This window comes from Hemibagrus wyckioides, linkage group LG16, assembly GCF_019097595.1.
Source record: "Hemibagrus wyckioides isolate EC202008001 linkage group LG16, SWU_Hwy_1.0, whole genome shotgun sequence".
NCBI lineage: Eukaryota > Metazoa > Chordata > Actinopteri > Siluriformes > Bagridae > Hemibagrus > Hemibagrus wyckioides.
The window spans coordinates 18,665,568-18,953,925 of record NC_080725.1 but is presented as its reverse complement, the minus strand read 5'-3'; the positions used below and the strand labels follow the sequence as shown (position 1 = coordinate 18,953,925).

The following is a 288,358-nucleotide window of genomic DNA, read 5'->3' as shown; positions in this document are numbered from 1 at the left end:
CAGATGTTTCTTCAGATGTTCTTTGACCCAGATAAGTGACGTATCATGTATAGTGCTCTCTGCTGCCTGCAAGAAGAAATGCAGTAATGAATGAGCTTTTTCCTGCCCCAAAGATCAACCTAAGCATGATTTTCAGTGAGAATTCCTTTCACACGTTCATGCTAACAGCAATTAAAGTTTATATTAAAATATGTTTCATGTGTTTAGTGATTTTGTTGGTCATTTGTTAGTTATTTCGGTCATATAAGGTGTATGTTTGTAAAGGAGGTGAGAGGTTTGCAAAGTACTAAAGCTCTGCTGCATCACTCTCTTAGGTAGAGATGAATTTCTAATAGTACCAATATCAGCAGGTTGTTGAAAGGCATTGTGGGTAATGTAGGGAACCTCTGAATAAGGTCATCCTGTGTGTGTGTGTGTGTGTGTGTGTGTGTTTGTGATTTTTTATTTGAACAGAAGACAGGTTTGAAAACTCAACTCAACTGTTCTGGGTAAGTTTTTTGTTGTCAATCAGAGGCTGATCAATTCCAAACCTTTCGAAATGGCTGAAGCTGTAGCCGAATCAGAGGTTTCTTTATAAGACCTGAGCTAAATTGTTGTCTCATTATCCGCTTTTAAAGTGTTATTTACAAATGGGAATGCTGGAAAAAAAACAAAAACTCTAAAATTTCATGAAGGAATTCTAGACAAGGTGATACAAATGTCTCTAATTTCCTCTTGGGATCAATAGTTTAAACAGCACAGCAAAGCCACAACAGGAAATAAAACCCTAAATCCAGTGTGAAAGAGTAATAGAATGACTGTTGTATGCAAATCACACAGTTGATAAGCAACATTAAATATCAGTGGCACATGCTACTACTGTGATTCCTGACCACTTATGCATTCTGGACCGGCCTGATCCAGCTGCTGAGGATGGACCATTTACATTTCTGGCATTTAGTAGATGCCCTTATCCAGAGTGACTTACATTTTATACAACTGAGCAATTCCAAGGGTCTTGCTCAGGACTTGGGATTTAATCTCATGACCTTCTGATCAATAATCCAACACCTTAACCACTAAGCTACCATATACCCACATGTACAACCTGGAGATGTATCGGCTAAAGTGGTTACGATGTTGGATTACTGATCGGCTTTGTTATCAAAATGCCAGGACTACCAAGATGCCGCTGGTGGGCCCTTGAGCTCTGGATAAACGTGTATAATAAATGCTGTGGTTGTGGATTGCACCACTTAGTAACAATGAAGATGACTTTTGCGATTGATATGAATGTTTTTGATACAATGGGTAAGGAAATAAATTTCTATGACAGTTTTAGAAGACAACAAAGCCTTTATTACTGTCAAATATACATTACAGCACAGTGAAATCCTTTCTTCACATATCCCAAATTTTTTTTGGAAGTTGGGGTCAGAGCACAGGGTCAGCTATGATACAGCACCCCTGGGTTATGGGCCTTGCTAAGGGACCCAACAGTGGCAGCTTGACGGTGCTTAGGCATTAACCCGGATCTTCTGATCAACAACCCAGCACTGCAGCTGCAGGAGAGTTTTTCCACTAAAGTCTCCATCCGTGAACAGCTGATAACTTCAACAAAACAGTCTTCAAGTTTCAAAGAGAATTCATTTCCTTTTCACATAATGCACCACAGTAATAGAAGGGAAATATTTATAATCACTCTATCCGGTGTCACCCAGACGAGGTTTCCTTTTAAGTGTGGTTCCTCTTCAGGTTTCTTCCCCATATCTTTATATCTTTTTTAGAGAGTGTTTCCTTCTCACCCTCATGACTTCTGGCTTGCACATTAGGGATGAATATAAATGTATAATTAACATCGTGAATTTATTTATTTATGTAAAGCTGTTTTGTGACTAAGTGCTATACAAATAAAACTGAACTGAAAAGCATCCAACATACAGTAAGGAAAAGTTCACATCCAGGAGGTAAAACATGTTTGAGAAAGGGTTCGAATAGCGCTTTCTATTGAGTGGGACCTGACCAACTGTAACACAGTAGAAGCAGGTTGGAAACTTGTGCTATTTGGTGTCAGGCATCTTGAAGGAAGTTCATGTTAACCTTCAGCCTGGTTGGTATCTGTTATATGTTAAATGCTAGACAGTGGAAAGAAACAAGCAAAATACCAAACCCTAAAATTCTAATTATCTTTCAGCTCTGTTACATATGCACCTAATACATGTTAATTCATTTTAAATACCACATCATGCTCTTTTTCTTTGCAGTAATATATCCTTTAATGGTGCAGATCTTCCAGCAGAAGGATCTTGAGCTTCAGGATCCTGGGTTTCACAGTCAGTCTGTTTTATTTATTATAAATCTAAAGCCATCTATCAAACAGGCTTCTTTTCACTTGATATTGCTTTGATGTTGCTTTGCAATATTTATTTTTTATTACTATTATTTATTACATCCACCATTTGAGCCCAGACATATCTCTTCATATATCTTTAGCTGGACTTTTTAATCCGCCACCACCTCTTACTACCATGGAGATAATCCCTTAACTTGGATGTTACTTGCACATATCTTAGAAATGACAACATTACAACAGACCTGGGAGCGATGTAACATATTATAAACCTGAAACCTGATGTACTGCTCATTCTGTCGCCTTGTGTAGAGGAACAAGGTTATTTATGCTTTGGAAATGTGAGTTTATTCATACCTGTAGTTATATCTGTATCATAGCTAAAGTAGCTGCTATATTTTGTTTTCTTACTAAGACATTTAGTGAGCTGATGATTATCTAGCACACGCTTGCAGTTGTGTGTGCAGTTTGCTGTGGTCTCTATGAGTTGGGTCTAACTCGCTGGCTAAACAACAGGGCTTATTTTCACATTTGCACAGTTTCCTTCCCTATGGTTCATAGACAGAAATAAAAACCACACCACAACCCCATGTATTTGCTCAGAATCTTCCGCTTTTTGCAAGTCTGGCCTCAGATCATTGGTGCATTTAAAGGAACTAAAATTAAATTAAATTACAATTTTCTTTGTAGCTCTAACACAGACCCTCAAACAAGATGTTCTTTCATTTTATTTTATTTTTTGCACAAGGAAAGGAAGCACACAGCCTCCAGTGTAGCGCCAAGCAAACCTCCTGCAAGCTAAATAAGGTTTAGATGACATCTAAAGTGCTTTTAAACACTTAGTACAAAGCTAATAAAGTCTCTGTTAGGTATTATTGATGGTTATTGTGTTGAAAAAGCATCTTGGTAAGTGCTTGTAATAAAATACAGCGCTGTTTATCAACTGTAACTTCCTAAACTTCATAAACTTCAAACTTGTCATAGAAAGGAATAATATGCATGTTGTTGCTTTACTTCTTCTTCTTGCAGCCGCTCCTTGCTCCTGATTTGGTACCGGTTTTATGCCAGATACCTTTCCTGATGCTACCCAACTATTTTATCCGAGCTTGTGGCCAGCACTGAGAGGTAATACCTCTGTGTCTGGCTTAGCTGCTTGCCCAGGAATCGAACCCCAGGCCACAGCAATGATCAGAGCTCAGGATCCTGCCTCTGGAGCATCAGGGGACAAAAGGACTAATATACATACAGAAAATAATAGTAATGAATCAAAGTAAACAGTAAAGAACCTCAGTGTGGAGATGTGATAGCGTAGTGTTTAAGGCATTGGACTCCTGAACAGAAGGTTGTGAGTTTGAATCCCAGGTCCACCAAGCTGCTCCACCTTAACCCTCAGTTGTATAAAAGTGTAAGTTGTGTTGGAAATGTCAAAGTAAGTGCAAAATAGTAACCCTTTGTATATAAACATCTATCTATATTCTTTATATCACTTATCCTATTGGATCACAGGGACCTGGATCCTAATCCAGGAGACTCAGGGCAATCACACACATTTACATACTAAGGACAATTTAAAGATGCCAATCAGCCTACAGCACATGTCTTGACTGAGACAGGAAACCACAGGAAATCCCCAGAGGCACGGGGAGCACATGCAAACATCAAACACACATGGCAGAAGCGGTATACACAACATATAACAATGATAAAAATATCAGTATTACAGAAAATGGGTAAATAACATGTATATAGGTATGAGTCAGTGTTTATGTGTACAAGTGTATGAATATGTATATAGGTGTAAGTGAGTGAATATCAGGATGTATTTATTGCTACAGAATTCAAAATCACTTCTGTAAGTCTCTCTGGATAATGACGTCTGCCAAATGCTTTAAATATAAATATAAACATGTGATGTATATGTAACTGTGTACACCTGAGCAAGACTACTACTACTACTGATAATAATAACAATAATAATAATAATACATATCACTATGCACATTCTGTACACTAACTACATGTAATATACTGCACATTATATTCCATTACTTCTCCTTATTTATGATTTGTCTTCATCCTTCTTTTTAATTTACTTTCATTTCTTAAATTACCTTCTTTGTATTCTGTATATAACAACTAAAAACATTTTTACTCTTGAATCTTAAAATAAACAAAATGCAAAAATACAACAATAAACGGAGAAAGCAGTGACAAAACAACAATTAAATGCTTTTACGGTGCTATTTTTCCTGCCAGTGACTCAGAAAAATGGGTGCGAGACGATCAAACCGGTGAGAATTTCCGTTATGACTGAAAAATAAGACTTTCAAATCCTTCCAGAGTAGATGTTTTGACACGCTGTGGTATTTTCCAAACAAAAGACAAGGGTTTATGTATTTTTCCACAAAGACCTTACAGCTTTTTAGATTATTTTTCTTTCTTTTTTAGACTTTTTCAGCTGAAAAAAATGGAATGAATCTTTTATAGTAGTCACAAAATGATTTGTCTTTTCTAGGTTTCTCATATATTTGGTATTTGGTGTCATGTGAAAAAAAATTGAGCTATGCTTTTAAGTGTAAAGATACCAGAAGATAGCAGAGTTCCTTTAAACCTCCCGTTATCCTCAAATTTACAAAAAGGTTTTTCCCTTGGGATCAATTTGACCTCGGCAAATTAAACCTCTCGAATATAATTTTTACCCGTTTTTATATCAGGTAATTTATGTTATGTTATGTTCTTTGTTGACTGCCTAAATAGCTTTTTAAATAAAACATAACCCCAACACACAACATTCTCCTAAACACCCAGAATATAGAAAGTATAGTATAACACCCATATATAATAATAATATATAGTAATATATATAACACCCAATGTAATAGTAATATATATATAACCCCAACCTGTCCAGGGTGTACCCCTGCCTTTCGCCCTATGTGTGCTGCGATAGGCTCCAGCAGACCCCCATGACCCTAAATAGGAATAAAGCGGGTATAGACAATGGATGGATGGCTGGCTGGATGGATGGATGGATGGATATATAACCCCCCTAGACTATTTACAAACCACCATAAAATCTTACTGACTGACCTCAAATTGGACAGATTGTTTTTTGTTTGTTTTTAATGGTTTTATTTTATTTCTAAGTACAGATTTGTTTTTCTGAAGGTCTCTGAGAAATAATGTTTTCCCCTCCACCATGTTGTGTGAACTCTCAGTGGTTCTCACAGTACCACAGGTATGTTTATGTTAGGTTAGGACCCTAAAGCAGAGGGATGTTTTTGAAAATTGATTGTTATAGTGACCTCGATATTATCCAAAACAAACAAAGCAGATGAATAATGCATTTTCTATGTGTTTTATACAGTTAAATCAGCCTGACCCCAAATTGACCCCAAGGAACACTGATGCCACAAGTATGTGTACAGGTCACTGAAAACATTATCATGATCATCATGTTTACCTGGTTGTCCCTAATAAATTCGGAAAAATAAAATATGTCAAACATTAAACATGGAATAGTGTAGATGTAGTAGTAGCTTAGTGGTTAGGGTGCTGGCCTAGGCTGTATGTTTGAGTCCCAGGTCCACCAAGCTGCCATTACTGGGCCCCTGAGCAAGGCCCTAAACCCTTGAATGCTCAGTTGTATAAAATGATATAAATTGTAAGTCACTCTGGATTAGGGCGTCTGCCAAATGCTGTAAATGTCCCATGGATAATAGCAAGGTTAAAGTAATGCCATTAAAACAGTCCCCTAGATTGAGATAGACTGTTTGCCTTTAATTATTCTTGGTGCCAAAGAATATTAAACAAAGATATTGTTAATTCTTTATGACTAAAAGGATATATTCAGTTGATTGAGGAAACAAGACAAACAGTTAAAGACACCAGCGGCCTGTTTTTGAAAATTAGTTGTACATTTCATTTCATTTAGTTCAGTCTCAGAAAACACACCGAGATTAGGTTTTCATTATAACGGGCCATAGTCTCAAAAATGGAAGATGGATATTAAAATGTAAGCGAGAGACGCAGAAAGAGAAATGAAATGTTCTATATAGCAGGAAAATGAAATAATATACAGCAAAATAAAACAGTTTGGGGACTCTAATTGGAAACGGTGCTGTTAGATTACTGGTGCTTAAGGGAACTCGCTGAGTGAAAATTACATGCAAATTGGTCAGAGAGCTCTGAGAAATGATCTCTGAGGAAACGCTGGGCTGTGTGGGTGATTAAATAAATCAAACTGTGCTGAAGGCAGCGTTCAGACGTGGAGAAACACTGTCCTCCTGTGGATGATAGAGGAATTACAGAGAGAGAGAGCGAGAGAGAGAGAGAGAGAGAGAGAGAGAGAGAGAGAGAGTGATGTAGTGATGTAGCAAGCAAATAGAAAGAAAGAAGCAATTGAGAATTTATGCAAGAAAGAATGGATGAGTGAAAGAGAAGAATGAATGAAAGAACAAATCAGTAAATGAGAATGAATGAAAGAATGGAAAAAGAAAGAAAGAAAGAAAGAAAGAAAGAAAGAAAGAAAGAAAGAAAGAAAGAAAGAAAGAGTGAGTGAGTGAGTGAGTGAGTGAGTGAGTGAGTGAGTGAAAGAAAGAAAAAAAACAAGCAAGTAAGTAAGAAAGAAAGAAAGAAAGAAAGAAAGAAAGAAAGAAAGAAAGAAAGAAAGAAAGAAAGAAAGAAAGAAAGAAAGAAAGAAAGAATCAAGTGAGAATGAATGCAAGAAAGAATGGGTGAGTGAAAGAGAAGAATGAATAAAAGAACAAATTAATAAATGAGTAAGTGAAAAAAAAAACAAGCAAGTAAGAAAGAAAGAAAGAAAGAAAGAAAGAAAGAAAGAAAGAAAGAAAGAAAGAAAGAAAGAAAGAAAGAAAGAAAGTAAGAAAGAAAGAATGGGTGAGTGAAAGAAAAGAATGAATGAATAAATGAGTAAGTGAAAGAAAGATAAGACGAAACAGAGTGAAGGCATGAATGAATAAGTGAAAGAAAGAAAGAAAGAAAGAAAGAAAGAAAGAAAGAAAGAAAGAAAGAAAGAAAGAAAGAAAGAAAGAAAGAAAAAAAACAAGCAAGAAAGAATGATTGAGTAAAAGAATAAAAGAAAGAAAGAAAGAAAGAAAGAAAGAAAGAAAGAAAGAAAGAAAGAAAGAAAGAAAGAAAGAAAGAAGTGAAAAGAATGAGTGAAGCTACACCTGCATCTCACTCTGATCAAAATGACTGTAACTCACCTGACATCGTAATTACAACTTCCCGACTCGTAAATACGATCTCCACAGGAGAACTTCTACTCCTTAAACTCCCAGAAAGTGTTTGTGATCTCGATATAAACTCGCCTGTTCCTAGAAGAGTTTGTTGGATAACAAACTTCAACAGCACCATAAAGAATAAGGAGCTGTCCAAAAAAATCCATGAGAAGGTTTGAGGAAAAAATATCAATCAGGATTTGATTCTAAAAAATAAAAAATAAAAATCCAAAATCATACAGAGCAGGATTTAAACACATGGAAGGAATATGATGCAACTGTAATGCAACACAAAGCTGCTAGAAAAACTCAGCCAGCAGGTAAGAAGGACATTTGCCAGACAAGCAATCAAGCAGCCGAGTGTAATTCTGTTTGAGCCAGAGAGATCCACCACTCAGATGGGAGAACCTCTTCACAAAACAAACACAGACCAGGGAGAGGAGAAGAGGGGGGGGGGGAGCATCAGCAAATATATGGAAAAAGGTTCTCTGGTCTGATGGGAACAAAAGTAACTTTTTGGCCTTGATACAGATCACTGGGGCTGAAAACCAAGCACTGCTCCTTATTCAATTCAATTTAATTCAATTTATTTGTATTACACTTTTAACAATAGACATTGTCTCAAAGCAGTTTTACAGAAGTATAGAAACATAGAAAAAAAATCTCCCTGAGATGAAATGAGGAAGAAACCTTGAGAGGAACCAGGCTTAGAAGGAAACCTCATCCTCATTAGAGTGACACTTGACAGTAAATAATGTAACTGTTGATCATGTCCTTTCTGCAACAGCAACCAAGAGCTCTTGAGGAACCAGTAGGTCAGTGTAGTTTCTGAGTTCATTATTGACTTCCTTCCTGTTGAAAGCTGACAGATGCAGCGGCAGTTCAGAGACGGCGTCTCCGAGTGGTTCTATCACAGCAGTCCCCTGGGTCACAAGCTGTTCATGCAAATCTATTCACAGCAGCAGTATCCTGAGAAACTCATTCCTGCAGTGAAGCATGATGTTGATAGCATGATATTTTGACACATATATTGTACATTACAGCACAGCGAAGTGCAAATCCCAGCTTTGGAAGTTGGAGTCAGAGCTCAGGGACAGCTATGATACAGCATCACTGGAGCAGAGAGGGTTAAGGGCCTACAACCCTGTGGACACTGGTCAGAGATGAGAACAAGATTGATGAAACCACATACAGGGAAATCCTGTTCAAGAGACTTGAGACTGGGCCAGAGGTTTACTGTCCAACAACAAAAAAATATTCAAAGCTTCCTGCCAAAGCTACACTAGAGTGGTCCAAGAACCTGAAGATGTTGAATGGCTCAGCCACAGCTCAAACCTTAAGCTGACCGAGAACCTGTTGTAAATTTAGGTTCACTAACTGTCTCCATCTCCACCAATTTGAGCTTAAGCAAATGGGCAAAAATATCAGTATTCAGATGTGTAAAGTTCCCAGAAGACTGACAGTCACAGCTGTAACTAGCTATGAAGCACTGAGGTCCAGATCTCACTAGTTTCTAAATAATTTTTTTTTTTTTTACCTCTCACGGTACCGGTTGCCTAATTTAGTATGGAAACAGAGACATGTAGTGTATGAACGGAGTCCACTACCCTCAATTAAATGCTTCAGAAACCACACTGCCCCTAGGGGTGAATACGTGTGTGAAAGTGAAAAAGATGCTTTATACCTTTTAGGCATAATTCAAATCTAAGCAGACAATGAAAAAGCACATAGTGAAGACAAATGAATAAAGAGCGTGAATGAGTGTGTACACAACATGCCACGATACAGCAGAGAAGGTTAAGGGCCTTGCTCAGGGGCCCAATAGCTTGTGGCAGTTTGGTGGTACTCTAACCTTATGATCATGAACCTGGAGCCACCTATTCCATTAAAACACCCAGTATACACAGAACCACTAATGACATGAACCATACTAAACGTTAATAATAAATGAGCTCGGATTGTTGACCTCTCCAAAATGGCTTCTCTTTTGACGTGTCCGGAAGAATCAACGGATTCTGCGCAGGAGTTTACGCGCTATAATTACGCAGGTCGGGACGCTATCGCAGATTCTCCATGCTCTACGCTAGTAGCGTACGTGCCGTGTTGTACGTAGCCATATGCACGCAGGGGGAGTGAGAGGAGCATGAATGGAGCAAAATGGCGGATCATGTGCAGGTAAGCAAAGCTTTATATTTTGTTATTGTGGAAGCAGGGAATTTAATCTTCGCTGAGCACGATCAGGGGTCATGTCCAGGTTTTTTCGGTCTTGCGCTTAGGATTTGTTTTTAAATGAGCGATTTAAGAAGGTTACGTAAAACGATGGCGGACAGAGCGGCGTGGTTTATTGGAGGCGATTATCAGTGTGTTGTTGACTTGTGGCCTGTCATCATGTTGATTTGCGTGTGTGTGTCCCTAGATGTTAAGATATGTAATGCTTGCTTTATTATTATTCTTTTTAAGGGAATAAACACAGCTTTTATTTACAACAAACATGCATACTTGCGCGCGCTCCGTGGGAATCTGATCGCGTTTGTTATTGGCATCCTGCATGCATTGAAATTGTTGTAGCACATCATTAACCTCTGTGTATACAACAACTTTTATCAAAATATTCAGTTTAGATGAACAATTATTGGACATTTTAGCACTCGTGGAATTAAAAACCTCTTGCATGTAGAGAATACTCCTGTTGTATAACCCAAATGGACTTGTTAAAGTTCAGAGTAATCTGATGTTTATTTATTAAATGGGACCTTTTTTTTTTGCTATCTGACTCAGTGTAAACAAGGCGATGTGCAATACAGTGCAATGTCATAGTTTAAGCAGTAATGTGGCACACGTTGTGTATATATTTTTCCCCAGATAAATATTTCGGACAAAACATTTATAATAGTTTTATTATCTCCAGATAAATGTGTTAATTTCACGAATGCTATTTAATATAATGGGTTTAAGGGAACGCCCTGCATTTGCATAAACGTGTAATTTCCCCCTTTTTGTTGTTTGTTTTTATGTTTTCTTTCTTTTTTTTTATTCCCCTAGGGGGGAAAAAACATGACTTAGAGATCTCTTAATATCAGCTGCTTCAGTCTGTGTACATCTTGCATGCGTTGCTAATGCATTGCTAGCAAACTTCACCTCAATGCTAGGTAGCTTTTAGCTTTATAGTTAGCATTTCGCTCCACGGCTCCTATTCTAGTGTAGTTAGCTTTAGCGGGCTAGCCAAATTCTCCCGCGCGACTTTGTGATCCTACAAAATAACACACCTCCTAAATAATAAATAAATAAATAAGTAAAACTCGTATTTGAACGTAAGGTTTTGCCAAACATATCCCGCGGCACTTATGTATCCGTCGCAGGCATTCATTTACATTCAACCAAACCGATATTATCCGGTTAACCACAAAACGAAACCGGCTGCATAGCTTGCTAACATGATACTTATTAAATAGCTTAGCAGCTAGCTAACGTTATATATTATTCGTATATACATACACTATGCCCTGATGATGTTGATACGCGTAAAATGTTTTAATATGTAAGTTCGGACGTATCCCCCCCCCTTTTTTTCGTCATTAATACTTAATTTAAGCTCGGTTTTAGTTTTGCTAGCTAGCCGACTTGGCTTGTTGCCATGGACTGTATTGTCAAATAGATATTAGCCTGATTAGCACTACTTCTGCCAGCGTTAACAAGTGGGTGATTGAGACTGCTCCAGAGTGTTCATATTTCACACAAACGCCCAAAACTTATTATTATCGATATTTTTATTAGACCTGATTGAAGTTAAAACATTTGTTTTTAAAAAAGTTCTTCCCCCTTAGTAATGCTTTCTAATTCGTTTCAGCTAGCCGGTGCTGTTATCGTGTTGTGTGTCTTATCTCGTTTACTTTTAATCTCTTTATTTGTGTCCAGTTTGTTTCATTATTTCTGTTTTTCCTCTATAATTATTCTAAAAAATGTCTGCCATAAAGCCCCCCCCCCCCCCAAAAAGCCATAAGCTCACAATATTGTGTAAGTGTTGGATTCATAAAGTCTTTTCTCAGAGCCTGAAACTTTGACAAAATTTAATTGTTTGAGTCATTTCACTCGGTTCATTTAAATGATTCGTTCGGTTCAGACTCGTTCACCAATTCATTCAGCTGCCTGCTTTCCCCAATTGCTCAGTTTGATCATGTAACTAAAGTAATTAGAAAAGAATCATTTCTTTTCACAGACTACACTGTAAAATTTCCAGCTCTGACTGAATGAATCCCTCAACTCACTGATTCACCTGATGTCCTGGATGAGAGTCGAGTGAATCATGTTCATGACTGGAATTGATTCACTAATACACTGACTTGAGGTGCTGGTCAGGCTTGGAGTAGATGCAGCCGCGAATATGATTTTATACACGTGGAAAATGTTTAATGCTGACACATTAAAAAGTAAACGCACAATTATTGGGTGTTTGAATGAGATTTGATCGAATCTCGGTCATGAGAGGATGATGATTTTACTTACTCGAGCACCCAAAACACTTTTTCTTTAACCTGTTTGTGAACACGTAATACTGACAGATAAACATATATAACATAACACTCTATTTCATAATCGCAAAGCCGAATATCAACGTATTAATGAATGAAAGGGTTCGTTGCATGGTCTTGACCCATACCGATTCATTTACCGTATTGACTCATTGATTTGTTTACCGTATTGATTCATTTGTGAATCATTCCAGTCATGTGAATACTATCGATGAAAAGTTATCACGATACAAAGTTATCACGACACTGATGTTGACTCATCTCCCAGAACTAAGCGCCGGTATGAGTAAAGTCGGGTTACGTTCAGTAAACTAACTCTACAGCGGTGTTTCCTGTCACTCCCCGCGCGAGTGTGTGTTAGAGAGACAAGGACGCGTTCCATTTGCAGTAATGGATTATTCATTACCGTTTCTGCAACGAGCTCGGCCGTGTTTAAGTCCACCGAGCACACCTGAGCATCTCGACACCACATACTCATTCACGCCGAGTTAGAATAGATCTATTACAGTATATCAAGGTCCATGACTCAGCACCGTGAAACGCTTCAACAATGCTGTACTCGGAGCTGTCGTGTAATACAGCGGTTTCATTTCTCGTCTCTCAGACACATTTATGCATCAGTGCCATTTTAACCTTTTTTTTTTTTTTTTTTTTTTTATAAATAGTTTACTGGATGATAGCATATTTAATATTCTCAGTGAGAAGATTCTCTGAAGGAAATATTAGATACATGGGATGGTGAGGATGTCTGAAACCAACTTGAAATAAAATACACTAATGAGGGGGGAAAGCGAGGTTAAGTGATGTATCTTTCACATTACTTTTTTTTTCCATAGTCAGTGAGAAAGTGGTATTTTATTCCTTACTTGTTAGAAAAGTAGTCTGTTATATTTTTTCTTCTTTTTCACTTATATATATATATATATACACACACACACACACACACACACAAAGCTCTGGGAAAAAATAAGAGACCATTGCCCAATTTCCAGATTTGAACCCTATTGAAAACCTCTGGAATGTCATCAGGAGGAAGATGGATGGTCACAAACCATCAAGCAAAGCTGAGATGTTTGCTTTTTTGCAAAAAGAGTGGTATAAAGTTACCCAACAGCAATGTGAAAGACCGGTGGAGAGCATGGAGCCAAAACACATGCAAATCGTTATTCCACCAAATACTGATTTCTTAATGTTATTTAGCCAAAGCATTAAAACAATTTGCTTACAAATTATTTGCATTTTGTTTTATGTTTGTTTGTTTCTGACCTGTTTGCAAAAAAAAAAGCCTTATTAGTCTTCTGGAGAAGTTTTTTTCACTTTGTGCTGACTGACCTAGCTGAACTCTGACCTGTGATTTCATGAGCTTGTCTCATGAGGCAGTAAAATGCAAGGACTGAGCTCTTCGCTTGATTTAAACACGCCTCCTGATTTTAATGAAGCAGCCGTCACACTTGACTTATTTTCGTATGTTGCTATAGAAACATACACTATATTGCCAAAAGTATTCGCTCACCCATCCAAATAATCAGAATCAGGTGTTCCAATCACTTCCATGGCCACAGGTGTATAAAATCAAGCACCTAGGCATGCAGACTGTTTTTACAAACATTTGTGAAAGAATGGGTCGCTCTCAGGAGCTCAGTGAATTCCAGCGTGGAACTGTGATAGGATGCCACCTGTGCAACAAATCCAGTCGTGAAATTTCCTCGCTCCTAAATATTCCACAGTCAACTGTCAGCTGTATTATAAGAACGTGGAAGTGTTTGGGAACGACAGCAACTCAGCCACGAAGTGGTAGGCCACGTAAACTGACGGAGCGGGGTCAGCGGATGCTGAGGCGCATAGTGCGAAGAGGTCTCCAACTTTCTGCAGAGTCAATCGCTACAGACCTCCAAACTTCATGTGGCCTTCAGATTAGCTCAAGAACAGTGCGCAGAGAGCTTCATGGAATGGGTTTCCATGGCCGAGCAGCTGCATCCAAGCCATACGTCACCAAGTGCAATGCAAAGTGTCGGATGCAGTGGTGTAAAGCACGCCGCCACTGGACTCTAGAGCAGTGGAGACGCGTTCTCTGGCGTGACGAATCGCGCTTCTCCATCTGGCAATCTGATGGACGAGTCTGGGTTTGGCGGTTGCCAGGAGAACGGTACTTGTCTGACTGCATTGTGCCAAGTGTAAAGTTTGGTGGAGGGGGGATTATGGTGTGGGGTTGTTTTTCAGGAGCTGGGCTTGGCCCCTTAGTTCCAGTGAAAGGAACTCTGAATGCTTCAGCATACCAAGACATTTTGGACAATTCCATGCTCCCAACTTTGCGGGAACAGTTTGGAGCTGGCCCCTTCCTCTTCCAACATGACTGTGCACCAGTGCACAAAGCAAGGTCCATAAAGACATGGATGACAGAGTCTGGTGTGGATGAACTTGACTGGCCTGCACAGAGTCCTGACCTCAACCCGATAGAACACCTTTGGGATGAATTAGAGCGGAGACTGAGAGCCAGGCCTTCTCGTCCAACATCAGTGTGTGACCTCACAAATGCGCTTCTGGAAGAATGGTGAAAAATTCCCATAAACACACTCCTAAACCTTGTGGACAGCCTTCCCAGAAGAGTTGAAGCTGTTATAGCTGCAAAGGGTGGACCGACGTCATATTGAACCCTATGGATTAGGAATGGGATGTCACTTAAGTTCATATGAGAGTCAAGGCAGGTGAGCGAATACTTTTGGCAATATAGTGTATTTATAAGATGTATAAATATCAAGGCAGTATTTTTAATATGAAGTTCGCACTGCAGCTATAACCTTTTGTCAGAATTGCCAGTGACCAATCAGATTGGAGAATGACCGATCAGCAGCACTGTGGGATAAAGCATTTTAGAGAATTTGGGGATTTTTTTTTTTGTTATTGGTCCAACCAAAAATAGATGTTTTTTTTTTTTTTTTTTTTTTTTGCGCCATAAAAATTCCCCAGAAATCTTCTTGAAACTGCAAGCACAGGATTCTTCTTTAAAACTCCTCTCAGTGAAGAGACGCATCTAATGACTTTCTATGATATCTGTACTCGTGTTCGACGCACTCCTTTGGCTGAATGTGTCTTGTGATGACGTCACGCCATATTGAAAAATTTCCAGCTCTTCTGATTATCGGTAATTGCTGCGTGAAATCCGGGAGGGACTTTAATGTGAAGTTGGTGGACTTTATACCAGTTTCAGACCACACCCTTTTTCACTTCACAGTTAAAAAAATTAAACAGCGTGGAAGACATGAAATCCCCCAATGCACTGTAGCAGGTTTGCATCCAAACGGAGGTGCAGGATAGCTCTAACCCACTATGCGGCATGTTTAATATTACTTTTCTTAAAGTCAGGTGTGTGTATGTGTGTTCTGGTGGGACTGAAAGTGTGCTAACGTCATGCAGATGTCTTATCTAGCACATGCAGCTGTGTGTGCGTCTTTATCTTTTACGTTACACATCCCATCTTTATTCGAGGGTCCTCCTTAAATTCTGGATATCACACCCTTGCATCAGCCACATATAAATTACTGTGCGGGTTCGAAAGCGTGCGTGTTCTCGTAAACTCGGCTGCGTGAAACGTATCGAAAGCGAGAGGTTCTAATGTTAAGCGGCAGCAACGAGTGAAGCTTTTTAGTGAATGAAGTAGAAGTGTGTTCCAGCCCACACCCCGTGAGCGAGCGTGTGAGGGGTGTTCACAGCCTAGTCTAAAAATATCGCAGTAGCAGGGTATTAAAGCTACAACTTTTTCCCTCTTATTATTCTTTTTTTTTTGTGTGTCTCTTACTCAGAAAATATGTAGAGCATGATTAAAAAAAGTAACTTTTTTCAAGCCATCTCCAGTGTATTTAGCGGCTGAGAAAACAGTCGGAAAGTCTGGAATGCTTGTTTGTGTTTGGTTGGGTTTCCTATCGCTCATTTTATAGACACTGTAGTAGATCTTGGGGGTGGAGTTTTGTGAAAATGGGTGGGAATTGGGCTTGTAGGCAAAAAAAAAGTGTCATTCTAATGGAAAATGAAGGAACTGAAAAGACTTAACCATGAGTCTTATTTAAATAAGCTTTTAAAAAGGAAATATTTTTACCTCTAGGGCTTTTCATGTGGCGCTTATCCCCAGGTTATTGTCATTTTATACTCTTTGTGAAATACAGAGTACACAGTAGTTGAAAGAGCAACATACATGAAATAAGCAGCTTTTATTAGCCAAGGTCCGCCCAAGAGGGTGTCTGACTGACATGTAAAGCAACCAATCACAGTTTGCATCATATTTAGGGGTGTGAAAATCCATACAAATACAGACCAGCATGCAACCGTAGAACGTTTGTCTGAGAAAGTCATGCAAATTAACGAGTCTGTACCATGAACTGGGCATCAATTGAAAAATCCGGTGTTTAGCTGATCCTCATAAGCACTCATTGTCCCAGTTGTAAACACAACAGCTTTCTTCTTCCATAAGGGAAGTAGAGCATCATGACAGCTTTGTTTCTAGGAGGACTGTTAAAAAAAAAACAAAAAAAAACGAGACGCACGTCTCCCGGAAATCCTGTAGAAGCCAACCAATCAGATGACGACTTTGAAACTCCTGAAGTGTTTCCAGTTTTGTGTGCCGTATGCATCAGATGTTCAGCTGATGGTTCATGGGCTTGGAGGCTGAGACTAAGCAGTGCATAATTCATAAGCTGGTCATATGATGTAAAACACTTCAGAATGTTTTATAAAAGTATAACAATATCGTGTTTGTTTCAGTATCTGGATTTGTGCTTGGTCTGCATTTTTTTTTTTTTTTTTTTAAGGCTTACACTAATGCCGATTTGGAATAAATTGATACCAACTCTTTCAAAGAAATGCCCACTAGGCTAATGGCAGACGAAAACGCAGTGTCATCAATTCCGATTCCTAGTGAGGCGTTCTTCAGTCAAATGGTGTCAGCGTTTTTATAGTCAAATAACAGCACATTTCATATCAAGAGCAGAACAGGTTCTATTGGGTCGAGCTGATCAACAAGCTGACTTTGTCTGTTGTGGAGATATCCGTCAATATTGTTGATGAGCAGCGTAACCGGCAAAGATATGGACAGAACGACAGCCGAAGTTTTACTGGTTTAAAACCTGGTGCGATTGGAACGCGGTCACAAGCCTAACGATTGTACGATTCATTTTATTATTAGTTTTCTGCTGGTCAGAAATTGACAAATCATTAGCTAGAGCCTAACGTACAGTGACCTTGTAATCGAGTGTGTGGCGATAATTCTCATCTAAAAGTTTTCAAACCACCAAGAAAGTTTGCTGCTACCATTTAAGATTTGTCGCTGTTTCCAAGAGTGTAAAAATGGTGGATTTTAATTAGGGATGCAACAATACAGTTAACCCACGGTTCAATACGTACCGCGGTTTTTAACCACGGTTTTCGGTTCGGTTCGGATGGCTTGGCAAATTAAAGTTTTTTTTTTCCATTATTCTTTGCTTAGGTGACAGGAACAGTAAGTATGTTAAGAAGAAAAAAAACTGGTTTTAGTTGCGCTCTTTTTTCCCCAATTCGCTCTGTAATGAACAGTAAATGTGAGACAACTCTCTGTTGCCTGCGAGGTCCAGCTATCTGTTATTAGAGCAAGGCTTTGCGCTTTAGCCAGTTCGTTTTAGATTTTTTTTGTGCGTTTTTTCGTAGAGATCGGGAAAAAAGTCCGTGTCGGTGGTGTGTAACGCGGTTCGAGCACTTTTTCGAGCAAGTTGCCAAAAGCCCACATCACCGATCACAGAAACCGGCTGCAAATCTTTAGCAATTATGATGTTATAATTATTTTTTGTGTCTCTCGGAACCAGTTGTGTCTGAATGCTGAAAGGAATCAGATAGGGGACTGCTGTTTTTTGGATGCCCGTGTTACCTGCTCTGCCATCCTGCTTCCACACAGTGATATCTCTGGGTGATGGAGCTGCAGATGTGTGGTCATGTTGGAAGTATTTCCATGTCAGTATGTAACTCGTGTGGAACAGTGCTTAAACACAGTCATTTTTTTTTTGTTTAGCGTTTTTGTTTCATCGCCATCATAGTCAACAACAAATCCGAAATGTTCCCACACCACAGATTTGAAAGACGGAGCTGCTTCCTCATATTTGTCTCGCTTCACCGCTCTCCAGGGTTAGAGTGAAATCTGACACCAGCATCGCAAGCATGGTTACCGACCCTAACTTTTTTCTAGATTTTCCTTTCTGTGAAAATTCCCAGTTATCCAGATGCGGTTATCTAGAAGTTGAGTCATGTCAACTGGACTTTGATTCCAAACAGTCAGGACACAAGAAAGTCTACAGGAAATTGAGTCATGTCAACTGGATTTCTGCTTGGATGAGTAGTGAAACATTACGATAAAACTAGGGGGGGAAAAAAGCTCCAGTTAACATGACTCAACTTCCTGTAGACTTTCCTGTGTCCTGACTGCCACAAAGCACTGACACTAGAGACTCCTTCCTAATCCTGCTTACATCCTAAACATATCTTCACAAATCAGACCTTTTCCTCTCAAAAAGTCCTTCATTATATAAAACCCCCCTTTTGTGTCCAATCGAATGAGCTTTGCAGTATTTGGAGGAGCTTCTAAATTCTACAGATTTGGGCCAAGACCTGTCGTATGACGTCGTACGCATTCAGCCTTTCTTTGATTCATGTGCGTCGAACATACGTACAACTCTCGTAGAAAGTCATCACATATGTGTCTTCACTGATATGAGTTTAGTTGAAAAATCCCGCGCTTTAGTTTTAGACTGTTATAGTTTTCCTGCATATAAAAAAAAAAAGTTGCACCGCCAGTTTGCAAACAAAAGCCGCAGCCAAGTCGAGCCCTTTTTCACCGCAACAAGAAATCCCGGAGGGACCGAATAGCCTTCGGTTATGTGGAGTGACTTTCACGCAAGTCTCGGTGAATCAGCTGTTACTATGGCAACAATTACATACGAGATCAAGAGTGTTATTAATACAGACCTGTGGTCGCTGATGTCGAAAATGAATTAAAAACCTTCTGTCCAATCAGATTTGAGTTGATATTAAATAAAACCTTGTAGTAGTTTTTATATTTTTTTCCCCCCTGAAATGTTGGTGTGTCTGTGAGCAGTAGTGAGTATGTGTTTGACTTCATAATCTTGAAGTTTGTCCATCTAAGGAGGTTCCTGGTGTGTGTGTGTTTCAGAGCCTAGCCCAGCTAGAGATCCTGTGTAAGCAGCTGTATGAGACGACAGACACGAGCACGCGACTGCAGGCCGAGAAAGCGCTCGTCGAGTTCACCAACAGTCCAGAGTGTCTGAGTAAATGCCAGCTGCTACTGGAGAGAGGCAGTGTGAGTGTTCATCACACACACACACACACACACATACATTCCTTTCTGATTACTGCTTCCACGATATTTTATTTTTAATATAGACCTCAGCCAGCAAACACACCCCTAACACACTGTTAGCTGTTGTCTCTTCACAACACACACCTCGGACAGGCTCTGTCTCAAACGGTGCTCTGCTTTCAAGGGTCAGCAAATGATGATAAATCCGTTATCAGGACCACTGGGTACGGAAAAGCTCCAGTGTGCTACCCAGTGCTCTTATTATAATTATTATAAGATATTATATGGAACAATACTCGGCTAAAAAGTTTCAGCTAATGCAGTGTAATAACATATGACGAGCTAGTTTGCTTTTTAATTGCATTAATACAGGCTAAAGGAAGTGAGCAAGTGTATGATTATTGTTAACAATTTGTCCAAAATATCAGGCTATGAGACGATTTTCTGTATTTCTTTCTGTCTGTCTTAGTAAAATTTGTTGATGTGTTGGGTGGATTTGGAAGCTTCTTGATATTGATATGGCCTATAACACACACACATATATATATATATATATATATATATATGAGATATGCTTTGGTTGATCAGAGATATATAAATCATTTGCTAGGCCACTTGGTAAGTCAAAGCTCTAACTTGTAATAGAGTTTTGTATACACCGATCAGGCATAACATTATGAGCACTGAGAGGTGAAGTGAATAAGACTGATGATCTCCTCATCATGGCACCTGTTAGTGGGTGGGATATATTAGGCAGCAAGTGTACATTTTGTCCTCAAAGTTGATGTGTTAGAAGCAGGAAAAATTGGCAAGCGTAAGGATTTGAGCGAGTTTGACGAAGGGCCAAATTGTGATGGCAAAATGACTGGATCAGAGCATCTCCAAAACTGCAGCTCTTGTGGGGTGTTCCCGGTCTGCAGCGGTCAGTATCTATCAAAAGTATCTTTTAAGTCCTGTAAGTTGCGAGGGGGGGGACCCTCACGGGATGTAAATGGTCTGCTGCTCACATCTTGGTGCCAGATACCACAGCACAGCTTCAGGGATCTAGTGGAGTCCATGCCTCGATGGGTCAGGACTGTTTTAACAGCAAAAGGGGGACCAACACAATATTAAGCAGGTGGTCATAATGTTATGCCTGATTGGTGTGGCATGTCTGTTTCTTTATATGAATTTGATCTCATTTCATCGTTCTGGACGCTCATTAAAACATCTTTGCATTAGAAGTTGCATCTTTTGTGATGTTCGGCAAATATCTTTGCATGAGAATGATGTTTATTGTCTTGCCCACTCTCCTATTTTTAAGTTAAAACATGAGTAAATTACTTGCGCTATTCGTGAGTCACTCGTTCCTTTATGGAGGATTAATAAAGTTATAATTAGTTCTATTTATTTGTCTATCAGCTGTGTGTTGTTTAGATCTAAACTACAGCCTGTACATTTCCTTTAGGACACACAAGCTTGTGACACACAAGCTACACGCAAGCTTGTGTTATGGAGAGAATGAAGGTTTTTTTGTGTTGATCTGTTAAAAGAGGAGAGAGTATTTTGTTTTTATATTTATTTTGTGTGTTGTATTGATTTGTGTGTGTGTGTGTTTGGGTGCCTGCAGTCATCTTATTCTCAGCTGCTTGCAGCCACGTGCCTCTCCAAGCTGGTGTCTCGCACAAGCAACCCTCTGCCACTGGAACAGCGCATCGACATCCGTAAGACACGCGCACACACTCTCACACACACACACTCTCTTTGTTTCCTTTTTTCTCCTGCTCTCCCTCTCTCTGTCTTTCCCTTCCTCTGTCTCTTTCTGTCTGTCTCTCCCTCTCTCACACACACATCTTCGACTGTTTCTGTCTGTCCCTCTCGCTTTGTCTCTGTCTCTCTCTCTGACCATATCTTTGTCTGTTTTACTCTCCATCTTCATGTCTGTCATTCTACCTTACACTTTCACTGCCTGTATCTTCTGTTACTGTTCTGTCTTTCTTATTCATTATTATTATTTATTTATATTTTTCTTTGTCTATTGATCTTTGTCTCTCTACCTCTGTCTGTCTCTCATTTACTCATTCGCGCTCTCTCTCTTGCTCTCTCTCTCACCCTATAGCCATTGAAGCTAACATGGCATTAAAAAATCAATCAAAAAATAAATCTCTCTCTCTTACACACATATACAGGCACGCACACGAACTCTGTCCAGGTCTCTTTTGTCTTACTCTGCATCTCTCCCTCTCTCGATCACAGCATGCAAAAAAATTGTCATGCAAATCAGATTTTCTGATCTAAGTCTACAAACAGTGAGAGCACACAGTACACACACATACACATGGTATATAATCGAGATCTGGCTCTGACCTCCTTTCTCTGTGTTGTTCACCAGGTAATTACGTGCTGAACTACCTGGCGACGCGGCCGAAGCTCGCCGCGTTTGTGACTCAGGCTCTGATTCAGCTCTACGCCCGGATCACTAAACTCGGCTGGTTCGACTGTCAGAAAGAGGATTACGTCTTCAGGAATGTCATCGTGGACGTCACACGGTTCCTGCAGGTAGAAACCTCACTCGGAGTTAGCCGGATTGGAAAGTTGATGATGTGACACGAGCGAGGATTTGTTCATACTAATCCAGATCTCATTTGCTCATATAGAGTAGCGATTAGTAAATCTGTCGTACGTCATCTTCATCTTCTCAACCACAGTGGGCCCCTTGGGATTTTCTCTTAATACATAATATACAAATATGGTACAAAATTTAGGACAAAAATGTTTCATATTTCCATATATTTGTGTATGTAATTCATTTGTTTGGTTTTTCTTGCGGTTCAGGACAGCGTTGAGCACTGCATTATCGGAGTCACGATTCTTTCCCAGTTAACCAATGAGATTAACCAAGTAAGTTTCACCGCCAGCCTCCACGATGTAAGTGTTTATTTTTCTCTCTGTTTTTATGTGTGAGCACTGCACCAATCAATACGCTTTGCTTTGCTGGTGAGATTCACACATCTTCTCAAATTCCCTTTCAATCAATGGGGAAAAACCTTTTGGATTCAGACCCAGTCCTTGCACATCACTTATACATTGTAAAGTTATAAGAACTAAGAGGATTTGAAAATGGAACAAATTCAGGAATTAATAACAATACGTTAATAAAATTATTAATAAAACACCCAGTTTTGTATTTATACATCTGATCTACTGGCCATATTTGTAAGTAATATTTATTATACAATATTGTGTATTAACATTTTAATTACACTTTTAGATATTAATGCACTGCATGCTTTTTTTTTTTTTTTTTTTTTACAAAAAATTTAATTATTTTTTAATTATTTTTAAATGTAGTATTTTTGAGAATATTTCAATACTGCATTGAAATGCAAATAATATAAAAAATATTTGATATTAAATATTTAATAATGAAAATCCCTTCTATTCATGTACAAGATTAATAATACAAATATATACAATAAAACAATAAAATATATATAAATGAATTAAATCCAGTTATAAAAATATCAAATATTTTCAAAATTATGGAGATTCCTACCAAACAATAAGTAACATTACAGTAAATAATAAGAATGATAATCATCATCATAATAATAATAATTATTATTAATAGTGAATGCTTAAGGCTGAATATTTAAGGAGTTAGTAATATTTTCGAATGTTGTACAACATCTAAAGTAAACTAACTGAGCTTTGCCTTTAATATGGCAGCTTGGCAAACTCACGACTACATTTCTTTAGTTTTTCAAAATGTTTTTAATTGCGTCACTGAAATCGGCTGTCGTCGTTCTCACTGTTCGTATTTTCCTTTCTTCAGGCCGATACGACGCATCCGCTTACAAAACACAGGAAGATTGCGTCATCATTCCGAGATTCTTCTCTGTTTGATATCTTCACACTTTCCTGTAATCTCCTCAAACAGGTGACGATCTCAGATTTATAGACTTACAAATCTCTAAAGACAACTTGAACAATGCTCCTGATCCAAAACAGGGACTTTTTGTTGTGTCTCCCAAATGGGACATAAGACTAGTTTTATTCTTGGACAGAAAGAAGATTGAGGTGTTGTGAATGATGGATTTGTTAGCATTAGCTAGCTCATCTGATAAGAAATGATGATAAATGGACCAATGTCTGGGGAAAAAAAAGAACATCTGGAGTTGTAGGACTAATATAAAAGCAGGAATGCCTTTTCACTGTAAATCTGTGAATCCTTCGAGTCAGTTTGTGGTCATAGTTTATACAGTGGCTTTCCTATTAAGCTACATGTTCATTTATTTAAGTTGGCAGCATTTCTGAATTATAATAATTAAAACATATTTTTAAAGATGATCCTTCTTTCTTAAGTACAAGGACATTTAACAAATGAGCGAGAAACTCTGGATGTTTCAACATTGTTAAAAGTCAATATAATGGTTGCAGTTTAATTAAAGTTTTTTAATTAGTTATAATTATAATAAATTTGCTTCTATTGTTAATTTTTTTGTGTTGTTGATTTAGTCTCCCATTTTTAATTATCCCCCCCCCCCCCAGTCATATGGTAAACCAGTCATTGTGTGTCATTTTAGGCATCAGGAAAGAACTTGAACCTGAACGATGAAGGTCAGCACGGTTTGCTAATGCAGCTCCTGAAACTCGCGCACAACTGCCTCAACTTCGATTTCATCGGCACGTCCACAGACGAGTCCTCAGACGACCTGTGCACCGTCCAGATCCCCACCAGCTGGAGATCAGGTGACCTTTACACCTCCATCTCTATCCATCCTTGAGATGACAATTTCATCGCATTAGTTTTCCAAAAAAAAAAAAAAAAAAACTTTCAACAAAATCGAACATTTTTGGCAACAGTTCTTAGGTCTGATTGCTTTGCAAGGTGTTTATTTGTTTGATTTATCAGTACATCTGTCGACAAATCACAGGGTTATATGAATGCGCTTGCTCTGGTATCATATTGATTCTGTAGTAGCAACGTCTGCAGGGACATAAAGACAAAAATGTACATTACATTATGGCAGATGCCCTTACTTAAGTGTTAAGCGCCTTGCTCAAGGGCCCAGCAGTGGCAGCTTGGTGGATCTGGGATTCAAACTCACAACCTTCTGATCTGTAGCCCATTAAGCTCAATAAGCAGTAAGCACTAACACCCCGGCAATGTAATTGTTAATATGGTGGAATTATTATTTTATTTATTTTGCATCTGTGGAAGAAGAGAGAGAGGTTTCTCTTTGACCTGTTTGTGACTCTTTCCTGGGTTGGGTCAGAAATGACAAGACAGGGTGCAGTCTTGAGACTAGCTCTTGTATCAAAGCTCTTTTATCAGCCGTTACAAATTTAGTCACTTTTCAGTGGTTTTATTTAACTATTTATTGAATAAACTATGTTTACTGATGTTTCACAGGGACAGTATGTTGAACTATAAATACATAAGAAAACACTGCATTGTCCTTTTCCATAAATATTTGTAATAGTCGCAGATGTATTTGGTACAAGTGGAATAAAACATGCTGCTGGATATAAATCCGCTTTAACCAGTATTGATTTTTCAATTTTAACAAATATGCATACAATATAATAAAACATTATAAATCAGAAAGAAAGAAAAATTTTTGAAGACCACAAAACTGATTCCATATGATGCAGTCCTACAGGATACCATATAAATAACACTAACATCCTCTGTCTCTCTCTCTCTCTCTCTCTCTCTCTCTCTCTCGCTCTCTTTCTCGTAGCCTTCCTGGACTCGTCGACACTGCAGCTGTTTTTCGATCTGTACCATTCCATCCCTCCATCTCTCTCTCCCCTGGTAAGTGAAAGACAGAACACTCAGCTCCCTGTTTCAGGTCCACTCTCTGTACCCCTAGGTCATTTTATATATAGACATATACCACATTTTACTGACTGGAGCTCATCTGTTTCTACGCAGACTTCCTTTTTTTCTTTTGTTTTTTGATCTGTCAGTGAAAAGGCACAGTCATATCTTTGACTAGATATCATTTGGGTGGTGGAGCATTCTCAGTATAGCAGTGGAACTGACATGGTGTGTGTGTGTGAGACTCTGATATGAGTGTATCGGGCACAGCAGTGTTAAAATTCTGTCCACTTTAGTACAAGTTAGTAGGCTTTATTTCTCACATTCATTAGTGCACAGTGAAATTCTTCTCTTCCTAGCTTCTTGGGAGCACAGGGTTCACCATGATATACCCCCCCTCTGGAACAGAGAGGGTTAGGAGCTTTGCTGAAGTGGCAGCCTGGTGGTGCTGAGGCGTGAGCCTATGAGTTTCTGATCCCAGGGCTTTAACTGTTGAGCCACTGTCGCCCATATAAAGGCTGATTCTTTGTTATTAGCATGGCTGTGATGTTAGCGGCGCTTGTAGGTGTGTGGAGTTAAGTGGCTTTGTCATTTGAACCATGTACAGCTGGTACAGTACACTGTCAAGTGAAAAAAAACGTTCCTCCAGGAACATAAAGCAACACGAATAAATGATACTACAGAGAAATGCATACAACGCAAGACGGAACAATAATCACTAAAACGGTTCAGTAGGCACAGTGAAGTGCTGACCAGTACACAATTTTAGTGTGGAATAAATTGCAAAAAAGATGCAGATGGTCAAAACATGTGTCTCTGGGTATTGAGAAGTTTGATGGCTTGGGTGGGACATCAGGAGGGTGAAAAGCCTCCTCATACCAGATACCTCAGGATAACTGCTGTACTGAACACACACACAAAAAAACACTAAATCTGTGTTTTCTGCTATTGTTGCATGTCTTTGCATTGATGTTGTGCAATAAGCTAACGACAAAATCAGCCTGTCCAGTTGGCGTGAATGTCTGACTAATTCAGTTCCTGTTCCTGACTGATAGGAGGGGAATCTGGCTGTTATAGCCAAGGTCTGGTATGTTGTGTATTCTGAGATACTTTTCTGCTTAGCACAGTTGTATATAAATTGGTTAATTTTAGTTATGTAGACTATTTCCTGTCGGCTCGACCCAGTCTGGCTTTTCACCTCTGACCTCTCATATCATTAAAGCTCACAGAACTGCTGCTCACTGTACAGTCAGTAACTGTACAATCACACATGTATGAAAAGTGACTGGTATTGTAGTTGGACCTGATAAAACGCAGACAATATTATTAGCTACACTTTTCTGAACTAACTCCATATTTTGTTTTTTGTGTGTACCTTTTTTTTTTTTTTTAGGTTTTATCATGCTTAGTTCAGATCGCATCGGTCCGGCGTTCTCTGTTCAACAATGCTGAGAGAGCCAAATTCCTTTCCCATCTAGTCGATGGAGTTAAGAGAATATTGGAGAACCCACAGGTCTGTGTGTGCAAGAGAAAAATTGGAATAATAGATTACGTGTGTGTGTTTCACATTTTTCAATTTATTGCCACTTGTTAGAGTTCTTCTCTTCCCACATTTTTATGTAATTAAATTTGTAAATCATTGATTGCAAAACATTTGAATGTTGAGTAGATGCCAGTATTTTCTTACATGTAAAGTTACTCACAATTACCTCAGGTACTGAAATTGTATTTTATTGATCTTGTGTTTGGTTCTGAATTTGTTCGGAAACCTTTTTTTGTTTTTCTGTATAACCGAACAAACCCTATCACAATATCTGTTTCAGATCATTCTCTGTTACACAAAGTTCATGTGTAAAGCCACATCCTTATTCTTTTTCTGTCTGCTTCTCTATCTTGATTATTAGAATATTTGTGTGTGTGTCGTAACAGAGTTTATCGGACCCAAATAATTATCATGAGTTTTGCCGTTTGCTGGCCCGACTGAAGAGTAACTATCAGCTCGGCGAGTTGGTGAAAGTGGAGAATTACCCAGAAGTTATCAGACTTATCGCAAACTTCACTGTCACCAGCTTACAGGTGAGAGACAGACAGGGAGAGGCTGCGTAAGTAATAAGTCGATCGGCATAAGTAACGAATGAAATTTCCAGATCCTGTTGAAATGATGCTGTTAACTTTAGATTATTTTTTGAAGATGGGACGTTATAATTTTAGGAAACCCTTATTATTGCGATTCTGATCATATATTGCAGAAATATCTTCAAATATGATGTTTTTGTCATGTATCCCACTTCTAGAATTTACAGCATTGGTTTTAGATGAATGGAGACTTACTGAGATGACCACTCCTGTACTCTGACAAACATAAATAACATTATTATTATTATTATTATTATTATTATTATTATATATCTGTTTAGAAATTACTTTACTGATACATAACTATTTCCCATTTTCTCATCATGGTATCGTTAGAGCTTTGTGTTCAAGTCTGATGAGATATTGTGTAGGCTAATTTTATTTATTATTTTTTTGTGTGTGTGTGTAGCACTGGGAGTTTGCGCCCAACAGCGTTCACTACCTGTTGAGTCTGTGGCAGCGCCTTGCCGCATCCGTGCCCTATGTTAAAGCCACAGAGCCTCACATGCTGGAGACGTTCACACCCGAAGTGACCAAAGCTTACATCACGTCTCGTCTGGAGTCCGTTCACATCATCCTGAGGTAAATACACACTCTTTAAAAAAAAAAAAAAAAAATCTTTATTTTTAAGGTGTGACGATATACAGAATTAAGGGAAGCTTTCCGTTTTGTGTATAAACTTAACGCCATACCCAAACAATCTAGTCCCTTAAACACTTTAAACAGATCAGCTAATATCCCTCTATTCTTTTATGCAACCATATAAACAGTTGCAGTAATAGTGTCTATGTTGCAGTGATCTCTCTATACATGTGTATGATATCTCTAACAATAACACAGAGAAGTAGAAGCTCATTGGCTAAGACTTTCAGGTCAGTAACCTGCAGGGAAGTGGGGGGGGATTGGGGAACAGTGTATCTGCATCCCACAACTGACTGTACATGAGTGCAGAAAGCTCTTCGGTGTTTATAATAAGTCTGGTTCTTCTTAAGGTTTCTTCCTCATACCATCTAATGGAGTTTTTCCTTGCCACAGTCGTCTCAGGCTTGGTCATTAGGGATGATTTTGTCTAACATCTAGGACATGTAACATATTTTTTGTTTATGTTCTATAAAGCTGCTTTGAGACAATGTCCATTGTTAAAAGCGCTATACAAACAAAATCGAATTGAAATGAACAGAATACAAATGGAACATGAGCATAATCCATTGGGCAGCTTTTTTAAGGCTGGCAGGAAGTAAACATTTTTTGCAGATCCCCTCAAGGAAAACTTTTATCTACAGGCTATAAGTGACATGAAGATCCAGTGAATAGGTGGAAATTCTGGAATGATGTTGAAGATGGATTCAGTTGCGTTAGTTAAGTGTTTGTGTCTGTGTGTGTTGAGGGACGGGATGGAGGATCCTCTGGATGACACCGGTTTGGTGCAGCAGCAGCTGGATCAGCTCTCCACTATCGGCCGCTGCGAATACGAGAAAACCTGCGCCCTGCTCGTCCAGTTGTTCGACCAATCGGCGCAGTCGTACCAAGAGCTCCTCCAATCAAATTCCAGCAGCATGGATGCTGCCGTGCAGGAGGGTGAGCCCTTCTTACACCACAATCTAAAAAAGAACCTTGTTTATTCCAACAGCTAACAATAACAGTGTCATAATTGTCATGTGCTCAGGTCGTTTAACGTGGTTGGTATACATTATCGGGGCTGTTATCGGGGGCAGGGTTTCCTTCGCTAGCACAGATGAGCAGGATGCCATGGATGGAGAGCTTGTGTGCCGGTGAGAGTTATTTATTTATTTTTTTGTATGTTTTGGGGTCTTTTTTGTTACTTGCACATGCTTGATTAGTCTCACACTTTTTTTTTTTTTTTTTTTTTTTGTATTATATTTTAGTGTTTTGCAGCTTATGAACCTGACGGATTCTCGACTTGCTCAGGCCGGGAATGAGAAACTAGAGCTGGCCATGCTCAGCTTTTTCGAACAATTCCGAAAAATCTACATTGGAGACCAGGTGCAAAAATCCTCTAAGGTAATTACAATATCCTTAATTGTGTTTACATGGCTAACCTTTGCCTAGTTCATATTGTGTGTGTGTGTGATTGGTCAGAAGGTGTAGATAGGGCTGCACGATTATGACAAAATCATAATTGTCGATTATTCCTTTTAAATTGTAATTACGATTATCACAATGGTGTTTTGAATAGCTTTATACCATTGTTTGAAGCAACTGCATGCCAGATTTTATAACACACACACATTTTTTATCTTGGTGACTTTTCTATCCTATTTCTTTGAGGGTGGAATCATCAGAGAATATCTCTGAGACTTGACAGTCAAGTACCATACTAGTATTTATAGTGCTGAGAATTCCTTTATCAATTGACAGAACAGCCGAATGATGGAGTCTGTTCTGGCCCATTGTTCACCTAAGCCATGACTGTATTTTAACTTAAATACCGCATTAGCTGAATAATAGAAAGTCATGATGTTCAGACTGTAATGTCTTAGTGTTTTAACAGTTTATATTTTATTTAGACCACTCTTAATTTAAGGCTTTTGTATGTCTTATGTATGGAATAATATTCAAAAGGGTCTTATATATCTTCTAATATATTCTAATTCTTGATTCTTCTCAGCAACACTTTGCAGACTAGTTGATTGATTCTTTATCAGCGCACATGTTCACGAAATTAACATGATGAGATAGACATGGGCAAGTGGATAATCGGGGCGTTGATAAGGACACGCCTACAGACTATTAGGCCAATTAAGTCTTTATTCGCCCCTCACAACGTAACATGCAATAAACACCCCTTAAGCACGCAGAATAATGTAAGTAGGTGTTTTTTGTAATCGCAGCTTTAGGTGTTTTTTGTAATCGCAGCTTTGAACGATTATGTAATCTGTAATCGTAATCGCGATTAGGAAATCGATTAATTGTACAGCCCTAGGTGTAGATAAATTTTACAGCAGCTCTGATATTAGACCTGGCTGCAAATTTTTGTAATTTTGCCCACTAAGCTCACCTCCAGATTCCCCACGGGCTATACACGGTACAGACAAATGTTACGAATACACCAAATTGCTTTTGTAAAGCGAAAAAAATAAAATCGTTCAGGACATACTTTTATTGGGAATGGAAATGGTGACCACACTTGCATATTACATCTGACAGCAGGGACGATTAATTGCAGTGGAAATGATCAGAGTTATGGCACATTAAATGTGTCCCGTCCCCCCCCTTATTCCCAGTGATTCATTAACACTTATGAATATTCAAATATTACTATTAGCCGGGATCTACTTTCAGAAGGTTTGGAGATATTAAAGAATTAATACTCTAAGTCATTTTCTGTTTAAAAAAAAAAAAGATACCAGAAAGCAGTATTTAGCTTTTTCAGTTAAATAAACTCATTTCTCTCTCTGTGTGTGTGTGTGTGTGTGTGTGTGTGTGTGTGTGTGTGTGTTTAGCTGTACCGGCGGCTTTCAGAGGTGCTGGGACTCAACGATGAGACAATGGTGCTCAGTGTGTTTATCGGCAAAATGTGAGTTACACAGTGATCACATGACAACCATTACGGCATATACACGATACTCACTCAGCTTTTCTTCAGTATTGATCCTCAGCATATTGATTTTGGCACTCTTATTTGGAATTCAGATATAAAGTCTGATGTTTTAGTATGCATTATACACAAATAAGGCATAACATTATGACCACCTGCCTAGAGACATGGTTCCAAGTGTGCTTTTACTTTTCATGCTGATAAGTATTCTAGTTTATGAATTTATGAAAAAATTTTATGAGTTCATGATTTCGGATTACTGTGTGTGTGACGTCAGCTAGCGTGTGTCACGTGTGAACGAGCAGCAGAGGGAGCCCTCCCCCGAGTTTTGACACGGTCACCTGGTTCACTTCCTGGTTTCCGTACGGACATTTAAGCAGAGCGCGCACACTAGTTTTGACTTCATATTTTAACTGTGACTTTAGCTTGTATATACAATTTGAGAATGTTTTGCAATTTACAGCATGTATATATGTAACGAGGCCAGCAGTAGGTGCTGTGCAGGTAAACCTCACTCCCCTGATCTCAAGAGGCGAACTAGAAATTGACGCTAGAGGCTGCAGTCCTTAGCCTCCTTGTTAGAGCGCCCGCCTCCCATGCTGGAGACCCGGGTTTGAGACCCGCTCGGAGTAGTAGGACCCGAGGGGTTTACATATATTATTTGAGAATGTCTTGCAATAGTTTAAGCAACATATCGCTTTGCTTTTAGCAATCACACACATTTTCTTTGGGAAATGCAACATTCTAGTATTGTGTTGGTCTCCATTTTGCTGCCAAAACAGCTCTGACACATCAAGGCATGGACTCCACTAGATCCCTGAAAGTGTGCTGTGGTATCTGGCACCAAGATGTTAGCAGCAGATCCTTTAAGTCCTGTAAGTTGTGATGTGGGGCCTCCATGGGCCTGTGCAACTTATAGGACTTAAAGGACTTACACACTTAAAGGATACTTTAACTCTGGTCAGATACTGACCACTGCAGACCGGGAACACAAGAGCTGCAGTTTTGGAGATGCTCTGATGCAGTGGTCTAGCCATCACAATTTGGCCCTTCGTCAAACTCGCTCAAATCCTTACACTTGTCCATTTTTCCTGCTTCTAACACATCAACTTTGAGGACCAAATGTTCACTTGCTGCCTCTAATATATCCCACCCACTAACAGGTGCCACGATGAGGAGATCATCAGTCTTATTCACTTCACTTGGCAGTGGTCATAATGTTATGCCTGATTGGTGTAGTTTTCACATTTGAGGGTCTGTACTTACTGATTAACTGGAAGCCTCATCCATGGCATTAAACTGCTATAGATTGAGTGTCTACAGATATTATATTTGCATGTTTTTCTTGAAATGTTTTTCTTGTGTGTTGCATTTTAGAATCACTAATCTGAAGTATTGGGGACAGTGTGAACCAATCACCTCCAAAACACTACAACTTCTCAACGATCTCTCCATTGGATATCCTTCCTGTCCACACTTCATTGTGTTATTTATATATTTATATATATATATATATATATATATATATATATATATATATATATATATATATATATATGTATATTATATATATATTTCTATTTTATTTAGTTTATATATATATATATATATATATATATATATATATATATATATATATATATATATATATATATATATATATATATATATAAATAAATTTTATTTTATTTAGATTTATATAAATATATATTTATTTACTTTTAGTCTGCCACCAAACACACTTAAGCAGGTTTTTTGTTAATTTGTACAGGTCAGTAAAAATTAGTTTCTTCACTCATATTGTAGTTGTAAGCATTTTTGGAAATGTTTTACCACTTAAAAATCGGCACCAATTTTATCAGTATATTGTTGCATTTAATGTTGAACGCCACTGGAGACTCCTTCCATAACTGCTAAATAAGTTCCCTGTGAATAAGGTGTGTGTGATGTCTGATAAAAGTTCTTGCTTTTTGTAGCCAACATTAGAAAATTGTCAGTGTTGTTTTGTCTTCCTTAACCTCTGTGCTGCACGTACAGCAGTGTGAGGAAACTGGTGAAGCTCAGCGCCGTCCAGTTCATGCTCAACAACCACACGGTATGTCCTTTTCATCACGCACTGTTAAGCTCAATCCAGGGAAGCATATGTTTTTATGGTGTGTTTTTGCAGCATGTTGATGTAGATTCTCATGTATTTTGGACAGAGTGAACACTTCTCCTTCCTGGGTGTAAACAATCAGTCCAATCTGAGCGATATGAGATGCAGAACCACGTTTTACACAGCGTTAGGACGCCTGCTCATGGTCGATCTTGGTATGTTTCTCTCGCTCTGTGTTGGTTAAAAATGGCCTATAAATGTAAATAATAATTGTCTCGTGTGTACAGGTGAGGATGAGGACCAGTTCGAGCAGTTTATGCTTCCACTGACTGGTGCATTTGAAGCCATCGCTCAGATGTTCAGCACAAACACCTTCAACGAGCAGGAAGCCAAGGTGAGCTCATGTACACACAAGGCTTGTGAAGGCATTTCATGACTTATCATCTGGTTAAGACTAGAGGTGCTTCAGGGCACAACACAAAAGTCACACAAGCGTTACATTCATGCGGGTGGAAAATTTTTTTTTGATACAGATAGGAATATTTTGAGTACTGAACAGTCTTTGTGTCACACCATTGGTATGTAAATAAAAGGGATATAAAATGCAAGTATTATCCCTGCAGTTAAGGAATGAGCTTTCTGAATTTGTGAAACAGCTGAGGAAGACTGTTTTATAAAAGAAGAGAGATTGATATTTGGTGTTTCTCTCTTTCCAGAGGACGTTGGTGGGTTTGGTGAGGGACCTGAGGGGAATCGCCTTTGCCTTTAATGCCAAAACCAGCTTTATGATGCTCTTTGACTGGATGTATCCTTTCTGGCTGATTGAGCTGCTTTTTTTTCTCCTCCTTCCTCTTTTGTTGAGTAAAGTGTTTGTGTTCTTAACTGAATTGGAACAGCTACCCATCGTACATCCCAATCCTTCAGCGAGCAATAGAGCTGTGGTATCACGTTCCAGCCTGCACAACACCCGTGCTCAAACTCATGGCTGAGCTTGTACATAACAGGTAACGTTGTGTTTCTGTTTTGCAGGTGAAATTCAGGTCACTTTCATTCCTCTCTTTGACTTGCTATGTCTGTCTTGTATGACCTTTCAGAATGAGTAATAATTTTCTGAGCTCATTTTCTTGCCAGGTCTCAGAGGTTACAGTTCGACGTCTCCTCGCCAAACGGGATCCTGCTTTTCCGAGAAACTAGCAAAATGATAACGACGTACGGTAAGTCTGGATGAGCTCGAGCTGAGCTTAGTAGAAACTCTCATCATATTATTGTCTGTGTATTGTTTTTGTTGTCTCCGTGTACTCAAAGCTGTGACACTAAAACAAATTCCTTGTATGCGCAGACATACTTGGCATTGAAGCTCTTTCTGACTTTTCTGAAACTCAGACTCTCAGAAGATTTTAATCTGGAGTACATTTCAATATTCAGAAGATGGATGGTGGAGGATGGAAAGATGAGTTGGTTGGATTGGGAGATGAATTGGAAGGATGGATGGGGTGATGAGTGGGGTGGATGGATCAGATTGAAAGGGGTGGATGTGTGATGGAAGAATGGATTGGAGATGAGGTTGTGATAGACGTGGGATGGATGGATGGATGGAATGGATAGGTGACTAGAAGGGTGGATGAGGGGGATGTATAGGGAGATGAGTAGGATGGATGGGCCATGAGCTTGGATGGATGGATGGATGGACAGGTAGATATGTGGGGATAGATGGACGGATGGAGGGATGGGGAAATTAGTTGGGTTGGATGAATAGGGAGATGAATGGATGAGGGGGAGTTGATGGATGTTTAGAAAGACAGAAAGATGGATGGAGCACAGCACAATGCAGGAAGAATAAATGAAGCATGCATGTTACACATGATGGAAATAAGCTTCAATTTGGACCAAGTGACTGAGTTATAATGCTAATTTATTAATTTATGCCACTTATTTTCTCATTTCTAATATCAAATGAATGTCAAACAAGACTCTCTCTCACACACACACACACACACTCTCACACCTTTTTAAGTGGCACTGTGGGTTTGTCAATAACTGAAAGCACTACAGATGATAACACTCAGGAAAGCTGCTATCACAGTAGTATTCACTGAATAAAAATATGATGAAATCTAAATGGTTCTTCTCCGTTCTTGTCCGAAGGGAACCGCATCCTGACTCTGGGTGAAGTGCCGAAGGAGCAGGTGTACGCACTGAAGCTGAAGGGAATTTCCATCTGTTTCTCCATGCTGAAAGCAGTGCTCAGCGGAAACTACGTCAATTTCGGCGTTTTTCGTCTCTACGGCGACGATGCACTCGATAACGCTCTTCAAACCTTCATTAAACTGCTGCTGTCCATCCCACACAGCGACCTGCTGGTGAGAACTTCTGATGGCAAACCCTGGCTGAAATAATTATAGTAAATTATTTTCAGAAAAACTTGAAAGTAAAATTTGACGAAGAATTCTTGTCAGATTTTAGAAAAATTAATTTATGTTTTTTTTTTGTTTGTTTTTTTTATGAGCTGCTAGTAAAAGTGAGATGAAAACTGATCTTTGGTGAAAATTTAACTTGTTTTTTTGCTGTATTCATCCTTAGCATTACTTATTTATCTGTCTGTCTATTTATTTATTTTTGCAGGACTATCCAAAGCTCAGTCAGTCATATTATTCTCTGCTGGAGGTGCTGACGCAGGATCATATGAACTTTATCGCAAGCCTCGAACCTCACGTTGTCCTGTACATTCTGTCATCCATTTCAGAAGGACTCACAGCTCTTGGTGAGAGAAAGAACATACTGTGTATATATACAGTACACATTTCCTTTTAGGAAGACATGGACCGAACTGCCTGTTTTGTAGCTAATGCACACTTCGCATTCACCTTTACATTTCTGGCATTTGGCAGACGCCCTTACGCAGAGCAATGTTCAAAAGTGCCTTAAAAATCTATATCGATGAATACATTAACACTGGTTCAGTAGGTGACAAATTTATGATACCATCAGACTGCCTTTGAAGAATGAATGAATTATTCATTCATTTATTTAGTTTATTTTAGTTTAGTTTTTTTACATAAAACAAATGCCAAAACATGGTTGGTTGTTGATCAGCAAATATCTTTTGCTGGCTTAGATTTAGGGTGCTGGATGATTTAACCAGCCCTGATCCTTAGGCATTCTTAGGCAGGGTATTGATATGTATAAAAACATTTGGTAACATGCTGTTGTAGGAAAGAAATCAACAATGTGATTGTGGAATTTCATTTAAGCTATTCACTGATTTCTTATAACAGCAGGTTGACCAACTTGTTAATGAACAACACATCATCTGTTTACACTGAGTTTTTCATCATGTCTGAGAAGGGTTTTCACACTGGGAGTTTAATCTGAAAAGTGTAACACCACCTTAGTTACTGTTCTCACTTACATTATAGCAGCTACAAACCGTCATCTCCTCACCAGCTACTCTTTCCCCCCCTTCTTTCTGGGTTAATAAGACATGAGTGTAGCTTGCCCTGTTACAGAAAATCTGCTCAGTCCCCTATCCCTCCTGAGGTTACAGCTTTATCTGTTACAAAGTGCTGACACTGGAGACTTCTTCCAAACAGACTGAAGAAACACCACCTCTTAGAAAACCATTTATGTTGAGCATTTGCCATAGAAGTCCCTGTATTAAAAATAAAAAAAAATACAACTTGAATAAATTTGTAATTTGCTTTTGCAATGGTATATAAATTGCAATATTTGAGTATAAAAATATACATCTGTAATCACAGACCTTTCCAAAATTGGCTTGAGGGGGAGAAGGTGAAGCAGTTATAGTTTGCAAGGAAGCACGTTTCATCCGGAGTTGCCCAGTCCTAAGATGTTATGTTTATTATCCTACTAAACTACGTATTTTAACCATTTTAATTTCTCCATCTTGCCTTCTATATATTCATGACACTCTGCTGTATTAAAATAATAAAACCACCATTGTTTTGTTGTGGAAGTGTTAAAAAAAAAAAAATTCTCTCTTGCTTAACGTGAATGGATCACTCGGCTCAGTATGATCTGCACGGACGATTATAGAACAGATTTGAACTCCTTTTCCTACCCTCTGACAGATACGATGGTGTGTACAGGCTGCTGTTCGAGCCTCGATCACATAGTGACGTATTTGTTCAAGCAGCTATCACGTAGCACCAAGAAGAGAGCAGCGCCCATGGCTCAGGAGAGCGACCGCTTCTTCCACATCATGCAGCAACACCCAGAGATGATCCAGCAGGTCAGTGCACTGCCTTTTATCCTCTTTATTAATATACATTATTCTTTTTATTAATTATTGACTCGAAATACTCTAATCCTAGAGGTTTACTTGGGGGGGGGGGGAAATCAGCTTAGCATCAAATCCTTTTCCTTATGAAAAATACTGTTTTTATGCCTCTGCCACTAAGGGCTGGAAGCATTATGTTTATGAGGAAGCATTATGTTTTTGCCTGTCCGAAATTCTCGGTAGTGTTTTGAAATTGACACAAAAAGGGTCAAGGTCACACCAAGGTTAAATATCTGCTTTTCTTCAGTTACTTCCTTTTTGTCATACACAGATGTTACACATTCATGCTCAGGAACTGATAGTCCTCCTTTTGTTTGTGTTTTTGTCTTCCATCCACTTATCCATTCCCATTATTGTGATATGTTCAACAATAAACTTTACTGTACGTTAACCGTGGTTGACTTTTAATGGGATTTCTATTGGACCCAAATGATGAACTGCTTCATACAGGGTGAAGGCCATAGCAAAATTCAAATATCTGAAATATTTTCTTCTTCATTAGATTTCTTTCTGTTCATCATGTGCAGATGCATATTAATGTTCAGGAAACGAGACACATTTTTGCCTTCAGTTCCAAGATGGTCATTATTGTGATGTGTAGAAGTGTGAGTTTATATATGAAACTGTAGTCATCTTTGTGTAACCAGGAGGTTACAGTGAGTACAGTATCTTAAATATTTCATCTTCAGAAGCATCCTTCATGTTTAAAGTATATTTTGAGGATGTTCCTGGAATATAAATTGGCAGCTAGATTTGGTGGTGCTGAAGGCATCCCCATAGACGACGTTGTTGTAGATTTCTAATTTCTTTTTATTTCTTCCCTTCTGTCTCCTGCAGATGCTCTCCACTGTACTGAATATCATCATTTTTGAAGACTGCAGGAATCAGTGGTCCATGTCTCGGCCTCTGCTCGGCCTCATCTTACTAAACGAGAAAGTGAGAATAACCTGATTTTTATGCAACGTTCCCAAGTGTGAATGCATCCAACAAACCAAATCCTCTCACTATATTACAGTTTAACATTTTACTTAAAAGGTTCTCTGAGTTAGATAACATAGCTTTTTTTTTTAAATATGGCTGCCAACTTTTGCACTCAACTGGAAGTAAGACAGAATACAGGATATTGGTTGTGAGCCAAATATATTAATGCACTCGTTCTAATGCTATCATTTGGATATAGTGACAACTTGGACAGGGTCTTGTAACGCAGACATTCAGTATAATAACAAAAATGTGTAACTGGTGTAGCTATTTCAGATTTTTAGCATATAACCTATTAGTGTTATACCACATGGTGCATTCTGTAAAGTAAGTTTAAGTAGTTAGTTGTCCTTTGCTCAGTACCACTCACACTAAAACACATTAAGTGCAGGGATGTCTTTGAAAATGGAAAGTTGTACACTAAACATGTCTGCGTGTTTGTGTTTAGTATTTTGCAGATTTAAGAAACAGCATTGTGAACAGTCAGCCTCCAGAGAAACAGCAGGCCATGCACTTATGCTTCGAAAATCTAATGGAGGGAATCGAGCGCAACTTACTTACTAAAAACCGTGACAGGTGAGCCTCCTCTCCTTCCTTGTGTGTCGAAACCTGTTCAGGGACCCAAGAGCATTTATTTTAAATCATGGAAATTGCCGTGAATATAGGTTACAGGCAACTTTTTAGGTTCTGTTCCAGATGAGTTAGTTTCTGCGGGAAAACGGCTTGACATCCTGTAAAGAGCTTGAATGATCAAACTGAAGCCTCATACTCACTTTCTTCCCAGAGATTTTACATTCCTGCTTTTCTCCAATGAGCTGTTTAAGCTTTTTAATTTACCTTTTTTTAATTGCATTTTGTACTTCATTCTTTTTAATTGTTCAAATTTTAGTTTCATGTGCCATATCTTTCTTGTTTTAAATGTTTATTTGTTTATTTTATTTAAATTTACTTTTCAAATACAGCTTATAAATATGAATATATATATATATATATATATATATATTTATTTATTTATTTATTTCTTGAGTAATAATAATTTACCGCTGTTTATTATAATAATAATAATTTTAGAAAAAATTATTTTATGAAAACAGTAATTAAGGTTAATTTTAACGCATTTGTCGATCTGTGCCACAGGTTCACGCAGAATCTTTCAGTATTTAGAAGAGAAGTGAACGACTCCATGAAGAATTCCACGTACGGTGTCAACAGCAACGACATGATGAGCTGACATTCCACTCTGCTGCAGGCTCCGCCCACTCAACTAGACCCCGCCTCTAGGGCCCGCAGGCCCCTCCCTCTTCTCCCCCCACACACTCCACTCTTCCTTCCTCCCTTTTTATATATACACATATAAATATATACATATTTTAAAGCCAGTTTCCAGAACCCATGAAAGTGAGGAACGGTGTGTATCGGGAGTGTGGAGTTGTGTGGTGTGTGTGTGTGGGTGTGTGGGTGGATCGGAACAGGGTTTGTGTGTGTGTGTGAGAGAGAGAGAGAAAGTAGTGTATTAAATGCTATGATATGGGAATGTAGATTGGCATCAGCTCGTGTTTAGAGTGTGTGGTGTGTTTTTTCAGCTCTGTGGGGTGATAAGGGAAGTGGGAAACCTGAGTGTGTGTGTGTGTGTGTGTGTGTGTGTGAGGGGGAAGGGGGCGAGCTGCTCTGCTTCTGCCTGCCTTGTATAGAAACACGCAAGAGGAGAAAGTGTACATTTTTTTTGTCATAACAATTTTTGATGATGTTTATAATGATTACAAAATTAAGGACAAAAAAAAAAACCTAGAAAAATGTGTGATTGGGTAAAACGAGATCTTTTTACAGTGTAGTTAGTGCAGCTGTGCTGAAAGTGTGGCTTGTCTGTGTGGAGAGACAGAATGACTGAAGGATTTGATCTGTGTTTGTGTTGAGAATTAGGGAATTAGAGGATTTACAGGTTTTAAATGATGTACATTTTCCTCAAGATGAACCTGAAGGAAGAGCAAAAGGCGCCAGAAACTGTAAATAAATGTTTTTTTTGCCGTGCAGCAATGCCTGTTCATGGCCACCAGGGGGCACTTGTGTGGCGTATCAGTTTGTTAAGGCAACGTGTTTCAATAACAGGTCTTAAAACAATCTATTGAGTTTGTGGCATCTTCATTTAGAGTGTATGTCCTGCTTTTAGCCACCCACGTTGAGTTCCCCTGCTGACTGAAGCGTTTTGACATTTTTCGATGCTCGACTTGATTCATTCCAACTCTGTCATCTACATCCCAATTAGCAGGGTAAAGTTCAGATATTATGTGAGGAATAAACATTTATTTGAGCATGGACAATCAGATTTCTGAAATATTTATTGCTCCTGTTTGAAACTTAAACAATTTCATCACTCATTTAGTTGTTTTACAAAGGGAACCTGTCGGATTGAAATTCCTTCTGAACTCTTCGTTCTCTGAATCTTAATAGCTGATGTTTCAGTTGGAGTGGGAATCAACCAAGGGGGAAGTCAACAAGGGCGTGTTAAAAACAAAGACGTAAGGCGGGAGCAACCCGTTCTTTGTCTGAAGGACTGCAAAGTACAAAATGACTAATGATTGTGGAGGAATTCGATCAGCCTGCTCATGTTATCACCAATTCTCTTTCTTTTTTTTTCTTTTTTTTTAATCCCACAAACTGGTGCCCCCTTCGAGTTCACGACGGTGTACTTACAGAAACAAAAAAAACCCACACAACTTGGTACTAAACATTATTAAAGCAAGAGCTGATCACACTTGCCATTTTGCCTCTAGCTTGCCCCTCACCCCTTCACCCCACTTAAAAAAAAGTTATTTTTTCCATCTGAAGAATTCCATTTTTTTTAAACCAACAAAGAAATATTGCATTAGAAATATGGTAGATTTACAAAAGAAACAGAACCAGAATGGAATATTTTAGCGACTTGTGCTATTTCTCAACATGCTGCTGCTAACTGTTTGTGAAGAACTAGCTCATCTCTTTAACCATGTCCAACACTCATTTAAGTTTCCTTATTTTTCTTTTTTTTTTTTTTTTTGGTTCCCTGATGTGAATGTGTCTCTGTTTTGGTGTGTGTGTGTGTGTGTGTGTGTGTGTGTGTGTGTGCGCGCGCACGTGGAGTCCTTTCTGAGTGATAAGGTAGCTGGTTGAATTGTTTGGATGTCTGCTACATATAGTGTAAGCATTGTGACTGCAAAATAAACGTCATTGGTTTGTACTAGTGTGCAGATCTTTCTGTTTAATTATGCAGAACTTGCGTGATATCAGTCCAATCAGAACGGATCCACGTAACTAGACATGTGCCGGTGTTAAATCTAAGGAAAAAAGAAAAACTTTTTATCACACTAAGTACATCACAGGTTTAATGCACTTTATGGTCAAAATGTGTCTGAAGATTCTCGGTCATCCAGGTGCGGTTATCTGGAAGTTGAATCATGCCAACTGGACTTCCAAGCAGCTTCTTCAGTCTGAGGGAAATTTGTATCCTCCAGGGTTAAGGATCCAGGAAGGAGTGGCCCTGGATGATACAAATCTGTCAACTCCTGCCAAATTCCTTCAGAATCCTGTAGAATCCTGCCAAGTGTTTGGCCACAAGTCTGTAGACACCTGATCATCACGCTTGTGTGTGTGATCTCTCCTTTTATAATTATAATCTCTTCTGGGAAGGCTTCCTGCTAGATTTTGCAAGCGTGACTCTGGGGTTTTGTGCCCATTCACTTAAAAGAAAAACCTTTAGAGATATTTGTTCTGAAGGGAACATGCAAACAATGACTGAGCTAAAAGTAGTGATGATTATGACACTTGACAACTAAATGGCTTGTTTAATCAAGCTAGCTGTAAAATGTCATCACTTATTTTCAGTCCTTCCATGTTGGTGTTTTCTACTGCAGACTGGAAAACGGAATAATTCACGTTTTACTTAAATGTGCCTCCATATTTAAAAAGACATTCATTTCATTTCACTGAATCGGTTCAAGGCTACTGGATGTTGGATGGAAAGACCTGAGTCGTGAGAGTTTTTTGAGCTTCGTATTTGTAACAGATCCGTTTGTAGGATCTGAACCTGTAAGAAATTTGACCTGAAATTTGAGAAATGCAAATGGTGTGATAACCGTAGCCACAAGTCCTAACATTAACGACCAGTGACGGTCAAAGCAAATGTGATGGCGTTGTGTGGAAATTTTTATACTAAACTTTTTATTTGTTTTAGAGAATTCAGAAAACACTGGATATGTGAAAACGTGATAAGGTGCTGTCTGTCATTTTCTTCAAGTCCCTAAGTAGATACAAACATGTGGAACAACTTAGAAAACATTCACAGATGCAACAATACAAATTTACTAGCTAATTTACCAGGATTCATAACCTGAAAAGCAAACAGAAAATAATAACAAACACACAAGATTCAAAATTCAAGATCACACATTGAAAACCATGGCTTAGAAATGCATCGCTAGATAGTTAATAAGAATTATTTATTGTAAATGTGTAATATCACATGATAAGTAAGGACAGGTTTAATGCTTGTTCTTCTAAAACAAAATAAATACCGTGTCATATCGTATTGTCTTGAATAACCAACAAAGTCTAGTTAAATTAATTTCATGAGCATTGAGGTCACCAAGAAAATAAGCTCTTAAATATACAGATGAAACTTTGGGCCACATTAGATAACGAAGCTAAACAGCTCTATAGGAGTTGCTTGAAGACGGAGGTGAAATGCCACCTTCGGATACACGGTACACATCTGCAAGAGAGCAGAATGTTAGCGGCAGTGCAAACATGTAAAAGATTTTTAAAAGATTTCAAGTGATTCGTGAAATTTTGTTCACATTACTTCTCATTAATGAAGAAACTGATATTGTATGCACTGTGTAGTTTCAGTAAATTGTGCGATATATCAGAAATTAGGTTTGTCAGTCATATTTTTTATAATTTGGCATTAAATCATTATAAAAAAAATAAATAAATAATAATAATAAACAATTAGTTGTTCTTTTCTTTTGTTCCAAAACACCAGGGCAGTTTCCTGGTTTCCATGCTGAATGCCAATAACAAAATCTGATGACTTTGAAGTGAGTGAGTTCTTGTGTCTTTAAAAGGTTTCTGCCACGTCATTCTTGTGCTATTTTTCCATTGTTGTTCAATTCAAAGACTGTGAGTATAGTAAGTTAATCCTTTGCTAATAACTCTAATCTTCTTATTGTTAAATCAGCACAGGCATGGGTGAAAATAATTCTAGTATTTCACTCATTGCTATTTTTGGTCATGGTTGGCCGTCACCTTAACAGACCTGGCCTAATAATAAATCCAAAATCAGTAACTGGAGATTCAGCGGCTAAACTGAAGACGAAGGGACCAACGTAAGCACTTCTTTATTTGCTTTATTAATCCTGTGTGTAACATGCCTGATATTAAACCAAATGACAGTGATAAAATGTTAAAAATGCAATAATAATATACCAAGTCTGAAGTTTTAGTGATATATTAACCTTCGTATTAACTAAGAAGCTTAAATTTCATGTGTGTATTAATCCACTTTCAGTTCCGTAACATACCTCTCCGCCATAACCTCTGAATGAATGGAAGTCTGTGTGAGAGTGCTGATCCTGCACTTGTGCTCTGTAGAATAAAAAGTTCATTTTAAATGCTGAATGTAAAATTCCAAGGAGTTGTAGGACTCAGTTAAAAAGTATTTACCCTTGTGGGGTTAGAGCTTAAGTTACTCAGAGCCAACCTTCCTGCCAGGGCTTCTCGGACCTGCAACCACAAAACAAGTAATATAAAAGTATTTTTGTTTTTTTTATTATTCTTTTTTTTTTTTATTGTACCCCCATCCATAAATAAGAGCATATACCTTACTATCCAGTAATGTGCCAAACAGCAAAATAAAGAAACCCTTTAAAGAGACAAATTTATGGATTAGTTTGATCAGCTCAGTTCTGCTATCATCTTTACTATGTCATTATAAATACAAAGAGAATATCATTAGTACCTGCAGTGAATTAAAGAAAGCGAACACAACGTGAATGCCAAACTTGTCCGACAACATGGTCCCAATGCCGAATCCCCACGTTAGACCAAAGAGAGGTGTTAAAATCGCCACACATCTAGCAATGACCAAGAGGGGATGTTTCTCATCTGGCTGAACAGAAGCATTAACTCCTCTTCTCAACATCTTACACAGAACCACAATAAGCACCATGAAGTTTATAGCTACAATCGTCAGAGCAGTAATCACAAATGCCAGGAGGGCCTTCGTTTCTTTCCAGTTCAGCCAACAATTGTAATCTTGTTGAATGTATCCTTTGTTTCCAGCTGTAGATGCCACAGTAATGACAGCAATGATTAACGGGGCTCCATAGCCGACAGTGAAGCCTATGCCCATCATTGTTCCTCTGGTCATTCTGGAAAAGACCATGAGGGTACGGTAGAGGAGCAAGAGTGCTGACAGCAACATCCAGAAGAAAAGGGCAAGATAAAAGAAGTGCATGAAGAAGGTTGCTGTACTGCAGGGACTCTCTTGTTTAACAACAGCTGCTCCAATGATGAAGCATATATTTGCAATCAGAAGAGAGACAGCGATGTTGACTATGGAGACATGGCGTATGTAGGATGTGTCATTTCTTGTCACAGCTTTCCATATAATGATTTCAATGATGAGGCACAAAATCAAGCTGCCCATTGAAATGCCAACACCAATGTAGGTTATATAGTCTAAGATAATGGCTTGGATTTCATCCATGGTGTATGGTGACATCAGGATTGAAAAAGAGGTTGTGTGATTGCACTCACATGTATATTTTTCAGTTTCATTCACTAATGACTTCAACTGACATCCAGTTGAGTCCCATCCACCAGTACCATTCAGAAGACTAAAGTTCCAAAAGACACACTGAGGATTTCCCAGTGTCTTATTTTTGATGGCGAAAGAAAAGGAGATGTTGTTAATTATTGACTTTGGTTCAATCATGGCTACATCTCCATTGATGCTGGTGTTAGTTGGACTGTTATTGTAGGCCATTCGAACAGGTAAGACATTGTCAAGTGCTGAAAACACTAGGATGGTTATGAAAGTCTGTTTACTCATCGTTTGAATGCCTATATGGGTCGATGATTTATTACCAAATACTCCATAAAATGGGACAGTGATGTTATTTTTTTGGAGATGAGTAGAGGTGGTCATTATCTCAACGTGTTTATCTGAGAGTCTGCGTGCAATACTTTCAATGGACTCCAGAAGTTCAGAACTGGCATTTCTGGTTGTACTGTTTTGATTTAAATCCATCCATGCTTTCCGTGCATCTACTGACCCAATGACTTCCACTGTTTGTAGGAAACCCTTAAAATGTAAATGTTTATTAGAAAGAGTACATATAATCAAATATGGCAAAATATGGCATTACAAATTAGAAACAAAATTGATCATTTTTCTTTATGCTTAAGTTTTGAAAGACAGATGAGTGACAAGAACAAAAAACAAGACTATACTTACGGTCATAATGGGTTCATCGACTAAAATTGTTTGGGAGATATTGGCAATGGTTTTCAGAATGGCAGCAATTGTTAATATGGCCGATGAAGATGTTGTTATATTTGGAGCATTTGTTTCAGTTGCAGTACTGAGAGTATCCATAAATTGTGGGAGCTCAATGGGTGTTAAGATCTAAAGAAAAAAATGATATGCAGAAAATCACATAACTGAGATCATTTCCTTTGTGTTGTTGGAAATAAAACTGAAATAAAATCTGATTACCTCAGCTTTGTCTTTTAGAGTTTGAATGACTCGCAGGACACAGTTGGTATCTATAGTTTGCCACTGTCCAGTTGAGTCACACTTAGCTGTTCGATGGCCAACCATGCCTTCATTACAGTCCCCAACATGTACGTCATTCACATTCCCAAGTCCAAATATATCATCAGAGCAGGTAAATGCTATAGGAATGATGTTACAAATGAGAAAGTCTCAAAATTTCAAGGAAAATTAAACTTTTGAGCACAAGGAGTACATTTCCCATTTCCAAGTAAAAAAGAAAACTAAAAAAATATTTTTTAATAAAAATCAGATCAATAAGTAATTTATACTTAAAAAATTAACTCAGAAAATCACTAACCACAAATGCATACAAATATAAATGCTGTCTTATTCATATTTCATATCATTTTTAATTAATTAGCATTGAAAATAGTCACCCAGATTTATGATAATCATGCCCATTAAGTCAAAGTTATATCTAATGTTCTATATTTATATTTAAAAGAAAAATGTTATTTAAAAAAATGAAGGATTACTCACATCCATTGACTGTATTTATTGTGATTTTCTGTGCCTTGTAATCATTTTTAATAAGTTGACACGTGACTGATATCTTCTCCTTAGTCTCACATTCCTGTGTGTTCATTTTATAGCCACATACTATGCAGCCTTTTGGGGGAGCTGTATAAAGTAATAATGATTAAACTGGTTAAACATAAAGTACAAATTATAAATATTTAAATGGTGTAGCTAGGCTAAATATTTGATATTAATAATGTTTTGCTTTTATATTTGAGCACCTAATATATTAGAAATGTGTGACCTGTTGAAGGTTGAATGCAGGCTGCAGGGTCAATGCTCCATTTCACTTCATAGCTCTCCTGAACACAACACTGTAGCATAATTGTTGAATTCTCACATTTTACAAATTTGTCATTGCTCACTTGGATATTGGGCTCTGGAATCATAATCCTTTGCCAGATCACATAGGGTATTGAGTTCTCTATTGTGCTACATTCATACTGACCTGAACATTTTGAAAGAAAAGGAGATTAATATAGAAATTCTAAACAATATCACTGATTAAAATGTATTAAAATTGTATTTTAGTACTTAAATGACAGCAATCTACATAATCATGTATAAGATATAAATATGAGAACACAAGAACAAGATATATATATATATATATATATATATATATATATATATATATATATATATATATATATATATATATATATATATATATAAATATATATACTTGGTGGTTGAAGGAAAACTTCAACTAAAAGACTATAAACGTTTCTTGTACCCACTGGATAAAATAGAGTAATGCTTTTAAATTAAAAAAAAAAGATGCTGGATATGGATTTTTGGATTCAGAAATAGTTGTATGGAAAACTAATTCAAATAATTCATAAGGTAATATTTACACATTTAAAATTGTACCTAAGACTTTAAAATGTAAAATGTATGAAAAGTTGTTTACCACATAGAAGTCATTTTTACTTACCACTGTCCTCGGGAGTGGTATTTTTCACAGTGAGCACATTTTGATTAATTATATATCTATCAGACATATTTATTTCAATTCTATTCTTCGTCCACTTAATGGTGTTCTTTGCTGATGTGTTACAGGTCAGTATAATATCCTGCCCAGGATATATTTGGTCTTTATTTTTATATAGACCATCTGCCACTGAAACACAGAGCCATGCACATGTTTGAGGTTTTGATGCTTCTTTTCATTTTCTAAATGCTATACAGAATGGGAAAGTGTGCTGGATTGCAAAAATGAATAATAATAATAATAATAATAATAATAATAATAATAATAATAATAATAATATGAAGAAGAAGACTCAATAATAAGAAGAGAGTAATGTTCCTACCACTGTGACTGAATGCATCATTGCTTATGTTGAATCCCAGTGAACGGAGATTGCTAGCAAGTTGTTGGTTTGCCGATGACAAATTAAGGTTGTCGCTAGTTGCATTAATGTTGAAGTCTGCAATCACACTGCCAGCCCTGTCAAAACATAGAACATCACTTATTATGACAAAAAAAGAAAAAAGTCAACAACCATGCCAGAAATTACATGTTGTATGAGTGATGCAGTTTCATAAGGTTTCAGGAAAGTTTGAAAAGACTATCTATCTATCTATCTATCTATCTATCTATCTATCTATCTATCTATCTATCTATCTATCTATCTATCTATCTATCTATCTATCTATCTATCTATCTATCTATCTATCTATCTATCTATCTATCTATCTATCTATCTATCTATCTATCTATCTATCTATCTATCTATCTATCTATCTATCTATCTATCTATCTATCTATCTATCTATCTACCGACCTGGACAAAAAAATAGTGATAATGCAAGAAATAACATTACCTGAAAGCATTCACACTGGCTGATTTGGCCTGATAGGCAGGTAAGCTTCTGTAACTTTCATCAATCTGAAAAATACACATGCTCAGTTCTTGAATTAAAACATGCTGAATTGTTTTTCTATAACAGTAGTTCTGTCTGTAATTTCAAAGACAAGTTTACATTAATAAATGGTTATTCTAATATTATTGTTTCTGCAGTAACAGCTCATTCAAAAGGAGATGTATGATGGATGTTCCACATAATCTAACATTAAAAATATACAAGTATTTAAAAAGAAATGCATATAATTGTTAATACAGAGATCTATTATAAGTCTCCTAAGAGATCTCTGTATTAGCTTTTTGTCAGCTAAAGCTTTTTGTCAGGGAAAGTCTGTTTATAGATACTATAAAGTATAGTAAGGGATAACAGTAGGTTTCAATAGATGTACCAATATATAAGTAACAATAAATGGATAAAAAGGATGTTGTGTCATTTGTTTATTAATAATTGTAATAACTGGGAAATTGCTGTAGTATAAGAGGAATAAAACACTTCTCTGTATCAATGGTAACAGTAAATTGTATCAGACTTTATGGCATCACCCTGGCATGGATTGTTTTCTCACTACAGCAAACCCCAAGTGTTCAATTCCCTGCTTGCATAGTTCTAAATAAAAGCTGAAGTATGCACTGATACTTTTACTGTGTGCCACTTACTGAACTCTCAATTGTTGCTTTAACTTTTTTGAAGGTTTCACTTGTTTTATCAGTGAGTGCAGTGTCAAATTCTCTGTTTATTGTCATTGAGAACCCAATGACACGGGTGTCTGTGGGTGAAAAAAAAACAAAAGGAATAAAATGTAAATGTACATTAATGCATTTGAAATTAAGCATACCTTTAATTGCTTAATTTTCATTTAATTGTGTTAATTTCATAAACCATTCCTGAACCATTTTTGCTTTGTGATATGGCACATTATTCTGCTGAAAGAGGCCACAGCCATCAGGGAATAATGTTTCCATGAAAGGGTGTACATGGTTTGCAACAATGCTTAGGAAGGTGGTATGTGTCGAAGAAACATCCACATGATGGCAGGACCCAAGGATTCCCAGTAGAACATTGCCCAAAGCATGACACTGACTCTGCCAGTTTGACTTCTTCCCATAGTGTATCCTGGTGCCATGTGTTCCCCAGGTAAGTGAAGCACACGCACCCGGCCATCCACGTAATGTAAAAGAAAACGTGATTTATCAGATCAGGCCACCTTCTTCCATTGCTCCATGGTCCAGTTCTAATGCTCATGTGCCCGTTGTTGCTGCTTTTTGGCGGTGCACAGGGGTCTTTAGCTATGCAGCCCCATATGCAACAAACTATGATGCACTGTGTATTCTGACACTTTTCTATCAGAACCAGCATTAACTTTTTTAATGGCCATTAGTGGCCAGCCTTCACTCCCCATGTGCATCAATGAGCTGCAGTTTTGGAGATGCTCTGATCCAGTGGTCTAGCCATCACAATTTGGCCCTTCGCCAAACTCACTCAAATCCTTACACTTGCCCATTTGTGCTGCTTCTAACACATCAACTTTAAGGACAAATTGTTCACCTGCTGTCTAATATATCCCACCCACTAACAGGTGCCATGATGAGGAGATCAGTGTTATTCACTTCACCTGTCAGTGCTCATACTGTTATGGCTGATAGGTGTACATGTTCCCTCATTAATTCATTACCAAATCACCAAATCATTAATTCACTTTGTGTTGGGTGATATACAGAAAGGATATACATAATATACAATAGATGAAAAATTGTTGAAAATTTATCTTCACCAAGATTTAATGGTTTGAAATCTTACCTTGTTTTGGGGCAGTTGTGAGCGTGGTTGTGTTTGCAGTGGCTGTTGATGCAGTCATTTTTACTGGTGTGTTTGGGGTGACAGTGGTTGTTGTGGGGTCTGTAGTTGCTGCATCAATGGTGTTGGTGAGTGGGATTGGGATGACTGTGGTTTGGAGAGCGTTTGTAGTGTTTGTATCAGTTGTGATTGTTGTGACTGTAGTTAAAAAAGTAGTTGGTATAGAGTTTGAATCTGTGATGTTTGTGGTTGTAGAGATTGTGGTTGCAGTTGCTGTGGTTTGAAGACTTGTGCTTGTAGTATCTGTGTTAGTAGTAGGTAGTATAGTGTATATTAGTATAGGTGTGGGTATGGCTTCTGTGGTTGAATCAGTTTTGATTGTGGTCCGTGTGGTTTTGGCCGCTGTGGTTGCAACAGTTGTGATTTGGTCGGCTGTGTTATCTGTGGTCATGTAAGTAGTTGTAGTATCTGTGGTTGTAGAGGCTGTGGCTGCAATTGATGTGATTTTAAGACTTGTGTTTGTGGTGTCTGTGACATCTGTGGTTGTATCAGTTGTGATTGTTGAGGATGTAGTTGGGGTAGCCAGGGGTATAGTGTCTATGGATGTAGCAGTTATGATTGTGGTGTCTGTGTTTGTTGCATCTGTGGTAGCAGCAGTTGTGACTGTAATGGCTTTGCTTGTTTTGGATATGGTATCAGTAGTGTTATCTATAGTTGTGGTGTTGATGGTTTGTATGTTGTCTGTAATTGCAGTCTCTGTGGTGTTTACCACAGGGATTGCTCTGGTTGTGGATTGAAAACCTGTGGTTGTGATCTCTGTTATTATATCAGTTGTGATTGTTGTGACAATGGTGGCTTTATTTGTTTTGAGTATGTTTGCAGTAGTGTTATCTATAGTTGTGGTGGTGATGGTTTGTGGAGTGTCTGTAGTTGAAGTCTCTGTGGTGCTGTTTACTGGTATTTTGATGGTTCTGATTTGGAAAGCTGTGGTTGTGACATCTGTGGTTGTATCATCTGCAATTGTTGAGGCAGTAGTTCGGGCAGCTGTGGGTATTCTGTCTGTGGATGTATCAGTTATGATTGTGGTTTCTGTGTTTGTGGTATCTGATGTAGCAGTTGTGAATGTGGTGGCTATATTTGCCTTCCCTATGGTTGCAGTAGTGCTATCTACAGTTGTTGCAGTGATGGTTTGTGTGGTGCCTGTTGCTGCAGTGTCTGTGGTACTGGCTATGGGGTTTGTTAGGGTTGTGGTTTGTAGAGCTGTGGTTGTGTCCTCTGGGATTGTATCAGTTGTGATTGTTGAGGCAGTAGTTGGAGCAGCTGTGGGTATACTGTCTGTGGATGTATCAGTTATGATTGCGGTTTCTGTGTTTGTGGTATCTGATGTTGTAGCAGTTGTTAATGTGGTGGCTATATTTGTCTTCCCTATGGTTGCAGTAGTACTATCTACAGTTGTTGCAGTGATGGTTTGTGTGGTGCCTGTTGCTGCAGTGTCTGTGGTACTGGCTATGGGGTTTGTTAGGGTTGTGGTTTGTAGACCTGTAGTTGTGTTCTCTGGGATTGTATCAGTTGTGATTGTTGAGGCTGTAGTTGGGACAGCTGTGGGTATAATGTCTGTGGATGTATCAGTTATGACTGTGGTTTCTGTGTTTGTGGTTTCTGATGTTGTAGCAGTTGTGAATGTAGTGGCTACATTTGTCTTTGCTATGGTTGCAGTAGTGCTATCTACAGTTGTTGCAGTGATGGTTTGTGTGGTGCCTGTTGCTGCAGTGTCTGTGGTACTGGCTATGGGGTTTGTTAGGGTTGTGGTTTGTAGAGCTGTGGTTGTGTCCTCTGGGATTGTATCAGTTGTGATTGTTGAGGCTGTAGTTGGAGCAGCTGTGGGTATACTGTCTGTGGATGTATCAGTTATGATTGCGGTTTCTGTGTTTGTGGTATCTGATGTTGTAGCAGTTGTTAATGTGGTGGCTATATTTGTCTTCCCTATGGTTGCAGTAGTACTATCTACAGTTGTTGCAGTGATGGTTTGTGTGGTGCCTGTTGCTGCAGTGTCTGTGGTACTGGCTATGGGGTTTGTTAGGGTTGTGGTTTGTAGACCTGTAGTTGTGTTCTCTGGGATTGTATCAGTTGTGATTGTTGAGGCTGTAGTTGGGACAGCTGTGGGTATACTGTCTGTGGATGTATCAGTTATGATTGCGGTTTCTGTGTTTGTGGTTTCTGATGTTGTAGCAGTTGTGAATGTGGTGGCTATATTTGTCTTCCCTATGGTTGCAGTAGTACTATCTACAGTTGTTGCAGTGATGGTTTGTGTGGTGCCTGTTGCTGCAGTGTCTGTGGTACTGGCTATGGGGTTTGTTAGGGTTGTGGTTTGTAGACCTGTAGTTGTGTTCTCTGGGATTGTATCAGTTGTGATTGTTGAGGCTGTAGTTGGGACAGCTGTGGGTATAATGTCTGTGGATGTATCAGTTATGACTGTGGTTTCTGTGTTTGTGGTTTCTGATGTTGTAGCAGTTGTGAATGTAGTGGCTACATTTGTCTTTGCTATGGTTGCAGTAGTGCTATCTACAGTTGTTGCAGTGATGGTTTGTGTGGTGCCTGTTGCTGCAGTGTCTGTGGTACTGGCTATGGGGTTTGTTAGGGTTGTGGTTTGTAGACCTGTAGTTGTGTTCTCTGGGATTGTATCAGTTGTGATTGTTGAGGCTGTAGTTGGGACAGCTGTGGGTATACTGTCTGTGGATGTATCAGTTATGATTGCGGTTTCTGTGTTTGTGGTTTCTGATGTTGTAGCAGTTGTGAATGTGGTGGCTATATTTGTCTTCCCTATGGTTGCAGTAGTACTATCTACAGTTGTTGCAGTGATGGTTTGTGTGGTGCCTGTTGCTGCAGTGTCTGTGGTACTGGCTATGGGGTTTGTTAGGGTTGTGGTTTGTAGACCTGTAGTTGTGTTCTCTGGGATTGTATCAGTTGTGATTGTTGAGGCTGTAGTTGGGACAGCTGTGGGTATAATGTCTGTGGATGTATCAGTTATGATTGTGGTTTCTGTGTTTGTGGTTTCTGATGTTGTAGCAGTTGTGAATGTAGTGGCTACATTTGTCTTTGCTATGGTTGCAGTAGTGCTATCTACAGTTGTTGCAGTGATGGTTTGTGTGGTGCCTGTTGCTGCAGTGTCTGTGGTACTGGCTATGGGGTTTGTTAGGGTTGTGGTTTGTAGAGCTGTGGTTGTGTCCTCTGGGATTGTATCAGTTGTGATTGTTGAGGCTGTAGTTGGAGCAGCTGTGGGTATACTGTCTGTGGATGTATCAGTTATGATTGCGGTTTCTGTGTTTGTGGTATCTGATGTTGTAGCAGTTGTTAATGTGGTGGCTACATTTGTCTTTGCTATGGTTGCAGTAGTGCTATCTACAGTTGTTGCAGTGATGGTTTGTGTGGTGTCTGTTGTTGCAATGTCTGTAGTAATGGCTACGAGGTTTGTTAGGGTTGTGGTTTGTAGAGCTGTAGTTGTGTTCTCTGGGATTGTATCAGTTGTGATTGTTGTGGCTGTAGTTAGGGCAGTTGTGGATATTGTGTCTGTGGATGTTGCAGATGTGTTTGTGGTTTCTGTGTTTGTGGCATCTGATGTTGTAACAGCTGTTACTGTGATGATGTTGTTTGTTTTCAATATGGTTGAAGTAGTGCTATCTATGGTCATTGCAGTGAAGCTTTGTGTGGTGTCTGTTGTTGCAATGTCTATAGTGCTGGCTACAGGGTTTGCTAGGTTTGTGGTTTGTAGAGCTGTGGTTCTGTCTTCTGGGATTGTATCAGTTGTGATTGTTATGGATGTAGTTGGGGCAGTTGTGGATATAGTGTCTGTGGATGTTGCATATGGGTTTGTTGTTTCTCTGTTTGTAGCAGTTGTGACTGTTGTCACTTTGTTTGTCCTCTCTGTGGTTGCAGTAGTGCCATCTATAGTTGTGTCGGTGATGGTTTTTGTGGTTTCTGTAATTTCAGTGTGTGTGATGTTGGCTAGAGGGTTTGCTCGGGTTGTGGATTGAAGAACTGTGCTTGTATCAGCTGTGTTTGTTGAGTCTGTAATTGGGGAAGCTGTGGATATAGTGTTTGTTGATGTATCAGTCACTCTTGTGGTTTCTGTGTTTGTGGAATCTGATGTAACAGTCGTGACCTTGGTGACGATGTTTGTTTTCCCTGTGGTTGCAGTAGTACTATCTATGGTTGTTGCAGTGATGGTTTGTGTGGTGTCTGTTGTTGCAATGTCTGTAGTGCTGGCTACAGGGTTTGCTTTGGTTGTGGTTTGTAGAGCTGTGGTTGTGTCCTCTGTGACTGTATCAGTTGTGATTGTTGAGGCTGTAGTTGGGGCAGTTGTAGATGTAGTGTCTGTGAATGTTGCAGATGTGTTTGTGGTTTCTGTGTTTGTGGATTCTGATGTAACAGTCACGACTGTGGTGACGCTGTTTGTCTTCCCTATGTTTGCAGTAGTGCTATCTATAGTTGTGGCGGTGATGGTTTTTGTGGTGTCTGTAATCGCAGTCTCTGTGGTGTTCGCTACAGGGTTTGTTTGGATTGTCAATTGAAGAGCTATGGTTCTATCAGCTGCTATTGTTGAGGCTGTAATTGGGGTAGTTGTGAATAAAGTGTCTGTTGATGTATCAGTTATTGTGGTTTCTGTGTTTGTAGCATCTGATGTTGTAACTGATGTTGTTTCTGTGATGTCATTTGTTTTCCCTATGGTTGCAGTAGAGCTATCTATGGTTGTTGTAGTGATGGTTTGTGTGGTGTCTGTTGTTGCAGTGTCTGTAGTGCTGGCTACAGGATTTGCTCGGGTTGTGGTTTGTAGAGCTGTGGTTGTGTCCTCTGTGATTGTATCAGTTGTGATTGTTGTGGCTGTAGTTGGGGCAGCTGTAGATATAGTGTTTGCAGATGTTGCATATGTGCTTGTGATTTCTCCGTTTGTAGCAGTTGTGTCTGTGGATGTTGCAGTTTCGACTGTGGTGGCTTTGTCTGTTTTGTCTATGTTTGCAGTAGTGTTATATTTTGTGGTGGTGATGGTTTGTGGAGTGTCTGTAGTTGCAGTCTCTGTGGTGTTTTCTGGGACTTCAATGGTTGTGGTTTGGAAAGCTGTGGTTCTGGCATCTGTGGTTGTAACGGTTGTGATTGTTGAGGCTCGGGCAGTTGTGGGCATAGTGTCTGTAGTTGCAGTGTCTGTGGTCATGGTTAATGGGTTTGTTGTGGTTGTGATGTCTGTGGTTATATCAGTTGTGATTGTTGTGGCTGCAGTTGGGGCAGCTGTGCTTATAATGTCTGTTGATGTAACATCTGTGGTTGTTTCAGATGCAATAGTTGAGGCTGTAGTTGGGGCAGTTGTGAGTATAGTGTTTGTTGATGTATCAGTTATGATTGTAGTGTCTGTGGCATCTGATGTAATAGCAGTTGTCACTGTGGTGGGTTTGTTTGTTTTGGCTGTGGTGCTGTCTATAGTTGCGGCAGTGATGGTTTGTGTGGTGTCTGTGGTGTTGGTTGGAATTGGGAGGGTTGTGATTTTAAAAGCTGTGGTGGTATCAATTGTGATTGTTGAGATTGTAGTTGGCATAGCTGAGGGTGTAGTGTCTGGTGTTGTAGCAGTTATCATTGTGGTGCTTTTGGTGTCTGTGGGTGTAGTAGTTTGTGTGTTAATTGTACTTGAAGTGGTGGATGTATTTGTAATAGGTTGAGTTTGAATGGGTGTGCTTGTTTCATATATGATTGTATCAGTTATGAATATTGTGGGTGTGCTGGCTGTAGTTGTTGTATCTGTGGTTGAGGTGGCTGTAATTGTAGTAGTTGCGGTTTGAATGGCTGTAGTTGGTGTGATTGTGATGGTTGTGCCATGTGTGGGTATGGCATCTGTAGATGTGGATGGTGCTGTAGTGACTTAACAAAACAAAAAAAATTGTAAAACATAAATAAATATTAATATATCTAATATCAGAAAGAGATCTTACAACCTTGCCTATAGGTAAAATGCTCTGCTAATGAATTAGATGTAATTTAGTTTTTAAATGAAAAATTAAATAAAAAAAGGGAGCGGCAAAACTATTCTTTGCTATAGGATGAAGACATTTGGGTTTGAGATTGAAAGATAAGCATATGAAATGATAGATCAGAATTTCAGCTTATGAATACAGCTTGTGCAAATGTAATTTTAAGATAATTTCATTTAAATGTGTTTAATTTAAAACATGGAACCTTTGGTGGCAGACAATACCAAATTTCTAATTGAAGAAAATTATTGGACAAATAGCCTTAAAAATCTTATTGTTCTTGCAATAATTGCATTGAGCCAGCAACGCACTGTTTCAACCACCAAACTGTTGCATTATTTTGATGCTACCTAAGCTTTTTTCAGCTGTTGTTTGTTTTTCAGGGTCTCCATTTCAGGAGATGAATGTATTAATTGATTGATCGATTTGAGATCTGGTTGTTGACTCTAAATGTAAAACCTAAAGTCATTTGTTGTGTTAATACTGTGTTTTGGCTCATTGTCCTGCTACATCATGAAGTTCATCCCAATTAAATTGGATGCATTTCACTGTAAATTTGCAAACAAAATGTTTCTGTATACATCTGCATTCATTCTCCTGCTACTATCATGTCTTCAATAAAGATTAGTGAGCCTGTTCCAGAAGTAGCCATGCAATCCCAAATCATACATTACTTCCACCATGCTTGACTAATGAACTCATAGGTTTTGTATCAAGTTCCTTTCTTTCTCCATGCTTTGAATTTTCCATCACTTTGGTAAAGGTTAGTCTTGGTTTCATAATTTTTGTGGCCCATCTCAGTATTTCTTTTCGATTATCCACTTTTTTTTTGTCTACACAGCTCTCAGTGTTTCTGCCATGAACTGCAATTGTTTGCTTTGGCCACTTTTCAGTGTCTGGTACACCAGTGTTTCTTTCTTTTTCAAGACATTACAAATTGGCTCATATGGTGAACTGCCATTTACTGTATTATGTATTTCATTAATAAAAAATAGAAACAAAGAAAGAAAGAAAGAAAGAAAGAAAGAAAGAACACAAGCAAAAAGTTCATCTTGGAGATTTACCTGTTGTGCTTGTTGAAGATGGACATGCCAAGGTATCTATGAAGTCAGGACAAGATATTATGTAAAATAAAGTACTAAAGTAGAACCTGTCAATACTATTACATGTTTTTGAACTGATATCAAATGAATATTTTTCCTTGGAAATTTGCCAAATGATAGTGTCCTTCAGATGTTCACATTTAAATGCTTTATTTTTGTCATACTTACATGTCAGTTCATTGATTAGTTGACAGAACTGTCCATCATTTGGAATAGCGTCGATGCAACTACACAAGCCATTGGTGACATTATCACAAGATCCATATAGTGTGCACTTTTCACATGGCCAGAAAAACTGATCCTCACAGATGCACTGATATTCAGCACCATTCAAACTGCACACTGTGGAAAACCAGAAACAAAGTTCAGAGGAGAAAAAAAAAATGCTCTTTACATCATTTTAAATCTACTTTGAGATAATTATCAACAGTGTCAAATATATCTTTACTAGCACCTATATTTCCAAGAATATGTCAACTACAAGATTGCCATTTCAACTATATTCATGTACATTTTCAGTCAAATTTGCCTCAAACATACGAAAATGTCTAATTCTTACCAGTTGTAATGTTCACCTTCGAAACTTCAAAAAAATGTGGGAAACTGAATCCTTCTAGAAGATCCTTTAGTTCACTTGTCACTTCTGTGCTTGTGGCATTAATTTCAATATCAAGGATAAAGTCAAACATTTGCAGTTCTATGAAAAAGACAATAGTCAAGTAAGCACAAGAAAACATTGTAATCTTCTAGATATATCTATATACAACAAAACGTTTCTCCTACCACTTTCTGGCACACACATCTGTTCACCATTGGATAAGCCCCCAATACAGTTGCATGCTCCTTCGCTTAAGGTATAACAGCCATGATATGCACAGTTATCATATGGCCAAAAATACTGATCCTCACATGTGCAGTAATATTCAGTTTCAACTGGTGTGCACACTGGGGAAAGTAGTAATAGAATACAGTGTAATACATAGAAGATAGAGACCATTTTAAAATTCAAAATAGTCATTTCATTATACAAATAATCTTACTGGAGTTTACTCCAATACATATAGATTGGCATTATATGGCAATTTTGGCGATATATGGCTACATAAACAATCCTAATTATCGCAATAATCCCTGCAATTTTATAGCTTCCATACTGATTATATGTCAGTTTTTGAAATAGCACTAGATCTGGCAATTGTGTTATTTAGGCAAAGTCTGCCCCATGAATGAAATTCCCACACAAATATCTAAATAGCAACAAAGTGTGCCTGAGGTCTGAATTCCTGCTAGGCACAATTTTGGTATAAATCCTCAATTTCTATGCATAACTTAACTCTGAATATGAACTGTTATTATACACTTGAGGTGTTAACACAGTAAAGCTTCTGAGACTTGTGTGTGCAATAAACAGTGGATAGTTATTCAGCTGATATCTGAAATCTGTTGAAAATCCGAGAAATAAAGTACAGTTACATGTAAAGAAGCATGCACTGTTGCCAATACTGTGCATGTGTAGGTTTCAGAAGAATTCAGTAATATCCTACTATATTTTGTTGTAATAAATCACCCTTGTCCAGAGTAAAATAGTTCTACATTGAATTCACAGTTATTAACGTATCAAATTCGTAGTGCTGATGCAGATTTATCAGGGCAGGCAGTCACTGAATGTGTGCTGGACATTTGCTGCTAAAATAATGCCATAAAAACTAGCATACAAATAAGCAAATGACTCAATTTGACTAGCCTGGTACTGCTGGTATAAACATGATGGCAAGCACCTTGCTGATAGATATACAGATACCTTTTGGAAAAGCAATTACAAGACCAGAAACCAGTTAACTCTCTCCTTATCCTATGACAGCTACCAACTAGAGATTGACAGATAGCACATTTTGATCTGCTTCTCATCACATGGCAGTGTAACTCTCTCAAAGAAATGTTCTATCTGCCCTCCTCTGCATACATGAGCTCATAGATGCCTGGTACTGTCACTGTGATTGACAGAAGTGTGAGAGCAAGCTCTCCAAACCAGCACATACAGGCAATTTTGCTCCTTTGGCTTCTAGCCATAGTTGGCTGTGGCAGTGTCATGAATCAAATGTACAATCTCCTAACAATAGGGCAAACGCTTCTGTTGCACAACTGTTTGAAAGCCTGGAGATATTCATTAGTCATGCTGAGAGGAAAATTTTGTCAGGGAAGGAACACTGTGAAAATGCCAGGATCTGGTTTCCATGAATCATAAAGTGGTTGGTGTAGTGCCTAGTGACACTTAATGACTGATGCAATTCCCATAGTTATTAAAAACATGATATAAAAATCCTAAATATCAGAGCATGACCTTAATAACAGATGTTTACCTGTTGTAATGGAGAAATCATCCATTTTTGTGGTGTTGTCTAGTTGTAATGGAAAGCTGATGGAGTTCAATGATGATTTGATTTGGTCGATCAAAATCAATTCTGATACAGTCACCTCAACCACTATGATGTATTCTATTATACTTGTGTTGGCTGAAATAAAAGGAAGCTATTTAGGTGACAAGTACAAAGATATATATACATATATCTTTTATATATACAGTACATTTTAAAGCATTGTGGCAGTCATTCTGGAGGTCTTTGGAATATGCTTCTAAAATAAAATAGAAAACAGATTTTTTTTTACCATCTCGTTTTCCTCTTATGTGACTGAGTTGTCCATCTGTATAACTAATCTGGATTTTAATAAAAGGTTCCATCATTAGAGTTTTCTACCCATTAACAGGCATTTACAGAAGATTTAGTCTCTCTTTGTCCATGACAAATTAAATAATTTCAAAATTCAATACTAGAAAGTGAAGGCAAAGTTTACCTCTAGAACCAAGTCTGAAATTTCAGGAAGTTTCTGTGAGTTTACCACAAACATAAGCATGAGGACAATGGCCGCAAACCTCAAGAAGTATTCTGATGATTTCACTGTACAATAAACGTAAGAAATTAACATTGTCATTTACAAACATGATCATTTTTTAAATAGGCTCACCAAATGCTATTAATGAAGGCAAAGGAAATTCATCTCAATTTAAATTGGCACACGGACAGAAAAGGTAAGTATGCAAATTAGTGTTCACTGGTAGCCTATTTACACAGCTAAGAGCCGATCAGGAGAGAGAGAGAGAGAGAATAAAAGACTGCAAAAAAAGGTTGTAAGGGAGTCCAGAACTCGTAATTCCTTCTGGAGTGGTTTGGACTGGAATTACAGTCATTAGTGAGATTAGCTGAAACTATAAATTCTTTAAGTCTTTCTGTCTAGCTAGACCTGTTTACCTATTAACACAATTGTTAATTCTCTCATTTGCTGGGAAGTTGTATCATTCTCTAATTTTCTCGGATCAAATGTCTTTTGGACAAAAAGTTATTCACTAGCTGCCACCTAGCCAATGTTAAATCTCTAAAAATATATTTGTTTTGGGAAATAAGGATGAATGTAATGTGTGTTTGATTTATGACGACAATTCCTCAAAAAATAGGAAACGGGTTTACCTCTAACTGTTATAAAGGGCTGATACTGGAGACTCCTTTAATCAATGCTAAATCCTTATCTAAGAAAACTTCACCATTTTAATGAAATAAAAATGGAATAAAAGACTGTTTATGCTAATCAAATGTTTATATGATAATGTAGTCAGAAATACTGTGACAGGAAAGTAATCAACAAATTCTGACCAATCAGAATTAAGAATTCAATGTAAATATTTGGTACTGCTATGGATTAAAAATAACAACAACAACAACAACAACTGTTGCTATAGGTTAAAACAAGTTTAATAAATGTCCTACCTGGATTGGCCATGATGTTCACACAGATTTTGATGCAACCTATCAGAGTTGGGAACATTATAAAGTGAAGTAGGCAGTAAAAGAGTTCCTCACAGCTTTTTCTGTATTTTATGCTTAATGGTGTGGGTTTTATTTAACACTAGTGATGAACTTAGAGTCCCACTTTACATTTATGGCATTTGGCAGAAACCAGTCCACTTTCCAGTTGTCAATAGTGACTCTGCCTTAAGAACAGTGATATACTGTATGGCTGCTTAGCATATGAAAAATTTCATGTCCTCAGGTTTAGTACTACAAAAATATAAATAAAATTTCTCTAATTCTTTAACTTTGAATATTATTTATATATTATTTATATTTACATGTTTATATTTATATTATATTATTTATAATGAATATTATCCTGGAATGTTGAATCCCTGAACATTATCTTTTTAAAAGAAGACTAAAATAGACTAGGGGTAATGTGGTAGGTTAGTGGTTAAGGTGTTGGACTACCACTCGGAAGTTAAAGGTCAAATCCTGCTAAAATGTAAGACACCCTGGATAAGGGCGTCTGCCAAATGCCAGAAACGTAAGTGCAAGTAAACAACATATGTTAATTGGCTTAAAATATTCACAATGTTAGAAATTTTATTTATTTTATTTATTTATTTATTGTTTAAAGCAGAAAAGCTACTGTTTTATATATATATATATATATATATATATATATATATATATATATATATATATATATATATATATATATATATATATATATATATATATATATATATATATATATTTATATTCCTAGTAAAAAAGGGGTTAATAGACTACTTACAAGCTCCTTTTTGTATTTCAGGTATTTGGTGTTTTGTCTTGATTACTGTTCACTTGGTGTTTGGTTTGGCTCTTTGTTTTTGCTTTCTTTCATCCTGTATTTGTACCATCTCCATCCCATACTCCCTCCGTCCTCATTTCACTTCCTTTCTCCTTTGTTCTGTTTTTGCACTGGCACAAGCATAAACAACATTTAGACTTTTTTTTATTTTTACAGTTATAAATAAAAAAAGTTAAAAACATGACTTATAATAACATACATTATTTTTTTTTACATTTTGTCACTAAGGACGTCCCTCTTTCTGGAAAAAGTAAAAAAAAAAAAGCCTTTTTTGGCAACCACATTGTCTTATTTGTTATTAACATATCCCTTAAAGTGTTTTTTTTTCTTCTGAAGACCACCAATGCCCTCCACCAATGGTCTTCAGAAAATAAAAGTACAATATTATGAAGTAGTGACTGATGATAACTTCCTCCTAGCAGCAGATTTGTCAGGAACAGCTGGACAGTTCCATGCCAGGCCTGGGGAGGGCACTGACAGGTGAACCTTGGAGGTCTGCTTCTTTGTTTGTATTTTGTGCCACGCCTTTCCCATTGTTCTCCGATCCTGTTGTGTCACCTGTTTCCAATTAACCTTAATGTGTAGCATTAAGGGATCCTTATAAATAGGGATCCTTGCGGACCTGTCATTGTTGAATGTTCTGTGTGTTATGTTTTAGTTAGAGTCATGTCCAAGTTCAGGTTTTTTGGGTTTCTGTTTAATTAGCGCTCATCAATAAATCAGTGTAGACATCATCAATAAAGCAGTGCTTCGTGGAATCCTGCATATGGGTCTGTCTCCATGGTGTGCCGGCGCACGCACCACCATGGAGGTCCGGGTTCGAGCCCCTCACAGGGTGGGGGCATCCGGATGTGACGGAATAACCGAACGCATTCTAAGACCCAGTGGGATTCCCAGCTAGTTCCTGTTTCTGGCAAGGATTTGTAGTCTGCTGGCTAGAGCCCTGGACATCTGGTGGATGACATCTGGCGGATTCCTTCCCTGTTTCCCCCAGGGAGATGTCTCCATCCTTGTCGGTCAGGGACACCGCTCCACGGTGGAGTTCCATGAAGGACGCCACTCGATCCCATGTCTGGGGGGCACCCCCTTTTTATCGGACCCCTTGGAAACGTGGTTCCACCACCTTGCCAGCTGGGGATTGCCAGCTTGCCAATGCAGTTTCCATGGAGGACGCTTCCCTCCCATCTCTTGCCAGAGCTGGACGTGAACTTGCCCCTGGGGCATCGCCATAGACTGCATTCATGAACTACATCAAGCCTTGCATCTCCCCTCTATCATGGACTACATCTCCCGCCTACCCCTGGGGCATCCTCTAATTTTAAGGTGGGCACTTCAGGAGCTGTGCCTTAGAGGGGGTGGGGTGGGGTGGGGTGGGGGTTATGTCAGGAATGGCTGGACTGTTCCCTGCCAGGCCCAGAGAGGGTGCTGACAGGTGAACCTTGGAGGCCTGCTTCTTTGTTTGTATTTTGTGCCACGCCTTTCCAGTTCTCCTATCCTGTTGTCACCTGTTCCCAATTAACCTTAATGTGTAGCCCTATAAATAGGGATCCTTGTGCACCTGTCTTTGTGGATCATTGTTGAATGTTCTGTGTGGTATTTTAGTCAGTCATGTCCAAGTTCGGGTTTTTTGGGTTTCTGTTTAGTGCTATGTAGTGTCTGATTTAGGTTAGTCTTCCCCATGTCTGTCTACATCAATAAAGCAGTGCTTCGAGGAATCCTGCGTCTGGGTCTATCTCCATGGCATGCCAGTGCACGCACCACCACGGAGGTCCAGGTTCAAGCCCCTCACAGGGCGGGGGCGTCTGGATGTGACCAGATTCTCAGCCTGTTTGAACACTCCAAATGATGCACCTCCTAGATGTCATGTGCATTGGGGCTAAATTTAACTCCTTTACTGTTTCATCCATAACACACATTTAACAGTTACTGCACTGAAATTTTCTCATTCAAGGATTATTTTTTTCAAAATGTCAATTTTTGAAAGATAAATAGACTAAACACAAAATGTACAATGTTACAAACTACAGAACTAAGTTGTGTTCCTTGGTTTGAATATAGGAGCTGGTTAATGGCAAGCACAATGTTTGTTTGCAAACAAAAATCATTTTGCCTAATCATCTTTGTTTAATGTGGCATGAGTGTGAGTAACTGTTGTCTGCCCACATTAGGATCTACTATACAAATCAACCAATCATAATAGGACCTCCCAAGTTTTATTGCATTTTTTTGAAAACAAGCTTCTGAAAGCTTGCTAATAGTTAAATGATTAGATTACTGTAAGTCTGATTATTTGTATGGAAGTGACAAGTGGGCAGTGTAATAGACATTTGCTAGACTATATTTTCCTATGACCAAATCAACACAACTTGCTAGCTAAAGTTAAAACATTAAGCAGTATTGTGAAGTTTGCTTTCTTGGCTGCTGGATGTAGCTTAATTAAATCATTCATCCGAATCAAACGTTCAGTGAACTTTCAAATGAGGACAAATTTAACAAAATGATTTGGGTTTGGTTTATATAAAGCAAATGCAAAATGAAGGACTAAAGGGAAATTTTGATGATCGCTGACACTTTTCTTAGCATTTTTTGCCTATAAAAATGCATATAAAGTTAAGTTTCACTGAGTTGGAGAGGATGAGATGAATAATAGTGGAACTGAAGCCTTAAGCAGAGTCTAGAAAAAAAACTGCTATATACAAGTAAAAGTAATAAAATCAAAATATAAAACATATTTGTCATATGATCAATTAAGGGGATTTTTGTTTATTAATTGTAACCCTTTGAAAAAATCTGTCAAGTTCACACTTCATTATTAATTGCACCTTTAAATTCATTATTAATTGCAACTCTAAAAAATTTCTCTTCTGGACAAACTGCTAATTTCTTTCCTTCATACAGTTCAAAAGAAGCAAGTGGTATTAGCTACTACAATAGTTCAAGAATAAAGAAGCCATAACTAATACTCAAAATAAAACACTATTCTTTTTTGCAGCCATATAACAAATCTCTGTTTTTTTGTCATTGTAATTAGAAAGTCTTACCTCCGACGGCCTGGTGTGTAAATAACTACTCTTTTAACAGGTTGGTTGAAGCCTGTTAGCTTTTGTGTTGTCCTGGCAGCTGACTCAAAGAGAGGTCTAATAATCAGTGAGTAATGATACACACTGTTGCACACTTGCTGGACCAGTTTCCCCCCAGTTTCCTTGTTCTATTGTGTGAGGTGCAAAATAGTGGTTCTCAAACACACCTATCCTAAATTCCAATTGTCTTTATCCAAACGTAAGGCAATTAAAATCATAATTGTGCCTAAACTTAATAAAGACACACCTATATTTTGGGGAAACAATATTGTTGTAGTTACTCTCGTACAGTTTATACTATGTTTGTTAAATAAAATGCCTGAAATAAATATTCTTTTTTTTTTTTTTCAGAATATTCTACGAATACCCGTTTTTTTTAATCATTTGAATTTGATTAAAACCCTTATAACCTACAATAGTTACAAAATATTTAAGGTGCAAAGAACTGAAAAAGGGTTAGGGAGATGGAATAAGGTTAGGGAGCATGTTTCAAGTTCATCAACCTGTTCTTTTGTTGATGGATCTACTTACCAAAAACCTGGCAGAGAAAGCACAATTATTTCAAGTTAAAAAGAGGGGCATACCCCTCAGGGAGCATGCACTGAATGCAGATTTTGGTTACATAACCCATGCTCAGATTACTGAACTTAACCATAGAGTTCCGGTCTGATTTTACGGTACTTGCTCATAATACATACGATCCTCTATAAAACTATTGGAACATCAAGGTTTATTCAACTGTTTGTGGGTTTGAGATCAAAAGACAGATATGAGAGGAGAGTTTATGATTTCAACTTTTCTTTCCTGAAATTTATATCTCATCTCAACCTAAAATATAGAACCTTTTGTATCAAACCACCCAATTTTCAGGCAAGCAAATGTCTAAGGACAGATAAGTCTTGACGCCAGTTAAAATGAATATCACTTAACATTTGCTTACTTACTTTCCTTACTTTATAGAATAAATGGTAGAATACGTAAGGCAAGGAAAAAAAGTAAGCAAAAACATTAAAGCAATAGTATGTGTAGTGTATAACATAAAATAATGTTTTTAATATAAATATGCCTTGAATAGGTTTTATGTCTTAATAGGATTAATTAGACATAAAGCAATATTCTAATCAACATTCTCATTAATTGTCTATAGGACTGACTGACAAATGATTTATGTTTTATAAAACAATTCCATCAGGACTTTCTGACCAGCACATCAGTGGTGTGTATATTACTAATTCTCCTTCAGAAACACTGATCATAATAGGAACTCCAAGTTTATTGTGTTTATTATTATGTTTTTACATTGAAAACTGAAACTTGCTAATAGTTAAATTATCAGATTACTGCATTACTGATTATCTTTATTAAGTCGGTATTTCCTATGACCGAAACAACACAACTTGCTAGCTAATGTTAAAACATTCTAGAGTCTAGACAAGAGTCTAGACAAACCTCTGCTATATGCATGCGCAAGTAAAAGTAACATTAATAACAAAATCAAAATATAAAACATACATTTGTCATATGATCAGTTCAGAGAATTTTTGTTGATATTCATGGTAACCTTTATAAATCTGTCAAGTTCGCACATCATTATTAATTGCACCTTTATTTGTGTATTTCTTTACATCACTTGTTTGTGGGATTAAAAGACAGCCATGAGAGGAGAGCTTTTATTTCCTGATATTTATATATGTTGTTTGGTTAACAACCTAAAATATAGAAAGTTTTGTAACTAAAAACCTTTAGAGACCATCTAATGATTTCTTATGGCTTTTAAATGTGTTTCCAGTGATAGTGTAATGGTTCTTGGCGACTGGAGATGTTTATTTCTAGTGCTGTTTAATAGTAAATAAAAAATCATTGTTGAAAACAGTGGATTTTTGATTGTAGGCCGCAGTATGGAATGGGAGTTGGTTTCTGATTTCACTGCATTGACATGTTCATTACATGATGCAAAACTGTTCTATTTTCTTAATGAATTGTCATTTGGTTTTTCAGAAGGGTGGTACAATGAAATCAGCAGGTGGAGACATCATTAATGAACCAGACTTTTTACATAGGGAACATTTCTATGTACCGCAGCTGTGGAATGTTGATGTTTCAGTTGCCTCCCTGCAGGCTGGAGGTTTGAGCAACACATTTAATAAAACCCGGGACGTTTCTATTTGTTTATTTGTCAAATAAATGGTTCTGTGAGGTTTACATTTAATAGCTGTGATGGCTCAAAAATGATTTCTGGAGGACTTTTTTTCCCCCACAAAGATTTTGTAATTATCTCATAAATTTTTGAGAAACTACATAAAATTGTCAATAATGTGTATCTCTGCCAATACATAACTTGAAAATACATAATAATTAGTAGCATATAGACATTAATTAAACATGAATTAAAGGTAAAAACCTCAGGTGACAGTGTAACGTACCTCAACTGTGGAATGTTGTAGTTGGATCCCTGCAAAAAAGCAAGTTCTTTGCAATTGTATCATATCATACATCCCTAAAAAGATACAATACTTCATTCTTAAAATTCTTTAAAACAAAAAATCTGTATAAAAAATAAAAAGATACTCAATTTCTAGACAGCCTGCATACAAGAAATATAATTATTTTTTATTTCTATCCCTAAATAAAAAAGTTATTAAGGAATTTGCATAAACTGCTGGTTATCGTTGGTTGTTTTATACTTATAGTATGTATTAGAGTTGAAAATAAATAACGAATATTAGCCCCATAAATAAGTCTCAGCTTTAATTTGAAGGTATTTGCATCCAGTGTGTGGATTTTTAATTTAAATGTGATTTTTTTTTATTTGATTAATTATGAAAATGTATGCATATTTAATTACACAGATATTTAATTGCACAAATTCTTAATATGAATGTCTTAAAATGTTCTGATACAAAAATACTTTATTATCAGTCAAATGGCAAAAAAAATAAAATAAAAATAAAAAAAATTGAGCCTATTCACCTATTCAAGTTGGGGTTCTGCTCTAAGGTGCCCTCTGGTGGTCATGAGAGACATTGCAGTAATAGAAAGCGCACGTGAGATTGACAGTGGAATTCTGTAGATATCACCACAGGGTTTCGGAGCTCTAGTAATATAGAGAAACTGCCCAACCTGCTGGCACAAAAGGAAGAATGCTGCAAGGTTGCAGCCAAATATGCGATTGACTGCCACAACCTGATGAACAACCAATTAGACATTGTTCCACCTGTATATACTATTATTATTATTATTATTGTTATAGTCTTATACTTTATAGATATCTGTTTTATTATTATTATCATGATTAGGCCATGAAAAAATGCTGTACGAAGATTTTACATATTTACATTTACATTTCTGGCATTTGGCAGATGCTCTTATTCAGAGTGACGTAGAAAAGTGTTTTTTTTTTTGTTTGTTTTTTTAATATGTACAACATATAAAAATACATAAAAACAGGGGAAAATAAGAGCTAGTTTAAGTGCTTCAGGAAGATATATTTTAATCTTGCAGGAATATAAATTAAAAAGATTCAGAGTTTGGGGGCCAGGACACTGAACAAAGTCCTGCCTATTATTGAATATGTGGACAAGGAAAACCTTAGAGTATTCACCAGGTTGTAAAATTTAAGAAGCTCAGCCTAATATGAGATGAGAAAGCAGGACCGGCTGGTATAAATAGGCTATCAGGGCTAAACTCTTCCTGTGCAGAGTGTGCTGGGGCTGATTTTGTAGCCCATGCTGTAGGTTCACTTATTCTGTCACTCACAGCCATGTCAAGTGATTATACTTGAAAACTAAAGCAATCATGAATGATGCTGCCTTTCAGTGTGTTCCTCTATATACACTACCACTCAAAGGTTTGGACACACCTTTTAATTCAATGTTTTTTGTTTAGGGATTTATTTTCTACATTCTAGAACAATACTGGAGATTTCAAAACTATGAAATAACACACATGGACTTAAGTAATCCATATGTAACGACAACAAAAAACAGTCGGTTGTTATTTTAAGACACGAAGGTCAGGTGTTCTGGAATAGTTCTTGCAAGAACAGTATTGTCAAGTGCATTTGCAAAACCCATCAAGCACCATGATGAAACTGGCTCACATGAAGACCATCCCAGTAAAGCAAGACCAAAACTGACCTCTGCTGCAGAGGAGAAGTTCATTTAGAGTGACCAGCCTCAGAAATCACCAATTAACAGCACCTCAGATTAGAGCCGTTATGAAGGCTTTACAGAGCATCAGTAGCAGACATATCTCAATATCAACTGTTCAAAGGACATTATTGTGGATTTCGGCCGCCTTCAGCATTGTTTTGCAATGTAGAAAGAAATAAACATCAGGAAAGACCATGGAATTAGGAGGTGTGTCCAAACTTTTGACTGGTAGTGTATGTGTATTATTTTATGCATATGGTGAAATCCCATGCTTTAAGTCTCAATCATAATGGTTTCATAATAATAATAATAGTAAGTTACTGATAGATAGTAGAATTTATTTAGCCCTCCATTTAGTTTTATGACTGTCTGCCATGATGTGAAGGACTTAACAATTACAATGAGCTGCAACAAATGGAAAGTATAATTGCTGAGATTTACATGTTTATGCTTAAAGATTCTGGATGCATTTTATCCATAATTATTCATACTGTATAAATTTTTGTAATCCCTCTTCAGTCATAATGTTTATTAAAGCAAATTTGTTTTCATAATAAGAAAAAAAAAAGTATTGAAAATCAGAGCAAAATCAGAGCTAGCAAAACAAGAAAACATTAGAATTGCTATAACAAGATCTGTTCAGAGCCTGTTTTGATGGCATTTAATCTAACCCTGGATTTTGGGTGGATCATATTTGTTCTGGTAATGTGAACTTTTGCTGCAAGCCAAACCGGTTCTGAGGCAACAGGTTTTAGTTTATCGTTTATCTTATGCCAAAACCTGTCATTTTTTATTTTGTTGTAGCAAATCCAGTTCATGACATTCTACATATATTTTGATCGCAAATTATTCTAACACATTAAGATAGAAAAGATGATTACTGCCACATTCTAAGCTGTTCCTTTGCTTCATTTATTTGCTATCGACAGTCCTCTACTGTCCAGACTTCTATCCAGATTCTAAGACTGGTCCAGACATGATGAAATAGACTTAATGGGAAGGGCTGTATTTGTCAAAAAGGCTGTTATTTCCTGGAAGAGGTGACTATAACATATAACCCCACACCTGTAGTTTAGAAGTAATATGACACTGAATGAAATAATTACTGAACAAGAATATTATAATATTTTCGGCTGTTGATAAGTTGATACCTCCATAAAATAGGGTAAAGAAATGATCAGGGGTAGAAGTAGTTCAGGAACTGTGAATTCCACAAAATGTGGGCCATTAATTAGTGCAGAGCTAAACAGTATGCATTTTCGTGAGAGGAGAGGATCGCTGAAATGAAACAAATACCACCAAAATAGGTATTATAATCCTTTCCTGTTCAACTCTTACTGAGAAAAGCTACCTCAATGATTTCCCGGGTTTGATCCTGAGCTCGGGTTACTGTCTCCTCTGGCTTGGCCTCACACCCAGTGTTCTCGAATGAATTAAAGTATGAATCTACATTTACAGCATTTGGCAGACAGCCTTATGCAGAGTGTACTTAGAACTAAGCACAGCATTGGCAGTTTGGTGGTCCTGGGATTCAAATTCACAACCTTCACCACCAATCACTAGTCCAATACCTTAACCACAGAGCTACAACTTCCCTCGATATAAATGATGGATGAATAAATGTATAATAAAAAAAACAAAAAAAAACAAACAAATTTAATCTGATCCTGCCTTGCTTGTGGCTCTCATGACCCTGAAGGGTTAATGTTTTTACTGTTTCCGGGCCTAGCCTTAGTCATTATAATAATCCACATTATCTGCAATCATTTATTTGCATATGCATCACGGTACATTGGTAAACACCTTAAGATTAAATATTCTCAACAGTCATTGCTATATTAAGCCTTTTGGAGAAGATGTATATTTATTGTATATATGTTTATTCATATATTTTAACTAACCACCACCTGATCCCACCTGTTTAATTTGTTAATAATACATAGAAAGACAATTAAGGGCATCCAGCGTAAAACCAAAATAATAAAAAAAAAAGGGTAGATCAGATGATCTGCTGTGGCAACCTCAAACAGGAGGCAGCCAAATGAAAATAATAATAATAACAACAACGACAACAACATATAGAAAGAAAATTGCCTTGTGTATTGCTTTGCATTATGTAGACATTATGTATTTTAAATATACAGGCTGTCAGCAATTGAATATAATTCTTTAACATTCAGAATCGAAAGTATATATTCTGGTGACTACTTCTCTGAACCTCACACAGTTCACACAATTTTGTTGAAACTTACAAAGAAGCCCGCTTAGACATATCCCACACCAGTCAAACGAGTATCGTCATGAGCTCATCATGATTAATTTAATGACTTCTGGGTGGATCAGCTACTAGTAATTCTTCTAAATCGTAAAGAGATAAACCTATCCTGGTTGAAGCCCAGGTAAGACTCCTTCATCTTACTAGAAAAATCCAGAAGTTGTTATTTTAAGGCAGACAACTTAATAACGTAATTCATGTTCTGTCCTTTTTAGATTTGTTAGAAGATAACGTGTTTTCTTGTGTCTTTATTAGTAAGAGAATATTCTTGTTTTATATTCTAAAGTTATGTGTTATCTTTGTACATATGCTTATACTGTAAATTTTGCGTTTCACTTCCTTTTATGGTCATTGTTTCCTGTCCTCATTAATCATTATTCCTTAACTTTATTGCTTCCTTGCTCTGTACTTTTCGCAGTGGTCACAGCTTCCTTTTATTCTCACTGTTATTCTCTGTGTTATTCTATGTGTTATCTGCAGACATATTTATCACAGAGGAATTTACTCTGTATTTTTTGATACTACAACTTAAAAAAAAAAAAAAAAAAATTCAAAGAACTGTTTCGAGCATAAATTATAAAGGCAAATTCGAGAATAGTCGGGGGGTGGGGGGGTGGTTAGGATTGTTGCACTAAACCTAGCAATAAATGTTACTTGAGTTATTCTCATTTTAGATAATTATACATTCAAGCATAATTAAATAAGAAATCTAATATACATTTATATTTTATTCTTCTTTATATTGTATTCTTCTTTCATAAGAATTAGCAAGGATCTTAAGTGCAATATGAAATCCCTTATAGAACTGAATCGAGGCCGGTATTTTTGAAAGTTGAACATGTTAATGAAAGCACAGTAGTATGATAGAAATCCTCTAAAACCTGTGATGTAGATGAACATTTTACTATGTTATTTCAGAGTGTGTCGAATGCCTATTATATGTTGCATAGAGACACAGAAGTAATACTACCCAAAGTACCTGACTCTACATCATGCCAACTAAAGGTAAGTTATTATGCAACTATGCTAAGTATTATAATTTACTACAGCATACTTTCTATTAATTAGCAGTTGTATATGTTTCTACCTGTACTTGACAGACTTGTTTAAACAGATAATAGATAATGGCTTATGAGGAAGCTATGATTGAGCTGAGGAGCTGTTTATATTGTGCTAACGGCAGTGGAGTAAGCTGAAACATTTACTACGTGCACTATGAATTGGTCTTTTTTTAATTCTTTCTTTCTGGAGTAAATCATGTAAAGGGACTTGTTAGGTAAAAAGTGAATCAAATTCATCCAGTTATTTAGGAAAGAAAATGTTTAATTGTTGATATGGTGAGGTTAAGCATTTATTAAAGAAGTCTCCACTGTCAGAGAACATTGGGCTTTCAAGTTTCTCAGCAACATACCTCTGCCGTTTTTCTTCTTCTTCTTCTTCTTCTTATCATCATCAAGTTAAAAAGAGAGGCACTACCACATGTATAGCTGCTATACCATACATGATAACAGGAACTAATTTGTTTAGGAGATGTTCCACAATATAAACAGAAAAATAATTGAATCTGGAATGGCAAAGGCAATTTCACTGATTAAGGTCACATCATAATCCACCTCACAGCACCCTGTGTCTTTTATTTGTTTGTTTGTTATTAATTCATGTTCATTATGGGGTTTTTTTGTCTTTGAACTATTTGTTGGTCTATGAACAATTGTCTTTGGCTGATAAATAATAAACTTAAGGTAATATTTGTTGACCCATAGGTTAATGCTTGCTTAATAAAAATATCCTGGAAATGAACATTTTATATCTCTTAAATTAATTTTACAGGAAGGGCATCAAAACTTTTCCTGAGATGTGTGGCCATGCTGCTCATTCATATATGTGTGATGAACTCACAAAAGCTCCCTCAAGTTTCAGACACGCTTGAAGAGGTAAAAGGATTGTTTACTTGAATTTCTAACTTTCCCATATTGAAATTGTACTCTCAACATGTAAAATTTTGAAATGGTTTAAATTATATTTAAGAGTAACCTAATTTCCACTAAGGCTGTAATGATTTAGACCAGTAATGCATAGCATTTTTAAGGATCTGGGTATATGTGACATTCACAAATCCATCATTCTGTCCCTGTTGTGCAATTGTACATATGCTTATACTGTAAATTTTGCTTTTCACTTCCTTTTATGGTCATTGTTTCCTGTCCTCATTAATCATTATTCCTTAACTTTATTGATTCCTTGCTCTGTACTTTTCATAGTGGTCACAGCTTCCTTTTATTCTCAAATACAAAGTGTTAGAAATTCAGGGTTTTTTTTTTTCATGTTTCAGTTTTATTTAATTTCCCAGTTAAATTCATTTGACAACACTCCATGGTTACCTAACTTTAAATAGAAAGTGTTCTCTACAAATTATTGTTGCATAAAATTGCAGTAAAATATTAATGTGTAATTTCTTTTCTCTCTGACCATGTCCAAATGTGTTTACAGTACTCTAAGAAAATGTTCTATCTGGATCATATAAGACAAAAAAGAGATGGTAATCTTTAATCATAACATCCTTCATTATTTTAAAAATAATGAAATTAAACACAATTGGCAATTTCTGTTTTTAGAGTCTAGAAATAAGTTTTGTTTTGTTTGACCATTACAGTATTAACCACAACCACCACCACCACCGCAACCACAACCACAGCTGCCAAGACCACAAACTCCACAACTATAGCTCCCTCAAACAGAAACTCCACAACTTCAAACTCCACAACCACAAACTCCACAACCGCAAACTCCACAACCACAAACTCCACAACCACAAACTCCACAACCGCAAACTCCACAACCACAAACTCCACAACCGCAAACTCCACAACTACAAACTCCACAACTACAAACTCCACAACTAAAGCTCCTTCAACTACAAAATCCACTACGACAACATCCTCAAACAGAAACACCACAACTAAAACTCCTTCAACTACAAAATCCACTACGACAACATCCTCAAACAGAAACACCACAACTACAGCTCTCGCGATCATAAACTCCAAAACCACACACTCCACAATTTCAGCTCCCTCAACTGCAGGTAGGATTTCGATCCATTACATTTCCTGAAGATCAACACGACTCTAAAGGTTAAAGATCTATTTAGACTTTAATTGTACTCAACATATTATTGTTTACTTAACAACAGTTTGCACATATTTTATTCACATTGCTAGTAAATACATTTTCTAATTTTAGACAATTATCTCTGATCTATTAATCATATGTACGTATTTACCTGGACAGTGTTATTTGTGTATTTACTGAGGGTGATGCTGAGGTGATTTAGCTTTGTGAACTTTGGATCTTTGGACACACATTTCCTGATTTAATGTTTCTCTTTTCAAATAATGCAATAATTAATTAATAATGTCCATTCACCTTCTTTCTTCTAGAGCCTCTAACTGAATATCTGGTGGAGATGACCATTGACACAATGAACAAAGTAACACTTAATCTCTTGAGGAATCGTTTGGAGTCACTCAGTTTACCCTTAATAAACAGTCAAATGAATGTCACTGAAATCAACATCACTTCAGGTAACAAGTGGTTCAGTTTATGAGACTGTCATATAGGTAACATACAGTATATTTCAAATTATTAATACAGAGAGATGTATTCCTGCATTGTCTTTCTCTTCCACAGTGTGTCTTTTGAATGGTACTGAATATCAGTGCATGTGTGGGGATCAGTATTTGTGGCCGTGTGAAAAATGCGTACTATATAGCTCCTGTGTTTACATGGCCAATGGCTCGTGTGGCTGCATCAACCCTATTCCAAAAGATGGAAACACATCTCAACCACAATCAAGCAGTGAGCAGACTAGTATATATGAATTCCAGCATATAATATAATATTTAACTTCCCTGTTAATTAAAATGATTAGCATACGACAATATTTTTTTTTTTTTTTGATGAGAAAAGCATTGAAGCTTCTGGTTTTAATAAATCATAATGAATAGTTACTTTATTAATGCTATTGTTTTCACTTCACAGATAACACAACAGACATTGTGTTAGATACAAACACAACAGGTAAAAAGCCCAAACAAACTGCAACACATTGTAATAACCATCACAAAGTTTAAACATTTGCTTAATCATTTTTTTTTTATTTCTCTTTTTCAGTTAATGCAACAGGTTTGTGAAACTGCATTCTGTTGAATATCTGATCACCACTGATAATCAGACTAAAACTTCATATTGCCGATATTATTGCCTAGGAGTCAGAGTTACACATAAGAAATTGGAAAATAGTTTAAATGAAAACATTTGTATGAGTTTTGTACACATTAAAATGCCGCAGTGTGTCTGTAAAATAGAGTTTCTAGCCGATTCCTAAAACAAAATCCATGCGAATTAATGTAACTAACCTCAACATTAACATAAAGTTCATTTCTTTAAGGAGACCTCGTTTTGTATGAGACTTTTGTATATTGACAAATTTAGGGAAAAAAAGGAGGAGCCAATTAAAAAAACCTGAAGTCAGGTTCCACACTGCAGCTGAGTGGCTTGTCCCTATTTAACCACACAGATTATATTCAGATTCTTGATTTTCTTTCTTTCTTTTTTTTTTTGCAGTAATGAACTTGATGTTAAATGAAATTGATTGGATGCTAAACTGAGCCCATTAGATATATCTGTAGCATACAATCTTTGCCTGGACAAGACACCTATTCTAGAAAACCTTACTAAAACCTTAATAATAAGAAACCTGTAGCAAAATAATTCCTTGTTAAAACAATAGAATAATTATCAGAACTAGACTTATTATCAGAACTTGAATAAGAAATATAGCAGATGTTCATGACCTTTATGCCAACAGCACTGCAAGAGAACCTTTGAAAATGTTTCCATTAATTATTAACCATTACATTATTAACCAGAACTTCAAGACAGACATGTTTGTTTTGACCTTTATGAAAGCAGGTCTGATTACTAAAACACTTTGAGTAATATTTTACATTTCTCTGTTGTTTTATAGGAAATGTACTACAATACAGAGAACAATTCTAAAAAAATAAAAATAAAAATAGGCTCCTCATATGCTCATGAATCATTGTACAACATGATAAACTGTTTATAATTAATTCATTCTTCTAACAAGTTTTATATCATATATTGCTTGTTGTTGTTTTTTTTTTTCAAGTTATGAACCATATCGTAACTTTCTCTCTGAAAATAAATGAAGATTTTGACTTGGATCTTGTCACCATCTCTAGTGAGAAGTACAAACAATATACAAAAACCATTGGGAATTCAGTAAGTTTTACACATATTAACACAATTTTTTTCTTATATGCTATTATTATTATTATTATTATTATTATTGGTAGTTATTGTAAAATTAATATTTTATTTATTTATTTATTTTTTTAAGATTAACATAGTTTACAGTAGTATATCTGCCTACAAGACCAATTCTGCAACTGTAACTGGTTTCAGGTGAGGTTAATATTATTATTTCTTTATTTATTTTTGCAATACCTCTTGTTTAAACACATATTTACTGCCCTGATCCACATTTTAAAAAATCCTATGTTTTTAACAGGCCTGGCAGTGTGATTGCAGATTTCAGTATAAATGCAACAAGTGATAACCTTGATTTGGTATCAGCAAACCAGCAAGTAGTTGTCAGTCTACAAGAACAGGGATTTAACATAAGCAATGATGCATTCAGTAGAACTGGTAGGGGTTTTGCTTTTGCATTTTTGTTTTTGTAAATCTGTCAAAATTGCCAAAATTTTTGACGTATTTTTCACCTACATAAGATTATTTGACAACTGGTAAAAAATATTCTAACTTGTATTATTTTGGATTTATGTGAGACTATGCATAATAGCACCGACCACTGCCAAACCAAATATACACAAAATGGTGTGGCAGATTCCTTTCTAACCCAGACTGCGAAGTCATGCATTTTATCAGTGTCACTTGTATCAGGTTATAACACAGTGGCTGACATGTCTCTGAAATGAAATGAAAAGTAATGATAAAACCTTAGAAATGTTGCTGGCTCTGTGTTTCAGTTAAAGATGGGCTGTATGAAAGCAAAAGCCAAGTATATCCTCAGAACGATCTGTCACTAACTTGTAAAACGACAAATGACAGCATAATATGGATAAAGGATGGGAACGAACTAGAAGCGTCGAATAAGTATATAATTGATAAAACTAATAAAACTACACTCGTTGTGAAAAACACTACTCCTAATGACAGTGGTAAGTTACAAAAAATGATTCCTGTTACCATGTTCCTACTAACACATGATTAGTGTGAATATTTATAAATAATTCATAATACTTTAATCACATAAATGCTCTTGTAAAACATGATTTTCATACTTCTGCAACTTTGTGGTTTATTCTGTGTTGAGTGTTAAAATATAATCCAAATAAAATCTAAGCACAATTCACATGCTATTTCAATATTCATTAGGCATTTTTTCTTAATGTGTTGTTTGTTGATGATACATTTATTTAAAAAGGGAAATAATATGGCTCAAACTGTATTTCTTTTCTCTTTTTTGTCTTATCAGGTGTATATGAATGCAGAACAACAGAGAACTCAGTGCCTTACATTATCTGGCAAGGCATTATGATTCCAGATCCCAATATCCAAGTAAACATTTCCAAAGTTGTAACATGTAAGAACATGACAGAAAGACTACAGTGTTGTGTGCAGCAGAGCTATAATGTGACATGGATCACATCATCCAGTGAGAGTTGCAGTAAAGCAGGTCATACTCTTTTTATAACTGATGAGGGTCATGAACAGACAAAATGTATATTCACGTTCCAGCATTTCATAATGTTTAACAAGCTAATTTGCTTACATTGCTTTGTACAGTGCAAGAAAATGGCTGCATATACTGTGACTACAGAATTACTGAAAATGAATGTCGAGCGAGTGACCTACAGGTGAAAATCACATGTAAACTCACTGAAAGTGATTACTCCAAGAGCTTCAATGTATCTGCAGTCAACAAAAGTGAGAAATCATGATTTGTGTGAATTTCCTGTCCATTTTCCTCATTGTTCCTGTGAATGCATGCTAACTTACAGTTGAAGAAGATGAAGCCTTTGTTACTGCCACACATTATATTACAGCCCAGTAGAAATCTTTTCATTACATCACTCTGGTGGTTGGGGTCATGGCTGGTGCAACAACCCTGGAGGAGGAAAGGTTAAGGGCATAGCTCAGGGGCTCAACAGGGGCAGCTTGATGGTGCTGAGGCTTGAACCCTGATCTTTTGATCAACAACCTAGAATCTTAAGCTATTGACCCACCACTGCCCAAAAGTTGAAAGAAATAACAGTAACTCTCCTTCAAATCAGTCCACATCATGCCAGTCAGGATAGAGACACATATGCAGATCCAACTAAGGCAGTGTTAATGAGAACACAACAACAAATCCCAAATTACAGGCAAGGTCATGGTCTAGAAACAGGTACAGGTCAAGTGATTAGCAAACAACACATCATGGGCTAGATGAGAACTTGTGAAACAATGTACAGAAATAGGCCAAACCATCTAATCAAACAAAGAGTAAAAGGCTTGCTAAAAATAAGAACTTGAACTGACTGTATACTGCACTTTAACCGCAATTTTCTCAACTGGAGCAATGGAACAACGGCTTGATACTAAATGGGGCTAACAATACTTCGCACTGAAGTTAGCGTGAGCGTGGCTTAAAATGTCTAAAAACCAGGAAGTCATTCTTGACCCGGAAATCACCCTTAACCTGGAGGTGATCAGAACTCTGGCGAGGGTTCCCTCTGGTGGCCCGGATGGATGGTGTCTGGTGGAGTTGACAATAACTTAATTCGGCTATCATGTTTTACAGTGTGTCCTAAGTCATTCCTTACTTAATTAGCAATAATACAGTGGCTAAACCAGTGGATGCTACTGCTGGGCCCTTGAGCAAGGCCCTTAATACTCAAATGTAAATTATGTAAATAGCCCTGGATAAGGGTTTCTGCCAAATTCTTGTTAATTTTATTTAATGTTTTTATTCCTATTTATTTTATTATTATTTTTATTTAATAACTTGATCCCCTACAGGATATACATAATCATATGTACATGTGAACACTTTTTAAAGACTACTGTGTGGATAATGATTTTATTTTTCTGTAATAACACAAGTATAACTTCGGCATATTAACTTTACACTCCTCTCAGTGTTTCAAACAAATATAACATTGTGTGATAGTATAATGCCTACAGTGGTTATTAACAGTAATACTTAGAGAGTACTTACACACAGACACATACACATCCTGCTCATCATAATATAATAAACAGATAGAATGTCAAATAGCTCATAACTTTATTAAACAACACAATACCTTGTATAAGGTGAAGAAATTGTAATTGAATATATTTTTGTTTTTAATCTCTAAGGAAGGACTTGTGTCTCATATTTTTTGATCATTTAGCATTTGCCTGCTCAAATATCCCATCTCTGAAGGTTAGGGTCAGGGCTGGTGCAGCACCCCTAGAGCAGGGAGGGTTAAGGGCTTTGGTCAGGGGCTCAACAGGGGCAGCTTGATGGTACTGGGGCTTGATCTTATTATGCATACAGTGGTTATTAACAGTAATACTTACAGAGCACTTACACACAGACACATACACACCCTGCTCATCACCACATAATCAAATAACTCATACATTTAATAGCTTGATAGCTTATAATTATCGTATAGAGTGAAGAAAATCTATTTGCAAATGTAAATGTATGTATTTTTCTTTTTAATTTCTAAGGAAAGACTTGTTGTGTTTCATATTTTTTTTCCTTCAGCATTTGCCTGCTCTGACAATAGCTCTAACAATGCATTTGGTGCTGGAGATGTGGATCAGATAAAAACTGGTGACTGTTATGGAGACATGATTGGTTATCAAATAGCTCAGTGTAATGCATTGGGTTACTGGATTGTTACAGATGACAACTGCGTCACGCGAGTCATTAAATATTTGAAAGACAGATCTGAGGTAATGTGATTTTATTTACACATTATATTATTTCCATTAAAATAATGTTGAAAATATCTGAGTGATGTGATGCTAAACTGCTTTTCATATTCTTGGTCCATAGAATTTATTAATCACAGACCTTCCAGAATTTGTACAAAATGTAAGCAGTGCTGCTATTGAGAAAGCTTCCGAGATAACAAACTCTTCTGCAACCATATTAACAATTGTTGATTTGCTGAAAGTCATTGCTGATATCTCACAAACAATTACTGTTAGCGAAGAGATAATGACAGTAAGTATATTTCCATTTTAACTGTTGTGTTTTATAATTCAATTGCATTTGCTGCTAATTGAAGAAATTCTTTTCTTTTTAGTGATTTTGTTTACATTTGTCTTCATACATTTTAAGATGTGATGCATTTAATGAATATTTTAATTTTAAGGATTTTTTCAAAACATTGGATGTCATTGGATCAAATGATGCACAGGATGTATGGGTGCATTTAAACAAAAACAGTACAACTATGGCAAAGAGTTCTGAACTTCTGAACTCTACTGAGAAAATTGCACGCAGACTCCGTGATGGAAGTTTCAACATATCAACAAATCACACCTCTCTCCAAAAATACAGTAACATTTCTAACAGCTTTATTGGAATGTTTGGCAAAAATTCTACTCAAATAAATATTCCAACAATTACTACACAGACATCCCTCACCGTCATAATTTCTTCAGTTCTTCACAACATGTTACCTGTTCGAAAGCTGACCTACAATGACAACAGCCAGACCGACACCAAAATTAATGGAGATGTAGCTGTGATTCAGACAACCTCAACAATTAACAATATCTCCCTTTCTTTTACAATTAAAAATAAGACACTGGGAAACCCTCAGTGTGTCTTTTGGAACTTTAGTCTTCTGAATGGTACTGGTGGATGGGACTCGACTGGATGTCAGTTAAAGAAATTAACAAATGAATCTGGATCATATACGTGTGAGTGCAATCACACAACCTCTTTTTCAATACTGATGTCACCATTTTCCCCAAATAACAAGGCCTTAGACATTATAACATACATTGGTGTTGGCATTTCAATGGGCAGCTTGGTTTTGTGCCTCATCATTGAATTCATCATATGGAAGTCAGTGAGAAGAAATGACACATCCTTCATGCGCCATGTCTCCATAGTCAACATCGCTGTCTCCCTTCTGATTGCGAACATATGCTTCATCATTGGAGCAGCTGTTGTTACACAAGTGGGTCCCTGCAGTACAGCAACCTTCTTCATGCACTTCTTTTATCTTGCCCTTTTCTTCTGGATGTTGCTGTCAGCACTCTTGCTCCTCTACCGCACCCTCATGGTCTTTTCCAGAATGACCAGAGGAGCAATGATGAGCATAGGCTTCACTGTCGGCTATGGAGCCCCGTTAATCATAGCTGTCATTACAGTGGCATCTACAGCTGGAAACAAAGGATACATTCAACAAGATTACAACTGTTGGTTGAACTGGAGCCAAACGAAGGCCCTCCTGGCATTTGTGATTCCTGCTCTGACGATTGTAGCTATAAACCTCCTGGTGCTTATTGTGGTTCTGTTTAAGATGATGAAGAGAGGAGTTAATGCTTCCATTCAGCCAAATGAGAAACATCCCTTACTAGTCCTTGCTAGATGTGTGGCGATTTTAACACCTCTTTTTGGTCTAACGTGGGGATTCGGCATTGGGACCATGGTGTCATCAGACTTTGGGGTTCATGTGGTGTTCGCATTCCTTAATTCACTGCAGGTACTAAATTTATTTTAATCTAATTTTCTCTACAACTGCAATACCACACATTAAATATAAGGCAGCTAGCATTTTATTTGTAACATCCTTAATACTGTATAGTAAATCCATAAATAGATATCTCATTTCTCTTTTTCTCTTCAAAGGGTTTCTTTATTTTGGTGTTTGGAACATTAATGGATCCTAAGGTACAGGTGCTTTTAAACACCACACAACTCTTCACTCAAACACAGAAACAAACATAACTAATACTTTGATATTGCCATTTGCAGGTCCGAGAAGCACTATCAGAAAAGTTGTCACTTACAAATCTTAGCTCTAATAACACCAGGGTAAACATTTCTTATATTGTTGTGACGTACAGACATGGCATTTATTCATATTTATTCTACTTTCAAAACGAATTATTTCACATTGATGACTGATGTGTCTATATTACAGAGTACAAACGCAGGATCATCCTCAGGGGGATTTCCTTTCATTCAAAAGTTACGGAAGAGAAGTACGTATAGTACCTGAACTGAAGGATGTGAGATTAGAATGTACAGTTTACGCTGTTAAGTAATTTTGACAATAAATACAACATAACACACAACACAATCATTGTGCTGTGTGTTATATCCAGTATTATGTTATGGTTGTTATAAACAATTCCAACAAAGAACTTCAAGTAAGTGACCAGTGTCCTAATTTACGATACTCACTGACACTAACATTCTGATCTTTTGCAGATGCACACAATATATCAGAAGCCAGAGATTTGACCACATCTTCGAGCAACTAGTAGACAGTTTCTAGTAGTTAAGCCAATGTGGCTGAAACTGTGGAATTTACTTATTTGACTATTATCCATAGCTACCTACAGTTGAGGTAGGGTACAAATGAACAAGTGAGGATTAAGGTTAAGAACCATGGCAGTTTGGCACTGTGCTGGGATTTGAACTGACAATCTTCTGTAGATCAAAGTCTTGACACACTTCCACTTGAACAATTAGCTTAGCATACTTTAGTGCTTAATTATGTTACTTGATACTTTTTAATCTCATTTACTGAAATATAAGTGAAGCATAACACAAAAATTCACTTTAATATTTGCCAACTCCTTCAATTTCAATTTCTCTTTGAAATATCCTTTTTTATTGATCTTATGTAATATTCTAATTTTCTGAGACACAGAATTTTGGGTTTTCCTTATCTGTAAGCCATAATCATCACAATTTCAAGAAATAAAGGCTTGAAATATTTCACTCTATGTGTGATGAATCTATATAATATATGGGTTTCACTTTCTGATCTGAGTGATAAAAAATATTGACCTTTTTCATGATAATTTTTTGAGATGTACCTGTACTTTTTTGTTGGGGGTGGTAGGAGTGTTAAATTAAAAATGAAAATGATTATACCTGTCTTTTTTGTCAATTCAGTTGTTTAATTTCTATAGGTTTTGTAACATTCTAAAAGCTCTTAATTCCACAGATACTAAAAACTGGTCAGTATATTCACTAGGTTGCTACAAAAGGTACTGTAAGTATTGCATACAACAATAACAAAACAATGCGTTGACATTTACTTTTGATACTTAAGTACTTTTAAAAACAAGTACTTCTGTACTTTTACTTAAGTAAAAATCTGTCTTTACAACTTTTACTTGTAATGGAGTAATGTTTGACCAGCAGTATTTGTACTTTCACTCAAGTAAGGAAGTTGTGTACTTCGTCCACCTCTGAGTTTACTGAAGATTTAAAGAACAAAAAATCTCATTGAAGATGTGTTTTGAAGTAAAACACATTACTGATGGTGATCATGCATTTTTCATGCGTTTTTATGCATCAGTAATTGTTAGCATGATCACATGCTAAAGCTATGTATGTTAAAGCTAAATATTTCATTAGCCCACTATACTACAGAAAATCAGTCAAATCTTCTCAACACTACTCTAATATTACTTAAATTCCTAATACACAGTATGTATTGTACAGTAAAATAGTATATATACTATATATATATATATAAAATAGTACTAAAATAGTATATATATATATATATATATATATATATATATATATATATATATATATAGATCTGTGGCCATATATAAAGTAAAACAAAGAAAAACAAAACTATAGAGACTATAAAGACTGCCTACCATTAATTCATTTTAAATATCTAAAAAGATATTTTGCCAACAGACATGTACAGTTCCTCTCCCAGCCACTAGATGTAGATATACACTACTCACAAAAAGTTAAGGATATTCAGCTTTCGGGTGAAATTTCAGGATCCACCTAAAATGCACTATAACCTTCTTCCATTTGGGAATAATCGTACCAACTGTTGTCACCTTCTCACCAAGCTGCTTGGCGATGGTCTTGTAGCTCATTCCAGCCTTGTGTAGGTCTACAATCTTGTCCCTGACATCCATGGACAGCTCTTTGGTCTTGGCCATGATGGAGAGTTTGGAATCTGATTGATTGCTTCCTTCTGTGGACAGGTGTCTTTCATACAGTTAACGAGCTGAGATTAAGAGCTCGTTACCTGTATAAAAGACACCTGGGAGCCAGAAATCTTTCTGATTGATAGGGGATCAAATACTTATTTCACTCATTAAAATGCAAATTAATATATAACTTTTCTGAAAAGCGTTTTTCTGGATTTTTGTTGTTTTTTTTGTTGTTATTCTGCCTCTCACTGTTCAAATACACCTACCATTAAAATTACAGACTGATCATTTCTTTGTCAGTGGGCAAACGTACAAAATCAGCAGGGGATCAAATAATTTTTTCCCTCACTGTATATATATATATATATATATATATATATATATATATATATATATATATATATATATATATATATATATATATAAACAGAAGCTTGATAAAAAGAACTGCTTGACTCTTGTCAAGCATTTTTTGTCAAGCTTTTTGATTTTCTTTTCTAGTCATGTACTTCCACAGTTTTAGTGGATATTTTGCAAGTTGGAAGCACTTTGGAGCTCACAGTTGTTGAATATTAACACAAGGTTTGAAGAGTCAGGGACTTTGTTTCACTCTGAAATTCAAAATCAGCTATCAATTCCTAATGACAATCCTTTTACCAGCTTAAGAGACCTAACCAATCTATTGTTCAGCAAATTTAAAGTAACTGTGCCATGGCATTTGCAAAAATATTTAACATTTACATTTTTTGCTGTTGCTGTTGATCTGTTTACTTCATTTCACTTTAAAAATCAACAGATTATATTATTTAATAGGGCAATTGCATGTTTCAAGTAATTGTAATATTTTATGCAATTAGTTGTTCTCCCCAACCTAAGTAATCAGAGATGAGGGAATGTGTAGATTTGAATAAATAAATGAATTAATAATTTAAAAATTATTAATAATTCATGCATACAACCAAGATGTTACCTTTTATCTTGTCAAAACACAATCACCAATAGATACACATAACAATAATATTCTATCCATATCACAATTTTACTTCATAAATGGAAAAATACATACTGGAGAGGAAGATAGCAAGATTTAGCAGACAAAATAAAGGTATTTGTATATTGTATAAGTGAAATATCAAACAGTAAAAATAAATTGGACAGTATTTAAAATCTTTGATTAAGAATATAGTTTATTTTAATTCAATTAATTTCAGTTAAAAGTAGATTTGATCAAAAATAATCAGGAAACTAAATTCACACTGTCTAATCTCAAAGCAAATAAACTTACAAGTAATAGTGTACAAGAATTTAAGTAAAAAGCCATTTTTTGAAAATTATATTTGGTAAATCATTTGCTAACCATATTAAATATTTTGTTTACATCAAAAGATTTTATTCCATGAATTTTCTGCAATCATTCATTTCCTCAACCAGATTGTTTAACATAAAATTCTTTAATGTAGCTAGATGTGGCTTGATTACTAAATAAGCAATTTGTTAAATAGATAGGTCTAAAATAAGTAGATAGGTCTAGAATAAGTCTAAACCAAACAAAATTTTCTCCATTAAAAAGTTTCTGTGATACTTTGTGAGGCTGTCAGCTGTGACAGCTGAGTTTTTATAGACACATCAAACAGGTTTATAGACTTTTGACAAAAGCAATTACACAGAAATTCTAATTACGTCAATTCAAAATGAATTTCTTAAACAATATTCTTAAATCGAGTATTGTGGGGGTTAAGCTAAAATTTTTTAAATAATAAACACATAAACAATAAAATGCCTTTCTTCTTTTGTATGCAGAATTGCAGTAAAATGTTTATGATAAATAGACTGTAATAATGCTGATGTATTTCTGCTGCAGCTCCTTAACCATCAGCAGATGCATTTGGGTTGCCTGAAGACAACATTTCTCCATTTGATACATTGTACACATCTGCAAAAGACCAAAATATTCACAAATCAGGACAATGCTCACATACTTGGTAAAGGATTAAAGAGCCAAATGTAAGACTGCAAAAAAAATGCAATTATATTAAGGATTATTACAAACTTACAGCAGTTTAATTGAATGTGAGTTAGAACAAGGAAAATGAACTTTTTTATTTTTATAGGGCTCAAATATGAATCAAATTATTTTTGGTCAACTGAATAATTTATGATCCAAACATAAATGTAGTCAGCTTTTTTTGGCCAGCGTTAGTGACCTATAGACATGAAGTTTGTCTCAGTTGGAAGTTGCCAAATGATCTGTGTTATCTTGGACAAATGTGAAGGGCATCACGTTTCCTACTGTGTGTAGGCAGTCCAATAATTGCTCACCAGAACAGAGTTCCAGCAAAGGCACTCTATTATAGTCACTCGATAGATAGCTACTAGAGCTTTATAACTTGTAATTAGCTTTAATAAAGCAGCAAAGCCTTTTGAGTTTTCTGACTCATACTTGGCAAGAGAATAAACTGCACAGTAGAAAACAATACACAACCCATGTTACAAACTGCAAATAGATTGTTATATTATTATGATTTATTATTAATATGATTATTAATATGATTTATTAATTAATTTATTTATTTCTCACCAGAGTGAGTATTTCCACCATCTTAAATTGTTTTAAAATGATTCATATCAAAATAAAGTTTGGAGTTATGATCACCCCTTCAAATAAAGAACAATAAATAAAAAATTGTGTGCGAATGAAAAAAAGAAGAAGAAAATAAAGAAAAGAAAATAAAATAAAAATAAATAAATAAATGGGGAAAAAAAGAAGATAAATTCAAAGAGCAGTTTAATCATCTTTCAGCTTGTTTACATACTTCTTCTCCGTAACCTCTGAATGAAAGCAAATCCACTTGAGGATGATGGTCCTGCACTCGTACTCTGTAATTTAGACACATCCATCAATGACTTGAAGTAGATAATTTTATTTTAAATAAGAGTTTTATTTATTTATTTTTAAAGAACATAGAAGCAAATGTGGCATAAAAAATATAATTACCCTAGTGCGATTAGAGCTTAAGTTCCTCAGTGAAAACTTTCCTGCTAATGCTTCTCGGACCTGCGACCACAAAACAGATGGTATCAAAGCATTATTTAACTGTGTTTAAAAAGAACTTTCTTATCAGTTATGGAAAGTCTTGAAATCATGAAAATTTTGAAACAAGAATTGTATAAAAATCAAGAGCACATATACCTTACTATCCAGTAAAATCCCGAACAGTAAAATAAAGAAACCCTTTAAAGAGACAATTTAGATATTTATAACATTTCCTTTATTTACACATTAAGTAAAAGTTTTGGTAGCTGTATAAAATTATAAAATGACTTCTACATTCATTTAAGTAGGTGCAATTAGAATTACAGAGAAAATTCAATGAAATTGATTTTCATACCTGAAGTGAATTAAGGAATGCGAACACCACATGAATCCCAAAGTTCGATGACACCATGGTCCCAATGCCGAATCCCCACGTTAGGCCAAAGAGAGGGGTTAAAATGGCCACACATCTAGCAAGGACCACTAGTGGATGTTTCTCATCTGGCTGAATGGAAGCATTAACTCCTCTCCTTAACATCTTAAACAGAACCACAATAAGCACCAGGAGGTTTATAGCTACAATCGTCAGAGCAGGAATCACAAATGCCAGGAGGGCCTTCGTTTGGCTCCAGTTCAGCCAACAATTGTAATCTTGTTGAATGTATCCTTTGTTTCCAGCTGTAGATGCCACTGTAATGACAGCAATGATTAACGGGGCTCCATAGCCGACAGTGAAGCCTATGCCCATCATTGCTCCTCTGGTCATTCTGGAAAAGACCATGAGGGTGCGGTAGAGGAGCAAGAGTGCTGACAGCAACATCCAGAAGAAAAGGGCAAGATAAAAGAAGTGCATGAAGAATGTTGCTGTACTGCAGGGACCCACTTGTTTAACAACAGCTGCTCCAATGATGAAGCATATATTTGCAATCAGAAGAGAGACAGCGATGTTTATTACGGAGACATGGCGCATGTAGGATGTGTCATTCACTGTCACTGATTTCCATATGATGATTTCAATGATGAGGCACAAAACCAAGCACAGCATTGAAATGCCAACACCAATGTAAGTTATATAGTCTAAGATCTTGCCTTGGATTTTATCCATGGTGTATGGTGACATCAGGATTGAAAAAGAGGTTGTATGATTGCACTCACATGTATATCTTTTAGTTTCGTTTCCTAATGGCTTTAACTGACATCCAGTTGAGTCCCATCCACCAACACCATTCAGAAGACTAAAGTTCCAAAAGACACACTGAGGATTTCCCAATGCATCATTTATGACGTCAAAAGTAAGAGAGATGTTGTTTATTGTTGAGTTTGACTCAATTTCAATCACAGCTATATCTCCATTGATCTTGGCACCAGTCTGGCTGCTGTCATTGTAGCTCAAATTTCGAACAGGTAAGATGTTGTTAAAAGCCGATGAAACCATGATGGTGATGAACGTCGAGTTTGTAATCTCAGGAAGACTTATTTGTGTTGTTAAATTGACACCAAATTCTCCCCAAAAGTCGCTGGTAGTAATGTTAGTCTTATTGACAGAGGAAAACTCTGTTTTTATATGAAAGCTTGTATTAGGGAGTCTACTTCCAAAAATTTCAGCCGACTTTAGAAGTTCAGAGCTGGCATTCTGGGATATATTGTTTTTGTTTATAAGCACCCATGTGTCCAGTGCAGCATCTGATCCAACAGTTTCCGTTGTGTTTAGGAAATCCTTGAAATTAAATTATTTATTAAATACAACACATCTGAGCATCTAGAAATATTTAATCACTAAATAATCATAAAGCACAGTAAAATGTATTCAGTCTTTTCAACAAAAGCATTCTGCTGATGCAGATTGTATGAAGTGATTTATACTTTCATATATTTCTATTTACCTTTTATATTTATGATTTTATTTTTATTATATATACTGCTATGAAAAAAAAAAAAAACCTTTTTAACACCTCTTTTAAATTGTATGGTTTTACGTATCATAACATAATAAAAAATCATTTGGTCCTTAGCAGGTCTTAAAATGAGGTAAATACATCCTCAGATGAACACCACCACATTTATTTAACAAAAATGATGCCAATATTGAAAAGTCATGTGTGAAAAACTAATCACAACCTATGATTTAATAGCATGTAGAAACACCGTTAGCAGCAATAACTAATAATTGTTTTCTGTATGACTGTCAGTCTTTCACATTATTATGGTGAAATTTCTTTACAGCGATGCTGTTACATCATTGAATTTTGCAGGCGTTTGTTTATGCACATCAAAATAGCATATTAACTATATTCAATCATATTCTAAAGAAAGGTGAGTTTACAAACCTTTATAATGGTTTGATCGATGAGAGTTGTTGCTGAGAGATTTGAAACAATCTTTAGTATGTATACAATTGTTGTTATAGTTGCTGCAGAGTCAGTGATGTAGTCAGTCTCTGATGTAACATTACTGCTGACCCAGTTCATAAATGTTTGGATGTCTCCTACCTGTAAATTCTACAGAAGCACAAACTGTAAATAAAAAACAAACAGACAATACACAGCTAAGATTTTTTTTTTAACTGTCTTTTATGGAAGTAAGAAAAAATCGAATTGCCTCAGCTTCATCTTTTAACTGTTGAATGCCACGCAGAACACAGTTGTTTTCTTGAATCTCCCAGAGGTTTGATGAATTACACTTAGCTACTTGAGAGCCAACCATGTTTCCAGTACACTTAACAGTTTGGATTTCTCCCAGATTTCCAGCTCCAAATACACCATTATTGCAGGTAAATACTAAAAAAGGAGGACATTTTAGAATTATTAACTTACTTATTATTTCTTTGTTTGTTCATATCAACGTTACTGAGTAATTTGGTTGTATAATATTTACTTTGGAAGCTCAAATTGTTTTGCAATACAAAAGACATTTCAACCTGTCTAAAAAAATGAAATTTTAATGCTTTTCAATAAGGACAATGATCTCTTCATGTTGCTGGAAGTGTCTGTGGCTTTTACAAACAGAATTATCAAAGAAGCTGAATTTACAAAATCACACTGCGTGATTCATAGGCTCTGGGTAGATGAACCAGGAATACAATTTGTATGTAACAGAAACAGCTGAATGTTATACCAAAAAGTGGCCAAAAACAAGTATTAAAAATGAAACAATTACCTCACTAATTTCCTAAAATTTCCACTTAAATAATTCTGTTTATGGATGCTATGCATACTGAATACTAAAACAAACACTGTTGGTTTATTATTACAGAACATGAAAGATGTATGTTTTCACATTCCACATATTACAGTTGTATATAAACTAGGTTTATTATGGAAGGAAATGCAATTAAAAACTCACCACCATTCTTTACAGTTACTGTGGAGCTCACTGCGTAACTATTTCCGTTGATGGGTGTTGTTAGTTGACATGTGACCTGTATTGTTTGTTGTGTAGTTTGGCAGTCTTGTTTTTTTATTTCATAGTTACATGATAAACATGATGATGAGCCTACAGAGACTGTTAAATGGTTAAAAAAATTGAGTTAGCTTCTCTTACATAGTGTTTAATTTTACAGTAATCAGCTTTTTAGGCCAAATAATAAAAAAAAAGACCATTCATCTAATTACTGTATTTTAGTAATTACTTGTTTTATTATTGTTGCTTTGACTGTTATTTTTCAATTTATATACTACAGTCTTTCAGTCAGATATTAAGTTGGGCTGATATTCATGACCACCCACATTTACATATATATACAATAAACGTGTATAACCTGGTGAAGATTGACTGCAAACTTGGGGGTTAACATCCAATTCCACTCCATAAATCTTCTGAAAACAACACTGCAGTGGGATTGTTGTATCCTCACATGTTACAACTTTGCTACTGGTCAGTTGGATATTAGGGTATGGCTGAACAGTAATGAACTGATAGTTAATATTGGGCATAGAGTTTACTGTTGTACTGCAGGCATATTCACCTGAAAAAAGAAACAATATCAGATCTAATATAAGAACAGAATAATGGGGTTAAAATATCATCTATTAATGTCTTATATAAGATACATCATCTATAATATCTTTTATAGATATATATGCTGAGAATGTAGTACATGGGTATGTAACCAATGGAATAGGAAAGGACTAACCTCTGTATGTGTTGGACCTTTTTAGCCTCAGATGTTTAGAATTTTATTACCAATAAAAAAAATTCATCATATTAGTAAATTCATTAATAATTGAACAGTGTTAAATTAATGTAGTTAACAGAATGGTTTCTGACTTACCACTGTCGCTAGGATTGGCATTCTTCACAGTGAGATTATTGTCAGTCATTATATATTTATCCGATTGTGATAGTTTGTTCCTATTCAGGTACCATGTGATGCCATTTTTTACAGAAAGAATGCATTTCAGATAGAAATCTTTTCCAGGATATATAAGACTGCTGTCATATAGTCCACCTGCCACTGCAATGAAGAGCCAAGTACATTACTAGGTTAATAGTTTTTTTAGCATTTGCAGTATTTAGCAGTATAACTGGAGATGACGTATATAGTTACTAAATAAAACTGGCATGAAAAATGATAGATTGCACTTGCACTTGTTCTTTTACAACTTATCATTTTTATTTTTATTTTTGAACTTATGGCCTTATGTGTGCATGTCGTCTATGCATTATCCTAGTTCTGTGTCCTTGTAAATAGCTGTGTATTGCACTGCTGCAATAAAACATTTTCTTTCATGGATTAATAAAATCTATCTATCTATCTATCTATCTATCTATCTATCTATTGAAATAATAATAATAATAATAATAATAATAATAATAATAATAATAATAATAATAATAATAATGTGAAAAAGCATCTACCACTTTGCATGATTGGATTATCGCTCACATTAAATCCTTCTGATCTGAGACTTTGAACAAGTAGTGTATTTGATGATAGCAAATCAGGGTTAGCAGTACTTGAATTAATTTTGAAATCTGCAATCACACTACCAGGCCTTTGAAAGAAAAAAAAAGAACATCACTTGAGTGTAAGTTCAACTGAATTATAATAATAAAAAACTTTTCTTAATTCATTAGAGATTTCCTCTTAAAATTTTAAGTAGCCAGGATAGTTGGAGATCTAATACATTTATGTATAATAGATTACAATAGATAACATCACCTGAAGCCAGTAACTGTTGCAGAGTTGGGCTGATAGACAGATACACTGCTGTAACTTCGATTAATCTGAAAATAATAGAAATGTTAGTATGTCATTCGTAAGGAATAACACACAAGATATTGGATTATGGTTATACACATGGAGAGGCACGATAAGGAGAAATATAATATTAAACCATTGTATTATTGGAGGTGGACCTACACCAACCTCCGAACATTGTGATGTTATGAAAGGAACAACACCAATAGACAGTGCTGTTATATGAAAATAATGTATGACAGGGGTCCATATCCTCCCACCCTGAACACAGACAGAAGTACCTGTGCTATTAAATGATGGTGCTGCACACCTTCTGACAGTTTCCTTCATTTAACCTCTATATAATTGGTATATAATTAGTATACTTAGTTTGAAAAACTAACAGTGAGAGTATGTACTACAGGTCAAAACACTACTACTACTAATAATAATGGCAACATGGATGAAATCAGAAAGAATATTATAATATGTGACACTTACTGAATGCTTAATTTTAGTGCTGTATGTTTTAAACTTGTCACTATTTTGGTTGGTAAGTGTCCAGTCAAATTCTTCATTTATTGTCAATAAGAAGCTTAATTCATGAAAAGCTGTAAATAACAATGACAATAGGTATAAAATCAAACAAACAAAAAAAGGGAAACAGGTAGAATATCATCTAATAATTTGGGAATTGTTTAGTTCAAATCATGAAAATAAAATGTAATCACACACAATATGGTTAAAATACACAAATTACTAAAATATACAAATATCACATTAAAATTACATTAGAATTCACAAGGTAAAAGATTTAAAAATAATTAAAATCATACATTATATTTTTGTCATGGACATGGTTGGGGTTGTAGTGGTGGTTATAGTTACATTGGTTGGTTGGAGTTGTTGTGTGAGCTGTAGTTGTGTTGGTTGTGGTTGGAGCTATTGTAGATCCATTGGTTGGAGTTGTTGTGTGAGCTGTAGTTATGCTGGTTTTGGTTGTAGCTATTGTAGATCCATTGGTTGGAGTTGGAGTTGTTGTGTGAGCTGTAGTTATGCTGGTTTTGGTTGTAGCTATTGTAGATCCATTGGTTGGAGTTGGAGTTGTTGTGTGAGCTGTAGTTATGCTGGTTTTGGTTGTAGCTATTGTAGATCCATTGGTTGGAGTTGGAGTTGTTGTGTGAGCTGTAGTTATGCTGGTTTTGGTTGTAGCTATTGTAGATCCATTGGTTGGAGATGGAGTTGTTGTGTGAGCTGTAGTTATGCTGGTTTTGGTTGTAGCTATTGTAGATCCATTGGTTGGAGTTGGAGTAGTTGTTGTGTTGGCTGTAGTTTCATTGCTTGGGTTTCCAGTGGCCTAGAGAAATTGGGTGAAATTTCACAAGACCGATTACCTTTCAATTTAGTTATAAGTATATTTTTGTATATTATAAGATTATGTCTACTTTATTTTGTTTTGTTTGTTACAAAACTGAACGTTGTACTTCAATATGCTTTGTTTGTTACAGTATAAATTGTTATGTTTTAATATTAAGCCTAAAATATTAGTCAGGATTTTGCTCACTGTTTCCTAAGTAGTTTATCACCAGCAATTTAAAGGAGCTTCAAGTGGTTTTGTTTACAGAAAGAATAAATCAAAATTTATTTTACTTCTTGTTTGCAAGGTCTACATAAGACACTGCACCCCAGAAATCATTCTTTATTCTAAAAAGTGACAAAATGGCATTTAATTAATATTTATTACAAGTTTAATTATTTATTTGTTAGTGTAGTAATTTTTCACTGAACAGTCACCGAAAAGATTGAGTGTGTCTATTTCTTTTTTAACTATAACTGCAAAGGAACTTTACCTTGTGAGTTATTCCATAAATGAGCATAATAATAACAAATCTCAGGGAATATTCCATTTTCCCTGTAAAATAAAGGTAAAAAAATAACAATTTAGACATGCAAAATATTTTTCATAAAGACAAACTTTCCCATACTTTCTTTCCCATAATTTTCTCATACTTTACACACATTAAGTGTGCCACGTTAAATTCCATACTTGCTGTGGGAGAGGCATTCAAATCTGTTCTAATAGATTATGTTAGTCCTTTGTGTAAACCTAAAGTGGGTCATCAGCAGCATTTCACTGTAATGTGTGCAACAACCAGATAACCCGAAACAATTCTACACTGCAGTCTACATGCCGAGGCTACCTTCAATGCACTTTTTCTTCAACTTCAAGGTTTTTTTCTACCTTGGGGCTATACACAGACAAATTTTATGTCCAGAATGTTTCTACTACACCAGTTCTGCATTAAGCATGGTGTATCCAGTGAAATCCATGCAGAATCAATACCAATCAATTAAAATTTTATTTGTATAGTGATTTTAACAGTGGACATTTTCTCAAAGCAACTTTTTACATAAATATAAAAAATATAGAATAAAATGACAAAGTTTTAAACACCACAGAGTTTGAATATAAAGTCTGAAATTATTGCAAGTCTAACAGTCCATAATGCAATGCCTTAACCTGCTCATGGACCATGTATTAATTGAATGAAACACCACCTTACAATAATAATATATAATAATCAAAGTATTCAGTTCAACAATCACTATAGTCAACTTCCCTATGATCTAATAATAAAGGTGTGTTAATGCAACTATAATATGGATACACTACATAATATAAATAATAGGTATATGTATCATATGTGACTTCAGCAAGTAACAGTAAGGGAACTGTTAAAAAGGCACATAATTTGCAAACTTTCTTTCCCATACTAAACACTTAATGTTACTTTAAATAACACATATTCCTTTATTGTTAACTTGGGCAAACCTTTAGAATGGTTATTTGACATGTATAGTGATGTCAAATGTAACTTAATAATGCAAAGGTAGAAAACCAAAGCAAAAACATAACATATGACAATTGCACATACCACAAGAGGTGATCATCAAAATAATAGACTATTTTGGGGTCTTACCAGACTCCTGGTTCCTGGTTTGTAAGTAATTCCTGGTTTACCGACTGTTTATATAATTCTCTTATTTATTTATTTATTTATTTATTTTTTCCCCCATATACTCATTGTCTTTTTTTCTAATGCATTATTTCAGAGCCTTCATACCTTTTGTTTGTTTTTTAATACTTCTAAATTAAAGTCCTCTGTTTAAGCTCAAGTGACAGCCCTATGTTTAGTCTCTAGTTCTCTCAGCCTGTGCATATAGTTACAAGTACAATTAAAGCTAGTAATCCTGATATCTCTAGCAGTGCCAACACTGAAATAAACTGAAAAAGAGCACCGAGAATATTCCTTTACAAGTTAACCTTTGCAATGCTTTTAAACAAGAATGTTGGAACAGTGTCAAGAAGGAAGTATAGCAGCATAGTAATGCCAGCCACGTGTGGAAAGAATGATGGTAGATGGAAGACCAGATAATCACTCAGAGAATTGAATACTAGCCAAGCAGAACATTGGGAAAATGTATTTACATTTTTTACTGAGGTTAGTTCCTCTCAGGACTTCTTTATCTATGTCTCAGGTAGTTTTCCTTGTCACCATTGCCTCAGGCTTGATCATTAGGGATAAATATTAATTTAAATTTAAACTTTGTATTTTTTATTTCTTTATTTTTATATTTCTATAAATCTGTCCACTGATAAATCACTATAGCAATAAAAATGCTGACGAATAATTTGCATTTCATCTACATTCATCTCCAATACTCCTTGGCCTATGTAGCCCCGTCATCATCACACAGTCACAGACACAATCTGATGACTCTTAATAAGGGCTTAATGTGTCAACTAACTATATGGTCTTTAGTGTTAGTGATCAATTGAGTTAAATCCTTTCTACAATCTAATGTAAAGTGTGATTTTGCGTTTATGTTTGTTAATGAAGAATAACATATAATGAGCACAGCTTTTCAGTAACTGGAACGTTTTGTTAGTGCCAGTGGTTTGCCTATCAAGTTTTACAGAGTTTTTTAGGAAGATGAAAGAGAATTTATTTTAAATGTGTTTAATGAATGTTTTGTAAATGGAGAATGGACAGAATCAATGAAACAGGGAGTAATTACGCTGCTTCCAAAACCTAATAAGGACATTTTGCACTTAGGTAACCTGATCATGCTTCTTAACTCGGATTACAAATTATTAGCGTCTTTATATGGCAATAGATTGAAACCATGTTCTGAGAAAATCTATCACCCAGTCTAGATTTATGAAGGGGAGAAATATTTCAAACAATATATGACTGGTCTTAGACCTTTTAGATTATTCAGATTTAGTAAATGAAGAAGCTATAATTTTGTTTTTAGATTTTTACAAGGCTTTTGACACTGATGAACACAATTTCATGTATCAGACCATTGATCATTTTGGTTTTAGTGCAACCTGATGCACATTATTGCCTTGTTTGCGAGTTCAGGGTATTCATTTGACACATGTAACCAGAACTGAGTCAAAGTTTTTTCAGAAAACATACATACATACATACATACATACATACATACATACATACATACATGATAGGTATATGAGGTAAGGTATATATGACTTCAGCAAGTAACAGTAAGGGAATTGTTAAAAAAAGGCACATAATTTGCAAACTCTTTCACATACTAACACTTACTTTAAATAACATTCTGACAAAGTACTTTATTGTTAACTAGTGCAAACCTTTAGAATGGTTATTTGGCTTGTATAGTGATATCTAATGTAACTTAATGACTAATCGTAACTCCTGGATCCAAAAATTAGTCACAACAGTATGTTGTGAAAGTGTCTGATGCCATTTCCATTAAACAGTATTTCCATTATACAGTATTGCCATTACTATTATACAGAATATTACTAGCCCGAGAACACTTACCACCATATGCATTAATAAATCAGATAGAATTATGCTAAGACATCATAGAAACATAAGCACTTAAGCAAAAATAAGCACAACTTGATTAATTTAAATTCACTCATCTTGTTTACAGTTCTCAGAGATGCTGTATTTCAAAGTAGGTCAAATCAAAGCAAAGGTAGAAAGCCAAAGCCAAAACCATAGCACATGACAATTGCACACACCACAAGAAGTGATCATCAAAATACTAGACTATTTTGGGGTCTTACCAGACCCGTGGTTCCTGGTTTGTAAGTAAATCCTTTTAGTTTTTTCTATTGCATTATTTCTGAGCCTTCATACCTTTTTTTTTTAATACTTCTATATGTTATATATATGTAATATATATGTTTAATACTTCTATCTGTTGAAGCCCAGGTGACAGGCCTATATTTATTCTACTTGTATCCTAGTTCTTTCACCCCATGCATAAGTACAATTAAAGCTAGTAATCCTGATATCTGTAGCAGTGCCAACACTGAAATAAACTGAACAAAAAAAAAGCATATTCAGCATATTAATGCCAGCCACTTGTGAAGGAAAGATGGTAGATAAACTTGACCAGATAATCGCCCAGAGAACTAAATACTAGCCTTGCAGAACATCAGGAAAATTTATTTACATTATTGTCTGGTTTCACCCAAATAAGGATGGGTTTCCTTTTGAGTCTGGTTCCTCTATAGATTTCTTTCTCATATCATCTCAGGAAGGTTTTCCTTGCTACCATTGAATCAGGCTTGATCATTAGGGATAAATATTCATTTAATTTTAAACTTCGTAAGTTTTGTTCTATATTTTTATATTTCTGTAAAGCTGTTTTGAGACAATGTCCATTGTTAAAAACAGTATAGCAATAAAATGCTGATGAATAATTTGCATTTCCATCTACATTCATGACCAATATACCTTGGTCTATGTAGCCCTGTCATCATCACACAGTCACAGACACAAACTGATTGTAATAAGGGCTTGATGTGTTAAATAACTATATGGTCTCAAGTGTTGGTAATCAATTGAGTTAAATCCTTTTTATAGTCTAGTGTACAGTGTGATTTTGCTTTTTTGCTTGTTACTAAATAATACTGTAACATATCATCAGCACAGTTTGTCAGTAGTTGGAACAATTTGTTAGAAGCTAATGGCCCTGAATTAATTGATCTATTTTGATCCCTTACTGGATAACACTGACAATTTTTTTCTATTTCAAACTATTAATTCAATTGCTGTCCCCAAGAAGATTTGAATTAATTTGACTGACTGGATAAGAATCTTTATTTGGGCCAGTCACCACCCATGGCCATATGTTTGACCCGCTTGTATTAGGATGAACCTTCCTATATGGGTTACAAGCACAACATTCGCACATTTAAGACATCTGTGATCATCTGTGATCTGTGATAAGTGTTAAAACGTGTTAAGAGAAAAGTTAAAGCCACTGCAGAGATTATCATCTCTAACTCAGCGTGATCAACATTATCTGAATTTCAGAAGAAAGCAGGAACTGCTCCATCAGTCATAGGGGAACTTTGCTTTTGTGGCTGTAGCCACAAGTATGCTCATCTTCCTGGTTACAAAATATTATCTGATTACCCTGCTTGTCAAGGTCACCTTGAACACTTTGCACTTTGCTCACCACCACCAATATCAAAATGCAAACTCATGACAAATTAAAACTTAAAACCTTATATAGTGTCTTAGTAAGTTGCTGAGCTACCACAAAACACCAGAATAGCTTGATTGTGCCTTTGTATGGATTTAAGTCTAGAACTATTTGATGGGGTAAATACAGTTTTTCTACAGTATTTCAGCAATAGTGATTTAGAGTTGATTTGATTTTCACTAGAAGGAAAACTTTGGACAAAAATAAGAAATACAGCAAGTATTTGCACTTTGTTGCCTTTTTACACATACCTTTATTAGCCATGATGCTCAGACAGATTTTGAACGTCAGGTTGTATCACTTCAGGATTTCTACATATAAATACAAGAGTGGGTAAATTCAGAAGGCATCAAGAAGTGGTAAAATAACTTTTTTTACTGTCAGAAATAAATCTATTAAAGACTAATGGTAACTGTCTTCCGGTTGTCTTTCTGTTGATTCCTATTATATCAGCTTTTATTTATGTCTTTCCCAATTAGTTTCATCTGTAGTTTATTTGTTTATGTGAAGCTTCTGACATACATATCCTGTGTACGTTACTACAGACAGGAACTGCTGATTAATCATTAAAGAATAATGAAAATATATGCTAAAAAGTAATAGAGAGAATGAAAAATAAACTGTATCATGGAAATGATATTTTTAGGTCTTACCCTGGCTCCAGCCAGCCCACATTTATCTCACTGAACATGAGTAGGTTTGACAGAAACAGCTTAGGTTTGGGGGTTTTTTTTATAGCTGAACACTGAATATACAGATGCTTTATCGTTAAAGCATTATGCTTTTATTGTTGCCAGACCAGTTTGGAATTCAGTCTTTTTTGTGCTTTCTTCTATCCTAATTCCAAGTCACATGGATATTTAAGGCGAGCAGGTTGATGGGTCTGATATTATACAACAAATAACATGTGGCATCTGACTCACACCCGGATGTGTTTCTTCCCCAAACTCTAATCACAGAGTTGGACACAGACAATTGTATAGAATGCCTTTGTGTCTCATTTTTGGCCCAGACAAGAAAGTTTACTGGGCCTGACATGACATCATGCATACATTCAGAGGTAGCTACACCCTCCTTTCTACCAACTCCACAGCTGTCAGGAAGACCTTATACACCAGAAGATGACAGAGGATTTTAGGTTCTATGCCACATTAATAGGCTCAGGCTTTGAACCTACCAGGTAAACCTGATTTGTCCACTGAGGTGAGCCAGGTCTCAAGCCTCTTGGTGGTTCTCGGATCACAACTGTATCTAAGAGGCTACAGTCAAAGACCTTCACCACCATGTTCATGGCAAGTGTGAAGTCTTTTAGTAATTGTGTATATTCAGTTATTATTCCCTTCTTCAGCTGATGGCACCTTGAGATAAAATTTTCTGAGGTGATGCTTCACCATTAGTTATTATAGTAGAGTCTACTACTCTGCTATAGTCTACTACTTTAATACTATAGTAGTAGTTACAGCTATATCCAAGCTCTAGTCAAGTCTTTTATATGTTGGGACAGAATGCTGAAGAATTTTTTTCCCTCCACACCAAACAGTGGCATGGTTCTGAACTGCTTCAGTTGCATCTATATTTGTGAATCTATAGCCCCTCAGCATGCCTTCCCAATCTACGACTGTTTACCTATTCATGCTGAACACTTTTAGAGTACTCCATTGGGGCCATAAAACTGGCCACCTAAACTGGCCTGGCTATACTGACCACCTACCGAACTTCTCCCTCACATTGAACTCCACTGTGGAAGGAGGTGGATTTCTGAGGGCTTGAGGTGAATTCTGAGGTGGATTTCTGTGGAGAACCAGCTCTTGTTCTCTAGCAGGGTCACTCACTGTGTTGTGAAGGTAGTGTTAGACTTTTAAACACATGAGACAGCTACTGCACTTCTGTCTTTTGAGTTGTCTATAATCATACAAATATAATTGCATTAAATAGAACTGATCTTTGAATCTCACTGCTCTGAAGATAGAACACCCTCTGGTAGGCAAGTCAGGTCTGAAAGCTTGGCCAAAAAAAACTGAAGAAATATAATGGTAGAAGATAATGTTGTGTAAAGTGGTTAATTTAAAGTTTGCTTTAGAAGAATAAGAATAAGACAGAGTTTAATATCTTTAAACAAAATTAACTTTACTAACTAGAACATACAAACTTATGTAAATAATAATTCATTTGTTAAGTGGTATTTATTAAAAACACAGAAACAGTAACAAAATCCAGTCCCAAACCCAAATCTGAGAGGTCATTAAAAACAGACAGGCAACCAAAATGTAACTCAAAACACAAAAGTTAAAACATGGCTCATGGCTCTGGGTAGGAGAAGTGGGCATAATTCCATCCTTGATTTTAATCTCTAGTCAATAGATGCACCTGAGCTGTTTGAAGAAGCTACTGACAAACTGCTACCATTTGATATGTTGTACACATCTGAAAAAGGGCAAAATATTATTTGATTATAAGTTCTATTTAGAAATCAGGCCATGCTCACATGTGTAATGCCTCACCGGCAACAGGCAGGTTTGGATCCATGTACAGATTTTCAGTCCGTAACTCCAACTCGTAATCCGATATAACAAAACATAAATCCAAATACCATAATAATCCACAAACAGCTTCAGTCCAAATTACAAATCCGAGAATTGAATAGCAAAATCCACAATTGTTAAGCCAATACAGGAAATACAAAACAGAGTGTAGACCACAGCTTGGTACCTCGCTAAGAATAATGATATGTTGCATTGTGGCCTGGTTTGCACACCGCTTAAATCCCGGAAGTATTCCTTCAGTGGTGGAAGGCGAGGGATCCCTCTGGTGGCATGACGCCAGCGGCAATGTTACAGATCCCCCCTCGCTAGGAACACCTCCTGGGGTTCTGCGGTGAGGGCACCCCTGGGGCCGTGGTAGTGGGCCGATTGGGGTAGTGGGGTCCAGAATGTCATCAGCATCAACCCATGAGAGCTCTTCCGGGCTGTACCCCTTCCAGTCTACCAGATACTGCAAGCGATGTCAGTGGCATTAGGAGTTCAGGAGGGTATTTACACTATATGCTGGGTACCCATCAATATCAAGAGGTACTGGTGGCTAACTGCTCGACTGTGCCTCATCCTGGTGAGAGTGTGCTGTGCATTAGTAGGGACACATGAAATGTGGATGAGATACAATACATTGGTGGAAGTTCCAGTCTGTATGCGACGGGGTTGATCTGGCGGACAATTGTGAAAGGGCCAATGAAACGGTGGCTTAGATTCCGACATGGCAATTTCAGCTTCTGATTCTGTGTCGAGAGCCAGACCAACTGACTCACTTGAAACCTGGGGTGTGGGAGTCTACAACGGTCTGCCTGGATATGCTGGCGTCTGATGACCCTTTGCAAACAGACATGGGTGCTCTCCCAGCTGTGGCAAATCTAGTCATTAACTGATGGCTCACCTGACCATGGGAACAGAGGAGGTTGGTAACCTAAGATACACTAAAATGGAGTAAGCCCAGTCGATGAATGTGTGAGGGAGTTCTGAGCATACTTCACCCAAGGAAGGAAAGAACTCCATCACTGCTGCTCCAGGCTGCATTATAACCACAGGTACAAGCCGATCTCCTGGTTGAGTCGCTCAGTCTGGCCAATCGATTGTGGATGGTAGCTTGAGCTGAGACTGATATTAATTCCCAGTCGAGTACAAAATGCTTGCCATACTCGAGAGGTGAACTGCATCCCATGGTCTGACATGATACACTATATTGCCAAAAGTATTCGCTCACCTGCCTTGACTCGCATATGAACTTAAGTGACATCCCATTCCTAATCCATAGGGTTCAATATGACGTCCGTCCACCCTTTGCAGCTATAACAGCTTCAACTCTTCTGGGAAGGCTGTCCACAAGGTTTAGGAGTGTGTTTATGGGAATTTTTGACCATTCTTCCAGAAGCGCATTTGTGAGGTCAGGCACTGATGTTGGACGAGAAGGCCTGGCTCTCAGTCTCCACTCTAATTCATCCCAAAGGTGTTCTATGGGGTTGAGGTCAGGACTCTGTGCAGGCCAGTCAAGTTCATCCACACCAGACTCTGTCATCCATGTCTTTATGGACCTTGCTTTGTGCACTGGTGCACAGTCATGTTGGAAGAGGAAGGGGCCAGCTCCAAACTGTTCCCACAAAGTTGGGAGCATGGAATTGTCCAAAATGTCTTGGTATGCTGAAGCATTCAGAGTTCCTTTCACTGCCCAGCTCCTGAAAAACAACCCCACACCATAATCCCCCCTCCACCAAACTTTATACTTGGCACAATGCAGTCAGACAAGTACCGTTCTCCTGGCAACCATCAAACCCAGACTCGTCCATCAGATTGCCAGATGGAGAAGCGCGATTCGTCACTCCAGAGAACGCGTCTCCACTGCTCTAGAGTCCAGTGGCAGCGTGCTTTACACCACTGCATCCGACGCTTTGCATTGCACTTGGTGATGTATGGCTTGGATGCAGCTGCTCGGCCATGGAAACCCATTCCATGAAGCTCTCTGCGCACTGTTCTTGAGCTAATCTGAAGGCCACATGAAGTTTGGAGGTCTGTAGCGATTGGCTCTGCAGAAAGTTGGCGACCTCTTCGCACTATGTGCCTGAGCATCCGCTGACCCCGCTCCGTCAGTTTACGTGGCCTACCACTTCGTGGCTGAGTTGCTGTCGTTCCCAAACACTTCCACGTTCTTATAATACAGCTGACAGTTGACTGTGGAATATTTAGGAGCGAGGAAATTTCACGACTGGATTTATTGCACAGGTGGCATCCTATCACAGTTCCACGCTGGAATTCACTGAGCTCCTGAGAGCGACCCATTCTTTCACAAATGTTTGTAAAAACAGTCTGCATGCCTAGGTGCTTGATTTTATACACCTGTGGCCATGGAAGTGATTGGAACACCTGATTCTGATTATTTGGATGGGTGAGCGAATACTTTTGGCAATATAGTGTATCTTCCGGAAGCCCATAAATACGAAAGACATGGTTGAACAGGATGGTAGCTGTTTCCATCGCCGTGGTTAACCACCTTAAAGGAACCAGATGTCAGTCCTTAGATAACTGATCTTTTGCTACTAGCATCGTGTTATACCCTCCCGAATCCATAAGATCTGTGACAAAGTCTACTGCTACATGGGACCAGGGACACCATGGAACAGGCACGGGCTCCAAGAGTCCTGCAGGCTAGTTTGGGACTGGGTACAAGTCACACACAACTCTACATACTCGGTTACCTCCTGGGTCAGGGAGGGCCAGCAGAACTGGTTCTGTATTAGGGCTATAGTGCGTCAAATGCCTGGATGGCCCGAACAGGGTGCCTTGTGCACCAACTGTATCACTCGGGGGCACAGTAAAGTGGGCACTTAGAGTTTGTCAGTGGGCACGCGGGCAGAAGGGGCTCTGTGCCTGCTGAATTTCTCCTACAAGATTCCATCTAACTGGGGCGAGCACAACCGAGGGGGGCAGTATATGTTCTGGGAGTGCTGGCGAACTTGGCTGTGATAAGGCCTTACCATTCTCCGACCCGGGTTGATACGTGACTGGGAATTGGAATATAGTAAAGAATAAGGACCACCTAGCTTGGCATGAGTTCAGCTGTCAGGCATCACGGAGGTATTCCAAGTTTCTGTGATCAGTGAGTACCTGAAATGGATACCAAGCCCCCTCTAGCCAGTGGCACCACTCTTCTAATGCCACTTTAATTGAGAGCAGCTCCCGATTCCCCACATCATAATTAGTCTCTGCCGGGGTTAACTTCCTAGAAAAAAATGTGCAGGGGTAAATCTTCCCTGGGTTCCCATGCCACTGGGAGAGGACAGCACTGATCCCACAGCTGGATGCATCCACCTACACGATAAATGGACGATCGGGGTCAGGGTGCCGTAAGATGGGCACAGAGGTAAAGCTCTTCTTTAATAAGGTAAAAGCCCTTCAGGCCTGCTTGGACCAATTCAGTTTTGGCTTGTCCCTCAGGAGGGAGGTCAATGGATTATCAATGCCCCTGTAATTCCAGAGGAACCGACGGTAGAAGTCCGCGAACCCCAGGAACTGCTGTAACTCCTTAATCATTGTCGACTCAGTCCAATCTGTCACCACCCTTACCTTACTTGTGTATCTCCACCCCCTTCTGTGAAATCACGTAGTCCAAGAACATAATGATTTTTTGGCTCTCGATGGAGGTGGCGAGGCATGGTGACATGATTACACTCCTTAAGCAGTGAGCCATGCAAAACGGTGACCAACAGATCAGCTCCCTTTCCTTCTAGTCAATTTGGGGGTTGTGGTGTTAGAGCCAAAGGAAACCTAAGATGAGGGGATTCTTTGGGGAGGAGATTACAAAGAATGTAGAAGGTACTGAAGGAATGGTAATTTTTTTTTATAAAAAAATTAATAAATACAAATTACTTCACATGATACATAATTAATACTATCTATTAATTAAATTATTATTAATAAATTAACAAAAGCTGTATGCAATGACGCATGGCATATGTATATTTAAGAAGAAATTAGAATAACTGGGGCACATAGCCAGGTAAGTAACAAGTACCACATTTCATTTGAACAGAAATTTGTTGATGGTCCCTAAAGCACCGCTCATTGATTGGTTGGCAGAAATGTCCATCACTTGGAAGAGTGCAATTTTCACATGGCCAGAAATACTGATCCTCACACCTGCACTTCAGTACCATTTAATCTGCACACTGTTGAATATAAAATCATACCAATGGTTGGGCTTTTTTTTTTGCTGAATATTGCAACATAATGGCACTGCATAACTATTAGAATAGGTAAAGACAATCTCTAAAAGTGTTTGTTGTACCTGTGAGTGTTACATGTGGAGAGGTAAAGTTAATTATAAAATAAAAACAAATGCCTGATTCAAAAGGAAAATTAAATATGATATAAATAAACATAATTCTTGACATTTTTTCACTTTCATGTTACATAAAATACATACTAGTTAGCTCATTGATTGGGTGGCAGAAGTGTCCATCACCTGGAAGGGTGTTGATGCAGCCACATGAGGATTTGGTGACCTCATCACAAGACCCATATAGTGTGCACTTTCACATGGCCAGAAATTCTGATCCTCACACCTACACCTACAATATTCAGTACCATTCAAACTGGTGAAATGGTTCACAGCAAAACTCAGACATCTTCATCAGGCCAAAGAGGATGCCTACAGGAATAGGTACAGAGTCTTGTACAATAAGGCCAGAAACACACTGACTAAGGAGATTAGGGTGGCTAAGAGGAGCTGCATGAAAAAAACTGGAAAACCTGTTCTCTTCCAATGACCCTGCTCCAGTGTGGAGAGGCCTGAAAGACATTACAAACTACCAGACCACCCACCAGCACTGAGGTGAATCAACAACTTACTGAAGACCTGAATTTGAAACTCCCGGTCTAACACACCACATCCAATCTGAACATCTCTCTGCACAACTGTTAACACCTCCAGCAACCCCCTCCCCCCTCCAGCACTTCAGTGAAGATGATCAGTGAAGATGATGTCTGTCACATCTTCCTGAAGCAGAAGAGAAGAAAAGCACCAGGCCCAGACAATGCCACACCAGCCTGGATGAAAACCTGTGCTGACCAGCTGGTCCACATCTTTTCACATTTATTGATCTTCAATAGATCTGTGCTAAGTCCCTGTCTGCTTCAAATGTTCCACCATCATCCCCGTTCCAAAGAAACCCAAGCTAACAGGACTTAATAACTACAGACCTGCTGCTTTAATGTCTGTGGTCATGAAGTCATTTGAAAGACTGGTGTTGGCTTATCTGAAGAACATCACTGGACCCTTACTGGACCCCCTGCAGTGTGCTTACTGAGCAAACAGGTCCATGGATGATGCAGTCAACATGGGACTGTACTTCCTCCTATAACATCTGGATAAATCAGGGACTTATGTGAGGCTCTTCTTCGTGGACTTCAGTTCGGCCTTCAACATCATCATCCTGATGCTCCTCCAGACCAACCTAACTCAGCTCTCTGTTCCTAGTTTGATCTGTCAGTCGATCACCAGCTTTCTGGCAGATAGGCAACAGCTAGCGAAAATGGGGAAATTCATGTGAAACAGCCACAACACCAGCACTGGTGCTCCCCAGGGTTGCATCCTCTCCCCACTGCTCTTCTCCCTTTACACCAATGACTGCATCTACCTCTACTCTACCTCTACATCCATCTGTCAAGCTCCTGAAGTTTGCGAATGACACTAGACATCGACCTCATCCAGGACGGTGATGAGTCTGCTTACAGGCAAGAGGTTGAGCAGCATGCTGTCTGGTGTAGTGTTAACAACCTGGAGCTCAACATGCTCAAAACAGTGGAGATGATAGTAGACTTCAAAAGGAACACCCCTGCATTCCCCCCACTTACCATCATGAACAGCACTGTAACAACAGTGGAGTCATTCAGGTTCCTGGGCACCACCATCTCTCAGGACCTGAAGTGGGACACTCACATAGACTCCATTGTCAAAAAGGCCCAACAAAGATTGTACTTCCTTTGGCAGCTGAGGAAGTTCAACCTGCCACAGGAGCTGCTAACACAGTTCTACTCAACCACCATTTAGTCTGTTCTGTGCACTTCTATAGGTGTCTGGTTTGGCTCAGCTACAAGAAGACTACAGAGAATGGTTTGGACTGCTGAAAGGATTATTGGGGCTCCCCGGCCCACCTTTCAAGTACTTTTGTACATCCAGAGTGAGGAAAAGGGCTCAGAAAATCACTCTGAACCCTTCACATCCAAGACATCTCCTTTATGAACGTTTGCCATCTGGCTGGTGCTACAGAACCCCAAATACTAGGACAGCCAGGCACAAGAACAGTTTCTTGAAGTCCTGGAAGGAGTTCTGCCACCTCCTGGGTACCTCCATCCCTGGTCTCCAGGGCATCTGTGTACTGAATTACCAGGATGACTGGCTCATCCTGGCCCAGTCAATGATGGCAAGATGCTGTGCTTGCCCATATGAGGTCTCTAGGCCTCAAGTTGAACTCTGAGAAGTGTGTACTTTCTCCATCTCAGTGAACCACCTTCTTGGAGGTAGTTTGGGATTTCACCATGATGCAGGCATGTCTGTCTCCTGCTCAGATGGCTTCCATTCTGTCAGCAGTGAAAGCTATTCAGTTAGACCAAAGCCTTTCTGTCACTGAGGCAGCAGCCAACGTTATCCCTTTGGGTCTGCTTCATATGAGACCATTCCAGCTCCAGCTCAGGGGTGCAGGCTTTCACCCCCGCAGGCAGCCCCTCAGTGCCATAAGGGTTATGCGCCACAGGATTCATACCTTTCTTATGTGGAAAAGACCCTGGTTTCTGACCTTGGGTCCCGCACTAGGGGCACGTCATCCTTGCAAGAATCTTTCGAGATTTTCATCCGAGGGCACATAAATCAGGATGCAGACATTCTGTCGAGGCAGGTGCTGAGGCCCGGAGAGTGGCGTCTCCATCCACAGATGGTGAAGAGCATCTGGCAGATTTTCAACCATGGGGAACTGGATCTGTTCGCCTCCAAGGAGTTGACCCACTGTCCACTGTGGTATTCCCTTTCTCACCCACCCTTCTGGGCCTCAGTGCTCTGGTACAGATGAGGCTGAGGCTACACCTGTACACCTTTCCCCAGTAGCTCTGCTCCCAGTAGTCCTAGCCAACGTTGTGCTTCTATTGCGGGGGATTGGAACATCAATACGCTACCTGTCCTGAGCTTAAACCCTGACCACAGGTGAGTATCTCCACTATGAATTCGTGTTTTATGTTGTTAGTAATGCTGCACCATGATCAGGTCTCTCATATGTTCCCAGCCCTAGTGGACTCTGGCATGGTCATCAACCTGATTGACCACCGTCTAGTGGAGGAGCTCCACCTTCCTGTGCGTCTCTGTGGAACCCCCTTAAAGGTGAGGGCCGTGGACAACCAACCAATTGGAGAGGGCCTTATCATGCACATCACCACCCAGCTTACCCTTCAAGGTCGGCATACTACACGTTGAGATCCCGTTCTATGCGATCACGTCTCCCAAGACCCTGATCATCCTTAGCTTTCCCTAGCTCCAACACCACAATCCCCAGATCAACTGGAAGGAAAGGGAGCTGACCCGTTGGTCTGCCCACTGCAAGGGGCACTCATCACCTCCATAGAAAGCTCCAAAATGAAGGAGGAAGTCCTTATTCCCTGTGAGTACCAGTTGCTGTGAAAGGCATTCCGTAAATGGAAAGCCACGTATCTTCCTCCCCACTGTCAGTGGGACTGTGCTATCGACCTGCTGCCCCAAAGCGCTCCACTGAAGGCCAAGGTGTACCCCTTCTCGCTACCAGAAGCTAAGGCTATGGATGAATATATAGAGGAAGCTCTAGCAGCTGGTTATATTCACCCTTCCACTTCGCCAGCTGCCACGAGTTTCTTTTTTGTGGGGAAGAAGGATGGCGGACTGAGGCCCTGTATTGATTACTGTGGGCTCAATGCTATTATGCTATGCCCCAGCAGTCTTCCAACTGCTTATTAACGAAACCATTATGCCATCGCTTACATTGACGACATCCTGATCTATTCATCATCGTATTACAAACATGTCAAGCACTTATGGGTTCTGGCTCACCTGCCACAGCATCGTCTCTTTGTGAAAGCGGAAAAGTGTGATTTCCACCAAAACAACTCCTCCAACTGCGGGATAGATGCAGTTCTTTCACATGGCACACCAGGGAGAGTCTACCCCTGTGCCTTCATCTCATGGCCGAGAGTAACTATGACGTTGGGAACAAAGAACTGTTATCCATAAAAGCGGCACTGGAGGAGTGGTGTTACTGGATGGAAGGGGCCATATACCAGTTCATGGTACTAACTGAACACCAAAACTTGGAATATCTTTGCAGTGCTCGTAGGCTGAATCCGTGTCAGGCCTGGTGGGCATTTTTCTTTACTAGGTTTCAGTACATTGTCTCCAACCATCCGGGATCAAAGAATGGGAAGGCGGATGCTCTGTCACAGCGACATGATACTGCAAGTACCCCAACATGTCCTGAGCCCATACTGCAACCTTCAACTGTGCTCACACCAATGAAGTTGGACCTGGAGGGGGAGATCTGGCAGACACACACTGATGAACCTCCACCACCAACCTGCCTAGGAGACAGGCTCTATGTACCCATGTCTTTATGCCCACGGGTGATGCAATGGGTGCACGAGGGTACTACCTCCGGTCACCCGGGCATTCGTCGTACCACTGCATTGATACAGAACCGTTTTTTGATGGCCTTCACTCAGCCAGGATGTACAGGAGTTTGTGGACGACGTGTGTGGCCTGTGCTCAATCCAGAACAAGCCATCAGCTCCCCACCGGCCTCCTGGAGCCCTTGTCAATTCCTCAACGGCCTTGGTTCCACATTGCTCTGGACATTATCACGGACCTGGTGGATTCGGAGGGTTACAACATGGTGCTTTATAGGGCCGTTCCGGATCATACGACAGATCAACCCGTCTACCTACTGCATCTCCCCAACATTTCAAGCCGGCACTTTATTCTCGAGACAATAGCGGATGGACTGCCACTGCTTCTCGAAATTGATGGCTATCCGGCATATCGGGTGAGCACCCTTCTGAACTCCTGACGCCTCCAATGATGCCTACAGTATCTGGTGGACTTGGAGGGGTATGGCCCCTCCTTGACAGAGGAGTTCTACCTACGCTACCCGAACCGTCCTGCTCCACCACCGAAGGAATATCTCTGGGATTTATACAGCATGCTCACCATGCTGAGACGCGAAGTATTGTCTTTCAGAGAGATACCGAGCAGTTGATTCTACGTACTGGATTATTCTGTGGTTTTGGATTACTTTTTATGGACTTTGGCTTCCGATTTGTGGATTTGTGTTTTGTGATTTATTATGGCTGTGATACGTGTTTCGGATATTTGCCTGGATTATTACTACAAGTTTTGGTTTCGGACTACTACGAACTGCGCATGTCAATTTGTAAATGACTGATGGACTCCAGAGATGATTTGATTTGGTCAAGCAACATAATTCCTGTTACATTTACCTCTATGATCACAATGTATTCTAGTATGTCGGTATTCACTGGAAACAATAACATGATTTTGGTTATTAATGTGACAGGTATCAAAAGAAAACAAAAACAGACACAGATATATACTGTAGGTTTACTTTAAATTCAAATAACAGAATTTTTAATTGTAACATCAGAGTTTTTATTTACCATTTTGTTTATCTCTTAAGTGATTCATTTGTCCATCTGTAGAACTGAAATAGGATAAAAGATATGTTATTACTCAGGTAAAATTGTGTAATAATTGTTAATGTAGCTTAAAGTGTGTTCATGTTAACTGCAGTTTATAACCTAAGGATTACAGTCTGGATGGATGAATGGATGGATGAATGGATGGATGGATAGATGGATAAATAGATTTTTTATCTTAACTGATCCACCGAAGCAGAAAAATGGCTGGTCAAAAATATGGCTGGTCTGACTCCATTTCCCAAATCCCATAGCTTCTAAAATGTTCATGCTCACTTGAATACTGACTGCAATCAACTGGACTGAGCACATACACTCTGAGTTCATACTGAGTCCAATGACAAAACTAACCTATCTGTATTGTGTGCATACTGTCTGGGTTTTGGTCATGTTGCAGTTTCCTAAATTTTAATTTTGAAAATTCTATTTTCTGATCATCTGATCCAAGCCTTTTTTTACACTGATTCTACCTTTTACTTTAATTTTATGCAATACAATCAACCTGCACATGTAACAGTCTCTGCTGATGAGACTGTGTGATGTCAAACTGAGACCAAAAAAAAGGCAAACCACAATAAGCCACAAACCCATAAGACAGTTAAAATTATTTTCTGGTATTTGATTCTGGTATTTGTCTTTAAAAGTCACCTTTGGTCACCTGTCCCAAGCCTATTTGTAAATCTTACAATATTTTCAGAGATATATTTGCTTTAAACTTTACCTCTACACTCATGTCTGAAATTTCAGGTAGTCCTTGTGAATTCACCACATGCATATGCATGATTACAATGTCAACAAATCCCAGAAAATATTCAAATTGTTTTCCTGGAAAATAAAGTAAACAAATGCAACATTTAGCCTTACAAAGGTAATTTTTACATATAAAATAACAAGCACTATGCTCTCTGTAGACATGAAACATTCAGTGAGTTTTTGGTATCTAAAATGTTTTATTTTTTCTGATCTTTATTCAGACTGTTTTCTACTGTATTAACCTCTGAATTTTGTTTCTGCTTGTTACATAATTTTCCATAATCCCAACTGGATTATTCAGTAACCAGAATGAAGCTAAATTCTATTTAAAGCAGAAAAGAATGTAAGTCTGAACATTGAGACTTTTATAGTTTAACTATTGCCATGATTGTTTTTTTGCAATGTATCAGCCTCAACAGGTACAGAACATATTGTGAGTATTATTTTATTGTGAGTTTTATTTTGCAACATCTTATGAGTTTTGTTGTGATACTAATGCAATAGGAGGTGAAGCAGGCTAATATTGCTGGTTCCTAAAAATCAGCTGGTTTCACGTTTTATGGGAACCATATAGAGTACAAATACTGGTGAAAAAAAAACACTAACGCATCTTAGTAAGGTGTTGAGCCACCACAAGCTTCAGTGTACATGTAGGGAAATTTTTTGGAGGGATGAACAAAACTGTCCAACTTTAAATTTGCATAGAAGAATGAATGAAAGACTTAGAATATAGCTCTAAGTACTGGATTTTCATAATAATTTAGCAAATTCTCTGTTTATTGTGATATACCTGGTCATATTTGCTTTAGACTTTGTATATGAGACAGACTGAAGTGAAGTTGGTTTGATTTACATTAGAAGGAAAAATTCGAGAATGAAATACAAACAAAATATGGAACATAATCCTTTTACTTCCTGTAAATTTGAGATTATAACCCAAGCAATTCTTTAATGTTTTCTTCTACAGAATCAAAAAAATTTAAATCTAAGTGATTACTTTGTAGAAAACAAGACAATTCTAAATAAGTACTTATTGTTTTTGCATTCTTAAAAAAAATAATCACTTACCTTTATTAGCCATGATGCTCAGGCAGATAAAGATTTGAACTTCAGCTGGTATTACTGTAGTGTGTATACATATAAAATAATCATTATTAGGCACAAGCAGAAGCCTAATAGTATGAAGAAATAATAGTAACCGATTCCTTAAATATGAACTCTGATCTAAATTTTCCACCTGGTTCACCTGTTTATTTTATTTCTTTTTGTTTTTTTGTTTTTTTTGTTTTATTTGTTTATGGAAATTGTATTGGTTATTGGTCATTTTTCATTCAGCTGTTTAAGTTAAAACACAATAAGGTATTGGAACAAGTGCATTAATATAAATCTGTGATTTGAAACTATTGAGCATCACATTCTAATCAGTGAAAGCCAAGAATTAAACTGTGGTAAATCTATTATAATGAACATTATTTTCCCTAAGATTTCATTTAGAGATTAATACGAATAAACGTTTTCACAGAGAGCCATTCATATATTTTAAGCCTGAATGATTTAGATGTTCTTAATGTGAACTTTTCAGTGACATTTATTAAATTATTTTATATATATATATATATATATCACATTGTTGTATCAAAACTACATTAGTCAAGTCAAGTCAAGTCAAGAGGCTTTAATTGTCATTTCAACAACATATAGCTGACACAGTACATAGTGAAATGAGACAATGTTTCTCCAGGACCCTGGTGCTACATAAGACAACATAACAACATATAGCTACAGAACAAAAACATTAGATGTTTTATGTAAAAGGAGAAGTGTCTACATGTTGAGGATTAACACAGTAGCACAATATACGAATTCATCAATTCATTCACTGTCAGAAAATATACAACACAAATGTGAAGGGTTTATGATATTCATTGTAGTAAGTTGCTCTTCCAAGATTTTAATCTAGTTTTGTTTATTTCTTTAGGTTTTTAATGCAGAGATCATTCTCTCTTGTTCATTATCATTCCTCCATGACAATTACTGTTACAGATGACACAATATGACATTTCGGCTATCTCAGGCCAAAGAACATTAGCAATAAATAAAAGTTTAGGAAAGTTGAGGAAGCTGAAGAAAACAAATTATTTTAGAACAAGACAAAAAATGTACCTTCTCTGGGTAATATTGATTAATCATTAAAGACAAATGGTGATGCATGCTTTGTTCTACAAAAAACATAGAATAAAGAGAACTAAAGCATATATCTAAAGCATTAAATATTTCATGAAATTTTAATTTTTAGGACTTTTTAGGTCCATCCAGCCCATGTTTATCTCACTCAACATGCGTAGGTTTGCCTGAAACCTCTTAGTTTTTCAGGTTATTATTTCTGTCATTAAATTAGTAAGTAAAAGTATGAAATGCAATTTTTTAATTGTAGAAATTAAACAATGGAGATAATTAAGAAGAGTTTTTTTATTGTGAATAGTACTGTTTTTGAGTAAATGTTTTTCTTCAGGAATACATGAATATTTAATTCAATTATAAATTCATTTGATAAAATGGAAAAACAATCAAAATACCCAAATGAATAATAAATTATACAGATCATTTCATTTAAGCAATTCAAAATTCATTCATTATTCTGAAATCAACTGTGCTGAGATTCAAGAGAAATTATTTTGAAAAGGATGCTTTAAAATTATGTATTATTTTAGAATTTAACAATGAAAAGTTTGTCTTTTTTGCATATAGATGTATGTTATAATGTTTGCAGTTCAACATACTCTCATAATGGGGGTCTACTGTCTAAGTGTTGATAGGTGCATATGAGTTGCTTAAAGTTGAAGCTGTGTTGCCGCTGTTTGGTTGTACATTGTACACATCTGCAAAAGACCAAAATATTAGTGTCATCCTACTAGACAATGTTCAGATACTTGGGGAATGACAAAACTAACACATAAGAGAGCAAAAAGCTGAATGTAATAATAGTCTTTAAAGGAAGAATTAAATTTCAAAAGTGAAAGAATTTTGTGCAGGCAATGATATGGACAAATAAAAAGGCATTGAAGTTTATGTGCAATATCAAGAACAATACTTGGAAGAAAAGAAAGAAAGAAAGAAAGAAAGAAAGAAATATATATACATTATATATATATATATATATATATATATATATATATATATATATATATATATATATACACTATATTGCCAAAAGTATTTGCTCACCTGCCTTGACTAGCATATGAACTTAAGTGACATCCCATTCCTAATCCATAGGGTTCAATATGACGTCAGTCCACCCTTTACAGCTATAACAGCTTCAACTCTTCTGGGAAGGCTGTCCACAAGGTTTAGGAGTGTGTTTATGGGAATTTTTCACCATTCTTCCAGAAGCGCATTTGTGAGGTCACACACTGATGTTGGACGAGAAGGCCTGGCTCTCAGTCTCTGCTCTAATTCATCCCAAAGGTGTTCTATCGGGTTGAGGTCAGGACTCTGTGCAGGCCAGTCAAGTTCCTCCACACCAGACTCTGTCATCCATGTCTTTATGGACCTTGCTTTGTGCACTGGTGCACAGTCATGTTGGAAGAGGAAGGGGCCAGCTCCAAACTGTTCCCACAAAGTTGGGAGCATGGAATTGTCCAAAATGTCTTGGTATGCTGAAGCATTCAGAGTTCCTTTCACTGGAACTAAGGGGCCAATCCCAGCTCCTGAAAAACAACCCCACACCATAATCCCCCCTCCACCAAACTTTACACTTGGCACAATGCAGTCAGACAAGTACCGTTTTCCTGGCAACCGCCAAACCCAGACTCGTCCATCAGATTGCCAGATGGAGAAGTGCGATTCGTCACTCCAGAGAACGCGTCTCCACTGCTCTAGAGTCCAGTGGCGGCGTGCTTTACACCAATGCATCCGACGCTTTGCATTGCACTTGGTGATGTATGGCTTGGATGCAGCTGCTCAGCCATGGAAACCCATTCCATGAAGCTCTCTGCGCACTGTTCTTGAGCTAATCTGAAGGCCACATGAAGTTTGGAGGTCTGTAGCGATTGACTCTGCAGAAAGTTGGAGACCTCTTCGCACTATGTGCCTCAGCATCCGCTGACCCCGCTCCGTCAGTTTACGTGGCCTACCACTTCGTGGCTGAGTTGCTGTCGTTCCCAAACACTTCCACGTTCTTATAATACAGCTGACAGTTGACTGTGGAATATTTAGGAGCGAGGAAATTTCACGACTGGATTTGTTGCACAGGTGGCATCCTATCACAGTTCCACGCTGGAATTCACTGAGCTCCTGAGAGCGACCCATTCTTTCACAAATGTTTGTAAAAACAGTCTGCATGCCTAGGTGCTTGATTTTATACACCTGTGGCCATGGAAGTGATTGGAACACCTGATTCTGATTATTTGGATGGGTGAGCGAATACTTTTGGCAATATAGTGTATATATATATATATATCAAAATTAAAACAAGACCAATGTTCAGACCAAGCTCTTTTCCAGTATATATATATATATATATATATATAGATACTATATATCTATAGTATAGATAGATAGATAGATAGATAGATAGATAGATAGATAGATAGATAGATAGATAGATAGATAGATAGATAGATAGATAGATTGTCCATTTTGATTCAAGTTACGTACTTCTTTGCTGTAACCTCTGCATGAAGGGAAATCCACTTGAGGATGTAGGTCCTGCACTCGTACTCTGTAATTCAGACACATTCATCATAGTCTTGTAGAAAATCATTTTAAGTATGAGTGAAGTTTTTTCTTAAGAGCTAGAATATACACCATCAACTATATTTACCCTGGTGCGGCCAGAACTTAAGTTCCTCAGTGAAAACTTTCCTGCCAGTGCTTCTCGGACCTGCAACCACAAAACATGTAAAACATTTCTATTGTTTCTGTGTGAAGAGTTTCATGGTATTTAGATCACACCTACCTTACTGTCCAGTAATATTCCAAACAGCAAAATAAAGAAACCCTTAAAAGAAACAAGTTTATTTTACTATACAATATATTAATTATGAAACTATAAATGCTATTATATTAATGTATATTTAGTGCGTAATGAGAATTACAGAAATTAGATTGACATGTCTTTAGTACCTGCAGTGAATTAAGGAACGCGAACACCACATGAATCCCAAAGTTCGATGACACCAGGGTCCCAATGCCAAATCCCCACGTTAGACCAAAGAGAGGTGTTAAAATCACCACGCATTTAGCAATGACCACTAGGGGATGTTTCTCATCTGGACTGGAGGCATTAACTCCTCTTCTCAACATCTTACACAGAACCACAATAAGCACCAGGAAGTTTATAGCTACAATCGTCAGAGCTGGAATCACAAATGCCAGGAGGGCCTTCGTTTTACTCCAGTTTAGCCAACAATTGTAATCTTGTTGAATGTATCCTTTGTTTCCAGCTGTAGATGCCACAGTAATGACAGCTATGATTAATGGGGCTCCATAGCCGACAGTGAAGCCTATGCCCATCATTGCTCCTCTGGTCATTCTGGAAAAGACCATGAGGGTACGGTAGAGGAGCAAGAGTGCTGACAGCAACATCCAGAAGAAAAGGGCAAGATAAAAGAAGTGCATGAAGAATGTTGCTGTACTGCAGGAACTCTCATGTTTAACAACAGCTGCTCCAATGATAAAGCATATGTTTGCAATTAGAAGAGAGACAGCGATGTTGACTATGGAGACATGACGCATGTAGGATGTGTCATTTCGTGTCACTAATTTCCATATGATGATTTCAATGATGAGGCACAGAACCAAGCTGCCCATTGAAATTGCAACACCAATGTAAGTTATATAGTCTAAAATTATGGCTTTGTTTTTATCCAGGGTAAATGGTGACATCAAGATAGAAAAAGAGGTTGTGTGATTGCACTCACATGTATATTTTTCAGTTTCATTCCCTAATGGCTTTAACTGACATCCAGTCGAGTCCCATCCACCAACACCATTCAGAAGACTAAAGTTCCAAAAGACACACTGAGGGTTTCCCAGTGTAGTATTCATGATTTTAAAAGAAAGGGAGATGTTGTTAATTTTTGACGTTGTCTCAGTCAGGACTACATCTCCATTGATCTTGGTTCCAGTCTGATTGCTGTCATTGTTGGTCAGAGTTCGAACAGGTAAGATGTTGTTAAAAGCTGACGATATTATGACTGTGAGGAACATCTTTGCACTAGTCACTGGAATATTAATATGGGTAGTTAAATTTTTTCCAAAGTCATCAGAAAAGGGGGGAGTAATGGATTCTTTTTTTAGATAAGTGAAATTTGTTGTTATCAAGAGGTCCCCATCTGGGAGTCTGCGTGCAATGTTCTCTGTTGCATTCAGAAGTATATTACTGGCATTACTGGTTGTATCATTTTTGTTTAAACTCTCCCAAGTGTGTGATGAACCATCTGTTCCAATGACCTCAGCTGTTTTTAGGAAATCCTTGTGAAATATTGAAATATTTATTAAATAGAGCAAATCTGAGCAATTTGGTTTATCAAACAAAAATATCTAATCATTAATTAATAGAATTAAGTAGAAACAGCTGCTTTGATTCCGCTTTCTCATAAAAATTACTAAATAGTATGAAATGCTGTATGTAGTATGGATTATATAAAGTGAGATTCAATATTAGAGCTTTTACCAATTCAATATTTATGATGTAAATTCTTATTGTGAGTTTACTTACCATCATAATTGTTTGACTGACAAAAGTTGTTTGTGAGAGATCTGAAACGATTGTTAGTATGTCTACTATTGTTGTTATGGTTGCTGCAGAGTCAATTAAGTTTTGAGTCTGTGATGTAGCATTACTGCTGAGGCTGGCCATAAACTGTGGGATGCCTGCTACCTGTAAAGTCTACAGAAGCACAAATTGTTATGAAGAAGCAAACAGAAATTACACTACAAGATAAATTTTCTTCATTATCTTTCATGGAAGCAAGGAAAAAATATAATTGCCTCAGCTTCATCTTTTAAATTTTGAATGGCGCGCAGGACACACTTGTCTTCTGTAATGTTCCACTGTTTTGATGAACTACACTGAGCTACTTGATAGCCAACCATGTCTCCAGGACAGTTAGAGGTTTGTATTGCTCCCACATTTCCAGCTCCAAATACATCGTTAAAGCAGGCGAAGTCTAAAAAAATGAGATAAGAACATTTATGTGCTGCATTTAAGTGTGTACAATTTTCAAGATTTGGTTTTTATTTGAAAAGTAATGTAAAGTAATTTTTTTCTATCAAGTATCACCAACAAGATAAAAAGAGAAAGTACTGTTTTTTCATTGGCTAATGCATAGTGGACGCACTATGGTCATTCTAGCACGGGGAATTCTAGCAAATTGTTTTTCACTTTATTACTCGATATTGTGTTTACATGTATAGCTAAATAAGTAAATTGTATTTATTTGAAATAAAATTTATATTACACTAAAATGTCGAAAACCTCAAGAGCTCAGTTTCCCCTGGCTAAAATTTGTATAAAAATATACAGTTGAATGATACATACTGATACACGTGGAAAGGTATCGTTTACCCTATGTTTTTTATAAATCATGCAATTTCCAAGTTTGATTCATTCATTTATGTATGAAACATTTGACTGAAAAATGATATATTATTCATTCTTCTTCTTCTTGTCCTTCTTCTTCTTCTTCTTCTTCTTTCGGTTTTTCCCTTCAGGGGTCACCACAGCGAATCATCTCTCTCCACCTATCTCTATCTTCTGCATCCTCAACACTTGCACCCACTAGCTTCATATCCTCATTTATTACATCCATATACCTCCTCTTTGGCCTTCCCATTTGCCTCCTGCCTGGCAGCTCCATGTCCAACATTCTCCTACCAATATACTCACTCTCCCACCTCTGAACATGTCCAAACCATCTTAATCTGTCCTCCCTAACTTTGTCCCCCAAACGTCCAACATGAGCTGTCCCTCTGATGTACTAATTCCTAATTCTGTCCAACCTTGTCACTCCCAAAGAGAACCTCAACTGTTTAGCTCTGCTACCTCCAGCTCTGACTACTGTCTCTTTCTCAGTGATACTGTCTCTAAACCATACAGCATGGCCGGTCTCACCACTGTCTTGTACACCTTCCCCTTGATTCTTGCTGAAATTTTTCTATCACACAGAACTCCCAACACCTTTCTCCACCCATTCCAACCTGCCTGCACTTGCTTCTTTACCTCTTTCCCACACTCTTCATTACTCTGGACTGTTGACCCAAAGTACTTAAACTCCTGTACCTTCTTCACCTCTTCACCCTGTAATCTTACTGTTCCACTTCCCTCCCTTTCTTTCACACACATGTACTCAGTCTTACCACGACTGACTTTCATTCCTCTTCTCTCCAGCACAAACCTCCACCTCTCCAGGTTTTCCTCCACCTGCTCCCTGCTCTCACTACAGATCATGTCACTGCAGTTCATGATTTTCATGTCACTACAGAAAATGTCATCTGCAAACATCATTGTCCAAGGAGACTCCTGTCTGACCTCCTCTGACAACTCAGAAGGGCTCAGAGCCGATCCCTGATGCAGTCCCACCTCCACTTTGAACTCTTCTGTCTGATCTACAGCACACCTCACCACTGTCCTGCTCCTCTCATACATGTCCTGCACCACTCTGACATACTCTGCTACTCCTGACTTCCTCATACAGTACCACAGCTCTTCTCTCGGCACCCTGTCATATGCTTTCTCCAAGTCTACAAACACACAGTGCAACTCTCTCTGACCATCCCTATACTTCTCCATCAAAATTCCCAGAGCAAAAGTTGCATCTGTTGTGCTCTTTCTGGGCATGAAGCCATACTGCTGCTCACAAATTTCCACTACCTTCCTTAACCTAGCTTCCACTACTCTTTCCCATAGTAATTTGAAATATAAATCATTACTCACCTTGGTTTTTTACATTCATTTTGATGGTCTTTGAGTTATAACTACTTTCGCTGATAGGTTGTGTTAGTTGACATGTGACCTGTTTTGTTTGCTCAGTATTCTGGCATTCCTCTTTGTTAATTTTATAGTCACATGATATGCAGCCTGTTGGTGAGAATGTGCAACACAAATGGTTAAAATTGTTCAAAATTGAATTAGGTTCTCTTACATAGTCTTCATTTTACCAAATTGCTTTGATTTCTAGTTACCTATTTTTGGTCTACATATTAAGTTACACTGGTATTCATGATCACATCACATAAAACATCACATAAAAACTGTGTATGTGTATGACCTTTTGAAATTGAGTTGCAGATTGTGGGGTCAGTCCATTTCACTTGATATACACCCTGAACACAACACTGAAGTGAGATTGTAGTATCCTGACATTCTAAAGTTTTGTCACTGGTCACTTGGATATTAGGGTATGGCTGAATTGTAATGATTTGCCAGATTGTATAGGGCAGAGAGTTCACTGTTGCAATGCATGAATATTGACCTGAAAAACACAGAGAAGAAATTATTATTATTATTATTATTATTATTATTATTATTATTATTATTAAAGTACAGTAAAGAAAATAATCTGATCGGTGTAAGATGTTCATTCAGGAGAAATTTTTCTGACTTACCACTGTCACTGGGACCAGCATTCTTCACAGTGAGTTCACCATTATTAATTACATACTTGTCTGTCTGCTGTAATTGTTTCCCATTCAGGGTCCATTTTATTCCATTATTCTCTGGAGGATTACATGTCAGTCTGAGATCTGAACCAGGATATATGTTGCCCTGGATGTTAGTTAGTACTCCTTCCACTGAAACAAAAAGCCATGCATATTTCAAGTTGTTTTTTTTTTTTGTTTATTTGCTGATGCTGTTGTTGTTGTTGTCGTTGTTGTTGTTGCTGCTGCTTGCAGTTCTCTTACACATTTATAACCTTTAAACTGTAGCTATGGTTATAAGGTTATAAAAAAATAAAAATTACTAAATAAGTTACTAAATAACTATAAGTGCTGTAAATAGTTACTAAATAAAACTGTGTTGAAGAATGAAGAAAAATATGCTTCTGTTCTTTACTCTCTAGCTTTAACGTTGTTAATAATAATAAAAATAATAATATTAATATCAGTAATAACAACAACAACAACAATAATAATAATAATAATAATAATAATAACATACCACTTTGACTGAGTAAATCATCACTAACATCAAATCCGTTATTACGGAGATTGGTAGCAAGCTGTTGGTTTGCTGAAGCCAAATCAATGTTGGTATTTGTTATAGTTATACTGAAGTCTGCAAACACACTTCCAGGTCTGTTTAAAACACATAACATCATCAATATATGACAGAATCTTACAATTTTAGATTTAATCTAAATTTAGAAATATAGATCATAGGTTGGACTATTCCAATTATGTTAGAAATTTAAGAAAAAGAAGAAGAATTAATAATATTATTGTTGCTACAATTATTGAATAATAAATTGATTGATTCATTAAATAATTCATTAGGAAAAATGTCAGTTTATTAATTAACATTCACTACCTGTAATACTAAATTAATTTATTTGGATTTGGCTGATTAACAACAATAACATTTTGTTAATTACGTTATTTGTTATCAGAATTATGCTTGATGAACAAATTTAAAGCATAATTATATTAGATTTCAATAAATAGTATCACCTGAAACCAGTCACTGTTGCAGAGTTGAGCTGATAGCCAGGTACATTTTTATAACTTTCTTCAATCTGATGGTAAAAAATATGTCATATAATTTTAAGTAAAAGTGGAAGTGCTATATACTTAACAATATCATTATTATTATTATTATTATTATTATTATTATTACTACTACTACTACTAAATAATAATAATAATAATAATAATAATAATAATAATAATATGGATTAAATTATATATTGTACAATACTTACTGAACTCTTAATTTTTTTTTCATATGTTTGATATGTTGCACTATTTTTATTGTAGAGGCCAAAGTCAAAATCTTCCTTCAGTGTCAGTGAGAGGTTTAGTATCTTGTTGTCTTTGAAAATAATAATTATGAAATATATAACAGATTTATCATTTAGTAAATAAATTCACAGTACTTGAATAATACAGTAATTACACAGTGAATACATTCAAAGTAGCAAAAAATATTTTTGGGATGTTGCCAATGGCAAAAAAATAAGCAAGGCAAAAGAAGGATTATAATCATACTTTTGGCTGGGGTTGTAATAGCTGCTGTGGTACTTGTAGTTGTTGTGGTTGTAGTTGTGGGGGGTATAGTTTTTGTCGTTGTAGTTGTGGGGGGTGTAGTTGTGTTGGCTGTTGTTGCAGGAGTTGTTGTGTTGGCTGTTGTTGCAGGAGTTGTTGTGTTGGCTTTTGTTCCAGGAGTTGTTGTGATGGCTGTTGTTACAGGAATTGTTGTGTTGGCTGTTGTTACAGGAGTTGTTGTATTGCGTGTTGTTGCAGGAGTTGTTGTGTTGGCTGTTGTTACAGGAGTTGTTGTGTTGGCTGTTGTTGCAGGAGTTGTGTTGGGTGTTGTTGCAGGAGTTGTTGTGTTGGCTGTTGTTGCAGGAGTTGTTGTGTTGGCTGTTGTTGCAGGAGTTGTGTTGGCTGTTGTTGCAGGAGTTGTTGTGTTGGGTGTTGTTGCAGGAGTTGTTGTATTGGGTGTTGTTGCAGGAGTTGTTGTGTTGGCTGTTGTTGCAGGAGTTGTTGTGTTGGCTGTTGTTGCAGGAGTTGTTGTGTTGGCTGTTGTTGCAGGAGTTGTTGTGTTGGCTGTTGTAGGAGTTGTTGTGTTGGCTGTTGTTGCAGGAGTTGTTGTATTGGGTGTTGTTGCAGGAGTTGTTGTATTGGGTGTTGTTGCAGGAGTTGTTGTGTTGGCTGTTGTTGCAAGAGTCATTGCATTGGGTGTTGCTGCAGGAGTCGTTGCATTGGCTGTTGCAGGAGTTGTTGTGTTGGCTGTTGTTGCAGGAGTTGTTGTGTTGGCTGTTGTTGCAAGAGTCGTTGTGTTGGCTGTTGTTGCAAGAGTCGTTGTGTTGGCTGTTGCAGGAGTCGTTGTGTTGGCTGTTGTTTCAGGAGTCGTTGCAGGAGTCGTTGTGTTGGCTGTTGTTGCAGGAGTCATTGTGTTGGCTGTTGTTGCAGGAGTCTTTGTGTTGGCTGTTGTTGCAGGAGTTGTTGTGTAGCCTGTTGTTGGAGATGTGAAGGCTGTTGTTTCAAGAGTTGTGTTGGCTGTTGTTGCAGGAGTCATTGTGTAGCCTGTTGTTGCAAGAGTCGTTGTGTTGGCTGTTGCAGGAGTTGTTGTGTTGGCTGTTGTTTCAGGAGTTGTTGTGTTGGCTGTTGTTGGAGATGTGAAGGCTGTTGTTTCAAGAGTTGTGTTGGCTGTTGTTGCAGGAGTCATTGTGTAGCCTGTTATTGCAGGAGTTGTTGTGTTGGCTGTTGCAGGAGTTGTTGTGTTGGCTGTTGTTGGAGATGTGAAGGCTGTTGTTTCAAGAGTTGTGTTGGCTGTTGTTGCAGGAGTCATTGTGTAGCCTGTTATTGCAGGAGTTGTTGTGTTGGCTGTTGTTGCAAGAGTTGTTGCACTGGCTGTTGTAGGAGTTGTTGTGTTGGCTGTTGTTGCAAGAGTCGTTGCTTTGGCTGTTGCAGGAGTTGTTGTGTTGGCTGTTGTTGGAGATGTGAAGGCTGTTGTTTCAAGAGTTGTGTTGGCTGTTGTTGCAGGAGTCATTGTGTAGCCTGTTATTGCAGGAGTTGTTGTGTTGGCTGTTGTTGCAAGAGTCGTTGCGTTGGCTGTTGCTGCAGGAGTTGTTGCACTGGCTGTTGTAGGAGTTGTTGTGTTGGCTGTTGTTGCAAGAGTCGTTGCTTTGGCTGTTGCAGGAGTTGTTGTGTTGGCTGTTGTTGGAGATGTGAAGGCTGTTGTTTCAAGAGTTGTGTTGGCTGTTGTTGCAGGAGTCATTGTGTAGCCTGTTATTGCAGGAGTTGTTGTGTTGGCTGTTGTTGCAAGAGTCGTTGCGTTGGCTGTTGCGGTAGGAGTTGTTGCACTGGCTGTTGTAGGAGTTGTTGTGTTGGCTGTTGTTGCAAGAGTCGTTGCGTTGGCTGTTGCAGGAGTTGTTGTGTTGGCTGTTGTTTCAGGAGTTGTTGTGTTGGCTGTTGTTGGAGATGTGAAGGCTGTTGTTGCAGGAGTTGTCATTTTGGCTGTTGTTGGAGATGTGAAGGCTGTTGTTTCAGGAATTGTTGTGTTGGCTGTTGTTGCAGGAGTCATTGTGTTGGCTGTTGTTGCAGAAGTTGTTGTGTAGGCTGTTGTTGGAGATGTGAAGGCTATTGTTTCAAGAGTTGTTGTGCTGGCTGTGGATTTGGGGGGTGAAGCTGAGTTAGCTATGACTGTAGTAGATTGTTTCAGTTTAAATTTGATTGTTTGTGTAAAATCTCAAGGTCTTTCAAAGTTGTATGAAAAAAATAGCTCTAAGGTTTATAGCATGGATCTCATTTCGAAAGAAAGAACGATAGATAGATAGATAGATAGATAGATAGATAGATAGATAGATAGATAGATAGATATAAAGAAAGAAAGAAAGAAAGAAAGAAAGAAAGAAAGAAAGAAAGAAAGAAAGAAAGAAAGAAAGAGAAAGAAAGGGCTATTAAAATTTTTTCTTACCAGTTTTTGGCACACAGACCTGTCCATCACTGGGAATGGCACTGATACAAGTACATGTTCCTTCATTTAGGTTATCACAGGCGTTATAGGTAATACAATTATTGTATGACCAAACATACTGATCCACACACGTGCACTGGTATTGATAGTCATTTGGCTGGCACACTAAAAAACAAATCATAAATCATTTTAAAGAATATGTCCAGGGTGCCTCTCAAGATAAAATCAGACCCAAATGCTATGAGATAACAAAAAGCACGATTTATTAACAAATAATACAGATAACAAGGACAGGAAACACTGGGAAACCAGCATAACTAGGCTAGAAATAAAACCGAACCTCTAACTACATAAAAACAGATTGGGCACCAAACAGAAAACAAGAACTCGGAGACAAGGATTCCACACTGCAAAGCGCAACATGGCAGGGATAAATAGGGGAACCAATTACAAACACATAGGGAACAGATGTGCAGAGGCAGGGAGGAATCTATGGCTAGGGAGGGGCAAAGACACGTGAACATGAAACATAAACAAAAGCACATGACACAATACAAAAACCTACACTGCTGAAAAGTGCCCTAGAGTGCCGGCAGCGAATAACCCTGAGAGAATAGTTCATGACTGAACTTGTTTATGTGATTATATATGCAATATTTACATATCTTTCTCACCAGGAGTTTCCCTCTCCAAGTACTAATAACAGAAATAACAAGAATCTAGCCGATCAGTATTGTTTAAAAATATATTTAGCAATTTACAAACATTTATAAGTTGAACCTTTAAGTGGGATTTTTTTTCTAAATACAAGAAGGACAACAAATCCAACCACCAAGAGACATGTGAAGGAGCTTTACGTCCCGATTAAGAACACTTGATTTTCATTAGTGTATAAATTCCACTCTCATAAGTCATCATAAGTCATAAGTCAGACAGGATTAGTGGCCCATACAAATTGCTTCCAGTGTCAAACATATTTGAGTCAATTGGCATAATTTAAACAAATTGTTTAGACAAAGCAAATCTTATTTTGAAAACATAAATATTTTAATCTAAACAAATTAAGTGTTATAAAAAATAAAGCTTACCTGCTGTAATGTCCAAACCACTGATATTTGTGATGTTGTCTATTTGTAAAGGAGTGATGGAATCCGCTGATGTTCGAATTTGGTCAAACAGAATCACTTCTGATACATTCACCTCTACGATTATAATGTATTCTACTTTGCCTGTGTTCACTGGAAATAATAATGGGATTTTGATTAATTGAGTGACAAGTATAAAAAGAAAAAACAGACATAGATGTAATAAAGAGACTTGTTTTTATACATTACATCTAAATTATTTACCTTCTCGTGTTTTCCTTAAGAGAGGCACTTGTTCCTCTGGGTAGCTAAACTGAATTTAAAAAAAGTTATTACTTGCATATTACTGGCATAGTAATTAATTATATAAAAACAGATAATAACAGTTTGTTAAAATGTGCTATATTATCATTTTACCTTTGAGGGAATATATACAGAAACAGTATTTCAGAAACTGCTGATCTCACACACAGCAATCTTTAAAGTTTACACAGAATAGTAACTCAAAAAGTCTTTCAAATTGTGGTGAGCAGAAAAGCATCTCAGAATGTACAACACATCAAAACCTGAGGTTGATGTGCCTGTTAGTGGACATATACTCAGAGGTAAGAACCTGAGATTTTATTGCTGTCTGAAACATTTCTGAAATCTACCATTATTTTTGTTTCTAACAAACAATTAAAAGAAAAAAAGTTATTTTTATTTTACCTCAACAATGTCTGAAATTTCAGGGAGCACTTGTGAGTTCACCAGTTGCATTTTAATCAGCAGGATGACAACATATCCAAGCAAATCATATTTTGATATTTTCCCTGTAAAGTATATAAATAAATAGTGTAAAGAAAAATGCCTTGCAGGGTAATTTTATTATCCCGTTTATGCAAATATAAAACATAATCTATATTTTTTAAGGACAGCTATATCTGTAGACCTGACAACTGTTTCTGAGATTGAAACAATGGCTGAATGTTCTTCATGCTCATGCAAATAGTTTTCCACTAAACACATTAACAACTTCTTTATTTAACTAATGAAATGACCTGACAAGTATGTCAGGGCATTGTCTTTACAGGAACATGCATCAAACTGGAGTCCTGGAGTGCAAGATATCCTTGGACAGGCAGGCAGGGGTGACCTATAGAGCCTGCAGATCTCCTACCCATCTAAGGGAGGCAAAGACTCAGAAACTTCTCTGATGCTGACTCCATGGGCTCAAAGGGAGTTTCCAGCAGCCTGTCCAGGACCACCAAAAAGTCCCAGGAGGTGAGGCGAGGTCTGCAGGAAGGCCTTAGCTGCCTGGCACCACCCAGAAAACGAGAGACCAGAGGGTGCCTACCTAGGGATGCCCCAAGGACAAGGGCGTGGTTCGCAGCAATGGAGGCCGCAAACACCTTTAAGGTAGGGGGGACAGGCCCCGAGGAAGGCGAGACTGTAGGAATTCCAGCACTGTACTGATTGAGCAGTGCGCTAGGTCCTGCTAATGCTGAGCACACCAGAGACTGAAAAGCCTCCACTTTAGAGCATACAGCTTCCTAGTGGAGGGAGCCCAGCAGAGTCCCCACAACCTCTGATTAGAGGCCTGCCTCTAGGAACTGGTCCCCTCAGGGCAGGGGTGGAGAATCACCCCTCCCACCTGAGAGAGATCTTTCCTGTCGGGAATCTCCCAAGGAGCGCCATCTAGGAGGGAGACAAGGTCCGTGAACCAAACTCGAGTGGGCCAGCGGAGAGCCGCTAGAAGAAAGTGGACCCAGTCGTGGTGCACTGTGGCTAGGACTTCTGGGAGCAGAGCTACTGGGGGAAAGGCATACAGACACAGCCTAGGCCAGGTCTGTACCAGAGCATCCAGGCCCAGAGGGGCTGGATGAGAGAGGGAGTACCACAGCGGACAGTGTGTCGACTCGTCGGAGGCGAACAGATCCACTTCCACTTGGCCATAAATCTGCCAGACGGTCTCCACCACCTGACGGTGGAGCCGCCACTCCCCGGGCCTCAGCACCTTCCTTGACAGGAAGTCTGCCTCCCGATTTATGTGCCCTGGAACGAAAATCGCTCTCAGCAAAAGAAGCTTGGTCACTGCCCAGAGCAGGGTCTGCTGTGCCAACCTGAACAGACGGCGCAAATGCAGACTGCCATGATGGTTGATATAAGTAACCATTGTGGTGCTGCTTCTGTGCACACCAACACATGGAAGCCCCTGAGGTGTGGGAGAAAGTGTTTCAATGCTAGAAACACAGCCCTCATCTCCAAGCAATTTGTGTGCCACAAGAGTTGAGGGCCTTCCCGAAGATGGTGGGCCGTCCAAGTGAGGTGTTTCAATGCTAGAAATACAGCCCTCATCTCCAAGCAATTTATGTGCCACAAGAGTTGAGGGCCTTCCTGAAGATGGTGGGCCGTCCAAGTGAGGTGTTTCAATGCTAGAAATACAGCCCTCATCTCCAAGCAATTTATGTGCCACGAGAGTTGATGACACACCTCTAGAGTGGGACCCAAGGTCAGAAACTGGAGTCTTCCACATAAGAACGAGTACGCAGCCTGCACCGCGTAACCCTTATGGCACCAAGGGGATGCCTGCAGAGATAAAAACCCGCACCTCTGAGCCAGAACTGGAACAGGCTCATGTGAATCTGACCCAAAATGATAACGTTGGCTGCTGCCACCATGATGCCGAGCACTCTCTGCACCTCGATGACAGAGAGGATTCGGTCTAGCCGAATAGCATGGAACAGTATGGAAGCCACCCGAGTAGGAGATAGACACCACGATGGAATCCAAAATTACCCCCAAGAAGGTGGTTCTCTGAGAATAAGAAAGTACACACTTTTCTGGGTTCAACCTGAGGCCTAGGGCCTCATATAGGCAAGCACAGCATCCCGATGACTGGCTGCCATGGCCTACAACTGTGCTAGGACGAGCCAGTCATTGAATGGCCTATAGTGTGGGCTGTGTGCTTCGTGGCACAGAGTGCAAGATCTGTGGTTCGACGCAGCTCAGAGACTGCACCAGGGCTTAGTCCCTCGCCACAGTCAAGCTCCCTCAGCAGGTCACCCTGGTAGGCCTGCAAAACCACCATGGTGTGCAGGGACACACCGACTTGGCAAGCTGACGTGTAGGCCTTCCCCGCAAGGGCTGAAGTGGCTCTACATGTTTTAGAACTTTCTTAAAATTCTTAAACACCATACCCGCAGACAGACAATCAACACATACAGTGGAGTGCTTCCTGAAAACAAAAAAAACTGAATGGATGTGACGTAGATGCCCTTATATGGACATGCTGGCGAGTATTCCTCCATCATGTGTCCTATCTGAGCCAATGAATTGTTGTGTGTGTACATGAAGCTTCAGACACACTTCCTCGATAAAGTGCTCCCATAGCGTCAGTCATGACACAGCTTCGAGTTCCCTCGAAAGGGAACTAAAAAGGTACACAGACTCATGTGACAGTTCCACCTGACACCACAAGATGTCCACATGACTAGGATACGATACCAGTTGATATATCCCCTGTCTCCTGATAATCACTGCATTCTTATATGCTCACTGGTAAGAAATGCAAAATACCAAGTGTGCGGTAAAAGTGAATTCACTGAGGACATTCCTTTGCACATTAAAACATCTGAACAGGAATGGCTTCACAATCACATCAATTAAGCTGGTTTTTAAGCTCACCCCTCACAATTATGAATAACAACTCATTGTTTGTAGCTTGTAACCAACCTCTTCTGTGAAAGAGACAATGGGATATGTAAAGCTTAAAACATTAACATTGTAACAATATATAAATATAATATATAATATAAATTTTATATATCCAAACACTCATATGTAAGTTTAACAAGTGTTTTTGTGTTGTCATTATGTTACAAGTAAAAACAACAATGCTGATCTGTGATAATGTCTCTAACTATGAGGAAGTAAGCAACATTACCATTAAGACTGAATCTTGGTCATAACAAAATACAGCATGGGCTGTGTGTATGCCTGAAACTTCATAGTTTCAAGCAAAACAAAAAAGAAAAAAGCTTTCATTTCATTGAGACTAATTGGATTGCATGGACGAAGATTGATGGTTGCTCTTTGATACAACCTCCGTGTGGTACCACAGTGGCTTTATCAGAGTAGTACACACTAATAACATGAGTAGCTATTATGCCCTAACTTCTATACCCATCCATGAGGAGAACAAGCACAAGTAGATGATGAACAATGCATTAACAAAGGAGTTAACTGGCAGAAAATATCCTTATACCTGCATGGCAAGATACATTTTCCAAGCAGTAAATACAAACAAACAAACAGGATTTTCTATCTATATTTAGGAGATGATATACTTGTATTTATCCTCGTCATTACAAAACACATAATTCACACACACAGAAAATTATAACTCTACTTGCAATAAAGGCCTGATGTGTCAGCTAGCTATTTGAGTTTCATGTGGTGTTATGTAATCACTAGAATAGATTTTGATTTTATCAATAATTAATCACTGACCAGTGATACCTTACATGAATTAATTATCTTCTAGACTGTAAATTAGTCCTAAAGCTTGTTCAAACAAATATGGTACTTAATTAATCGTGGAAAAAACATACATAACAGTATATCAGTTCTTATTTTGAAAATTAGATTAAGATGGGGCAGAACCTCACTACGCTGTCAGTTATTTAAGGCATGTATTAAACGGTGCTGGAAAAACCCCTTAAAGTATCTATTTGGCATGGTGCCACTGGGCAATGCGGGCTCCATTTCCCAGCAGTGTGGCAAGTCACATGACTCTAACATTGTGTATCATATTCATTCTGCTTCAGAATGTACTGTATTGCCCATGTTTTTTGTTTGTTTTAAAGATAATCCTTGCTTCTACTTTGTTTTGGTTGTGTACTTTTTAATAAAAATGGGTCTCTCAATCTGTCTGTATTATGATGATGTTTACATAACTGTTACATAATTATTATATAATTGCTACATAATTGTTGCAGATTTCATATCTGTGCATCTTTAGCACAAAAGGAAATGTTCAATGTAATTGCTTTGATTACTTTATTAGTCAGGTAAGTTAAATTATAACTTACCTTTATTAGCCATAATGCTGAGGCATATTTTGGAATTCAGCTCGTATCACTTTAGTGTCTCTACATATAAAATACAAGAGTTAGTGAGCACATGCATAACACACCAAGAAGCAGTAAATAGTTTTAATGTTACAATATTAGAAATCAATAATAACACTCTTTAGGTTGTCTTTCCTTTGATTATGCATATCTCCTGGATCCACAAATTAAAAATTACAAATAAAGCTGCATGCAGCTACTAAAAGGCCAAGCACTAAATAGTGCTACCATAAGGCCAAATTCAATTAAATTTTATTTTACTTGTTTAGCACTTTTAACAATAGACTTTCTTTCAAAGCAGTTTTTTTGAAATATAAAAATTTACGATAAAAATGACTAAGTTTAAATTAAAATGTATATATTTTTTCCTAATTAGGCAATGGTGTCAAGTAAAAACTCCCTGAGATGATATAAGGAAAACACCTTGAAATGAACCAGACTCAGATGGTATCCATCCTCATTTGGGTGACACTGGAGATAATTATAAATGATGTCCTTTCTATAACTGTATACATTCAAGTGGAAATGTTTAACTAGAACATTTCGAGCAACTTATAAAACAATGTAATTTCCAAGACCATTATTGATTTAACACTAATTCCTTCAAATGACATCAATGTTTTGTACCCCTCAGATCATGGTCCCAAAACAAGTTTTGTGGTGATAGAAGCACTGCAGCATGTACATTTGTATGGCCTTACATATATTTGGCTTATAATCTGTCTGTAATATTATATCACATAAATTAAAAGCAGTGCATGAATTCAAAGCAGCAGTCTCCAAGAAGAATTTATACTGATTTTAAATCAAGGAGCTGAAGATCTATTAGCACTTTGGTGATTTTTTTAACCATGTAGCTGTTTTGTGTACTGTTGTTGAGTTTATATTGCTCGTAAACAGTAAGTTGGTTGAATTTTTATTCATTATATAACATTTTGTTTTTTATATACTGTATATTTGCATGTGCAGTTTAAGTAGTGTTGAGTGTGTGTACATTTGATAAATATTTATTTATGACTACAAAAGTTTCTCCAGACTGTACAGTATTAACAATAATTAATTTTTAATGTTATGTTTTTCACTGTTCTTGTTTTAAATCAGTTGTTTATAACTTTTTTTGTAAGTTTTTTGGTTGATTATATCTCTATCAAAACTACTGTTAGAATTACAGATTGTGTTACAGTATGGCATGTCACAGCCACTGCACTTCCTCGATTCAGAATTTAAGACAAAACACTTGTAAATAATAAAACTTTGATCGCATTAAATATAAATACAGTTCAGGAAAACCAACTACTATCAAGCAGAAACCTAAAACTACAGGAGCCCTCTCTAGATAATACTGATTGATTATTAAATACAAATGCAAAAACATGAAAAACTATATTAAGTATGGCATGAAATCTTAGTTTGTAGGTCTTACCTTGGCTCTAGTCAGCCCACGATTATTTCACTGAACTTGAGCAGCTTAACCAAACGCATCTGAGCTTTTGACTTCACTCATATATCTCTGACTTCTAACCTTTCAGATGCCTTCAGAAAGAGGCATGCTTGCCAGACCTGTTTCAGATGTCAGAGTACAGCGTACTCTTGTCTTGTTTCCTCATTCCAATTCAAATTGATGGTTAAAGTGAGGCTGGTAGTGGGGGCCACTATGCTACAAAAAGTTTGTGGACACATGATCATGACATTCATATTGTAATGCCACATTGGTGAAGGCACACAATTGTCCAGAAGTGCAACTGTAACGTAAAAAACAAAGATTTTATGAAAACAAAGATTTTACCAAAAGTGGCCAAAACCTGTTCCAACATGAACATCTGTGACCTGTCACAGATTCCCAGCACATGGTGCAGCTCACATGTCATATCTCCATTTGAATATCACTGCTCCATGCGTTTATAATTACTTCCTCTCATGTTTTGTTTATACAGTTTATACAGATTGTTTTTGGTTATAGTCTTCACCCCTGTCTTTTCATCGTTTTATCTGGTATCTAGTATCTGTCTTGATTGTTCTCTCATTTTCAGTTCTTTCCTGAATAACTTGTTTATTCCTGATGTCAGTGTGTCCAATGGGACCCTGATCTGTAAATGTGTATTTCTTGCCTCTTTGTTCTCTTTGATTTTTTAAAAAAAAAAATTGAATTCTGGTTTGATTTCCCTGTTTTTCTGAGTTCCCCAGTCCTTATATTTCTAGTTTACTTCCAATTTTGTAAAGTATGGTTTATACTTGTATGATTTTGCTTGCTTTTGTTTACTGACTCCTGCCAGGGGCGTTTCTAGGATTTGAAAACATCAGGGGCTAATTAGGGAGAGGGGCTAAGCAAGAATAACACGTTTTGTAAGGGCATTTCAAATTCAAATTTTATTTGTCACATACATAATCGTACACAGTATGATATGCATTGAAATGCTTAGTACACGACTATTTTTATGTAAGATTGTTTAATAATAAACACAAATTAACACAAATGCTATGCAACTTAATAATCTATATTATACCTGCACCTCTTATTTCATTCCTCATTTATGCTGGCACTACTGTATGTATTGTTCTTTGTTTCTGTTTTTTTTTTTTATTTTTTTTTTTATACAGCCTCTCTTCTCTTATTGTTCTCTCATCTGTCTTGCTGCTTGTATCTTGTCTACTCCATGCTCTTGGTGACTTTTCTATCCTATTTCTTTGAGGGTGGAATCATCAGTATATAAGTAAGTATATATTAAATATATTATATATATTCCAGCCATGCATGCATTTTAACTTAAATACTGCATTAGTCATGATGTTCAGAGTGTAATGTCTTAGTGCTTTAACAGTTTTTTTTTTTTAGTTTTTTTCTATTTCTATTATATTTCTATCTTTAGGCTTATTTCATTTAAGGCTTCTGTACGTCTTGGGTATGGAATAATATTCCAAAGGGTCCAGTATGTCAGGGGGTTTCATAGTCAGAGACAGTGGGCCTCCTGTTTGACACAACATACATTTGTTAGCCTACTTTTATCATCTGTGTTAACATTAAAAATTAAAAGTTAGAGTATTATCTGAATAATAACATTGTTTTTTTTTTCATTAACCGATTCTTTTTTATTGCTGTCCCGGTCAACGGCTGTAATGTATTTTAGTCGTGTGGTGTGAAAGCGGCGCTGTGCATACCGATAGGTGTATGACATTAAAGTATCGCGAGAGCAGTTGTAGAGCATATTCGAGCGCACACTCATGCGGTATTTGACGTGCGTGCGTGTGTGTGTGTGTGTGTGTTCGTGTGTGTGTGTGTGTGTGTGTGTGTGTGTGTGTGCGCAGAGTGGGTTTCAGTCAAAATCGGATACAGTAAATGGCAACAATGCTCAACCAAAACAATCAGCATTTACTTAATTCCTCTACACTCTGGTGGCAAAATTCGGGATAAATCATTCGAGCTAGATTAGACGCCCCTGACCCCTGCTATTCTGATATGTATCTCAATGATCCCTACAATGACAATGCCCTGGTGTGCAATTTATTATCAGTAAAATTATGGTTTGTCAGGATTGGTGTGAAACTTGGTGTGGAGCCCTGAGCTCACCTCCATATTAATTCCCATGTTTAGATTAGGAGGATCAAGACATGGTGTGAAGGTCAGGTATTCACATCCTTTTGGCCATATAATGTATTTCAAATAAATGTATTTAACTGAGTTTCGATGTAGTTTTAGGGAATCTTGTACTTTCAAGGTAGTGTTTAGCCATGACAGCATATAATTTACAAGCATGTAACTTATTTACAAAACAGGTCACCTTGTTCAGGTCTTCCATATTTGGTGCATTCTGGCAATGTATCACAAGATAGGTTAAGTAGATACAAATTAAGGTCAAAGTGGTTTGGTTCAATATCAAATAATGAACATAAATAAGAAAACATGCTCAGTTAGCTCTTCCTCCTTCCTGAAAGAAATGTGACACACGTGACCATCCCCTTAGCAAGAAATACTTTTCAAGGTAAATTTTTTCAACAGGCTTTTTGTTATACTGCCTGCACTGTTTTTGTGAAGAACTGTAAAGTCATATCATTTTAAGCAGCATTTTCTTAGCTTCTAACAGGCATAGCTAGCATGTATCAAAGCTATTGTGTCAAGCTTGCACAGCACGTTTCATTATGGCTGTCAGTGTAGGGACAATATGTTGTTGCAACAATCTCAGCATGTTGTTACAACTGTCCTTTAGTGTAAAAGCATGTGATAGTGTAAAACATACCAAACTAAAAAATTTTTGAATTAAAGAAACCACCTCTCAATAGGCAGGTATTTTTATTTATAGCTTTTTAAAATCAGCCTAGGCCACAATGTAGCCTACATCTTTTCTGTTCTGTATTTTTTCAGTATGCTACAAAAGAGGTAGAAAAGAGCAAAGAGGGGTATCTCTCTACCAGTCTGATGTGGGCTAATTTCCTCTTCTACTACCCACTCTGTCAAGATTCAAGAAGCTTTTATTGTCATTTCAACCACATAGCTGACGCAGTACATAGTGAAATGAAACGTTTCTCAAGGACACTGGTGCTACATAAACATACAACATGAAGTTTAAATAAAAAATAAAAAAAAACAGAGCTAGGTGTTTGTCCTAGCCACATAAAGTGCAAAGTGTGCAACTAGGTGCAAACAGAGCAAAGACAACACAGTGCAAAAACAATAAGTACAAAAAGACAACACAAAAAACAGGACACTTAGCATTGAAAAAGAGAACATGTGCAATGAAATGTAAAATGAAATGAAATAATGTGCAACATTTGAGAAACTGTAGAAAAAAACAGGTAATTAATAACATATATGATTATAACATGTATAATGCATTATACATTGCATGTATAATGAACGTCTGACATTACATTGTGCCTGTGCCCCACCTGTAATTAGCATATGTATATGAAAAGGTGTGAACCAAATGGCTCAAGCAAGCAACTGGTGGCCCTTCCATCCTGTCCTTTGTAATGTCTCCAGTAGGAGGTCCTAATGGTATCTGTCTATTGTTTGAAGACCTTTTGTTACCAAGTATAAGTCTGATCACACAGACAGTACCTTTGGGTTAAGATACTTTGAAGACCAACCAGCTAACATCGCTGTTGAAGACCCGCTACACTGCTACCTTCAATAAACTCTTCTCCCCACAAGAACTCTGGTCCAGCTTACTTATTTTATGTATTAGAGAAATCTAATACATTGGCGAGCCATCCAAACTACTGCTTAGCCAAATACAGCAAAATCTAACAATAATTAACATTATAAGTTTGTTCACACAGGTGAGAGAGAGTGTGTGTATGTGAGAGAGAGACAGAGAGAGAGAGACAGTTTTGTGCAGTAGGGATGGGCGATACCACTTATTTTCTTTTCGATCCGATACCAAGTACAAGTATCAAGACAAGTATCGCCGAATTGATACCGATACTGCTATGAAATATTTTTATGTAATTGACTTTATAGTGTCTTTTGAGCCATCATTATTAATATTAAATAAACTGCAATAGACATGAGTTCTTTTTGCTAAATTTATTTAAAAATACTGAACATTATTAATCAAATAGCAACTTGTCCAACAAATATATAACATATTCTACAAACCGTTTTCAATATTTGTCACGTAATGTTTCAACATTTCTTCCCTTTACAGGTTTTTGAGATGAAACAAGTGAATGTTGACATTAACATTTTCCTCCTGAGCCTTTTTTTTACTTTGACTGATCAACTCTCTTGCTTTTGAAAAAAAAAATAAAATAAAATAAATAAAACCTTGATAAAAGTCAATAGACTGGAATGCACTGAAAATCAAACCAGGGATGTCTGTGAGGCTAGAAACACTTTAAATTATTTAAATGTCAAATCAGCTGAACTTCAGGTTGAATCTTACATTTAAGTTAGAATCTTCATTTGTGATATTTTTGTGCTAGTTTGCTGAGAGCTGGGAAGGTTTGTTTATGATTTCTCAACCAAACTAATGGGTCTTGTTTTCGGGGAACTATTTTTTCTTCAGCATAGCGAAGCATTTCAATTATAGAATCACTGCTTCCTGATTGTTGTTGTTATGCTGATAGAACCTGCAAGTCAAAATCCCCCCATATTCCTCCTTTAGCTGTAGATGATGCAGCATGTGGGGTCACTGGAGGAGTCACTGTCACTGATGAGGCACAGCTTGCTGTAGGTTCTAACAGACCTTAATACAGATGTTGAGGAAGCTTCTAGTGGTGCAGCATCCAAGTGGACATCCCGCATTTCAGATAGGAGTCGCTTTTTCACAGCTTCTACATGATCTTTGTCATGAAATGCCAGGTGTTTAAACCTAATATCAAGAAAGGTGCTGGCAGCAAGGCTGTGTATAGTTTCAATCCCACGGAATCTATGCTGACATTGCTGTGCCAGTTCTGTTGCAAAAGAGCTACCTTGATGCTCACTGGCAGCAGTTGCTCTAAGCAGCAGTGATACTAGAGGAATGACCTTTGAGACAGAAATGTATTTTTCTGCTGATATTTCACGTGTTGCCTCCTCAAAAGTGCTATTTATTTGTATGGCACAAGCTAAACAGCAACTAAAATAGTGAACTCAGTAAATAAACCAAAACAGTCTTATCTGAAACTCCCAGTGCAGATACACAGTCCAGTGTCCCTCGGGAGATAATCCACAGACCGAAGGATAAGTCACAGAGTGAGTAACCTTGATACAGAGTAACCTTGATAGCCGAGTAACCTTGATAGCCAGTGGAGTGAGTGTGCTTATATAGTTTTTTTGGTGATTGGGTGCAGGTGCTCGGTACTCTGGTGATTGGGGGTGTGGTTGAGTGGTTAGTACTGTGGCTGTGGTTGGTACACCAGTCTACAATGCAATGCCTTAACCTACTTATGGACCAATAATTAATTAAACAAAATGCCAACTTACAATAATAATAATATATAATAATCAAAATAGAATCAGAAATCAGAAAAAGTTTCTATAACAACTTCTTTAGGCTCTAAAAATAAAGGCATGTTAATGCAACTATGATATGGATATACTAAATAATATAAATAATAATATATGTATCATACTGTATGTCACTTCAGCAAGTAACAGTAAGGAAATTGTTAAAAAGGCACATCATTTGCAAACTCTTTCCCATACTAACACTTAAGGTTACTTAAAAAACTTTCTGACAGATTACTTTATTGTTAACTTGTGAAAACCTTTAGAATGGTTATTCGACATGAATAGTGATGTCAAATGTAACTTAATGACTAGTAGCAACGCCTCGATCCAAAAATGAGTCACAACAGTAGTAAAGTGTCTTATGAACAACATATTTGATAGATAACTGCCATTTCTATTATACAGTATATTATTAGACCAAGACATCATATCACAATATCATTTAATAAATCAGATAGCATTATGCTAACACATCATAAAAGCAGTTACCAAGTCAAAGCAAAGGTAGAAAGCCAAAATATAAGGTAGAAAGACAAAAATATAGCACATGACATTTGCCACCACACACCACAAGAAGTGATCATCAAAATACTAGGGTCTGTGCTATGTGGTTTGGGTGGGCAGGGCCTTGACAACCCAAACTCTGGTTAAAGAATCTGGCTCTTGGGACATGGAATGTCACCTCACTGAGGGTGAGCTGGTGGGGGAGGCTGAGCAGTACTGGCTAGAGATAGTCAGGCTCGCCCCCATGCACAGCCTGGGCTCTGGAACCCAACTCATTGAGAGAGGTTGGACCCTGTACTACTCTGGAGTGCCTCATGGTGAGAAGCAACAGGCTCTGGTGGACTTGCTTATAGCCCCCTAGCTGCCATGTGTTGGAGTTTTCCCCGGTAAATGAGAGGGTGGCTTCCCTGCGCCTTCGGGTCAGGGATAGGTGTCTCACTGTTGTCTTGGCTTATGGGCTGAACAGCAGTGTGGAGTACCCAACCTTCTTGGAGACCCTGCAAGGGGTGCTGGAAGGTGCCATGACTGGAGACTCCATAGTTGTACACAGAAGCAAAAACTTGGGTCTGGGAGGAGTTTGGTGAGGCCATGGAGAAGGACTATCGGTTGGCCACGGGGACATTCTAGCAGACCGTCCAGCGCCTCAGTAGGGGTAAGCAGCACTCTGCCAACACTGTTGGTGGAAGGAAAACTTCGAGGATCTTCTTAATCCCACTGACACACCTTCCATAGAGGAAGCAGAGGCTGAGGACTCAGAGGTAGATTCATCCATCACCCAAGCTGAAGTCACTAAGCAGCTCCTCGAGTCCAGCAGCTCTGTGATGGCAAGGCACCAGGGGAGGCTGTTTTGGCTGACACGTCTCTGCAACATATGTTGGTGTTCATAGGACTGTGCCTCTGGACTGAGTGACCGGGATGGTGGTCCCTCTTTTTAAAAAGGAGGATCGGAGGGTGTGTTCCAACTATAGGGGGATCACACTCCTCAGCCTCCTAGGGAAAGTCTATTCCAGGTACTGGAGAGGAGAGTCCGACTGTTAGTTGAACCTCAGATTCAGGAGAAACAATGCAGTTTTTGTCCTAGTTGTGGAACTTCGACCGTGTCCCTTGTGGCATTCTGTGGGAGGTGCTCTGGGAGTATGGGGTCCATGGCTTGGTTCACATTGCCGGCTGTAAGTCAGACCTGTTCCCAGTGCATGTTGGAGGTGCAGTGCTGTCCTTTGTCACCAGTTCTGTTCATTATTTTTATGGACAGAATTTCTAGGCTCAGCCAGGGGCTGGAGGGAGTCCGGTTTGGGGACAACAGGATTTCATCTCTGCTTTTTGCAAGTGATGTTGTCCTGTTGACTTCTTCGAGTCAGGACCTACAGCATGCACTGGGGCGGTTTGCAGCCAAGGGATGAGGATCAGCACCTCCGAATCTGTGGCCATGGTTCTCAACCAGAAAAAGGTAGTTTCTCCCCTCCAGGTTGGAGGAGTGTTCCTCCCTCAAATGGAGGAGTTTAAGTGTCTCTGAGTTTTTTTTACGAGTGAGGGAAGGATGGAGCGTGAGATTGACAGAGGGATTGGTGCAGCGGCAGCAGCAATGTGGTCTATGTACTGGTCTGTTGTGGTGAAGAAGGAGCTGAGCCAAAAGGTGAAGCTCTCGATTTACCAGTCAATCTACGTTCCTACTCTCACTTATAGTCATGAGCTTTGGGTCATGACCGAAAGGACAAGATCCCAGATACAGGCGGCCGAAATGAGTTTCCTTCGTAAGGTGCCAGGGCATTCCCTTAGAGATAGGGTAAGGAGCTCTGTCACCCAGGAGGAGCATGGAGTAGAGCTGCTGCTCCTCCACATCGAAAGGGGCCAGTTGAAGTGGCTCGGGCACCTGTTTCGGATGCCTCCTGGACGTCTCCCAGGGGAGGTGTTCCAGGCATGTCCCACCAGGAAGAGACCCCGGGGAAGACCCAGGACATGCTGGCGTAAGGGCACTGAGCAGGCAGCTACAGACAGGAGCCTTTTTGTCCTTAGTCCCAGAGCATATCTATAAAGAAAAATTGAAGGGCTGTGTGCTGCAGCAAATTTCCATTCATCTGGTCTCGTATACTGGGGACAAAATCCCTGTGCTTGGTGAGATCAAGTTTCCAGTGACATATGAGGGACAACAGTGTTCAAGATATATTTAAGCTGGAAGGAGATTTTCAGCTTAAAACATATGAGTATTTCTTTTCTCTGTGATGTACTAGAAAAACACAAACAGCTGATGGGTTTGGTAAAATTACTGCCTTTAAAGCAAAGGTGAGAGTGAAAGAAGGAGCCCAACCTATCTTTCACAAATCAAGACCTGCTCCATATTCACTTAAAGAAGCAGTGGAAAAGGAACATCATCTCATGGAGAGGAATGGAATTATCTCTCAAGTTGGAAGGAATGATTGGGCAGCACCCATTGTGGTTGTCCTTCAGAAAGACAAGACAGTAAGACTGTGTGGTGATTACAAAGTCAGAGTGAACATATGAATTCATGCATTGGAATACCCACAACCTAACGTAGAGGATCTTTTTTGCCACCTTGCAAGATTGACCTGTTCTTTGAATCTCAGCAGCTGGAGCTGGATGCTGAGCAGTATCTTATCATGAACACATACAAAGCCCTTGCTTGATGGTTTAAATACCATCTATGGTATTATGGAATTTTCACAGCACCTGCGATTTTCCAACACATGATGGACCAAATCCTCCAAGGACTTCAACATGTAGTGTGTTTTATGGATGACATTCTGGTCTTGCACCATCTGCAGAAAAACACCTGGTAGAAATGAATAAAGTGTTGTCCTGACCTCAACAACATGGAGTAAGACAGAGGTGGGAGAGTTAGGATCCATGAGCAGAGTCTATTAGACAAATCCAAAATGACAGGCTGGTAATTGTAACCGGGTAGAGGCAAATTTGAGTCAAACCAGGGAAGCAATAATCCGAATAAACAAACCAAAAACACAAAACCAAACTCAAGAAAATGCAAAGATGGGGCAAAGGTAAAACATGATAATCCAAGAACAAGCAAACAGAGCAGAACAGCTTAGTAACTCACATGGAATAATACTTCAAATGTGAAACATAGAATGCACGCTGCTTAAATGTCCAAAAAACCTGGAAGCGGCCGATCTCTTTGTTCAGCCGCTCCATCTGTACATTAGACTGTGGGTGTTAGCCTGAGCTGAGATTAATCTTGACCCCCAGGTGGGTGCAGAATGCCCACCAGACTCTCGATGTGAACTGAGGCCCTCGGCCCGACATGATGTCCTCAGGGAGCTCATAGGTGTGAAAAAACCTGGTTGAATAGTGCTGTGGCAGTTTCCATGTCTGTGGGTAGGCCCTTCAGTGGCACCAGCCGGCAAGCTTTGGAAAACCAGAGGATTGTGTTGTATCCTCCTGAGTCCGGGGGGTCAGTGATGAAGTCAACCGCCATTTCAGCACCAGGGTCAGCGAGGGACCGGCAGGGGCTCCAGGAGTCTAGTGGGGAACTGTCGGCTCGTCCGGGACTGTGTGCAGGTGGCACATTACTCTACATATTCCACCACATCTTGGGACAGGGAGGGCCACCAGAACCAGTTTCGTATTAGGTTCGTGGTTTGGCGGATACCTGGGTGGCCCGAACTGGGTGCTTCATGCACCCACCACAATACTCAAGGGTGCAGTGAGGTGGGCACATAGAGCTTGGAGGGAAGGATGGAGGTGGGGGCTTGTTGACCTGGGCCTGACTCCATCAGATTAGCGTGATTCTATCTGAATCCATCAGATTAGCGTGAGCATGACTGAGGACGGCAGTACCTCGATGAATGGGAGTCTGAGTTTCAGGATCAGCACAGGAGGGAGTTTAATGGGTTGGCTATACTGCTGTAGTTGTGGATGAACTGACGGTAGAAGTACACAAACCCTAGGAACCGCCATCACCCTCCATCACCTCCCTCACCTTGCTGGATTCCATCTCTACCCCATTCCAAGAGATGATGTACCCCAGAAACGTGATAGAGTCCTTGTGGTGATGTAGGTGTAGATGTAGGTGATGACACATCGGTTGATCAGGTCTCTGAAGATATCATTAATGAACACCTGGGGGATTGGTAAGTCCACAGGGCATAACCAGTATTCGTTTTGCCCCCTGGTGGTGTGGAAGGCTGTCTTTCACTCGTCCCCCTTTCTGATCCATACAAGGTTGTAGGCGCTGAGTAGATAGAGCTTGGTGAAGACCCAATCCTCCCTCAGTTGCTCCAAAGCCATTGGGATCAGTGTCAGAGGGTAGGGGTAGCACACCGTGATAGCATTCAGACCCCTATAATCGATGCAAGGCTGGAGACTGTCATCCTTTTTTTCAACAAAGAAGAAGCTGAAGAAGCTTAAGAAAGGGCTTAAGTGGCCCTTTCCTTGCTGAACACCTAGCGCAACTCATGGTACTCTTGTGGGATTGTGGTGCTCTTGGGCTTTCTATGGAGATGGCGAGGCTTGGACGCGAGAGAACATTTCTGATACAGTGGTCTTGACAATAAGGTGACCAGCTTGCAATAATAACCCATCTTACAAATATTAGAAACACTACAAGTCTAAAACCAGGAAATACACGAAACTAATAATTACACAAAAAAAGGAAAAAGAAAGGAGTAAAAAGGAAACAGGAGAACAATTTTAGCATCTCCAAATAACTATGTGTGGTTTGCACACCAAGTAATGATAAAAGTTCAAATAATGAAAAGTTTGCTCCTTTAAAATATGTGAAGTTTGGTACTTTATGACATTGATTTGCCTGGAAACATCAGGCAACAATGATGGGAGCTGACAGCTGAGTGGTAAAAATATATTTATGCTACTTTTATTTACTGCTTAATTAACAGCATTAACCTTGCTGACAATACAATTCACATGGACAATACAATTCATGTAAATGTACAATATTAAAAGAACAAAACTGAAGAGTATTAACTGAATGGAGATGAGTACAAAAATCAGAAAAATCAAATTTCAGTTAATTTACAAACTTCTCTGTTATACCCTCTGAATGAAAGGAACGCCACTTGAGGATGATGGTCTTGCACTCATTCTCTATAATGTAGACACATTGTTTGGTTTATTTTCAAATTAAGATTTACTATTTAGTTTTTAATTCAAAGATCCATTTTTTCCAAATAGTTCCAAATATTTTTTTCCTAAAGAACTAGCATGTACAGCAAGTGATCAACTATATTTACCCTGGTATGATTCGAACTGAGGTTCTTCAGTCCCAGCTTTCCTGCCAATGCTTCTCTGACCTATAACCATAATCTAAGTAAGTAAAAGTAAAAGAATTCTGTACGTGTTAAAAAAGAAAAAAAATGACATAGCACAAATTTTCAATAATTAAAAACAATGAATTCATTACTGCCTGCATGCCTGTTAAACAATTAGTCAAGACAATATAATAGGTTTCTGTTTAAAGAGTATTGCTGCTGTGTTGAGATGCTGGTGAGCAGGGCAATGGGAAAGGGGAGGAGTGTTAGCCCCCTGCTGGGCAACAAAATTCATACCACAATACCACTGTATATAACAAGAAAATTATAACTTGTAAATATATAAACCTAGTAGGCTAGGTAAAAAAGAAATTTAACAAAATTATATGAAATATGAAAGTACACTACTTATTGATGATATGTGTAGACCAGCAGATGATAATAGAACACAAATAATGTTCTTAAGTAAAAAAAAATAACTTAAGTTAAACATAACTTCAGTAAACCTTAAATTTTACAACTGTGTAACTTCCTTACTACTGAATGGTCTTCTTAGTAAAGAGTTATGTAATGAAGCACACATACCTTATTATCCAGTAATATTCCAAACAGCAAAATAAAAAAACCCTTTGAAGAAACAAATAAGATATTTTATGATTTACCTTAAAAAGTATACAGATTGGCATTATTAGAATTTCTAAAACTATTTTGTACATTAGTATTAGATTATGCGCACAAATAGAAGTACAATGAGCCTTTTTTTTAAATAACGGTCATACCTGCAGTGAATTAAGGAATGCGAACACCACATGAATCCCAAAGTTCGATGACACCATGGTCCCAATTCCAAATCCCCACGTTAGACCAAAGAGAGGTGTTAAAATCGCCACACATCTAGCAATGACCACTAGGGGATGTTTCTCATCTGGCTGAGTAGAGGCATTAACTCCTCTCCTTAACATTTTACACAGAACCACAATAAGCACCAGGAGGTTTATAGCTACAATCGTCAGAGCTGGAATCACAAATGCCAGGAGGGCCTTCGTTTGGTTCCAGTTTAGCCAACAATTGTAATCTTGTTGAATGTATCCTTTGTTTCCAGCTGTAGATGCCACAGTAATGACAGCTATGATCAATGGGGCTCCATAGCCAACAGTGAAGCCTATGCCCATCATTGCTGCTCTGGTCATTCTGGAAAAGACCATGAGGGTGCGGTAGAGGAGCAAGAGTGCTGACAGCAACATCCAGAAAAAAAGGGCAAGATAAAAGAAGTGCATGAAGAATGTCACTGTACTGCAGGGATCCACTTCTTTTTTTACACCATTTGTTCCAATAATGAAGCAAGTGTTTGAAATCAGAAGGGAGATAGCGATGTTGACTATGGAGACATGGCGCATGCAGGATGTGTCATTTCGTGTCACTGATTTCCATATGATGATTTCAATGAAGAGGCACAAGACCAAGCTCCCCATTGAAATAGCAACACCAATGTAGGTTATATAATCTAGGATTGCATTTTCATGTGAAAATGGTGACATCAAGATTGAAAAAGAGGTTGTGTGAGTGCACTCACATGTATATCTTTCAGGTTTATTCCCTAATGGCTTTAGTTGGCATCCAGTCGAGTCCCAGCCACCAACACCATTCAGAAGACTATAGTTCCAAAAGACACACTGAGGGTTTCCCAGTGTCTCATTTTTGATGGCAAAAGAAAGGGAGATATTGTTAATTACTGAGGTTGTCTCAATCACAGCTACATCTCCATTGATCTTGGTGCCTGTTTGACTGCTGTCATTGTTGGTCAGATTTCGAACAGGTAAGGCATTTTCAAGGGCAGAAGAAATTATCACTGTGATGAAAGTAGGTTGCTTAATCATGGGTAAATTTATTTGGGTAGTTAAATTTATACCGAACGTTTCAGAAAATGGGGCAGAAATGTTAACTTTACTAAGAGTTGTGTAGTTTGTTGTTATGCTGATGTTTTCATTCCCGAGTCTGCTTGCAATGCTTTCAATAGACTTCAGTAGTTCAGAACTGGCATTCATGGTTGTACTGTTTTTGTTTAAACGTGTCCACATATCCCGTGCACCTACTGATCCAATTATGTCAGTTGTTTTCAGGAAATTCTTTAAAGTGAAAGAGAATTACTCATTAAATACAGAACATCTGAGCATCTTGTTCAACAGTAGAAAATCACTAAATAATCAAAGCAGAAAGAACTGATTTGAGTATTTTCACCAAAAAATTATAAAGGTGTTTTAACTAAAAATGATCAATGTTAATACTATCCCCACTCAGGTTTTACAGTGTACTTCAAATAGTATATAAACTAAATTTCAAACTTCTTTAAAAAAAAAAATAATGTACATACCGTCATAACAGGTTGATTGATTAAAATTGTTTGTGAGAGATTAGAAATGATTGTCAGTATTTCTACAATTGTCAATATGGTTGCTGGAGATGCAATTATGCTTTGGGTCGCTTCTGTAGTATTACTGATGACATTGCCCATAAAGTCTTGGATGCCTGTTACTTGTAAATTCTATAGAAAACAAAAACAGAAATTGTTATAAAGAAAAGAAATTACATAAGTAAAATCATTTTTCCACTGTCTTTCAAGGAAGAAAGAAAAAAAAATTGCCTGAGCTTCATCTTTTAAATTTTGAATGATGCGTAGGACACAGTTGTTTTCAGTGGTATCCCAGAGGCCTGATGAATTACACACAGCCTTTTGAGAGCCAACCATATTTCCATTACAGTCACCAATGTGTACATCTCCTAAATGTCCAGCTCCAAATACACTGTCAGAGCAGGTAAATGCTTTAAGAAGAAGAAGAAGAAGAAGAAGAAGAAGAAGAAGAAGCATGAACAATATATTTATTTGTTTGTTTATTTGTTTGTTTGTTTGTGTGCTTGTTTATACCAATATCACTATCAGTTATTCATATATATAGTTAAATATCAGATATTGATCAATATCAATATCAGTTGTGTCATATTTACACTAAACACTCAATTTCTTCCAAAATCAATCTAAGAAATGTAGCATTTGGCCACATGTCCTGAACTTAAGTACTGACTTAAGTTAATTTACTTCAAACATTTTATTGGTAGTTCCTTTATGCGTGTATTTAAAATACTAAATTTATATTTGGCTGTAAAAGCCAAAGGCTGTGCATTTTAATTTCTTTTTTGTGCCCAGCAATGTTAAGTGGCTGCCAAAATTAGAATATGAATGTGAAGTCTGGTTTTAAAATTGATGTTTAACTTTCAGTGTCTGACATAATATGTTTATGCCACACTGAATAATAAATAGCTATCATTTTCCATTTAATATTACTTTATTACAATAATATTACTTTAACTATACAAAACCCCTCTTGCTCCAACTTGACCATGAAATATCTTTCTGCAATCATGTTTGCCTTGTCAATCGAACGTCCAATATAAACAGTTGGTGACACAACTATTAAATAAGTGGCACTGGAAATTTCATTTTACATATTAAACAGTTTGTGATAACAGTTTTTCAAGACATTTTAATGGTTGTCAGTAAGTACACTGATTTCTTCTAGTTTCCAGCTCATCCTTAACCTGCTGAGAGAAGCTGTTCAACACCAAGATTATTAACTCTGTTGATTTAAGTAATTCACACACTCTAGGGTTGAACAGCTGAAACACCTGAAATTGGATCAAAACCATGACTAAAACATTATATTAAAACCACACAAATAATTAATGTTTTAAAATGGTCTCTTATCTAAGAAATGTCTTTTCAAACAACTGTTTACACATTCACAACACATTGATATTTGTTGTTAATATTTCCAATATAAGGGTCCATTTCAGAACATGCTCGCTTCTCATGTAAATTGTTAATGACTAAACAGACACGGATAAAGCCATTGTATTATATCCCTACTGTAATAACAGATTACTCACCCCTTTTCATCACTTCAATTTTGATGCTCTTTGATTTGTAACTTTGAGCTGTATTTCCACTGATAGGAGATGTGAGTTGACAGGTGACCTGTATTACTTGGTCTGTAGACTGGCAGTCCTGATTATTTATTTTATATTCACAAAATGTGCAGCCTTTCAGTGGGACTGTACAACACAAGTAAATTAAAAAATACAACTAGCTTCATTTTCTGAGCAAATAGTCATTCAGTCGATTGCTGTATCAGTAATAAATAGATATAAAATCAGGTTAAACATTCGCTTGCAATAATGTGTTGCAATTAAGCCCAACTTTAACTACGTATTCAGTTGGTCTTCATGAATATGCACATCACATATAAAAAAAAAAAAAGCTAAAAACCTGTTGAAGTTGAACTGCAAGCTACAGTGTCAGTCCATTTCACTGCATACATCCCCTGAACACAACACTGCAGTGTGATCACTGAATCCTCACATTTTACAACTTTGTCACTGCTCACTTGGATGTTGGGGTATGGCTGGATTGCAATGGTTTGCCAGATAACATAGGGTACTGAGTTCACTGTTGTTGTGCATGCATATTGACCTAAGTGAGAAAAATTAAGAATAATATCTAAACATAATAAAGTGTATAAAGCATTTTGATTTTAAAATGTCATTAAAAACTTTATTTATATACATTTTTTGCTATTGTTTGGTATAAAAAATAATAGATTTATTAGATTAAAAAATGTAAGAAAATGTATATATACATAATATAAAACTATTCTGGCTGTCACAGTTAATTATAAATGACCTTCAGGCCAGCTGGTTAAAAGTAATTGCAAAAATGCCTTAGAAGAGAGAAGTATGTTTTATTTAAAATAAAGTAAATAATAAAGTACCAATATTTATAGTTATTATTTATTAAATTGTATTTTTAATATTGTATATCAGATTTTCATGTTTTCTTATAAGCTTTATAAATTCTAAGAAATTAAATAACAAGTTAAACCCTTTAATTTATTTTGCAATTTTCTGAAAAATCTGCTAAATGAAAGATTCTGATTTAACAGAATTCTGACTTACCACTGTCAATGGGAGTAACATTATTCACAATGAGTCCAGTTCTATTAATGGCATACTTATCCGATGGTTTTAGTTTATTCCCATTCATGGTCCATGTAATGTCATCAGTAACTGGAGCATTGCAGATCAGTATTAGATTTGTCCCAGGATATATATAGCTATTGCTGTCATATAGTCCATCTTTCACTGAAATGAAGAGCCATGTACATCACCCAGTTTCAACAATGTGTACACAGTTATTAAGATGAAACTGGTAATAAGACAACTAAAAGGCTTAATTATAAGAATAATAATAGTAAGAATAATAAACCCCTACCACTTTGACTGAATGCAGTTTCGCTCACATTAAATCCCTCTGAACGTAGATTGACAGCAATCTGTTGGTTCACTGATACCAAATTAATGTTATCACTTGTTGTTTTGATACTAAAGTCTGCAATCACACTGCCTGTTCTGGTAAAAAAAAAAAAAAAAAAACCTTCAATACTTTTTAAAGTAAACATTTTAAAATAATGAACAAATTTGTAAATCCCAAGGTTTTTAATCAGGAAAAATATTGATTATAGTTTCGGTCATGGGTAAATGTATCAAAAAATAACTAAATAACTAAATAATAATAATAATAATAATACCTGAATCCAGTCACTTTTCCAGAGTTGGCTTGGTACGTAGGTACATTTCTGTAACTACCATCAATCTAATTACAGAAAATGGTCATTATGTCATAATTAATATAAGCATAATTAATATTAAGCTGAGATGTGCAGCCCACACAGCAGCCCACAGCAATACGGTGCTAATTTACACTTCTATTCTGCATTGTTCTTTGTTAATACTATTATTACAAATAATAATAATAATAATAATAATAATAATAATAATAATAATAATAATAATAAGTAGAAGAAAAAATAATTAAATCATAAAGCAATTTTTATTGTGTGACACTTACTGAGCTCTCAATTCTTGTTTTATATGCTTGGTATTTTGCACTATGTTTATCAGTGAGTGCAAAGTCAAATTCTTCATTTATAGCCAGTGAGAAGTTTAATACATGGATGTCTGTTGAAGAAAAAATACAAATAAAACCAAGCATAGTAATTGTAGATGCAATTTCAGCAATTTACCTAGTGGAATAAATGTCAAAAAACAATATATTTGTAAAAAATAAAATAAAATAAATAATACAGGAAAAAAACAGATTAGGCTTGACACTGAAAAAAAGTAGAATTAAAATCATACCTGCAGATGGGGTGGATGTGGAAGTGGTGGCTGTGGTTGTTGTGGATGGTGTTGCACTAGTAGATGTGTTGGCTGTGTATGTGGTTGATGTATTTGTGGCGGTTAAGGCTGCAGCAGTTGTTGAGTTGGCTGTGGATGTGGTGGGTGTATTTGTGTTGGATGTTTTTGTGAATTCTACAAACTCTGTCAGTGTTGTGGGTGTTGCTGTGGTTGTTAAAAAAAAAAAAGCAAAAGAGGTTTCAGATTTCAAAAACTTCAAAAACAGATTTCATGTAAGATAGGCTGGTCATTGTTACTAGAATATCCTAATTGCAAATCTAAAGTTTGATGCATGACTTGCATGCATGTTTGAAATGTTGCCTATCTGGTTTATCTCCTCTTAACCAACATTATCTACAGTTTTGAATATTGTGTTGAGTGGAAGCCACACTGGTACTAATAGAAATCTTTATATGCTCTGCACATATGTGAAATTCTTGCAAAAGGCAATCAGACATCAAAAATTAGATGGGGGATGTGGTAGCTTAGTGTTTAAGGTGTTGCACTACTAATCAGAAGGTTATGAGTTTGAATGCCAGGTACATTAAGCTGCCACTGCTGGGCCCCTCAGTTGTATAAAAAAGGTGATTATAAATTGTAAGTCACTCTGGATAAGGGTGTCTGCCAAATACCTGAAATGTATATGTCTAGTGTTTGATCTACAAATATATTACACACAATTTCTGAGGAACATGGTAACTGACAACTTTACAGACATATTTATAGTAAATTCATATTCCTTTCTGTTTTGTAGGTGAACTTATTAATTGTATATCAATCATTTAATGAAGTTTCAACAGTGTACCTCATTAATCTATAATCTATAATCATTGTGTAAATGTCTGAAACCTCTCTTTAAACTTTCGAAAAGATTTTTGACTGAGTGTTTCTCACAAAAAATACACACACACACACACACACACACAGAGAGAGAGAGACTACACACTAAACAAAGCTGTGTAATTTTTTTAAAAGAAAAAAAAAACAGAAAAGTGAACTGCGATCAAATCTACTGAACAAAGACTTTAGAGTAAATGAAGGACTCAAATGTTTCAATCTCTATGTAGATAAGTTATTTGTATTCAAATGAACGAGGTAGAACACTGGTGTGTTTTTACCTGTGGGTGTTACAGCTGCACATGTGGCGTTATCTATGAATTAAAAAATGATAGCATGAGAAAAATTGAATTAAAAGACCCACTAATCTAGAATAACAAAATGAATGACCAAACAAATGAATAAATAACAAAACTTATTACAAAATTTAGCTTCATATAAAGGTAGTATATTTGGTTTCTATCATTTGGAATTAACGTGTCATTTTGGATATGTTTTCTTTTTATATTGCTATCACGCTATCAAGATAAGCATGTCAAAATACCAGTCAGGTATAAGGAATAAAAGGCACATGCTTATTTTTCATGTTACATGTTATACATACCAGTAAACTCATTGATTGGTTGGCAAAAGTGTCCATCATTTGAAAGAACGTTGATGCAGCTGCAGAAACCTTTGGTGACATCATCACAGGAGCCGTATACTGTGCACTTTTCACATGGCCAGAAATACTGATCCTCACACCTGCACTGATAAGCAGCACCATTCGATCTGCACACTGTGGAACAGAAAATCAGGGAAATGTTTGGTTCTTTGCTAAATATTTCAAGATAATGCCATTATATAATGTTACAATAGGTAAAGGCAATCTCTAAAATGTCAGTTACCTGTAGTGATGTTCATTTCAGTCATACTGATTTTACTATGTATGAAGGGTGAACTGAGTGTCGCTGAAAGGTTTCTTAGAAGTTTTAGCACAGTTATATCTACTGCATCAAGCTCAATCTCAGTCAGATATTCAGCTGAGGGAAAGGTGGGTAAATATATTATTGTAGCCTAAATTACAAAGCGAATGAAATCAACTGAGAATTTTCAAGCGTTCTTGTCATTACTGGAGTTTTTGTTGTACCTGTGGGTGTTACAACTTGAAAGGTAGAGTTATCTATAAAGCAAAAAAAAAAACATGATTAAAAAAGACTAAAAATATAACTTAATTAACCACATTTCATGATAATTATGACTTCAAACATGTTGAATGCTAAACAGGTCATTTGTTTTTTGACAATGTTAGTGGTAATTCCTATAGTGCATTATTTTTTACATTGGGTCCCAATCATGTGAAAAGAATATGAGCATAAGTATTCCATATTATTGTAGCTGAATTTGCAAAATAATGGATCCGTCATACTTCTTGTAGTTTGATAGTTTTACCTGGGGATGTTACAGCTGGACATGTAGAGTTATCTGTAAGTTAAAACCAACAGTAATACAAATTACTAAGAAATGCTTTATTTAATGTAGTCTCATTTGGAAAACTTGGCATATGAAACACATTTTCAAGTATGAGGAATGTATTATAGAATTAAATATCTAGCAAATATTATGGATTTGACTTTAGGAATGTTTGGAAAGGTGAAAAATCCAGCATATACTATACTATTGCAGACTAATTAAAAACTAAAAGATGTTCTTGTAATTATTGGAGTGTATTGAGATACCTACCGGTGGGTGATACAGCTAGACATAATGAGCTATCTATGAATTGAAAACAACAGCATGGTTAAAAATTACAACAGACTTTATTTACCTTATTCTTGTTTAGAGAACTTATTCACAAGAAACAGATACAAATATGCTGACTGCAACACAACATTAACTATATAGGGAATAATCTTTTTTTATTTATTTTTTTTATTTGCTTAGTATTTGTTTTCATGTTGAACAGGGGTTTGAAAATTGACTACTAAGACAGATATTGTTGAGAAAGCTAAAAAAATGTACCAGTGTATACGGAAGAAGCATTAAAAAAGCATCCATCAGACATACTTATTAAAAAATGGTTTCAAATTTGACCATTAAGACAGACATTATTCAGAAAAAGATTCAAAATGTTTTCATCTAATATATCATACATACTAGTCAGCTCATTGATTAGTCGGCAAAAGTGTCCATCATTTGGAAGAGCATTGATGCAGCCACATGTATCGTTGATGGCATCATCACAAGACCCATATAGTGTGCACTTTTCACACGGCCAGAAATACTGATCCTCACACCTGCACTGATATTCAGTACCATTCAAACTGCACACTGTGGAGTAGAAAATATTGACAATGTTTGAGCTTTATTGCTAAATATTGCATAATGTCAATACATAACTAAAATGCTAAAACTCTAAAATGCTTTATAAGACTTTATTAACTTTAGTGCAAAATCCAGGTCTTAAAAAATAACACACTGTGAGTTAAAGCAGACAAGAAAAATCAGTTACCTGTAGTGATGTACATTTCAGTCATATTGATGTTGCTGTTTTTGGAGGGTAAATTGAATATTGATGAAAGGTTCCTCAGTAACATCAAGACTGTTATATCTACTGCATTAATCTCAATCTCAATCAGATATTCAGCTGAGGGAAAGATGAAAAGATGATTTGCACAAATATTCCATATTATTGTAGACAAACTTGCAAAATAATGGAAACATCATTGTTCTTGGAGTATGATGGATTTACCTGTCGGTGTTACAGCTTGACATGCAGAGATATCTGTAACTTAAAACCAACAGTATTATTAAGTACAGTAATAAGTACAAAACATTTTTTTTCTAAAAGTCACTTAGAGAACTTTGTCCTATGGAACATATGTGTTAAATATCTGGAGCAATTTTTTTTTTTACTTTTATTATTCTTATTGGGCATTATTATAAATTTTTTGGTCAGTGCCATATGTGTAAGAGGAAGTATTGAAAAAACATCCATCAGACATACTCCTTTTTCATGTTACATATCATACATACTAGTCAGCTCATTATTTGGTTGGCAGAAGTGTCCATCATCTGGAAGAGTGTTAATGCAGCCACATGAGGAATTGGTGACATCATCACAAGACCCATACAGTGTGCACTTTTCACATGGCCAGAAAAACTGATCCTCACACCTGCACTGATATTCAGTACCATTCACACTGCACACTGTGGAATGGAAATTGAGGCTAATAAACTGCAATAACACAAATCTAAAACAATCACACTATGACAGTGAGTTACAGCAGACAGAGAAAAGTCAGTTACCTGTAGTGATGTCGATTTCAGTCATGTTGATGTTACTATATATGAAGGGTGAATTTAGTGTCGCTGAACGGTTCATCAGTAGTTTTAGTTCTGTTATATCTACTGCATCAATCTCAATCTCAATCAGATATTCAGCTAAGGGAAAGTAGTACTGTAGTACTGTAGTCAAAATAAGAAAATAAAGGAAAACAGGTGAGAACTTGCACGTCTTATGGTAGGTATTAGAGTATGTTTGCTTTACCTGTGGGTGTTACAGCTGGACATGTAGAGTTATCTATGAAGTGAAAACAACAGCATTATTAAACTACAATAAAGTTTATTTAACTTACTTTCACATAGAGAACTTTATCATAAGAAACATTTGCAAAACATGCTGACAGCAACACATTAAATATCTAGTGTATGTATTCTGTTTTTGACATTCATTATACTGGAGCCTTACTTTGTAATAATAATAATAATAATAATAATAATAATAATAATAAAATAGCTGGACAGGTTGAATTATCTATAATGTAAAAATAAAAGCCTGATTAAAAGGTAACTTATGAGAATTATTGCTTTCATGTCATGCATACTAGTCAGCTCATTGATTGGTTGGCAGAAGTGTCCATCATTTGGAAGAGTGTTGATGCAGTCACACGAGAAATTGGTGACATTATTACAAGACCCATATAGTGTGCACTTTTCACACGGCCAGAAATACTGATCCTCACACCTGCACTGATATTCAGTACCATTCAAAGTACACACTGTGAAAAAGAAAATCAGGACAATTAACTGCTATAACACAGGTCTAAAACAATAACACATTATTACTGTGAGTTACAGCAAACAGAGAATATCCAATTACCTGTAGTGATGTTCATTTTAGTCATATTGATGTTACTATGCATTAAGGGTAAAATGAGAGTCACTGAAATGTTCTTCAGTTGTTTCAGGACTGTTGTATCTACTGCACCAATCTCAATCTCAATCATATAATCAACTAATGGAAAAGATGAAAAAAATTCACATAAGTTTACTAAATTTTGTACTCTAATTTACAAATTAAAGAGTCCACTTGAGTACTTGCTCATCTTCTAATCGGTATTAGAGCGTGTGTATTTTACCTGTGGGTGTAACAGGACAGGTAGAGCCATCTTTGAAGTGAAAACAATAGAATGATTAAAATATCTGAATAAATATTGTTTATTTATTCTAGATTTGGTGTAGTTTTTATTCATGCATTGAGCAGCCATTTCAAAAATTACCTCTCAGACAGATACTACTTAAATGATACTGTTCCCTTTTGATGGAACTTGATGCTGCATCATAGCTGACACCATGCTTCTTTGGAAGTTCTGAAGCTCTGTGTGAAATCATGGCGATTTATTGGCTTGGGTAGTTCATGTGATGAAGCGGATTTCTCTTGAACTGACAAGGATATAATGTTGTCTGCATCGGACTCTGAGCTCAGTGTTGGCTGTGAGGAGCAAACAGCAGTCAAATTGCCACCACATTTGGGATGTTCAAAGAGCTCTTGGAGGTGATTACACATGCTAAGCTTAGCTTAGACTGGCCTGATGAAAAAGTTAGTTTTGTCTGCTCTAAGCTTGACAACTGCTATCTAACTTCATGCCATCTTCCACCTTTGTGCAGGTGTCACCCATTTATTCCAGACCTCCACACTGAGGTGTGGAGGTTTTGAATTAATGCTTATTCTGCCCATTTGTTCACCTCAGCCACTGATAACTATTCAGACATTGTGGGCCTAGATGAACACAAATATACAGCAATGCCTAGGGTCGACAAGACGCTTCAAAGGCAAACTGATGCAAAGTGAGAAGTTTGGGCTATCATCTAGTAGCCAGCAGCCCTAGGAAAAGAAGGTTAGCAATGCAGCCAGGGCCACCCTATGTAAAATCTGGCCTGCAGGGCAGCACTTGGGCCCACCAGGCAAGAGAGGACCTGGGGTTGGGCATCTCAACCAGCTGGGCCAGAAAGGAATCTTAACACCTAAGGGCTAAGGTTTCTAGGGATGTCCCTTCAGGGCCATGGCGTAGTGGTCCTAGATGACCACCCCAACTATGGCATTTTGAAGGGCAGGGTTTTTAGTTATAAAATTCTTCCTCCTGAAACTAAGGGTTAACTAACTAACTTAACTAACTAACTTTAGTGATCCTCTATATCATTAGGCTGTGTTCACATCCTCTGTTCAGGTTTGGGCACTAGATTTTGCCCTAGGTAGAGACCAGATTTCTCTCACTGACAGTGATTTACACTCCAGAGCACATGATCAGGAAGCAGCCTGGCCAGGAGTAAGTGGCGTTGTTGACCTCTGAGAAGTCAACTGTCCCCTGTAGCTATCTATTTTCACAAGTCCGTCTGGCGCTGAATGTAGCTGAGGCTCCATCTGTATGCTTTTTTCTTAGAGGTCCTAGCCAGGGTACACCATGACGGAGTCCGTTTATTACCCCATTTGGAAACTTTTGGTCCAGCCCCTGAGAGGTTGTGGAGACAATGTTGACCTTTTGTCTCTGGTGTAATTGGTGTCATCAGGATCAAGTTCCCTGCCAAGTTAGTACAGTGCTCAAGTTTCTGCAGACATGCCTCTTTGAGGGCCTTGAGTCAGCCATTGCAGCAAATCACATGCCTGTTCACTGTTCTTTTTCTTTCTTTGTGGTGCCATACCAGTGAGGATATCCTGCAGACTGTGTCTCCCCCCGATAGCTTTCAGTGGTACTGGAGTGGTTGCTCTAAACCACCTTTTAGCCACTGGAGTTAGCCTCTGAGGAGTTTCTGACCCTGGAAACAGCTCTAATATTAGCCTTGGCCTTCCTAAGAAAAATTGGAGTTCTGTAGGCCCTGTCAGTTGACTCCTCCTGCCTAGAGTCTGCTTTTTAGTCGAGGTTGCCCTGCATCTCAGGGTGGAATATTTTCCTAAAAAGCCCCATTATGGCCGGTCGTTCTGCAGGCCATCTGTCCTCTGCCCAAAAAGTCAGCGGAGCCACAGAGACTGTGCCCAGTTCAGGTTCTCAGCACTTACACCAACTGCTTGAGCACATGGATCTCTTCCATTTGTATCTGCTTTGGTGGCCACAACAAAAGCAATCTGGTCTCCAAGACCTTCTTATTTTCATACGTCCAAGTCAGCTCAATTGTTTGCAGAAGTGTCCATCATTTGGAAGAGTGCTGATGCAGCCACATGAGGATTCTGTGACATCATCACAAGACCCATATAGTGTGCACTTATCATACAGCCAGAAATACTGATCCTCACACCTACACTGAAACATTCAAGTTCAAGATGCTCACACGCAAACTTATTGCATGACAAATCAAGTCCAAGGACTGGTATGTGACAATAGACATCAAAGATGCCTATTTTCACGTAGGTATTCTGTCCTGTACATCCTTGTTGCCACACACTTTTACAAAGTGCATGGATGCTGCGCTGGGAGCGCTGCATCTCCAGGGCATCCATGTACTAAATTACCTGTATGACTGTCTCATCCTGGCCCAGTCAAAGGCCATGGCGGCCAGTCATCAAGATGCTGTGCTTACCCATATGAGGTCAAACTCTGAGAAGTGTGTACTTTCTCCTTCTCAGAGAACCATCTTCTTGGGGGTAGTTTGGGATTCCACCATGATGCAGGCATGTCTGTCTCCCACTCAGGTGGCTTCCATACTGTCAGCGGTGAAAGCTATTCGGCTAGACCAAAGTCTCTCTGACCAAAGGCGCAGAGAGTGCTTGGCCTCTTAGCAGCAGCAGCCAACATTATCCCTTTGGGTCTGCTTCCCATGAGGCTGTTCCAGCTCTGGCTCAGGGTTGCGGGCTTTCATCCTTGCAGGCATCCCCTCAGTGCCATAAGGGTTAAGCTCTGTGGGCTTTGTACCCTTTTTATGTGGAAAACCTTGGGTCCCACACTAGGGGGCATCATCATCGCAAGATTTTTACAAGATTTTTGTCCCAGAGCACATAAATCGTGATGTAAACTTCCTGTCGAGGCAGGTGCTGTGGGCCGGGTAGTGGCATCTCCATCCACAGGTGGTGGAAAGCATCTGGCAGATTTTCCTCCATGCAGAAGTGGATCTGTTCACCTCTGAGGAGTCGACCCACTGTTCACTGTGGTATTCCATTTCTCAACCAGCCGCTCTGTGCCTGGATGCTCTGGTACAGAAATGGCTAAGGCTACACCTGTAAACCTTTCCCCTGGTAGTTCTGCTCCCAGAAGTCCTAACCAGAGTGCGCCAGGATTGAGTCCACCTTCTTCTAGTGGCTCCTCGCTGGCCTGCTCGAGTTTGGTTCATGGACCTTGTCTCCTAGACAGCACTCCTTGGGAGATTCCCGTCAGGAAAGATCTCCTCTCTCAGGTGGAGGGGGCAGTTTTACACCCCCGCCCCCTGATGTGGCCTCTCATTGGAGGTAGTGGAGACTCTTTTGAATGCTCCCTTCACTAGAAAGCTGTATGTTCTGAAGTGGAGGCTTTTTCACCTCTGGTAGGGTCAGCACAATTGGGACCCAGTTCACTGCCCGGTCGGTACAGTGCTGGAGTTTTTGCAGTCTCGCCTTTTTTGGGGCCTGTATCCCTCTACTTTAAAGGTGTACGTATTGCTGCAAACCACAAAATTGTCCTCTGGGCCTCCTTGGGTAGGCACCCTCTGGTCTCTCGTTTTCTGCACAATGGCAAGTGGTCGTCTGGTCATCTTGCAGGCCTTCTCTCCTCTGCTCCATGAGTCGGCAGAACAGGAGAGGCTGCACTTGCTGTGCCCAGCAAGAGCCCTGAGAACTTCTGTCCACCACTCGAGGCATAAATCCTCCTCCCTGTTTATCTGCTTTGATAATCTGGTCTCCAAGCAGCGCTTGGTGTGCTGGGTAGAAAAAAACATTACCTAGGCCTATGAGGCATTGCTTTGCCTCTAGGTATTAGAGCTCACTCTACTAGGGGTATTGCCTCATCCAGTGCCTTAGACGGGGTGTTCCCCTCCAGGAAATTTGTGCTATGACCAGCTGGTCCTTTCTGCACATCTTTATCAGGTTCTATAACCTGGACCCCACTCAAGCATCCCAGGTCTTTCAGGGCTAATTGATGTTCTATTCCTGGTTTGCTGGTGCTCTCTCATGGCCCCTGGAATGGACATCAGTCGGTATGTGGTGGCGTGGGTATTGACATTCCCATAGCGTCATTTATGACACAGAGTTGAGTTCTCTCAAAAGGGCACTACACCAGGTTAAATATGTAGCCCAGTTTAGTGAGAAGAGAACAAGACGCTGCGTCGCTTGCCACACCCCAGGTCGAGTTTCCTTCAGACAAATAGAAGCTGGAGTGATTTGTCATAGATGCCCTTAAATGGACTTTTTAGTGCAAATTGCCATAATCACATGTCCTATCTAAGCATTTAAAATGGCATGAGTGCACAAAGAGTTTCAGAAACAATATCCTCAATGAAGCGTTCCCAAAGCATCAGTCATAACAAAGCATCTCATTCTCTTCTCAGGGAACTGGGTTACATACGAAACCTGGTTAAGTTTTCATGTTACATATCATACATACAAGTCAGCTCAGCTATTGGTTGGCAGAAGTGTCCATCATTTGGAAGATTGTTGACGCAGTCACATGAGGAATTGGTGACGTTATTACAAGACCCATACAATGTGCACTTTTCACATGGCCAGAAATACTGATCCTCACACCTGCACTGATATTCAGTTTCATTTAAACTGCACACTGTAGAACAGAAAATCATGACAATGACTGGGTAATGATATCATGACAATGATGTCATAGGTAAAGACAATCTCTAAAATTCCTATAAATGCTCTAAAATTCAGTTACCTGTAGTGATGTTCATTGCAGTGATATTGACGTTACTGAATGTTGATGAAAGGTTCCTCAGTAACATCAAGACTGTCATATCTACTTCATCAATCTCAATCTCAATCAGATATTCAGCTGGGGGAGAGGTGAAAAGACATTTTGCATAAACATAAAATTTTATTGCAGTCAAAAATACAATGGTTTTTATTTTGTTCAATCGCATATTTACTTGTAGTTATTGGTATGTGTTTGCTTTACCTGTCGGTGTTAAAGACAGACCACTAGTGTTATCTATCAAATGAAAAGAACAGTTCAATTTTTTTTTGCCCTAGTCTAACTTCAGTTTTACCAATAGAAACATATATGCAACCATGTTCAAAGCAACACATACATAAATATCAAGAAAAAAAGCATTATATCAAGGTCATTCATCAGACATCAGATATATATTCAGCTGAGGGAAAGGTAGATGAATATATAATTGTAGCCATAATTACAAAGTGTAGGAACTCAAGTGAGAATTTTCAAAACTTCTTGTCATTACTGGAGTATTTGTTGTACCTGTGGGTGTTACAGCTGGACAGGTAGAGTTATCTATAAAATAAAAAAATGCATGAATCAAAAGGACTAATAAACATTATCCTTAATCCTAATTCATGAGAATTACCACTTTCATGTTCCCTATCATACATACTAGTCAGCTCATTGATTGGTTGACAGAAATGTCCATCATCTGGAAGTGAATTGATGCAGCCACATGAGGATTCAGTGACGTAATCACAAGACACATACACTGTGCACCTTTCACATGGCCAGAAATACTGATCCTCACACCTGCACCGATATTCAGTACCATTCAAACTGCACACTGTGGAATAGAAAATCATGGCAATATTTGAGCTCTTTTGTTAAATATTGCAATATAATGTCAATGCATAACTATTACAATAGGTAAAGACAATTTCTAAAATGCTTTAATAGTCAAATACCTGTAGTGATGTTCAATTCAGTCATATTGATGTTACTATTTTTGGAGAGTGAACTTATTGTTGCTGAAAGGTTCCTCAGTAACATCAAGTCTGTTATGTCGACTGCATCAATCTCAATCTCAAACAGATATTCAGCTGGGGGAATGGTGCAAAGAAATCCAGATTAAATATTCAATACTACTGTGTGTAACTATGCAACCTGTACACCAGAGGGAGCCCTAGCCTGAGTATTAACATCATGAGCTTACTTCCAGCTTTGTGGTCTATTTAAACTGCTGGCTTTCTTTTGTGCGTTGCGAAGCATCGTTTCCCTGAGACTCTGTGCCAAGCCTTTGATTATTGACTCTGATTGCTACTGTGTATGATCCCTGCATGTTCCTAGTTCTACTACATGTTTTGGGTTTCAGTTTTTGTTACATTTGCTTAAAAGTTTGATTTTCCTCTTTCCGCCTGCCTTATCGTTGACGATTATTGCCTGGCGTTTTCCTTCAATAAAAGATCTGTATCGTTGGATCCTGCTACATCCGCCTCAGGTGCATCATTACAGGATGCTTCACTATCTGAGGATCCAGCAGATCTTCATGCCACCATTGTCTGCCTAGGACACCTGGTCTGCGCATACCAGGATCAGGTGGCTGAGCTCCAAGACGTCAATGCCCAGGTTCAACAGCAACCTCCTGCAGCCACTGCAGCTCCTGCACCACCACTGCTCAGCGAGTTACCCCGGTTTGTGCTGCCGGAGAAGTTCGATCAATCCGCCGACCGCTCCTGAGGCTTTCTCTGCCAATGTGATAACTCCTTCGCGCAAAGCCAGAGGTCTACAGCAGCAAAACCATCAGGTGTGCTTTCATGCTCTCTCTCCAGCCGTTTGGGACTTGGATCCCCAAGTCAAGACTTCAGCGAATTACTTTGCCAACTTGATCAAGGAAGTCTTCAAATACCCGGCAGGGGATAAGGACATTTCCATTCAACTGCTGGAATTATGCCAGGGGTCGGCCACTGCAGCTGATTTCACCATTAAATTCTGCATGCTGGCGGCACAGTTGGGATGGAATGAGCCCGCACTCGAGGCGGTGTTTCGCGAAGGGCTCAATCAGGAACTGACTGCGGAGATGGCGTGCCACAAGACTGATGTCATGCTGTCTCAGTACATCGCTACGGCAATCCCCTGGACAATCTCCGACCTCCAGCTGCCATGCTTTGTTCCATGCCCCGCCGGATGATGGAATACCCCATTCCCAGAGACAAGCCTGCTGAACCCATGCAGCTGGGGAGATCCCATGTGACGGAAGAGGGACGTGAGCGGCGTACCCAACTTCAGCTGTGCTACTCCTGTGGGAAACCTGGTCACCAAGTGTTCCTCTGCCCCGCTAAACCTACCATTTCTCAGGTAGGAGTGGTTAAATTGGCTTCTAAAGTTTCTTTTCCAGCTCTTTTCCTCCACAATGACTCTCGCTTTTCTGCCATAGCGTTAATCGACTCTGGGTCCGCGGTTAACCTGATTGACAGCAGCGTGGTGCAAGAACACAACATCCCCATTATTCCGTGCATGCCGCCATTACGGGTGACCACCATCAACAACCAGCTGATCGGGGAAGTCCTTTTAACGCATCACACACCTTTGCTGGACATTCAAATCGGATTATTCCACCGTGAGAAATTGAGATTCTTTATCATTTCTTCACCATCCAATCCAGTCATCCTGGGCCTTCCCTGGCTGCAGCTTCATGACCCGGACATTTCCTGGAAAGAGAGGGAATTGAGAAAGTGGTCCGCCGAAAGAACTGTTTTAATGATCACGTAACCTGCACATGTCTCGCCACCTCCATAGAAAGCCAAGAATCATCTTTCCATGTTAATCTGTCCAGAGAATACCATGAGTTTTGTGAAGTTTTCAGCAAGGAGAAGGTGACCCAGTTACCCCTACATACCCCTACCCCTACATGTACAATTGATCTTCTCCCCAACACAATGCCCTCATAGAACTGTGTTTACCCCATCACACCCCGAAAAATGGGCCATGGAGGAGTATATCGAAAAGGCCCTCGTCGCAGGATATATTCGCTCGTCAACATCGCCAGCAGCAGTGGGGTTTCTCTTTGTGGAAAAGAAAGATGGGGGTCTTCGACAATGCATTGACTTTAGGGGTCTGAACGCCATAACCGTTCCTTATCCATATCCTCTCCCGCTGGTTCCCGCCACTCTCTAACAGTTACGGGGGCGAGAATTTTCACAAAGCTGAACTTGCGCAGTGCATATAACCTGATTTGCATCAGAGAGGGCGATGAATGGAAAACCCCTTTTCACCCGACACATGGACATTATGAATATCTTGTGATGCCATATGGACTCACCAATGCACCAGCAGTCTTCCAATCACTAATCAATGAAGTTTTTCGGGACATGCTGAACAAGTTCGTTATCGCATACAGTGATCATATTCTGATCTATTCATCCAATCTCCAACAACATATATCACATGTACGAGCCGTGCTTCAGCGTCTTGCTGAACACCATCTGTATGTCAAACTTGAAAAATGTGAATTTCATCACCCCTCAATCACCTTTCTGGGTAACGTCATTACACATCAAGGAGTAGAAATGAACCAAACCAAGATTTCAGCAATCATGTCCTGGCCTGAACCCACTACAATTAAGGAACTACAATGGTTCTTAGGCTTTGCAGCCTTTTATCGGTGTTTTATCAGGAATTACAGTTCCGTAGCCAGCCCATTCACATCACTATTGAAGGGTAAGCCAAAGAAATTAAAATGGACTGAACAAGCCGAAGGGGCATTTCAAAAGCTTAAAAAGTGTTTCTCTTCCGCTCCGGTCCTCATCACAATCCCAAGCTGCCATTTATAGTGGAAGAGGACACCTCAAAGTGTGGTATTGGGGCAGTTCTTTCCCAATGACAACCTGACATGGGAAAAGTTCATCCGTGCACCTTTTTTTCCCGCAAACTCATGCCAGCAGAAATGGACTATGACGTGGGAATCAGGAATTACTGTCAATAAAGGCTGCACTGGAAGAATGGAGACACTGGCTAGAGGGGTCCCACCATCCATTCTTAGTACTCATGGATCACTGAAACCTTGCGAAACATCTCAACCCTCACCAAGCCAGATGGGCCCTTTTCTTTACTTGATTCAAGTTTTCGGTCTCCTACCATCCTGGCTTAAAGAATGGGAAAACAGACGCCCTGTCCCGAATCCACGATCCCTTCGACCCGCCACAGTGCCCAGAACCCATCCTATCACCAAGTGTACAGATAGCTCCAATACAGTGGAACTTGATGGAGGAAATGGAGCGAGCCCAATCTACAGAAGCTCCTCCATCAAACTGCCCACCAGAGAAAGTTTATGTTCCCTCAAGTCTTCGACAGAGAGTGCTGCAATGGACTCACAAAAGCCCAAGTTCAGGACATCCAGGTATTCAAAGAACCATCAGGCTGGTACAACAGAGATTCTGGTGGCCCTCTCTCAACCACAACACAGAGGAATATGTGCATTCTTGTTCCGCCTGTGCGCAATCCTGGACAAGCCACCAGCTGCCCGAGGGTCTCCTGGAACCTCCCAGTGTCACAGGACTTTACTACAGTGGTCATAGACCGGTTCTCAAAAGGCTGTAAGCTGATTCCCCTGAAAGATTTACCCACGGCCATGGAAACAGCCCAGGCCATATTCTAGAATGTTTTTTGTCACTATGGCCTCCACGAAGACATCGTGTCAGATCACGGTCCACAGTTCACCTCCCAAGTATGGTCGGCATTCTGTAAACAACTGGGAATGAGCGTCAACCTCAGTTCTGGCTACCACCCTCAGTCCAACGGTCAAGTAGAGCGGCTCAATCAAGAACTGGGAAGGTTTCTTAGGACATATTGTAGCCAGGAACAACATAAATGGAGTGAGTTTCTCCCCTGGGCTGAATATGCCCACAACATGTTGTTCTGTAAATATGCAACCTGTACACCAGAGGGAGCCCTCGCCTAAGTATTAACATCATGAGCTTACTTCTGGTTTTGTGGGCTATTTAAACTGCTATACTATAGAAATGCTGTTTTATTTACCAGATATTCACTTCATTTTTTTAAAGAAAAAATATCTTCAAATGTTATCTTATTAAGTGTTATTATTATTATTATTATTATTATTATTATTATTATTATTATTATTATATAATGATACAGCTGGACAGGTATTATGTTAAAATTCTAATTAAAAAGTTACTCATGAAAATTATTGAAATCATGTCATGCATACTAGTCAGCTCATTGATTGGTTGGCAGAAGTGTCCATCATTTGGAAGAGCAGTAATGCAGCCACATGAGGAATTGGTGACATCATCACAAGACCCATACAATGTGCACTTTTCACATGGCCAGAAATACTGATCCTCACATCTGCACTGATATTCAGTTTCATTTAAACTGCACACTGTGGAACAGAAAATCATGACAATGACTTCATACGAAAAAAGACAATCTCTAAAATGCCTATAAATGCTCTAAAATTCAGTTACAAGTAGTGATGTTAATGACAGTCATATTGATGTTACTATTTATGCAGGGTGAACTGAATGTTGATGAAAGGTTCCTCAGTAACATCAAGACTGTCATATCTACTTCAATCTCAATCTCAATCAGATATTCAGCTGGCGGAGAGGTGAAAAGAAATTTTGCCTAAACATACTATTTTATTGTAGCCAAAAATACAATGGTTTTTATTTTGTTCAATCGCATATTTACTTGTAGTTATTGGTGTGTGTTTGTTTTACCTGTCAGTGTTAAAGATGGACCACTAGTGTTATCAATCAAATGAAAAGAACAGTTCAAATTTGTTTGCCATAGTTTAACTTCAGTTTTATCAATAGAAACATATCGGCAAACATGTTCAAAGCAACATATACATAAATATCAAGGGAAAAAAAACATTATATCAAGGTCATTCATCAGACATTTCATACATACTAGTCAGCTCAGCTATTGGTTGGCAGAAGTGTCCATCATTTGGAAGAGCGTTAATGCAGTCACATGAGAAATTGGTGACGTTATTACAAGACCCATATAGTGAGCACTTTTCACATGGCCAGAAATACAGATCCTCACACCTGCACTGATATTCAGTAGCATTCACAGTACACACTGTAGAATAGAAAATCATGACAATGTTTGGCCTGGTTATAATGTCAGTGCATAACTATTACAACAAGTAAAGACAATCTTTAAAATGCTTCAAATGTAGGTTACCTGTAGTGATGTTCATTTCAGTCGTATTGATGTTACTATTTGTGGAGGGTGAACTGAGTGTTGCTGAAAGGTTTCTTAGAAGTTTCAGTACAGTCATATCTACTGCAACAACCTCAATCTCAATCATATATTCATCTGAGGGAAAGGTAGATAAATATATAATTGTTGCCATAATTACAAAGTGAAGGAACTCAAGTGAGAATTTACAAAAGTTCTTGTCATTACTGGAGTATTTGTTGTACCTGTGGGTGTTACAGGTGGGCAGGTAGAGTTATCTATAAAATAAAAAAAAATGCATGAATCAAAAGGACTAATAAACATTATATACTTAATCATAAATCATGAGAATTACCACTTTCATGTTGCATATCATACATACTAGTCAGCTCATTGATTGGTTGACAGAAATGTCCATCATCTGGAAGTGAATTGATGCAGCCACATGAGGATTCAGTGACGTAATCACAAGACACATACACTGTGCACCTTTCACATGGCCAGAAATACTGATCCTCACACCTGCACCGATATTCAGTACCATTCAAACTGCACACTGTGGAATAGAAAATACATAGAACATAATGTCAATGCATAACTATTACAATAGGTAAAGAAAATTTCTAAAATGCTTTAATAGTCAGATACCTGTAGTGATGTTCAATTCAGTCATATTGATGTTACTACTTTTAATGGGTGAACTTATTGTTGCTGAAAGGTTCCTCAGTAAAATCAAGGCTGCTATGTCTACTGCATCAATCTCAATCTCAAACAGATATTCAGCTGGGGGAATGGTGCAAAGAAATCCAGATTAAATATTCAATACTACTGTGGTCAAACTTGCAAAATAATGGAAATATCGTACTTCTTGGAGTATGTTCATTTTACCTGTGTGTGTCACAGTTGGACATGTAGAGATATCTGTAAATTAAAACCAACAGTAATATTAAATATTACTAAAAAATGCTGTTTATTTACCAGATTCTCACTTAAAGAACCTTCTCAGATGAAAAATATCTTCAAATGTGTTAAATATCGAGGGCAAAGTTTTTCAGTATAATTCTTATTAAGCATTATTATTATTATTATTTATAATAATAATAATAATAATAATAATAATAATAATAATAATAATAATAATAAAACAATAATAATAATAATAATGATAATAATGATAATAATAATAAAACAGCTGGACAGGTATCATGTAAAAACAAAATTCTGAATGAAAAGTTACTCAAGATAATTATCGCTTTCATATCATGCATACTAGTCAGCTCATTGATTGGTTGGCAGAAGTGTCCATCATTTGGAAGAGCAGTAACGCAGCCACATGAGGAATTGGTGACATCATCACAAGACCCATACAATGTGCACTTTTCACATGGCCAGAAATATTGATCCTCACATCTGCACTGATGTTCAGTTTCATTTAAACTGCACACTGTAGAACAGAAAATAATGACAATGTTTGGGTAATGATATCATGACAATGATTTCATACGAAAACGACAATCTCTAAAATGCCTATAAATGCTCTAAAATTCAGTTACCTGTAGTGATGTTCATTGCAGTGATATTGAGGTTACTATTTGTGCAGGGTGAACTGAATGTTGATGAAAGGTTCCTCAGTAACATCAAGACTGTCATATCTACTTCATCAATCTCAATCTCAATCAGATATTCAGCTGGGGAAGAGGTGAAAAGAAATTTTGCATAAAGATACTATTTTATTTTAGCCAACAATACAATGGTTTCCAATTATTTTAATCATATGTTTACTTGTAGTTATTGGTGTGTGTTTGTTTTACCTGTCGGTGTTAAAGATGGACCACTAGTGTTATCTATCAAATGAAAAGAACAGTACATTTTTTTTTGCCCTAGTCTCACTTCACTTTTATCAGTAGAAACATATCGGCAAACATGTTTAATGCAACACAAACGTAAATATCAAGAGAATACAAATTCAAGATCATTTATCAGACATTTCATACATACTAGTCAGCTCAGCTATTGGTTGGCAGAAGTGTCCATCATTTGTAAGACCGTTGATGCAGTCACATGAGAAATTGGTGACGTTATTACAAGACCCATACAATGTGCACTTTTCACATGGCCAGAAATACTGATGCTCACACCTGCACTGATATTCAGTACCATTCACAGTACACACTGTGGAATAAAAAATTACCACAATATTTGGCCTGGTTTTGCTAAGTGTTGCAAAATAATGTCAGTGCATAACTATTACAATAGGTAAAGACAATTTTTAAAATGATTCAAATGTAGGTTACCTGTAGTGATGTTCATTTCAGTCGTGTTGATGTCACTGCTTTTGGAGGGTGAACTGAGTGTTGCTGAAAGGTTTCTTAGAAGTTTCAGTACACTCATATCTACTGCAACAACCTCAATCTCAATCATATATTCATCTGAGAGAAAGGTAGATAAATATATAATTGTTGCCATAATTACAAAGTGAAGGAACTCAAGTGAGAATTTACAAAAGTTCTTGTCATTACTGGAGTATTTGTTGTACCTGTGGATGTTACAGCTGGACAGGTAGAGTTATCTATAAAATAAAAAAATGCATGAATCAAAAGGACTAATAAACATTATATACTTAATCATAATTCATGAGAATTACCACTTTCATGTTCCATATCGTACATACTAGTCAGCTCACTGATTGGTTGACAGAAATGTCCATCATCTGGAAGTGAGTTGATGCAGCTACATGAGGATTCAGTGATGTAATCACAAGACACATACACTGTGCACCTTTCACATGGCCAGAAATACTGATCCTCACACCTGCACCGATATTCAGTACCATTCAAACTGCACACTGTGGAATAGAAAATACATAGAACATAATGTCAATGCATAACTATTACAATAGGTATAGACAATTTCTAAAATGCATTAATAGTCAGATACCTGTAGTGAAGTTCAATTCAGTCATATTGATGTTACTATTTTTGGAGGGTGAACTCATTGTTGCTGAAAGGTTTCTCAGTAACATCAAGTCTGTTATGTCGACTGCATCAATCTCAATCTCAAACAGATATTCAGCTGGGGGAATGGTGCAAAGAAATCCAGATTAAATATTCAATATTACTGTGGTCAAATTTGCAAAATAATGGAAATATCATAATTCTTGGAGTATGTTCATTTTACCTGTGTGTGTCACAGTTGGACATGTAGAGATATCTGTAGATTAAAACCAACAGTAATATTAAATATTACTAAAAAATGCTGTTTATTTACCAGATTCTCACTTAAAGAACCTTCTCAGATGAAAAATATCTTCAAATGTGTTAAATATCTAGGGAAAGATTTTCAGTTTAATTCTTTTCAAGCATTATTATTATTATTATTATTATTATTATTATTATTATTATTATTATTATCAAACTACTACTACTACTACTACTACTAATAATAATAATAACAATAATAATAATATAGCTGGACAGGTATCATGTAAAGACAAAATTCTGATTAAAAAGTTTCTCATGAAAATTACTGCAATCATATCATACATACTAGTCAGCTCATTGATTGGTTGGCAGAAGTGTCCATCATTTGGAAGAGCAGTAATGCAGCCACATGAGGAATTGGTGACATCATCACAAGACCCATACAATGTGCACTTTTCACATGGCCAGAAATACTGATCCTCACATCTGCACTGATATTCAGTTTCATTTAAACTGCACACTGTGGAACAGAAAATGATGACAATGATTGGGTAATGATATAATGACAATGATTTCATATGAAAAAGAAGATCCCTGAATTGCCTATAAATGATCTAAAATTCAGTTACCTGTAGTGATGTTCATTACAGTCATACAGATGTTACTATTTTTGCAGGGTGAACTGAATGTTGATGAAAGGTTCCTCAGTAACATCAAGACTGTCATATCTACTTCATCAATCTCAATCTCAATCAGATATTCAGCTGGGGAAGAAGTGAAAAGAAATTTTGCCTAAAGATACTATTTTATTGTAGCCAACAATACAATGGTTTCCAATTATTTTAATCATATGTTTACTTGTAGTTATTGGTGTGTGTTTGTTTTACCTGTCGGTGTTAAAGATGGACCACTAGTGTTATCTATCAAATGAAAAGAACAGTAAATTTTTTTTTGCCCTAGTCTCACTTCACTTTTATCAGTAGAAACATATCGGCAAACATGTTTAATGCAACACAAACGTAAATATCAAGAGAATACAAATTCAAGATCATTTATCAGACATTTCATACATACTAGTCAGCTCAGCTATTGGTTGGCAGAAGTGTCCATCATTTGGAAGACCGTTGATGCAGTCACACAAGAAATTGGTGACGTTATTACAAGACTCATACAATGTGCACTTTTCACATGGCCAGAAATACAGATCCTCACACCTGCACTGATATTCAGTACCATTCACAGTACACACTGTGGATTAAAAAATTACCACAATATTTGGCCTGGTTTTACTAAGTGTTGCAAAATAATGTCAGTGCATAACTATTACAATAGGTAAAGACAATTTTTAAAATATTTCAAATGTAATTTACCTGTAGTGATGTTCATTTCAGTCGTACTGATGTTACTATTTGTGGAAGGTGAACTGAGTGTTGCTGAAAGGTTTCTTAGAAGTTTCAGTACAGTCATATCTACTGCAACAACCTCAATCTCAATCATATATTGATCTGAGAGAAAGGTAGATAAATATATAATTGTAGCCATAATTACAAAGTGTAGGAACTCAAGTGAGAATTTACAAAAGTTTTTGACATTACTGGAGTATTTGTTGTACCTGTGGGTGTTACTGGTGGGCAGGTAGAGTTATCTATAAAATAAAAAAATGCATGAATCAAAAGGACTAATAAACGTTATACTTAATCCTAATTCATGAGAATTACCACTTTCATGTTCCCTATCATACATACTAGTCAGCTCATTGATTGGTTGACAGAAATGTCCATCATCTGGAAGTGAGTTGATGCAGCTACATGAGGATTCAGTGACGTAATCACAAGACACATACACTGTGCACCTTTCACATGGCCAGAAATACTGATCCTCACACCTGCACCGATATTCAGTACCATTCAAACTGCACACTGTGGAATAGAAAATCATGGCAATGTTTGAGCTCTTTTGTTAAATATTGCAATATAATGTCAATCCATAACTATTACAATAGGTAAAGACAATTTCTAAAATGCTTTAATAGTCAGATACCTGTTGTGATGTTCAATTCAGTCATACTGATGTTACTACTTTTAATGGGTGAACTTATTTTTGCTGAAAGGTTCCTCAGTAACATCAAGTCTGTTATGTCGACTGCATCAATCTCAATCTCAAACAGATATTCAGCTGGGGGAATGGTGCAAAGAAATCCAGAATGAATATTCAATACTACTGTGGTCAAATTTGCAACATAATGGAAATATCATACTTCTTGGAGTATGTTCATTTTACCTGTGTGTGTCTCAGTTGGACATGTAGAGATATCTGTAAATTAAAACCAAAAGTAATATTAAATATTACTATGAAATGCTGTTTATTTACCAGATTCTCACTTAAAGAACCTTCTCAGATGAAAAATTTCTTCAAATGTGTTAAATATCTGGGGCAAAGTTTTTCAATACAATTCATTTTAAGCATTATTATTATTATTTATAATAATAATAATAATAATAATAATAATAATAATAATAATAATAAAACAGCTGGACAGGGATCATGGAAAAACAAAATTCTGAATGAAAAGTTACTCAAGATAATTATCGCTTTCATATCATGCATACTAGTCAGCTCATTGATTGGTTGGCAGAAGTGTCCATCATTTGGAAGAGCAGTAATGCAGCCACATGAGGAATTGGTAACATCATCACAAGACCCATACAATGTGCACTTTTCACATGGCCAGAAATATTGATCCTCACATCTGCACTGATATTCAGTTTCATTTAAACTGCACACTGTAGAACAGAAAATAATGACAATGATTGGGTAATGATATCATGACAATGATTTCATACGAAAACGACAATCTCTAAAATGCCTATAAATGCTCTAAAATTCAGTTACCTGTAGTGATGTTCATTGCAGTGATATTGACGTTACTATTTGTGCAGGGTGAACTGAATGTTGATGAAAGGTTCCTCAGTAACATCAAGACTGTCATATCTACTTCATCAATCTCAATCTCAATCAGATATTCAGCTGGCGGAGAGGTGAAAAGAAATTTTGCATAAAGATACTATTTTATTGTAGCCAAAAATACAATGGTTTTTATTTTGTTCAATCGCATATTTACTTGTAGTTATTGGTGTGTGTTAGTTTTACCTGTCAGTGTTAAAGATGGACCACTAGTGTTATCAATCAAATGAAAAGAACAGTTCAAATTTTTTTGCCCTAGTTTAACTTCAGTTTTATCAATAGAAACATATCGGCAAACATGTTTAATGCAACACATACGTAAATATGAAGGGAAAAAAAACATTATATCAAGTTCATTCATCAGACATTTCATACATACTAGTCAGCTCAGCTATTGGTTGGCAGAAGTGTCCATCATTTGGAAGAGCGTTAATGCAGTCACATGAGAAATTGGTGACGTTATTACAAGACCCATATAGTGAGCACTTTTCACATGGCCAGAAATACAGATCCTCACACCTGCACTGATATTCAGTCCCATTCACAGTACACACTGTAGAATAGAAAATCATGACAATGTTTGGCCTGGTTATAATGTCAGTGCATAACTATTACAACAAGTAAAGACAATCTTTAAAATGATTCAAATGTAGGTTACCTGTAGTGATGTTCATTTCAGTCGTATTGATGTCACTGCTTTTGGAGGGTGAACTGAGTGTTGCTGAAAGGTTTCTTAGAAGTTTCAGTACAGTCATATCTACTGCAACAACCTCAATCTCAATCATATATTCATCTGAGAGAAAGGTAGATAAATATATAATTGTTGCCATAATTACAAAGTGAAGGAACTCAAGTGAGAATTTACAAAAGTTTTTGACATTACTGGAGTATTTGTTGTACCTGTGGGTGTTACTGGTGGGCAGGTAGAGTTATCTATAAAATAAAAAAATGCATGAATCAAAAGGACTAATAAACATTATATACTTAATCATAATTCATGAGAATTACCACTTTCATGTTCCATATCGTACATACTAGTCAGCTCATTGATTGGTTGACAGAAATGTCCATCATCTGGATGTGAGTTGATGCAGCTACATGAGGATTCAGTGACATAATCACAAGACACATACACTGTGCACCTTTCACATGGCCAGAAATACTGATCCTCACACCTGCACCAATATTCAGTACCATTCAAACTGCACACTGTGGAATAGAAAATACATAGAACATAATGTCAATGCATAACTATTACAATAGGTAAAGAAAATTTCTAAAATGCTTTAATAGTCAGATACCTGTAGTGATGTTCAATTCAGTCATATTGATGTTACTACTTTTAATGGGTGAACTTATTGTTGCTGAAAGGTTCCTCAGTAACATCAAGTCTGTTATGTCGACTGCATCAATCTCAATCTCAAACAGATATTCAGCTGGGGGAATGGTGCAAAGAAATCCAGATTAAATATTCAATACTACTGTGGTCAAACTTGCAAAATAATGGAAATATCATCATTCTTGGAGTATGTTCATTTTACCTGTGTGTGTCACAGTTGGACATGTAGAGATATCTGTAAATAAAAACCAAAAGTAATATTAAATATTACTAAAAAATGCTGTTTATTTACCAGATTCTCACTTAAAGAACCTTCTCAGATGAAAAATATCTTCAAATGTGTTAAATATCTAGGGAAAGATTTTCAGTTTAATTCTTTTCAAGCATTATTATTATTATTATTATTATTATTATTATTATTATTATTATTATTATCAAACTACTACTACTACTACTACTAATAATAATAATAATAATAACAATAATAATAATATAGCTGGACAGGTATCATGTAAAGACAAAATTCTGATTAAAAAGTTTCTCATGAAAATTACTGCAATCATATCATACATACTAGTCAGCTCATTGATTGGTTGGCAGAAGTGTCCATCATTTGGAAGAGCAGTAATGCAGCCACATGAGGAATTGGTGACATCATCACAAGACCCATACAATGTGCACTTTTCACATGACCAGAAATACTGATCCTCACATCTGCACTGATATTCAGTTTCATTTAAACTGCACACTGTGGAACAGAAAATGATGACAATGATTGGGTAATGATATCATGACAATGATTTCATATGTAAAGGAAAATCCCTGAATTGCCTATAAATGATCTAAAATTCAGTTACCTGTAGTGATGTTCATTACAGTCATACGGATGTTACTATTTTTGCAGGGTGAACTGAATGTTGATGAAAGGTTCCTCAGTAACATCAAGACTGTCATATCTACTTCATCAATCTCAATCTCAATCAGATATTCAGCTGGGGAAGAAGTGAAAAGAAATTTTGCCTAAAGATACTATTTTATTTTAGCCAACAATACAATGGTTTCCAATTATTTTAATCATATGTTTACTTGTAGTTATTGGTGTGTGTTTGTTTTACCTGTCGGTGTTAAAGATGGACCACTAGTGTTATCTATCAAATGAAAAGAACAGTTCAAATTTTTTTGCCCTAGTTTAACTTCAGTTTTATCAATAGAAACATATCGGCAAACATGTTTAATGCAACACATACGTAAATATGAAGGGAATACAAATTCAAGATCATTTATCAGACATTTCATACATACTAGTCAGCTCAGCTATTGCTTGGCAGCAGTGTCCATCATTTGGAAGAGCGTTAATGCAGTCACATGAGAAATTGGTGACGTTATTACAAGACTCATACAATGTGCACTTTTCACATGGCCAGAAATACTGATCCTCACACCTGCACTGATATTCAGTCCCATTCACAGTACACACTGTAGAATAGAAAATCATGACAATGTTTGGCCTGGTTATAATGTCAGTGCATAACTATTACAACAAGTAAAGACAATCTTTAAAATGATTCAAATGTAGGTTACCTGTAGTGATGTTCATTTCAGTCGTATTGATGTCACTGCTTTTGGAGGGTGAACTGAGTGTTGCTGAAAGGTTTCTTAGAAGTTTCAGTACAGTCATATCTACTGCAACAACCTCAATCTCAATCATATATTCATCTGAGAGAAAGGTAGATAAATATATAATTGTTGCCATAATTACAAAGTGAAGGAACTCAAGTGAGAATTTACAAAAGTTCTTGTCATTACTGGAGTATTTGTTGTACCTGTGGGTGTTACAGCTGGACAGGTAGAGTTATCTATAAAATAAAAAAAAAGCATGAGTCAAAAGGACTAATAAACGTTATACTTAATCCTAATTCATGAGAATTACCACTTTCATGTTCCATATCATACATACTAGTCAGCTCATTGATTGGTTGACAGAAATGTCCATCATCTGGAAGTGAGTTGATGCAGCTACATGAGGATTCAGTGATGTAATCACAAGACACATACACTGTGCACCTTTCACATGGCCAGAAATACTGATCCTCACACCTGCACCGATATTCAGTACCATTCAAACTGCACACTGTGGAATAGAAAATCATGGCAATGTTTGAGCTCTTTTGTTAAATATTGCAATATAATGTCAATCCATAACTATTACAATAGATAAAGACAATTTCTAAAATGCTTTAATAGTCAGATACCTGTTGTGATGTTCAATTCAGTCATACTGATGTTACTACTTTTAATGGGTGAACTTATTTTTGCTGAAAGGTTCCTCAGTAACATCAAGTCTGTTATGTCGACTGCATCAATCTCAATCTCAAACAGATATTCAGCTGGGGGAATGGTGCAAAGAAATCCAGATTAAATATTCAATATTACTGTGGTCAAATTTGCAACATAATGGAAATATCATACTTCTTGGAGTATGTTCATTTTACCTGTGTGTGTCTCAGTTGGACATGTAGAGATATCTGTAAATAAAAACCAAAAGTAATATTAAATATTACTAAGAAATGCTGTTTATTTACCAGATTCTCACTTAAAGAACCTTCTCAGATGAAAAATATCTTCAGTTGTGTTAAATATCGAGGGCAAAGTTTTTCAGTATAATTCTTATTAAGCATTATTATTATTATTATTTATAATAATAATAATAATAATAATAATAATAATAATAATAATAATAATAATAATAATAATAATAATAATAAAACAGCTGGACAGGTATCATGTAAAAACAAAATTCTGAATGAAAAGTTACTCAAGATAATTACTGCAATCATATCATACATACTAGTCAGCTCATTGATTGGTTGGCAGAAGTGTCCATCATTTGGAAGAGCAGTAATGCAGCCACATGAGGAATTGGTGACATCATCACAAGACCCATACAATGTGCACTTTTCACATGACCAGAAATACTGATCCTCACATCTGCACTGATATTCAGTTTCATTTAAACTGCACACTGTGGAACAGAAAATGATGACAATGATTGGGTAATGATATCATGACAATGATTTCATATGTAAAGGAAAATCCCTGAATTGCCTATAAATGATCTAAAATTCAGTTACCTGTAGTGATGTTCATTACAGTCATACGGATGTTACTATTTTTGCAGGGTGAACTGAATGTTGATGAAAGGTTCCTCAGTAACATCAAGACTGTCATATCTACTTCATCAATCTCAATCTCAATCAGATATTCAGCTGGGGAAGAAGTGAAAAGAAATTTTGCATAAAGATACTATTTTATTGTAGCCAAAAATACAATGGTTTTTATTTTGTTCAATCACATATTTACTTGTAGTTATTGGTGTGTGTTTGTTTTACCTGTCAGTGTTAAAGATGGACCACTAGTGTTATCAATCAAATGAAAAGAACAGTTCAAATTTTTTTGCCCTAGTTTAACTTCAGTTTTATCAATAGAAACATATCGGCAAACATGTTCAAAGCAACACATACATAAATATCAAGGGAAAAAAAACATTATATCAAGTTCATTCATCAGACATTTCATACATACTAGTCAGCTCAGCTATTGGATGGCAGAAGTGTCCATCATTTGGAAGAGCGTTAATGCAGTCACATGAGAAATTGGTGACGTTATTACAAGACCCATATAGTGAGCACTTTTCACATGGCCAGAAATACAGATCCTCACACCTGCACTGATATTCAGTCCTATTCACAGTACACACTGTGGAATAAAAAATCATGACAATGTTTGGCCTGGTTATAATGTCAGTGCATAACTATTACAACAAGTAAAGACAATCTTTAAAATGCTTCAAATGTAGGTTACCTGTAGTGATGTTCATTTCAGTCGTATTGATGTTACTATTTGTGGAGGGTGAACTGAGTGTTGCTGAAAGGTTTCTTAGAAGTTTCAGTACAGTCATATCTACTGCAACAACCTCAATCTCAATCATATATTCATCTGAGAGAAAGGTAGATAAATATATAATTGTTGCCATAATTACAAAGTGAAGGAACTCAAGTGAGAATTTACAAAAGTTTTTGACATTACTGGAGTATTTGTTGTACCTGTGGGTGTTACAGGTGGGCAGGTAGAGTTGTCTATAAAATAATAAAAAAAGCATGAGTCAAAAGGACTAATAAACATTATATACTTAATCATAAATCATGAGAATTACCACTTTCATGTTCCATATCATACATACTAGTCAGCTCATTGATTGGTTGACAGAAATGTCCATCATCTGGAAGTGAGTTGATGCAGCTACATGAGGATTCAGTGATGTAATCACAAGACACATACACTGTGCACCTTTCACATGGCCAGAAATACTGATCCTCACACCTGCACCAATATTCAGTACCATTCAAACTGCACACTGTGGAATAGAAAATACATAGAACATAATGTCAATGCATAACTAGTACAATAGGTAAAGACAATTTCTAAAATGCTTTAATAGTCAGATACCTGTAGTGATGTTCAATTCAGTCATATTGATGTTACTATTTTTGGAGGGTGAACTCATTGTTGCTGAAAGGTTTCTCAGTAACATCAAGTCTGTTATGTCGACTGCATCAATCTCAATCTCAAACAGATATTCAGCTGGGGGAATGGTGCAAAGAAATCCAGATTAAATATTCAATATTACTGTGGTCAAATTTGCAAAATAATGGAAATATCATAATTCTTGGAGTATGTTCATTTTACCTGTGTGTGTCACAGTTGGACATGTAGAGATATCTGTAAATTAAAAACAAACATTAATATTAAATATTTCTAAGAAATGCTGTTTATTTACCAGATTCTCACTTAAAGAAGCTTCTCAGATGAAAAATATCTTCAAATGTGTTAAATATCTAGGGAAAGATTTTCAGTTTAATTCTTATTAAGCATAATAATAATAATAATAATAATAATAATAATAATAATAATAATAATAATAATAATAATACAGCTGGACAGGTATCAAGTTAAAACAAAATTCTGATTAAAAAGAGAATTATCGCTCTCATATCATACATACTAGTCAGCTCATTGATTGGTTGGCAGAAGTGTCCATCATTTGGAAGAGCAGTAATGCAGCCACATGAGGAATTGGTGACATCATCACAAGACCCATACAATGTGCACTTTTCACATGGCCAGAAATACTGATCCTCACATCTGCACTGATATTCAGTTTCATTTAAACTGCACACTGTGGAACAGAAAATCATGACAATGACTGGGTAATGATATCATGACAATGATTTCATAGGTAAAGACAATCTCTAAAATTCCTGTAAATACTCTAAAATTCAGTTACCTGTAGTGATGTTCATTACAGTCATATTGACGTTACTATTTATGCTGAATGTTGATGAAAGGTTCCTCAGTAACATCAAGACTCTCATATCTACTTCATCAATCTCAATCTCAATCAGATATTCAGCTGGGGAAGAGGTGAAAAGATATTTTGCCTAAAAATACTGTTTTATTGTAGCCAAAAATACAATGGTTTCCATTTATTTAATGGCATGTTTTATTGTTATTGGTGTGTGTTTGTTTTACCTGTCGGTGTTAAAGATGGACCACTAGTGTTATCTATCAAATGAAAAGAACAATACATTTGTTTTTTTGCCCTAGTCTCACTTCAGTTTTATCAATAGAAACATATCTGCAAACATGTTTAATGCAACACAAACGTAAATATCAAGAGAATACAAATTCAAGATCATTCATCAGACATTTCATACATACTAGTCAGCTCAGCTATTGGTTGGCAGAAGTGTCCTTCATTTGTAAGACCGTTGATGCAGTCACATGAGAAATTGGTGACTTTATTACAAGACCTATACAATGTGCACTTTTCACGTGGCCAGAAATACAGATCCTCACACCTGCACTGATATTCAGTACCATTCAACCTGCACACTGTGGAATAGAAAATCAGGCCAATAATCTGCTATAAGTTGGGTCTAAACCAATATCTCACTGAGATGGTAAGTTATATCAAACAAAGAAAAGCCAGTTACCTGTAGTGATGTTCATTTCTGTTATACTGATGTTATTATTCATAACGGGGAAAATGAGTGCTGCTGAAATGTTCCTAAGTTGTTTCAGGAATGTTATATCTTCTCCATCGATCTCAATCTCAGTTAGATAATCAGCTGAGAGACAGGTGAAAAGAAATTTGGCACAACTATACAATACTATTTTAGTTCAAATTACACAGTAATTATTGGAGTGTATTGAGATCACCTGTGGGCATTACAGCTGGACATGTAAAGGCATCTATGAAGTGAAAACAACATCATGATTAAAAATTACAATAAAGTCTATTTATTCCACTCTTACTTCATAAGAAACATATCTGCAAACATGAATATACATTTTTTACATCAGTTTTTATTTTGGCACTGGTTTTATGAAAACTGTTACAACTGGCCAATGTATACTAATGAAGTATTGGTAGAACATCCATCACACCTGCTTTATTTTTCATGTTACATATCATACATACATACACAGCTCATTCACTGGTTGGCAGTATTGTCCATCATTTGGAAAAGCGTTGATGCAGTCACATGAATTATTGACATCATCACAAGACCCATATAGTGTGCACTTTTCACAAGGAAAGAAATATTGATCCTCACACCTGCACTGATATTCAGTACCATTCAAACTGCACACTGTGGAACAGAAAATCATGTCAAAATTTAATATTCTTGTTTGTTTTGACTTGTGTCTTCTCCCCATCCATAGTGTAATCCTTATTGTACCAGCCTATTTTATGTTTAGATACTAATCGGCTCATTCTTTTAGCTCTTGCACGTGATTTTTAGGTCTAAGCCTGGTTTTCCCTTGTCATCTTTCCTTGTCTTCAATACCTCCATTTTGACTTCCTGTTTCTGATCTCTGTCTATATATTCGATTGTGCTTATGTATATGCAGTCATCCTGTTATGTTACCCTGGCTGTGGATTTGACCATGACTTTTGGTATTACCCTTAATAGACAGCATACTGTATTACATGCTTGAGTCCTTCTTCTACTCATTGCCTATTACACCTAACTTATAACTGTGTTTTAAATAGTAATGGAATTCTCTGTCTGTGGTACTACATAGAACAGCATTATAGAAAACAAAGTTTGTGACTGAAGGAAAGGATGTAAAGAAAAAATCTTTAAATGAAACACTTTAAGGATGTTGTACACTTCCACCTCTAATCCATGTCCCCAATAAACACAAACACAGAATACAGCATGATATATTGCAGTGACTTTAGAATATTTCCAAACACATACACTTACCTGTTGTAATTTCCACATCTGTGAATTTTGCTACATGAACAGATGAAATTGGGAAACTGAGTATTATTAGGTTGTTTCTCAGTTCATCTGTCACTGTTGTGCTTGTAGCATTCATCTCGATTTCAACCAGAAAGTCGAAGAATGGCAGTTCTGAAAGAAAGAAAGAAAGAAAGAAAGAAAGAAAGAAAGAAAGAAAGAAAGAAAGAAAGAAAGAAAGGAAGAAAGAAAATGGGCAATGTTAATACATGAAAAGTTATTTAAAGTCATTTCTTAAAATATACTTATATACAAATTTCCTCTTACCACTTTTTGGCACACACATCTGTCCATCACTGGGAATGGCACTGATACAGGTACATGTGCTTTCATTTAGGTTATCACAGGCATTATAAGTAATGCAATTAGTGTATGGCCAAACATATTGATCTTCACATCTGCACTGGAATTCAGAGTCATTTGGCTGGCATACTGGAAAAAGAATAGTAAAGAATAGTTCAGGACTGAACTTGATTATGTGATTATAGAGGCCATATTTACATGTCTTTGTCAGCAGGAGTTTCCCTCCCCTGAGAATTAATCTAGTGTTTCCTGGTTATATCCTTGTAATAGAAGATATAAGGTCATCAAATGCATGGCTTAGAGAAGTCTTTCCAACCTCAAGCTATGTATACACTGATTGATATTCCTGTTTTCACCCATCCCTTGGCTTTTGACTACTCTTTAGATTTGCATGTTGTTTAGTTAGATCATACTTTTCTGCATTTGCCCATTGATATTGTTATGACCAAATTTTAAGTTCTCAAAGAATTTATTAATTAATAAATAAATAGCAAGATGAGATGTTACTAGAGAAATCAATTGTTTTTCAGACAAGTCCCTATGAAGAAATAGCACGAAGGTAGAAAGTACTGTGATATTTAGCTGATAAAACCTTATAAATGTACACAGGGTTGTTCTAACAGTAACAAGGGATTATCTTGGTAATTATTTCTAAAATATAGGGGTGGGGGCACTAACACAGAATATGGATCTATGTGCCAGATGTTTAAGATACAAAATGTCAGAATTGTGGGCAGATAAATAGGTCTGGCCATGCACCAAAATACTGTGGGTAGTATAATCTGATATAGAATCCAATAAATGTGGTCCCAGGGGCAGTTACTTGAATTGGCAACCAGATCCAATAAGCAATCAGAGAAATTGGAAACAGGTCTAGGCAAGATATGGTCATAAACAATATATTAGGCAGAGAACATAAGTGGATGAGAAGCTGGTGTTACAGTTTACCCACCAGAACAAGGAAATTTTATTTCAGTCATTTTAATTAAGTCAAGTCACATTACATAACTGAGGGTGTACAGAGAGGACTTGGGTTCACACAATGCTAGCTCTATCCACTTCTAATCTCTGCACAGCCACTGCAGTATGTGAATGTGGTAGCTTAGTGGTTATGGTGTTGGGCTACTGCTCAAATGGTTGTTAGTTGGAATCCCAGGTCCACCAATCTGCCAGTACTGGGCCCCTGACCACGGCCCTTAACCCTCTTTTGCTCAGCTGTACAAAATAAAATAAATTGTAAGTTGCTCTGAATAAGGGTGTCTGCCAAAATGCCAGAAATGTATGTTAATTTTATGTCTTGCATTAAACTTGTATTAAATCTAGGGTGTAGCTCATTTCCATGCTGTAGTTTTTCCAGGTTTCAAGCCTGCTGTAGTCTGAAAGGTTACTTTATGGTTGAATGAAAAGTTGGTAAAGTATCTCTTGAGAAAGGTTATTGTGTGTTTTAAAGTATAGAATTTCTGCCAGGCTGTTGATGAAGGCATGGTATGGTGGTCAGGATATATTTCATTTTGGCTCAGAAAAAGCTTTAAAACAAGCCTAGACTTCAGCTGAAGAATTCTTAATGATATCAGTCTAGCAAGATGTATCCTACTTTCCAGATGGTGAAATGAAATGAAATAAATTTACATAATATTTAAAACCATGGTCTAACAATCTTACATCTGCCACAGATCAAAAATTCATTCATAATCTGGAAACCTAAATCATTTATATTTAAATGTGTACTCTATTTATTTTTAATCTTTCTTTTTTAACTTCTTAGTTTAAATTCCATCATAGTTTTATCTTTAAATACCCTTGTTACATTGCAAATTTACTATAATAATAAAAGAGCTCACCTGTTGTAATGTTCAACCCATCAATTTCTATGGCATTGTCTATTTCTAAAGGTCTAATGGACTCCAGAGATGATTTGATTTGGTCAAGCAAAATAATTCCTGTTACATTCACCTCTATGATCACAATGTATTCAAGTATGTTGGTGTTTACTGGAAACAAATATAATTTTGGTTATTAATGTGATTAGTGTGATGTGGTTTAAAATGAAAACAAAAACAGACAGATATATACTGTAGGATTACTTTAAAATCTTATAACAGAATTGTTTTATTGTTACATCAGAGTTGCTATTTACCATTTCGTTTTTCTCTTAAGTGATTCATTTGACCATCTGTAGAACTTAACTGAAATAGGAAAAAAAGATAAGTTATTACTCATGTAAAGTTGTGTAATAATTGTTAATGTAGCTTAAAGTGTATTCATGTTCATGGCAGTTTATAACATAAGGATTACAGTCTGGATGGATGGATGGATAAATAGTTTTTTTTATCTTAATTGATCCACTGAGGCAGAAATATGGCTGGTCAAAAATATGGCTGGTCTGACTCATTTCCCAAAACCCATAACTTTTACAATGTTCATGCTCACCTGAATACTGACTGCATTCAACTGGACTGAGCACATACACAGTTCATACTGAGTCCAGTGACAATACTAATCCTTCTGTATTGTGTGCACACTGTCTGGGGTTGATCATGTTGCAGCTTCCTGAATTTTAATTTTGAACATTCTATTTTTTGATCATCTAATCCAAGCCTTTTTGGACACTGACTCCGCCGTTTACTTTAAATTTATTACTTTTATGTAAAAATGAGACCAAAAAAGGGAAACCATAATAAGCCACAAACCCATGAGACGGTTAAAATTCTTTTCTGGCTTTTGATTCTGGTATTTGTCTTTAAACGTTTGCTGGTCGCCTGTCCCAAGGCTATATTTCAGAGCTATTTTGCTTTAAACTTTACCTCTACAATCATGTCTGAAATTTCAGGAAGTCCTTGTGAGTTCACCACATGCATATGGATGATTACGATGGCAACACATCCCAGAAAATATTCACATTTTTTTCCTGAAAAACAAAAGTTAAAAAATGCAACATTTAGCCTTGCAAAGGTAACTATAACAAATGACAGTGGATGTTTTATTTAGTAACAGCTGTGTTAATCCATCTGTTGCTGATCATGCACATAACTCTGCTGAGTAGATTTAATGAATACTTGGAAGTACATTGTCCAAAGTTCTTTCTGCTCATGCAGCTAGTCTTTCATTACATCCTTACAATAGGTTCCTTTTCCAACTGCAGAAGAGAACCTACAAGGAAGTGGGGCTTACAAACATAAGGTCCATAATTTCCCTTCTGAGCTATGAAGAGTTATGTTATTAGCAAATAATACCCAAGGGAGAGAAATCTTGAAACTGTGCACATTGTTAATCAGTCATCGGATTTTAGCTACAGACTTAGGCATGTCTCAGATAGGCAAAATTCTTACCTTGGACTTATGTTCATGATTTTTTTAATGAAAGCTATCACAATAGACAGTATCTTATCTAAAATGTTTATAGGAAACAATATGTATTCAGATAGTCTGTATGTATCAGCTTCAAGGTACAGAACATATTGTGAGTTTTATTTTATTGTGAGTTTTATTTTATAACATCTTATGAGTTTTGTTCTGCTACTAAGGCAATAGTAGGTGAAGCAGTCTAATATTGCTGGTTCCTGAAAATCAGCTGGTTTAATGTTTTATGGGAAGCATAAAGAGTACAAAAACTGGTGACAAAAAAAACACTATAACGCATATTAGTAAGGTGTGCAACTATGAGCTTCAGTGTACATTGGCACAGATGTTTGTTTGTTTTTATGTTGATGGTGGGGGGTCACTACTTTTTTTCTTTTGAGTTATAGTGGTTTTGACATTTTCTAAAAAGCATAACATCATTTAGTACTGGATTTTCTTTTTAATAATTCAGCAAATTCTTTGTTTATTGTGATACACCTGAACAGATTTGCTAGGTTGGTTTGATTTCCATTCATTCAAATAGAAATGTGGAACATAATCCTTTTACTTCCTGTAAATTTGAGATTATAACCCAAGCCATTCTGTAATGCTTCCTTCAACAGAATCGCACACATCTAAATCTAAATGATTACTTTGTAGAAACAAGACAATTCTAAATAAGTACTTATTGTTTTTGCATTCTGAAAAAAATAATCACTTACCTTTATTAGCCATGATGCTCAGGCAGATAAAGATTTGAACTTCAGCTGGATTAATGTAGTGTTTCTACATATAAAATAATCATTATTAGGCACAATCAGAAGCCTAATAGTATGAAGTAATAATAGTAACTTTATTCAAGGCTTTTAACCGATTCCTGTAATACTCTGATCTAATATTTTTTTTTGTTTGTTTATTTTTGTTTGTTTTTTTGTTTTGTTTTTTTTCATTTGTTTTATTGCTTATGGGAATTGTATTGGTTATTGGTCATGTGTCATACAGCTTTTCAAGTTGTAACACAATAAGGCATTGGAACAAGTGCATTAATGTAAATCTGTGATTTGAAACTACTCAGCAACACATTCTAATCAATGAAAGCCAAGAATTAAACTTTGGTAAATCTGTATAATGAACTTTTTGTCCATAAGATTTCATTTAGAGATTAATACTAATATTACGTTTTCACACAGAAACATTCATATATTTTAAGCCTGAATGATTTGAATGTTTTTTGAATTCACAGAAAGCACTGAAGCATTTAATGTTTTGATTAAAGTCAAGTCAAGCCATGAAGCTTTTATTGTCATTTAAACCACATATAGCTGACACAATACATAGTGAAATGAGACACAGTTTCCATTAGATGTTTTATATAAAAGTCACATTATAGTAAGTTGCTCTTGCAAGATTTAATTGTCTTTTTAATCTTGTTTGTTTATTTCTTTAGGTTTTAAATGCAGAGATCATTCGCTCTTGTTTATTATCATTCCTCCATGATAATTACTGTTGAGCTGTTAAGCTGCTGCTAACTCAGGCCAAGGAATATTAGCAATAAATAAAAGTTCAGCAAAGTTGAGGAAGCTAAAGGAAACTAATTATTAATATTGATTAGATGCTTAATATTGATGCATGCTTTGTTCTACAAAAACGTAGAATAAAGAGAACACACCATTAAATATATCATAAATTTAAATTTTTAGCACTTACCATGGCTCCATACAGCCCACATTGATCTCACTAAACATGAGTAGGTTTGCCTGAAACCTCTTACCTTTTCAGGTTATTATTTCAGTCACCTGACCATACAAATGTTTTAGAATTGACCACTAATCCTACTATGTTTTCCTACTTGCCAGACCAGTTTCAGTCTGCATTTGTTTCCTGCATTCTCCTGCTTCCTGATTCTATGTTATAAGTTTAATGTTGAGCAGGTTTTAAGAATCTTAAATTATATATCCAAATTACATGAACACTTGATTATAACTCCCATGTGGGGGCCTTTCCCAGACTGTTGTCATAAAGTTACATATACAAATATATACTTTACATTTTCAACAAAATACCATAAGAGATTGACACAGATATTTCCAAAGGTATTAGATCATTTATAGCTACACTGTCAGACCACTGATCTGACACAAGTTGCTGAAAATGTTCATTAGTGCAAAAAATAACATAACGATTTACGATAACGAGTCGCTGTTAAAGAAAGTAAATCATCACATTCACATTTCTGGCATTTGGCAGACACTCTTATCCATCACCTTCTTATCAGTCAGGATCTGTGGCATAATTGAATTTTCATAAAGATTATTTAAACAAATTCATAGGTTTGGAGCATGTATGATTTGGTCTGTCATTACTGTGAAATTTTCAGTTATGATTATTCAATTAGTAGTTCAGAGGTCTGAATTGAGGGCTCAGACCAAGCTGACCCAAAACTAACTTGATTAAATACCAGAGACAACATAATGTAAATTATAATTCATTTGTTAAAAAAATTTATTCTTTACAAAACAGAAACCATAACAAAATCCAAATCTCCAATCCATACTTTAGAGGTCAGGGAATAACATTTCATCATTGTATGGGTGCCATATGAAATAATAAAGATAATTAAGAAGAGTTTTGATAATAGTGCTATTTTTGAGGAAATGTTTTTGCTTTAGGAATACAGCAATATTTAATTAAATTATTACTTCATTTGATAAAATGGAAAAACAATCAGAAAACCTAAAATAATAAACAATCATAAAGATCATTTTATTTAAGCATTTCAAAATTCATTCCTTATGTATTGTTCTGAAATCAACTGTGTTAAGCTTCAAGAGAAATTATGTTAAAAAGCGTGCTTTAGAATTATGTATTATTTTATGTTTATTTATTAATTGTCATTATTTTTTGCATCTAGATGTACATTATAATGTTTGCAGTTCAACATACTCTTATAATTGGGGTCTACTGCCTTAAGTGTTGATAGGTGCATATGAGCTGTTTGAAGCTGAAGCCGTGTTGCCGCTGTTCTGTTGTACATTGTACACATCTGCAAAAGACCAAAATATTAGTGGACATGCTACTCATAAACTAAGACAATGCTCACATACTTGGTGAATGACAAAACTAACACATAAGAGAGTATGACATCCCTAAAATGTTTCTTTTTTTATTTGAATTTTATTGCTATATTAAAGACAGAAAAAGAGCTAACATTTGTTTTGTTTTAATATATATGTACTTGTTTTAATGTACAAAAAGTGTCTACAAACCTGAAAAGACCATTTAGATTACAGAGTCACAGACATTTATTGTGTGAAGGAACATTACAAAGGAAAAAATGAGCTGGTCATACACAATGTCATCAGTCTTACTGATTAAATAAGTCTATTTTGATTCAATTTCAGTTACATACATCTTTGCCGTAACCTCTGCATGAAAGGAAATCCACTTGAGGACGTAGGTCCTGCACTCGTACTCTGTAATTCAAACACATCCATCATGGGCTTGGAGAAAATTATTTTAAGTATGAGGGTTGAAGGGTATGAAGTTTTTTCTAAAGAGCTAGCATATAAACCATCAACTATTATATTTAACATAAAAAATATTTACCCTGGTGTGGCCAGAACTTAAGTTCCTCAGTGAAAACTTTCCTGCCAGTGCTTCTCGGACCTGCAACCACAAAAATGTAATATGTAAACAACATATGCATATAAACATTATTTCTATTGTTTCTGTGTGAAGAGTTTCATGGTATTAGATTATACCTACCTTACTGTCCAGTAATAGTCCAAACAGCAAAATAAAGAAACCCTTCAAAGAAACAAGTTTATTTTACTATACAATATATTAATTATAAAACTATAAATGCATTAATCTTAATATATATTTAGTGTGTGTAATGAAAATTACAGAGGAAATTGGATTGACATATCTTTAGTACCTGCAGTGAATTAAGGAATGCGAACACCACATGAATTCCAAAGTTCGATGACACCAGGGTCCCAATGCCAAATCCCCACGTTAGACCAAAGAGAGGTGTTAAAATCGCCACGCATTTAGCAATGACCACGAGGGAATGTTTCTCATCTGGCTGAGTAGAAGCATTAACTCCTCTTCTCATCATCTTAAACAGAACCACAATAAGCACCAGGAAGTTTATAGCTACAATCGTCAGAGCAGGAATCACAAATGCCAGGAGGGCCTTCGTTTTACTCCAGTTCAGCCAACAGTTGTAATCTTGTTGAATGTATCCTTTGTTTCCAGCTGTAGATGCCACTGTAATGACAGCAATGATTAACGGGGCTCCATAGCCGACAGTGAAGCCTATGCCCATCATTGCTCCTCTGGTCATTCTGGAAAAGACCATGAGGGTGCGGTAGAGGAGCAAGAGTGCTGACAGCAACATCCAGAAGAAAAGGGCAAGATAAAAAAAGTGCATGAAGAAGGTTGCTGTACTGCAGGGACCCTCTTGTTTAACAACAGCTGCTCCAATGATGAAGCATATGTCCGCAATCAGAAGGGAGACAGCGATGTTGACTATGGAGACATGACGCATGTAGGATGTGTCATTTCGTGTCACTAATTTCCATATGATGATTTCAATGATGAGGCACAAAACCAAGCTGCCCATTGAAATGCCAACACCAATGTAAGTTATATAGTCTAAAATTATGGCTTTGTTTTTATCCAGGGTAAATGGTGACATCAAGATAGAAAAAGAGGTTGTGTGATTGCACTCACATGTATATTTTTCACTTTCATTCCCTAATAGCTTTAACTGACATCCAGTCGAGTCCCATCCACCAACACCATTCAGAAGACTAAAGTTCCAAAAGACACACTGAGGGTTTCCCAGTGTAGTATTCATGATTTTAAAAGAAAGGGAGATGTTGTTAATTTTTGACGTTGTCTCAGTCAGGACTACATCTCCATTGATCTTGGTTCCAGTCTGATTGCTGTCATTGTTGGTCAGAGTTCGAACAGGTAAGATGTTGTTAAAAGCTGACGATATTATGACTGTGAGGAACATCTTTGCACTAGTCACTGGAATATTAATATGGGTAGTTAAATTTTTTCCAAAGTCTTCAGAAAATGGGGCAGTAATTGATTCTTTTTTTAGATAAGTGAAGTTTGTTGTTATCAAGAAGTTGTCATCCAGGAGTCTGCGTGCGATGCTCTCTGTCGCATTCAGAAGTATATTACTGGCATTACTGGTTGTATCATTTTTGTTTAAACTCTCCCAAGTGTGTGATGAACCATCTGTTCCAATGACCTCAGCTGTTTTTAGGAAATCCTGAAATATTTATTAAATAGACCAAATAAAATAAAAATTTTTGTAAATAAAATAAAGCAGAAACAGCTGTTTTGATTCTTCTTTTTTTTATAAAAAAATTACTAAATTGTATGAAATGCTGTATGTACTATAGATTATATAAAGTGAGATTCAATATTAGAGCTATTACCAATTCAATATTTATGATGAAAACTTCTAATATTGAAAACAGGGTGAGTTTACTTACCGTCATAATAGTTTGACTGACGAAAGTTGTTTGTGAGAGATCTGAAACGATTGTTAGTATGTCTACTATTGTTGTTATGGTTGCTGCAGAGTCAATTAAGTTTTGAGTCTGTGATGTAGCATTACTGCTGAGGCTGGCCATAAACTGTGGGATGCCTGCTACCTGTAAAGTCTACAGAAGCACAAATTGTTATGAAGAAGCAAACAGAAATTACACTCCAAGATTATTTTTCTTCATTATCTTTCATGAAAGCAAGGAAAAAATATAATTGCCTCAGCTTCATCTTTTAAATTTTGAATGGCGCGCAGGACACACTTGTCTTCTGTAATGTTCCACTGTTTTGATGAACTACACTGAGCTACTTGATAGCCAACCATGTCTCCAGGACAGTTAGAGGTTTGTGTTGCTCCCAATATTCCAGCTCCAAATACATTGTCAGAACAGTCAAAGTCTAAAAAACATGAGATATAACAACATTTATGTGCTGCATTTAAGTGTGTACAATTTTCAAGATTTGATGCTTTATTAGAAAAGTAATGTTAGGATTTTTTTTTTTCATCAGGTAAAAACAACAAAATAAAAAGAGAAAGTACTGTTTTCCCATTGGCTAATGCATGGTAGTAGCACTTCAAAAGTTTCAAAAATCATTAACAGAAATTTGCAAAAAGGAATCCTAGCAAACTTGCTTTTCATTTTATTGCTTGATATTGTGTTTAGATGTATGGCTAAATAAGTAAATTGCATCTATTTTACATTTGATTTATATTACACTAAAGTGTCAAAAACCTCAAGAGGTCAGTTTCCCCTGGTTAAAGGTTGTATCAAAATGTAATGTACAAATGAATGATTTATACTGATACACTTGGAAAGGTATCATATACCCTATGTTTTTATAAATCATGAAAAATGTATGAAACATCTGACTAAAAAAATTGTTGATATTCATTATAATAATTAATAATAATAATGCATTTTGCTTTTGTATTTATGTATTTTTAATGATTACAGTATGTGATGGTAGATATGTAGATTACTGATGTTCCTAGGCTTGTTATAATTTGATGGGGTGAGGGGTGTAATTTTAAAAATAAATTATTACTCACTTTGGTTTGTTACATTTATTTTGATGGTCTTTGAGTTGTAACTGCTTTCGCTGATAGGTTGTGTTAGTTGACATGAGACCGTTTTTGTTTGCTCAGTAGCCTGGCATTCCTCTTTGTTAATTTTATAGTCACATGATATGCAGCCTCCTGGGAAGAAAAAGTGCAACACAAATGGTTAATCTTGTTCAAAGTTTCTCTTACATATTCTGTATTTTACCAAAATTGAAAACATTTTCTTTTTCAGGTCTAACTGTACTCATTGTCATTCAGTGAAGGTGGGCTAAATATTTGTTTGTAGCAATGTGTTGCTTTGATTTTTAGTTACTTATTTTTGGTCTGCATATTCAGTTACACTGGTATTCATGACCACATCAAATAAAATATCACATAAAAGCTGTGTATGTGTATGACCTTTCGAAAGTGAGTTGCAGATTTTGGGGTCAGTCCATTTCACTTGATATACACCCTGAACACAACACTGAAGTGAGATTGTAGTATCCTGACATTCTAAAGTTTTGTCACTGGTCACTTGGATATTAGGGTATGGCTGAATTGTAATCATCTGCCAGATTGTGTAGGGCAGAGAGTTCACTGTTGCAATGCATGAATATTGACCTGAAAAAAACAGAGAATAAATTATTATTATTATTATTATTATTATTATTATTATTATTATTATTATTATTATTATTATTATAAAAGAAAAGTAAAGAAAACAATCTGATCAGTTAAAGATGTTAATTCAGCAGAAAGTTGTATGACTTACCACTGTTACTGGGACCAGCATTCTTTACAGTGAGTTCAGTATTATTAATTACATACTGTTCTGACTGCTGTAATTGAATCTCATTCAGGGTCCATTTTATTCCATTATTCTCTGTAAGATTACATGTCAATTTGAGATCTGAATCAGGATATATGTTGCCCTGGATGTTAGTTAGTTTTCCTTCCACTGAAACAAAGAGCCATGCATATCTCAGGTGTTTTTTTTATTTTTGCTGTTGTTGTTAATGCTTGCAGTTTTCTTACACATTTATAAAGTATATATATATAGAAAACTGTGTGAAGATAATAATAATAAAAATAAAAATAATAATAATAATAATAATAATAATAATAATAATAATAATAATAATAACCTACCATTTTGCCTGAGTAAATCATCACTAACACTGAATCCGTTATTACGGAGATTGGTAGCAAGCTGTTGGCTTGCTGAAGCCAAATCAATGTTGGTACTTGTTGTATTAATACTGAAGTCTGCAAACACACTGCCAGGTCTATTTAAAGCATAGAACATCTTCAATACATGACAGAATCTTACAATTTTAGATTATCAAAAAATATATATTATAGGTTGGAATATTCCAATTATATTCCAAGAAGAAGAAGAAGAAGAAGAAGAAGAAGAATTAACAATATTATTATTGCTACCATTATTGAATAATAAATTGATTGATTAATTAAATAATTCAGTTTATTAATTAACCTTCACTACCATTAATAATAAATTAATTCATTTGGCTAATTAACAACAATAGTGTTTTGTTAATTAAATGATTTGTTATCAGAATAATGCTTGATGAACAAATTTAAAGCACAATCATATCAGATTTCAATAAATAGCATCACCTGAAACCAGTCACTGTTGCAGAGTTGAGCTGATAGCCAGGTACATTTTTGTAACTTTTTTCAATCTGATGGTAAAAAATATTCAGAGTGTCATATGGTTTGAGTGAAAGTGGATATCCTAACCAATATCACTACTATTACTACTACTACTACTAAATAATAATAATAATAATAATAATAATAATAATAATAATAATAATAATATGGATTAAATCATATATTGTACAATACTTACTGAATTCTTAATTTTTGTTTCATATGATTTATATGTTGTACTACTTTTACTGAGGAGTTCAAAGTCAAAACTTTGATTTAGTTTCAGTGAGAGGCGTAGTACCTTGTTGTCTTGAAAAAAATATATTAAAAATAAAACAGGTAATATCATTTAGCAAATAAATTCACATTACTTGCATAATACAATAATTACACATAAAATATATTTTCAAAGTAGCAAAAAATGTTTTTGGGATGTTGCCAATGGCAAAAAAATAAGCAAGGCAAAAGAAGGATTATAATCATACTTTGGGCTGGGGTTGTAATAGCTGCTGTGGTAGTTGTGGTGGTTGTAGTTGTGGGGGGTGTAGTTGTGTTGGCTTTTGTTGCAGGAGTTGTTGTATTGGCTTTTGTTCCAGGAGTTGTTGTATTGGCTTTTGTTCCAGGAGTTGTTGTATTGGCTTTTGTTCCAGGAGTTGTTGTATTGGCTTTTGTTGCAGGAATTGTTGTATTGGCTTTTGTTCCAGGAGTTGTGATGGCTGTTGTTACAGGAATTGTTGTGTTGGCTGTTGTTACAGGAGTTGTTGTGTTGGCTGTTGTTGCAGGAGTTGTTGTGATGGCTGTTGTTGCAGGAGTTGTTGTGATGGCTGTTGTTACAGGAATTGTTGTGTTGGCTGTTGTTACAGGAGTTGTTGTGTTGGCTGTTGTTACAGGAGTTGTTGTGTTGGCTGTTGTTACAGGAGTTGTTGTGATGGCTGTTGTTACAGGAATTGTTGTGTTGGCTGTTGTTGCAGGAGTCGTTGTGTTGGCTGTTGTTACAGGAGTTGTTGTGTTGGCTGTTGTTGCAGGAGTTGTTGTGATGGCTGTTGTTACAGGAATTGTTGTGTTGGCTGTTGTTACAGGAATTGTTGTGTTGGCTGTTGTTACAGGAGTTGTTGTGATGGCTGTTGTTACAGGAGTTGTTGTGTTGGCTGTTGTTACAGGAATTGTTGTGTTGGCTGTTGTTGCAGGAGTTGTTGTGATGGCTGTTGTTACAGGAGTTGTTGTGTTGGCTGTTGTTACAGGAATTGTTGTGTTGGCTGTTGTTACAGGAGTTGTTGTGATGGCTGTTGTTACAGGAATTGTTGTGTTGGCTGTTGTTACAGGAGTTGTTGTGTTGGCTGTTGTTACAGGAATTGTTGTGTTGGCTGTTGTTGCAGGAGTTGTTGTGATGGCTGTTGTTGCAGGAGTTGTTGTGATGGCTGTTGTTACAGGAATTGTTGTGTTGGCTGTTGTTGCAGGAGTTGTTGTGTTGGCTGTTGTTGCAGGAGTTGTGTTGGCTGTTGTTGCAGGAGTTGTTGTGATGGCTGTTGTTACAGGAATTGTTGTGTTGGCTGTTGTTGCAGGAGTCGTTGTGTTGGCTGTTGTTGCAGGAGTTGTTGTGATGGCTGTTGTTACAGGAATTGTTGTGTTGGCTGTTGTTACAGGAATTGTTGTGTTGGCTGTTGTTGCAGGAGTTGTTGTGATGGCTGTTGTTGCAGGAGTCGTTGTGATGGCTGTTGTTACAGGAATTGTTGTGTTGGCTGTTGTTGCAGGAGTTGTTGTGATGGCTGTTGTTGCAGGAGTCGTTGTGTTGGCTGTTGTTGCAGGAGTTGTTGTGATGGCTGTTGTTACAGGAATTGTTGTGTTGGCTGTTGTTGCAGGAGTTGTTGTGATGGCTGTTGTTACAGGAATTGTTGTGTTGGCTGTTGTTGCAGGAGTCGTTGTGTAGCCTGTTGTTGTTGGAGATGTGTAAATTTGATTGTTTGTTTAAAATCTCAAGCTCTTCCAAAGTTGTATAAAAAAACAGAGGTATCTTAATAGATACCTCTATATATTGCATATGCATATATTTGTGTGTGTGTGTGTGTGTGTGTGTGTGTAATATGAAAATACAGCATATACAATTTCTGAGGAAGAATCTATTATTTTATAAATGAATAGGAGTATATGACATATAACATTCAGTAAATGTTTATCGTTCTAAGGTTTATAGCATGAATCTCATTCCGAAAGAAAGAAAGAAAGAAAGAAAGAAAGAAAGAAAGAAAGAAAGAAAGAAAGAAAGAAAGAAAGAAAAAAAAGAAAGAAAGAAAGGGCTATTCAATTTTTTTCTTACCAGTTTTTGGCAGACAGACCTGTCCATCACTGGGAATGGCACTGATACAAGTACATGTTCCATCATTTAGGTTATCACAGTTGTTATAGGTAATACAATTATTGTATGACCAAACATACTGATCCACACACGTGCACTGGTATTGAGTGTTATTTGGCTGGCACACTGGGAAAAAAAATAAAAATCATTTTAAAGAATAGTTCACAACTGAATATATATATATATATATATTTCTATATATATATATATATATATATATATATATATATATATATATATATATATATATATACATATATATATATATATATATATATATATATATATATATAAATGTCTCGGTCAGCAGGAGTTTCCCTCCCTATAATCTAGTACTTGATTATATAATTATATATTCATCTAGACTACTTCCTGGTTATTTCCTGTTAATAGAGTATAAAAGCCCAACTTAGATATATCTTCAGAATGATATCAATTGAGATAGACCACAATCACATTTTAATGCAGTCCTTCTGAACAGTATATGCTAAGAGGGTTTTATGTGTAGTAGAGAGTTATTTAATGGAAATAGGTCAGGAGTAGCCAGCTAATTATTTACAGATTTCAACAACAACTTTTTTTCTGTGCTTCACTGATTTATTTTACATAACTGTGGGGGCAGACAGGGGGCTAGGGATCAAGAACACCACTTGATGTTCATTGGTGTATAAATTACACTCTAAGGGATCATAATGAACCTGAAATTCAGGCAGGATTAGTGGCCCATCCAATTGCTTTCGTTGTCAAACATATTTTCAATTGCCATAATGAGAAAAGAAAACTTATTTTGAAAACTTAAATATTTAAATATAAACAAATTAAGTGTCATAAAAAATAGAGCTTACCTGCTCTAATGTCCAAACCACTGATGTTTGTGATGTTGTCTATTTGTAAAGGAGTGATGGAATCCGCTGATGCTTTGACTTGGTCAAACAAAATCACTTCTGATGCATTCACCTCTACAATTACGATGTATTCTACTTTGCCTGTGTTCACTGGAAATAATAATGGGATTTTGATTAATTGAGTGACAAGTATAAAAAGAAAAAACAGACATAGATGTAATAAAGAGATTTGTTTTTATACATTACATCTAAATTATTTACCTTCTCGTGTTTTCCTTAAGAGAGGCACTTGTTCCTCTGGGTAGCTAAACTGAATAAAAAAAAAACGTTATTACTTGTGTGTACTGGCATAGTAATTAATTATATAAAAACAAATAATAACAGTTTGTTAAAATGTGCTATATTATCATTTTACCTTTGAGGGAATATATACAGAAACAGTATTTCAGAAACTGCTGATCTCACACACAGCAATCTTTAAAGTTTACACAGAATAGTAACTCAAAAAGTCTTTCAAATTGTGGTGAGCAGAAAAGCATCTCAGAATGTACAACACATCAAAACCTGAGGTTGATGTGCCTGTTAGTGGACATATACTCAGAGGTAAGAACCTGAGATTTTATTGCTGTCTGAAACATTTCTGAAATCTACCATTATTTTTGTTTCTAACAAACAATTAAAAGAAAAAAAGTTATTTTTATTTTACCTCAACAATGTCTGAAATTTCAGGGAGCACTTGTGAGTTCACCAGTTGCATTTTAATCAGCAGGATGACAACAAATCCAAGCAAATCATATTTTGATATTTTCCCTGAAAAGTATATAAATAAAAAGTGTAAAAAATAAAATGTCTTGCATGGTAATTTTATTATGACGTATTATAGCTACATCTGTAGACCTGATGCAACTGTTTCTGAGATTGAAACAATGGCTGAATGTTCTTCATGCTCATGTTGCTAGTTTTCCTCTAAACACTTTAATAATTTCTTCATTCAAATGAAGAAAAGACTTGACAAGTACACTACCAGTCAAAGGTTTGGACACACCTTCTAATTCCATGTTTTTTGTTTAGGGATTTATTTTCTACATTCTAGAACAATACTGGAGATTTCAAAACTATGAAATAACACACATGGATTTAAGTAATCCATATGTAACAACAAAAAACAGTCAGTTGTTATTTTAAGACACGAAGGTCAGGTGTTCTGGAATAGTTCTTGCAAGAACAGTATTGTCAAGTGCATTTGCAAAACCCATCAAGCACCATGATGAAACTGGCTCACATGAAGACCATCCCAGTAAAGCAAGACCAAAACTTACCTCTGCTGCAGAGGAGAAGTTCATTTAGAGTGACCAGCCTCAGAAAGGAATCAAGAAAGACCATGGAATTAGAAGGTGTGTCCAAACTTTTGACTGGTAGTGTATGTCAAGACATTATCTTTACAGGAACATACATCAAACTAACCAAAACACTGTCATTATTTTTGTTAATTTCACAAACCAAAACAACAATAAAATTGGGATGAAAACATCCAACATCCTCCACATCCTCATGTGACAGTTCCACCCAACACCAGATGTCCACATGACTAGGACACTATACCATTTGATAGATCACCTGTCTCCTGATAATCACTGCATTATTATGTACTCACTGGTAATATAAGTACAGTTTACTTGACTGTTTAGTTTTGACGGTTCTGCCTGTCTACAAATAAGAAATACAAAATACCACGTGTGCGGTAAACGTGAGTTCACTGAGGACATTCTTTTGCACATTGAAACATCTGAACAGGAATTGTTTCACAATCACATTGCAATTAAACTGGTTTTTAAGTTCACCCCACCCAATTATGATTAACAACTCATTGTTTGTAGCTTGTAACCAACCTCTTCTGAGAAAGAGACAATGGTATATGTATAAGTTTAAAAGGTTGTCTAGGCAACAACATTTTATAATCAAACATTGTTTAGCAAATATTACATACCCAAACATTCATATGCAAGTTACAGTGTTAGTATTTTCACTATATTACATGTAAAAACCCCAATGCTGATCTGTGATGATGACTATAAATAGAAAGAATTAAGCAACATTACTATTAAGACTGAATCTTGGTCATAACAAGATACAACATGCCTGGTAGTATGCCTGAACAAATCAGCTTTCATTTCATTGAGTCTAATTGAATTGCATGGACGAAGATTGCCGGTTGATCTTTGATACAACCTTTGTGTGGTACCACAGTGGCTTTATCAGAGCAGTACACACTAATATCATGGGTAGCTATTATGCCCTAACTTCTACACCCATCCACATGCACAAGTAGATGATGGAGCCGATAATATCCTTATACCTGCATGGCAAGATACATTTTCCAAGCAGTAAATACAAACAAACAAATAAGACTTTCGATCTATATTTAGGAGATGATATACTTTCTATGTATCCTTGTCATTACCAAATACATAAGACACACATGCAGGAAATTATAACTCTACTTGCAATAAGGGCCTGATGTGTCAACTAGCTATTTGGTATGAGTTTCATGTGGTGTTATGTAATCACTGGAATGGATTTAGACTTTATCAATAATTAATCACTGGCCAGTCTTCTAGACTGTAAATTAGTCCGATATTATCTGTACAGATATAATAGACCCAACTAAAATATGTCTAACAAATAACAATGTCTGACAGGACTACATGAGCAAGTCTCTAATAAACTCCCCCTCTGGCTGCAAAGCTTGTTCAGACAAATATGGTATTTAATTAATCCTTGAAAAAAACATACATAACAGTATTTCAGTTCTTATTTTGAAAACTAGACTAAGACGGGGCAGAACCTCACTACACTGTCGGGTATTTAAGGCGTGAATTGAACGAGGTGCTGGAAACACTCCTTAGAATATTTGTTTGGCATGGTGCCACCCGGCAATGCAGACTCTGTTTCTCAGCAGTGTGGCAAAACATGTGACTCTTACATTGTGTATCATATTGGTTTTGCTTGAGTACGCATTGTATTGCCCTTGTTTGTTTGCCCTACTTTGTTTTGTTTCTGTTTTATTTAATAAAAATTGGCATCTCAATACCAATATCTGTCTTTGTTATGATGATGAGTACATAATTGTTGCAGATTTTTAAGTTGTACATCTTTCGCTCAAAAGGAAATGTAGAATGCAATTGTTTTGATTACTTTATTAGTCAGGTAAGTTGAATAACTTACCTTTATTTGCCATAATAATGAGGCAGATTTTGGAATTCAGCTGGTATCACTTTGCTGTCTCTACATATAAAATACAAGAGTTAGTAAGCACATGCATAACACACCAAGAAGAAGTAAATGAAATGAATCTGTTAAAGAGTTACAATATTAGAAAGCAATAATAACTCTCTTCAGGTTGTCTTTCCTTCTATTATGCCCATCCACAAATTAAAAATTACAAATAAAGCTGCATGCAGCTAATAAGAGGCCAAGCACTACATAGTGCTACCATGGGGCCAAATTCAATTTTATTTTATTTGTTTAGTGCTTTTAACAAAGGACTTTCTTTCAAAGCGGTTTTATCTAAATATAAACATTTAGGATAAAAATTTTAAAAAGTTAAAATTAATTTATAATTTTAATTTATAATTAATTTATATTTTTTCCTAATGAGGCAACTGTGTAAAAACTCCCTGAGGTGATATAAGGAAAACACCTTGAGAGGAACCAGACTCAGATGGTATCCATCCTCATTTGGATGACACTGAAGAGTATGATAATAAATAATGTCCTTTTTACAAGTGTATACAGTCAAGTGGAATTGTGCAACCAGGACCCTTTGAGCAACTTATAAATCAATGTAATTTCAATGTTTTGAACCCTTCAGGTCATGGTCCCAAAACAAGGTTTGTGGTGATAAAATGAAGCACTGCAGAGTATTTACGTACATTTGTATGGCCTCAAATATATTTGTATAATATAATATAATATAATATAATATAATATAATATAATATAATATAATATAATATAATATAATATAATATAATATAATATAATATAATATAATATACTTGTATAATATGTCTGTCATATTATATCACAGAATTTAAAATAAAGTGCATGAATTCAAAGCAATCTTTTACACAAAGAGGCTTTTACATGGATTTTAAATCAAGGAGCTGAAGATCTATTAGCACTTTTGTGATATTTTGAACCATGTATCTGTTTTGCATTAGATCACTAAACTGTATATATATATTATGTTTTTAACAGTTCTTGTTTTAAATCACTTGTTTTTAACCTTTGTTTCTAAGTTCTTAGATTGATTATATCTCTATCATGACTACTGTAATAATTTTATAATTACAGATTGTATTACTGTATGGCATTTCATAGTCACTGCACTTCCTCAATTCAGAATTCAAAATACTCACAAAATTCAAGACAAAATCACAATATTAAGTATAGCATGAAATCTTAGTTTGTAGGTCTTACCTTGGCTCTAATCAGCCCACGATTATCTTGCTGAACATGAGCAGCTTAGCCAAAAGTGTCTGAGCTTTATATCATTTTATTTCTGACATCAAAGAGAGGCATGCTTGCCAGGCCTGTTTCAGATCTCAGCGTTTACTGTAATGTCTTGTTTCCTCATTCCAATTCAAAAAGATGCTAAAAGTGAGGCTGGTAGTGGGGTCCACTATACTATATTACAAAAACTTTGTGGACACCTGATCATCACATTCATATAGTGAAGACACAATGGTGAAGGCACACAATTGCTGTAAAATAAACATGAAGATTTTCATTCACCAAAAGTGGCCAAAACCTGTTCCAACATGAATGTCACAGATTCCCAGCATATGCTGCAGCTCACACGTCATATCTTTATTTGAATATCACTGCTCCATGTTTTGATACTTAACTCGTGTCATGTTTTGTTTATACAGATTTTGGTTATTGTCTTCACCCCTGTCTTGAATGTCTCATGAATGTTCTCTCTTGCTTTCAGTTCTTTCCTGAATAACTTGTATATTCCTGATGTCAGTGTGTCAATGTGCCCTTTTGACAATTAGACCCTGAGCTATAAAAGATCATTTCTTGTTATTTTCCTAGTTTTTTGTTTCTTTGAATTCATTTTCCTGTTTTTCTGAGGTTTCAATTCAATTCAATTTCAATTCAATTTTATTTGTATAGCACTTTTAACAAAGGGCATTGTCTCAAAGCAGCTTTACATGAGAAACCACATAAGAAAACAACAAACATATGAATAGACAAACAGACAAACAGTCCTAGATGTTATCCCAAGTGAGCAAGCCTGAGGTGACTGAGGCGACTGTGGCAAGGAAAAACTCCCTTAGATGGTAGGAGGAAGAAACCTTGAGGGGAACCAGACTCAAAAGGGAACCCATCCTCATTTGGGTGACAATTGTGTGATGCAGATACAGCATGTGTATAGTGTTATGTAAATCAATAAGGAGGTTATTGTGCAGTGTACAAGGACAGGTTTCCTGTCCTTGTACACTGTAAAAAAAAAATCTGTATATTTTACGATAAAATACTGGCAGCTGGGTTGCCAGAATTTTACCGTAAATTGTACAGTGACACTGTTCACCACTTTCCAGAATGCTTTCTTAGCAACCATAAATTACACAGTTGGGAACTATTGATTGTTTACAACAAATTACTGTTAAAAAACAGACAGAAAGTAAACCTGTTTAAGGTAAACTACTGTAAAATAACAAATATACTGTAAACCTAATTACAGTCTTTCTGAGATAAAAACCACAATACAACCGAATATTATATTATGGTATTTTATTGTAAAGTTCCCAGTTTACGGTAAATTACTGGCAGCTGAGGTTGCCAGAATTTTACCATAAAAAAATAAACAGTACAACACATAATGCATTACAGTTGGTTTGCATAGACTTTACTGTCAACAACTTTTAATGATAAATTAGTCATTAAAGTGAATAAGGTCCATTGTAAACCAAGGCACAAAAATATCATTGTCAGACTAAAGAAACTATTTTTTCATGTACATATTCAGTGTAAAAACAGTTTGAATTGATCAAATGTCTTGTCCAATACTCACAAATTGGTAATGAAATCTTGAAAAAAACAGCAAATGTCCATATGATTGGATAATCCATAGTGAAATGAATAAACATTATGTATCAGGGGATTTGTAGAACAGGAAAGAGATTGATAAGGTCCATTTCAGGAACAACTGCAGGCAGATGAAATGCACATGACTTGAGTCTGAGCTCTGATTGGCTTGTTTCAAATTGTCCATTGTCCAAGTTTGTGATTCTGATACTTTTGATATACTGTACCCGATCATTGGAAATACATAAAATATATATATTTTAACATTTGTATGTGTGTCTCTTATTATCCCTTTTTTTAAAAGTGTAAACCAATTTTATATTTGTCTGTGGTGTTGTAGTATAGATGGTGTGTTCCTAGTGAGTTTTGTAAGGGTTCATTTAGGCCTATTTATTCATTTATAATTCGTTTATAATTTATAATTACTGGTAGATTACATGACTAGGATGACGGTGACGGCAGCAGCAAAGGTGGTCTGGGATGGAGTCAAATTCCTGGCCTGAATTATTGTCCCAGTCCGCCACTACTTTAGTAAAAGCGTGTGATAAAATTACATTAGTGTAAAAGTCTGTGATAACAAAATAACAATTTTATGAATGAATAAAGAACACCTCTCAGTAGTCAGGTAATTTTTATTTATAGCTTTTTAAAATTCAGACTAGGCCACAATGTAGCCTACATTTTTTTTGTTCTGTATTTTTTCAGTCTCACAAGAAAGGTAGAAAACAACAAAGAGGGGTGTTACTTTGCCTGTCTGATGTGTGGCTAATTTCCTCTTCTCTTACCCTCTCTGTCACACACACTTAAGCTACATCTCACACACACATACACACATACAGTTCAGTAAGTTTTCAGAGACATTCACAGAAATATTATTAAATTTCACTGTCTTGATTTTGATTAAGAAATATTTTGACATTCAAATTCAAGAAAACATGGTTGTTACTTGAAAATGTTTTTCCTTATAGTCTTTCTTTTTATACAGCCAGTCTAACTTCAGTAAGCTTTCATCTGATGTGGATCTCTCTGTTACCCTCTCTTTGTCACACACATATACATTCACTTAAACACACACACACACTCACACAGAGCTCACTGAGTTTAATAATTAATATTTAATAATAATTATAATAATTAACCAAAATATGGTTGTTACCTGTTACTTGAAAATATCTTGTTGCATTGTCTTTATACAGCCAATTTAATTTCGACCATGTCGGCTCAAATATTAAATAAAGAAATTGCAATTTTTTTTTTCATAAATACTGATTTTATTACACTTTAATGAATATTGCAACTACCCCTGTGCACTTCTGCAAGTGGCCCCTGTTATGATGTCAATTGCAACATTGCAACATTGGACTTTGTCTATTCAAGTATAAATTGTATGTATATTAACATATGTACACATTACAGCAGTGCGGGTGGATGGCTGACAGATGCAGGTTTAATGTATTAAAAATTTGTCTTTCTGATATAAATATATAGTTTGAGAAACTGAAGGAAATGCAAAAAGTGTAGCAACTGTCCCCACTCTCCCCTACTGTATAATGGATGATGTTTGCAGTTAAACAGATCCTTATTGCATGGTTGTTTTATTTGAGTTGTCAATAAACTGTATCCGAGTTGCTTGAAGATATACTGTCAGTACTTGGTACATTATACACATCTGAAAAAGAAAAAATATTAATAACGATAAAATTTAGGAAATTGATTACACACTTGATGTATGATAAAGTTTACACTTACAAATTGAATGTAGGTGAGTAAAGAAAACAAAAATATTTGTTATTAGAATCTAATTATTATTATTATTATTATTATTATTATTATTATTATTATTATTATGTTTGCAGTTTTCTTGGTTAAAAAAGCATACTATGTTGGTCACGTCTAAATTAATATAGCAATAATAATTAGAATAGTAATATAACATAATCGCTATCCATATTAAACAGCCATGTTGAGTTTTCAAATAATTGTTTGCAAAGTAAATAAATAAATATATTTGAACATATTTGGACCCCCTAAAACTCATAATTGTACAAATTATGAGTAACAAAACAAGTAATTCTAATTCACAGTTAGAGCAGTACTGGGTTAGAATCAGAGGGAATGTGGTACACTTATGTAAAAAGCCATTTCAGATATGTCACACATGATTATGCCACAGTTTCAGCAACAATGACCCTGACTAAAAGGCGATTCATAAGCACCAGTCAATGGAGAGAGACTTGAGAAATGTATTCCTAATTCTTAAAGCCAGGAATTAAAGTCACTCAGCTCGTCCAAATTGTGGAACTTATATCATTAAACAAGTTGAGACGTTTTTAAGCTATTATAGTCTACTGACTATAGCTGATGATTAATAGAAGCTGTGTGTTTATGTTTCTGGATGTTATCCAGCATATTTTAAATTGTTTACCAGTTCATTTGATCATTATTTAACAGTACTATGCTGAACAGAAAAAATCTGTAATCTGTTTATATTCAAAACTGAATTATTTTTAAAATAATACAATGATGTTATTAATTATTTTACTATAAACCTGAAAAGAGTGTTATAATAAAACATGGTCAAACCCAATGTGTAACAACAGCCTTACTGATTAAAATGCATGTTAACTTTCATTTCAGGTACCTACTTCTCTGCCATAATTTCTGAAACAAAAGAAATCCACTTGAGGATGTTGGTCCTATACTCTGTAATTCAGACACATTTGTCAATAAATTTAATTATTACAGAAAAAAAATTATATTATTCTCTAAAGAACTAGCATAGGCAAACATAAACTATATTTACCCTGGTCTGGCCAAAAGTTCCTTAGTGAAAACAGTACTGATAATTCTTCTCGGACCTGCAAACACAAAACATTCATTTACATTTACAGCATTTGGAAAATTTATGTCTGTTTCTGTGTTTTTAAGTAAAGGGTTGTGTAATGGATTTAGAGTAATCATACCTTACTATCCATTTATGTTCCAAACACCAAAATAAAGAAACCCTTCAAAGAATCAAAAAAATTTTTTTTATCATTTACTATATTAAATATGGCAATATCTAGAATATCTAGAATTGGTAGATTAATATTAATTAATGTATGTGCAATGAGACTTACAAAGAAAATTAGACATGTATTTAGTACCTGTAGTGAATTAAGGAACGCGAACACCACATGAATCCCAAAGTTTGGTGACACCATGGTCCCAATGCCGAATCCCCACGTTAGACCAAAGAGAGGGGTTAAAATCGCCACACATCTAGCAATGGTCATTAGAGGATGTTTCTCATCTGGCTGAGTATAAGCATTAACTGCACTCCTCAACATCTTGCACAGAATCACAATAAGCAGCAGGAGGTTTATAGCTACAATCGTCAGAGCAGGAATCACAAATGCCAGGAGGGCCTTCGTTTTATTCCAGTTCAGCCAACAATTGTACTGTTGAATGTATTTGATGATTAAATATTATATACTGTGCAATACTTACTGAACTCTTTTTTTTTTTTTCATAAGTTTGGTATATTATACTACTTTATTGCAGAGGGCAAAGTCAAAATCTTCATTTAGTTTCAGTGAGAGGCTTAGTACATGGGTGCCTTGAAAAAATAATAATGAAAAATAAAACATAATATAATTCGTGGATTGTTTCATTCACACAATCAAGCCTAGGAAGATGAATTGATATAAAGGTAAATAAAATTACACAATAAATACTTTTCGCAATACTGTGAAAAAACAGTCAAAGAGATAAAGATTTGTTTTTAAACATAAAAATCTCATTTAAATGATTGTTTACCTTCTCGGATTTCTCTTATGTGAGGCATTTGTTCCTCTGGGCAGCTAACCTGAATTTTTAAAAAGTTAGTATTTAGAAAAAGATGAATAATAATTACTATATAATAACAGATAACTTTTAATTTCCTTTGAGGGTATATATAGACTGTATTTTCAGAAACTGCTGATCTCATTGGATTTTCACACAACAAGCTTTTATTTTTCAACAAACAGTTATATGAAAGAAGTCATTTTTATTTTACCTGTACAATTATGTCTGAAATTTCAGGGAGCATTTGTGAGTTCACTACTTGCATATGAATCACCAGGATGGCAACAAACCCCAGCAAATCATATTTTGATATTTTCTCTGAAAAGTATAAACAATACATAATTAGTAAATGTGTTGCAGGGTAATTTTATTACAAACTTACAAATATACATCTAAAAATATTCCATATTTTATTATAGACCAGATACTTCTGTGGACTTGACATTATTCAGAAAATCCATCTCTTTCAAAATCCATCTTTTGTTGTTGTGTTGTGTTGTTTTGAATAAACTCAACTTTTTCTAAAAATTAAACAATAAACAAATGTTCTTCATGCTTATGCAGCTAGTTTTCCACTAAAACCATAATAGCTACTTTATTCAGACAAAGAATTCAAGACATTTTCTGAAAAGTAAAGTGTTATATATCTGTTTCTTAAGTTATCAAAGGGAAGCACTTTACCGAATTAAATCAGTCACAGGCCGTGTAACATTTTCCAACCACCTCTTTACTTCGTACGTGCATATATTTACGAACCACATGAACAAACTTCCCATCATGCCTTCCACTCCATTGTCTTAAAGACACAGACATAATTACAGTACATGACATCCCCCCCAAAGTTGGATAGAGACCATCCATTCAACCTGTCTCAATCTTGCCTGAACACACAACATACCTAAACATTATTTAGAAAACACTACATTCTTTAAACAAACTCTAAATTTTTGAAACCCTGAACTTCTCAACAGCCCTTTTTAATCACCAACTCAAGAATTCAATCAATAACAAAGTCTGTAAATTTTTGAGGTAATTTCCATTCCCTTTTGGGCTTCACGTATGTGACGTCTTGGTGACACTCTGTTGTAGACACAGGTCTGTCTGAGCCCTCTATCAATGTCTGTTGATTTGCATCCCCAGAACAGCTGTCACTTTCTGCTTTCCTGCTATCCCATTTGTCTTCAATGTCTTTCTCCACATATTTCCTAACAAATGTTGTGTTGCGACTGTATCTGGCTCCAGCGGGTGACCCATCAGTTTTTCTGATCACTGTGTGAGGTGTTGCATTGAATGGTGTTGTGAACTTATCGGTTTTGTACACTTGAGTGTTCTGCTTTGCGATGTTCATCTGCATACAGTTTGTATTTCCCTTTTTTCTCAGCATCATAGTCATGAACTTCAAGATCTGTCTCCATAGATGTTAGTTCAGGTAACTTGCCTCTCATTTTCCTTTTAAATAAAAGTTTAGCCGGGCTTTTGCCTGGAACTTCACCATTGGCTTGGGCACATTTAGGTGTTGTTTTCAGATGTTTAATCCCATTTCCTTCACAGAAATGCTTGAATTCATCTGATGTGAACTGAGGTCCGTTGTCTGATTTCAGTGTTATGGGAAGTCCATGTCGGCTAAATATATCTTCCAGGCTGTCAATCACGTTTGAAGTTGTGGTGGAGGTCAGTATGTCATACTCATAGTACCTGCTATAATAATCCACCATGACTAGGATCGAGTGTTTCGAAGGCAAGGGTCCCAGTAAATCCACTGCTAGATCTTGCCATGGTCCATCAGGCAATGGTAACAGTCTCAGCGGCTCTAGAGCATCCGGACGAGAGACAATTTGACAACCATGACATGATTTACAGTGTCTCTCAGCAGCTCTGTCCATGCCAGGCCACCATACTTTGGTCCTGAGATGCTGCTTAGTTCCGACTATACCTAGATGTCCCTCATGGGCAAGTGCTAGTGCATGTGCTTGTAGTGCTTTTGGAAGAACAATACGTGTTACACATAGAACCAGATAGCCTATTGTGCACAGTTCATTAGCTATGGCTGCATATGGCATACACTTTTCAAAGTGTCCACTTTCAAAGGCTCTTCTCACTTCTATCAATTCTGGAACTTTTTCTGAAGCCTCTTCCACCTCCCTTGTAGTTAGGGCTTTTGGGGTGGCACTAATGGCTACAAATCTCACGTACTCATCCGATTCATGTGAGTGCTTCTCTCCCATTGCTGTGCTCCCTAAAAGTCGTGACAAAGGGTTAGCGATATTTTCTTTTCCTGAAACATAGACAATCTTGAAGTTATATGGTTGGAAACGTAAAACCCACCGCTCTACACAGGCACAGGGCTTAGAGCGTGGACCATATATTGACTCCAATGGTTTATGGTCTGTAAGCAGGTCAAATTGTCTCCCATAGATATATGGGTGAAGCCTCTCACAGGCCCATACAAGGGCAAGGACCTCCCTCTCCGTCTGGGAGTACCGTCTCTCGCAGTCTGAAAGACTTCTGCTGATGTAGCACACTGGCACCCTTTGACCCCTTTGACACTGCGTTAGTACAGCCCCCAACCCGAAAGGGCTGGCATCAGCTATAACCTGGGTTGGTGCATCTTTGTCGAAATATGCCAAGGTCCCTGCTTTTGCAAGTTCATCTTTCAGAGCAATAAATGCCTTTTTCTGTTCAGGCCTGAAGACAAATTCTGTTTCCTTTCTGGTTAGACGTCTCAATGGCTCTGCCAAGGTTGCAAATTGTGGAATAAATCTGCTACTGTAACTGACAAGTCCAAGAAAACTTCTAACTTCAGAGGCATTTTGTGGTTCTCGGGCTTCCACCACAGCTCTGACTCTTTCTTCGGTGGGCCCAATCCCTTTCTGGGTGAGCAGAATACCCATGAAGTTTAAACGATCCATGCAAAACTGACATTTTGCAGGATTCAAAGTCAGCCCACATTCTCTTAGACGCTTCATGACAGCATGCAGGCGTTGATTGTGTGTTTTTTGGTCGGGCGCATGCACAATTACATCATCCAAAATGTTTTCGACTCCCTCTATTCCAGCGAGTGCAGAAGCTCTTATGCTGATATTGTTCACTTGCAGATGATACTCCAAAAATGAGACGCTTGTATCTGTATACTCCTTTGTGAACTGCAAATGTTGTGATCTGGCGAGATTCTAGTGTTAGCTCTAACTGATGATAACCCCATTTAAGATCCAATTTGCTGAAGATCACTGATCCGTTCATACTTTGTAGGAGCTCATCTACTGTAGGAATGGGGTATCGTTCTCTGATGATTGCGCAATTGGCCTGTCGCATGTCAAGACAAAGTCTGATTTCAGAATTGGCTTTTGGCACGATTACGACTGGATTAACCCATGGGGTAGGTCCATTTACTTCTTCAATAATGTCCATTTCTAGGAGTTCTTTTATCTTTTCCTCCACAGGACCCCTTAGATTAAATGGTATTCTTCTTAAGGGCTGTGCTACTGGCTGAACTGTTTGATCTATGTACAGACAGATTTGCGTAGTTTTCAGCTTACCAACTCCCTCAAACACTTCTGGATATTGTGACTGAAGTGATTGTTTATGGTCTGTTACTGCCGCAATGTCTGTGCCAATCTTGAGTACTCCAGGTTTCATAGCTGTATCTCTGCCTAACAGAGGTTCACCAGTCCCTTTTATAACAATGAACTCGGCATGTACCATCTGACTGCCTATTTTTACATCACACTTGAAAGCTCCCTTTACTGGCAAAGGCTGATCAGATGAGTAAGAAAACAATTTCTTCTTTGTATCTGGAAGGTATGAATGGCATTTAATTCTCTCTGATTTCAGATTCTCCCAAGTTTTTTCATCAGTGATATTACTGGATGCACCTGAGTCTACCAGCATCCTCAGATGAACATTACCCAAGCAAACATTCAGTCTATCTGAACGTCTGCAGTTATCTTGAATGACAAATGCATATTCAGTCTGTCCTTCCACTTGGTTAACTGTTTGCTTAACATTTTTAGTTTTGCACATTTTTGAGAAATGGTCTCGTCCTTTACATTTGTGACACATCTGGCCTCAAGCAGGACATTTTAAATCTCCCCAAATGGTCTATATTTCCACATCTGTAACATTGTTTACTTATCTTACCGCCTTTCTCCTTTTTTCCAGACTCGATTCACAGACTCAGTGTCAGGCTTTGATGTGTCGCTCACGGATGATGCAGACATCTGCTCCTCTATCCGTTCACAGAGAGTAGCAACCTCTAACGCGCGATCAAGTGTGAAATTATGTCCTTCCTCTAAAGGTTTCCGGTGCACATATGTTGACGAGCATTTGCCTACGATGGCATCCTGAATTTGGTTATTCATGTCATCCGTGAATGCACAGTCTCTCGCCGCCTGTCTGAGATGCGTTGCAAACTGTTAAACCGTCTCGCCGGAGTTTTGGGAAAGTTTATAAAAGGTCTGCCGTATTCAAGGCTGCAACGGCTGTATTATAATCGTCAGCATTCCCCATATTTGGCAGTGTGGAGAATACATCTTGGACATCAGGTCCAGCGTGATGCAAAAGAAGCGCTCTGCATCGTTGACGAACTGACGCAGCGACACCCTCTTCAATTATAAGACCTTTCCCATCTGCGTAAAGTTCAAATGATGTCAGCCACCTTGTCCATCTTGGCCCAAGAGTCGCGGGATCTTTGTAGCACTCAAACGTAGGAAGACCTGACTTCCTCCATCACATGCAATCAGTGCTTACACCCTCCAGGCTGCATCCTCATCGCCAATGTTATATATCTGTTTCTTAAGTTATCAAAGGGAAGCACTTTACCGAATTAAATCAGTCACAGGCCGTGTAACATTTTCCAACCACCTCTTTACTTCGTATGTGCATATATTTACGAACCACATGAACAAACTTCCCATCATGCCTTCTACTCCATCGTCTTAAAGACACAGACATAATTACAGTACATGACAGAAAGTGCTGCAAATCAACCAAAACACTGTCATTATTATGTTAATTTCAAAAATCAGAACATGTCCTGGATGGCAGGTGAGGACCCAAATGCAGGATGCAAACAAGAGTTTCCAACATAGAGCCTTTAATGGAAACAGGCACGGTACAGGGAAGGTGAAACTCGGCAAAGCAAACAGTCCAATGATCCGAGTCACAGGTAAACGGGGTAAGGCAGAATAGCCAAAATGTGATACACAATCCACAATCCAATAGCCTGTAACAGAGGCTGAGAGTGCAATGCAGAGCAAACAGAAATCAAGGTAATACACAGTCCAATAATTCAATAATATAATATCCAATAATACAGAGCAATGCAGTGCAGGCAGAAATCAGTCGTGGGAGAAGAGACAGGGTCAAATCAGGCAATGTCACAGGGCAGGCAGAATCAGGAGCAGGGGCAGGATAACAGCACAAGAGCACAAGGCTAACTCAGAAGACAACCTGGCAAAGAACAATGCGATGGTGGCATGCTTAAATAGTGCAGGCCCACATAAAATGGCCGACGCCCAAGAACTGAAACCCAAAGATGGCTGCTGACCCGGAAGTGACGTCACTGAACCCAGAAAACGAGCTGACTACCTTTTAATGTATACTATATTAAAGAAAAAGCAGTAAAAAAAAGATTGGATCTGCTGGATCAAGATCTTTTTATAAACTTGTGAATAATGAGGGTAGAAGCCAAATTGTTCGACTAGACATGAACTACACACAGGCGATTTACAGAAAATCTAATTGTAGCACAAGCATAACTCATCTCTGAATATGAAAATGAGCTTTCCCTATGTAATTATTGGAATCACTAACTCCCAAGAACAGTCCATCAGTTTACACAAAATCAATCATTTAAAATTGGATTTGCTAATTTTTTATAAGAGACTACTCCATTTTGAGGCTCTTTGTAGCTGAGGAGATTGCTGGTGAATTGCCTGTTTAGTTGCTGATGAGTTGCTTGTCTACTTTTGACTCTTTTGCCTGTAAGCCAATTAAAATTGCGAAATATGAAGAGTGCGGTAAAAGTGAGGAAAGTACTGAGGACATTCCTTTACAGATTGAACCATCTGACTTTATGAACAGGAACAGCACAATTAAACTCTTTTTTAAGCTCATCCATTCCAATGATGAATAACAACTCATTGTTTATAACCTGTAACCATCCACTTCTGCGAAAGAGACAATAGTATATGCAGAGGAAGTCTAAGCAACAATGATTTTTTAGCCATACATTGTATAGCAAATATTATAAACACTCATATGAAAGTTTAACAAGTTACAATGTTTGTTGTTTCTTTGTATTACCCCAATGCTAATCTGTGATAATACTTTTAACTGTGAAGAAGTAAGCAACATTACTGAGTCTCGGTCATAACAAGATGCAGCATGGGCTGTGTGTATGCCTGGAACTATAAAGTTTCCAGCAAAAAAAAACAGCTTTCATTTCATTGAATGTAAATGGGTGGTTAATCTTCTACACGACCTGAAAATCACATGATCAACATTGTGCATCATATTAGTTATGTTTAGTTGAGTATGTAATGTTTTGCCCTTGTTATTGTTTTGATTGCTCTACAGACAATACTTGCTTTTACTTTGCTTTGCTTTGTTTGTGTTTTATTTAATAAAAAGTTGTAATAACTTACCTTTATTAGCCATAATGCTAAGGCAGATTCAGTTGGTATCCCTTTGGTGTCACTATATATAAAATACAAGAGTTATTGAGCACATTCATAACAAACCAGGAAGCAGTAAAAAACACATCTCCTAGATCCACAAATTAAAATTACAGATATACCTGCATGCAGTTACTAAGGGGCTGAGCACCATAAAGTGCTACCCCCTCAGAGCATGGTTCCTAAACATGTTCTGTGGTGGTACAATAAAGCACTACTATGTATTCATACTTATACCTTACATAATTCTGGCTTCTTCACGGTCACTGTCTGCCATATTATATTACAGAATTTAAAAGCAATATATGAATTCACTGTAGAATCTCCAGGGAGATTTTACACTGATTGCTTTCTCAAGAGTGCAGGTTAGGTAGTGTTGACTATTATGTTGTGGTTTTTCCAAATTGTACAGTATTAAAAAAAAAAAAACATTAATAAAAAAGAAAGAAATCATTGTTTTTCCAACTTACATAGATCTACAGGCAAGTGTGATACACTTTCATTTTAATAAGTAGATGTTATTTTGGTGTATGATTGGGTGAATTTGCATATACCTTTCAAAATAAGTCTTCGCTTCCAGTTCCGATACTGTTAGATTTGCTATGGCTGAATGTTTTAAAAATAAATAAATAAATAAATAAATAAATAAATAAATAAATAAGTAAATAAATAAATAAATAAAAAGCTTTTAACAGCTTGGTCTGAAGATGATGCTTACAAGATTTAACAAATGTTTTTACATGTATTTAACTTTTCTATATCTCTCATTATAACTAATGTTATAGTTACAGATTGCATTGTATGCCATTTCACAGCTACTGCATTTCCTCACTTCACAATTTAAGACAAAATACTTAAATAAATAGTAAATAAAAATTCGAATTGCTTTGAATATAAACACATTTCAGGAAAACCAACTACTATCGAAATAAAAATCTAGAACTACAGAAGAAACTCGTTCCTGCCTGCTCTGATTCTGATTGATCATTACATTTAAATATAAATGCATGATTTGTTTACCTTGGCTCTATCCTGCCCACGATTGTCTCACTAAATATGAGGAACAAGCAAGAAATTTCTGAGCTTTTGATTCACAAGTATATTTCTGACACCTGACCTTCCAGATGCCCTAGAAGAGAAACAAGCTTGCCAGACCTGTTTCAGATCTCAGGGTTTACTTTAATGTCTTATTTCCTTGTTCCAATACAAATGGATGGTTAAAGTGTAGCTGGTTGAAGGTGTCACCATGCTGTATGGCTAAAATTAGACGGGCACCCGATCATCACATTTACTGTATATAGTGACGCCACAAGGTTGAAGGCACACAGTTTTCTAGATGTGCACTGAATGCATGTCTAACATTAAGATTTATATTCAACTGAGCCAAGCGACCCAGACCTGTTCCAACATGACTGTCACAGATTCCTCTTTTCAGCAAAAACTTTATGGTTACCTGAACACCACATTCATATTGTGATGCCACAATGCTGACACAAAACAGTGTGTCACAACAGTGGGGCACAAACCGAATCCAACATGACTGCTCCAAGTGTTTATAGTTAATTCCTGTCATTTTTTCTTTTCTTTTTTTTTGGTTATTGTCTTCACTCCTGTCTTGTGATTGTTTTATCCGGTGTCTAGTATGTCATGAATGTTCTCTCTTGTTTTCAGCTCTTTCCGGAATAACTCATATATATTGTATAATTAACTCCTCATTTCAGTGTCTCAAGGTGAAGCTTTTGCTTTTTTCTGCCTTTTGACAATGTGAGCCTTTTTGTGTGTTTCTTATTTCTTTGTTCTCTATGATTTCTGGTTCATTTTTTAAAGTATGGATTATACTTGTATGATGTTGCCTAGTCTGTTCTCTGACCAACACTATGCTGATATGATGAGTATATACACTTGTGTCTTGCATCTCAGTGACAATGCCCTGGTGTGCAATTTGAGATAAATAAAAAAAACATTGCTTGCCAAGATTGGTGTGGAACTTGAGTGGCCTGTACAAAGCCTGACCTGCTGTAACATGCAGGCACAAACCTGGACCTCCATGGTGGTGCGTGCACCTGCACGCCATGGAGACAGACCCATTCGCGGAATTCAGAGCACTGCTTTATTAACATAAACACAAGACATGGGGAAGATGAACCTAATAACTAAGACATGATAACAGAAACCTGACTTAGACAACGAACATAGAACAATAACCGACAAGGACAGGTACAAAAGGATCCCTATTTATAGGGCTAAACATTAAGGCTAATAGGGAACAGGTGAAACAGCAGGAACAAGAACAATAGGTGTGGCACAAAATACACACAATAAAGCAGGCTCCATAGAATCACCTGCCAGCACCCTCTCCAGGCCTGGCAGAGAACTGTCAAGCAGTTTCTGACACCTCCTCTCTATATTAATGCCCATGTGTTTAGATTGTGAGGTTCAACATACTTATAACTGTGAAGGTCCATATACTTTACCAGGTTTCCATATACTTTTGGCTATTTAGTGTAATTTTACAAACAACTGTATTTAACTGAATTATTGCAAAAATGTAGGCAATTTTAGGAAATCTTGTATTTTAAGGTAGTGTCTAAATGTAACTTTTGGAGTTTGCCAAATCAGTATACTGTATATTCAATGTGTCAACATCACACCTGCACTTCCGTATTTCATTCACTCGCATCTCCCTGGAGGAATGCCAACGTCGACTCAGGGTCATGCTTTTATTGTGGTACAGCTGGTCACTATTGCCAGAACTGCCCTTTAAAAGCCCTCTAATGTGGTTGAGGGCAACAGGGAGCCCAGACTCAAACTGCACCTCAACAACCCGTTCTTGTCTCTAGAACCAAAGTCTCATTGACTCTGGAGCTGACCAAGACTTGATCTGCACCTCCATGGTGGCCAAACTCAAGATTTCCTCGGTTCCTCTGAAACATCCTCTCTCCATCCAAGCTCTCAATGGCAGCCTTCAACCTATCACCCACCACACTGTTCCTGTCCAGTTAAGGGTCTTCGGCAACCACACTGAGATGCTCTCATTCCTTGTGTTGAAAAGATTGCATCATTCTGGGATGCCCTTAGCTAATTCGACACAACCCTCATATTGACTAGATCAAGAATACTATTGTTGATTGGAGCACATCCTGTCCCTCTACCTGCCTCCATTCTGCTTCCATTGACTCTGTTCCACCCACCTCAAAGGAGGAGTTCTCTGACCTTTCCAAAGCCCCCAGTGACTACTTAGATCTTTGACTGGTCTTTAGCAAGTCACAAGCGATCTCTCTGCCTCCACATCACCCATACAACTCCCAGGTACCACCCCCCTAGAGGTCTTTTGTATTTTTTGTCAAGCCCTGAGACCAAGGCTATGAAAAAGTACATCTCTGAGTTGCTAGAAGCTGTCATAATTTGACCCTCCTCCTCCCCAGCAGGAGTGGTGTTTTTCTTTGTTGAAAAAGGACAAGTCACTGGGACCATGTACTGATTATTGTGGACTCAATAACATTACGATCAAGAACTATTACCCGTTACCCCTCATGACCACTACCTTTGAACTTTTACAGGGGGCATGTAATTTTATGAAGCTAGGCCTCAGAAATGTGCATATTAAAGAGGGGGATGAATGGAAAGCAGGCCACTATAAATATCTGGTTGTTCCGTTTGGGTTAACCAAAGTACCAACAGTCTTACAGGCCCTCATTAATGATGTTCTTAGGGATTTCCTTAACATCTTTGTCTTTGCCTACTCGGCGACATCCTAATTTTCTCTTATTCTCTCAAGGAACATGTCTGTCTTGTCCGCCAGGTCCTACAAAGACTGCTTGAAAATAAGCTGTATGTTAAGTGTGAAAAATGTGAATTTCACCAGACATCTGTCTCTTTCCTTGGACTCAAGATTTCCCCATCTAAAATTGAAATACAACCTTCTAAAGTCTTAGATTGGCCAACACCGACCTCTTGTCAAGCTTTCCAATGGTTCCTGGGATTTGCTAATTTTCATAGGAAATTTATATGAAATTGTAGTACCATGGCCTCTCTTCTCACAGCCCTCACCTCCACCAAGCTACCCTTTCAGTGGAATGATCAAACTGCAGAAGCCTTTTCGAATCTCAAACACAGGTTCTCCTCTGCTTACCATTCCTGATCCATCACTTCAGTTTGTCATCGATGTTGACACTTCAGAAATTGGTGTGGGGGCCATTCTCTCCCAGAGTTATCCCCAGGACAACAAGTTACATCTCTGCCCTTTCTTCTTACACCATCTCACCCCCACCAAATGGAACTACCATATTGATTGTGAGCTCCTTGCCATCAATTTAGCTTTGGAAAAGTGGAGGTATTTGTTGGACTGTGCCCAAGCCCCTTTTCTAGTCTGGACAGACCACCACAATCTTGAGTATCAAAAAACAGCAAAGAGACTCAATGCTTGCCAAGCCCATTGGTCCTTGATCTTCTCAAGGTTAAATTTCACCACCTCTTACTGTCCTGGATCCAAGAACACTAAGCCGGATGCCCTCTCACACAGCTTCTCCACAGAAACTGCCTTACTTTCTCAGTGCCTTGTGGGAGCCATAGTTCTTCATATTTAAGTAAACGTCAGAGAGGCCCTGGAATGTGAACCTGGCTCCAGCAATGTTCTCCCTAATCGTGTGTTCATACCTGCTTCCATTCACCCAGAAGTTCTAGAATGGGGACAGAACTCCAAGCTTTCCCTGCCACATGGAGGGGGGGGCTGTTCCCCTTTACCAGATTCAGCAACGCTTCTGGTGGGCCAACACAAAGGAGGACGTCTGCCAGTTTGTGGCTGCATGAGATGTTTGCATCAGGAACAAGTCTTCCAACTTATCCCTGCAGGCTTCCTCAGAACTCTTCCTGTCCCCCACCATCCCTGGATCCTTATAGCTCTCGATTTCATCACTGGCCTTCTGGTTTCAGTGGGGAGCTCATGACTGTGGTAGACCGTTTCTCTAAAGCTGCCCACTTTGTTCCCCTACCACAACTCGCATCTGCCAGCCAAATTACAGAAATCATTGTGCTTCATGTTTTTTGCGTTCATGGGCTCCCCTTCAATATTGTGTCTGACAGCGGCCACAGTTCTCTGCCCAATTCTGGAAGGCTTTTTGTAGTTGGTGCTTCTCCCAGCCTGTCCTCTGGGTATGATCCTCAAACTGACAGGGACAGCCCCATAAAGACCATGTCCAGCAAGCTCTCCCCCAGGTTTGTTGGCCCCTTTCCCATTACCAAGGTCATCGATCCCTGTGCAGTCAGGCCGCACCTGCCCTTAAACATGTGCCGCATCAACTATACTTTTCATGTCTCACAGCTCAGACGCCTAGTTACCTGCCCTCTTTTACCCCCTCCTCCTCAGGTCATTGACATTGGAGAAGTTTACAATGTTTGCAAACTGCTTAAGACTCATCACCGAGGACACGGTCTACAATATCTGATGGATTGGGAGGGCTATGAACCAGAAGAAAGGAGCTGCATGCCTGCCAGGTTCGTTCTCAAGCCTGCCCTAATTTCTGACTTTCAAAAACAGTGTCCAGAGGCTTCTTTTAGAATGCAAGGTGGAGATCATAGGGGGAGGGGTAGTGTCACATTCCATGCCAACATCGCACCTGCACTTCTGTATTCCAGCCCGGAGTTTTGATCCCACCTCTATATTCTCACAGAAGAGCTTACACACCTGTTCTCTATCTTCCCCCTTATTGTTACCAGTATATATAGCCTCACTTATTTTCACTCCTGGCTGGATTATCACATGCTATTTGTGGCCGGTTTTCTTGCGACTTCTTTTCAGAGTATTCCTGTTTTTCACCATGCTTTTCCCCTTCGAATCATGTTCGTCTCACCTTTTGGATTAACGCTATGTGAATTACTGTCTTTTGTTACCTGGTTTTGCCCCCTGTTTTCTGCTGTTTGTTTTCTGTTTTGTGCTTGTTATTTTGTACTTAGTCATCTAGTTTTCCCTAGTGTTTCCATGTCTCTGTTGTTTTGTTATTTTAGTAGTAAATCCCCAATTTTTCATCTTATCCCTGCATTTGGGTTTGGATTTTGTACCAATGGAGGCACCTACTCCTGACAGAAAGTGACTGATGATAAAACACAACATTCGTTCCATTGTGGAGCATGAAAATGATAAGGAAAGTTATTAAGATAGGTAATTAATATTTATGCTATAATAAGAAATTATAGTTATAATTAGTAACTATTATATTATAGTTCTAATAAGAAATTATAATTAATTAATATATGTGAGGGGCAGCACGGTGGCTTAGTGGTTAGCACTGTTGCCTCACAGCAAGAAGGTCCTGGGTTTGAATCCTGGGGTTGAGCAGGCTGGGGCCTTTCTGTGTGGAGTTTGCATGTTCTCCCCGTGCCTGCGTGGGTTTACTCCGGGTACTCCGGGTTCCGTCCAAAGACATGTACATTAGGTTGATTAGTAATTCTAAATTGCCCATAGGAGTGAGTGTGTGTGGCTGTTCGTCTATGTGTGGCCCTGCGATGGACTGGCGACCTGTCCAGGGTGTACCCCTGCCTTTCGCCCTATGTGCGCTGGGATAGGCTCCAGCAGACCCCTGTGACCCTAGGAGTCCTAGGAATAAGCGGGTATAGAGAATGAATGAATGAATAATGTATGTGAGATGCTCGGTGTATGAACTTGAACCAAAACTAGGTTGACCTAATGTAAATAATAATTAATTTGTTGAGAGGTATTTATTTAAATCACACAACAGTGAAAAATCCAGTACCAAATTAAAACATTAAAGACACAGGTCCAAGAATGTAGAAAGACATGCAACCAAAATGTCATCAAAGACACAAAAGTTAAAACAAATAAAATGATGTTTTTGTGAGATGATGTAGTACAGAGGTAGCCATGACAGTGTGTAATAAAATAAATTGTGTGTAAAGGGGCAGATAGTACTGGCAGGTTACTCTAATCACATTTTTTAGCAACAACAGTTGTTTTCCTTACTGACTCATTAAAATCCATTTATTATTAACATATTGCATACATCTGTGTAGGACCAGCCTGTTAGTTAGATGTTGTATATAAAAAAGGGGACCTTGTTCAGGACCTCAGTACTTGACTCTTCATGGCAATGTATCACATAACTGTGTGAAACTGTCAAATAGAATAGTAGTAGTTATGTGATGAATCAAGGTAAATAACAGTCAATAGAATGTATTTAAGGTACGGATTAAGTACAAAGCAGTTAGCAGAGCAACAGTGAAACTGGATGCCAAACACATATATTTTTGGGAATAAGGAATAAAAAAATATATTTTTTGGTTAAAAATCAAATAATGAAGATAAATAGGAAGACTTTAAACCTTTTGATATTATTTTATATATGTGGAAAACTGTACATTTTGGGGTTTTCTGTCTACCTTTTTGAAAGATATATATGGAAATATCTTTCTAACCTGCTGATAAACCTACAGAATTTTAAACAAGGTCATAGCAGAATACAATAATGAAATAGGAACAAGCAGGACTAGACTTGTTTGAGGCTCAGGTCCAAACTACTGTATAATGTTTATTTAGTTAAATGGACCCTTATAACAAGGGTGTTTTAGTTTTGTTGTCAATTAGCTGTATCTGAGTTGCTTGAAGGTCTATTGCTCGATACATTTGGCACATCTGAAAAAGACAAAAATATTAGTGCCAATACAATTCAGGACATGGCTTACATACTTGATTACACGTAACAAAAAAAAATGTATTACATGCAACATCAAGAACAGAACTGAAAAGATTATTCAAAACCTATAATATCACAAATTGAATAGAGGTGAGGACAGGGAACATTACCAAGGGAACATTCCTTAGTTAAAATGATGCACATTAAGCAGGGTTTACAATACAATAATTTTGCTATCATCATCATTATCATCATACAACTTGGGCATATAATCAGCAGATTATAAGTACTATATTTCAGCCTGTAGTCATTTCATGTCAGTTAAAATTTAGACTGTTTACTGGAGTAAAAATATCTAGGTTAATAATCTTTATTAAATTATTCTTATTTAAGAATAAAACTCAGTCACTGTAATTCATAATGCTGGTTCTGATAGAAAGGTGTCAGAATACAGAGTGCATGACAAGTCAGGGCTGTTTTGGCAGCAAAAGGGGGACCAACACAATATTAGGCAGGTGATCATAATGTTACGCCTGATTGGTGTATGTCAAAGGATTTTTTTTCGCTGTTGTACTGATTATAGATAGTGATTAACAGTTATTTGTGTGTTTCTTTATATTTACGGATATCTTCCAGCAAATTTAAAAGTAATTTGCTGAACAGTTAAAATTTGAAATGTTCTAGAGACAAAACTGGGTTATTTTCAAAACTATTCATTATTCTACAAACATGAAAGTAAAGTTTACTGTGTCAATGATATAATGAAATATGTTCAAACAGAATATGCAAAAAGCCTTATTGATAAAAATGTTAACTTGCATGTTAACCTTCAGTTCAATTACATACTACTATGCCTACTATACTATACTATACATACCACTATGTAATATTTGAAATAAAGGAAATCCATTTGAGGATGTTGGTCCTGCAGTCCGAATCTGTAATTCAGAAATATTTGTCATTAACTATAATTATTACAGTAGAGTAAGAAAACTAGTGTATGTAATAATATATATATAATTATTATTATTATATAATATATATATATATTTTATAATATTTAATAATATATATTATATTTACCCTGTTCTGGCCAGAACCTAAGATCCTTCTTGTCAATACTGCTTGGACCTGCAACCACAATTCTTCCATTTATCTTGGCAATATGTACAGCATATGGCTTTGTGTAGTTGAATTAAGATTAATCATACCTTACTATCCAGTAGTGTTCCAAACAGCAGAATAAAGAATCCCTTTTAAAGAGTCAAAAAATATCTTTAAAATTTACTATATTAAATATTACATTATCTAGAATGACTAACATTTGAAAAATAATTTGTGAATTAATATTAATTTATCTATGTGTAGATGAGAATTACAGAGAAAATTGGACTGACATGTCTTCAATACCTGCAGTGAATTAAGGAATGCAAACATCACATGAATCCCAAAGTTTGGTGACACCATGGTCCCAATGCCAAATCCCCATGTTAGACCAAAGAGAGGTGTTAAAATCGCCACACATCTAGCAATGACCACTAGGGGATGTTTCTCATCTGTCTGAGTAGAGGCATTAACTCCTCTCCTTAACATTTTACACAGAACCACAATAAGCACCAGGAGGTTTATAGCTACAATCATCAGAGCAGGGATCACAAATGCCAGGAGGGCCTTTGTTTGGCTCCAGTTCAGCCAACAATTGTAATCTTGTTGAATGTATCCTTTGTTCCCAGCTGTAGATGCCACAGTAATGACACCTATGATTAACGGGGCTCCATAGCCGACAGTGAAGCCTATGCCCATCAGTGCTCCTTTGGTCATTGTGGACAAGACCATGAGGGTACGGTAGAGGAGCAAGAGTGCTGACAGCAACATCCAGAAGAAAAGGGCAAGATTAAAGAAGTGCATGAAGAAGGTTGCTGTACTGCAGGAACTCTCATGTTTAACAACAGCTGCTCCAATGATGAAGCATATATTTGCAATCAGAAGAGAGACAGCAATGTTGACTATGGAGACATGGCGCATGTAGGATGTGTCATATTGTGTCACTGATTTCCATATGATGATTTCAATGATGAGGCACAAAACCAAGCTAGCCATTGAAATGGTAACCCCAATGTAAGTTATATAGTCTAAGATTATGGCTTGGTTTTTATCCAGGGTAAATGGTGACATCAAGATTGAAAAGGAGGTTGTGTGATTGCACTCACACATGTATCTTTCATACCATAATGGCTTTAACTGACATCCAGTCGAGTCCCATCCACCAACACCATTCAGAAGACTAAAATTCCAAAACACACTGAGGTTTTCCCAGTTTACTATTTATGATTTTAAAAGAAAGGGAGACGTCATTAATTTTTGACGTTGTCTCAGTCAGGACTACATCTCCATTGATCTTGGTTCCAGTCTGACTGCTGTCATTTTTGGCCAGGGTTCGATCAGGTAAAATGTTGTTAAAAGCTGATGATATTATGACTGTGAGGAACATCTTTGCACTATTTACTGGAATATTTACATAGGTAGTTAAATTTTTTCCAAAGGCTTCAGAAAAGGGGGGAGTAATGGATTGTTTTTTTAGATAAGTGAAGTTTGTTGTTATCAAGAGGTCGTCATCCGGGAGTCTGCGTGCGATGCTCTCTGTCGCGTTCAGAAGTATATTACTGGCTTTACTTGTATCATTTTTGTTTAAGTTCTCCCATGTGTCCGATGTACTGTCTGCTCCAATCACCTCAGCTATTTTTATGAAATCCTTGAAATATTTATTAAACAGAGCAAATCTGTGAAATCAATTTTATTCATTAAAAATAACTAATCACTAACTAATAATCAAGCATAATTAAATAAAATTTAATTATTTCTAATTAAATTGCTAACTTGAATGAAATGCTGCCGTATGGATTATAAAAAAAATTAAGATTTAATATTAGTGCTGTTTGCAGTTCAGTATTTATGATGTACTTCAAAAACAAAAACTTCTGATCTTGAGAACAAGGTGCGTTAACTTACCGTCATCATTTTTTGACTGATGAAAGCTGTTTGTGAGAGATCTGAAATGATTGTTAGTATGTCTACAACTGTTGTTCTGATTGCTGCAGAGTCAATTACATTCTGAGTCTGTGATGTACTGCTGAACCTGGCCATAAACTGCGGGATGTCTGCTAACCTGTAAATTCTATAGAAGCAAAAATTGTTATGAAGAAATTACACAAGAAAAAAATCCAATTGCTTCAGCTTTATCTTTTAACTTTTGAATGGTGTAAATTCTACAGAAGCACAAACTGTTATGAAAAATCAAACAGAACTTATACTACAAGATTATTTTTTTCATTATCTTTCATGGAAAATCTTTCATGCCTTAGTTTCATCTTGTAAATTTTGAATGGCGCGCAGGACACACTTGTCTTCTGTAATGTTCCACTGTTTTGATGAACTACACTGATGAAATTACACTGGTTTGTATTTCTCCCAAATTTCCAACTCCAAATACATGGTCAGAGCAGGCAAAGTCTAAAAAAAATTAAATATTAGAACATTTTTGTATTTGCATTTAGGCAAAACACAGTGTTCACAATGTGTGTGTGCTGAAAGGGTTTGTGTATACATTTGTGGTTTTTCACATTTCAATGTATTATATGTTATATAATTTTGAATCTCCTTGGCAAATAATCTACATACAATAATCCATAATAACAAGGCAGAAATATGTTATTAATATAAGTTAGGTATGTAAGTATATGAAAGTAATGCGTGTGTTGTTTTTTTTTTCAACAAGATAAAATGAGAAACAAAAATATTGGTCTTGCACTGGATAATGCATGGTGGAAGAACTGTGGTAATGGCATCATTAGCAAAAAAGACATCTTCACTACCAAAATTTGCAGAAAGAAATTCTACAAAATTGTTTTAATACACATTTACATGCTTGAAAATATCACTAACCTTATCTATTATAAAGTAATTTATATCTTTGATCATTCATTTGTGTATGAAACATTTGATTCAGAATAATATGAGTTGATATATAATTTGTTATAATAATTAGTAATTATAATGCATTTTTCTTTTGTATTTATGTATTTTTAATGATTACAGCATGTACATATGTAGATTACTGCCTGAGGGTCCTATCTGAATCATTATTCACCATAGTTTATTACATTTATTTTGATGGTCTTTGAGTTGTAACTGCTTTCGCTGATAGGTTGTGTTAGTTGACATGTGACCTGTTTTGTTTGCTCAGTAGTCTGGCATTCCTGTTTGTTAATTTTATAGTCACATGATATGCAGCCTCCTGGTGAGAATGCGCAACACAAATGGTGAAACTCAACTCACTGTCATTCAGTGAAGGTGGGCTAAACATTTGTTTGTAGCAATGTGTTGCATTTTTAGTTTAGTCTACTTATTCAGTTACACAAGTATTCATGACCACATCAACTAAAACATCACATAAAAACTGTGTATGTGTATGACCTTTCGAAGTTGAGTTGCAGGTTGTAGGGCCAGTCCATTTCACTTGATATACACCCTGAACACAACACTGAAGTGAGACTGTAGTATCATTACATTCTACAGTTTTGTCACTGGTCACTTGGATATTAGGGTATGGCTGAATTGTAATGATTTGCCAGATTGTATAGGGCAGAGAGTTCACTGTTGTTATGCATGAATATTGACCTAAAAAACAGTAGAAAATTATTATTATTATTATGATGATGCCTGGCCAAAAAAGACACACACTTTAGTTATGCATTGTCACAACTTTTCCACTATAACAAGATATTCTGACATAATCATTTAAGAAATGAGAAGCTACTCCCTGCATCAGTTAGGATTAATTAATGTGTTGTCAGCTGAAACATATTAATCACTGCAGTAATTATGCAATGCAGGTGGTGACTTTTTTGTCCAGGCAGCATATTGTAAAAATAATAATAATAATAATAATAATAATAATAATAAGAAGAAGAAGAAGAAGAATTATTATTATTATTATTATTATTATTATTATTATTATTATTATTATTATTATCATCATTATTATTATTACTATTATGAAAGACAAGAAAATAATTTGATCATTGCAAGAGGTTAATTAAACAGAATTTTTTTCTGACTTACCACTGTCACTGGGACCAGCATTCTTCACAGTGAGTTCAACATTATTAATTACATACTTGTCTGACTGCTGTAACTGAATCCCATTCAGGGTCCAGTTTATGCCATTATTCTCTGGAGGTTTATATGTCAGTTTGAGATCTGTACCAGGATATATGTTGCCCTGGATGTCATTTAGTTCTCCTTCCACTGAAACAAAGAATCATGTATATCTCGGGTGTTTTTTAGTTTGTTTGTTTTTTCACAGGCATTAATACTGTAGATAGGTTACTAATATAGATGAATATAGTTACTAAATAACTATGTTCTGTAAATAGTTACTAAATAAACTGGTGTTGAATGATTAATTGTTATACAAGTAAATAGGAAGATAAATAAGCCTCTGTTCTTTATGCTCTGTGTAGTTACATAATAATAATAATAATAATAATAATAATAATAATAATAATAATAATAACAACAACAATAATAATAATAATAATAATAATAATAATAATAATAATAATAATAATAATAATAACAATAATAATAATAATAATAATAATAACCTACCACTTTGACTGAGTAAATCATCACTAACATTGAATCCGATATTACGGAGATTGGTAGCAAGCTGTTGGTTTGCTGAAGCCAAATCAATGTTGGTACTTGTATTAATAGTGAAGTCTGCAATCACACTGCCAGGTCTATTTAAAATATATAACATCGTCAATACATGACAGAATCTTATCATTTTAGGTTTAACAAAAAATATAGATTATACATTATATATTATGTGGGAAATGGAAGAAGAAGAAGAAGAAATAATATTGTTGTTACTATTACTACTGAATAATAAATTAATTGATTAATTAAATAATTCATTAGGAAAAAAGTGTTAATTAATATTCACTACCTTTAATACTAAATTAATTCATTTGGCAATAATGTTTTGCTAATTAAATTAGCTTTATTATTAGAACTATGCATGATGAACAGATTTAAAGCATAATTTTATTAGGTTACAATAAATAGTATCACCTGAAACCAATCACTGTTGCAGAGTTCAGCTGATAGCCAGTTACATTTTTGTAACTTTCTTCAATCTGATGGTAAAAAAATATCCAGAGTGTCGTACAGATTTAAGTGAAAGTGAACGTAGAATGTACTAACCAATATATTTACTACCAAATAATAATAATAATGATTAAATATTATATATTGTACAATACTTACTGAACTCTTAATTTGGTTTTCATAAGTGTGGTATATTATACTACTTTTATTGTAGAGGGCAAAGTCAAAATCTTCATTTAGTTTCACTGAGAGACTTAGTACATGGGTGCCTTGAAAAAAATAATAATTAAAAATAAAACATAATAATTTGTAGATTGTTTCATTCACATTCAAGCCTAGGAAGATGAATTCAAATAAAGGTAAATAAAACTACACAATAAATACAATACCATGAAAAAACAGAGATAAGGTTTGTTTTTAAACATAAAAATCATTTAAATGATTGTTTACCTTTTAGGATATCTCTTAGATGAGGCGTTTGTTCCTCTGGGTAGCTAACCTATATTTATAAAAAGTTGAATAATAATTACTATATAATAACAGATAACTTTTAATTACCTTAGAGGGTATATATACAGTAGATTGTATTTTAAGAGGAAAAAAGTGTCAGTGGTTTTAGTCTTTTAGAAACTGCTGATCTCAAGGGATTATCACACAACAAGCTGTAGTGTTTATATCTCGGATCTCAGAACGAACAATACATTAAAGCTTGAAGTGAATGTACCTGTAAGTTTATATACCCGCAGAGGTATATTAGGTACTTTAAGGTAATGCCTAAATGCAACTTTTAGAGTTTGACAAATCAGTAGATATTCAAAGTGGCTGATGATGTCAAAACATGACATTCATTTCAAGTTCATTAGCAATGAAGTTGTGGAGCTGGACAATTATGAGAAAAACAGTTACACTAGTATAAGAAACACTTGTGTGTGAAATGCATTAGAGTGTGAACCTGAATAATACAACAGTGACAAAATCCAGGCCCAAGTCCAAACTTTACAGGTTATTTAAAAGACGGTGGTCCAAGCATGAAGAAAGACATGCAACCAAAATGTCATCCAAGACACAAAAGTTCAGACAAAAAAAATTATGCTTTGGTTGTAGATGTCCAGGTGAGGTGAGATGATGGAGTGTACCCAGAGGTGGCCATGACAGTATGTACTAAAACAAATTGTGTGTAAAGGGGCACGTAATGCTGGCAAGTTACTCTAATCACACTTTTTCAGCAGCAACAGTTGTTTTCCATACTGACTCATTAAAATCCATTCAGTATTAACATATTCCACTTGCCTGTATAGGACCAGCCAGTTAGTTGAATCTTATTTACAAAAAAGGATGACCTTGTTCAGAACCTCAGTATTTGGTGCATTCTGGCAATGTATCACATACCTGTGTCTCAAACTGTCAAATAGAATAGTAGTAATGAGATGAATCAAGGTAAGTTAAGTAGGACAATAGAATGTATTTAAGATCTAAATTAAGGTCAAGCAGTTGAGGTAAAGGTAGAGCAACAGTGGAACTAAATATCAAACATTATTTTGGGGGAATAAGGAATAAAATATCTGATCATGTTTGGGTTCAATATAAAATAATGAAGCATTTAGAACATTTTTTATTATTACATTCCATTTTGTACATTTTTAATATATGTGGACTGAATGTTTTGTGGTTTTCTGTCCAACCTTTTGAGGACATATTGAAATGTCACTGTAACCATCTGATAAAGTTCAAATTAAGTTTTTAATTAAATAAGGTCATACATAGCAGAATACATTTCTGAAATGGTAACATGAGGGTCTACAGTTGTTTGAGGTCCAGAATATTGTATAATATTTGATGTTCGCAGTTAAACAGATCCTTATAACATGGATGTTGTGTATGGTCAATAAATTGTATCCGAGTTCCATGAAGATATACTGATACTACTCGGTGCATGATACACAGCTGAAAAAGACCAAAATGTACAATATTTAATAACAATATCAAAATAACAAGACTGGGGGGATAATTCAAAACCTATAATGTAAATTGAATTCACCTCAAAAGTTAACAAATTATTATTTATTTATTTATTGAATGGGCCTGATGACTAGAATACAACATTTAGAATACAAACTTGCTGTCCACATTAAACAGCCTTATACTATAGATAATACATGAACAGTGTGAATGACTGAGCATTTATTTAACATTCTTTGCAGCATAAATAAATAAATATCGCAAAAACAGCCTTAGTGAATAAAATGTGCATGTTAACTTTCAGTTCATTTACGTACTTCTCTGCCTTAATCTCTGAAGGAAAGGAGATCCATTTGAGGCTGTTTGACTCTGCAATTCAAACACATTTGTCATTAACTATAATTAATAGAGTAAAGTAAGAATGAATTTTGTTCTCTAAAAAATTAGCATATACAACATAAACTATATATACCCTGGTCTGTCCAGAACTTCCATAGTTCCATAGTGAAAACTGTACTGCCAATGCTTCTCGGACCTGCAACCACAAGACATTAATTGACATTTACAGCAATTGGCAGATGCCCTTATCCAGAGCAACTCACATAAGTACACAGTATATGCAATATCAAAGAATTATTTAAGTCTGTTTGGGTGTTTTAAGAGAAGAGTTGTGTAATAACTTTAGAGTAATCATACCTTACTATCCAGTAATGTTCCAAACATCAAAATAAAGAAACCCTTTAAAGAGTCGAAAAATATGTTTTACATTTACTATATTAAATATGACAATATCTAGAATGATTAAGTTTTAAAAAATATTACCTGCAGTGAATTAAGGAATGCGAATGCCACATGAATCCCAAAGTTCGATGACACCATGGTCCCAATACCAAATTCGCATGTTAGGCCAAAGAGAGGTGTTAAAATGGCCACACATTTAGCAATAACCACTAGGGGATGTTTCTCATCTGTCTGAGTGGAGGCATTGACTCCTCTTCTCAACATTTTAAACAGAACCACAATAAGCACCAGGAAGTTTATAGCTACAATCGTCAGAGCAGGAATCACAAATGCCAGGAGGGCCTTCGTTTTACACCAGTTCAACCAACAGTTGTAATCTTGTTGAATGTATCCTTTGTTTCCAGCTGTAGATGCCACAGTTACAACAGCTATGATTAACGGGGCTCCATAGCCGACAGTGAAGCCTATGCCCATCATTGCTCCTCTGGTCATTCTGGAAAAGACCATGAGGGTGCGGTAGAGGAGCAAGAGTGCTGACAGCAACATCCAGAAGAAAAGGGCAAGATAAAAGAAGTGCATGAAGAAGGTTGCTGTACTGCAGGGACCCTCTTCTTTTTTTACATTTGCTCCAATGATAAAACATATGTCCGCAATCAAAAGGGAGACAGCGATGTTGACTAAAGAGACATGGCGCATGTAGGATGTGTCATTTAGAGTCACTGATTCCCATATAATGACTTCAATGATGAGGCACAAAACCAAGCTTGCCACTGAAATGGCAACCCCGATGTAAGATATATAGTCTAAGATTATGGCTATGCGTTTATCCAGGGAAAATGGTGACATCAGTTTTGAAAAAGAGGTTGTGTGAGATGGTGACATCAAGATTGAAAAAGAGGTTGTATGATTGCACTCACAAGTGTATCTTTCATACACTAATGTCTTTAGTTGGCATCCAGTCGAGTCCCATCCACCAACACCATTCAGAAGGCTAAAGTTCCAAAAGACACACTGAGGTTTCCCCAGTGTCTTATTTTTGGCATCAAATGAAACGAACATGTTGTTAACTGTTGAGTTTGTCTCAATCAGGACTACATCTCCATTGATCTTGGTGCCAGTCTGACTGCTGTCACTGTAGGTCAGATTTCGCACAGGTAAGATATTGTTTAGAGCGGCAGATATTATGACTGTCAGGGAGGTTTCTGCACTAGTCACTGGAATATTTATATGAGTAGTTGATTTTTGTCCAAATGTTTCAGAAAAGGGGGCAGTAATGGAAGCTTTTTTGAGAGAAGTAAAGTTTGTTGTTATCAAGACATTTTCATATGGAAGTCTGTGTACAATGTTCTCAGTCGCTTTCAGAAGTATATTACTGGCTTTACTTGTTGCATCATTTTTGTTTAAATGCCCCCATATGTCCATTGTATCGTCTGTTCCAATGACCTCTGTTGTTTTTATGAAATCCTTATTAATATTTATTTAACAAAGCACTTTTGAGCAATCTAGTTTATCTGCTAAAATATCTAATAAATCATAACCATCTAATATCTAACTAATCTTAAATGAGACAGCTGCTTTGACTCTTTCACGTAAAATTGCTATATAATATGAAATATTGCATGTAGTATGGATTATAAAAAGTGAGATTTAATATTAGAGCTATAATCAATTCAGTATTTATGATGTACTTCTAAAAGCAAATAAACTTCTTATATTGAAAAAAGGATGAGTTTACTTACCATCATAATAGTTTGACTGACGAAAGTTGTTTGTGAGAGATCTGAAATGATTGTTAGTATGTCTACAGTTGTTGTTATGGTTGCTGAAGAGTCAATGATGTTTTGAGTCTGTAATGTAGCAATACTGCTGAGGCTGGCCATAAACTGTGGGATGTCTGCTACCTGTAAATTCTACAGAAGCAAAAAATTGTTTTGAAGAAATTACACAAGTACGATTTCATTACTTTAAGTAAGAAAAAAATCCAATTGCCTCAGCTTTATCTTTTAGCTTTTGAATGGTGTGTACAACACAGTTGTCTTTTATAACATTCCAGAGTTTTGATGAATTACACCGAGCTACTTGATAGCCAACCATGTCTGCAGTACAGTTAGCGGTTTGTATTTCTTCCAGATGTCCAGCTCCAAATACCAAATCAGAGCAGGTAAAGTCTAAGAAAAAAAAAGGAAAAGAAAAAGAAAAAAGGAAATATGACAACATTTTTGCAATTGTAGTTTGCAGTTTGTTGGGCAAAACAATGTCCAGTGCATACCAAATACCACATACCAAAACAATGGTATGCGTTGCCATGTTATAATTTTATTACTAAATAATTATACATTTACATCCATGACGTAAATCCATGAAGTTTATGTTAATAAATCTGCAATCAAATTTCTACCACCTTGTTTTTAAATTTATTTTTAGTCATTTATTTGTGTGTTTAGATTGATGAGCAAAGTATATTTTATCTATTTAAAATTACATCTATATTAAACTCAAGTGAGCAAATATCTGAAAGGGTCTGAATACTGATCAAGGACCATGTACTGTATGTGGAATACCCTGACAACAGGTTGTAAAGAAAACAAAGCTTCTGATTTCAATAGGACCCAAGGTCAATAACCAACACGTGACTTTTGGACCTGGTTCTAAGCTTCTGCAAGCAAGTCAACAAACTGTGTGTTTGGATCACGGGGAATCCCCTTACTGTTGCCCTCTCCTTCGATTCCAAAGACCTTGTTTTGGTCTCAGAATCTCTGAAAATTCTTTACAGCCAAAAAAATGACCTTGATGTCAGCAACGAATTGTGGGTTATGGCTGAGCAGTCTTCTCAGTCAGGCCACATGTTACTTTCTCACCACAATCTTCCGTTCTTCCCAGACCTTCACAATGATGTGTTGGAGGAACCCACATATGGATCAGCTTCCATCACCTGCTGTGTCTTATTAATTGGCGGTTGTGGGGCTGCCATGGTTGTCACAGAGAGGCATTTCCCATATCTGGGAGCCAGAGGCTTCTATTGGTCCATCCTGGCCATAGCCTAGCTCTCACAGGGAGGAGAGGGCAAATGTAACTGCTTGCACCCCACCTCACAAAGATAGGGGGGCCGGGAAGGACATCCTGAGGAATGTCATTTCCAGAAGGGCTTCCAGAAAAATCAGATGCCTGAGGGCTCAGGGCCCCCGAATGTCACCCCTGTCAACCCCCCTGGCTCAAATGCTTTAGAGAACAGGTGCGTCCAGCAGCTTGTGTGGGCTAATTTTTTTAGGCCTATATGAATTTGTGTCATTGTAAAAAGATGGAGTGACCTCAAGAGCATGTGGTAACTTAATGATTAAGGTGTAGGACTACTGATTGGAAGGTTGTGTGTTTGAATTCCAGGTCCACCAAGCTGCCACTGCCGGGCCCCTGAGCAATTCCCATAACCCTCAATTTCTCAGTTGTATAAATGACATAAATGTAGGCTGCTTGTAAATGAACACCATTTCCATTATTGGTTTAATGGAGTAAGGTTTTAACAAAACAAGAAGGAAGCATTGTTTTGAGACATCTGTTAAGCATAAATAGTCTTTGTGTAACTAATGAATTAACAGTAACATTCTTAGTTTTGCAAATCCTTTCAGAAACAGATGGAGTCTGCACAGCAGCATCCATTGTAACTCTTCTAAAGCTGAAGTTACAGTCAAGGTCAGGTAGTCTGCTCAGATCAGTGTTAGTTCTGTGGGACACCTGCAGCTGAAGACTGGGAACATCTGTTCATTACTGATGCACACTGATAAAGGCTTGGAGAAAATCAAGTTCACCCCAGGTCAAATCTAAAACATATGATTGAAAATGCATAAACAGCTATAAGCATAGAATAATTAACATGGAAAAGTTATGGTGACTCTGACATACCCATGTTATCCACTCAGCATGAACTGAGAATATTTTACACTGCAAAATGTTAAAAAAAAATAATGATAGGGATAAAACACCCATTTTTATATATGTTTTATATTAAAGTAGAATGAGAAATGTAAAAAGCAAAAGCAGAATATAATGGTGTCTACGCAAAGGCCCAAACATCCCAAAAAAGAAAAATAGGTGGAACGTTTTGACTTGAGACGTTTGAGGACTTGAGGCTGTCTAGGTGATAAGAAACATGGATGTAGAGACTGAGCTCTGAAACTGAAGTTTGTGGGGTTGATGAGATGTTACATGTGAGCACCTTGGAGTTTGTTCTCAGTGCTGACTACAATAAAACTCATCTCTGCGATCATCCAGTCTGAAGTATTTAGTTATTTAGTTTAGGTTTTAAGATTAGATTTAGAAAAGCCTCACTTTGAATTGTATTATTATTATTATTTTTATCATACTTGTCCACCCTGGGCTCATGTTTTATCAATCCACCTTATAAGTCAGTTCAGTGTTTTCCCACCAACACACTGTCTCAGGGCCCCTAACAGGTCAAGACTTCCAGAATGGCACCTCTCTCAGATCACTTGGCAGCATGGCAAATTTTGCCAAATGTATATTATGGGTTCTGGACACTATAAAGAAAGGTTACAGACTACAATTTGCCTCCCAGCCCCCGTCATTTTCAAGGTGTGTCACCCACAGTGCTGTATACTGAACAGATCCTATTCCTGCAGCAGAAACTTCTCCTTCTGTTGGACAAGGAGACATAGTTGATCATCATGATATATCTAAAGGTTGCATGCTTTCACATTAAAATTTGCCAGAACACAGTAAGTTTCTCAGGTTTATTTTGGAGGCAAAGCCCTCCAATATTGAATCTTTCCTCTCAGCCTAGCTCACACTAAGAACCACTTTTCTAGTTTGGGTAGTTTGGGATTTAACCACAATGACAGCACAGCTGTTTCCTGCATGTGTGAATTCAACCATGCATCATTCAGCATCTTGAAAGGAGTAAAGTAGCATAGTTGGAAGATGGTGGTATGGAAGAATTGTTAAGCCTAAATGACAAAATAATTGAAATCCAGTCTCTTGTCAAGATTGAGACAGTTGAGGGAAAGAGATAAACTACAAAAAATAGCTGAGTGAAAAGATACATTGAAACAGAACCTTATAGTAATCATATTTGCCATTCAAGAAGTAGAATCTGGCCTTAAGTATGACCCAGTGAAGCTGAGCACAGCATGTATATTCAATAAAGAATGGTTTTAGATATCTGTTATATTCTGGTGGGACTCAATGTTACAAACCACTGTGGCTTCTTAGACAGATATGACAGAAAGCACAATAGGAATCTCGAATGTAGGACCCCTCAGTCACCCTTGACTCCTTAAAGGACCAAAGTAATAATAAAGTGTGACCAGAAGACAAACAAGACACAGCAAGGTGCATAGTAGAAGACTTTACTAGTTTCAGAAGATGTGGGTTCTGTTCTAAATACAGTAATTTGTATGTTTTACTCATTAATTTTTGTAAGAAACATTTGTATCATTGATATGAAAATATTAGCTGAGCTATTCTTTGCAATAATTGGCAATAATCATAACATATTATTGTATAGCATATTTTTAATGATGTGCATGTGATTATAAACTATTAAAATGAATTAATGTAGAGTATTGCCTGGTTTTCCTAGTTTTCTTCTTTTATTCTTCTTTTGGGGGAAATGTAATTAAAAATAAATTATTACTCACCTTGTTTTTTTATATTTATTTTGATGGTCTTTGAGTTGTAACTACTTTCCCTGATAGGTTGTGTTAGTTGACATGTGACCTGTCTTGTTTGCTCAGTAGTCTGGCATTCTTCTTTGTAAATTTTAGTCACATGATATGCGGCCTGCTGCTGAGAATGCGCAACACAAATGGTTAATCTTGTTTAAACTGTATTAGCCTCTCTTATGTATTTTTACATTTTACTGAAATTTAAAACATTTCATTTTCAGGTCTAACTGGACACCTTGTCATCCAGTGAAGGTGGGCTAAATATTTGTTTGTAGTAATGAATTGCTTTGATTTTTAGTTTTTTAATTTTGGTCTACTTATTCAGTTACACTGGTAGTCATGACCACATCACTTAAAACATAACATAAAAAATGTGTATGTGTATGACCTTTTGAAGTTGAGCTGCATGTTGCAGCATCAATCCATTTCACTTGATATACATCCTGAACACAACACTGCAGTGAGATTGTTGTATCCTCACATTCTACAGTTTTGTCACTGGCCACTTGAATATTAGGGTATGGCTGAATTGTAATGATTTGCCATATTATATAGGGCAGATAGTTTATTGTTGTTATGCATGAATACTGACCTGAAAAACAAACAAGAGTTTATTTATTTATTTATTTATATTATTATTATTATTATTATTATTATTATTATTATTATTATTATAGCAACAAAGTGCTTACCCAATGTCACAACAAAATCCAGCACATCCCAAAAATTCTCGTCATGTGTGATGTTTCATGCTCCCTGGACCACTCTTTTACAATTTAAGCCCTATTAATCCTGACATTGTTATCTTGGAATAGGCAGGTGCCTTCAAAGGAAAAAAATCCATTGGTGGAAAAACCTGGTTATTTAGAATATTCAGGTAGGCGCATAGCATTGATAAACCTAGATCTGACCAACTAAAGCAACCCTAGCCTTACTGATTTTCTTAGTGCTAAGCAGCTGTTTAGTCTCAATCCTTTGAGTTCTCTTTGCATTGTGTGTGTGAAAATGCTCTTAATTCAAGATTTTTTTTCCTCAAAGACGCTGAGTTCACCACTCACCACTGAACTGTACATGATGAATAGATCTAAAGCATATTATATTAGATAAAATAAATAGCGTCACCTGAAACCAGTCACTCTTGCAGAGTTGAGCTGATAGCCAGGTACATTTATGTAACTTTCTTGGAAAAATCTGATGGTAAAAAAATGCCATGAGTGTCTTTTTTTAAGTAAAAAGTGAAAGTACTAATCATGTCATTTCTACTACTCACTACTACTACTACTACTACTACTACTACTAATAATAATAATAATAATAATAATAATAATAATAATAATAATAATAATAATATGGATTAAATAATGATATTACATATTATACAATATTTACTGAACTCTGAATTTTTTTTTCATGTTTGATACATTGTGCTACTTTTACTGTTGAGGTCAAAGTCATAATCTTGATTTAGTATCAGTGAGGCTTAGTACATGGGTGCCTTGAAATAATAACAATTATGAAAAATGAAAACAGAATGTGATTATTTAATTCAAACCATCAATCCTTGGAAGATAAATTCAAATAAAAGTAGGGAATGCATGATACGGTAATTACACAGCAAATACATATTCCAGTATTGTGAAACTGTCACAGTGTATGCTGATCCAGACCACCAGAGGGAATCATCGCCCGAATATTGACTGTGCGGATGTGTTTTCCTGTTTCCAGGACTTTTAAGCAGCATGCTCTCTCTGATCCAATGGGAAGCATCGTTTCCCTGAGTCTCATGCCAATCCTTGCTGTTACTAGCCGTTCTGATTGCTTATTGTGTATGATCCTTGCCTGTTTTCCTGATTCCACGGTTTACGGTTTCTGTTTTGGTTTTGGTCGCCTAGTTTTTGCTTTACCGGTTTTTTGCCTACGGCAGAGAATCTACAAGGTGCGCGTTTATGCTCTCGCTACTTACGGGCAAAGCGCTGGATTGGGTGTCGGCTGTTTGGGATTCTGATCCCCAAGTAAAAACATTTCGCCAATTTGATTAAGGAAGTGTTTGAATACCCAGCGGGAGGGAAGGACATTTTGGTTCAGCTACTGGAGCTGCGCCAAGGCTTTGACACGGCGGCGGATTATGCTATCAAGTTTCGCATGTTGGCGGCCCAATCGGGGTGGAACGCGCCTTCACTTATGGCTGTATTTCGAACATGGCATGCAGAGATACAAACGTCACTCTCTCTCAGTATATTACTACTGCCATTCGCCTTGATAATCTGCGCCGTCAACACCAGCCAACTTCCACTAAGATCCGCTGCATGCTAGAAAGCTACGAGACTGATTCCTCTGAACCCATGCAACTCGGACGGGCCCGAGTCACCGCGGAGGAACGAAAGCGCCACGCACAGCATCACCTGTGGTTCTACTGTGGAAAAGTGGGCCACAGAATGTACAAATGTCCTGAAAAACCCGTCACAGCCAAGGTTCTCATACATTTTCTAACAAAGTATATGTTCCTGTACGTATAGCCCTCGCAGACTCATGTTTCCATGCCATAGTGCTAATTGATTCTGGCTCCGTGGTTAACCTCATTGATCAACACCTGGTTCAACAGTTCAAGATTCCCATCATTCTATGTACTCCTCCATTAAGAGTCACTGCCATAAACGACCAGCCCATAGGAGAAGGCCTAATCCGCCACCAGACAACCTCCGTGGATCTCCAGATTGGATTATTTCATCATGAAACCACCGCCTTCTTTGTTATCACATCTCCATCCAATCCTGTCGTCCTGGGCCTCCCTTGGCTACAAAGTCATGATCCACTTATCTCATGGAAGGAAGGAGACATCTTTAAGTGGTCTGCTCACTGCCACGAGAACTGTTTTTTACTTCCTCTTTCACATCCATGCTGCTCCATATCCATCGCCACTGCCACCACCACTCTTCCTAGGGAGAATCACGACCTCCAGGGAGTATTCAGTAAAGAGAGAGCAGCCAAGCTTCCCCAACATCATTGAGCTCTTACCTCATGCCATACCACCTAAGAGTAAAGTTTACCCTCTTTCCATCCCTGAGAAGCAAGCCATGGAGGAATACATACAAGAAGCTCTCGCTGCTGGATATATCCGACCATCTACGTCCCCCGCTACAGCAGGCTTCTTCTTTGTGGAAAAGAAAGATGGTGGCCTTCGTCCATGTATTGATTATCGGGGACTGAATGCCATAACAGTTCCCAACCCCTATCCTCTACCACTCGTACCTGCAGCCCTCGAACAGCTCCAAGGGGCAAAGGTGTTCACCAAGCCAGATCTACGAAGCGCCTACAACCTGATCAGGATCAGGAAGGGGGACAAATGGAACTTCTACCGCCACTTCATTCGAAACTATAGTACCATTGTGAGCCCTCTCACGTCCCTATTAAAAGGGAAACCACGTCACCTCAAATGGACTGACTCCGCCAAGAGAGCTTTCCAACGGTTAAAGCAGAGCTTCTCTTCTGCTCCCATCCTCTGCCATCCGAGACCTGACCTACCATTCATTGTCAAAGTGGATGCCTCTAGTAGTGGGATAGAAGCGGTCCTGTCACAGCGACAACCTGGGTCTGGGAAGGTCCATCCCTGTGCCTTCTTTTCCAGAAAGCTCACACCTGCAGAGACTAATTATGGCGTAGGAAAGAGAGAGCTATTATCCATGAAAGCAGCCTTAGAAGAGTGGAGGCACTGGCTGGAAGGAACCAACCACTCATTTTTGATCATCACCGATCATAAGAACCTCGCATATCTCCGTGAAGCCAAGAGACTAAATCTCCGCCAAGCCAGATGGGCGCTATTCTTCTCCAGGTTCAAGTTCTCTGTCACGTACTGACCCGGCCCTAAGAATGGGAAAGCGGATGCTCTCTCTAGACTCCACGACACCACCAGTCAACCTACGTCCCCTGAGCCCATCCTACCTCCATCTGTTCTTGTAGCACCAGTTCAATGGGACATACTTCGGGAGATCAAACAAGCCCAGCACTCTGAGCCACCTCCATCCAACTGCCTGCCAGCTAAAGTGTTCGTTCCCACCACGCTGCGGACTCAGCTTATCAAATGGACTCACGAGAGCCCGAGCACAGGACATCCGGCTATCCACAGAACGACCCAGCTGATCCAGCAGCGGTTTTGGTGGCCATCCCTACACAGAGACATTGAGAGTTCGTCAGGTCTTGCAGCAGTTGTGCACAATCATGAACAAGCTGCCAGTTACCTGAAGGCTTCTTAGAGCCGTTACCGATTCCTCAGCATCCCTGGTCCCACATATCCATCGACTTCCTCACCGACCTCCCAGTATCTCATGGGTTCAACACCATCATGGTTATCATCGATTGCTTCTCCAAAGGCTGCAGATTAGTTCCAATGAAAGGGCTCCCCACTTCCATGGAAACCGCAAAGGCTGTGTTTCAACACGTGTTCCGCACCTACGGTCTGCCAGAGGACCTTGTGTCTGACCGGGGAACCCAGTTCACTTCTCGTGTCTGGCTCGAGTTCTGCCGCCCCTCGTGACATCTTTAATATAAAGATGTCTTTTTAAACATAAAAATCTCATCTAAGTTATTGTTTACCTTCTCTTATTTTTCTCAGGTGAGGCACTCTGGGTAACTAACCTGGAATTTTAAAAAAGGTTATTACTTGAATGAAAATTATTATATAATAACTTTTAATAACCTTTGAGGGTATACATAGACTATTTATTAAGAGGAAAAAGTATGATCTCCGTCACTGTGATAGTGGTTTTATTATAATAGAAACTGCTGATTTTCTGGGATTTTCAAACACAACAATTTGTGTAGTTTACATAGAATTGTAACTCAGATAAGTACTCTTGAACCATGGTAAGCAGAAAAATATTTTCAGAACATACAACACATCAAAACTGAGGCCTGAAAGTATATGGCTATGGAGATACAGCTCTGGAAAAAATTAAGAGACCATTTCAAATTTTTCTGAAATCAGTAGCTTTACATGTATGGCAGCCATTGAATTTTAGTGTCTATTGAATTCCAACACAGGCACACTTAATGATTGTGATCACCAGAACCAAATCTTATTTAACAAGGAAAAATATAAAAACCACTGATGTTATCATCACTATACTATTCCAATAAGATCAGCTGGTTGGAAAAAAACAGTGCTAATAGTACCTCAAAAGTGATTGGAGTCAAATAACTATTGACCATGCCAAAACAGTTAAAAAGAAACGTTTTGAGTAAGGAAAAGAAGGTTTCACTTATGGAAACCTTCAGGTTGCTTCCATCCTTAAAATTTCAGAAGACATCAATTCATAAGAACAAGGTCAAGCTACAGACATTGGAGACAATAAAGCTACAGAATGGCAGAGGGCAAAAACAACTCTCCCCTGACCAGGATGATCGCAAACTCATTGAATGTCACTCAACAACTGTATGATGATATTGAGTGACATACAAAAACAATGACAAATTAATGAAGAGAACAGGAGTGCCAGGGTGAGGTTTGCAAAAGACCATAAGGATATGACCAGAGAGGATGGAAGTAAGCTTATCTTCTTTAATAAATCCAATTTTCAGTTTTGCCCAAGGTTGAAATGAAAAATGCTCCATGCCACACAGCCAGATCAGCTGTGGTTGGAGGACTACAACATCAAGACTGTCATGGCCATCGTGGGCCATCAGACAAAGCTGACCTGCTTGAATTTTCGCACCAAAGAAATTGATAATTTTGCAGTGGTCTCTTAATTTTTTCTAGAGCTGTAAATACCCCCAGAGGTAACCCTGGTTATCATAGCTTATCATGAACATATATATGTTATATACATAACAACATTATTTAAACATTAAAAATAATGAAGTTATTTTACCTCTACAATTGTCTGAAATTTCATGGAGCACTTGTGAGTTCACCACTTGCATATTAATCAACAGGATGTTAACGAACCCCAGCAAATCATATTTTGATATTTTCCCTGTAATGTAAAACATAAATATCTTGCAAGGAAATTTTATTATAAACTTTATACAAATAACACATATTCTGTATTTTATTTTAGAACAGCTGACCTGACTTAATTAGCCTAATTAAACCTTTTCAAAATCCTGTTGCTGAATAACTTCAACTGTTTCTAAGAAAAAAAAATATGTTCATGCTTACGCATCTGTAATAATGCACCAGTAGGACCCACATGTGGCATCAAGGAGATTTATTATAAGCCAATAAATTCTAAGCAAACAATCCAAAATGGCAATAGCAAAAGCAAGGTCGAGAAAACAGTCAGTGAGCGATTAATAGTATGAGCATGGTTTGAATGTCTGTATAGCCAGAAGCGAGAAACTGGAAATGAACCCCATGACCCTGTGACTCAGTTCTCTACTCATGTCCCTGGGTTGACTTTGATAGCCTTGAAGGGGCCAAGGTACCTGGGGTTCAGCTAATGGCAGGATAGCTGAAGTTGCAGATTCCTAGTGGATTACCAGACCATCTGTCCTGGTTGGCACGGTGGGTGGGGATGCCTTCTGCAATATGCATGAAGGCATTGATGGCGAACCACTCTCTAGAGGCACACATGGGAGCTTTCCCAAATCTCCCTGCTCCAGTGAAAATAGTTGTCCACAGCCAGGGCATCTGAGGGCTCTCCTGACCATAGGAAGAGAGGCAGCTGATTCCCTAGGGTGCACTGGAATGGTGCGAGGCCGGAGGAGCCTCGGGTGAGGGAGTTTTGGTCATTTTCGTCCCAGCACAGGAACTCACGCCACCATTGCTGGTCCTGGCTGCAGTAGGTTTGTGGGTAACAGCCCAGTTCTTGGTTCAGTCACTCTAACTGGCCATTCAAGTGGTTCCAAGAGGCATGTGCAAAAGAAAGCACATGAGTGGAGCATCCTTGGGGTTCTGTGTCGTTGAGATAGGACATCCCCTATCCTGCAGCATGATGCATCAACTTTAACGATGTATGGTAGATCAGGATTGAGGTGTCGCAGGATAGGCGTGGTTGTGAAGTTCTGTTTGAGTTGCTTGAATGCCATCTGTGCTGCCTCTGACCAGTGTGGTTTCTTGGGTTTTCCCTGGAGCAATGCTGTAAGGGAGGCAACCACTGAACTGTAGGCACAGATGAACTCCCTGGTAAAAGTTTGTGAACCCAAGGAATCTCTGTAAGTCCTTGATTCTGGAGGGAGCAGGCCATTCTGTCATGGCACTCACTTTACTTAAGTCCATCTCTACTCCATGGTCACAGTGGTCTTCCTGGTCCCCAGGAAGGTTATGGTGCATCAGTGGAATTAACATTTTCCCCCTTTTACAAAGAGGTTATGTTTCAGTAGTCTGTTTGGCAATGTGAGCTTTGTATGTCTTTCAGTAGATCAAATTAACCCATATGGCATCACCAACATGTGGACAAGTCTAATCTGCAATGTGAGGGGTGCAGTTTGGTGAGTGATGAGGCTGTCCCTGATGGGTTGGATATCCACCGCCGTGATCTTCAGGGGAATACTGCAGGTGATAGTCAGGAGTTGGAGTTCCTCAACAAGCTGGCACTGAGTAATGTTGAGAGCCAACTTGGAGTCAACTAGGCCTGAGACATGGTGGGTAGTGTTACCATAGAATATCTGTACCAGCAATTGTAAACTGAAGGGACATTTGGAAGGGCTTACCTTAGTGGTTTGGGCAGATGGCTTCTCAGGGCAGTCAAAACACCGATGCCAGGCTTGACCACAGTAGAAGCAGAGCTGGCGACATTGGCATTCTTTAAGAATGACTGGAATTCAGCTAATCTTCCTGGGTCCGGGTGACTTTGGGCTCGGCAGACTAGGCATGCCGTGAGCATGTGGAGGTTGGTTCCAAATCAGGATACCAGGCTAGCGTGATATACTGCCAATGTAGTGTCACCCTACAGGCAAGTTCGGCCTGGAGCAGGGGGCTTAGACCATCCCAGAGGAAAGCCACCACCTGCTCTAGGCTACCAGATTTCGAATGTCTGAGCCCTGGCAGAGCTGAAGCAGCTGAACTGACACATTGCGTCTACACCTGGCCGTCTCTGTGCTAGATAGCCGCTGCCCAATCCAGGCCCCTTCTGATGAGTAGAGTCAGCAGAAATGTGCATTTGTTGGATTCATTGCATTAGGTGTCAGACTGGCGAGTAATAAATACTTCACATTGGCAGAGGAATCCCTGGCACTGTTGTAGCAGCAGCTAGTTTTCCACTAAATCCTTTAAAAGCAACGTTATTCAAACAAAGAAATGTGCTTCAAATTAAGCACTGTCATTATTTTATTAATTTCACAAAAAAAAAAACATTAAAATTATGATAAAAAATATCTAGCAACTTTTTACTTTATTTATTATACCATGGCTTCATTAATTAGTCTTTACAATTAGATATTAATGTACTGTATAATATATAAAAGAAAAAAAAACTGCAAACAAAGATTAGATCTTCTGGATCTTCTTTTTTATGATCTTTTGAATAATGAAAGTGGAAGCCTTATTGTTCAACTTAGGAACTACAAACAGGTGATTTACCAAATTAAATTAGATGTAGATTTATGATAAACACAAACACAGGGGCATTTCTAGGATTTGAAAACATCAGAGGCTGAGCCCAAAACATCAGGGGCTAATTAAGGAGAGAGGGTAAGCAAGAATAACACATTTTGTAAGGGCATTTTTATGTAATATTGTTTAATAACGAACACAAATTAACACAAATAGTATGAATTTTTTTAAAATTCCATTCAGTCCAATCTTTTTTCTGACTCCTCCCATCATTTCAGAGTCTTGCTACTAAAAAGGAGTTCATTAAATTAATAACATTTTGTCTCTCACACAGGTATGCCATGCAATATTATCTCTTTTACAGCTTGTGAGTGAAGCAGTGTCATGTAGATCCTTTTTTATTATTATTATTTTACAATAATCTATATTATACTTGCACCTCTTATTTTATTCCTCATTTATGCTGGCAATACTGTATGTATTATTCTTTGTTTTCAGCCTCTCTTCTCTTCTTTTCTTTTCTCTTATTGTTCTCTCATCTGTCTTCCTATTTGTATCTTGTCTACTCCATGCTCTTGGTGACTTTTCTATTCTATTTCTTTGAGGGTGGAATCATCAGAGAGACTTGACTTGAGCAAAACGGTCAATTACCATACTAGTATTTATGTAGTGTTAAGTGCTGAGAATACCTTTGTCAACTGACAGAACAGCCAAATGATTAGCCCTAGCGATGCCCCTGCACAAACATAACTCATCTCTGAATACGAGTTACTTTCCCTGTGTAAATATTGTAATTACTCTGAATACCCACTGACAACAGTACATCAGTTTTCACAAAATCAATAATATAAAACTGGGTTTTCAAATTCTTATTCTGTTGCTGAAGACTGTACCCCATTTTCTGAATAATTAAATTCAATTCAATTTATTTGTATAACGCTTTTAACAATGGATATTGTCTCAAAGTAGCTTTACAAATATAAATCTTAAATATAGAAACAAAATTATTAAGTTTAAAGTTAGGTTATTTATCCCTAACACTGATCCCTAATGATTCAAGATTCAAGAAGCTTTATTGTCATTTCACCCACATATAGCTGACGCAGTACATAGTGAAATGAAACAACATTTCTCCAGGACCTGGTGCTACATAAACATACAACATATAGTTTAAACACAAAAAAACAACACCGAGCTAGGACAGAAGTTTGTCTTAGCCACATAAAGTGCAAAGTGTGCAGCTAGGTGCAAACAGAACAACAACAAGACAGTGCAAAAATAATAAATAGAAAAAAGACAACAAAAACACAGGACACTCAGCACCGAAAAAAAGAAAAGAACATGTGTAATGGAATGTAAGTGAAATAAAATGAGATGAAATGATGTAAAAATATTGTAATATTGTAATATTGTATTCTATTGCAAATAGAAATAAACAAATATAACTATAGCAGCAGATGACAGGTTGAGGTAGTGCAATAAGTAATGAACAATATAAATTGTGTGTGTCCACACAGGTAAGAGAGAGAGAGAGAATGTGTGTGTGTGTGTGTGTGTGTGAGAGAGACAGAGAGTTATGTACAGTTCAGTCCTAAGTGTGTGTGTGAGAGAGAGAGTTTTGTACAGTTCAGTCCAGGGTGTTGAGGAGCCTGATGGCATGAGGAAAGAAACTGTTACACAGTCTGGTTGTGAGGGCCCGAATGCTCCGGTACCTCTTTCCAGATGGCAGGAGGGTGAAGAGTGTGTGTGAGGGGTGTGTGGGGTCATCCACAATGCTGTTAGCTTTGCTGATGCAGCATGCGGTGTAAGTGTCCGTGATATCCTCTGTCCTCACTATCCGCTGAAGGGTCTTGCGATCCGAGACGGTGCAGTTCCCAAACCAGGCAGTGATGCAGGATGCTCTCGATGGTCCCTCTGTAGAACACAGTCAGGATGGTGGGAGGGAGATGGGCTTTCCTCAGCCTCCTCAGGAAGTAGAGGCGCTGCTGGGCTTTCTTGGTGATGGAGCTGGTGTTGAGTGACCAGGTGAAGTTCTCCGCCAGATGAATACCAAGGAATTTGGTGCTCTTGACAATCTCCACCGAGGATCCATTGATGAACAGCGGAGAATGGTCACTCTGTGCTCTCCTGAAGTCAACAACCATCTCTTTAGTCTTGTCGAAGTTCAGGGAGAGGTTGTTGGCTCTGCACCAGGCTGTTAGCCGCTGCACCTCCTCTCTGTATGCTGACTCGTCGTTCTTACTGATGAGACCCACCACAGTCGTGTCATCGGTGAACTTGATGATGTGGTTGGATCTGTGCATTGCTGCACAGTCATGAGTCAGCAGAGTGAACAGCAGTGGATTGAGCACACAGCCCTGAGGAACTCCAGTGCTCAGTGTGGTGGTGTTGGAGATGCTGTTCTTCATCCAGACTGACTGAGGTCTCCCAGTCAGGAAATCCAGGATCAAGTTCCAGAGAGAGGTGTTCAGGCCCAGCAGGCTCAGCTTCTCAATCAGCTGCTGAGGGATGATTGTGTTGAATGCTGAACTGAAATCTATGAACAGCATTCGAACGTAGGAGTCCTTACAGTCCAGGTGTGTAAGGGCAAGATGGAGGGTTGTGGTGATGGCATTGCCAATGGAAAGGTTGGGACGATACGCAAACAGCAAGGGGTCCAGTGAGGGTGGTAGCTGTGACTTGATGTGCCTCATGAGGATCCTCTCGAAGCATTTCATCACGATTGGTGAGAGTGCGACGGGACGATAGTCATTGAGACAGGAAACCGTAGACTTCTTAGGCACAGGGATGATGGTCATTGTCTTGAGCCGCGTTGGGAAGACATCTGCCAGCTGCTCTGCACACTCCCTGAGCACTCTGCCAGGAATGTTTGGTCCACCAGACTTCTGTGGGTTAACTCTGCATAGAGTTCTCTTCACGTCAGCTGTGGTGAGACAGAGCACCTGGTCGTTAGGAGGAGGGATGGTCTTCCTCACTGTTGTGTTGTTCTGTGCCTCAAACTGAGCATAGAATTCGTTCAGAGTGCGTATGGGAGGGAGGCGTCACTGTCACAGGCAGGTGAAGTTGTCCTGTAGTTGGTGATCGCCTGGATGACCTGCCACATGCGCCGGGAGTCTCTGCTGTCCTGGAAGTGGCCGTGGATTCTCTGGGCATGTGCGCGCTTCGCCTCTCTGATGGCTCGAGACAGTTTGGCCCTTGCTGTTTTTAAGGCCGCCCTGTCCCCTGATCTGAAGGCAGTAGAGCACACACTTTTGCAGTGATCCACGGCTTCAGGTTAAAGCATGTGGTGATGGTCTTGGAGACAGACACGTCATCGATGCACTTCCCGATGTACCCGGTCACTGATGCCGTGTACTCCTCCAAGTCAACAGAGTTGATGATGGTTGCAGCCTCCCTAAACATGTCCCAGTCAGTGCACTCAAAACAGTCCTGAAGAGCAGAGATGGCTCCTGCTGGCCAGGTTTTAACCAGGTTTTACAGCGTCTGACTAGTGGTCTGTATGCTGGAATCAACATCACAGAGATGTGGTCTGAGTAGCCGAGGTGGGGGCGGGGCTCTGCACGATACGCGCTGGGAATGTTTGTGAGCAAGCCTGAGGTGACAGTGGCAATGAACACCACCCTGATATACACTATATTGCCAAAAGTATTCGCTCACCTGCCTTGACTCACATATGAACTTAAGTGACATCCCATTCCTAATCCATAGGGTTCAGTATGACGTCGGTCCACCCTTTGCAGCTATAACAGCTTCAACTCTTCTGGGAAGGCTGTCCACAAGGTTTAGAAGTGTGTTTATGGGAATTTTTGACCATTCTTCCAGAAGCGCATTTGTGAGGTCACACACTGATGTTGGACGAGAAGGCCTGGCTCTCAGTCTCCGCTCTAATTCATCCCAAAGGTGTTCTATTGGGTTGAGGTCAGGACTCTGTGCAGGCCAGTCAAGTTCATCCACACCAGACTCTGTCATCCATGTCTTTATGGACCTTGCTTTGTGCACTGGTGCACAGTCATGTTGGAAGAGGAAGGGGCCAGCTCCAAACTGTTCCCACAAAGTTGGGAGCATGGAGTTGTCCAAAATGTCTTGGTATGCTGAAGCATTCAGAGTTCCTTTCACTGGAACTAAGGGGCCAAGCCCAGCTCCTGAAAAACAACCCCACACCATAATCCCCCCTCCACCAAACTTTACACTTGGCACAATGCAGTCAGACAAGTACCGTTCTCCTGGCAACCGCCAAACCCAGACTCGTCCATCAGATTGCCAGATGGAGAAGCGCGATTCGTCACTCCAGAGAACGCATCTCCACTGCTCTAGAGTCCAGTGGCGGCGTGTTTTACACCACTGCATCCGACGCTTTGCATTGCACTTGGTGATGTGAAGGAATCTGAAGGCCACATGAAGTTTGGAGGTCTGTAGCGATTGACTCTGCAGAAAGTTGGCGACCTCTTCGCACTATGCGCCTCAGCATCCGCTGACCCCGCTCCGTCAGTTTACGTGGCCTACCACTTCGTGGCTGAGTTGCTGTCGTTCCCAAACACTTCCACGTTCTTATAATACAGCTGACAGTTGACTGTGGAATATTTAGGAGCGAGGAAATTTCACGACTGGATCTGTTGCACAGGTGGCATCCTATCACAGTTCCACGCTGGAATTCACTGAGCTCCTGAGAGCGACCCATTCTTTCACAAATGTTTGTAAAAACAGTCTGCATGCCTAGGTGCTTGATTTTATACACCTGTGGCCATGGAAGTGATTGGAACACCTGATTCTGATTATTTGGATGGGTGAGCGAATACTTTTGGCAATATAGTGTATGAGGAAGAAACCTTGAGAGGAACCAGGCTCAGAAGGGAATCCATCCTCATTTGTGTGCCATTAATAAATGGTTACAGGTGTAAAGAAGTATGTCTCTCAAATGTCTATTTAAAGTTCAATTTAAACAGTGTTTACAGTGTTCACATAAATTGTCTGAAAGTTACGTCAAACCAATTCTGCAAAACCAGAACTAAAAACATACACAGACGCATGTAACAATTTCACTCAACACCACCAGACATCCACATGCCCAGGACACTAACAGTTGATATATCACCTGTCTCCTGATACTCACTGCATTCTAATGTACTTACTGGTTATATATACACTCAGTTTTATAAGCTCATTGCAAAGTATTCTAATTGCATTCCTGAGTCTTTATGTTTTTTGTGTTTGTTTTTTGTTGGTTTTCTGAATTATTTGCTTATCCATTATTTATCATTTTTGTTTCAATTGCTAATTGGTTGCTTTTTTTTTCAGCTTTGACTCTTTTGCCTGTCTACCAAAATACCCAGAGTGCAATAAAAGTGCCATTCCTTTGCAGATTGAGCCATCTGACTTTATGAACAGCAATTGCTGCACAATCACATCAGTTAAACCGGTTTTTAAGCTCACCCCCTTCCAATGATGAATAATGACTCATTGTTGCTTGAAACAAACCTCTTCTGCGAAAGAGACAATGTAGTATGTAAAGTTGAACTGGTTAGCTAGGCAACAACATTTTATAGCCAAACAATGTATAGCAAATATTATATATCCCAACACTCAAATATAAGTTTAAAAAGTTTCACTGATTGCCTTTTCATTATATTACATGCAAAAACCCCATTGCTGATTTGTGATAATGTGTATAACTGTAAAGAAGTAAGAAACATTACTATTAAGACTGGATCTCAGACATAAGATACAATATGGGCTGTGTGTATGCCAAGAACTATAAAGTTTCCAGCAAAACAAATCAGCTTTCATTTCATTGAGTCTATTTGGATCGCATGGACGAAGGTCGGCGACCTGCAAATCACTCTCAGCAAAAGACTCTAACATTGTGAACCATATTAGTTATGTTAAGTTGAATATGTAATGTATTGCATTTGTTATTGTTTTGTGTGTTGTACAGATAATCTGTGCTTTTACTTCGTTTTGTTTGTGTTTTGTTTAATAAAAATTTCAATTTGCTTTATTAGTTAGGCAATATAAATTACAACTTAACTTTATTAGCCATAATGCTAAAATAGATTCAGCTGGTTTCACTTTGGTGTATCTACATATAAAATACAAGAGTTACTGAGCACATTCATAGATTCAGGAATTGAATCTATTAAAGAGTTACAGTATTAGAGAGTAATAATAACTCTGTTGTCTTTCTTACTCGCATCTCTTAGGTCCACAAAATAAAGTTACAAATATGCCTGCATGCACCAAGGGACTGAGCACTACATAGTGCTACCCGCTCAGAGCATGGCCCCTAACCAAGTTAGGGGTAATATAAAGCACTGCAGAGTATGTATGCATACATCTTTTTCACCAACACTGCCTGAATTTAAAAACAATACATGAATTCAGTGTAGCAGTCTCCAAGGAGATTTTACATTGATTGATTTTACACCAAGGAGTTTAAATGATATTAGCACTTTTGTGATTTTGTGAACCAATTAACGTTTATGTGTTACACATAAAATAGCATAGAAAATATCCCTTTCTTAAGGTTTGTGACAAATTTGGTGTGAAAAGCATTACTGAGATATAGTCAAAATTCCCATTTTGCCAAATTCCCATTACCAAGGTGAAGACTGTATAAAATTTGTGGGCTGTAGAAACATTTAAAGAATGTACTGGGAAAGAATTTCATTTCTATATTAAACAGTTCAAAAGTTAGAATAGTTAAAAGTGTGGAGTATAGCCCAAAATTTGTGCAGACTATGGCTATTATGCCTGATCAGTGTGACAAATTTCTCTCTAAAATACCAACAGTAACTAACACAAAAGGTGATTGTCCCAAATTGGAATTAAAAGCACAACACACCAATTCATAAATCATCGATATTCAGTGTCAAAAACATTTACATTAGAGAATAACAAAATTGAGATATAATAAAAACATATCAAAATTTAAATAAGTACTTATGTTTACAAGACTTAACTATGTATTTTACATGTGTTTACCTGTTCTCATTCAGCTGTTTATTACATTTCATGTCTGTAGTTTTATTTCCTCATTCCAATTCAAATGGATAGTTAAAGTGAGACTGGTTGTAGGTGTCACTATACCTATATGGGCAAAACTTTGTGGACACCTGATCATCACATTCATATAGTGATGCCACAATGTTGTTGTGCCAAAAATGTTGTATGACACAAAGGTATGCAATTGTCTAGAATTATGTAGAATGCATTCTGTAACATTAAGATTTTCAAACGTGTTCCAACATGACTGTCACAGATTCCCAGGACATGCTGCTGCTCTCAACGCACATAATATCTCCATTTGAATATCACTGCTCCATGTGATTATAATTAGTTCTTGTCATTACTTCTTGTCATGTTGATGATGTCAAAGCATGACATTCATTCCACTTCGGAGCAAGAAAATAACAATCATTAATGTAGATAATTAATATTTACACTAAAATAAGAAACACTTGTTTAGTTAATTAACCCTGTAAAGCCCACTGTTGCAGAATTACAACATCACTTTTAACAATTCTAAAAAAAAAAGGCCTGCAAAGGTTTTTTTTTCTCAAGACCACATTTACATAGTTAATGTGTCCTATTGTTTGTCCTCAGAATGCTATTGGAGAGAAGAAGTTTTTATAGGTCCAGTCATCTGGCCATGAATTCACTCTACCTGCAAACTTCGCGTTGCGCTCATCTCCTTTTTTTGCATGACTGGATTTGTCAAGAATTCCAAAATGTTTTTTTTGTGTTTAGTACAATGTCTAGAACACATACATATTTAGTTATTTTGGAAAACATTCATCAAATTTGATTGGGCCAGAGTGGTATTCAAAATAGCCTGTGCTCCTTACACATTACATAAGGACACTTCACTTCTCACATGGTCACAAATTGAAAAAAATTGTAATAGATATTTAAAGTGTTAGATGATTCATTGTAACTAAGTTCTAAATGTGCTCTTCTGTTAAATTTTTACTTAGTTTAGCTTAGACCATAATTAAACACAGGAATAAATTGTATGTGGTATTTGAAACTCCATCATCTATAGCAGTATCTGAAATTCCCTGTATCTTTGTAGTTTTTTAACTTCTAAATGATCCTGAGATTTTTTTATGAGTGTTGCCCAAGTAGCAGTTTGTAACATTATGAGATAGAAAAACAGGCTCTGAATGTTCTGGATTTTTTTTTTTTGGGGGGGGGGGGTGTCTGTTGCATTGTTCAGGGACCGGTGTGAATGGTCTTGAATGTGAACCTGTAAGTGTTCTGGGCGGGGTGCATGTGTTCCTTGTAGTATGATAAGTAGAGAGCATAATAGGTCAGCCAGACAGTATTGTTTGAATGTAGTGGAATTTTGATTAGCATTTGCATTGAAATGATAATACTTAGATCTCTACCCTCGACACATATTCTTTCAGATTATCTACTACAATATAAGACCCATATGTATTATTCACATATTTAATTTATTTATTTTTTTTACTTTTTCCATTTCAGAATGCCACCAGCACAGAAAGGTCATCTATTCAGTGTGCGGAATGTGATTGGTGCAGTCCAAAATGGAGAGAGCGATTTTGAAATGGACTCAGATGACACTGATGCAAGTGACTCAGAGAATGAAGATGCAGGTGAAATGGACAAAGGAAACCACCAACCCATTGACTGCCCAGCCAATGATGTGGACATCAAGCCACAACCAAAAAAACACACCATACCTCGTGACAGGTTTCGCTGGCTGAAAAAGGAGTTTATCAGTCCCAATACTGATTTTTCTGTTTCAGAAATCACCAATGATGCCACCTCCCTCCTCACCCCACTGGAGTACTTCCAAAAGTTTGTGACAGAAGACATGATTGAGGCTCTGACAAGAAACACAAATGAGTACAGCTTGCAAAAAAATGGAACATCTGTAAACACCAATAATAAGGAAATTGAGAAGATGCTTGGCATGTACCTGAAGATGGGCCTAATGCAAGTGTCTGGAGTACACCCCTGTTTCTGATGTGATGTCCCGCAACAGATTCTCTGTTGACCTCATTACACTTTATAAACAATTTAACTGTGTCAGAGATGGAAAAGAAGGACAAACTCTGGAAACTCAGACCATGGGTGAATTCATTTGTGGAGGAGGGGAATATGCCACCGCCTTGCGGGGGATACTTTACACTTAAACTAAGGAAGACTGAGTGGGAAACAGGATCCTAGTCCCCCCACCCAATGCTTTTAGCCTTTATACAAGTGTTGCTTGTATGTTGTGCCTGTCTTGTTGCAATATGTAAATGCTCAAAATGTGGTGAAGAGGGCTTCAGGATGTATTCTGTACACGGTGGCTACCTGAAGTGTGTGTAGGTGCAGAAAACTCAGGGAATAAAAGTAACTGTCTGCACAAACCCACCCTCCCCAGATCTAACAGAACAGGTAAGACGCCCCCACTCCTTAGTATAAGTGACTCACAGCAACAACCACTTTTGACTTAACTAAGAAAATGTTTATGTAAACAAAATATAAATAAGTCTTGGGATTCTCTTTCACAAAAAGAGGGAATCAGTTACAAACTCAGTCAATTCTGAATGAAATAAATGTAAAATAAAAATAAAAAAAAAAAGTACAAAATCAGCAAATTTGTGTCAGCTTCAATCTGGACTTAAACAACAAAATGACAATGAGTGACTTTCTTTTCACTCAGAGCCACAATGTAAATATACGCCACAATTTCAAATCAGGTTCACTTCTAAGTTCACTTCAGGAACTTAGGAAGGAAGAAGTTAGACTCCGTTCATTCCTGTGCTCTGGTATCAAAAAAGGTTCAGAAATGTGCACAGAAGAAAGTCTATGAACCCCCTTCTCAGGGAAGTGCAGTACTCACGGTTCCAGAAACGATAGTGATCTGACTCAACGGTTCTGTTCTGATCGTTCACGGAAAGAAAACAATAGTTGCTTACCGGGGTTCAAGTTGAAAAACAGAAAAATAATGCACATCACCACTTTTAGCGTGCGGGTGAGGTGTTGAACGACGTCCTGTGGATGGCAGGGTAATGCCTCTTTACTCGACGACTCTCAGCGATTGCCCCGAGATCCTAACGATCTCACGAGGTCGCAATCCCAGCTGACGGAGGCGTGTGGAGAAAACGAGCAATACACGGCTCTATCCGACGACTCAGCGAATCCTCTTCACACAGTCAGTTACAGCATTCAATGCGTTTCAAGCTCGTTTGAACAAATGAAACAAAAACTGAATATAAACACGAAGAAAACACGAGAGTATTGTACTCTTACGGCGGATCACTTGCTAACCGCTAGCAGACCTTTTGCACAGCTTCACGTACCAACACGGGAACAACTCGTTCCTCTGCGCCCAATAACTGTCTTGCTAGTACATTCGGACACTTTTTAAAGCAGCATCACACGGTTCTGATATTTATCATGTACATCTATATCATAAATGTAACTTTTCCGGCCTTAACTACCCGAAGACGAACGCAGCCTTTTTTTCCCGCCGTCTGCCTCCCTCGTGCTCACGCGCAAAATGGCCGCTCAAATCTCAAAATGTAAGTCTCTACGTAATGGAATTAGTAGATCCCCTACACATTCAGGGAGAGATGCCTGCAGGTGGTACCTGAAGAGCACAACTCTGTGGATGAAATGATGATTCCTTTCAAGGCGAGATTCAGTAACATCAAGTATTCAGGCAAGCCACACCCATGGGGGCTCAAACTGTGGGTGAGAACTGGAATCTCTGGCACGCTCTGTGACTTTGATGTGTACCAAGGGAGTGTAGATGGAATACGACGAGCCAAATCTGAACTTGGACTGTCAGGTGATGTTGTGATGAAGCTCGACTCCACACTTGCAGAGGGTCAATTGATTATTATTGTGATTATTACTCATGATATATACTGTTATGGGGCTAAGTAAGCAATCAACCCTGCAAATGAATGCTTGAATGTTCTGTATATCTGTTCAGACAAAGTGAGTACAAATACAGAAATTCTGCTCCCAACTAGGCCCAACATTGCAATATTACAACAGTTCCCTAAAAACTTACTCAAATGTAAAAAGCTTGAAAAATCTTTAATTTCTACATCACAGGCCTCCTAAAACAATATCTGAGAGGTCAAAAAAATTTTGCTCATTTTTTTCTATATTTGGGTCTTACAGGGTTAAACCGAATGTAAATAATAATTATCTAATACATGTATATAATACATTATTTGTTGAGATGTATTTATTTGAGTCAGCAACAAAATCCAGGCCCAAATCCAAACTTGACATGTTATTAAAGACAAAGGGTCCAAGTTTGAAGAAAGCAACCAAAATGTCATCCAAGACACAAAAGTTAAAACAAAAAAAAAAATGATGCTTTGGTTGTAGAAGTCCAGGTGAGATGATGGAGTGTCCCCAGAGGTGGCCATGACAGTAGGTAATAAAACAAATTGCGTGTAAAAAGGCACATAATGCTGGCAAGTTACTCTAATCACTTTTTTAGCAACAACAGTTGTTTCCCTTACTGACACATTAAAATTTAACATTAACATATTGCATATACCTGTATAGGACCAGCCTGTTAATTAGATGTTATATAGAAAACAGGCGACCTTGTTCAGGACCTCAGTATCAAATAGACTAATAAGAAATGAAAAGAGCATAATTATATATCAAATAGAATTATGAGATGAATCAAGGTAAATAGCAGTCAATAGAATGTATTTAAGATATGAATTAATGACAAAGCAGTTAGTATAGGAACAGTGGCCTGGATACCAAACATATATTTTTGCAAATAAGGAATAAAATATCTAATCATTTTTTGGTTCAAAATTAAAAACCTTTTGATAATATTTTTATATATATGGAAAACTGTATGTTTTGGTATGTTTGGGGGTTTTTATTTACTTTTAAGTTTATAAAATTTATATATAAAATATCTTTCTAACCAGTTGATGAACTTGATGAAATAGAATTTTAAAACAGAATACATTTCTGAAACAGGAACAAGATGGACTAAACTTGTTTGAGGCAGAGGTCCAGATTATTGTATAATGTTTGAAGTTTGCAGTTAAATGGACCCCTATAACAAGGGTGTTTTAGTTTCGTTGTCAATAAGATGTATCTGAGTTGCTTGAAGCCATATTGCTTGATACATTGTATCCATCTGAAAAAGACAAAAATATTAGTGCCAATACATTTCAGGACATTGCTTACATACTTGATGCATTATAAAGCACACATAACAAAACCAAAGTTAAATAAATGTATTAAGTGCAATATCAAAAGAAGAAGACTGAAAAGATTATTGAAAACCTATAATGCTGTAGATTACACAGAGGTTAGCAAGGGAACATTCATATTCAGTTAAAATGATTCACATTGAGCAGGGTTTACAATACAATAAGTTTGCTATATCATACAACTTGGACATATTATCAGCAGTTTATAGCTACTATATTACAACCTATAGTTAAAGTTTACACTGATTACCGGAGTAAAAAATCTAAGTTAACTAGAATAGTTTATTAAACTATTCTTAATAAAAAGTATACTAATGTAGATATTTTGATCCAACAAAACTCAACAATTGTAATTCACAGCCAGAGCTGTGTCATAATACTGGGTTAAACCACAGCTTTCAGCAAGAAAGACAGCTGACTACATGGTGATATATAAGCGCCAGAAGCCAATCAGTGGAGAAAGGCTGGAGAAATGCATTTTTAATTTGTTAGAAAGCCAGGAATAACTTATTCAATTAATCCAAATTGTGGAATTTGTATGGGTTTCTTTATGTTTATGGATGTCTTCCAGCAGATTTAAAAGTAATATGCTGAACATTTAAAATAAAAAAAACACTATTTTATTTAGTACATTCATACTATTACTTGTTTTACTGCCAACATGAAAATAGAGTGTGTTTAGTGTGTAAATGTAATAATGAAATATGGTCAAACAGAATGTGCAAAAACAGCCTTATTGATAAAAATGTTAACTTGCTGTTCAATAACGTACTTCTCTGCCTTCTTTGAAAGAAAGGAAATCCACTTGAGGATGTTGGTCCTGCACTCGTACTCTGTAATTCAAAAACATTCATCATTAACTATAATTATTACAGTAAAATAAATGTGAATTTCATTTTCCAAAGAACTAGCATATTTAACGTAAACAATATTTACCCTGGTCTGGCCAGAACTTAAGCTCTTCAGTGAAAACCTTCCTGTTAATGCTTCTCGGACCTGCAACCACAAAACATTCATTTACATTTACAGCATTTGGCAGATGCCCTTTTCTAGAGCAACTTACTAAAGTACAGAGTACATGCAATATCAAAGATTAATTTTGTTTGTGTGTTTAAAGTGAAGTGTTGTGTAATGGCTTCATACCTTACTATCCATTAATGTTCCAAACACCAAAATAAAGAAACCCTTTAAAGAGTCAAAAAAAATTTTTTTTGAACATTTAATATATTAAATATGACAATATCTAGAATTATTAAATTTTGAAAAATACTACCTGCAGTGAATTAAGGAATGCGAACACCACATGAATCCCAAAGTTCGATGACACCATGGTCCCAATGCCGAATCCCCACGTTAGACCAAACAGAGGTGTTAAAATGGCCACACATCTAGCAATGACCACTAGGGGATGTTTCTCATCTGGTTGAGTAGAAGCATTAACTCCTCTTCTCAACATCTTACACAGAACCACAATAAGCACCAGGAGGTTTATAGCTACAATCGTCAGAGCAGGAATTACAAATGCCAGGAGGGCCTTCGTTTTACTCCAGTTCAGCCAACAATTGTAATCTTGTTGAATGTATCCTTTGTTTCCAGCTGTAGATGCCACAGTAATGACAGCAATGATTAATGGGGCTCCATAGCCGACAGTGAAGCCTATGCCCATCATTGCTCCTCTGGTCATTCTGGAAAAGACCATGAGGGTGCGGTAGAGGAGCAAGAGTGCTGACAGCAACATCCAGAAGAAAAGGGCAAGATAAAAGAAGTGCATGAAGAAGGTTGCTGTACTGCAGGGACCCAATTGTTTAACAACAGCTGCTCCAATGATGAAGCATATGTTTGCAATCAGAAGGGAGACAGCGATGTTGACTATGGAGACATGGCGCATGTAGGATGTGTCATTTCGTGTCACCGATTTCCATATAATGATTTCAATGATGAGGCACAAAACCAAGCTGGCCATTGAAATGGCAACCCCGATGTAAGTTATATAGTCTAAGATTATGGCTTGGATTTTATCCGGGGTAAATGGTGACATCAAGATTGAAAAAGAGGTTGTGTGATTGCACTCACATGTATATTTTTCACTTTCATTCCCTAATAGCTTTAACTGACATCCAGTTGAGTCCCATGCACCAACACCATTCAGAAGACTAAAGTTCCAAAAGACACACTGAGGTTTCCCCAGTTTATTATTTATGACATCAAAAGAGAGGGAGATGTTGTTAATTGTCGAGTTTGTCTCAATCATAGCTATATCTCCATTTAGCTTGGTCTGATTGCTGTCATTGTAGGTCAGTGTTCGAACAGGTAACATGGTGTTAAAAGCTGGAGATATTATAACTGTAAGAGATGTCTTTGCAGTAGTCTCTGGAATATATATTTGGGTAGTTGAATTTTTTCCAAATGTTTCAGAAAAGGGGGTAGAAAGTAGCTGTTTATTGATAGAAGAGAAGTTTGTTGTTATCGAGGCGTTTTCAACTGAAAGTCTGCGTGCAATGCTCTCAGTTGAGTTCAAAAGCACAGAACTGGCATTCATTGTTGTACTGTTCTTGTTTAAAAACACCCACGTATCTTGTGCACCTTCTGATCCAATGACATCCGTTGTTTTTAGGAAATCCTTGCAAATGAAAATAAAAAATATATATATATTAATATATATTAAATATAGTGTATCTGGTCCATCGAGTTTATCAATATAAATATCTAACCAATAAAAACAGTTGGAGCTGCAACAGGAGTGTTTAACTGTAATATTGCCTTATAGTATAAAATGCTGCTTTTGCAATCAAACTAATGTAATCATATGCTCAATAAAATTACTTACTCTCATAATGGGTTGATCAATTGAAATCACTTGACAGCGACTGGAAATGGTTTTCAGTATATCTACAATTGTTAATATGGTAGCTGGAGAGTCAATGATGTTTTCAATCGCTGATGTAGCATTACTGCTGATGTTGAAGATAAACTGTGTGATGTTTGCCAATGGTACTGTCTGCAGTAAGAAAACACAAAATATTGTGAAGCAGTAAACAGAAATCACTAATATTATCCTTGATGGAAGTAAGAACAAAATCAAATTGCCTTAGCTTCTTCCTTTAAAATGGCAAAGATTTGCAGGACACAGTAGTTTTCTATGGGGTTCCAGAGGTTTGATGCATTACACTCAGCTACTTGATAGCCAGCCATGTTTTTACCACAGTCTGCTGTCTGTACGTCTCCTAGATATCCAGCTCCAAATACAGAATCAGAGCAGTCAAATTCTAAAAAGAAAAAGAAAAAAATTATAGTTTTTTTGTCATTTGTAATTAATTAATGTTTGTGTTAATAATACTTGTATTATTCCTCCTCCTTCTCCTCCTCCTATTACTACTACTACTACCACTACTTGCTACATGAGGTGCTCTGAAATTCCTAAGTTTGTTACAAAGGTTTTTTTTTTTTTTTTTGGGGGGGGACGGGACGAAATGTAAATAAAAATAAATGATTACTCACGTCCATTTATTACATTTAGTGTGATGCTCTTTGAGTTGTAAGATTGACTTGCGCTTTCACTGATGGGAGTTTTGAGTTGGCATGAGACTTGTATTTTTTGGTCATTAGTCAGGCACTGCTGTTGATGGATTGTACAGTTACAATATATGCAACCTGTCGTTGGGTCTGTGCCATACAATTAAATTGTTAAAAAAAAAAAGATAATCAGGCAAATAATCATTCAGTCAACCACTGTATTTAAAATGGTGAAGACATGCAAATACGATTCAACAATCAAAGCATTGTTACTTATTCATTTTTGGATTCATAATCTCCCACTGCACATGAAACCAAAAAGGAAAAGAAAAAAAAAACAGTTGTGTGTGTCACCTGTTGAAGTTGAGCTGCAAGCTGTGAGAGATGAGCTCCATTCCACTTGATACACCACCTGAACACAACACTGCAGTGGAATTGTTGTATCCTTACATTGTATGGTTTTGTCACTGCTCACTTGAATGTTGGGGTATGGCTGAATTGTAATGATTTGCCAGATAACATAGGGCAGAGAGTTTACTATTGTTGTGCAGGCATATTCACCTGATAATGCAGAAAAAAAGAATAGTAATAGAAACATTGAATCATGTAATTATTAGTTATGAAGCATAGTCAGGTGAATCCAGGATTTTAATATGTATATAATCTAGAGTACTTTCTTTGGAACATATGGGTTTCGCATGCAGTGAAAAAGAAGCAAGTGAAGATCAAGAAGCTACATAAATTGTACCTAAGGCTACTGTTTGGTTTTGTTTTTAAGCACACTAAATACTGACTTGGTAATATTGCTTTGTTAGTAAATTATTGTTTAGTTTACTGTTATTTGCTGCTCTATGTTTTTAAGAATACCTTAAAAAGGCAGCAACAATTTTACAGATTTATTTGTAACTTACCACTGTCACTGGGAGTGGCATTATTAAGTAGAAGGATATTACTTGATTCGGGTAATGGAGCCCCATTCAGGGTCCATTTTATGCCAGTAAGCACTGGTGAATTGCAGGTCAGTTTGAGATTTGTCCCAGGATATATATTGCCACTGCTTTGATATAGTCCATCTTTTACTGAAATAAAGAGCCAAGTACATCTCTACTTTTTCCCAAGAGCTTTGCATACTTGTAAACATGTATAAGATTAATACTGTATAAGCTGTATATAGTTATCAAGCACCTACCACTGTAACTGAGTGCATTATCGCTCACATTAAATCCCTGGGAACGGAGACTACTAGCAAGGTTTTGGTTTGCTGACAACAAATCAAGGTTAGCACTTGTTGCTTGAATAGTGAAGTCTGTTTTCACACTGCCAGGTCTGTTAAAAACACACAACATCATTGAAGACATTACTTAAAATATAAATTAATATATAATTATACCATTTAACAATAGGTTGCATCACCTGAACTCAGTCACTGTTGCAGAGTTGGCCTGATATCCAGGTACAGTACTGTAGCTTTTATTAATCTGAAAGGGAAAAATGTCCAGAAGGTCATATTATTTTTACATTAGTGTTGAAGTATTTGACACAACACTGTTACTGCTTATAAGAATAAAAATAATATGGATTATATTATTAATATTATAATATAAATGATTGTTTTTGAAAAAAAAATATTGTGTAAAACTTACTGAATTCTCTATTTTTGCTTTGTATGAATTGTATTTTGTACTGGATTTGTCAGTGAGTTCAGTGACAAAAACTTCACTTATTGTCAGTGAGAAGCTTAAACTTCGGATCTCTGTGAAAAAAAATAACAAAAGGTAACAGACAACTGAAAATAATCAACTTGGAGGATAATAAATACATAAAATGAAAGTAAAATTAATCACAATTGAAATATATACATATCCAAAGTTTTAGACATAAAACATTTGTGCAATATGTTTGTCAAAAATAAAAAGAAATGCATTAAAAATTTGTGTTGATAAAGGAATAGAACAAGGATTTATATCATACTTGCAGTTGTGCTGCTTATGGTGGTTACAGTTGTTGTAGAGGTGGGTGTTGATGGTGAGGTGGTTGTGGATGGTGATGTGGGTGTTGATGGTGAGGTGGTTGTGGATGGTGATGTGGGTGTTGATGGTGAGGTGGGTGTGGATGGTGAGGTTGATGTGGTTGTTGAGGTGGGTGTGGATGGTGTGGTTGATGTGGTTGTTGAGGTGGGTGTGGATGGTGTGGTTGATGTGGTTGCTGAGGTGGGTGTGGATGGTGAGGTTGATGTGGATGGTGCTAAACAAATTCACAAATAAAAAATTTAATTAATTAAAAAATCAGAGGTTAAGTTTATGAAAAATCTAATTGTGTTACAAAGTTATTCAAAAAATCAACAGATTCATCTGGATGATACTTAAATAAATTAGTAAATGAGTACATTTTCAAGGTCACAAATTAAGATTTAAATTGAAAAATACTGCTTGCAGTAGAATTTAACCCCTTCACAATTATATTTTAAACAGCTTTAAGTCTGTTGGGGAGTACTTTCCTGCCAGTTAAACACAGTTTTACCCATTCTTCCTTACAGATTTGCTGCAGGTTCTACAGGTGGGTTGGATGTAATTTGTTGACTGCAATTTACCAAATGTCTTCAACAGTGCCACAGGAATTCTGATCTGGACTTTGACTAGGCCATTGCATAATATTGACCATATTATTTTAACCACTGCTGTGTTGCTTTGTGTTTGGAATTATTGTCCTGCTAAAATGTAGAATTTATAATTTGGGGTGGTTTTTTTTCCTTTGTTTTGTTTTTGGTTCTCTTGTAATATCCCTTTATCCATTCTCCCTTGAATGTTGACAAGAAGCCCAGGTTCAGGATGAAAGGCGTCCCCAGGGCTTTATGCCACCACCATATTTCACTGTAGGGATAGTGTCTATTGTGTTAGGTTTGCACTACAGATACAGTGCGTTGTAACCTAAATACAGAATCTTGAGTCGCTAGTATATACATTCATATGGCTTTCTTAGGCAATGCTTTCTTTTTCATACATGTCTCAATTACTCTGCATAATCTTGAAATGGTTGTCTGGTGCACCTTCACTCCACTCTCTGCCACTGTACTTTGTTGGCCTCACTCTGTCTTCCTACCTCTGTCTAGTGAGAGCCTTGTCTAGCTAGTGCTTGGATTGTGTGATGTAGCTTCCACTGCCTCACTATTGATTCAACAGTTATTATTTGGGTGTCCAAAATCTTAGATATGACTCTTTTCCACAGTTATGAACATTTATTACCTTGACTTTAACTTTCCTTAGATTTTTTTTTTATTCATTGCCTCAGACTGTCTCTTCATTGACAATTTATGTGCCACACTTTTGTTCAAAACTTGCAAGCAGCTTTCTTGTTTTTGAATTTCTTTGAAATAGTTGCCAAACAATAATAAATTTTGACTTTGAAAATTCACTCAATAAGAACATGCATTAAAAATACTGACAGGAAGAATATTTCTATTTATCACTGTAATTTACACAAATCAAGGGCGCCAAATACTTTTGCAGGCCACTATATACAGTATACAACAGAATCATATTCCTAAATATGATTTTGCATTAATCTTGGGTCAGTGAATTTTCAATGATACTGTGCCTCCTTTACATTATAACACAACAATTAAATTAAGTAAAAAAAAAAAAAGGTTTTACATAAAGTACTGGATCTATATTTGGCAGGGAAAACAACAACAAGAGGACAAAAAACATCATGTAATCAAAGATGCCTAATCAAACCAAGCCAAACAGATAGACACACCATAGTTATATTTAAAAGTCTTCAAAAAAATTTTCAGCTGATTGTAATATCTATATTGTTATATGACTAATATTGAAATGATTGAGAGGGAACGCAGGTGTGTTTTTACCTGTTACAGCTAGACATGTAGTGTTATCTATAAAGTAAAAACAACAGTACAGTTTAAAATCACATTAAATTCAGTTTGTTTAGTCTAACTTAGATAACTTTGTCATGAGAAACTTAGTTTTAAACATGTTAATCATACTACCAAAATAAACATAATTGAGTGCTTTTGTACCTTTTTAGTATTTTGTACATTCGTTATAATGGACAAAGAAATACAGTTTATTTGGTCCACTCTAAATGTCTGAAACATTCGGAATGTCTAAAAATTCAGTGGTATCAAACTAAAATTTCTAGAAACGGCATGCATTTGGCAGGTGGTCATTATATGTTAATGAACTATTACAAGAGCATCCAACAGTCATGCTTATTTTTAAGAGGTACATGTCATACATACTCAGCTCAATGATTGGTTGGCAAAAGTGTCCATCATTTGGAAGAGAGTTGATGCAGCCACATGAGGAATTGGTGACGTTATTACAAGATCCATATTGTGTACACTTTTCACACGGCCAGAAATACTGATCCTCACATCTGCACTGATATTCAGTACCATTCAAACTGCACACTGTGGAACAGAATAAATCATTATAAGTTAATGACCAAAAATCTGACTATGTGACATGAGTAACATAATAATGACTCATATAATAACATGAGTCTATAATGATCTCTGACAGATTCTGTCTATAAGATTTAACAGAAACTATAAAAAACAGTTACCTGTAGTGATGTTAATGTCAGTGACACTGATGTCTTTACTTATTATGGGTAAATTGGTTGTCCCCAAAATGGTCCTCATTAGATTCTGGATGGTTACATTCACTGTATCAATCTCAAACTCAATCAGATAATCAGCTGGGAGAAAAGTGAAAGTAATTCCATTTAAATATAACATGTTAAGAGAAAAAGTACAGGAAAATTGGTGACACTCTGCACACCTTGTGGTATTTATTGGAGTACTTTTACCTGAGAATGGCTCAACTGGGCATGTAGAGATGTCTGTAAAGAAAATAATTGTGCAATTAAAAAAAAAACAAGTATCAAACATGTTGAATGCAAATATCAGTGTGGTTGTGTTCGGGGGTTATCACACATTTATCATTTAAAATTTACAATTATATGTTTATGAACTATGAAAAAAGCTTCCATCATACATGCTTATTTTTAAGTGTTATGTTTCAATACATACTCAGCTCACTGATTGGTTGGCAGAAGTGTCCATCATTTGGAAGAGCATTGATGCAGCCACATGAGGAATTGGTGACGTTATTACAAGATCCATATTGTGTACACTTTTCACACGGCCAGAAATACTGATCCTCACACCTGCACTGATATTCAGTACCATTCAAACTGCACACTGTGGAACAGAATAAATCATTATGACTGGTGTTATTTTCATGTTTTTAGAATATGCTATCTTAATGGTTAAAAAATGCTTAACTAACTATGAGACATGAGTTTACCTCATTACATTAACATTTTAAGATAATATTTTAAGATAATGGCACAGTGACTCACATAATGATGACACATAGAATACCACAAGTCTATAATAATAGTCTATAATGATCTCCGACAGATTTTGTCTATAAGATTCAACAGAAACTATAAATTCAGTTACCTGTAGTGATGTTAATGTCAGTGATACTGATGTCTCTATTTATTAAGGGTAAATTGGTTGTCTCCAAATTGTTCCTCAGTAGATTCTGAACCGTTACATTCACTGCACTAATCTCAATCTCAATGAGATAATCAACTGGGAGAAAAGTGAAAGAAATTCCATTGAAATGTAGTTAATGTTAAGAGAAAAAGTACAGGAAAATTGGTGAGACTCTGCACATATTGTGGTAGTTATTGGGGTAGTTTTACCTGAAGGTGGCTCAGTTGGGCATGTAGAGTTTTCTATAAAGAACAAAATGGCACAATTAAAAAATGAATAAATAAAATAAACAATTTAAAAAATCTAATAATAATAATAATAATAATAATAATAAAGAATACAGATTATTTAACCCCCTCTAGATTAAAGAACTTTGTCAGAAGAGTATTTGGCATTAAACATGTTGAATGTGTATAGAGTTAAATATCTAAAACATATGTGCTATTCCTTTCATTCCTTACTATTGGACTGTGAACTATCAGTGTGGTTGTGTTTGGGGGTTATCACACATTTATCATTAAAAATTTACGATTATATCTGTTATTGAACTACAAAAAAAGCATCCATCATACATGCTTATTTTTAAGTGTTATGTTTCATACATACTCAGCTCACTGATTGGTTGGCAGAAGTGTCCATCATTTGGAAGAGCATTGATGCAGCCACATGAGGAATTGGTGAAGTTATTACAAGATCCATATAGTGTACACTTTTCACACGGCCAGAAATACTGATCCTCACACCTGCACTGATATTCAGTACCATTCAAACTGCACACTGTGGAACAGAATAAAACATTATAAGTTGTGTGTGTCTGTGTCTGTGTCTGTGTGTGTGTGTGTTAATTATGCTATGATTTTTCTAGGCTTTCTTAAGCAATTCATAAAGAATAATTAAGGAGAACCAAAAATCTGACTATGTGACATGAGTAACATAATAATGACTCATATAATAACATGAGTCTATAATGATCTCTGACAGATTCTGTCTATAAGATTTAACAGAAACTATAAAAAACAGTTACCTGTAGTGATGTTAATGTCAGTGACACTGATGTCTTTATTTATTATGGGTAAACTGGTTGTCCCCAAAATGGTCCTTATTAGATTCTGGATGGTTACATTCACTGTATCAATCTCAAACTCAATCAGATAATCAGCTGGGAGAAAAGAAATTTCATGTAAATATAACAGGTTATGAGAAATAACAAAATTACAGGAACTTTGGTGAGATTCTGCACATATTGTGGTAGTTACTGGGGTAGTTTTACCTGAAGGTGGCTCAGCTGAGCATGTAGAGTTATCTATAAAAAAATGGCACAATAAAAAATGAATGAAAAAAATAAACAATTTAAAAAAGAATAAATAATAATAATAATAATAATAATAATAATAATAATAATAATAATAATAATAAATACAGATTAGTTAACCCCCTCTAGATTAAAGAACTTTTTCACAAGAGTATTTGGCATTAAATATGTTGAATGTGTATAGAGTTAAATATCTAAAACATATGTGTGTCACGGAGGCTCCTACCGCAGACTCGCGACCACGCCCTCAATCACCGGAATATTGACACCTCACCTGACACTCATTATTACACACACTATTTAACGCGCTTTCATTCACACAAGTAACGGCTACTATTGACGTTACACTCATCTCGTTCATGCTACCTTCCCGTTCCCTGTGGACTTTAAGCTACAGCTCCTACCTCGTCTCTCCCTGTGTGGACGTATCTCGGATTCCCTGCACGCCACTCAGATAAGCCTCTCTTTAAGTTACGTTTTCAGTTCTTCACCTGTTTTGCACTGTTTGGCTGCACAATAAAGACACAATCACTTGACTCACCATCAGCTCTCCTGTCTCTGTTCCTGGGTCCCTGTGACAATGTGCTATTCCTTTCATTCCTTATTTTCGGACTATAAACTATCAGTGTGGTTGTGTTCGGGGGTTATCACAAATTTTTCATTTAAAATTTACAAATATATGTTCATGAACTATGAAAAGAGCATCCATCATACATGCTTATTTGTAAGTGTTATGTTTCATACATACTCAGCTCACTGATTGGTTGGCAGAAGTGTCCATCATTTGGAAGAGCATTGATGCAGCCACATGAGGAATTGGTGAAGTTATTACAAGATCCATATTGTGTACACTTTTCACATGGCCAGAAATACTGATCCTCACACCTGCACTGATATTCAGTACCATTCAAACTGCACACTGTGGAACAGAATAAAACATTATGACTGGTGTTATTTTTATGTTTTTAGAATATGCTATCTTAATGCTTAAAAAATGCTTAACTAACTATGAGACATGAGTTTACCTCATTGCATTAACATTTTAAGATAATATTTTAAGATAATGGCACAGTGATTCACATAATAATGACACATAGAATACCACAAGTCTATAATAATAGTCTATAATGAACATATTTTGTCTATAAGATTTAACAGAAACTATAAAGTCAGTTACCTGTAGTGATGTTAATGTCAGTGATACTGATGTCTCTATTTATTAAGGGTAAATTGGTTGTCTCCAAAATGTTCCTCAGTAGATTCTGAACCGTTACATTCACTGCACTAATCTCAATCTCAATGAGATAATCAACTGGGAGAAAAGTGAAAGAAATTCCATTGAAATGTAGTTAATGTTAAGAGAAAAAGTACAGGAAAATTGGTGAGACTCTGCACATATTGTGGTAGTTATTGGGGTAGTTTTACCTGAAGGTGGCTCAGTTGGGCATGTAGAGTTTTCTATAAAAAAAAATGGCACAATTAAAAAATGAATAAATAAACAATTAAAAAAAGAATAAATAATAATAATAATAATAATAATAATAATAATAATAATAATAATAATAATAATAATAATAAAGAATACAGATTATTTAACCCCCTCTAGATTAAAGAACTTTGTCAGAAGAGTATTTGGCATTAAACATGTTGAATGTGTATAGAGTTAAATATCTAAAACATATGTGCTATTCCTTTCATTCCTTACTATTGGACTGTGAACTATCAGTGTGGTTGTGTTTGGGGGTTATCACACATTTATCATTAAAAATTTACGATTATATCTGTTATTGAACTACAAAAAAAGCTTCCATCATACATGCTTATTTTTAAGTGTTATGTTTCATACATACTCAGCTCACTGATTGGTTGGCAGAAGTGTCCATCATTTGGAAGAGTGTTGATGCAGCCACATGAGGAATTGGTGAAGTTATTACAAGATCCATATTGTGTACACTTTTCACACGGCCAGAAATACTGATCCTCACACCTGCACTGATATTCAGTACCATTCAAACTGCACACTGTGGAACAGAATAAAACATTATGACCGGTGTTATTTTTATGTTTTTAGAATATGCTATCTTAATGCTTAAAAAATGCTTAACTAACTATGAGACATGAGTTTACCTCATTGCATTAACATTTTAAGATAATATTTTAAGATAATGGCACAGTGACTCACATAATGATGACACATAGAATACCACAAGTCTATAATAATAGTCTATAATGATCTCCGACAGATTTTGTCTATAAGATTTAACAGAAACTATAAAGTCAGTTACCTGTAGTGATGTTAATGTCAGTGATACTGATGTCTCTATTTATTAAGGGTAAATTGGTTGTCTCCAAAATGTTCCTCAGTAGATTCTGAACCGTTACATTCACTGCACTAATCTCAATCTCAATGAGATAATCAACTGGGAGAAAAGTGAAAGAAATTCCATTGAAATGTATTTAATGTTAAGAGAAAAAGTACAGGAAAATTGGTGAGACTCTGCACATATTGTGGTAGTTATTGGGGTAGTTTTACCTGAAGGTGGCTCAGTTGGGCATGTAGAGTTTTCTATAAAAAAAATGGCACAATAAAAAATGAATAAATAAACAATTTAAAAAATCTAATAATAATAATAATAATAATAATAATAATAATAATAATAATAATAATAATAATAATAAAGAATACAGATTATTTAACCCCCTCTAGATTAAAGAACTTTGTCAGAAGAGTATTTGGCATTAAACATGTTGAATGTGTATAGAGTTAAATATCTAAAACATATGTGCTATTCCTTTCATTCCTTACTATTGGACTGTGAACTATCAGTGTGGTTGTGTTCGGGGGTTATCACACATTTATCATTTAAAATTTACAATTATATGTTCATGAACTATGAAAAGAGCATCCATCATACATGCTTATTTTTAAGTGTTATGTTTCATACATACTCAGCTCACTGATTGGTTGGCAGAAGTGTCCATCATTTGGAAGAGCATTGATGCAGCCACATGAGGAATTGGTGACGTTATTACAAGATCCATATAGTGTACACTTTTCACACGGCCAGAAATACTGATCCTCACACCTGCACTGATATTCAGTACCATTCAAACTGCACACTGTGGAACAGAATAAATCATTATGACCGGTGTTATTTTTATGTTTTTAGAATATGCTATCTTAATGGTTAAAAAAGGCTTAACTAACTATGAGACATGAGTTTACCTCATTGCATTAACATTTTAAGATAATATGTTAAGATAATGGCACAGTGATTCACATAATAATGACTCATAGAATACCACAAGTCTATAATAATAGTCTATAATGAACATATTTTGTCTATAAGATTTAACAGAAACTATAAAGTCAGTTACCTGTAGTGATGTTAATGTCAGTGATACTGATGCCTCTATTTATTAAGGGTAAATTGGTTGTCTCCAAAATGTTCCTCAGTAGATTCTGAACTGTTACATTCACTGCACTAATCTCAATCTCAATGAGATAATCAACTGGGAGAAAAGTGAAAGAAATTCCATTGAAATGTATTTAATGTTAAGAGAAAAAGTACAGGAAAATTGGTGAGACTCTGCACATATTGTGGTAGTTATTGGGGTAGTTTTACCTGAAGGTGGCTCAGTTGGGCATGTAGAGTTTTCTATAAAAAAAAATGGCACAATAAAAAATGAATAAATAAACAATTAAAAAAAGAATAAATAATAATAATAATAATAATAATAATAATAATAATAATAATAATAATGATAATAATAATAATAATAATAATAATAATAAAGAATACAGATTATTTAACCCCCTCTAGATTAAAGAACTTTGTCAGAAGAGTATTTGGCATTAAACATGTTGAATGTGTATAGAGTTAAATATCTAAAACATATGTGCTATTCCTTTCATTCCTTACTATTGGACTGTGAACTATCAGTGTGGTTGTGTTCGGGGGTTATCACACATTTATCATTAAAAATTTACGATTATATCTGTTATTGAACTACGAAAAAAGCTTCCATCATACATGCTTATTTGTAAGTGTTATGTTTCAATACATACTCAGCTCACTGATTGGTTGGCAGAAGTGTCCATCATTTGGAAGAGCATTGATGCAGCCACATGAGGAATTGGTGACGTTATTACAAGATCCATATTGTGTACACTTTTCACACGGCCAGAAATACTGATCCTCACAGCTGCATTGATATTCAGTACCATTCAAACTGCACACTGTGGAACAGAATAAATCATTATGACCGGTGTTATTTTTATGTTTTTAGAATATGCTATCTTAATGCTTAAAAAAGGCTTAACTAACTATGAGATATGAGTTTACCTCATTGCATTAACATTTTAAGATAATATTTTAAGATAATGGCACAGTGACTCACATAATGATGACACATAGAATACCACAAGTCTATAATAATAGTCTATAATGATCTCCGACAGATTTTGTCTATAAGATTTAACAGAAACTATAAAGTCAGTTACCTGTAGTGATGTTAATGTCAGTGATACTGATGTCTCTATTTATTAAGGGTAAATTGGTTGTCTCCAAAATGTTCCTCAGTAGATTCTGAACCGTTACATTCACTGCACTAATCTCAATCTCAATGAGATAATCAACTGGGAGAAAAGTGAAAGAAATTCCGTTGAAATGTATTTAATGTTAAGAGAAAAAGTACAGGAAAATTGGTGAGACTCTGCACATATTGTGGTAGTTATTGGGGTAGTTTTACCTGAAGGTGGCTCAGTTGGGCATGTAGAGTTTTCTATAAAAAAAAATGGCACAATAAAAAATGAATAAATAAAATAAACAATTTAAAAAATACAAAATTAATTAATTAATTTATTAATTAAGAATACAGTTTATTTAACCCCCTCTAGATTAAACAACTTTGTCAGAAGAGTATTTGGCATTAAACATGTTGAATGTATATAGAGTTAAATATCTAAAACATATGTGCTATTCCTTTCATTCCTTACTATTGGACTGTGAACTATCAGTGTGGTTGTGTTTGGGGGTTATCACACATTTATCATTAAAAATAACCATTATATCTTAATGAAGTATTAAAAGAGAATTAATCAGACATCCTTATTGTCACAAACTCATCCACAGTGTCTCCTCCCGTCCAGCCGAGGGTACTCTCACCACTAGGACTTCCAGTATTTTGCTTCTGCAATCACAGACTCATAATATCGTACTCGCCAAACAATTATTCGCAAAGTACCATTAGTTTCAGCTACGTACTGAGCCTTTGTATTTTGCTATCTGTTTGTTTCATGTATGATCTGTTTCTGGTTTCTTGGATTTTTCTATTTCAGATTTGCCCCCTGGTTCTGGATACTCCGCTGATTGTATTTTCTGTTTTTTGACTCCTTGCCTGTTTTCATGACTTGGCCTTGTCTTATGTTTTGGTTTATATTGCCAGTTTAATTAAACAGGTGACTTTCCACACATGGATCCGACTCAGATTCCCTTACAGGATACTTTGCCTACAATGGATCCAGCCAACCTTGATCAGCAACAAGCCATCATAGCCCAATAAGGCCAAGCCATCGCAGCCTACCAAAAACAGCTCACCGCTCTCCAAAATACCAATGTGCAGCTCCTCAAAGCCGTAACTAATCCTACGGGATCTAGGAGCATACTGGTACGCATAGCACTACCAGATAAATTCATTAGTTCAGCGGATCATTGTAAAGGGTTGCAAAAATTAAAAATTACTGGAGTGGATAACAAACCCATTGGGGATGGCCTCATCACTCATCAAACTGCACCTATTACTATTCAAACTGGTCTTTCCTCAAAGAGGAAATTATGCTTTTCACCTCATCACCAGCTAACCTGATCATCCTGGGATTCCTATGGCTTCATAAACATGATCCAAAAATATCATGCAATAAGAATGAACTTATTCAATGGTCCTCTCAATGCCAAGACTACTGTCTGTAAAAACATCTTGTTCTCCCCTGCCACACTACCTCCATAGAGAGCCCCAATACCTCCTCTATGGTTTACATACCTAAAGAACATCAAGACCTACGGGAGATTTTTAATAAAGAAAGTGCTGCCACACTCCCTCCACATGAGCCATGGGATTGTGATATTGATCTGCTGCCTAATTCCATGCTCCCTAAGAGTTGCATTTTCCCTCTATCTGCCCCAGAAACCCAAGCAATAGAAGCGTACATTGAAGAAGCTTAAACTGCCGGTTTCATTTGACTCTACACTTCTCCTGCCACCTCTGGTTTCATTGTTGGGGAAAAATGGATGGGGGATTAAAACTCTGCATTTACTATTGGGGACTTAATGCCATTACGGTGCAGCATCTGTACCCATTACCACTGTTCACATCTGCCCTGGAACAGCTCCAAGAGACAATTCTATTTACTAAACTGGACTTTAGGAGTGCATATAATCTTATGGAAAACTGCATTTGTAACAACAAGAGGACACTATGAGCATCTGGTTACACCCTATGGACTCACAAAAACCCCAGCTGTTTTTCAGTCCTTCGTTAACGAAATCTGTAGAGACCTCCTTGACCACTGTGTGATAGTTACATAGATAGTTTTCAAAGTCTGTCTAGTGCTTTATCAACTACTACAACATCAACTCTTTGTCAAAGCAGAGAAGTGTGAATTCCACTATCACATCATATCTTTCTTAGGTTACATCATTAGTAATAGAGGTTTAGAAATGGATGGTAACAAAGTCAGTGCTGTAACCGAGTGGCCCATCCCCTCCAGCGTCAAAGACCTGCAGCGATTCCTGGGATTCGCCAATTTCTACAGACAGTTCATACATGATTATAGTACTGTGGCAGCCCCTCTCACTACTCTGCTTAGAGAAAAACCTAAGAAACTTCAATGGATTGAAAAGGCACAATCGGCCTTTGAAAATATTAAAAATCATTTTACTACCACACCCATCCTCCAGCACCTTGACCCTGACCGGCTTTTCCTAGTGGAAGTGGATGCCTCGTTGCAGGATTGGAGCCGTGCTCGTAACCCAGGAAAGTTATATCCATGCACCTTTTTCTCTCGAAAACTTACCACTGCAAAAGCCAACTATGATGTAGGCAACCAGGAACTTACAGTATATCTATTAAGAAGGCACTAAATGAGTGGCGACATTGTTTGGAGGAGGCACGACAACCATTCCAGGTCTGCACCAACCAGAAGAACCTTGAATATATTAAAGACGCCAAATGATTAAACCCACACCAGGCACAGTGGGCATTGTTCTTCACCCGGTTCAACTTTGTTTTTACATTCCATCCCAGGTTGCAAGAACAGCAAGGCTGATGCTCTCTCCCGTCGTCACGACCCTATTCATGCCAATTCTAACCCTGAAGCTACTACTGTGCATTTTATCATAACTGAGTCTGTTTTCAATTTGGTTTTGAAAGTTCATTAGTTAGAAATGATTATCATTCATGTTATGTGTCATACATACTTGGCAGCTCGTTTATTGGTTGGCAGAGGTTTCCATCATATGGAAGTAAATCGATGCAAGCACACAAGGAATTGGTGACATTACAAGATCCATTTAGTGTACACTTTTCACATGGCCAAAAATACTCTTCCACACAACTGCACTGATATTCAGTACGATCCCATGAGCACACTGTGAAATACAAAAACATGATGTGAAAAAGTATTGTTAAAACAGTTTTGTGATTTTAACATATCTTTTAGATAATCTAAACAATAATAAAACACAGTGTATTTGATTGTTTAAAGATATTGTGTATGCAGCTATCTATGTAAAATGGTTATCAGGAATCTACAACATTAAACACGCGAATAAAGCAGTAAATGTCTCCTACACTCATTGTATTAAAAGGTCAAATAACTATTTTTTTTTTACATGAAAACAATCTTTGAAATGCTCTGTATGATCTTTAGAATACGATTTAGTAGAACTGAGAGGCCAGTTACCTGTAGTGAGGTTAATGTCAGTGATACTGAAGTCCATTTCTATTTCGGTTAAATTGGTTGTCTCCAAACTGTTCCACAAATCATACTGGAAAGGTAACTCCATCTCAAACTCAATCAGATAATCAGCTGAGAGAAAGGTGAAAATAGGTCATTACACAAAAAATAAATAACTAAATAAATAAATCATCATCATCATTTAAGTCAAGTAACACTGGTTAGAATTTTATGGTAGTTATTGGGGTAGTTTTACCTGGGAAGGTGTCTGATGGACATGTAGAGTTATCTGTGAAGTAAAGCATTACCATAATCACAAAGTACCAATAAATAGTTTCACAAACTCTTTTCTTAGAAAACCTTATCATGAGAACTTTATGTTGCATGTCATACATACTCAGCTCACTGATTGGTTGGCAGAAGTGTCCATCATTTGGAAGAGAGTTGATGCAGCCACATGAGGAATTGGTGACGTTATTACAAGGTACATATAGTGTACACTTTTCACACGGCCAGAAATACTGATCCTCACACCTGCACTGATATTCAGTACCATTCAAACTGCACACTGTGGATTGAAAGCAGACTGATGTTTGTATACTATTTTAAAGACTTTTCAAACCATTTACATTAGAAAATATTGATGACTTGTTATGAAAGGGTCAGCAAAGCAAACTTTAAAAGTATTAGCGTCACATTTCACATAGTGTAATGCACAAAAAATTCCCTCTTCACATCATAATATAGTAATAACATAATATAGTTTGAATACTTCTTATCATAGTGTATTTTGGGATGATGGATGGTCAACCATCTACCTAATCCTGTATCAAATTTGATTGTGTAAATAAATTTTTTTAAACAACGGTAGCTCAGACAATAGTTCTACCTAGAACATAAATTATTACGCCACATGTTCAGATGATATGTCGTGGTTAATATAGTAACAGCTCCTCCACAAGGACTTGTATGGCAGACATTCCACATAATTTAAGGTTAATAATAAACAGATTAATTAACATCCAAAAATAAACTTGTGAGGCAAAAAAAGCATGAAACTTTCTGTAAACAATCTTTACATTGTGTCATTAAATGTTTCACGGGTTCTCTTCTAACCTATTGCTGAAAACATATTATATGACCAGATCACTAGTTTCCAGTTTGGCTTAGGAACTATTTTAATTTCTGTGCTAACAAAACACATATCTCAAAATATGGTTCTCCATAATATCAAACCAATCAAACGTATAATGCTTTTTCAAGATTGTACAGAAAGAAGAATGTCACAGACATGCACAAACTGTCCCACCATCTCTCAGGGTAAGAGGTAGGTATATGTCAAGAGTCTTTTTCTAGACATCCAAAAAGCTGAGTTACTGGCTTCAAATGACAGATGTAGACCTACCTCTTACTGAAACACTTCAACTAGCCCTTATTTTCCCTGTTTGTTTTATGTATTGTTGTATCAATTTAATAAAAAAAAATCCTTTTTAGGCTGATGGTATCCTAAGTCTGTAATCTATTTAACCAGTGTTAATGTATTCATTGATAGACTGCACTTTTGTATGTCACTCTGGATAAGGGTGTCTGCCAAATGCCATAAATGTAAATGTAAATCACATTATTGTCTTGGACTGCTGGACAGTTCCCTGCCAAAACACCAGAGGGCGGTCTGGCAGGATTTCTTTAAGTTCCCATGTGCTTCTCTTTATGTTGTGTTTGCAGATGGGAGCATAAAGAAACCCTGCCAGACCACTCTCTGGTGTTCTGGCAGGGAACTGTCCAGCAGTCCATGACAATTATGATAACAGATAAAGAATTCTTGTACAATGTGTGTGTGTGTGTGTGTGTGTGTGTATCAGGCAGAATATCTTGCAATGTAATTCCAGCTGGGTTTAGGGATCCTTCTCTAGTAGTCTCTAATCACATCTAAGCCAGTTCTCACTGTGTCAAACAATAGCTTAGATTAAGATACCTTTATAATTAAGAACTTAAATGTAAAAGTTTTGTTATTTTCGAACAGAGCTTACCTGTTGTAATGTTCATGCTATCAATTTCTGTGGTATTGTCTATTTGAATAGCGCTGGTGGACTCCAGTAACGATCTGATTTGTTCCAAATAAATGGCTTGTGACACATTCACCTCTATGATTATAATGTATTCTAGTATATCCGTGCTCACTGGAAATAAAAATGTGATTTTGGTTACTTAAGTGACAGATAGAGAAATAAAATAGAGATATAAATGCAATATATAGATTTGATTTAAAATCATATAGCAGAATTTAAACATACTGTAACTCTAATGAATTTTTATTTACCATCTCGTTTTTCCCTTTTGTAGCCATCTGTGTCGCTAAACTGAATTTTGAGGGGGGAAAAGTCATTAATTAGGCAAAGCGGCTTAATCACTGTTACTTTAATATTATGTCTAATATTTAGATTTATCCCAATCATATATTATAATATGTAAAATAACTTTTAGTACTTGTAAATCTTAGTTCTTGTAAAATTCTTCTGGTTAAAAAATAAATAAATAAATAAATAAATAAATAAATAAATAAATAAAAATTGTCAAATTACATTTCATTTTGAAATTTTGCAACTTGATAGTGACTGGATTACTGCTTGTATCTACTTAACTCATATTTTAGAAGTTTTTTTTTTGTTGTTGTTGTTGTTGTGGTTGTGTTTGGAATTTACCTCCAATAGCATGTCTGAAAATTCAAGTCCTTGTGATTTCACCAACTGCACATAAATGAGCAGAATGGCAACAAATCCCAGGAAACATTCCGACCGTTTCCCTGTAAAATAAACATAAGAAATTGAAAGGTTGAAGAAAAATGACCTTCTGCCATTGGCTTACTGTTTAAGGAAACAGTAAATGGACGAGAAAAACACTGAAACTATATGCATACCTCAGGCTTCATTAATTTTATTATAGAGCTTAACTTGAACATGTGTTAACTGTTCAAGGAACTGTGTTAACAGTGTTCAGAGATCTGAAAGTAAATGTGCTAAACAAACATCAAAATGGTGTGGGACTCAGTAGAAGTTAGTTTTCGGTATTGACTTGTACCTACCTTAAAAACAATGTTTGTGTTGTGTTGTCTGTTCTTTCTACATAGATAAAGGTTCTGAAGAAATAATTCCTTCTTCAAGAAAGCTTCTGTTCTTTCAAGATGCAACCAAATCATTGGTGCAAGACAAGAATGAAACCATCTAATTAAAGTAAAGAATTTGACGGTTTTTGATCTCTATCCTATGGTCTCATTTTCATTTGGACTTGATTTTGACTCCCACAGGTTTGCCTCTATCTCAGCTAGCCCTGATCTTGGACTTGACAAAGGCAGTCTTGCCTACAACACTAGGTATACTACTACTAGTACTACTACTAAGAAAGTCTGGTGTTCTTTCACATTCCACAATCATTCCAGTAGTTGGAATGAACTCTAAATTGTCCCTCAGTCTGATTGTTTGTGTTCATGGTATTCTACATTTAATTAGTGTCCATCTGAAAATTAATCCTGCCTATAGAAACCATTCATTTCTATTACCAGACAGACTTGTACTTCATTTCATTTACTGTCTATAAAAATAGTTTTGGTCTTAATATCAGTCCGTCTTTTATTTGAACACAACCTTGACTTAACCCCCTTAATACACATGTATATGTTTTGAACTATATTTCCAGTTAAAAAGCAGCAGCTTCTATTTCACTGAGTCTCAGTAGATTTCATGACAAGGGGTAGCATGTGGTGACAAAGCATCAATGTGTTTGTGTATCACCACTGTGATCACAGGTTTTATCAGAGCAGTACAGACTAATGTCACGATTCACAAATATTCTGCCTCCAACACCCAGCATATGGCCGACTAGTAAAACCAGACTCAGGACCCAACACAGATTAACATCAGTAATGCTGCTTGGCAAGATATCTCTGCGAAAGGTAAATACTGGCCGAGTGGAACACCAGCAAAATCTGAATTTCCATTTAGACTCAGTGGACGATATATCTGGTCATTCTATTCTCACAAACTAACTATATGGTCTCTAGTGTTAGAGGTTCAGTAATCACTGTAACAGTCACATTTTACACAATTTTATCACACATTAATCAATTAATAGAATATTAATTATCTTTTAGACTGTTAACTAGCCTCAGATTATTTGTTGTCTAGTCAAGAGGTTATTTGTTCAGTTATACAGATATACTACTCCCAACCAAAATATTATAGTTTCTATCAAAATTACCTGAGCAAATCTTGAATAAATATTTTAGCTAGTTGTTCAGGCAGTTAAGGCTTAATTAATTGATGTCAAGATGTTTACCACACATATTTTTAACCTTAAAACAATTCAGGATATCAACCAAACTAGAGAAGTGAAAAAGAGTAATGTATTACTGCACTCTGTACTTAATCTTATACAAATTCTTTGTTGTGAAAATGGGCACAAAGTCATACTGACAACATCATAGTATGTGAAATGTTTAATTTTTTCTGATGTTTAGTCAAATAGGTTTGTTCTGTATGTTTTTGACCTCTGTTTAAGACCCAGCTTATTACTGATAGTGTTACTAAACACCACAAATGACAAACAAAATATTATTCAGTAACAGAAGCTTAATGAGAAAGATATGTTTGAACCTGCTGATGGGACATTGGGCTTTCAAGGGTTAATACATTTATAGTGAAACTGTCAAATATAGTAGAACATTGTTAAAACATGTTTAAAATATGGTTAGACTGGCTGACGGTAGATCATGCCTTAAATTATTATTTTTACACATTTATTATCCAATTTCACGACTGTCTACCATCCAGCCGAAATACTTGAGGATGACACACCACATAATTTAATATCAAAGATCATGTGGTAATTTTACTATACTTCCTTCCTCAGTGTTCAAAAACAATCAGACCTGTTGACAATTAGGGTTGTCGTTCAAACTACTGGAAGGTTTTTATGAAGTAAGAGAACACCAGACTTTCCTAGTAGTAGTAGTAGTAGTAGTAGTAGTAGTAGTATTCCTAGGGTTGTAGTCAAGGCTGCTTTTGTCAATTCCACAGCCAGGACTAGTTAAGATGGAGTCAAAACCGAGGGGGTCAAGTCAAGATCAAGTCCAAATGAAAACAAGACCAAAACATAGAGACTAAAAATCATCAAATTTGTTTCTGAGGCCAAGTCTCTAAACTAGTTTGCTTCATTCATACATTTCACCAATGAGTAGACTGTTTTCTAAAAGAAGGAATTATTTCTTGTGAAACTTTGTACATGTGAAAAGAAAAGACAATACAAGCAATATTTTTAAAAACGCTTGGATGAGGCCAAAACAGCATTTAATGAAAATGAGTCCAAGTACAAATTCCAATACTCCAAGTTATAAAGTCAGATTTGAAACAGAAAGTATCTTGAGACCGGACTTGAGTCCCATAGACCTAAGTGCAGCGTGTTCTGATTTGTGTTTACCCCACTGTACCTTTGGGTCTCCAATCTGCATACCTGTCTTGACAGATACTAGTCAAGTGGAACAGTGTTATAATCCAAAATACCATCTAGATTCAGCAGTCAGTTAACCTTGTGGTGATACACACAAATTTGAACTTTGGACACAAACTTAAACTTCAGGCTTGACAAATGATATAGTCTTGAGCTAAGGCCATTTTCATGCTCTTATCTCAAACACATTTTTGTCATTTTTGGCTTTTTGCCAGACAACTCACAAGTTTTCCTAGGTTCCTTTCTTAACCCCAACTACCCATCACCTTTCAGGCTTAAATGGTTAAAAAGAGCTTTTACTCCAAAATAAATAAAGCAAACATTTAAGCTGGACTTTTCTTAAAGAAGATCTCTGACTAAAGTTATGTTTATTGTTATACACCTGATCAGATTAACTATATTTATTGCAAAAATGACTTTAAAACGATTTTAATTGGTTTTCAATAGAAGAAACTCTTTAGATCAAAAGAAAGTGTAAAAAATAATTTTTTTTTGTTTTTGATCAGAAAGGTATTATAACTTAAAAAGTCTGACATATTTATTTCTACATACACTTTAAATGCAACGTCTTCTTTCTAGCAATATTTAGTAGCAATTTGTAGCAATACTAAATGATTAGTATTGTTGCATTCATAAAATATATGACTTACCTTTATTAGACATGATGCTCACAGTTTTTGGACTTCAGCTGGTATCACTTTGGTGTCTCTTGGTGCAAAGAACTACTGAGCACATTCCTGAAGACATTCATAATCAGTAAAACAACTTTCACTTACTTCACAGATTTTTATTTTAAGTATTACATCATTAAAAATAACAATAATATGTTTTTACCTAAAAGATACTTTTAAACCAAAGCTCTCTTTTTAATGAAGGAAAACATCCATGTCACAAGTGAACCTGTTGCATTATACACTACTGCATTCCTTCTGAATTTCTCTGTGTATCTGCCTTTGCTTAAAAACATTCCCAGAGCCAATTAATTTTCTACTATGCTGGCACAGAATCCTCTAGTCCAACTTAAATTGCAGACCTATTTCTAGACATTACAGTACATATATCATTTTAAGTTTAAAACAGTCTTCTTCTGAAGCTAAATTATCAACTAATAATGAGAATGTAATGTTTGAAATGTGGTGTAAAAGCATCTAAAATCAGACTGAGTAATTTAATATTTAATTCATAATCATCTGATAATAAGGGATAAATTTGCACATATTTAAGATATTTTCGATTCACCATTTTCACAGTGAAGGTTAAGGGTGTTAAGTCCTGCTTATTCTGATATATGGTATTTAGAAAGAAAATTTAGCATAACATGGAAAAAAATATACAGGAAAACAGATGAGGATATCATGCTATCTGCATCAAACTCTGAGAAGCTTGATGAGGGAACCAATGAGGGAACCAAGGAGCAAACAGCATTCGAATTGCCACCACATTTTGTGATGTTCGAAAAGCTCCTGGAGGTGATCACAGTTGCTAAGCTTAGCTTAGTTTGGCATGATGAAAGGTTAGTATTGTCCAAAATGAGCTTGACAATCTCTGACTAACTTCACGCCACCTTCCACCTCCATGCAGGCATCTCCCATTTTTTTCCCTACCTCCACTCTGAGGTGTCGAGGTTGTGGAATAATCCTTTTTCTGCCTGACTGTTCTCATCAGCCACTACTGACTATTCAGCCATTGATGAACAGAGGTATGCGGTGATGCCTAGGGTTGAAGAGACACTTTCAGTCTATCTCTCCCCTTCATTGGCTACATGGAGAAAATCTGCATGTTGGGCCACATCTGCCTTATAGTACAAAGGTATAGAAGGGGAATTATTACTAATCACACTATGATGAGTGAGTCTGTTACCAGGGAGTTTCAGGGAGTTTTTCCTTGGCACTGTCACCACAGGTTTGCAAATCAAGGAAAAACGTATACATTTAAAATGTATTTCCTGCATTTACATACTGCTATAAAGCTGCTTTGATGGACTATCCATTGTTAAATGTACAAATTAAACTGCATCGAATTTCATTTATGTATAGATTTGATGTCAGAGTCATAATGTTTCAGCTGTTTACTATTAAGACAGATTTGTGAATTTAGCTGTCAATCTAATAATTAACATTACTGAAATGATAGATATTTCTAAGGAATACATGACACAGCTGTGATATGTTTATATAAAGCATTAATTTACTGACATTTTGTAAAACAAAAATTCACATTTCTCTGTCTAAGTTATTTAGGATTCTATCACCTTATTAAAATTCACCCACTTTCCTCACGTCGGCACGTCAGTATAATTTAAATCAATTTCAACGTTACTTCAAGAATTACATCATAATTGTGCATAATAAGAGAGTCTCCCTATTCCACATACAGTGAAACCTTGACTTACGAGTGAATCAACTGACAAGTTTTCCGAGATACGAGCCGAGATCTGAGTTACGAGCGAGCGAGCTTATGCCACCCGCCACTTGGTAGCCCAGCGAGCATTCAGTTCACGTGGTTATCTCTCCAGGTCGTGTGTTGGCGCTGTGTAACGACACTTCATCACCCATTATCAAAACATTTTGAAAGGGAGGAAGAAACAAACCTCCTTGGAGAGGTTTTTATTGAAACGCCCTGCAAGTGAAAGCGAGGAAAGTGTGGCGAAAAAGGCAAAAGTCAGTGAAGAAGATGATTAAGTGAAGTGAAAAAAAAATGTAAAAAAGTAGCAATTAAGTTTAGCGATAAAGTGTAGCATAGTGTGTAAGTTAAATTTTACCAATTAATTGTAGCATTAAGTGTGTAGCGAGTAAGTTAAGTTAAGCGATAGAGCACGAAATAAAAAACTCCGCCAATTTCCTCCACCTCCGCTAGCATCTTCGTCTGATCTTCAACATAAATACACTTAATAAAACCAGTTTATTTCTTTACATTCTCTTTTATTATGTATTATTATTTTTTTATACATTAATTGTTATTTATAAAGTATATTTTTCTTATTTAAAAACTGTGTAACAAAACGTAACAAAAAAAATTGGTGTGGTTTTTGGGGGGCTGGAACGAATTAATAGCATTTCTGTTCATTTTAATGGAGAAATTTTATTTGATATACGAGCAAATTGAGTTACAAGCTTGGTCACAGAACGAATTAAACTCGTAAGTCAAGGTATTAAAAATAAAAAATTACAAATTACTTTTTTTAACTCATTGTATTATGAATTTAGTTAGTTTTCATTTACTTAACCAACATATTTGATACATAACAACATAGCATTATTTTATTATTATTATTAAAATTTGATTATTTTTCTTTACCTTTACCATAATTACTTTAATATTTTAAATATATTCTTAACACAATATAATATAGCTAGAAATCAATAAAAGTGAAAAGAGGATGGTAAAGGATATTTCTTTTATTTATACATTCTAGAATATATATTATTACATTCTATAAGAGCAATACTTTTATTTATCATTAAAAACAACACTAACGCATTCTTTGTTCTACTGAAAGGTATATAAAAAGAACACAGTGGTAACTATATCATGAAATGTTTGGTTTTTAGGTCTTACCTTGACTCCAGCCAGCCCACTGGCATGACTAAAAATGAGCAGGTTTCATATCTCACAGTTAACCACACAGATGCCTTTTCATTAGTCTTTGAATACTTGCCAGACCAGTTTGGAGTCAACTTTTTCCGCATTCTCATGCTCTCCACACTGTTTAATGATTACATAAAATGTTAAGGCTGATTTTAGGGATCATAGTCTTTCATGCAATGTAGGAGGGTGGTTAATTTTTTTCAGATTTCAGCAGTGTGACTGGAAAAATTTTCGTAAATAAAGTAAGAACTTTGACTACATTGTTAGAATGGATTTCTTTTCACCAGTGGCCTACAAACAGAAATGGATAACTACCATCCACTACCAGCCACTACCATGGATAAAGATGTGACCTGTTCTGGATGTAAAGATGATGAGAACATTGGCAAATCCCTAGGAATTCTCTAATCTGCCTACAAACGATGACACTGATGGTTACATATCCACCACAGTGCTAGCCATCATCTGTGCTGAGACAAGACAATGGTTGGACAGAATTATTGATCAAGATCTGAAAGACAACTGCAATGGCTGTACGATTGATCACCAAAGTCAACTCCAACACTCGTGCTTGTTTGATTCTGATGAGTACTATCTACACTTGAGCTCTAACAGATTGATGGAAAAGCTATTTAAACCATAGATGAAATACATGGTGGCTAGGATGAAAATTGTGCGGTATCAAGCACACTCCATCCCTGGAAAAATTCAAGCAATCACTGTGGCCACCCTTTGTGATTGGCAAGACAGGCCTTACATCAAAACTGTTCTGAGTGAGCCTATAAAAAAAACCAAAGGAAATTTGCAGCAACCAGGTATATGAAGACTCTGTGGACTACTGGGAAACTTCAAAGCATGCCACATCGATTCTGACTCTGAGAAAGGTATAAAGCCTGGGATTACCACCACTCTCCAATAAATTGTTTAACTGAGAGTCAATGACTCAAGTATTTTTACTAATTACCTTCCTTTCAATAAAGAAGTTGTTTTTCGACAAGAAATGTTCATGAGCAAAGTGTGAGATTTTACTATAACTTGGGAATCTTCATGCGATGTGAAGACACAGAGGTTTCCTTTCCACACTTATGTGCAAAAAAGTTTTATCCTTTGTGTATGCTGAACCTTTTGATTTGAAAACTGGTCATGTATTATGCATCTTAACCAATGTATCTGACATTTGTCTTTTAAAATTTACGTAGAAAGGAAAATGTTGCTAAAGTCTTTGGTTACCTGACTGAATATTTGATGCATAAAAATGTTTCTTATGCAATAAACCTTTCTTATGCAATAAGTGTTCTGAAATTAAATCAATAATCAATATGTACATTTGACCATTATTTTTCCGATACTCCAAAATGACTGAACGATTGATGAAGAACATATATTATACACCATCATACCCATCATTTGCAAAGAGCTATTGTTGAGGAAGTGGGTAAAAGAGTTAACTGACTAGCACAGCAAGATGTGTATACTCTACATAAACTGTGTTGGTGCACTGGAACACAGAACAGGACAAAGACAGGAAGAAGGTTCAACAAAAAGCCTTTACTGAATTTTAAAGCAGTCAATGGAGGTTTCACTGGCACTAGTCATAGTGGGGTTTGTGGCAGGAGCTGGAGCTAGAGGCATTGGCAGTCTGGATGTGTCTATAAGGAAAGCCCCAAAGCAGAGCATGTGGGATCCATAAGCAGATTTACAGTATTTTAAAAAACAAGCAATCCATATCGTAATCCGAAAGGCAGGGTCAAATAACAGAGCAAAAAAAAACAAACCATGAAGACAAAACACTCAGGCAATCAAATCCGAAAAATCACAAATACGCAAATAGAAAATGAGAAGGAAATAGTATGGCTTGGTAATGAACTTAAGAGAACAACACTTCACAAGTTGGGGTGCACGTGGCTTAAATGTCCGTAGAAAACCGGAAGCAGATTAACACAGAAGTGGGTTAGAACTCGGGCAAGGGTTCCCTCTGGCGGTTTGCTGGGGATGTAGAATGTCACAATGTTACAAAGCCTCCCTCTCTTAGAACACCTTCTGGTGTTCTACGTTGTGGTCTGACAGCTTGCCAGGGTGTAGACTGTGAAACTCCTCAGTGAGTGATGGATCTAGGATGTCAGCGGCTTGGATCCATGACTGTTCTTCAGGGCTGTACCCACCACCAGATATTCAAGCCAGCTCCTACAGGAGTCTGGAGTCTAGCAGTGAGTGTACCAGGTAGGCGGGGGAGCCTTGGATGTCTAGGGGAAGGGGTTCTGTGGTGGTGTGTTTCTGGCTGGGGACATTGTGAGCTGGTTTGAGCAGGGAAACATTGAATGGAGGGGAGATACGGTAGGTCAGTGGGAGTTGTAGTCAATATTTGACTGGATTAATATGTCGGGTGACCTTGAACTGATCAATAAATCTTGGGCTTAACTTGCAACATGGGAGTTTCAACCTGAGGTGGTGGGTAGAGAGCCATACTCATTCGGTAAGGGTATCTAGAGCTGTTGGCTTGGATGCATTGTTGGCATACTGCCCATTGAGGACATACGTGTATGGTCTCCCAGACAGCTTGGCATCGCTGTATCAAGTCACTGAGAGCTGGCACGTTAGAGTGTTCGGTAACTACCCGAATGGTGGTGTAACCACTTAAACTGGGTAGATCAGTGATGAAGTCCACTGAGAGGTGGAACCACAGTCATTGAGGAATAAGCAGTGGCTCTCCTGCCAGGAGTTAGTGGTTAGCTTTGGCTTGGGCACTAATTTGGCAGGTTTTGACATGTGTTTCCACATCTTTAAAAAGTGAAGGCAACCAGAAAGCATTTTGGACCAGGGTTGTATTTTGCCATATATCTGGGTGGCCCAAGCTGGTCGCTATGTGGGTCCACTGAATCACCTGCTGACGTACCCTAGTGGGGAAGTATTGCTTATCAGGAGGGCACCCAGGTGGTGGAGGTTCAGACTGTTTGGCTCATCATAATTCTATCATTAAATTCCACTGGATCGGGGCAAGCACAATAGATGGTGGTAAGATGGTTTCTGGGCCTGTAGGTTGGTATATAGGGTCATGGTATTTGGATCAATAAGTCACAGTGAAAAGAAATCGAGTGAAGAACTGTGCCCACCTAGCTTGGCATGGGTTGAGTCATTTGGTGTGTTTTATGTGCTCAAAATTTTTGTGGTCTTCAGTTTACTGAATGCTGCTTCAGAAGCTTCAGTCCACTTTTCTTTGGGCTGCCCGCAGGAGGGAGGTGATGGGTGCAGCTACCGCACTGAAGTTCCTAATGAAATGGCGGTAGAAATTAGCAAACCCCAGGAAGCGCTGAAGTTCCTTAACATTCTGGGGTAGAGGCCACTCAGTCACTGCCTTGACCTTGCTTTGATCCATCTCCACTCCACCTTGTGAAATGGCATAGCAGAGAAATGTGATGGTATCCCTGTGGAACTCACACTTTTCCACTTTCACATACAGCTGGTGCTGAGCAAGGTGTGAGAGGACATGGAGAATGTGTTCTTCCATGGTGGTGGAGTAAATCAGGATATTGTCAATGTAGGTGATCACATAATGGTTGCGCATGTCTTTGAAGATCTCATTGATGAAAGATTGGAAGACAGCTGGAGCATTGGTTAATCCGTATTGCATCACTAGATACTCAAAATGCCCCCAGGTGGTGTGAAAGTCTGTTTTCCATTCATCTCCCTCCCTGATGCGTATGAGGTTATAACCACTCCTTAAGGCTAGTTTAGTAGAGAGACGTGCTTTGTGCAGCTGTTCTAGTCCTGCCGAGACCAAGGGAAGGGGAAACAGGTAACGGCCCGTGATAGCATTCAGGCCCCGAATCGAT

The 288,358-nt window shown here is 37.0% G+C and overlaps 9 protein-coding genes, 1 long non-coding RNA gene and 1 pseudogene across 16 annotated transcripts; 2 read left to right on the top strand and 9 right to left on the bottom strand.

Moving 5' to 3' along the window:
• The first annotated feature begins 9,647 nt into the window (after positions 1 to 9,647).
• xpo7 (exportin 7) lies at positions 9,648 to 41,522 on the top strand. Of its 2 annotated transcripts, none has more exons than XM_058412470.1 (28): positions 9,648 to 9,747; positions 19,288 to 19,434; positions 21,044 to 21,137; positions 21,806 to 21,972; positions 22,249 to 22,314; positions 23,249 to 23,353; positions 24,000 to 24,165; positions 25,161 to 25,234; positions 26,634 to 26,753; positions 27,170 to 27,316; positions 27,786 to 27,958; positions 28,764 to 28,954; positions 29,043 to 29,148; positions 29,263 to 29,398; positions 30,841 to 30,914; positions 32,313 to 32,393; positions 32,967 to 33,030; positions 33,137 to 33,245; positions 33,318 to 33,424; positions 33,747 to 33,835; positions 33,927 to 34,034; positions 34,162 to 34,244; positions 35,176 to 35,390; positions 35,653 to 35,791; positions 37,119 to 37,279; positions 38,165 to 38,263; positions 38,757 to 38,884; positions 39,446 to 41,522. In XM_058412470.1, the coding sequence occupies exons 1-28, from the start codon at positions 9,730 to 9,732 to the stop codon at positions 39,537 to 39,539; spliced, it is 3,261 nt and encodes a 1,086-aa protein (XP_058268453.1). In that variant the 5' UTR covers positions 9,648 to 9,729; the 3' UTR covers positions 39,540 to 41,522. The 2 variants fall into 2 exon arrangements, with proteins under 2 accessions (XP_058268453.1, XP_058268452.1); XM_058412469.1 differs by having other exon boundaries at positions 22,249 to 22,341.
• Positions 41,523 to 41,555: 33 nt separating this feature from the next.
• On the bottom strand, positions 41,556 to 65,288 carry LOC131367191 (mucin-2-like). Its single transcript, XM_058412460.1, has 24 exons — positions 65,172 to 65,288; positions 62,071 to 62,240; positions 61,245 to 61,283; positions 60,277 to 60,380; positions 60,091 to 60,139; positions 59,784 to 59,936; positions 58,207 to 58,368; positions 57,983 to 58,120; positions 57,592 to 57,765; positions 57,385 to 57,420; positions 50,310 to 56,210; positions 49,169 to 49,278; positions 48,471 to 48,535; positions 47,957 to 48,093; positions 47,578 to 47,763; positions 46,885 to 47,088; positions 46,602 to 46,742; positions 46,062 to 46,240; positions 45,801 to 45,971; positions 44,301 to 45,647; positions 44,163 to 44,204; positions 44,006 to 44,065; positions 43,864 to 43,927; positions 41,556 to 43,052 (listed from the first exon to the last, which is right to left on the bottom strand). The coding sequence occupies exons 3-24, from the start codon at positions 61,255 to 61,257 to the stop codon at positions 42,985 to 42,987; spliced, it is 9,504 nt and encodes a 3,167-aa protein (XP_058268443.1). The 5' UTR covers positions 61,258 to 61,283; positions 62,071 to 62,240; positions 65,172 to 65,288; the 3' UTR covers positions 41,556 to 42,984.
• A 6,340-nt stretch (positions 65,289 to 71,628) lies between these two features.
• LOC131367193 (adhesion G protein-coupled receptor F5-like) lies at positions 71,629 to 83,830 on the top strand. Of its 3 annotated transcripts, none has more exons than XM_058412466.1 (22): positions 71,629 to 71,760; positions 72,555 to 72,641; positions 73,467 to 73,570; positions 74,127 to 74,175; positions 74,290 to 74,721; positions 75,077 to 75,220; positions 75,327 to 75,494; positions 75,678 to 75,716; positions 75,810 to 75,821; positions 76,831 to 76,943; positions 77,062 to 77,126; positions 77,233 to 77,369; positions 77,711 to 77,902; positions 78,220 to 78,420; positions 78,531 to 78,671; positions 80,485 to 80,675; positions 80,779 to 80,949; positions 81,101 to 82,444; positions 82,591 to 82,632; positions 82,717 to 82,776; positions 82,886 to 82,946; positions 83,176 to 83,830. In XM_058412466.1, exons 2-22 carry the CDS (start codon positions 72,629 to 72,631, stop codon positions 83,226 to 83,228), a joined length of 3,732 nt encoding a protein of 1,243 aa, XP_058268449.1. In that variant the 5' UTR covers positions 71,629 to 71,760; positions 72,555 to 72,628; the 3' UTR covers positions 83,229 to 83,830. The 3 variants fall into 3 exon arrangements, with proteins under 3 accessions (XP_058268449.1, XP_058268451.1, XP_058268450.1); XM_058412467.1 differs by lacking the exon at positions 71,629 to 71,760 and adding an exon at positions 71,797 to 71,890; XM_058412468.1 differs by lacking the exon at positions 75,810 to 75,821.
• A 2,318-nt stretch (positions 83,831 to 86,148) lies between these two features.
• Positions 86,149 to 96,357, bottom strand: LOC131366732 (adhesion G-protein coupled receptor F1-like). Its single transcript, XM_058411435.1, has 16 exons — positions 96,079 to 96,357; positions 94,948 to 95,009; positions 93,986 to 94,454; positions 93,599 to 93,708; positions 93,080 to 93,144; positions 92,776 to 92,912; positions 92,189 to 92,371; positions 91,676 to 91,882; positions 91,261 to 91,419; positions 90,517 to 90,695; positions 90,246 to 90,416; positions 88,274 to 89,635; positions 88,075 to 88,116; positions 87,880 to 87,939; positions 87,698 to 87,761; positions 86,149 to 86,817 (listed from the first exon to the last, which is right to left on the bottom strand). Exons 2-16 carry the CDS (start codon positions 95,002 to 95,004, stop codon positions 86,750 to 86,752), a joined length of 3,333 nt encoding a protein of 1,110 aa, XP_058267418.1. The 5' UTR covers positions 95,005 to 95,009; positions 96,079 to 96,357; the 3' UTR covers positions 86,149 to 86,749.
• Positions 96,358 to 114,377: 18,020 nt separating this feature from the next.
• Positions 114,378 to 134,027, bottom strand: LOC131366731 (mucin-2-like). Its single transcript, XM_058411434.1, has 20 exons — positions 133,936 to 134,027; positions 132,474 to 132,533; positions 128,110 to 128,213; positions 127,666 to 127,714; positions 127,405 to 127,554; positions 126,317 to 126,481; positions 123,883 to 126,006; positions 123,597 to 123,706; positions 123,346 to 123,410; positions 122,837 to 122,973; positions 122,284 to 122,469; positions 121,947 to 122,150; positions 121,613 to 121,756; positions 119,668 to 119,846; positions 119,396 to 119,566; positions 117,799 to 119,148; positions 117,632 to 117,673; positions 117,497 to 117,556; positions 117,331 to 117,394; positions 114,378 to 115,550 (listed from the first exon to the last, which is right to left on the bottom strand). Exons 2-20 carry the CDS (start codon positions 132,484 to 132,486, stop codon positions 115,474 to 115,476), a joined length of 5,394 nt encoding a protein of 1,797 aa, XP_058267417.1. The 5' UTR covers positions 132,487 to 132,533; positions 133,936 to 134,027; the 3' UTR covers positions 114,378 to 115,473.
• Positions 134,028 to 138,203: 4,176 nt separating this feature from the next.
• LOC131366730 (uncharacterized) lies at positions 138,204 to 176,813 on the bottom strand. Its single transcript, XM_058411433.1, has 43 exons — positions 176,717 to 176,813; positions 175,993 to 176,127; positions 175,098 to 175,232; positions 174,972 to 175,005; positions 174,805 to 174,890; positions 174,455 to 174,589; positions 173,725 to 173,859; positions 172,873 to 173,007; positions 171,462 to 171,596; positions 171,179 to 171,352; positions 170,810 to 170,842; positions 169,186 to 169,335; positions 168,903 to 169,076; positions 168,281 to 168,415; positions 168,015 to 168,188; positions 167,878 to 167,910; positions 167,636 to 167,770; positions 162,388 to 162,522; positions 161,417 to 161,533; positions 161,135 to 161,308; positions 160,203 to 160,451; positions 156,451 to 156,585; positions 156,176 to 156,349; positions 155,598 to 155,756; positions 155,325 to 155,498; positions 154,801 to 154,935; positions 154,446 to 154,619; positions 153,439 to 153,471; positions 153,197 to 153,331; positions 152,914 to 153,087; positions 151,434 to 151,637; positions 151,144 to 151,253; positions 150,824 to 150,888; positions 150,508 to 150,644; positions 150,192 to 150,377; positions 149,506 to 149,709; positions 149,127 to 149,291; positions 147,826 to 148,004; positions 147,556 to 147,726; positions 145,964 to 147,310; positions 145,770 to 145,811; positions 145,167 to 145,226; positions 138,204 to 145,020 (listed from the first exon to the last, which is right to left on the bottom strand). Exons 1-43 carry the CDS (start codon positions 176,811 to 176,813, stop codon positions 144,964 to 144,966), a joined length of 6,930 nt encoding a protein of 2,309 aa, XP_058267416.1. The 3' UTR covers positions 138,204 to 144,963.
• A 10,703-nt stretch (positions 176,814 to 187,516) lies between these two features.
• Positions 187,517 to 202,406, bottom strand: wu:fi09b08 (adhesion G protein-coupled receptor F5). 4 transcript variants are annotated; one of them, XM_058412463.1, is made up of 20 exons: positions 202,113 to 202,406; positions 200,857 to 200,916; positions 198,338 to 198,441; positions 197,893 to 197,941; positions 197,632 to 197,781; positions 196,748 to 196,912; positions 194,919 to 196,361; positions 194,633 to 194,742; positions 194,398 to 194,462; positions 193,909 to 194,045; positions 193,532 to 193,717; positions 193,177 to 193,380; positions 192,766 to 192,912; positions 191,935 to 192,113; positions 191,663 to 191,833; positions 190,084 to 191,436; positions 189,912 to 189,953; positions 189,753 to 189,812; positions 189,556 to 189,619; positions 187,519 to 189,189 (listed from the first exon to the last, which is right to left on the bottom strand). In XM_058412463.1, the coding sequence occupies exons 2-20, from the start codon at positions 200,867 to 200,869 to the stop codon at positions 189,113 to 189,115; spliced, it is 4,719 nt and encodes a 1,572-aa protein (XP_058268446.1). In that variant the 5' UTR covers positions 200,870 to 200,916; positions 202,113 to 202,406; the 3' UTR covers positions 187,519 to 189,112. The 4 variants fall into 4 exon arrangements, with proteins under 4 accessions (XP_058268445.1, XP_058268446.1, XP_058268448.1 ...); XM_058412465.1 differs by lacking the exon at positions 202,113 to 202,406 and adding an exon at positions 198,951 to 198,988 and having other exon boundaries at positions 200,857 to 200,883; XM_058412462.1 differs by lacking the exons at positions 200,857 to 200,916; positions 202,113 to 202,406 and adding an exon at positions 199,286 to 200,843 and having other exon boundaries at positions 187,517 to 189,189; positions 193,532 to 193,642.
• Positions 202,407 to 204,405: 1,999 nt separating this feature from the next.
• On the bottom strand, positions 204,406 to 227,698 carry LOC131366729 (adhesion G-protein coupled receptor F1-like). Its single transcript, XM_058411432.1, is given in 9 exon segments — positions 204,406 to 205,395; positions 206,372 to 206,429; positions 206,530 to 206,584; positions 223,086 to 223,127; positions 223,285 to 224,173; positions 224,175 to 224,626; positions 224,884 to 225,049; positions 227,052 to 227,181; positions 227,545 to 227,698. Coding segments are annotated over 9 exon segments (1,956 nt in total). The 3' UTR covers positions 204,406 to 205,385.
• Positions 207,052 to 215,352, bottom strand: LOC131367208 (uncharacterized). The gene is made up of 5 exons (XR_009206903.1): positions 215,249 to 215,352; positions 214,783 to 214,834; positions 214,199 to 214,250; positions 207,766 to 207,872; positions 207,052 to 207,573 (listed from the first exon to the last, which is right to left on the bottom strand). It is a non-coding gene; the product is annotated as an uncharacterized LOC131367208 (long non-coding RNA).
• A 2,618-nt stretch (positions 227,699 to 230,316) lies between the features above and the next one.
• LOC131366728 (adhesion G-protein coupled receptor F1-like) lies at positions 230,317 to 238,501 on the bottom strand (annotated as a pseudogene).
• Positions 238,502 to 255,835: 17,334 nt separating this feature from the next.
• On the bottom strand, positions 255,836 to 284,585 carry LOC131366727 (adhesion G protein-coupled receptor F5-like). The gene is made up of 42 exons (XM_058411431.1): positions 284,499 to 284,585; positions 281,591 to 281,677; positions 278,141 to 278,241; positions 277,759 to 277,798; positions 277,469 to 277,618; positions 275,836 to 276,006; positions 275,695 to 275,727; positions 275,445 to 275,570; positions 274,960 to 275,130; positions 272,234 to 272,266; positions 271,986 to 272,120; positions 271,551 to 271,721; positions 271,108 to 271,140; positions 270,860 to 270,994; positions 270,431 to 270,601; positions 270,015 to 270,047; positions 269,767 to 269,901; positions 269,332 to 269,502; positions 268,907 to 268,939; positions 268,659 to 268,793; positions 268,230 to 268,400; positions 267,440 to 267,472; positions 267,194 to 267,328; positions 266,776 to 266,946; positions 265,473 to 265,505; positions 265,227 to 265,361; positions 264,901 to 265,071; positions 264,508 to 264,534; positions 262,614 to 262,886; positions 262,286 to 262,395; positions 262,056 to 262,120; positions 261,832 to 261,968; positions 261,554 to 261,721; positions 260,997 to 261,203; positions 260,628 to 260,792; positions 260,217 to 260,395; positions 259,957 to 260,127; positions 258,403 to 259,749; positions 258,273 to 258,314; positions 258,066 to 258,125; positions 257,902 to 257,962; positions 255,836 to 257,053 (listed from the first exon to the last, which is right to left on the bottom strand). Exons 2-42 carry the CDS (start codon positions 281,601 to 281,603, stop codon positions 256,998 to 257,000), a joined length of 5,907 nt encoding a protein of 1,968 aa, XP_058267414.1. The 5' UTR covers positions 281,604 to 281,677; positions 284,499 to 284,585; the 3' UTR covers positions 255,836 to 256,997.
• Between the last annotated feature and the right edge of the window lie 3,773 nt (positions 284,586 to 288,358).

Excerpts from the sequence above, each read along its gene's own strand:
- xpo7 (XM_058412469.1), top strand. Across the intron at positions 25,235-26,633 it reads CTCCATCTCTCTCTCCCCTG|GTTTTATCATGCTTAGTTCA; the intron begins GTAAGTGAAAGA and ends TTTTTTTTTTAG. Across the intron at positions 28,955-29,042 it reads GGATGCTGCCGTGCAGGAGG|GTCGTTTAACGTGGTTGGTA; the intron begins GTGAGCCCTTCT and ends TCATGTGCTCAG.
- LOC131367191 (XM_058412460.1), bottom strand. Across the intron at positions 48,094-48,470 it reads GCCAGTGTGAATGCTTTCAG|GGCTGGCAGTGTGATTGCAG; the intron begins GTAATGTTATTT and ends ATGTTTTGACAG. Across the intron at positions 44,205-44,300 it reads CTTTCTTTAATTCACTGCAG|GGTTTCTTTATTTTGCTGTT; the intron begins GTACTAATGATA and ends GTCTCTTTAAAG.
- LOC131367193 (XM_058412466.1), top strand. Across the intron at positions 78,672-80,484 it reads TGTATCTGCAGTCAACAAAA|CATTTGCCTGCTCTGACAAT; the intron begins GTGAGAAATCAT and ends TTTTTCCTTCAG. Across the intron at positions 82,633-82,716 it reads GAACATTAATGGATCCTAAG|GTCCGAGAAGCACTATCAGA; the intron begins GTACAGGTGCTT and ends TGCCATTTGCAG.
- LOC131366732 (XM_058411435.1), bottom strand. The coding sequence starts at position 95,004 with ATGGAATATTCCCTGAGATTTGTTATTATTATGCTCATTTATGGAATA. Across the intron at positions 91,883-92,188 it reads TGCCAATCCTAGCGACAGTG|GTGAATATGCCTGCAGTACA; the intron begins GTAAGTCAGAAA and ends TTCTTTTTTCAG. Across the intron at positions 90,696-91,260 it reads AGTAACTGTAAAGAATGGTG|TATTTACCTGCAATAATGGT; the intron begins GTGAGTTTTTAA and ends CTCCTTTTTTAG.
- LOC131366731 (XM_058411434.1), bottom strand. Across the intron at positions 123,411-123,596 it reads AAAAAAAAATTAAGAGTTCA|ATTGAAGAAAGTTATAAAAA; the intron begins GTAAGTATTGTA and ends TTTTACCATCAG. Across the intron at positions 122,470-122,836 it reads TGATTTACTCAGTCAAAGTG|TGGAAGGAGTACTAACTAAC; the intron begins GTATGTTATTAT and ends TTTTTGTTTCAG.
- LOC131366730 (XM_058411433.1), bottom strand. The coding sequence starts at position 176,813 with ATGACTGTACTGAAACTTCTAAGAAACCTTTCAGCAACACTCAGTTCA. Across the intron at positions 167,771-167,877 it reads CCCACCTGTAACACCCACAG|ATGAATATATGATTGAGATT; the intron begins GTACAACAAATA and ends CCTTTCCCTCAG. Across the intron at positions 149,710-150,191 it reads TGTTACTCCCATTGACAGTG|GTCAATATGCATGCACAACA; the intron begins GTAAGTCAGAAT and ends TTTCTCACTTAG.
- wu:fi09b08 (XM_058412461.1), bottom strand. The coding sequence starts at position 199,409 with ATGTGCAAAAGAATGTCCTCAGTGAACTCACGTTTACCGCACACGTGG. Across the intron at positions 196,913-197,631 it reads TGGTTTGGACATTAGAGCAG|TGTGCCAGCCAAATAACACT; the intron begins GTAAGCTCTATT and ends TTTTTTTCCCAG. Across the intron at positions 194,046-194,397 it reads GCAACAGTGACTGGTTTCAG|ACCTGGCAGTGTGTTTGCAG; the intron begins GTGATGCTATTT and ends TGCTTTAAATAG.
- LOC131366727 (XM_058411431.1), bottom strand. Across the intron at positions 270,048-270,430 it reads CCAACCAATCAGTGAGCTGA|AAAACTCTACATGCCCAACT; the intron begins GTATGTATGAAA and ends TTTTTTTTATAG. Across the intron at positions 258,315-258,402 it reads CATTCCTTAATTCACTGCAG|GGTTTCTTTATTTTGGTGTT; the intron begins GTAGTATTTTTC and ends GACTCTTTAAAG.